At 36.2% G+C, this 277,134-nt stretch overlaps 11 protein-coding genes and 1 long non-coding RNA gene across 40 annotated transcripts; 7 read left to right on the plus strand and 5 right to left on the minus strand.

Annotated features, from left to right (window-relative positions):
* Positions 1-1,367: 1,367 nt before the first annotated feature.
* Positions 1,368-8,278, minus strand: LOC117337927 (gamma-aminobutyric acid receptor-associated protein-like 2). Its single transcript, XM_033899075.1, has 4 exons — positions 8,114-8,278; positions 5,964-6,019; positions 5,422-5,594; positions 1,368-2,733 (listed from the first exon to the last, which is right to left on the minus strand). Exons 1-4 carry the CDS (start codon positions 8,145-8,147, stop codon positions 2,643-2,645), a joined length of 354 nt encoding a protein of 117 aa, XP_033754966.1. The 5' UTR covers positions 8,148-8,278; the 3' UTR covers positions 1,368-2,642.
* A 22-nt stretch (positions 8,279-8,300) lies between these two features.
* On the plus strand, positions 8,301-24,759 carry LOC117337926 (serine/threonine-protein kinase PRP4 homolog). 4 transcript variants are annotated; one of them, XR_004534919.1, is made up of 14 exons: positions 8,301-8,422; positions 8,908-9,705; positions 11,027-11,305; positions 11,676-11,828; positions 12,155-12,239; positions 13,138-13,348; positions 13,642-13,730; positions 14,062-14,152; positions 15,770-15,917; positions 16,715-16,852; positions 17,800-17,953; positions 20,121-20,474; positions 20,861-23,434; positions 24,473-24,759. XR_004534919.1 is itself a non-coding variant. In XM_033899074.1 (13 exons), the coding sequence occupies exons 1-13, from the start codon at positions 8,373-8,375 to the stop codon at positions 21,062-21,064; spliced, it is 2,754 nt and encodes a 917-aa protein (XP_033754965.1). In that variant the 5' UTR covers positions 8,301-8,372; the 3' UTR covers positions 21,065-24,754. The 4 variants fall into 4 exon arrangements, 1 of the variants encoding a protein (XP_033754965.1); XR_004534918.1 differs by having other exon boundaries at positions 20,861-21,656; positions 22,224-24,759; XR_004534917.1 differs by having other exon boundaries at positions 20,861-21,290; positions 21,505-24,754.
* Positions 24,760-29,277: 4,518 nt separating this feature from the next.
* On the minus strand, positions 29,278-60,152 carry LOC117338471. The gene is made up of 5 exons (XM_033899825.1): positions 60,147-60,152; positions 59,600-59,602; positions 55,251-57,878; positions 46,809-46,925; positions 29,278-34,408 (listed from the first exon to the last, which is right to left on the minus strand). The coding sequence occupies exons 1-5, from the start codon at positions 60,150-60,152 to the stop codon at positions 31,763-31,765; spliced, it is 5,400 nt and encodes a 1,799-aa protein (XP_033755716.1). The 3' UTR covers positions 29,278-31,762.
* A 6,312-nt stretch (positions 60,153-66,464) lies between these two features.
* Positions 66,465-118,620, minus strand: LOC117337042. 11 transcript variants are annotated; one of them, XM_033897800.1, is made up of 8 exons: positions 118,497-118,620; positions 103,365-103,536; positions 95,852-95,951; positions 91,926-91,951; positions 91,003-91,083; positions 72,749-72,963; positions 71,506-71,550; positions 66,465-68,027 (listed from the first exon to the last, which is right to left on the minus strand). In XM_033897800.1, the coding sequence occupies exons 1-8, from the start codon at positions 118,544-118,546 to the stop codon at positions 66,689-66,691; spliced, it is 2,028 nt and encodes a 675-aa protein (XP_033753691.1). In that variant the 5' UTR covers positions 118,547-118,620; the 3' UTR covers positions 66,465-66,688. The 11 variants fall into 11 exon arrangements, with proteins under 11 accessions (XP_033753691.1, XP_033753688.1, XP_033753692.1 ...); XM_033897797.1 differs by lacking the exon at positions 118,497-118,620 and adding an exon at positions 107,516-109,272; XM_033897801.1 differs by lacking the exon at positions 118,497-118,620 and adding an exon at positions 104,470-104,489.
* LOC117337043 (fatty acid-binding protein, brain-like) lies at positions 75,018-81,867 on the plus strand. 2 transcript variants are annotated; one of them, XM_033897811.1, is made up of 5 exons: positions 75,018-75,194; positions 76,333-76,422; positions 78,020-78,192; positions 80,019-80,132; positions 81,215-81,867. In XM_033897811.1, the coding sequence occupies exons 2-5, from the start codon at positions 76,350-76,352 to the stop codon at positions 81,278-81,280; spliced, it is 426 nt and encodes a 141-aa protein (XP_033753702.1). In that variant the 5' UTR covers positions 75,018-75,194; positions 76,333-76,349; the 3' UTR covers positions 81,281-81,867. The 2 variants fall into 2 exon arrangements, with proteins under 2 accessions (XP_033753702.1, XP_033753701.1); XM_033897810.1 differs by having other exon boundaries at positions 75,019-75,194; positions 76,282-76,422.
* Positions 118,621-127,720: 9,100 nt separating the features above from the next.
* On the plus strand, positions 127,721-129,158 carry LOC117337044. The gene is made up of 2 exons (XR_004534741.1): positions 127,721-127,840; positions 128,476-129,158. It is a non-coding gene; the product is annotated as an uncharacterized LOC117337044 (long non-coding RNA).
* Positions 129,159-132,961: 3,803 nt separating this feature from the next.
* On the plus strand, positions 132,962-144,653 carry LOC117337048 (myelin-associated neurite-outgrowth inhibitor-like). 10 transcript variants are annotated; one of them, XM_033897821.1, is made up of 6 exons: positions 132,962-133,078; positions 134,140-134,177; positions 138,363-138,404; positions 140,948-140,965; positions 141,389-141,480; positions 143,275-144,653. In XM_033897821.1, exons 5-6 carry the CDS (start codon positions 141,439-141,441, stop codon positions 143,974-143,976), a joined length of 744 nt encoding a protein of 247 aa, XP_033753712.1. In that variant the 5' UTR covers positions 132,962-133,078; positions 134,140-134,177; positions 138,363-138,404; positions 140,948-140,965; positions 141,389-141,438; the 3' UTR covers positions 143,977-144,653. The 10 variants fall into 10 exon arrangements, with proteins under 10 accessions (XP_033753712.1, XP_033753717.1, XP_033753710.1 ...); XM_033897826.1 differs by having other exon boundaries at positions 141,389-141,447; XM_033897819.1 differs by lacking the exon at positions 140,948-140,965.
* A 1,536-nt stretch (positions 144,654-146,189) lies between these two features.
* LOC117337045 (probable phospholipid-transporting ATPase IIB) lies at positions 146,190-188,900 on the minus strand. Of its 3 annotated transcripts, XM_033897813.1 has the most exons (27): positions 188,795-188,881; positions 169,804-169,873; positions 168,889-169,062; positions 166,898-167,039; positions 166,103-166,216; positions 165,784-165,951; positions 165,292-165,438; positions 161,734-161,814; positions 161,400-161,555; positions 160,974-161,063; positions 160,601-160,671; positions 160,092-160,257; positions 159,198-159,254; positions 158,629-158,901; positions 157,922-158,083; positions 157,453-157,545; positions 156,898-156,981; positions 156,403-156,573; positions 155,722-155,910; positions 155,376-155,520; positions 155,054-155,118; positions 154,506-154,594; positions 153,602-153,733; positions 153,196-153,304; positions 152,714-152,771; positions 152,333-152,536; positions 146,190-151,855 (listed from the first exon to the last, which is right to left on the minus strand). In XM_033897813.1, exons 2-27 carry the CDS (start codon positions 169,821-169,823, stop codon positions 151,722-151,724), a joined length of 3,294 nt encoding a protein of 1,097 aa, XP_033753704.1. In that variant the 5' UTR covers positions 169,824-169,873; positions 188,795-188,881; the 3' UTR covers positions 146,190-151,721. The 3 variants fall into 3 exon arrangements, with proteins under 3 accessions (XP_033753704.1, XP_033753703.1, XP_033753705.1); XM_033897812.1 differs by lacking the exon at positions 169,804-169,873 and having other exon boundaries at positions 188,795-188,900; XM_033897814.1 differs by lacking the exons at positions 169,804-169,873; positions 188,795-188,881 and adding an exon at positions 173,215-173,300.
* A 194-nt stretch (positions 188,901-189,094) lies between these two features.
* Positions 189,095-196,296, plus strand: LOC117337046. Of its 2 annotated transcripts, none has more exons than XM_033897816.1 (6): positions 189,095-189,235; positions 190,829-191,015; positions 192,566-192,646; positions 192,903-193,092; positions 193,393-193,528; positions 194,043-196,296. In XM_033897816.1, the coding sequence occupies exons 1-6, from the start codon at positions 189,215-189,217 to the stop codon at positions 194,271-194,273; spliced, it is 846 nt and encodes a 281-aa protein (XP_033753707.1). In that variant the 5' UTR covers positions 189,095-189,214; the 3' UTR covers positions 194,274-196,296. The 2 variants fall into 2 exon arrangements, with proteins under 2 accessions (XP_033753707.1, XP_033753706.1); XM_033897815.1 differs by lacking the exon at positions 189,095-189,235 and adding an exon at positions 189,481-189,646.
* Positions 196,297-199,064: 2,768 nt separating this feature from the next.
* Positions 199,065-204,441, minus strand: LOC117337049 (uncharacterized protein C1orf109-like). Of its 2 annotated transcripts, none has more exons than XM_033897831.1 (5): positions 204,338-204,441; positions 202,864-203,166; positions 202,074-202,253; positions 200,031-200,146; positions 199,065-199,623 (listed from the first exon to the last, which is right to left on the minus strand). In XM_033897831.1, exons 2-5 carry the CDS (start codon positions 203,163-203,165, stop codon positions 199,580-199,582), a joined length of 642 nt encoding a protein of 213 aa, XP_033753722.1. In that variant the 5' UTR covers position 203,166; positions 204,338-204,441; the 3' UTR covers positions 199,065-199,579. The 2 variants fall into 2 exon arrangements, with proteins under 2 accessions (XP_033753722.1, XP_033753721.1); XM_033897830.1 differs by having other exon boundaries at positions 200,010-200,146.
* Positions 204,442-204,456: 15 nt separating this feature from the next.
* LOC117337047 (borealin-like) lies at positions 204,457-215,528 on the plus strand. Of its 2 annotated transcripts, none has more exons than XM_033897817.1 (10): positions 204,457-204,549; positions 206,257-206,405; positions 207,104-207,198; positions 207,711-207,744; positions 208,072-208,168; positions 208,492-208,567; positions 210,365-210,420; positions 211,113-211,193; positions 211,986-212,109; positions 213,128-215,528. In XM_033897817.1, exons 2-10 carry the CDS (start codon positions 206,267-206,269, stop codon positions 213,254-213,256), a joined length of 831 nt encoding a protein of 276 aa, XP_033753708.1. In that variant the 5' UTR covers positions 204,457-204,549; positions 206,257-206,266; the 3' UTR covers positions 213,257-215,528. The 2 variants fall into 2 exon arrangements, with proteins under 2 accessions (XP_033753708.1, XP_033753709.1); XM_033897818.1 differs by having other exon boundaries at positions 204,486-204,549; positions 206,267-206,405.
* A 21,351-nt stretch (positions 215,529-236,879) lies between these two features.
* Positions 236,880-239,877, plus strand: LOC117338304 (proteoglycan 4-like). The gene has a single exon (XM_033899595.1). It carries the CDS (start codon positions 236,943-236,945, stop codon positions 239,754-239,756), a length of 2,814 nt encoding a protein of 937 aa, XP_033755486.1. The 5' UTR covers positions 236,880-236,942; the 3' UTR covers positions 239,757-239,877.
* Positions 239,878-277,134: the final 37,257 nt, after the last annotated feature.

Genomic DNA, 277,134 nt, shown 5'->3' on the forward strand with positions numbered 1-277,134 from the left:
GCATAAAACGAACATACACCAAGTGTGTTTACTTCAACTTACGCCATGTGTGTTGATACAGGAAACAGAAATTACTAATAGAAGGGAGGTAACTCCCATATAGTCTAAACGTTACCGTATTTATGTAATAGAAACATGCCAATGTCAAATTTGTGAACTGTGCATTTTTTTCTGTCCGAGAGTTTTGGAAGATAATACCTGTATATAGAATATATTGTGTTATTTTCACTTATTACATGTATTATAATTATATATTCTCTTATTTTCTCAAAAAGGAAAGAACAGAATAAACACAATTATATTAAAATCAGACTATAATCATATAAATGTGCAGTTATTTTGCAAGTAAAAAGAACTGAATAATATTCATAAGAAAGTATATTTAGACTTGTATCAACGTTATGAAATATACAATAGCTTGATTCACACCAATGCCACACATGCTACTAATTTGTGGAAGGATCTGTACTTCTAGTTTCTTTTAGCGTCTATGGTCTCCTGTATATACGGTAAAATTATGCAGTAAATAATATCTAACCTACACTGTATCAGCAGTTACATAGGAACCTTGGCAAGTGTTTACCTTAACAATGTGCATTAATCATTTGATCATCCTGGAAAGGTCAGAAATACATGAACCGTATATAATAAGTGACCTATAATTTGAACATTGCAACCATAGGCTAGAAATACATACTGGTAATTTATATGTACATGTATATCTGGTTTCATTAAGATATTTTTAATGGTTTTGAACCTACAACCAAAACAAGTTTGGGACAGAGTGACTAAATTTCAGCATAAGTTTTGCCTGCATGTAATGCATATGTTATGAGGTTTTAACAAGACACGGTCTTGTGAGTTATTATGTTAAAAAGCAACATATTTAGCAAGTGGTTAAGGTGTCCCGACACTTTATCACTAGCCCTCCACCTCTGGGTTGCGAATTTCGAAACCCATGTGGGGCAGGTGCCCTGTACTGACCGTTAAGGCCATTGGTTTTTCTTCGAGTACTCTGGCTTTCCTCCACCTCCAAACCATGGCACATCCCTAAATGACCCTTGCCGTTAATAGGACGTTAAACAGAATAAACCAAAATTTGGTATTGAAAGGGGCAATAACTTTGTCAAATGTAGGTGAAATTTTAAACATACTAATACTATAAACATTATCAAACACTGGTGTCTACCTTGTTGTGCAGCATGAGCAAGTTATCTTATATTTCACCGACATTTGTGTTGTACTCTGTACTAATCATGTAAATGTCATTTGTTCTGGACTTCAGAAAATTTCATTTTCTTGCCATAGATGTCAGTTGATGTCTCTCATATTGACAAGAATCAAACTTATTAACAACAAATAGAACATCTATTTCAGTAACATAACTTTATTTACAGAAAACACAATGAACTTATAATACACACATCTGATAAAAATGATGAAATAATGTCATGATTACAGGATTAAGAAAACTGCTGGAAAAAAGTGTACTGGAACAGATTGATGCTAATGGCTCAGATATTCCCATATATGTTCACCATTGCTTCTGATTACATGTTGACCAGGTAGTGCCATTAATGCTAGATAAAACTTAATTAAATTAAAAAAAATAACAGAAATACAAACTGGATTATGGTACTGTACATACAAAATCAGAACAAGTCATATCAATTTTTTTCAATTACACAGAACAGGAAGTTATAATAATTTCTTTATCAACATAAATCTAAAATTTCTAATGTTTTTTCTAATTTTACTTTTATAGGTTAAGTTCACAGATGAGTTATTGAGAATGTTCATTGCCAAAATAAAATTTGATATGTTGAGGATGAATATAGTTATGCTTGCAATGGCTGGGAACATTTCTATCCTAACATTAATAAGCATAAAAGAGAACTAGTGTTTAATGCATAGCTACAAGCTACAGATTTTTGTCATTATAACTGCCATCAATTATCAAACTGATAAAAACCATCATTCCTGGAGTAAAACCTATCATACTGTACATAGACATGTAAATTCTGAGACACCATACATTTATTCATAACACATTATTAACACCACATAACTTGATCACTGTCCTCAACATCAGCTGATAATTTCCTACCTAAAACATCTAGGCAGGTCCATAAGAGGACACTCATAAGTAGATTTTGAAATCAATATCATATCTGTGACATCTTGGAATGTAACATACAAATGTCACAACAGTCTGGTTAATCTGTATTTAAATGCAAAAAAATGCTTGTTCTTTAGCCATAAGATTTACTGAATTTAAATAGATACAATATCCCTTTTTCATAATTATTAAACGCAAGAAGCTAATGAAACCACCTTAAATAAGAGTCATTATCACAATAAAATCACATTAAAATATTATCCATAATTAATATGTGGTTCAAATTGCACATCTATCTTAAGTCTTTATTAAACAACTGCTTTTTCTCCATCTGTTAATTAAGTACACCGACTTTAAAATTAATTATGTTTGCCTGGATGCACTGGTAATATATTATTTAACCAAAACTTGCTATAAAAACACAATCTAAAATGGTTCTGTCCATAATGATAACCAATAATGGATACACTGTCTAATGTCCACAGCATTGTGACCAGTGATTACGTGAACATAAAGATAATCATCAGTGACCAAATGTGTTTTCTCCACTGTAGGCAATGTACAGGAAACCGTCCTCATCCTTGTGCTCCTCATATACCTGACCCATACTGGCACTGCAACAACAAAACATCAACATCATTGTTAAACATATTTACACCAATTAAACTGCTAGTTTTTACAATAAGACCAATCATGTGCTAGTAAGAATATTCCAATTAATCTTTTACAAGATCTTGAAGGTTTTAGGCCAACATACTACCAAGTACAATCTCAAATGTCACAACTTTGCTAGGCATCAGTGTTTAATACAGTATTCTCCGAAAAGTAATCCCAACAAAACACATTTGATGTCCAATGACAACAATGATTAAATCCAAAATATGTGAAAATTCAGGAAAACATTCCAACAATCAATTTCGAGTTTTCAAAGGCTCCTGAGTCCAATGAAAAGGAGAGTATTAAAATAACACTGTTGTGAAAAGGACAGCACTGTGTCAAACTCCCTTGGCCAGTTATATTAAGTTACCTCTCCTGGCACCATAGGAAAGAATTTTTGTATATTTTCCTAATTAAAACCTTAATAAGGAACATTTCAGTTTATACTGTAATGCTTTCCTATGAAAAATTGTAAGTAAAGAAATTTTCTTAATTCAAGGAACTTGAACTAAACCCAGACCTAGTTTCTGGCTTAACATATACACCTAATCTCTAGAGGATTATACAAACAAATGTCATTATTTGGGTATGTCAGGTAGTGAAGTCAATCAACTTTCACCATCAGAAGTGACTGATATAAGTTAGATAACTAATCTTTGTAAAATATATCCAGTGTACCTCGAGTCATTACTATTCATATACTTTCTAAAAAGACAGATTATCAGTCACAAAACATCAGATTCTACCGCTTTGGTATGATAGACTAATGCTTACACAAAACTTAAACTTAATTGGAAATGACTGAAACACAAAGAAAGTAAAACAATCTGTATGTTTCAAGTACATCATTTATCAAAGATAAGGTCAATGCTTTAGCATTTAAGTATTTAAATATTATCACCATTTCTCAAAAATTCACTACATTTTATTTTAATCTAAAAACATTTGATCCACACATTCCAAATTTGTGTCACATAAGAGTTGTGTTGTACACAGTTTAATATGACTGTTTTCATCACATGTATATCAGTCAAAATATTACCTTCATATATATAAGTACAAATTGTCAATTCATGGAATACCCTATGGTAAACACTTAACATAAACATTGCCTAGCTCAATACAAACTCATATATACATGTATACGAAACCTTCAATCAATCTGCTGCCTAAGGGCCAATCAATTTCTGTAATACCTTGTCACCCTAGTTTTAGCTAGAGGGTCGGTTATATGACTGTATACAAGTGATACACAAGTTTGAGCTATCTTTGTTTACATACATGTCTATATGATTTTACAGGTCTGTATACGGTATTTACTGATTGCAGCTCACAGTTTCATCTTTTAGTTCTGTGTGATGTTTCAGTTCTGAAAACTTTAATATGTCATTCTGGTAAGAATCGTAATCCTTTTAAATTTACCATAAAAGGATATCATTTAAAATGTTTCTTAGAATTTAACAATGGCATATTACTGAGGCATGAAAGTGAACATGTTACCTAGGTAGAAGTAGCAGTTACTGGCTTTTTCCTCATAGCTACAGAAACTTTGACTATCAATTTACATTATCATGCCATAATAAATGAGAGAATTCATGGCTACAGCATTTTTCTAAATGAACGGCACTCTGGCAAGAATGAATTGTGATGAAATAGCTTGTGTGTGAAAGACTGAGATAGTTTAGTAACCTAAAATGAACACAGAAAACTGTGCTCTATTACTGTATTCCAAATGATAAAGAGTTTAACAAGAACACTTTTTATTCGTTGTACCTACTGGTTTATGTTGGGTTTTTTTAACCGATAAACTTCGATTCATATTTGCAGTACCTGTATTCTGTTATTTGTATATTCCCCAGGTTTGACCAATTCTGTTGTCTAGGGATCTGGGAGCCAAAATGCAAAAATTACCTTTTTTAATATCTAATATAACCAAAATGCAATATTGCATAAGCTTCTGTGACTTAATCACTATGTACATTAATGCTACAATCCATATACAAATGTATATGTAAATATGTCCATTTCACTTAAATTTCTTTTCTACCTTTGTTATTTTGAACTCTCAAACTTGAGAAATAAAGAACTATGATGATGAGCACACTCCTTTAGGTAATGATGATCAGATCACACAAGACAATCTGGAGAAAAGCCTGGTGTTTACAGTATTAACAACAGCTCATGATCAGCTGGTATGTACTCACTGCACTGACACTTAACCACTGGTGGTTATACTGATATTTGGAGGACACAATATACCTGATACTACTGTATTTACATATGACCATCAGATGGCCTTGATATCCCAGGTAGACTGATAAAAATGTGTCCAGTGATAATTGATATTCAAGATCACAATAATGATGTTCACTTGTTAAATTGTAGTTTTGTTCCAGTGCCAATAACTATTTCAGTGTAGATTTCAACCATGGAGTATATGTAGTGGTCAATAATCTGTACAAGGTTTTACATACAGGTCACCTTGATGACAAACACTTAATGAAAGAAACTATGATATATACGGTTATGAAATTCCAATCAATACTGATCTCAGACAACATCCTAAATATCACCCTGTTTTGCCCTGAACACTAACTGTGTACATAAATACATAATCATTAAATAAACAATGCCTGTATATTTACCTTGATTGTGGGAGGACTTTGCCGACAAATAGGAAGATAGCTTTTTCTGATGGTAATTGAATGCGTTTACGAATAATCCACATGAACTGTGCTACAGAAATGTCATTGGGAACAAGAAATTTGCGTTTGTCTATATCCTGTATCTGTGACTTAGGATCTTTCTCAACAATCACCTGAAAACAAGCAAGCAAGCATGTAACTTAATGATTGAAATTCATATTAAGTTTTGAACAATAAAATTAAGTTTAAAGAACAACACATTACCATCAACATTACATAAATATTAAATACACTATCATATATTAATTTGACATAAAACCAAAAAAGCAAAATACATAGATATATATATAGTCATAATAGCACATGGATAGCACACATACTTGTCTTCCAACAAGACAAACAGGGTTCTAACTTCCACATTTCTTAATCTTGTACATGTATGGGCCAACATGCAACACCAATTATTATTTATGTATGTACAGCATATTTACAACTGTGGTAAAAAAAACAACTTAAATGTACTATATACTGTAATGACTTACTGGAATCCTTTCTGGATATTTATCCTTTATCTTTGTTGACTCTGCATTTCTTTGTTCTATAATATAGAAAAACATGTGACATGTTCGATAGACAATCTTAGGAATGGACAAGTCTGTATATATCAAAGGTGTTGTACATATTTTACTAAATACAAAAATGTTAAAGGCTGTTATAAAATATATTAAATCATAACACAAATTTTTTTTTTCCTTCGATAGGCAAACCAATACTGATGCATATGATCAATATTATATTCAAGGACACAGATATATAGCTTTCCAATTCCATGTGGTGCGACGAAAACATTTATGATTTAATTCTGACCAATTTTATCTTCTCTCAATTTTGTACAGTTTGTTCAATATTTTTATGTTTGGTACCCATTACCAAACTGGACAAGAAAAATAATTAACCAATGTACTTAAGTTACTTTTGAAGTACATTGTAAATATATATATGTATATATTATTTTATAAATATTATCAAAAGTGACCTAAATTTCATTTTTTTTTTTGTTATTTCAGTTATGCAATTGTTCCTGTCCAATTGCCTTGTGGCAGTATTTGGTATATGAAGACCCTGAACTATGTAATTAAAATCTATTGTTTGAATATGACTGTAATAAATAAGACAGACTTGATAAAATACTGACACTTGAAACCTGTTTTACCTGTACAGTGATAATCTACAGATCACACAGTGTCAACACATTGTAATATGTCACAAACATACATGTTTGTATTATACATATAATTAGTATTTGTGTAAGTGTACTGTAAGATTATATAATGGGAGAACAGTGGCATAATATTTCATTAAACACCATTGTACAAATGACACAGTAATCCTCCATTATGAAAGTTATGTTTCAACACACCACTTATACTTAAAGTGCTTTATAATTATATAGCGAGGAAGGGGAGGGACAGTGACACCTTCACAATTCATTGAATAAATTGGTGACACCTTCACAATTCATTGAATAAATTGAATTAAGTTTTCTAAGTCTGCTTTTATACGGTACACATTTCTTATCCTGATTGATACTATAATAAATGTTTGGCCAGTAAAGCTGAAAATCTGGTGGAACCAGCATAATTGTGCTGGTGATCATATCATGAACAACCAACAATAGCCAGGCCAGGATGCATGCAATAGCATTCATCACAGCAAAGCTGGTTATCAATTCCATGGACTGAAGTTTGAATCTAATTAAGCCTGTGTCAAATCTCAATTATTTTTAATGTTTGGATTACATATATTTATGTACATTGTACGGGAGACAACAAATCTACATTAAAGATGCATCAGATACACTTAGGCTTGAAAATCTAAACAAGATCTGTGATTCTCTACAGAATGAGATGCAAAGTTTTAAGAACTGAAGACAAATCAGAGCTGGAAGTTCAGTGTCCGTGTCAGGTTAAAATCAACACAAAGTTTTGAAATTCTGCAAGCTAACAGAACAGCATTTATGAACTCAGCTTTAATATTTGTGTCATAGACTGGTATCGCCTAGGCCTGGATACAGTCAAATCCTCTCTTAACACGAAACCCTCAACACCATAAGACCAGGAAGCAGCCCTCCCTGTCGTTCATAAAACCAGAATTGGGTTCTTACAACATAACAGGCTAAAGAACTAAATATAGATTGTTTAATCGTATATCAATACTACTTTAGCAGGAGATTTGGGATTTTAGTCTTCAAATTAATAGCTACATGCATGTACATCAAGCAAATAGCCAAATACACAACATAGTTTGAACATATCTGTTAAAGAAATTATCAGTCGTCTTTGGACCTGATCTATCTATAGAATTGAAAAATACCAAAATAATGGATTACAAGCTTGACTATTTTTAGAACTGACCATGGTAAGATTCACGTGACTGTGTGTTTACTACCTGATCTAGCAATGTGTTGTTATGGCAATTTCATTATAGATAAAGGTATATTGTTACACATTGCTCCAAATGAATTTTGATTTAATCATTTCAATCGGGAAAACAGATATCGATACAAAACAAGCAATTCCATTGGCAACTTTGAAGTGACTCTTGTTTGATGGTGAAAACCAGGATAATACAAAACAAAAAAGAAAGTAACACGAATGGTGTTTTACCGTTATGAATCAGAAACCATACATACCTAGCGTGTGCTCTTCCCTAAACTTAAACTTCATCTTGTTGCCGATGACGATAAACTTGTGTCAAACAACTAAGTGGTGACAACTGTAAACAAGACAGCAGCTGCCTGGGATTTATGCGTCAAAATGGTTCGCTTGTGTTCCTGTGATCTATGACGTCATAACAGGAAGTGGGCAACGTTCGGTAGATCTCTAGAGGTTATCATACTGAATGGCTAAAGTCCAAAGAGACACAATTTTACGATTTCCAAACGAAGAAAAATGGCGAACGGTACAAGCCTTGTGGACAGCGAGTATAAAGAAAATTTGAGGTATGTATTGTGCTTATATATAACTCGATATCGATACTCTATTTTAAGAAAAATATTTAATTTCTTTGTGAAGTTGTAAGAAGATCGGTTAAATTGAAAGCCAGATTTACTTTAAGTGAGACACGTTTTAGAATTCTTTGGCCACGAGATCCGGGAGCCTGTGGTCAGTGTGGTGAATAACATAATAGTCTAATCTAAGACGGAGATCTACAACAGCGTTTTAAAATGAAATAGTTATTATATGTATTTGCTATACATGAGGTAGTATTGTGATACCTACCTGATACATCTACATTATAGATATGTAGATTGTATTATGCAACCACAACCACCACCATTTCTCTTCAGTTTATATAGTAACTTAGACCTTGTCCTCAACTACACCTCAATGGAGGTGGATTTCTGCCCAGTCGGTTTGCTAGATTTTGACTTGTTGATTAATTCATTTATATGATGTCGATATTCAGATGTTTTTGATATTTCAGCGAAGGGGAGACAACCAGCAGTGAAGATGATGCCGGAGAGATCAAAAGTGAGGCACACGTCAAACCATCAGCACCTGCCTTAAAAAAGGATAAGAAAAAACATAAACACAAACATAAACACAAGCATAAGCATGGAAGTGATCGTCATAAGCATAAACACAAGCGAAAGAAACACAAAACCGATAAAGTGTCAACAGAAGAAAATCCTCATCCAAAAAAGAAAATGCGACTTGAAGACAGTGATTTAGAAAAACTTGAGGCTGCTAGGGAAGCTCTCAAAGCAGTATTAAATGCTGAGGGTGATGAATCCATGGTTAATTCCATGAACCTCATTGCACAGGGGTATGCAGATAGTGAGGAGGAAGAAGAGGGTGAAGTTGACCATGAAGAAACAAAGGCAGAGAAAGTGAAAAGACGGGAATGGGAAATGATGGAAATGACTATAGCAAATAAAAATAAAGAGGCAGAAGAAGTTGAGGAAAATTCAGATATTGAAATAACTGGTGTAGAAAATGTAAAGAAATCAAATTCTAGTAGCAGGAAAAGTAAAAGAAGTGATAGTAATCATGTACGAAATGAAAGCAAAGATAGAAGAAATCGAGAGAAAAAAGACTCAAATAGAAAGAAAGTATCAAGGAGTAAATCTCCAAAAGGGAAACATGACAATCATAGCACTGATAGAGAAAGAGATCACAGGACTGAACGTGATGATAGGGCATATAGGATGGAACGCAGCATACCAACAAGTAGGTCACCCGTCCGGCGAAGATCAAGGGAAAGGGACATTTCCCCCCGCAGGTAAGGCCATGATGAGGTTTCATTGGGGGTTGACAGCGAAAGGAATGGGGGGAAAAAAACACCATATTTATAGGTCATAAATATAAACTGGTACTGATGTTATTGCAACCATGCATTTGTATTTGTTGCACCACTGACTAAAATGTCAGAGATGCATTAGTGAACTCCTGTCCTATGATCATCTTACATCACCACTCAGTCTCACCAGGGCAGTGGTTCTGTAGGAATTCTCAGGAATGTTAATTAGAAAATGTTACATAATGTGTAGCATCCATTCCCTCTCTTGAGTTTACAAACACACCATCCCCAAAGCATTTTACCCAGTAATCACTTAAGGTTAATATGATTCCTTATTTCTAACTGTATAATTGTGTGCTTCAGAGAAATCGAACATTATATTGTTTTCTTTTCTGATATTGAAGTCAGTCAAAGTTTTCATTTATTGTTCAAAAAATATGTATACCCATAGTCTGACAAAGTGAAATGCACTTAAACTGTAAAATCATGATAAGATAGAGTAGACGAGAGAAGAGACATTTATATTCGATGTTAGGATTGAAGATAGTTTCTTACAACATATAATTAAAGGGTCCTTGATGCAACAAATTAAACTTGTAATTAAGGTTATTAATACAGTTAAGGTTTAGTATTGTTTAAAGGGGCCGCGGTGGCCGAGTGGTAAAGGTGTCCCGACACTTTATCACTAGCCCTCCACCTCTGGGTTGCGAGTTCGAAACCCACATGGGGCAGTTGCCTGGTACTGACAGTAGGTTGGTGGTTTTACCTCAAAAACCTGGCACGACCTTTAATTAAATGACCCTGGCTGTTATTAGGACGTGCAACAAAAATAAACAAAAAGTATTGTTAAACATTCTGTCAACTGCTAAGGTCATTTATTAAGGACAAACCAGTCATCTCAACCCCAAACATTCTGAGCGCTTCACAGGAGAAGCAACTACCATTTCATAGACTCTGTTATATGTCTCGGCCAGGGAAAACCCAAAGCCTTCTTCAAAGGGGTGAACACTCAACTACCTGCAACACAGTTATTGATATGATCATATCAGGGTAATAATTTATAAGATCTCTTGGTGACAAGCTAGCTGTATGAAACATTCTGAGTCTTAATGATCATACAATAATTACCAATTACTTTTGATTTTTTAGGGGTGCAACAACCCTGAAGATCACGAAGTTGGAATATACTTATATGTATACATATGTATATATTCTGTATTTCTACTATGAAATTACACTGGTAATTTACTATTTAGTATCATGGGGTCTTCATTATGCAACAAATATCTACTCATTTTAACAGGGAAATCAGTAGAATGGATGAAAGGAGAGTAAGAGAAGATAGACCAGAGAGACGCTCTCCTTTACGGCGATCTTCCCCATCTCGCAGACCATCTCCCAGCCGACGTACTCCTCCATTGCGACGACCCTCGCCTGGTCGACGATTTTCACCGGGTCGACGATCTCCTCTTCGTCGACTGTCCCCTTCACAACGTTTTTCACCCACAAGAAGAAGATCTCCAGATCGAAGGTCACCAGGACGTATGGGAGATAGATTTAGGAGATCTCCTATGAGGAATAGGTAAATCATTAGTTCCAGCATAACAAATCATTAGGTACTTTTGACTGTTATATTATGTAATGAGGGATAATATAAGGAAATTAAATTATGCACAAACAGATTTTTTTTTCATGAAGAGCGGTAACTTGCAAAACCAGTTGGCAAGTAATAAAGTATTCCCTAAAATCATTTTTGAAGCATGTTAATGTGAACATTCCCATCACTATTATCTTAGCATTGAAAATGTGACATTAAAGATATTTCCTGTTGAAATACTGTATACAAAAAAAATCAAAAATGCAGTACTGAAGTCCTGAGTTAATTTTGATACTTTTTATTTCTTTGGCTTAGCTAAGAAATGTTTACACAACTTATCAAATTGCATTTATAGGAATCCATATGACCGTGATAGAAGCAGAGATCATCGTGGACGAAGAAGTAGATCACGTGACCGACATAATAGGACAAAGGATAAGCCTGAAGACAAATTCAAGGGAAGTTTGTCAGAGGGCATGATAAAGGGCAAGGAGGAATCAGACGAAGAGTAAGTTTTCTGTGTGATTAGTAATTCAATACTGGTTACCGATTACAATAGGTTTCAATACATTATTTTGGTTAAGTGGGAAATTTGGAATGGAGAAATGAGAAAGAAAAATATTTATCTATATCAACATCTAGAGAATAAAAGCGGTACGTGTTGTAATCTTTCCATTCATAAAATGATGATTGATCTATAAAAATCCATGCAATGATATTAAAGAAACAGTAATTTATTTGTAATTTTAAAAGAAAAATGAATTGATCTACTTTAGTTTTGCACTTTACAACAAATGCATGGTATGCCCTGAGGTAATTTTCTGTTTGGTGTAGGTTAGATCTGGATTTCTCCAGTGATGAAGATGATGAAGATGTACTGATTGAGAAAAGAAGGAAAGAGAGGGAGGCCTTATTACAGGTAATGGTCAGTTATATTTTTTCTGGTCTGACAGTTTATTGTCAGGGTAAAAACATAAACACAAAAATATGATCTCAAGGGTTTGATGAAAGCCATGAAACTAAAAATGTGTCTTTAGATATACAGTGTACTTATAACACTGAGGTTTTGATGTATTTTCAAAGGTATTAGCTGTAAGTATCCAAAGAATAGTGTATTACTTAATAGTTTAGTGTGGCGTTCTATATTGTTAAACGAGGTTTCACATCACATAAATATTCTTTGACTTTGATCCATTAAATTTTATAGGGATTAAAAGTTAATTTAGAGGAACAGGTTATGTAGAAAAATTACCCTCCTATCCCTTTACTTCAAACAAAGTTGTCATCATGAGACTTCAACAAAAACTGAATTTTGGGTTTTGTGTCAAATAAGTTTTGATTTATCTTTTTGTAGTCTCTGCTTTTTGAGACTTTGATGTCTTTTACGTTACTGTCTTTGATGTTCTATTTATAACAAAGTTCACATAATCTATTCGTACATATTATTTCACATAATGTACATATACGGTATATATTTTACCATTTTTAACCACCTTTTATTATAATGATGTAAATATACAATACGGATGCTTTTAAAAAATGACAAATTTTATCTGATTTTAACTTTAAAAATAAAACATGTTAGAATATTGTTTGGCCCTAAATGACCCTAGTTGTCGATGGGCCGTAAAACATAAACAAACAAACAAACAAATCTCTGCTTTTTGATTTTGATTTTGATTACTAACTTAATCACTATATGGAGTTATGGTAACAAGTTAGTTTATAAAACAGAAAATACAAGGGTAAAATGAAGGACGTTTTTCAGACAAAAGAAATTATTCCAATATTAAATTTAGCATCATTTTTATCAATAGAAACTGAAACCCACAGTGGCAGAGAACGAGGATAGTCATCTGACAACAGATGGCGGGGAAACCATGGCAACCCACAGTGGTAGTGATTCTTCCTCATCCTCCTCAGACAGTGATGACCTTGTGGGTGAGGAGGACATATATGACTTTGAGGAGTCCATGGACAAAAAGCGGAAAGCGTTACAAGACGTCGCTGCCGAAAACACAGAGGAAGGTAAATCTTGAAGACAGTTTGTTCCTAACCTGTTTCAGGACCTAGTTAGTTAGAACACTTAGCAAATTTATGTTCTAGTATGGTATTTATTATTCTTAATGTGATTCTGTCGTAAATGTAAAAGTCAAGATTTTATCAAACTAGATTCTTAAAACTAAATAGCGGTGCATTTCACACAACTCCGACCAAAAGCTTCAGTAGTTTGATTCAAATACAAAATTTATGCTCAAATATGATTGAAAATTGTATCGGACATTGGAATACTCTAATTGCTTTTTCTCTTTATCATGCAGACAAAGCAGTTGTAAACCCAGAGAAGCCTCTGAAGTCAGACATGTTCTCAGAAACAACAGATATGTTCAATGAAAACTACATTTTTAATGTAAGAATTGTTAAATAACACAGTAAATAAAGAATTTTATCCTAAATCTAAGGAGGTAATATAATTTTCTATCAGTTCAGCTTAACATTTACCTGAACCTGTTGATATCAGGTGCTTTGCAAGGAGTTTTCTTAAAAAAAATATACTGATAATTTGATAATAAGATTCACCAATTATCTACTCATTTTAGAAAAGAACATTTTAATGAGAATACTGACCTTTATAAAATCATTGCAGCCAATGAAAAGTAGTCCCATGTTTTTGTTTTCATAGTTTTAAGTATTAATGGATGATAAACGGAGATTGATAATGAGTATTCTTCTGATTACAGCAAAGTCCCAGTAGTGCTTACCAGTTTATGTCATCTGCTCATGAAAATGCTAACCTCACAGATAATTGGGATGATGCTGAGGGCTACTATAGTAAGTAACGTTGATAAGCTGTAGAGTTATATCTCTCCAAGAATGATGTACTGAAGGTAAATCTTTGTAATCCTGTAAAGCAGACCTTAAAGTTTGTATGACATGCATACATTTATTATTGATTTGGGAACAGATATTTCTGTGTATGATTTTTAGGAACAGATATTTCTGTGTATGCGTTTGGGACAGATATTTCTGTGTATGATTTTGGGAACAGATATTTCTGTGTATGAGTTTGGGAACAGATATTTCTGTGTAAGATTTTGGGAACAGATATTTCTGTGTGTGATTTTGGGAACAGATATTTCTGTGTAAGATTTTGGGAACAGATATTTCTGTGTAAGATTTTGGGAACAGATATTTCTGTGTGTGATTTGGGGAACAGATATTTCTGTGTATGAGTTTGGGAACAGATATTTCTGTGTATGATTTTGGGAACAGGAATTTCTGTGTATGCATTTGGGAACAGGTATTTCTGTGTGTGATTTTGGGAACAGAAATTTCTGTGTATGCATTTGGGAACAGAAATTTCTGTATGATTTTGGGAACAGATATTTCTGTGTATGATTTTGGAACAGATATTTCTGTGTATGATTTTGGGAACAGATATTTCTGTTTATGAGTTTGGGGACAGATATTTCTGTGTATGAGTTTGGGGACAGATATTTCTATGTATAAGTTCGGGGACAGATATTTCTGTGTATGAGTTTGGTAACAGATATTTCTGTGTATGATTTTTAGGAACAGATATTTCTGTGTATGATTTTTAGGAACAGATATTTCTGTGTATGATTTGGGAACAGATATTTCTGTGTATGATTTTTAAGAACAGATATTTCTGTGTATGAGTTTGGGAACAGATATTTCTGTGTATGATTTTGGGAACAGAAATTTCTGTGTATGAGTTTGGGAACAGATATTTCTGTGTATGATTTTAATTTGGGAACAGATATTTCTGTGTATGATTTTGGGAACAGATATTTCTGTGTATGATTTTGGGAACAGATATTTCTGTGTATGAGTTTGGGAACAGATATTTCTGTGTATGATTTTGGGAACAGAAATTTCTGTGTACGATTTGCAGATTAGATATGTCTTTGTATGAGTTTGGGAACAGATATTTCTGTGATGTGATTTTTCCTGTTGATAAAACATTTTATATAGGACAGAGAGGCGAGTTTTATGTTTCATTAAGAGCAATCATATTTTACATGAAGAATAGGTGATTTGATATTTGTAAATGATTTCATAGAAAAACACCCAATATCTGTGACAGTGCAATATCTTTCAAATTATATTATCTTTCTTAATATTCTGCTTATAATTTCAAATAGATAAAGTAAAACTATAGGTTTCCTTTCTGTCTGTATAGTACGTATGTACGCAACACCAAAGTTTGTCAGCACTCTAGAGGCTTCATTCCTTGAGGGATTTTAATCAAACTACATGCAAGATTCTGGAAAAGTTAGAGTTTTAGGGTTTTGGGCCAAGGTCAAGGTCACTTACTATTTTTAGTGTGGACTAGTGTTTGCTTTAGCAATGCCAAATATGCTTGTTTATTTGTTTTGGTAGTGATATTTTTAAAAAAAACTTACAGACTATTGTTTTTCATTACAGGAGTACGAATCGGTGAAAGCTTAGACAAGCGTTACACAGTGTTTGGTTTCACAGGACAAGGTGTGTTCAGTAATGTAGTGCGTGCCCGTGACACTGCTAGGACAGGGCAGGATGTCGCCATCAAAATTATCAGGAATAATGAAATGATGTAAGTATTAGGCAATGAAGTGCAAAGAGATAATTATTCTCTTACTCTAGATAGGTTGATCTGTACTTTCACTGGTGTGAGATACCTTGGACAGGTGAATCCACACTTTTACCATTGTGAGATGCCCTGGATACTTAAGCCATGTGTATCCACACTTTAACCATTGTGAGATAAAGACAGTTGTATCCACACTTTTACCGTTAAGAGATACCCTGGACAGGTGTATTCACACTTTTACCGTTAAGAGATACCCTGGACAGGTGTATTCACACTTTTACCATTGTGAGATACCCTGGACAGGTGTATTCACACTTTTACTGTTGAGAGATACCCTGGACAGGTGTATTCACACTTTTACCATTGTGAGATACCCTGGACAGGTGTATTCACACTTTTACCGTTAAGAGATACCCTGGACAGGTGTATTCACACTTTTACTGTTGAGAGATACCCTGGATAAGTGATGGACAAGTGAATCCACACTTTTAACGGTGTGAGATAGTAGATACCCCGACAGCCTATTGTGAGATAAACCATTAAGGATGTAAATGGAAATATTCAAGCCCAATCGTACAATGGGGCATCATTAATGTCCTAGACATATAACATATTTATCTTCAAATAAGCCTCTCTCCCTAGTGTAAAATCCAGTATGGACATTCAGAAAGAGCTCATGATTCTGCAAAAATTAATGTGGGAGCTTATCTGTAAGCAGGGGCTTATTTGTTGATAAAACTGAACTGTATATGGAAGATTCATTGGTTGTAGTCTTTATCTTAAGATCTATTGGTTTACAGGCATAAGACGGGTCTGAAAGAACTGGAGTTCTTGAGAAAACTTAATGATGCTGATCCTGATGACAAATTCCATTGTTTGAGGTTGTACCGACACTTTTTCCACAAAAACCATCTTTGCCTTGTGTTTGAATCTTTGAGGTTAGTATAAAAAGTTAGAACGTAATAATTAAGTTTTTCTGAAAATAAAGCAATCATTGTATTCAGCGAAAAAAAATTTATCAAATCAGCTTGCATTATTAGCAATAGTGAAAATACTACTGCACATTTTAAGCCAACCATCTTACATGTGATGCTCAAATCAATATTCTCTTTTTCTTGGTCTGTTCTTAAACAATTCTTGTTGTCATTATTTCTGAAGAAGTACTAAAAAAAGATCTTGAAAAAAAAAAAACAAGATGGACTACAGCCTGATGTCTGTGATTGTCTCAAATTGAAAATTAATGTTCCTATTAGGCTCTAGTTGTACAGCATGTCAGTTTTAGGACTGATTGGGGAACAAAATGGCTGGCAAATAGATGTCTTGGATTTCCTTTTCTTCTTGTTTAACATGTTATCATATAATTAATCCAATACTGACATGACAGTACAACAGATAATTTAAGGTGATAGAAGAGAATATATATACATACATAGATTAAATGAAGAGGATTTTACATTGGGGCCTAAAATTCCTCTGGGATCTCTTGTTTAAAGTGTTATAAGTTTTCAGTGATGAAAATATATTTAGCTCCATTTATACATTTTGATCTGAATTTGTAATGTTTACAAAGTTTGTTGTGTTTCATTCTTGTAAATAATTCAAAGAGCCTTCTGGTAAGTACATTGTTGTCAACAGATAATGTTCAACCAAAGTTTTTCTCATTTTAATTACATGACTGATTACATCATTTTCCTTACTCATGCTATTACCGCAGTTTATATATATATATGTAGTCACTGAATGCTTTCATTGTACACACAAATAAATTCAGTATCATGATGTTGTAACAGTGGTAAGGACTTGGTTATCTTCTCAACTTGACGCATGTCTGTTAATTAAATTTTATGAAATGGTAACAGTAATTTTCATATTTGTTTTGTACCAGTATGAACCTGAGAGAGGTGCTGAAAAAATATGGAAAAGACATTGGTCTTCACATCAAAGCAGTCCGATCATACGCCCAGCAACTCTTCCTTGCCCTCAAACTTCTCAAGCGAGCTAGCATCCTCCATGCCGACATTAAGCCAGACAACATCCTGGTAAGTAAATATTCTTCAAAATGACAGTACATATGGATAAATACTTGTACAGTTTATACAAAGTCGAATGCAATAAGTGTAGGGAAAGGTAATTCATTATCAGAGACATGATAATTTGGTTATTCAGCTCTTAATTCAAGCATTGAATTAGGCTAACACAACGTTACAAGGCTAAATCTAGTATACAGTAGATCCCAGATAGTCATGTCAGTATACACAAGGCTAAATCTAGTATACAGTAGATCTAAGATAGTCATGTCAGTATACACAAGGCTAAATCTAGTATACAGTAGATCTAAGATAGTCATGTCAGTATACACACGGCTAAATCTAGTATACGGTAGGTCCCAGATAGTCATGTCAGTATACACAAGGCTAAATCTAGTATACAGTAGATCCCAGATCAGATAGTCATGTCAGTATACACAAGGCTAAATCTAGTATACGGTAGGTCCCAGATAGTCATGTCAGTATACACACGGCTAAATCTAGTATACGGTAGATCTAAGATAGTCATGTCAGTATACACAAGGCTAAATCTAGTATACAGTAGATCCCAGATAGTCATGTCAGTATACACAAGGCTAAATCTAGTATACAGTAGATCCCAGATAGTCATGTCAGTATACACAAGGCTAAATCTAGTATACAGGTAGTTCCCAGATAGTCATGTCAGTATACACAAGGCTAAATCTAGTATACGGTAGGTCCCAGATAGTCATGTCAGTATACACAAGGCTAAATCTAGTATACGGTAGATCCCAGATAGTCTTGTCAGTATACACAAGGCTAAATCTAGTATACAGTAGATCTAAGATAGTCATGTCGGTATACACAAGGCTAAATCTAGTATAAAGTAGATCTAAGATAGTCATGTCAGTATACACAAGGCTAAATCTAGTATACAGTAGATCTAAGATAGTCATGTCAGTATACACAAGGCTTAATCTAGTATACAGTAGGTCCCAGATAGTCATGTCAGTATACACAAGGCTAAATCTAGTATACGGTAGATCCCAGATAGTCATGTCAGTATACACAAGGCTAAATCTAGTATACGGTAGGTCCCAGATAGTCATGTCAGTATACACAAGGCTAAATCTAGTATACGGGTAGATCCCAGATAGTCATGTCAGTATACACAAGGCTAAATCTAGTATACAGTAGATCTAAGATAGTCATGTCAGTATACACAAGGCTTAATCTAGTATACAGTAGGTCCCAGATAGTCATGTCAGTATACACAAGGCTAAATCTAGTATACAGTAGGTCCCAGATAGTCATGTCAGTATACACAAGGCTAAATCTAGTATACGGTAGGTCCCAGATAGTCATGTCAGTATACACAAGGCTAAATCTAGTATACGGTAGATCTAAGATAGTCATGTCAGTATACACAAGGCTAAATCTAGTATACGGGTAGATCCCAGATAGTCATGTCAGTACACACAAGGCTAAATCTAGTATACAGTAGATCTAAGATAGTCATGTCGGTATACACAAGGCTTAATCTAGTATACAGTAGGTCCCAGATAGTCATGTCAGTATACACAAGGCTAAATCTAGTATACAGTAGGTCCCAGATAGTCATGTCAGTATACACAAGGCTAAATCTAGTATACGGTAGGTCCCAGATAGTCATGTCAGTATACACAAGGCTAAATCTAGTATACGGTAGATCTAAGATAGTCATGTCAGTATACACAAGGCTAAATCTAGTATACGGGTAGATCCCAGATAGTCATGTCAGTACACACAAGGCTAAATCTAGTATACAGTAGATCTAAGATAGTCATGTCGGTATACACAAGGCTTAATCTAGTATACAGTAGGTCCCAGATAGTCATGTCAGTATACACAAGGCTAAATCTAGTATACAGTAGGTCCCAGATAGTCATGTCAGTATACACAAGGCTAAATCTAGTATACGGTAGGTCCCAGATAGTCATGTCAGTATACACAAGGCTAAATCTAGTATACGGTAGATCTAAGATAGTCATGTCAGTATACACAAGGCTAAATCTAGTATACGGGTAGATCCCAGATAGTCATGTCGGTATACACAAGGCTAAATCTAGTATACAGTAGGTCCCAGATAGTCATGTCAGTACACACAAGGCTAAATCTAGTATACAGTTAATTTATGGATTTCTTTCTTACCCTCCAGGTGAATGAATCTAAGTTACTTTTAAAGCTGTGTGACTTTGGATCTGCCTCCCACGTTTCTGAGAATGATATTACACCGTATCTTGTGAGTCGTTTCTACCGAGCACCAGAAATCATCATTGGTATGGGGTACCATCATAGTGCTGACCTGTGGTCTGTAGGGGCGACAATCTTCGAACTTTACACAGGTAAAATCCTCTTCCCTGGCTCCTCCAACAATGAGATGTTGAAGTACATGATGGATGTTAAGGGCAAGATGCCTAACAAGATGATCAGGAAGGGTATGTTTAAGGACCAACATTTTGATCCCGGTTACAACTTCCTGTACCACGAAGTGGACAAAGTCACCCATAGGGTAAGTTCAAACATCCCCCACCACAGTACTTCTTGGCTAATATATCATAAAATCTACATCAAACAGAAGTTGTTTAACTGATGATAAGGTTTTGAGTTAGAAATAGAAAATATTGTATTCAATATCCTGGGTATCGTTTCACAAAGCTTCGTAAATTACGAGGCGAATAGCCCTATATTTTACTGGAATAGCCCTAAATATTTCACTGGAATAGCCCTAGATTTTCACTGGAATAGCCCTAGATTTTCACTGGAATAGCCCTAGATATTTCACTGGAATATCCCTAAAAGTTTTAGTTATCTTGTGAAAACTTGAACAGTTGAAAAAAACACTTCTTTAGTATGTAATGAACAAAGTGAGTCAGCTGGACACTTTAATGTTTACAGGAGAAAGTGACAGTACTGAGCATGATCAATCCATGTAAGGATCTTCTGGCAGAGCTGATTGGGTACCAGCGTCTTCCTGACGACCAGCTGAGGAAGGTGACACAACTGAAAGACCTACTGGAGAAAGTTCTGATGATGGACCCGAGTAAGAGAATCACCATCAACCAGGCTCTCACTCACCCCTTTATTCAGGAGAAGATCTAGACCAGTGTCACTTTTACAGCTATCTCCCACCTCGACACTTGTTACTGGAAACAGGATTGATTGCAAGCTGTGGGTTTAGGAAATAAAAGACAAAATGTTTGAGTGATAATATTGCAAATATTTTGTCAAAAAAGATGTGAATTTTCAGAGACAAATAAGTAAACAATACATTGGAATCTGACGTTGGAATATTTGACTCTTTGGAAATTGGGGAAATGTTTGTGCGGTAAGATATAAATCCTATGGGGAAAAAGTATGTGTGAACTTGTATTTTCATTGCAGGGATCAATGTTGCTGTGTCTGTTCAATATATACCAGGTATACATTTGAACTTAAATCTCACACAGGTGTGATATACTTGTTAAAGGATGAAGACAGGAGACTATGTTGATTCTATACCCAGTTTTACAGATTATGATAATCATGTGTTTACATTTCAGTGAATGAAACAGCAGATATGTGTTCCATGAAATCAAAGATGATGTGATGGACCAATCACAGAGCTTGTATTATGTTTTGATGGAAGACTGTGATTATGAATGGACCAATCACTCACCTTGTTAATTGTAATGATGGAAAAGGTTTTGCAAAGGTAACCATGAGTATAAGACAGAATGTAATTTTTACATTATTTCAGAATTTATGTTAAGAACATGTGCCAGACTAGTTCTAGATATGTGCATCAGCTGTGTTTGTTTGTACTAAACTAGGTAAGTCACACTTTTTCACATCATCTTGAAACTCGAATGTTGTTGTCATGAGGATACAAAATTTCAATCTGTCTGTACAGGTAAAGTGTGCTGTGCTATTTTCAACATTGAATGCAATTTAGATAGCAATATAAAAACAATTGTCAAAAATCCAGCACATTGTACAATGCAATACTTCACCTATTTTTTACTTGGAATTGTAAACACTTTCATACTGGTACCTTCTTTTTTTAATTAAGCTTAATAATATTTACATATAAAAATCAAAAAAAGTTATGTTGAAGAGTAATGTTAATTTTCTCATTAAATTTTTTTTCTTGTTGTATTTCATTCTTCATTTTTAACCTATTGTAAGATTATGCCATTGATTTTTATTTTTTTTTTATTGTTAGAGCATGATTTGGTATCAAAAACTCTTCCCCTAAATTATTTTGACTTTTTCATTCCAGGTCAGGCAGCTTAGGCCAGACCTAACCGCCGTTGACAGCTTACGTTGTCATATAACTCAGATAAGTCTTTACACTTATACATCTCATCATCTGAAACCATTATTTTTATAACAAGAATTTTTAAACCCATCTTCAGCTTCAAAAAAAAATTTGGATAGCATTTATTTTGAAGGTACCAAAAGATTTTTTTTGTAAGAAAATTGAACTACTGATGTTGGTTTGATATAAGAAATCACTGATATATATCGGAACAAGTGTCACATTCTGTACCAAACACTGAATTATTTTACTTTTCATACTGTTCTGGATTTAAAATGCTATAAAGGTCCATCTTTTTCATGATCCTTTGTAGTTGGTAGCAGCTATAGTTGATTTAACTTGTAACCATATTGAATTAAGAGAGGTGAAAATCTCTAAAATTGTATATTTCTTTCCGTTTGGACAGATACAACTATGGATTAAAATTTCCAAGCCATATCTTAAGTTTTCCTGTTTTATTCAGTGGTAACTACATTTCTTACTCGTGAGATTCTATTTAATGTTTACTACTGCCTTTGTGGTCGGTTGAATGTCTTCTCTTCTCCAGTAGATGTGGAAAAACGTGAATCTATAGAAAAAAATGTACTTCATATTCGTTCTCTTCAAATCAGCACTGTGTTTCATATCTTATATAAAAAAATGTATATAATTACCAGTTGGAGAAATTTATTAAATTTTATTGAATTAATTAATATTGTCAAAAAGAATTACCTATATACATTTGATGTACACTGTTTTTTAATAATTTATCATAGCTACTGGAGCACAGAAACTTTCAGAAAAATCTAATGGAATGATTAGAGACAATATAAAAAACAAAAATATATTAAACAAATATGACAACTCCCTTGGTTAAAGTTTATAGGAAAATGCACTCCAAGGATAGTGAAGAAGTGATTTTGACAAGCTTTTTCATGGTTAGATCAAAAAGATTCTATAATAAAGAGTTGGATAAATTGAAAAAAGATAATAAAAGTTACCAGACAAATTAGCAAATGACGAGAAATGTTTGTAACATGGAGGAATCCTCAAACATTGTAATTCTTCTCTTTTGCATCCATCTGGTTCGAGAGCTGTTCCGTCTTCAGGGGCGACTGGTCACGAAATAATCGCTACAATGGCAGCCTCATGTTACCATGGAAACAGGAAGTCAGTCAACCATGACAGATCATGTAATGTTACCCGTTCCTGGACATGACAGTCTTATTTTTAGACATGCATGACTGAATATGTTGTTATATTTGTGCCTGTTCACTTTATTTCAGAAACCCTTTGATTTGTAATGTGCACAGAGATCAGTATTAGTTCAAAAGAATATGTGCATGATCAGATCAGAATAAGAGAAATTATATTGTTATCAGTTATTTGTAAAAAGAATAATATGGTATGATATGGAAGTAAAACAACCTCAAGAAGTATATATAGAAGTCTATCTTTAACCATATAACTGGTTGAGTCTACAATTTATATCGATTGTATGTTGAAATTTTCAGACACTTAAAAAGTAAATTCAAAAGAGAAACAACAAAAATGTATATGTATTATTTATAGATAAAATCCAAAAACTGGATCTAAAAATAGGGGATGGAGTAAAGAATCCTGGAGGGATTATCTATGGCAGGACTGGAGAAGACAATTAATCCTAAATTGTCAAGTGCTTTTGCTGTTTTATGTTAAAGCTGTTAAGTTTACATAAAAGTATTTATCGGCATGGAAACCATTTTAATACAAGTGCTGCACATGTAAACTATGTAATGGATTTTTTTACGTGAGAATATGTATTGTCTAAAGGAATCTTCTGCATGTCCAACATCCAAAAAGCTTACATATTAAAAATGGAGATGTACGTAGCTTTTACTCAAGGAAAGATATATTTACACAGAAAAAAAAGTCCAGCCCCTGCTCTCAGTCCTTATAATAATCCCTGAAGATGCCACACTAATTAATAAGGTCTTTCCATCTCTAAATTTTTGAATTTCAGATTAAGGGGGCTCACATATACATGAAACGTAGACATTTAAAAGATATTACCAAACAAAATTTGGCATTGTTTTACATGATGACAAAAAAAAAGAACAATACAGTGTATCTTGATTTCAAAAACGTTTTGTTTTGAAACAAAATTATATTCATATGATTGTGTGTTTGGTGAGCCCTCTTGAAGCGTTGTTATTTTGACATAATACTGGTTGCTTGTTTTTGTTTTCTAGGTGGCATGTCCTCATATGGAGCCTGGACTTGACTTCACAAAGGTTGTTGATCCCTTCCTCCACCACCTACAATGTTTCTCTCGGTGTATAATAGTTATAATAGATCACGGCATCAGTCCTCAACAGTAGATATTTGAAGGCGATATTAAAATCTTGTGTATTTTTTTATGATGACAACATAACTGATAATGAATGTAGGAGCATATACGGAGTAACTGTGTTGATTTCATCAGTCCATTTAATACTGCAATATTTGAATATTTAAAAAAAAAAAAAAAAAAAACAAAAAAAAACAAAAAAAAAACAGAGTATTGTATGTAAGATGAAGAAAGAAACAGCAGCAAAGAAGGGGAGATACTTGTTTGAGTATTTACCCGAGGAGATCGTTTTGATTCATTCGTTAAATATTTTCTGGTTCCAGAACTTTACGTGTATATTCCATGCCAAATTACGTTCTACATTTGGAATCACTTTCCTTTGAGTTTTCTCTACTGATTGCTTCAGGTTTTAGAGAGACTTACTTGAATGCAGTTATTAACTGAAGTTTAGATATTACCTAGGTAAGGCTTACCAAGGAATAAGATATGCTGATGTTGCCAAATCTATTATTGTTTTAACACAGGTGAAACACTGGTAAGTATTTACAAAAAATGTCACTTTGTCTCTCTTTTATTTGTCCTTTTTTCTCTTCTAGGTAAGGAATGTTTGCCACGTATTTTTGATCCAAAACACCTGCTGTCATTCAGTGTCAAAGGTTTAAGAGAGAGAAAAACAAGACTAGAAGGGATTTCTGAACCAGAGGAATCCATGTTTTCATTGGATTAGTTTTGAACAGCAACCGTAACTGTACGAACTGCTGTAGATATAGTGTTACCAGTGGAAGCGACTGTAAAGTACCTGTTCAAAATAAACTATGATACATTAATGTTTACAAAGTCAATTATATTAATGAAGCAACATACCATCAATGTGAATTAAATTATATTTAAAATCCGAGCTGGAAAGGAAACATTTTAAGTACAGAAATATATGTGAAGTAGATTTTAGATATGTTTTATTGATACCAAAATTGATGTATAAAATGTGTTCAAATTCCAATAACTGTTTTTATCTTTGTCACACATAAACTGGTTTTAAACACAAGGTTAATTGTCTTCCTGTTCCAAATAGAATCCAGTATGAAGTATTAGTCACGGGACATACTGCAGTATGGAGTCTGACACTACATTAAAGGTTTCGACACCAGACTAACAACATAAAATCCTGGCGACAGACAATTGATGTCTGTCTTGTCCGAAAACCTCTTAACAATGTTGCATGTTAGACCAAATGAGCATACTGCACCACTTCTTCTTTTCTGGGAAAGTGGATGGGTGCATTTAAACCCCATACAGTCTTTTAACCAAAATGAAAAAAAATATTGACATACATTGTATATATATTTTCAGGCACCGAATCTCTAAGTGCCATGTAGTGGTAATCACCATCTGTCTATCCATCCATCCACAAAATCAGATCCTGGTTGATAACTTCTGTGTTGTAAATTGGCGTATTTAGATGTTCAATTAACAGTTACTTGGTTGAAGTGCAAGTCCAAATGTCGAACGTCAACCTCCGCGATAGAGCAGACGATTTGATGATTACGGGGATATATTGCCACGCGATGGGGCCCTTGTTACCCTGACGGTGTTCATATTTTAAACCCGATTTCACATGAAAACTTGTCCTCATAAATGTTTTGGTTATTATATTGGGTAATTATGGTACTGTGAAATCATTTGAATCGGACTTCATTGTATAAATTTATGAATTTAAATTTCAATCAAAAGGCAGTCAGAGTCATTCTCACATAAATGGCTTTTAATGTGGCCCTGTAATACTGGTGTTTGTGGATAAGCCTAAAATGAAATGGATAATTAGCGTTAATGAAGAAAGTCTATTGTTGAGAACTATGTATATTACAATAACGAGGCTAAAGAGTGTACATGGCTCAGATCCATTGGGGTAGTCATATGGTAGTTAAATTTGGCCTATAACATTCCAAAGCAACATGCCCTCTGTACTGGCCTATGTTACGTGGGACTCTCGTTTGACACCACAGGCAACTGGCAGAAATTCACAACCTTCTACCAACAACTTACGAAATTCATCCGGTCTGAATTTCACTGAAGTGGCTTTCATTCAGTTCCATCTTCATATAAGTGATATGATGAATTTGGTTTCATCCGGTTTAAATTTTAAGAAACTGGGCTTTCATCCAGTTTGAAATTCACAGACGTGTTAAGATGAGTTGGACTTTCATCCAGTTTGAAATTCACACAAGTGTTAAGATGAGTTGGACTTTCATCCAGTTTGAAATTCACACGTGATATGATGAATTGCACTTTCATCCAGTTTGAAATTCATAGATACACATCAGAGAGAGCAGTGTTTTAGATAATTCTTCAGAAAAAAAAAATAAAGTTAAAATCTTGGGTATGAATTGAATGCATTTTATTGCATAATGATATCAGCAATTGTGTTATGAAACGTAAAATACACAGACAAGGACAACACATGCCGTCGAGGTCCCGGACAATCCACGTAGGGTTAGTTCCCAAAACACGAGACTTGCCTAGTGTTTGGCAGCTTAAAAGGTATCTTTCCACGAGGGTTAATATTCACCTGTCTCACTTCCAATGGGGGTGAATGATTATTTTACGTTATTCTATTCTTCAGAAGCTTATAAGCCTATGATACTAACATTGTTTTATCTCCCTTTTTTGTATAACGGAACAATTACAACCTGTACCCAAGATTGAGAGAAATATCCTACCTCAAACATATAATTAAACAACTTAAACATAACTGGTGAAAAAATATCATTGTATTCAATCAAATATTCCTTAAGGATCATATCAACATCTGCTGCTTTATCTCTAGACAGACTCTTAATTACATCCAGTACTTCGCCTCGCATACTTTATATCGTTTTAGCCTCAAAGAGACTTGCCCTGTTAATAATGACCTGTCCTTGTTAAAATGGATAAAGCGATTTTATAATTGTCAACCTGTTATTCTAATATTAAAGCATTAACACCTTTTGGAAATACACAGGTATGCGGTCAACGACGAGACGTTATTACACGAAAAAGAAAACTTATATACATATTTAATATACATGGTTTGCCTCCGTTAGTAATGTGATTGTTATGCCAGAAAAGGCATTGAAAACACTAATATTTACAAACTCAGGATTATATAGTTTTTACATGATCATTCAGTTGTTATGCCTTTTCTGGCATAACACGAATGACCTGATAATATACAAATGCAAGGTAATGAACTATCTACAATAGCCGACAAATAAAATCGGGTAAAACATAACAAAGAATATAATATGAAAAAAATAAATGGTACATCTATGTTTAAAGAGGCTTGCCCGCAGAGAGATCAGAAAAATTGGCTAATAGAAAAAGATTTTTTACACATGACAGATTGTTGGAATTGTTGAGTTTTTCATTTTATTTTCCTTATAAAACGCTGAAAAGTGATATTAAAACCTCATTTTTAAATATTATTTATTTAATCGCAACCCGCAATAAGTCTAATTTGATTGACACATCAAAGAAACAAGCACGTGCACAGTGCCGCACAGTGATAACTTAAAGGCAGCGTCGATTTACAAAGAAGATTTGCCGTTATATTCCATACATTTCCCTCTCGGGTTCAGTTTTAAAATGTCTTTTAAATACATATTCTGTAATTGTTTTCAAGAAATAAAGACGGAAAGCCTCTAATTTTGTCACATAGAAACGTGTACTGAAGTTTATTTAGTGATCGGAGATGTGCCGTTTACCGGTCCGTCTGCGGGTAAGCCTCTTTAAAGTCTACGTCCGAATTGTATGAGACGCCGTTTTACTATTTATTTTATTCAAAAAAAGTATATTAAAAATGTACATAAGAAAATAGTCTTGTTTTTTTTTTATGTAAAAATACTGAAATGATGAAGAGGCGCCTAATGAGCTCATGATATCAGAAAATAGTAAATATTACCTTTTTATCGAAAATTATCTTTTGTGTTATCAACAATAATTCCAGATGTCAAAATTTGATTTATTGATGTCAGAAAATATTTTTAACTAAATAAATATCAAAACGGAGTTTCAAAGCAATGTAACTGATCAGTATCACATAAAGGAGACTCGCTTACTTAAATAAGACATCTGATTGTCTTAAAAAATATCGAGATCATAGACTTAAATGCCTTATAGCAATTTTTTTTTACATAAACATTGACTTCCCCAAAACATATATACAGTGGAAGGCTGTCAAGGGCGGGGCCTTGTGGTCAGCCTTTAAAATATAAACAATTTCCCTACATAGGGGGGCTCTCACTCGCCACACGACACATCTCGTACGGGGGGGGGGGGGGGGGGGGGGGGCTCTCACTCGCCACACGACACATGTTACACATCTCGTACAGGGGGGGGGGGCTCTCACTCGCCACACGACACATGTTACACATCTCGTACGGGGGGGGGGGGGGGGGGGGGGCTCTCACTCGCCACACGACACATATTCACATCTCGTACAGGGGGGCTCTCACTCGCCACACGACACATGTTACACATCTCGTACGGGGGGGGGGGGGGGGGGGGGGGCTCTCACTCGCCACACGACACATGTTACACATCTCGTACAGGGGGGCTCTCACTCGCCACACGACACATGTTACACATCTCGTACAGGGGGGGGGGGGGGGCTCTCACTCGCCACACGACACATGTTACACATCTCGTACAGGGGGGGGGGGGGGGGGGGGGGGGGGGCTCTCACTCGCCACACGACACATGTTACACATCTCGTACTCTCTCACATCAACATTACCACATAACAATAACACAAACAACTTACACTCCTCTCACCCAGTCTATCAATAACATCGAAGATGATCAATAAATGATAAATAGCAAAGTTTTCTGGAAAAAAAAGTATCCATGCACATATAATAAAATAAACAAATGCAAATATATTGGCTAGAATTAAGTAAATCCATGACCAGATATAAATCTCAACACTGTATATATATAAAATATAACAATGAGGAAGATATATGGAGATACAGGGTCCCCTTGCCTGCAGCCTCTATACAATGTAACAAAGTTTGAAAGGAAGCCATTTTGCAATATAGCTGAAGATGTATGTTTTGTAAGAGTTTTAATCAACTGTTTTATACTTGGTCCAAAATTTAAAAAAAAAAAAAAAAAAATCAATTGCTTTTTCTATGAACTGCCATGACACTGAGTCGAATACTTTTCGAAATCAACCAAAATAATTGAACCTGGGATGTTACTTTCTTCTGTATCTTATAGCAAAATAGCAAATTATTATTATGACAAAAATACATGATACATTCATGTTTAAAGTTCACGTCTCCGACGAAATATGACGGATATCGAGATCATAAATTGAAAATGCATAAAAGTATATTTTCAATAATCTATATCTAAAACTAAGTCCTATAACTATTGATAATTACTTAACGATTTACACTGGAATATAACTAAGTCACCGCGTCTAATGATATCACGGAGATGATGGTATCACGGGGATGATGGTATCAAAGAGAGGATGGTATCACGGAGATGATGGTATCACTGAGATGATGGTATCACGGGGATGATGGTATCACGGAGATGATGGTATCAAAGAAAGGATGGTATCACGGGGATGATGGTATCAAAGAAAGGATGGTATCACGGAGATGATGGTATCAAAGAAAGGATGGTATCACGGAGATGATGGTATCAAAGAAAGGATGGTATCACGGAGATGATGGTATCACGGAGATGATGGTATCAAAGAAAGGATGGTATCACGGAGATGATGGTATCACGGAGATGATGGTATCACGGAGATGATGGTATCAAAGAAAGGATGGTATCACGGAGAGGATGGTATCAAAGAAAGAATGGTATCAAAGAAAGGATGTATCACGGGGATGATGGTATCAAAGAAAGAATGTATAACGGAGATGATGGTATCAAAAAAAAGATGGTATCACGGAGATGATGGTATCACGGAGATGATGGTATCAAAGAAAGGATGGTATCACGGAGATGATGGTATCACGGAGATGATGGTATCAAAGAAAGGATGGTATCACGGAGATGATGGTATCAAAGGAAGGATGGTATCACGGGGATGATGGTATCAAAGAAAGAATGGTATCAAAGAAAGGATGTATCACGGGGATGATGGTATCAAAGAAAGAATGTATAACGGAGATGATGGTATCAAAAAAAGGATGGTATCACGGAGAGGATAGTATCACGGAGAGGATGGTATCACGGGGATGATGGTATCAAAGAAAGAATGGTATCAAAGAAAGGATGTATCACGGGGATGATGGTATCAAAGAAAGAATGTTTTTCACGGAGATGATGGTATCAAAGAAAGAATGTATCACGGAGATGATGGTATCAAAGGAAGGATGGTATCACGGAGATGATGAAATGACAAAAACGACTTGACTACGTGATGTGTTTGGAAATCTCCAACAGCCATTGTGATTATAGAAATCTGAAGAACAAAGTAAAATATTATCGATTTGTTAACCAATTTCGTTTGTATATGTTTTAGTGTCCAAATCGTATACGTGACGCGTGATCAAACTGTTTCCCTTTGATACGATCTATTCTTCCCCAAATCCTCTGTCAAGGTATCGCTATAGTAACTCTGATAGATCTGAATGGTACAATTAGACTCGATTATATTCATACAAACAACCCCAGAGGGATCTTGGCACCCAATGTTAAATGATCTTGATTGGTTCTTTGTGTTTCAATTAGTCTCTGAATTAAACATACACAATTAAGTATAGCGAGGGACATCCTCCTCCTGTCATCAGAATTTTCAAATGTGAAAATCCAAGATAGTTGCTTAGTGGATTTTTTTCTTATCAATCTAAAATTCGAACATTTGAATATGTATTACATGGAAACTAGGGGAAACTTTTTTATGCTACTTCTTTTGAACTCAGAATTTAAAAAAATCTGTACAGCTATACAGACGTAACATGAAATACCCTTTTTCTAAATAGGCCAAATCGACTTAATATTTTACATGGATAACGGATCTGACACATTAAAGCTATTTTTTTCACTAAGTTTCCTTTCAGTACTTCTCAAGATATAGCTACAACAAAGATTGTTTATGGACGACGAATGAAGGACGCTTTGAACCGATAAGTTTTGCCAGTGTTTATATGTAATCATTCTACGTTTGATCTATAATCCTGTTATTAAACTAGGGATAGTAATCACGCTTCTCCAAGAAGTCCTTCACTTTCCCCTTAATTGTCTGTACTGCATCATCACCATCGTCCCACTGGAGGTACCTCTCGCTCCTCATCATCGGGTGCAGAATCTTCGGCACCCGTTTCACTTTCAGATACTCACTTGCCACGACGATGTAATCTTCTATTACCCCTTTCGCCTTCAACATGACAACATAATCTAGTTCGCACTCATACCGTGGGTCAGATACGTAGTTATTACTTAGGATGATTATGACCTTTCTGCTTGCTTCCATATTGTCTACGACATTGGCTATGTATGACTTCCCAGGTGCGGCATCTCTCTGATCGAAATAAAGTTTAAAATCACCACCGAACTGCTTTTCGTCGCTGAGCTTTCCATTATCAATGCCTTCCAAGAAGTTCTCCAGCACCCATTTCCAGTCAGTTTCTGCACAAGATAGATAAGCATCATACGTATGGTCCCTGCCCGGGATGGGTTCATAGTTTGCTGGATCCTTCACCTTTCTTCGAACACGTCTGCACATACGATGGCATCTAAGTCGGATAAACCATCTCTTTCGATACAGGCAAATGATTATGAAGATCACGACTACCACAGCCACCCCCACCATGGCTAATAGCACAGGCAAAGTGAAGAATAGACAGTTAATTTTTGTCCGGTCAAATGACAAGAGTTTCTTTCCACGCCAAGACACAGGGCTGTTACAGATGTATGAATGTAGCCCAGGAATGGCTATGTCCGTCGTATTTACCCAGTCTCTGAACCAACGTAGATCACAGGTACAAGCAAATGGGTTGTCCGTAAGATTTAGTGCCATAAGATTCCCTAAATCATGAACAGAAGTCTTGTTAACCAATGCTATCATATTGTGACTGAGATCGAGAATGTACAGTTTGGTCATCTTGTTAAAAAGATGGGGACCCCATCCAGAGACACGGTTCTGACAGATATTTAACTGTTGAAGCTTAATAAGATCACGAAAACTGGAGTCGTGGATTGTTTGTATCTGGTTATTGGACAGATCAAGAGTTTGTAGATTATGAAGCCCCGCGAAGAGTTTCCCCTCCCTGTCTATGTCCATGACATTTCCGATGTTATTGTTCTCTAAGTGGAAATGTTGGAGTGACGGCAATTGGTTAAACAAGGTGCTGGGCATCTTACCGAGCGCGTTGTCGGCCAGATTGAGATACTGAAGAGCGTTCAATGAGTCGAATAGGGAGGACTGATTAGGAATGCTCTTTATGTTGTTTTTGTTCAACTCCAAAGATACCAGACGCGTCAAGGGCTGAAATACTTTCCCTGGTAAGGTACCGATCTTATTTTGGACGAGATGCAATATTTTCAGATTGATCAACCCGCTAAAGGAAGACTGGTAGAGTGTCACAATAATGTTTGCTCCCAGGTATAATGTTTGAAGGCTGGTGAGATCGCGAAATATGTCGTCTGGGAGAGAGCTGATTCGGTTTCCGTTTAGATATAGAATAGCCAAAGTAGATGGCAAGTTTTTTGGAACATTATCTAGAAAATTATCGTTCAGTTTGAGATTAGTCAAAGTTTTCAGACCAGCAAAGGCTGTATCGGCTACTGAAGTTATACCACTGCTGCTGAGGTCGATTAATTGTAAATTTTCTAAATCTGCAAAAGCTCTGCTAGGAATATGCCGAATCTTATTGTTTGACATAATTAAAGTGTTGATCGTTGTGTTTCGGAGAAGTTGGAAAGTTGCATTGGGGATAAATCCTCCCAGTGTCAAGTTAGCGATATTCAAGGAACGAAGAGGTTTTCCTTGCAGACCAACGAGTGCACTTTCAAGTACTGAAGCGGTTATTGGATTTCTGCCTAGCTTCAGAGACTGAATATTATTCAGTGGAGCAAAAGCATGGCGAGATATATTGTTGATGTTGTTTCTTGACAATTCTAGCTTGATGACGCTTGTTGTGTCCAAAGCTTCAAACGTTTTGTTTTCTAGGGTAGTGATGAAGTTGTTGCTGAGACCAATGTTCTTCAGTTGAGTGAGATTCCTGTACTGGACAGGAATAGTGGCATTGTTGATGACGTTGGCTTGGATATAAAGACTTTGTAGTCCGCGAAGTGCCCCCAGTGGGGGAACCTTCGTCAGTTTGTTACTGTCCAGAACAACAAACGCGACACTGTTGCATCCGACAAAAGCGTTCTCATCAATTACATTGATGTAATTATTTCCGAGGTATAGCGTCTCGAGACTTGTTAGGTTATAGAACGACCACCTGTCCAGAGAAGTGATGACATTGTTGTCCAAACGAACCAAATTTATATTGGGAGTATACTGTCCATGAAAGGCATACTGTTGGAGCTTTATAATCTTGTTGTTTTGGAGATATAGCTCCTTGAGATTTGGCAGAAAACCAAAGTGTTGGCTATTTAGTACGTCTATTAAGTTATGGGTCAGATACAGTTTTTCGGTAGAATTGGGTATGCCAGCTGGTATATCATATAGATGCAATCCCTCGCAATTAACGCTGGTAAGAGCTTTATTGCAGAAACATTTTGTGGGTAATTCTTTTGGACAGTACTTGTTGAATTGGATTCCCACTACACAACCCCACTTGACGAATGCCAAACAGACGATGATAAGGTAAGTTGAAGCTCGCATCTGAAACATCAATGGAAAACTCAATCAAACATTTTAACTCAATATTAGTAAGCACATCTGCTAATAAAATCTAGCGGATGATGATGATGATGATGATGATGATGATGATTAAGTACGTTAAATGAGTATTCATTTACTGCATAAGATATTCTGGTTAAAATTTTTTAAATGATAAACCATTCATTAATAATCCTACACTGAGCGTTAATAAGAAATGTTTTCCTTCGATCATATACCAATTAGTGTATTTTATATCAAGTAAGAGATCTGTTGAATGTAATGAATTTACAGTTTCTTGTAAATGTTAATAAAAACGTTCTGCATGATTTTGAAATCTCTAACTTTGATGTGAGAATCAAGGTATACTTAACCGCTCGTTATCACAAATGATACAAAGTGAGGTGAATTAAAACAACAAAGAACTTCAAACATTGAAATGAAACCGTAAATTTAACCAAAAATCGATAAAACGCAAGCAAAATACGAAAAGAATATGTATATATATACACACACACAGAGACCCCTGAAAGTAACCAGGCCAATAAGACCAGGTGTTAGGATAGGGGAAGCGTCTACTTATTGACCACAATCGTCATGTAAACGTAATTTAACTAATAGACCTAAACACTGATGTACCCAAATTACTCTTGTACATGTTAGTAGTGAGTTGCCCAGTATTGGTGACCATGATCTCCTATCAGTTCTAATTGGACATGTATGCGATACCTGTTTATTCATGTAATAGAAATTGCATCCTTTATGTTTTTCTGTTCCAGTGATATAGAACAACCCTTGGGATGATATATATATAAATCTACAGGAACATAGGGTCGTATTGATGTGTATTATATGATATCCATTATTAAACTAAAACTTAAAAAGGAATTTAAATATTTCTTAACTAAGGATGAAATAAATGATGAATGGGGGAACATAATAATTTCAACCATCTACAGTCAATAAAAGTATTGTTGCACAGGCGGACTGGAAGTTGTCCGGTTGTATCGACAGGTATACAGTAAAACAACGTATTCACGTCGAGGGGTCTAATTTCATTGATCAAGGTGGTGGCATTGTTTACCCATTCATCACAGAAACACTAATATGAACTGATCTATACCTACGTGAAGTACTTCACATAAAGAACAATAATGCGTTAGTTTGTGCCTTGCATGGAAGAGGTAAAGGCTTAAATGCCAAATAATAATAACTCTTTGCTAGTTACCCTGACGTGGGCCACGTACAGCGATAGTCGGTGATAAAATACAGGTTAAATATCGCGTAATCTATTGAGATTCCACGATTCTGGTTAGTATTAATAGAAAAAAATAGACCCTACTCAACGTAGGAGTAGGTGACTATTTTTTTTCTATTAATAATAACCAGAAGCAGACGCCTGTGACCAAAATAGATCGTCATGGCCCCTTGGTGAGTTGTGCGGTCTGAACGGTTTACGAATACATTGCGTATATGTAGGCAATCAATACCATTTGATATGCATTTTATACTACCATTCCATGTATATTTCTTGTCGACACTGTTTGTTTACATTTTACTTTAAACGACTCTTTTTTATCCAAGTGAAACATTTCTATCTCAATATTATCATCTTTTTACTAAATACTTTGAATTTATTAAATATACATTTGATGTTGAAAATGTCTTTCAAATATGACCAAGGAAAATTAAATGATATAAAAAAAACATCGGTTATTTTTTTCTCTTTTTTTTTTTTAATCCAAGTGAAAATTTTCTATCTCAACATTTTTATCTTTTTACTAAATACTTTATATCAAATATACATTTAATGTTGAACATATCTTTCAAATATGACAAAGAAAAATCAAATGGCATTTAGAAACATAACAAATATAAAAAGATACATTTTGGTGATTCGGACTACGGACCTTCAGGTTGTTAAGCGGTGACTCTACCATACATGAATTATAGACTTGTTGGAATAAAATTGAAATATTTCATCGGTCGCGGTTTTTCAATTTTTCTATATTAGTGCATCAGAGGAACACCTTTTAGGAATGGGATTTTGGTGTGTCTTTTTGTACATACAATAGAATAAGTCTTTGTAAAAATTGGTTCTTTTGATACTTCTCAATGATTTCTCTACTCCCAGAAATCAAATTATACCTTTTCTGACGTCAACACAATTTGTTGACTAAGTTAATCTCTTTTAAGGGACACCCATTAAAGTTTGAAACCAGGATGAAGTCCCTTCAACATTTTTTCAACTTAAGATATTTTGCTCTTTGAAGAACATTGGCTACCTCGACGTCTTGTTCTCGGGGCTTACCCTAGTTATCTTATTACGGTGGTACGTTTATCTAACTAATACAATACTGCCATCGACCGTGTACATATATTGTACGTATATAGAGAATACATGGTCAGTGTCTTAAAATATAAGCTGTATTTTGGCGAGGATAAAGAAAGACAAAAGTGTCGAGCCTTGGCGAGCCACTTTTGTCTTTCTGTCCCGAGCCAAAAATACAGCTTATATTTTAAGACACTGACCATGTATTCTATTTATCCTGCAACATACATCAAAATAATCATCAAAAATAATTATTTTGAAGTGAAACGGTGTCAAAAATGACAGAAATATATTCGCCTTTTAAACGTAGTTTCACTTTGAAGTAGGCCAGTCGAACTGACGCACGTGCTAAGATTCCAAAATACAGCTTTTTTTCGTCACTGCCGTATACAGCAAAAATATATATGGTGGGTGTATTCTGACAATGCGGTGGCAGTTGCAGGATAAAATACAATACTGCCATCGACCGTGTATATATATTGTACGTATAACGCAATACTGCCATTGATTTGGAATAATGTATGACTAGCTTATTTCCTTCAAATCAATGAGAAGCAATTTCTGTCAAATGAAAATTCAAATAAAAAATATTATCTTTAAGGTTTGATAAAACCCTATCGATTAATTATGGTCTGTAACAATTGTATAACTGACAATATGATATTTTATTTTTCAAAAGCCAAACCTTTGCAGTAATGTCATACGCCGCCAAGTGAGTAACAGCTGCGGCTAATACACGCGAGGGGTCACCGGGAGTTCGCGGACAGGTTTAGGTACATAGTCTTCATAATAAAGAACAAAAGAAATGTATGACGTTTCACATTCAGTAGTCGAGGTTCTTGCATCTTTTATTAATTTCATATGACTCTGTTGCTACATAAAAAAAAAAATTATGGTGCTATTCTATTCACCTGCGTGCTTAGTACCCTCCTCGACCGCTCGACGGATGCATAACTTACAAGCCAAAGACAAACACTCGCCTCGTCGAGATCTGTCAATATCGGGTGTATTGACAGACGAGGCGTGTATATTGGGTGTATTGACAGACGAGGTGAGTATATCGGGTGTATTGACAGACGAGGCGTGTATACTGGGTGTATTGACAGACGAGGCGTGTATACTGGGTGTATTGACAGACGAGGAGAGTTTATTGGGTGTATTGACAGACGAGGCGTGTATACTGGGTGTATTGACACACGAGGTGAGTATATTGGGTGTATCGACAGACAAGACGAGTATACTGGGTGTAATGACAGACGAGGCGTGTATTGACAGAATAGGAGAGTATATTGGGTGTATTGACAGACGAGGTGAGTATACTGGGTGTATTAACAGACGAGGTGAGTATACTGGGTGTATTAACAGACGAGGTGAGTATATTGGGTGTATTGACAGACAAGACGAGTATACTGGGTGTATTGACAGACGAGGCGTGTATATTGGGTGTATTGACAGACGAGGCGTGTATATTGGGTGTATTGACAGACGAGGCGAGTGATTGTATACCAGGTGTATTGACAGACGAGGCGAGTGATTGTATACCAGGTGTATTGACAGACGAGGAGAGTGATTGTATACCAGGTGTATTGACAGACGAGGAGAGTGATTGTATACCAGGTGTATTGACAGACGAGAAGAGTGATTGTATATTAGGTTTATTGAAAGACTAGACGAGTATATTGGGTGTATTGACAGAGAAGGCGAGTGATTGTATATCAGGTGTATTAACCGACGATGCGAGAATATTGGGTGTATTAACAGACGAGGTGAGTATATTGGGTGTATTGACAGACGAGGTGAGTGATTGTATACCAGGTGTATTGACAGACGAGGCGAGTGATTGTATACCAGGTGTATTGACAGACGAGGAGAGTGATTGTATACCAGGTGTATTGACAGACGAGGTGAGTGATTGTATACCAGGTGTATTGACAGACGAGGTGAGTGATTGTATACCAGGTGTATTGACAGACGAGGTGAGTGATTGTATACCAGGTGTATTGACAGACGAGGCGAGTATATTGTATATCAGGTGTATTAACCGACGATGCGAGTATATTGGGTGTATTGACAGACGAGGAGAGTGATTGTATACCAGGTGTATTGACAGACGAGGAGAGTGATTGTATACCAGGTGTATTGACAGACGAGGTGAGTGATTGTATACCAGGTGTATTGACAGACGAGGAGAGTAGATTGTATATCAGGTGTATTAACCGACGATGCGAGTATATTGGGTGTATTAACAGACGAGGAGAGTATATTGGGTGTATTAACAGACTAGGAGAGTAATTGTATTCCAGGTGTATTGACAGACGAGGAGAGTGATTGTATACCAGGTGTATTGACAGACGAGGAGAGTGATTGTATACCAGGTGTATTGACAGACGAGGCGAGTATATCGTATATCAGGTTGTTGACAGACGAGGTGAGTATATTGGGTGTATTGACAGACGAGGCGTGTATACTGGGTGTATTGACAGACGAGGAGAGTTTATTGGGTGTATTGACAGACGAGGCGTGTATACTGGGTGTATTGACACACGAGGTGAGTATATTGGGTGTATCGACAGACAAGACGAGTATACTGGGTGTAATGACAGACGAGGCGTGTATTGACAGACGAGGAGAGTATATTGGGTGTATTGACAGACGAGGTGAGTATACTGGGTGTATTAACAGACGAGGTGAGTATACTGGGTGTATTGACAGACGAGGTGAGTATATTGGGTGTATCGACAGACAAGACGAGTATACTGGGTGTAATGACAGACGAGGCGTGTATTGACAGAATAGGAGAGTATATTGGGTGTATTGACAGACGAGGTGAGTATACTGGGTGTATTAACAGACGAGGTGAGTATACTGGGTGTATTAACAGACGAGGTGAGTATATTGGGTGTATTGACAGACAAGACGAGTATACTGGGTGTATTGACAGACGAGGCGTGTATATTGGGTGTATTGACAGACGAGGCGTGTATATTGGGTGTATTGACAGACGAGGCGAGTGATTGTATACCAGGTGTATTGACAGACGAGGCGAGTGATTGTATACCAGGTGTATTGACAGACGAGGAGAGTGATTGTATACCAGGTGTATTGACAGACGAGGAGAGTGATTGTATACCAGGTGTATTGACAGACGAGAAGAGTGATTGTATATTAGGTTTATTGAAAGACTAGACGAGTATATTGGGTGTATTGACAGAGAAGGCGAGTGATTGTATATCAGGTGTATTAACCGACGATGCGAGAATATTGGGTGTATTAACAGACGAGGTGAGTATATTGGGTGTATTGACAGACGAGGTGAGTGATTGTATACCAGGTGTATTGACAGACGAGGCGAGTGATTGTATACCAGGTGTATTGACAGACGAGGAGAGTGATTGTATACCAGGTGTATTGACAGACGAGGTGAGTGATTGTATACCAGGTGTATTGACAGACGAGGTGAGTGATTGTATACCAGGTGTATTGACAGACGAGGTGAGTGATTGTATACCAGGTGTATTGACAGACGAGGCGAGTATATTGTATATCAGGTGTATTAACCGACGATGCGAGTATATTGGGTGTATTGACAGACGAGGAGAGTGATTGTATACCAGGTGTATTGACAGACGAGGAGAGTGATTGTATACCAGGTGTATTGACAGACGAGGTGAGTGATTGTATACCAGGTGTATTGACAGACGAGGAGAGTAGATTGTATATCAGGTGTATTAACCGACGATGCGAGTATATTGGGTGTATTAACAGACGAGGAGAGTATATTGGGTGTATTAACAGACTAGGAGAGTAATTGTATTCCAGGTGTATTGACAGACGAGGAGAGTGATTGTATACCAGGTGTATTGACAGACGAGGAGAGTGATTGTATACCAGGTGTATTGACAGACGAGGCGAGTATATCGTATATCAGGTTGTTGACAGACGAGGTGAGTATATTGGGTGTATTGACAGACGAGGCGTGTATACTGGGTGTATTGACAGACGAGGAGAGTTTATTGGGTGTATTGACAGACGAGGCGTGTATACTGGGTGTATTGACACACGAGGTGAGTATATTGGGTGTATCGACAGACAAGACGAGTATACTGGGTGTAATGACAGACGAGGCGTGTATTGACAGACGAGGAGAGTATATTGGGTGTATTGACAGACGAGGTGAGTATACTGGGTGTATTAACAGACGAGGTGAGTATACTGGGTGTATTGACAGACGAGGTGAGTATATTGGGTGTATTGGCAGACAAGACGAGTATACTGGGTGCATTGACAGACGAGGCGTGTATATTGGGTGTATTGACAGACGAGGCGTGTATATTGGGTGTATTGACAGACGAGGCGAGTGATTGTATACCAGGTGTATTGACAGACGAGGCGAGTGATTGTATACCAGGTGTATTGACAGACGAGGAGAGTGATTGTATACCAGGTGTATTGACAGACGAGGAGAGTGATTGTATACCAGGTGTATTGCCAGACGAGGAGAGTGATTGTATACCAGGTGTATTGACAGACGAGAAGAGTGATTGTATATTAGGTTTATTGAAAGACTAGACGAGTATATTGGGTGTATTGACAGAGAAGGCGAGTGATTGTATATCAGGTGTATTAACCGACGATGCGAGAATATTGGGTGTATTAACAGACGAGGTGAGTATATTGGGTGTATTGACAGACGAGGTGAGTGATTGTATACCAGGTGTATTGACAGACGAGGCGAGTGATTGTATACCAGGTGTATTGACAGACGAGGTGAGTGATTGTATACCAGGTGTATTGACAGACGAGAAGAGTGATTGTATATTAGGTTTATTGAAAGACTAGACGAGTATATTGGGTGTATTGACAGAGAAGGCGAGTGATTGTATATCAGGTGTATTAACCGACGATGCGAGAATATTGGGTGTATTAACAGACGAGGTGAGTATATTGGGTGTATTGACAGACGAGGTGAGTGATTGTATACCAGGTGTATTGACAGACGAGGCGAGTGATTGTATACCAGGTGTATTGACAGACGAGGAGAGTGATTGTATACCAGGTGTATTGACAGACGAGGTGAGTGATTGTATACCAGGTGTATTGACAGACGAGGTGAGTGATTGTATACCAGGTGTATTGACAGACGAGGTGAGTGATTGTATACCAGGTGTATTGACAGACGAGGCGAGTATATTGTATATCAGGTGTATTAACCGACGATGCGAGTATATTGGGTGTATTGACAGACGAGGAGAGTGATTGTATACCAGGTGTATTGACAGACGAGGAGAGTGATTGTATACCAGGTGTATTGACAGACGAGGTGAGTGATTGTATACCAGGTGTATTGACAGACGAGGAGAGTAGATTGTATATCAGGTGTATTAACCGACGATGCGAGTATATTGGGTGTATTAACAGACGAGGAGAGTATATTGGGTGTATTAACAGACTAGGAGAGTAATTGTATTCCAGGTGTATTGACAGACGAGGAGAGTGATTGTATACCAGGTGTATTGACAGACGAGGAGAGTGATTGTATACCAGGTGTATTGACAGACGAGGCGAGTATATCGTATATCAGGTTGTTGACAGACGAGGTGAGTATATTGGGTGTATTGACAGACGAGGCGTGTATACTGGGTGTATTGACAGACGAGGAGAGTTTATTGGGTGTATTGACAGACGAGGCGTGTATACTGGGTGTATTGACACACGAGGTGAGTATATTGGGTGTATCGACAGACAAGACGAGTATACTGGGTGTAATGACAGACGAGGCGTGTATTGACAGACGAGGAGAGTATATTGGGTGTATTGACAGACGAGGTGAGTATACTGGGTGTATTAACAGACGAGGTGAGTATACTGGGTGTATTGACAGACGAGGTGAGTATATTGGGTGTATTGGCAGACAAGACGAGTATACTGGGTGCATTGACAGACGAGGCGTGTATATTGGGTGTATTGACAGACGAGGCGTGTATATTGGGTGTATTGACAGACGAGGCGAGTGATTGTATACCAGGTGTATTGACAGACGAGGCGAGTGATTGTATACCAGGTGTATTGACAGACGAGGAGAGTGATTGTATACCAGGTGTATTGACAGACGAGGAGAGTGATTGTATACCAGGTGTATTGCCAGACGAGGAGAGTGATTGTATACCAGGTGTATTGACAGACGAGAAGAGTGATTGTATATTAGGTTTATTGAAAGACTAGACGAGTATATTGGGTGTATTGACAGAGAAGGCGAGTGATTGTATATCAGGTGTATTAACCGACGATGCGAGAATATTGGGTGTATTAACAGACGAGGTGAGTATATTGGGTGTATTGACAGACGAGGTGAGTGATTGTATACCAGGTGTATTGACAGACGAGGCGAGTGATTGTATACCAGGTGTATTGACAGACGAGGAGAGTGATTGTATACCAGGTGTATTGACAGACGAGGTGAGTGATTGTATACCAGGTGTATTGACAGACGAGGTGAGTGATTGTATACCAGGTGTATTGACAGACGAGGTGAGTGATTGTATACCAGGTGTATTGACAGACGAGGCGAGTATATTGTATATCAGGTGTATTAACCGACGATGCGAGTATATTGGGTGTATTGACAGACGAGGAGAGTGATTGTATACCAGGTGTATTGACAGACGAGGAGAGTGATTGTATACCAGGTGTATTGACAGACGAGGTGAGTGATTGTATACCAGGTGTATTGACAGACGAGGAGAGTAGATTGTATATCAGGTGTATTAACCGACGATGCGAGTATATTGGGTGTATTAACAGACGAGGAGAGTATATTGGGTGTATTAACAGACTAGGAGAGTAATTGTATACCAGGTGTATTGACAGACGAGGAGAGTGATTGTATACCAGGTGTATTGACAGACGAGGAGAGTGATTGTATACCAGGTGTATTGACAGACGAGGCGAGTATATCGTATATCAGGTTGTTGACAGACGAGGTGAGTATATTGGGTGTATTGACAGACGAGGCGTGTATACTGGGTGTATTGACAGACGAGGAGAGTTTATTGGGTGTATTGACAGACGAGGCGTGTATACTGGGTGTATTGACACACGAGGTGAGTATATTGGGTGTATCGACAGACAAGACGAGTATACTGGGTGTAATGACAGACGAGGCGTGTATTGACAGACGAGGAGAGTATATTGGGTGTATTGACAGACGAGGTGAGTATACTGGGTGTATTAACAGACGAGGTGAGTATACTGGGTGTATTGACAGACGAGGTGAGTATATTGGGTGTATTGACAGACAAGACGAGTATACTGGGTGTATTGACAGACGAGGCGTGTATATTGGGTGTATTGACAGACGAGGCGTGTATATTGGGTGTATTGACAGACGAGGCGAGTGATTGTATACCAGGTGTATTGACAGACGAGGCGAGTGATTGTATACCAGGTGTATTGACAGACGAGGAGAGTGATTGTATACCAGGTGTATTGACAGACGAGGAGAGTGATTGTATACCAGGTGTATTGACAGACGAGAAGAGTGATTGTATATTAGGTTTATTGAAAGACTAGACGAGTATATTGGGTGTATTGACAGAGAAGGCGAGTGATTGTATATCAGGTGTATTAACCGACGATGCGAGAATATTGGGTGTATTAACAGACGAGGTGAGTATATTGGGTGTATTGACAGACGAGGTGAGTGATTGTATACCAGGTGTATTGACAGACGAGGCGAGTGATTGTATACCAGGTGTACTGACAGACGAGGAGAGTGATTGTATACCAGGTGTATTGACAGACGAGGTGAGTGATTGTATACCAGGTGTATTGACAGACGAGGTGAGTGATTGTATACCAGGTGTATTGACAGACGAGGTGAGTGATTGTATACCAGGTGTATTGACAGACGAGGCGAGTATATTGTATATCAGGTGTATTAACCGACGATGCGAGTATATTGGGTGTATTGACAGACGAGGAGAGTGATTGTATACCAGGTGTATTGACAGACGAGGTGAGTGATTGTATACCAGGTGTATTGACAGACGAGGAGAGCATATTGTATATCAGGTGTATTAACCGACGATGCGAGTATATTGGGTGTATTAACAGACGAGGAGAGTATATTGGGTGTATTAACAGACTAGGAGAGTAATTGTATACCAGGTGTATTGACAGACGAGGAGAGTGATTGTATACCAGGTGTTTTGACAGACGAGGAGAGTGATTGTATACCAGGTGTATTGACAGACGAGGCGAGTATATCGTATATCAGGTTGTTGACAGACGAGGTGAGTATATTGGGTGTATTGACAGACGAGGCGTGTATACTGGGTGTATTGACAGACGAGGCGTGTATACTGGGTGTATTGACAGACGAGGTGAGTATATTGGGTGTATTGACAGACGAGGTGAGTATATTGGGTGTATTGACAGACGAGGCGTGTATACGGGGTGTATTGACAGACTAGACGAGTATATTGGGTGTATTGACAGACGAGGAGAGTATATTGGGTGTATTGACAGACAAGGCAGAGTTCCTATATTGGGTATACTAGTATTGACAGAGGGGGCAGAGTGATTGTATAGCAGATTGTTGACAGACGGGGCGAGTATATTGGGTGTATTAACAGACGAGGTGAGAGTATATTGGGTGTATATCAGGTTGTTGACAGACGAAGTGAGTATATCGGATGTATTGACAGACGAGGTGAGTATACTGGGTGTATGGACAGACGAGGTGAGTATACTGGGTGTATTGACAGACTAGGCGAGTACAGTGTATGTTAGGTGTATTGACGAGATGATTAATCAAAATGATGTTTTGAATGTCCACAATTTATTTTTGTTCAGTTGTTTGTTACCTTATCAGCGCGCAGTTTATCTGTCCCATTTGAATTTATCAATGTTACGTTTGCACTGTGTTTACAGTGAGGGGCGCCCGTGGGGTGACTATGGGGCATTGAGTGTATTGGCTAACGTATGATGCACGTGCATTAGAACATAAGTGATTTTATGCACGCAAGCTATAATCAGCTGGTAACATTGCAGAATACAGGTTATTTACAACTCACCTGTGCAACATCACTGACTATTATAAATAAACTAATTCACCCAAACGGAACAAATTATATAATTCAAGTGTAATTTACTAAGGAATTATTTGAAATTTATTATGGGTGTCAACATGACAACACCCACCGATTTACAAAGATGTGTAGAATTTGAGACTTAAGCCGAGTGTGGTACGCTTGGTTCGGGACAAACCCTACCTACAGGCTACTTAAAATATTTTGTTTATTGTATATCCATAAATCCTTAAACTTTCATTAAAGTCACACTATTTTATTTTTTCCTCTTGAGACATGGGGATCTCAGCCGGGTCAGTGTTGGGTTGCGAGTGGGGTTCTTAAGCTGACAAACGAGAGGCTTGCCGATTGTCTGGTAACTTGAAATTCCATGTCTTTCTGACATGACGGTATGGATTTGACGAATCCATCTCATTCCTAGAACGATATTAATTAAGTATATTTCCCAGCTTTCCTGTAGCTAGACGGTAAGTATTCCATCCTATTGTGGGACCTGATATCTGCGTGTCCACCTTACAGACCCATGTGATATCATCTTTCCCTAACACACAGAAATTTAACTGTGAAGTGTGGGATAAAGGGACTTTTATTGAATTAACCATTCACTCAATTTTCAGCCTTTCCTATAGCTAGACGTAAAGTAATCCATCCTATTGTGGGACCTGATATCTACGTGTGTCACATTACAGACCCATGTGATATCATCTTTCCCTAACACACATTTAACTGTAAAGTGTGGGATAAATGGAATGTTTTTACTGTATGTCGATGCATTAAGTAACATAAACACACCGTAATGCATAGCAACATCACATATATACTGTAATACGTAGCAAAATTATTATACATACCTCAATGATTTCCACAGAAGCAAATCTTACGAAGTTGCACATGAGCATTGTTCTACATACAAACACCGTAATACGTAGCAACACCACACGCATACATATACCCGTTCTAACATTAACTCGTATATACATACCTCCATGATTTGCACCGAAGCAGATCTTTGTCGTCTGGTCGCGGACAAGGGTATCTGTGGTGACACGATCTTCTCAACTACCACTTTAGAATCCTTACGGTAGATAAGGACCCCAATTTATGTGGTGGGATTTCCAGTGTAGCCTTTGGGTTTTTAATGACTCACAACCCAGCTATAAATAACTACACTGCAAACGTTACGTTAGGCATTGTCCTAGTTACATAATGAGTTTGCTTTTCGAAAGCAGAATTCTCGGAATATCCCTACTTTCTTTTTGTACGAGTAAAGAGTAAAAACCTAAGCTTAACAGAAACGCCTCCATGGATATTCCCAGTAGCTCGATCAATGCTGACGCGTTGTCATTTAAGCTTTCAAAATGCCATTCTGTAAACTTACTAGACTAGATCGTATTTAACAGATATGGACAAAATTCCAGAAACTTTTTAGAGGAAACTTCCAAGTCAATGTTTTTTTATACAAATATTGGAAATGTAAGGATGTTTTTCATTCTGAAATTTCAATCGTTTTCTTACTTTTCACGCTATTTCAGCAGGATATTGGTCTCATGATATTGTGTTATAATTTGATATATTAAGGCAGTTTTCTTTTGATCAATTAAATTGTCACTTTTTCATTTTTCTACAATGGCCATACTCCTTAAACATTGAATATTTGAATTTGTAACCATGGTAAGCTTTTAGTCATGCTGTGTTTGACATGATGAAGGCTTACATCGAATTAGAAAAATATGCACTTAAATGCGATGCAACACAAACAACCTACTTCCGATCTGCGGAATTAAAACACTCGAGTAAAGTGATTGTACAAGTCTGCGTTGATACCGGACAGGGATGATTATGAAAGACCTATTCATTTCATCTCAAAATTGTAGAAGTATAACTGTATAATGTCCCTACAGCTTGTCGTTTGTTAAACAAATACTTTCATATTGACATCAAAATTGCATTCACTTTTCATTATAAGGTCAATACTGACTGAAGTGTCTTGATGATATCACAATCCTGATTGGTTTGAATAGTACCAATACTTTCTTACGCTTATTTGCTGATTATATACTCATGTTAAACAATAATCCAAAGTGATGATTCACTGTTCTTTATCCTTTCCTTTCTTCTATTGCTGTCTCCTTAACACTGTCGTGATATAACCCTGACTGTTGCCCCCCTAGACACCCATCCAGATATAACCCTGACTGTTGCCCCCCTAGACACCCATCCAGTATAACTCTGACTGTTGCCCCCCCCCCCCCCCCCCCCCCCCCCCCCTAGACACAATCAAGATATAACCCCGACTGTTGGTTGCCCCTCCTAGACACCCAACCCGATATAACCCTGACTGTTGGTGCCATCCCTAGACATCCATCCTGATATAACCCCCTAGACACCCGTCCTGATATGATAGCTGGTTGACGAACCCCGGGAATTCCGAACTCATATGACCATAGCTGTTCGTTTCCTAGACACCTGTCCTCGTGTGGAACAAGCTGTTGGTGTCTCCATGACTTCCGTCCTTGTTTTTGAATCCGATTGATATGGGAAAAAACAAAGAGAAAAACAGATTTTATGTGTTATGTGTTCTATTTATATGAATGATATGAAGTTTCTGATATTAACAATCCTTATACCATGGTTATTGTTATACATCGAGAATATTAATCATTTACAATGCTAATGCCAAGTTAATTGTTATACATCGATAATTTTATATCATATACAATGTTAACACCAAGTTAATTGTTATACATCGAGAATTTTATATTATATACAATGCTAAAACCATGTTAATTGTTATTCATCGAGAATTTTATATTATATACAATGCTAATACCAAGTTAATTGTTATACATTGAGAATTTTATATTATTTACAATGCTAAATACCATGTTAATTGTTATTCATCGAGAATTTTATATTATATACAATGCTAAATATCATGTTAATTGTTATCCATCGATAATTATACATACTATTGTTCACACTTTTTTGCATTGATTTGTGTGACTATCGATTCGTTTTGATGTGTCCTACATATTTTATGTATTTAAAGTTTGTCATGCGTAACATCAGCAATAGCTGTACTTTAATCATTTGTAATTAAACTATGAAAAATGTAAATATTGCATCACGTGTAACAAGACCAAGAATAAATCCAAATACTTCATAAATATAGATAACAAAATGATTGTACATCAGGCTAAACCTATTAACCTCTCCAAAACATGAATGAAGGAATGCATGAATGGCAAAAGATTTCATAATTAAAATATGACTCAGTGTAGCGCTTCCTGTACACTTTGGGTAAGCTGATTGTAGTTTCATTATTTTGTGTTACAAGTTGGTCATTTTGAACAATTGATAAAGACTACAAATTACATTGTAGTGCAAGGGAGGCAATTTCTATGTAAATTGCAAACTTTTAACTTAAAACCTGGACAACACAAAATGTATGTTCTAAAAAAGAAATAATCATTTGTATTTAAAGACTATTTAAGTATTGCGTGTGTTTGAGTTTCCTCAACCCAACAGATACATATCCCATTTTACTATCAATAGGCTATCTCTGTTGAAGTTAGAAACTCCACCGTCCGTCTCATGTTATAGAGATCTGTTGGACACCTCGGATCTTGTCAATAGAAGATATGTTTATTCAACAGTTATTTTTTTATCCGTTCATAAAAGACAATATGAAAACGTATGATAAATATCATAATACATTGTAAAAAAGACAAAAAACTCAACCACATCAAATAATTTACCTTTTATATAATTGAATTTTATTGATGGGTGTGTGTCTGCATTATACATTGTGTATCTATGGATATGTCAGAATATGTCAGAATCTAGAATATCATTATTATATAGTTTTATTTAATGATTAAGTTCAAAATCAGGATTATATGATATAATAAATAGTTTGAAAACAGTAATTCTAAAATCATATTTTCCATTGTATCTCAACTATACATAGGAATACAAAGTTATCAACGATTGTCAAACATTTGATTCAGCGGTAAGATGAAATGGAAACATCTTGGCAAGGTGTCCTAAAGGTGATTATGATAATCGCAGTTTAACAACAATTCAGAAACCATGATGAAATAATTTCTGGTAGAACCAACTAAGCTTAATTTTACGAAACTTAAGCGATCACAAGTCTCTTCCTATCTGTTTATTCGAAGAAATATAAAAGAAATGATGTTTTTATTAATCAAGTGATTAAGCTAATCCCCTTTTGAACAACTGGACCCTGGTGATAATAAAAGTTGGTGTGATATAGAGGGGAGTGATCATAAAACCCAGAGAGACAAAAAATAGAAATATCTGTATTTAACAATAGATGTATCTGTATTTAACGATAGATGTATCTGTAACTAACAATAGATGTATCTGTATTTAACAATAGATGTATCTGTATTTAACAATAGATGTATATGTAACTAACAATAGATGTATCTGTAACTAACAATAGATGTATCTGTAACTAACAATAGATGTATCTGTAACTAACAATAGATGTATCTGTATTTAACAATAGATGTATCTGTATTTAACAATAGATGTATATGTAACTAACAATAGATGTATCTGTAACTAACAATAGATGTATCTGTATTTAACAATAGATGTATCTGTATTTAACAATATATGTATCTGTAACTAACAATTGATGTATCTGTATTTAACAATAGATGTATCTGTATTTAACAATAGATGTATCTGTAACTAACAATAGATGTATCTGTATTTAACAATAGATGTATCTGTATTTAACAATAGATGTATCTGTAACTAAAATAGATGTATATGTAACTAACAATAGATGTATATGTAACTAACAATATATGTATCTGTATTTAACAATAGATGTATATGTAACTAACAATATATGTATCTGTATTTAACAATATATGTATCTGTATTTAACAATAGATGTATCTGTATTTAACAATAGATGTATCTGTATTTAACAATAGATGTATCTGTATTTAACAATAGATGTATCTGTAACTAACAATAGATGTATCTGTAACTAACAATAGATGTATCTGTATTTAACAATAGATGTATCTGTATTTAACAATAGATGTATCTGTATTTAACAATAGAAATATCTGTATATAACAATAGATGTATCTGTAACTAACAATAGATGTATGTGTAACTAACAATAGATGTATCTGTATTTAACAATATATGTATCTGTATTTAACAATAGATGTATCTGTATTTAACAATATATGTATCTATAACTAACAATAGATGTATCTGTATTTAGCAATAGATGTATCTGTATTTAACAATAGATGTATCTGTAACTAACAATATATGTATCTGTATTTAACAATAGATGTATCTGTATTTAACAATAGATGTATCTGTATTTAACAATATATATATCTGTTTTTACCACTTCATTCGAAATCAGGATTAAGTAGAGACACACGGAAAACATTAACATAATAGAATTAAAAGAAACACAAATAAATAATGTTCAGTAAAATGCTTTCATAACACGAATACGGAACTTAGAGTATGATCGTTTACATACTTAGACACTATGCTAAATTGACAACAGGCGTGGGTGCATCACAAGCGTCTGTTTTTAGTTTGTATTTACAAATTTTTTAGCTCCTACTCCTTCTACATCAACTTTGATATAGTAGGAGTAGGGCTTTTTTCTAATGCTTTTTCTATCAATACTAACCAGAAGCAGCGCTTGTGGATGCATATGCGTGCATGTCCTGTGTAATTAAGATGGACTTACTGATAGCTTAGGCGACAGTTGATGACTTCGTCTGTATCAGTATCTATCAGTGTCTTAGTCTGTCATTATATTATATCAAAAGCAAACCTATTATCAGGATGAAAAATTGAGAAGAAATTCCGAAAAGCAATTTACGGAAAAGAACAGGAATCGATGGATTGAAAAATGAACATTTTGAATACGATGGCTGGACATTATTTACTTACCTTACATAACTATTCAACACAATTACATGTAGATAGATGATCATTGGGCAGATACATATATTTGGTTGTATACTATGATGCAGAATCTTTAGTCATATACATATATGGGTTTTTTTATGCTACGATACATGATCATTGGTCAGATCCATATATGTTTTCATGCTTTGATACATGATCATTGGTCAGATACATACATGTTTTTTAATGCCATGATACAGGATCATTGGTCAGATAGATACATGTTTTTTAATGCCATGATACAGGATCATTGGTCAGATACATACATGTTTTAATGCCATGATACAGGATCATTGGTCAGATACATATATGTTTTAATGCCATGATACAGGATCATTGGTCAGATACATGTATGTTTTTATGCTATGATATATATATATAATACTTATTTAATCTACGACATGTATGATATATGATTTAACTTACTTTATCATGTATATTATCCCCTGTATATGTAAACAGTTTCAGTACTGTTGACATCATGTGAAAGACTGATATCTTGTCAGGAGGAAAACTATAAGTGATCTGATTAGATAGAGACAGAGTAATGTGCCTATGTATGTATATATATAAATATGTATAATCAATATGTCATATATAAGACTTAATATCAATAAATGAAAGAAAACATAAAGGGATGTATTGCTAGTTGTTGTTGGTTAAGCAATGTAACTGAGGATTAATGACCATAACAGATTAATAAAATCAGATGTATATTTTATATAGCCTTCAGTACCTAAAAATCATTGCATAGATTTATAAAATTACTTCTCAGTTTATCTAGATTTAGAAGCATTAACAGTTTTTCATTCCTTTACACGTGTGCCTGAATTGCCGGGAACCCAGTCTGTGAGTGTTCGTACTCCAGTTTTGGATGGGTGGTCAGGTTATGCTGATGACTCGTCCAAACTAGTGATCTGTGCCTTTTCTCCCATTATGTAATGTATCACAATTTGTCCATGTTCCGGATATCAGGGTTTTTAAGTATCGCGCCTTTGAGTAAACTGCGCATCTATATATTGTGAGGGCCTCATTGATGTTCTGGAGATGGGGAAAATAGTGGACTGGAAGGGACATCACTCGAATGGCTCGGTATTTCAGTATCGATATCATCACTGGCCTTACCTACTTAGTTCGGTACGAAATAAACCCCCCTACCCCAGGTACTTGTTACATGCATCAATGACCAGCTGGTCCGTATCTTCGTCAGTAGATTCCGGGATACCCCAAAACTTTCAAACAATTTCTTCCCGATTATTGCTCAAGGTCATCAATCTTTTCTCAAGGGCATGAGTTTGATTCGTCATTTTAGTGATACATACTCACTGGAGTTGAGAATAACCTCTTTGGGCCACTATTGGCTTGATAATGACTGGGTCACGTAATTCACAAATAGTTTGAACACTTTTTTTTTTACTTTGTTAGCTGGTTCCAAAGGCATCTTGTCTTATAACGGAGGTATGATATGAATAAACGAGACAGTTCCGATGATTTTCCCGTCCACTTCTCCGTTAGAAAACATAATTCGACAACGAAGAAAAACATCCACCGGTATACATTTCTTATCTGTCATCCTCAGGGATATTTCAGTCAAGCAAGTGTCCTTTAATCATATTAAGAAAGTATAATAGTCCATGTCGCCTACGTGTCCCCCGTATCGCTTGACCACCGGAAGTCAGAGGAACCCAAATTGGACATCTGTAACTGCACACTGATTCGCTCCATTTCAGCAATCTTTTATTTGATAGACTCGTAAATAATTTAGCTATGACTAATGAGAGTAAGCTTGAGGGAAATGTTCTACTTCCAACATACTTAAACATAACTGGTGCAAAAATATCATTGTATTCAATCAAATATTCATTAAGGATCATATCAACACCGGCTGCTTTATCTCTAGACAGACTCTTAATTACATCCAGTACTTCTCCAAGCCTAAACTCCAGCTCTAGTTCAGGTAACATACAATCGGTAATTTTACCATTCAAACTATTATCATGATCCGAAGAGTAAGGTTCCCCAGCGAGATATTTAAAATATTAAAGAAAAAAAATCTGCTAATGATAACAGTGCCGCATACCTTCCGTTTAGAAAAAAAATCGACAAAATTCTTTTGGATGATTACATTTAGATACATCTAAGACGTTTCCTTTCGGACGTAAATGGACGCGCTTTAACTTCGCCTCACATACTTTATAGCGTTTTTAGCCTCAAAGAGACTTGCCCTGTTAACAATGACATGTCCTTGTTGAAATGGAAAAAAGCGATTTTATAATTGTTATACATGTATATGCTAAGTTCCGGCTATTCTAATAGTATAGCATTAACAATAAATAAGTATCTATTAGATCAGTTTCATCAGTTTTCCTTAGCTTGAGGAAATTCTTTACGAAAAAAAGCTTATATTTATGTTTAATGTACAAAAAATATACATGGTTTGCCTCTGTTAGTAATGCGGACATGATAATGTACTAGGTAATGAACCATCTACAGTACTTACAACTGGTAAATAAAATCAGGTAAAATACGACAAAGAATATAATATGAAAAAATAAATGGCACACCCATGTGTAGAATTTTCGTCTACGAAAAGTATGAGGCAAGGTTTTACTACTTGTTAACTATTTAAAAAAAAAATCATTTCTTATATATCGGAAAACAGACTTGAATTCTTCATATAAAAATACTGAGATAATGAAGAGGCGCATAATAATTTTGAAATATCGAAAAATATTCAATGTAACTATTCTTTGGCATCAGCAAATGATTTTTTCCATAGCTTCAGAGATGCGTGATAAGTCTGTTTCCCTCTCGTACAATTCCTTTTGTCCCGAATTGTCTGTAAAGCTATCAATACAGATGCTCTGAAGGTCAGAATGGTACAATTAGACTCGGTGATATCCATATAAAAATTTCGAGAGGGATCCTGGCACCCACTGTAGAATCATCTTTTCTAAAATTTTATCGTATTTCCCCTTTTTTATGTTCTATTGATAAAAAATAGTGCACAACGAGGGACAAAGACAAACCCAGTGAAAAGGTGTAAACAAACTTCAATTGTCCAAATCCATATGGCCGAATGTTGGCCATAGTGTGCTTCCATTAGTATCTCTGATAAATTTACACAATTAAGGAGACTGATTGACCTCGAAACGAAATTTGATAAATATCTTTCCCGTGCTCCTCAAGAAATGTTCAAATGTGAAAAAAATGGTCTAGTGTTGGCAATTTTTTTTTCAATCAATTGAAATTTTGAACATGCACAATATGGAACCTACTAAGTTTTGTTTTAGAATGTCCCTTTCAGTACTTTCAGTAAGATATAGAGCTAGGATCGTTTATTGACAGACGACGGATAAAGGGCGATTTGAACTGATATGTTTTATATGCAGTTCTACGTTTGATCTATAACCCTGTTATTAATCTAGGGATAGTAATCACGCTTCTCCAAGAAGTCCTTCACTTTCCCCTTAATTGTCTGTACTGCATCATCACCATCGTCCCACTGGAGGTACCTCTCGCTCCTCATTATCGGGTGCAGAATCTTCGGCACCCGTTTCACTTTCAGATACTCACTTGCCACGACGATGTAATCTTCTATATGACTTTCTGCCTTCAACATGATTATATAATCGAGTTCGTACTCATACCTTAGGTCAGATATGTAGTTATTACTTAGGATGATTATTACCTTTCTGCTTGCTGTCATGTTCTCTACGACATCGCCCATGTTTAACTTCCCAGGTGCGGCATCTCTCTGATCAAAATAAAGTTTAAAATCACCACCGCACTGCTTTTCGTCGTTCAGCTTTCCATTATCAATGCCTTCCAAGAAGTTCTCCAGCACCCATCTCCAGTCAGTTTCTGCACAAGATAGATAAGCATCATACGTATGGTCCCTGCCCGGGATTGGTTCATAGTTTGCTGGACCCTTCAGTTTTCTTCGAACACGTCTGCACATATGATGGCATCTAAGTCGGATAAACCATCTCTTTCGATAAAGACAAATGATTATGAAGATCACGACTACCACAGCCACCCCCACCATGGCTAATAGCACAGGCAAAGTGAAGAATAGACAGTTAATTTTTGTCCGGTCAAATGACAAGAGTTTCTTTCCACGCCAAGACACAGGGCTGTTACAGATGTATGAATGCAGCCCAGGAATATCGATGTCCGTCGTATTTATCCAGTCTCTGAACCAACGTAGGTCACAGGTACAAGCAAATGGGTTGTCCGTAAGATTTAATGACAGAAGATTCCCTAAATCTTGAACAGAAGTCTTGTTAACCAATGCTATCATATTGTGACTGAGATCGAGATTGTACAGTTTGGTTATCTTGTTAAAAAGATGCGGACCCCATCCAGAGACACGGTTCTGACGGAGATTTAACTGTTGAAGCTTAATAAGATCACGAAAACTGGAGTCGTGGATTGTTTGTATCTGGTTATTAGACAGATCAAGAGTTTGTAGATTATGAAGCCCCGCGAAGAGTTTCCCCTCCCTGTCTATGTCCATGACATTTCCGATGTTATTGTTCTCTAAGTGGAAATGTTGGAGTGACGGCAATTGGTTAAACAAGGAGTTGAGCATTGTAACGAGTGCGTTGTCGGCCAGATTGAGATACTGAAGTGCGTTCAATGATTCGAATAGGGAGGACTGATCAGGAATGCTCTTTATGTTGTTTTCGTTCAACTCCAAAGATACCAGACGCGTCAAGGGCTGAAATACTCTCCCTGGTAAGGTACCGATCTTATTTTGGACGAGATGCAATATTTTCAGATTGATCAACCCGCTAAAGGAAGACTGGTAGAGTGTCACAATAATGTTTGCTCCCAGGTATAATGTTTGAAGGCTGGTGAGATCGCGAAATATGTCGTCTGGGAGAGAGCTGATTCGGTTTCCGTTTAGATATAGAATAGCCAAAGTAGATGGCAAGTTTTTTGGAACATTATCTAGAAAATTATCGTTCAGTTTGAGATTAGTCAAAGTTTTCAGACCAGCAAAGGCTGTATCGGCTACTGAAGTTATACCACTGCTGCTGAGGTCGATTAATTGTAAATTTTCTAAATCTGCAAAAGCTCTGCTAGGAATATGCCGAATCTTATTGTTTGACATAATTAAAGTGTTGATCGTTGTGTTTCGGAGAAGTTGGAAAGTTGCATTGGGGATAAATCCTTCCAGTGTCAAGTTAGCGATATTCAAGGAACGAAGAGGTTTTCCTTGCAGACCAACGAGTGCACTTTCAAGTACTGAAGCCGTTATTGGATTTCTGCCTAGCTTCAGAGACTGAATCTTATTCAGTGGAGCAAAAGCATGGCGAGATATATTGTTGATGTTGTTTCTTGACAATTCTAGCTTGATGACGCTTGTTGTGTCCAAAGCTTCAAACGTTTTGTTTTCTAGGGTAGTGATGAAGTTGTTGCTGAGACCAATGTTCTTCAGTTGAGTGAGATTCCTGTACTGGACAGGAATAGTGGAATTGTTGATGACGTTGGCTTGGATATAAAGACTTTGTAGTCCGCGAAGTGCCCCCAGTGGGGGAACCTTAGTCAGTTTGTTACTGTCCAGAACAACAAACGCGACACTGGTGCATCCGACAAAAGCGTTCTCATCAATTACATTGATATAGTTATTTCCGAGGTATAGTGTCTCGAGAGTTGTTAGGTTATAGAACGACCACCTGTCCAGAGAAGTGATGGCATTGTTGTCCAAACGAAGCAAATTTATATTGGGAGTATACTGTCCATGAAAGGCATACTTTTGGAGCTTTATAATCTTGTTGTTTTGGAGATATAGCTCCTTGAGATTTGGCAGAAAACCAAAGAGTTGGCTATTTAGTACGTCTATTAAGTTATGGGTCAGATACAGTTTTTCGGTAGAATTGGGTATGCCAGCTGGTATATCATATAGATGTAATCCCTCGCAATTAACGCTGGTAAGAGCTTTATTGCAGAAACATTTTGTGGGTAATTCTTTTGGACAGAATTGGATTCCCACTACACAACCCCACGTGACGAATGCCAAACAGACGATGGTAAGGTAAGTTGAAGCCCGTATCTGAAACATCAATGGAAAACTCAATCAAATATTTTAACTGAATATTAGAACTCACCTGCTAATCAAACCTAATAGACCATCAAACTTCACACATTCACAAACAAATCACTATGTCTTAATGAAATTACAGTTGCTTTTATTGTTAATGGGATGATGATGATGGTGGTGGTGGTGGTGGTGATGGTGGTGATGATGATGATGATGAGGAGGAGGAGGAGGAGGAGGAGGAGGAGGACCATTTATATCAAATAAGTATTGATTTACTACTACATTGAATATTCTGGTAAAAATTCCTGATAATCCATTCATAAGAGTTGTTTCCCTTCTATGGCATGTCGCACTGTCTTTCTGTTTATATTCAATGTGTTTTCATTATATTGTGTATTTTCCATTCAGTGATTTTGAATTTGGATTGGATATCATTTGTTTTCGTATTCATTTTATAAAAAATCATTTCAATATATAATTTTGTATTTATATTCAATTAAGTAAGCATATTTGATATCAATTAATGGCATTTGTTGAAATGGAAAAAAATACAGTTTCTTAGAAATGTTAAAAGAAACATTCTATATGAGGCAAGTGAGAGACCAGTTTTTAGAAATCTTAAAATCTCAGTATTTAATTTGAGAAAAATGGTATAATGTACATCGCTCGTTTACATGGAGACCCCTGTAAAAGTACAAGGACAATAAGACCACGTGTTCCGATGGGGTGAGTCTTCATTGATAATACCCATTGACCAGGACAATACAGCGCTAACATGCCTTACAGTTCTGGTACCCAAATTACTCTTGTACAGGTTAGAAGTGAGTACCCTCTTCGACAAAACAATGACTATGGCTGACTAAATGTCTGTCTCCACTCCCTGATCACACATTACCTGAATTGTTATATACTTTATAAACATATGTTTGCTTGTATTCAGAATTATGTTCTGAATTTCCAGTGTGAAATACGAGAGAATGATACCTATGCGAATTAGCATACGATTTATCTTTTCTCAAGTGAATTGTGCACGCAAACTATTTGATCAGCTGGTTATATTGCATAATACAGGTTAATTTATTCAGCTCATCATTACGACATCACCGACTATAATAAACAGATATATTCACCCCCTTCAGAACCAGTTATATTACTAAAATGTAATGACAACGCCCTCCCTTTATAAAGAGGCGTAGTATTTGGGACTTTAGCCGAGGGGGTACAATGGGTCCGGACCATACTACAAACCCTGTTTTCGGCCTATTAACTATACATCCATCAATTCTAGAACATTTATTAATGTCACCCTGTTTATTTTTTACCACTTGAAGTTAAGACAAGGGGATATTAGCCTGGTCAGTGGAGGGATTTTTAAGCTGACAAACGCGAGGCTTGGCGATTGCTTGTTTGACAACTTGAATTTTAACGTAGCTAACTGGAGAATCATCCCAACCCTAGTTCGGTATTAATCAATATATTCCTCACCCTTTTCTGTTGCTAGATACAAAAAAATGTACTACAATCTGTAAAAGTGAACGGAATGTGATTGTGATATGAATTCATCTTATTGCGAGTCCTGACGATTCAAGGTAAAACCACATCACAAAAACAAACTTCAGCCAGCTCTCACATTTGGGTTGAGAAATCCCTGTCCACCTTACATACCCATGTGAGATAGCATTTCTCTAACAAACAGAAATGTAACTGGGAAATGTGGTAGAAAGGAACCTTACTTCCTATAAAAACAAAAACAAAAAACATTCACTCAATTGGGGATTCTTTAGTTTAAGAATCCTCCTGGGGCCGAACTTTTTCTGTCTATCTAAAGCGGGTGAACACTAATGGGCATCTGTCGAAAAGAATGAACCTGCCATTGGAAAGAGAATGTTCTTACTCCAACACATTCCATAAAGACTCATCGACGTCATCCTTGGCCCGTTTGAAAGTCGGTATTATTTTAAATTGTGCTAAAACTAATCAGAAAAAAATTATTGTCCATTATATCATACTTTCCCACACACTCGATACAATGCTACTGTATATTTTCTTACTTATGAAGGTAGAAAAATAAGTTTTCCAAACACCGGACCCAGCTATGCCTTTTCTGAACAAATAGGAGTAGGGTTTTTTTATGAGTATACCATTTTTGCTGAAATGCATATAGCCTTACGACGCTTACGAAGTTGCACTTGAGCATTGTTCTACATACACACACCGTAATACGTAGCAACACCACACACATACATATACCCGTTCTAACATTAACTCGTATATACATACCTCCATGATTTGCACCGAAGCAGATCTTTGTCGTCTGGTCGCGGACAAAGGAACTTGTGGTTACACGATCTTCTCAACTACCACTTTAGAATCCTTTCGGTAGAGAGGGCCCCCATTTCATGTGGTGGAATTCTCAATATACTATCTGGGGTTTCTTTGGTAGACAATGCCCTAGTTACGCAATGAGTTTGCTTTTCGAAAGCAGGATTCTCGGAAAACCCTACTTTCGAATTGTACGAGTATGTAGTGGACACCGATGCGTGACAGAAATGCCTCCACGGGTATTCCCAGTAGCTCGATTAATCCTGTCGCATTGTCATTTAAGCTTTCAAAATGTCATTCTATGTTTACTAGACTACATCGTAACATATTTGGACAAATTCCAGAAACTTTTTGGAGGAAAATTCAAAGAGTCAAGGTTGTTTTAAATATAAATTTCGGAAATGTAATGTTTTCATTCTGAAATTTGAAGCAATTTTTTTACCTTTCATATTATTTTAGCAGGATTTAGGTGTTATTGTAATGTTATAATTTGAAATTGTAAGACAGCTTTCTTAACTCTTCAGATCAATTGTTCCGTTTTCATTTCTCTCCAATGTCCATGCTCCTTAAACATCGAATAATTGCATTTGGAAGGGGTTCTTGATAAGAAAATAAGAATTGTTTTCCAAATATGCACTTCAAATGAAATGCAGTACTTAAAAAGGTCGACTAACAGATTGTACTAGTCTGCGCTGGTACCGGACACGACAAAGACCAAATATGACCTTAGCTTTTGGTGTCCCCTTAGACATCCGTCCTGATATGACCCTGACTGTTGGCGTCACCCTACACATCTGTCCTGATATGACACTGACTGTTGATTTCCCCCTAGACATCCGTCCTGATATTACATTGACTGTTGGTGTCCCCCTAGACATCCGTCCTGATATTACATTGACTGTTGGTGTCCCCCGAGACATCCGTCCTGATATGACCCTGACTGTTGGTGTCCCCCTACACATCCATCCTGATGTGACCCTGATTATTGATTATCCCCTAGACATCCGTCCTGATATTACATTGACTGTTGGTGTCCCCCTACACATCCGTCCTGATGTGACCCTGATTATTGATTCCCCCTAGACATCCGTCCTGATATCACATTGACTGTTGGTGTCCCCTAGACATCCGTCCTGATATTACATTGACTGTTGGTGTCCCCCTACACATCCGTCCTGATATGACCCTGATTGTTGATGTCCCCCTAGACATCCGTCCTGATATCACCCTGACTGTTGGTGTCCCCTAGACATCCGTCCTGATATGACCCTCACTGTTGATGTCCCCCTGGACATCCGTCCTGATATGACCCTGACCGTTGGTGTCCCCCTAGACATCCGTCCTGATATGACCCTGATTATTGATTTACCCTAGACATCCGTCCTGATATGACCCTGACTGTTGATGTCCCCCTGGATATTCGTCCTGATATGACACTGACTGTTGGTGTCCCCTTAGACATCCGTCCTGATATGACCCTGACTGTTGGTGTCACGCTACACATCTGTCCTGATATGACCCTGACTGTTGGTGTCCCCCTAGACATCCGTCCTGATGTGACCCTGATTATTGATGTCCCCCTAGACATCCGTCCTGATATTACATTGACTGTTGGTGTCCCCTACACATCCGTCCTGATGTGACATTGACTATTGGTGTCCCCCTAGATATCCGTCCTGATATGACCCTGACTGTTGGTGTCCCCCTAGACATCCGTCCTGATATGACATTGACTGTTGGTGTCCCCTAGACATCCGTCCTGATGTGACCCTGATTGTTGATGTCCCCCTAGACATCCGTCCTGATATCACCCTGATTATTGATTATCCCCTAGACATCCGTCCTGATATTACATTGACTGTTGGTGTCCCCCTACACATCCGTCCTGGTATGACCCTGATTGTTGATGTCCCCCTAGACATCCGTCCTGATATCACCCTGACTGTTGGTGTCCCCTAGACATCCGTCCTGATGTGACCCTGATTGCTGATGTCCCCCTAGACATCTGTCCTGATATGACCCAGACTGTTGATTTCCCCCTAGACATCCGTCCTGATGTGACATTGACTATTGGTGTCCCCCTAGATATCCGTCCTGATATGACCCTGACTGTTGGTGTCCCCCTAGACATCCGTCCTGATATGACATTGACTGTTGGTGTCCCCTAGACATCCGTCCTGATGTGACCCTGATTGTTGATGTCCCCCTAGACATCCGTCCTGATATCACCCTGACTGTTGGTGTCCCCCTAGACATCCGTCTTGATATGACATTGAATGTTGGTGTCCCCCTAGACATCCGTCCTGATATGACCCTGACTGTTGGTGTCACGCTACACATCTGTCCTGATATGACCCTGACTGTTGGTGTCCCCCTTGACATCCGTCCTGATATGACCCTGACTGTTGGTGTCCCCCTAGACATCCGTCCTGATGTGACCCTGATTATTGATTATCCCCTAGACATCCGTCCTGATACTACATTGACTGTTGGTGTCCCCCTACACATCCGTCCTGATATGACCCTGATTGTTGATGTCCCCCTAGACATCCGTCCTGATATCACCCTGACTGTTGGTGTCCCCTAGACATCCGTCCTAATGTGACCCTGATTGCTGATGTCCCCCTAGACATCTGTCCTGATATGACCCAGACTGTTGATTTCCCCCTAGACATCCGTCCTGATATGACATTGACTGTTGGTGTCCCCCTAGACATCCGTCCTGATATGACCCTGACTGTTGGTGTCCCCTAGACATCCGTCCTGATGTGACCCTGACTATTGATTTCCCTCTAGATATCCGACCTGATATGACACTGACTGTTGGTGTCCCCCTAGACATCCGTCCTGATGTGACCCTGATTATTGATTTCCCCCTAGACATCCGTCCTGATATTACATTGACTGTTGGTGTCCCCTTAGACATCCGTCCTGATGTGACATTGACTATTGGTGTCCCCCTAGACATCCGTCCTGATATGACCCTGACTGTTGGTGTCCCCCTAGACATCCGTCCTGATATGACATTGACTGTTGGTGTCCCCTAGACATCCGTCCTGATGTGACCCTGATTGTTGATGTCCCACTAGACATCCGTCCTGATATCACCCTGACTGTTGGTGTCCCCCTAGACATCCGTCCTGATATGACATTGACTGTTGGTGTCCCCCTAGACATCCGTCCTGATATGACCCTGACTGTTGGTGTCACGCTACACATCTGTCCTGATATGACCCTGACTGTTGGTGTCCCCCTAGACATCCGTCCTGATATGACCCTGACTGTTGGTGTCCCCCTAGACATCCGTCCTGATAATGATTCCCTAGACATCCTATATACTGATTGTGAGTCCCCTAGACATCCGTCCTGATATGACCCTGACTGTTGGTGTCCCCTAGACATCCGTCTGATTGACCTGATGTTGATTCCCCTAGACATCCGTCTGATATACTGATGTGGTGTCCCCTAGACATCCGTCCTGATATGACCCTGACTGTTGGTGTCACGCTACACATCTGTCCTGATATGACCCTGACTGTTGGTGTCCCCTAGACATCCGTCCTGATATGACCCTGACTGTTGGTGTCCCCCTAGACATCCGTCCTGATGTGACCCTGATTATTGATTATCCCCTAGACATCCGTCCTGATATTACATTGACTGTTGGTGTCCCCCTACACATCCGTCCTGATATGACCCTGATTGTTGATGTCCCCCTAGACATCCGTCCTGATATGACCCTGATTATTGATTTACCCTAGACATCCGTCCTGATATGACCCTGACTGTTGATGTCCCCCTACACATCCGTCCTGATATGACCCTGACTGTTGGTGTCCCCCTAGACATCCGTCCCGATATGACCCTGACTGTTGGTGTCCCCCTAGACATCCGTCCTGATATGACCCTGACTGTTGGTGTCCCCCTAGACATCCGTCCTGATATGACATTGACTGTTGGTGTCCCCTAGACATCCGTCCTGATATTACATTGACTGTTGGTGTCCCCGAGACATCCGTACTGATATGACATTGACTGTTGGTGTCCCCCTAGACATCCGTCCTGATATGACCCTGACTGTTGATGTCCCCCTAGACATCCGTCCTTATATGACCCTGACTGTTGGTGTCCCCCTAGACATCCGTCCTGATATGACCCTGACTGTTGGTGTCCCCCTAGACATCCGTCCTGATATGACCCTGACTGTTGGTGTCCCCTTAGACATCCGTCCTGATATGACCCTGACTGTTGGTGTCCCCCTAGACATCCGTCCTGATATGACCCTGACTGTTGGTGTCCCCTTAGACATCCGTCCTGATATGACCCTGACTGTTGGTGTCCCCCTAGACATCCGTCCTGATATGACCCTGACTGTTGATGTCCCCCTAGACATCCGTCCTGATATGACCCTGACTGTCAGTGTTCACCTGTTTTCGTATGGCCCCGTTTGTTTCCCAATTACTCTCGTCCTTATATGGCCTTTGCTGTATCGGACGTATTACTCGTATAAACCATTCTAATACCATGTTAACTACTATTTTGTATGAATTGATTGTGCCTTTCTAATTATTTTGGTGTGACCTACTAGTTTATATGGGTCGATTGTGTTTTAGAACTCGTGTTGGTGTTACCTCTGTTTTATGGGTCTGTTAAATATATTGTCATTCCATTCGTGTTGCTGTGACCTACTATTTTATTATGTCTTTACATTCTCGTCAGTGTCGATTTTATATGGGTCGATTTTTTCTTTCCATTCGTGTTGGTGTATATATATATATTGTATGGGTCTGTTGCAACTTTTAATTCTTGTTGATATAACCTACTATTTTGTATGGGTTGGTTGCGACTTTCAATTCTTGTTGATATAACTTAATATTTTGTATGGGTTGGTTGTGTCTTTCCATTCATGTTGATATAACCTACTATTTTGTATGGGTTGGTTGTGACTTTCCATTCATGTTGATATAACCTACTATTTTGTATGGGTTGGTTGTGACTTTCCATTCATGTTGTTATAACCCAATATTTTGTATGGGTTGGTTGTGACTTTCCATTCATGTTGGTATGACCTACCCTTTTATATGGGTTGGTTGTGACTTTCCATTCATGTTGATATTAATCTACTATTTTGTATGGGTCTGTTGTGACTTTCCATTCATGTTGATATAACCTACTATTTTGTATGGGCTGGTTGTCTTTCCATTCATGTTGATATAACCTACTATTTTGTATGGGTTGGTTGTGACTTTCCATTCATGTTGATATAACCTAATATTTTATATGGGTTGGTTGTGACTTTCCATTCATGTTGATATAACCTACTATTTTGTATGGGTTGGTTGTGACTTTCCATTCATGTTGATATAACCTACTATTTTATATGGGTTGGTTGTGACTTTCCATTCATGTTGATATAACCTAATATTTTAAATGGGTTGGTTGTGACTTTCCATTCATGTTGGTATGACCTACCCTTTTGTATGGGTTGGTTGTGTTTTTCCATTCATGTTGGTATGACGTACCATTTTGTATGGGTTGGTTGTGACTTTCCATTCATGTTGATATAACCTACTATTTTGTATGGGTTGGATGTGACTTTCCATTCATGTTGGTATGACCTACCCTTTTGTATGGGTTGGTTGTGTTTTTCCATTCATGTTGGTATGACCTACCATTTTGTATGTGTATGTGTTTCCATTCGCGTTGTTGTCTTATTTCCTCTTGGTATAGACTTGTATATCAGCCTAGCAACGATGAATTCATATAACATAAAATATGTGATATCCACATCAATGCATAGATGATATTGAATAAATTCCCGTTTAATATTACATATATTTTTCAAATATTACTGATCATTGATGGTGTTCCACGAGTGTAAATTTCTCCAATTATATTTGTCAAAGTATAATATAACTAAATGATTACAATGTTAAGATCGTTAAAAAAGAGCTATTTCTCCTACTTAACAACATATGCATTTTCAAATACGACTGTTGAAAATAAGGATAAAATCCTAGCACATAACATAAGCTTTAATTTCCGCTGAATTACTGTTGAAGTATTTATTAAGTACATAAACAAGAATGATTACGTTATATGTAGCATAACACAACGACGGACTCTCCTGAGAAATTATTATGCAGCTGTTCATAATAAAAACAAATACTATTTTTTGTATCCAATAGTAACGTTTGTTTCATACAGGATTAAATTAAAACAGATACTAATAGTGAAACTATTTTTCTCATTGCAAAAATGTCCATAATGCAGATAGAATCTTGTACATCAGTTTATTATTATGTCATTAAATGTTTTGCTGAACTAAAATTTGTATCCGATCCCTCCTTGTAATATATAAAATCCAAATGAAAACGTATGTCATACAAATAAAATAGAACTTTCACTGATTTCATTTGCATTATGTGCGGCTTTGTTTTCGATTCCAGATTAATGTCTATTGTCAGAGAGCTTCAGAGTTATATTGAAGGAAATGACGATTATGCTGCCGTTTTTGGTCTGCGCAATCTTATTGACTTGGCTTTCTTACGATTTAGTTTTGCTATGTTTTTATCCGCATCAGTTAATGAGTCACGCCTCTGTGAATAGAAGCTTTTGCCCGGATGTGCAGCATTCCTACTGCGCGGTCTTTGTACGCGAGCTGTGCACGGTCGAGAAGACTGGTAGGGGTCCATACCCAGTTTTTCGAAATCCCTTATTACCTCAGCGTTGATTGGCGTATCGGGTCCTATATGTCTCATGTCCTTCGGTTTAATGCTGGCCGCCCCTCTAGAGTAGGTGATGTTCCCTGACTTTGGGCGACCTAACACAAGATTATTTGCGTTGATAAGTTTGCCAGTGTGTTTGCCCTGACACGACTTGCACCGCGACGCCAATGCTTTAGGGGCCGGTGGAGGTTTGTCATCGTCGACGTTACGAGTTTGACGCATGCGTTGTTCATATTTGTTATCTTTACAATTGCCTACACAAAACGGCTGTCTACACATATCACATATATCCGATTGCACGAGTTTCTCGGGGCAGTCACCAGAGCACGCTGGCTGTAAGCACCTATTGCAACAACGCTTGTCCTTAACTCCTCCTTTTGCACTTATGATGCGTTGTCGCTTTTTGTGTAGTTGCACGGAGCGTTTTTGCTCCCAGTCCTCCGTTTCCATCTGGAGTCTCTCCAGCTCCACCATTCGATCCATGATGTCTTCTGTAACGGTATCATTTGGTCGCTCTTTCGTCTGATCACGCCAACTCCACTTGAGTCTAGCAATCTGTCTAAAATCAAGATCTTTAAACGATTCTGGTAACACTTCCTCAAATTCATATGGCGGAATATCATTTTCGTCAACATCAAAGTCAAATTTTCGCCAACCTTTAGCGGAATCTGGGATAACAAAGGAATCCAGCTTTTCTGGTCTGAGATTAAGATCGGGAACGTCCCTGTTTCCGTCCACACTTGGTTCGTAATCGCTATCTTCGTCAGAGCTGCTACTACTACTACTAATGTCGTCCTCGGCGGAATGGGTACTGTCTATCCCACTCGTACTGACGTCATCATCCTTAGGACTTGTTGTCGATTTCTTGTTCTTATCGTCTAAGGATTCCTCCTCGAAGTGACCGCGATCCCCGTATCTAGGGGCGGTTTTGTAGGAGCTACCACTGATGAAGTTAGCTAACACGTTCGGGGTAAGGGTGTCGAAGTTTCCAGGGCGAACATCGGTAGGAGTGTCCGAGCGCCGGAACCCACTAGGAGGTCGGCTTGAACCGTTCGGGACCGATCTTGGACGGCATAGCCTGGAAGGGGACGGTCCTCTGGAGAGTATTGGCCTGAAAAAAAGAAAAATAACTTTAGTGAATTAAAGAGAACATAGTAAGAATAAGACATATACTGTAGTTCGAGCAGTTTTTTTTTACGAAAAAGAGGCAGTTCAAATTTATATTCTTAAGCTGGCATGCAATTCGTGTCAAGATGAGGTTTACGTTAACAAAATAATAGAATGAGATATCTTCCAAATATCCCCACCATATATCTACATTTTTAGATAGAAGATTTTATTGTGGTTAGGTAACATAATTTCGCATGAATGGATTACCTATACATATATAACAATATCGAACGAGGGTATTTCATATTTTATCGAATACGTATATTGATTTGTTCCTGTTCAAAGCACGTATTGACTAAACGCCTCTTCGAAGTATGTTTGAAGTACATGTGAACATGTGGCTGTTACAATGTCTATGTAAAAGTCACAGCAGTGATTGCTTCATTTTACTATAAATTATCCGCTGATACTAGATAATCTGAACGAGATATTAGTGTGATATACAGGTATCTAAAATATCATTATTGCCGTACTAGATAGCTAACAACCTGCTTTGTTGGCTCTTCCAATATATCTAATATTTGTATTCATGTTGTAAGCTCATATAATTGTTTTTCAAATATCAATTTCCTGTCCTAGTCATCCAAATCAGCTTTGATCTTCTATGGTACTGATGCTGTTTGCAAGAATGATACTTAATACTCATGTGAAGCCCAAAGATAATTATACCAATCAATCACGAACACAGATTGGCGTGTCTGATCGATCGGCGTTACGTAACGGCCCACAGAACTGTCTAGAGCAAGCAATGGATGGAATATGTCACACAAATAACATACAACATTAATTTCATATATGAATATTTCATGTTTGATACCATACAGGCAATTAACTATCGATTATTACAAACATCGATACACATGATTTAAGCCAAGATGATATTAAAAAAAATACTAATATATAATTATATAGTAAAGTGAGCTTATATATAGTGATATTGTAAAGAGTATTTATATATAATTATATAGCGAAGTGTATTTATATATAATTATATTGTAAAGTGTATTTATATATAATTATATAGTAAAGTGTATTTATGTATAATTATATTGTAAAGTGTATTTATATATAATTATATAGTAAAGTGTATTTATATATAATTATATTGTAAAGAGTAATTATATATAATTATATTGTAAAGAGTATTTATATATAATTATATTGTAAAGTGTATTTCTATATAATTATATTGTAAAGTGTATTTATATAATCACAGTATAGCGTGACATGAGTATAATCAATTATTACAAACATCGTCAGGTCAACGAGGGCACTCAAACTCAACAATAAAGAGTCCAAAAACACAATATTGATTTTCTAGAATGATGGAAACGCCCCAAGGTAGGATTTACGTGCCTTTTAGTCAAAGCGATATGCATTTTACAACACATACGATGCCAATCGACAGAGACACCTGACATATCCTTGTATGGACACATTCTCATGCTAGATAACGTTACTCCTCAGTCGATTTCTTGGTAGAAGATTAAATGCACACAAGACAGCATGGGTTGTAGATCTATAATAGATGTTCGTGTCATATACTCACAGTGTGCTATAACATGCAGATAATGCATGCATTAACGACGTATATCTATAGTTTAAGATAAAGTACAGTAGCTAGAAACCCAGCGAAAATCTGCGAGATATGGCCACACAATATCCTGAACCAAAGAGACATTAATGCACAAAAATGTGAACTAGAAAAAGTCCTCCGATAACACCCAGCATAACCTAAGTGTTATTTTCCCTTATTTAGCAAGTTCTGTTCCTAACCATATACTACTTACTGAGTATACAGTATCTCACTAACAACTTCCCAACTAGTTAGTTGTCTAACTAAATATCAAGCTGAGACAATTCCTGGCAACATACATTTTACCACGGATATAGTGATTTTACTCCCGGCAAAAATTTCTTATCAACATCGATTTCGGATATAACGAAATTCCATTTATAACAAAATGATTTTGCGGTTGCGATTATATGGTATTTATCCAATTTAAACAAGAGTACTTAGTATCTATAAAACGTTAACAAGGTTACATGGTACCTATAAAACTTCGATATGAGAACATGATACCTATAAAACGTTAACAAGGATACATGATATCTATAAATCGTTAACAAGGGTACACGGTATCTATAAAACGTTAACAAGGATACATGGTATCTATAAAACGTTAACAAGGATACATGATATCTATAAAACGTTAACAAGGGTACACGGTATCTATAAAACGTTAACAAGGGTACATGGTATCTATAAAACGTTAACAAGGGTACATGATATCTATAAAACGTTAACAAGGGTACACGGTATCTATAAAACGTTTACAAGGATACATGATATCTATAAAACGTTAACAAGGGTACACGGTATCTATAAAACGTTTACAAGGGTACATGGTATCTATAAAACGTTAACAAGGATACATGATATCTATAAAACGTTAACAAGGGTACATGATATATATAAAACGTTAACAAGGGTACATGATATCTATAAAACGTTAGCAAGGGTACACGGTATCTATAAAACGTTAACAAGGGTACATGGTATCTATAAAACGTTAACAAGGATACATAGTATCTATAAAACGTTAACAAGGGTGCATGGTATCTATAAAACGTTACCAAGGGTACATGGTATCTATAAAACGTTAACAAGGGTACATAGTATCTATAAAACGTTAACAAGGGTACATTGTATCTATACAACGTTAGCAAGGGTACATGGTACCTATAAAACGTTAACAAGGGTACATGTGGATCATTGATCATAAAATATCTAAATATGAACACTTCAGTATCACTGTTTGTTTCATGTATTCTCACTGATTGTTTCATGTATTCTTATGGTTTGCGCCTTAATAATGTATTTCAAAGACTATGTCATAATTTTTCCTCTGATTTGAACAATATTTCGTTATAACGTGTTTGGCCAAGTGGTTTCTCTGGTACACTGGCCTTCGTTACAAACGTGTTTAACAAGTAGCCTGATTTTAAACACCCATGGTCTTTCTAACCACGTGATTAGTAGACTAATGTGGTTTTATAAAGTTTCACTAATAGTTAAAAAAAAAGAACAATGTAATATTACGTTATTGTTAAACACGTCGAAACGAATAGTTTTAATGTCCATTACTGTAATATAAGGATGAATGACCCTGATCACAAAACCAGACACTAATAAAATACTAGACTATACCTGAACGCAACTCGTTAAAATACACATCAACCGTTACATGTATGGTATTAAAGAATGTGAATTCATTTTCTCACGAATAAAACATGTGTTAATTTCCGCAACCAAATTACATTATTACATTGGCAACTGCCTACACGTTTTTGAAAGGAGATAGTTTTAATTAAACTTAGACATATAACACAAGACTTTACACCTGTACACTCCTCACCTGGTGATAAAAGCAAGCTCTACTGGATGTCTCCGTTCAGTTTCCCTGTCATAGGACCAACGCGATACTCATCATTTACATATCACTTACAGTATATACATTTTTTGTACCTTGTCAACCCCAGCATTGATACATGAGAATCTGTATAAGTGGTTATATAAACATAACATACGCTAAATATGCATGAAAATATGAGACTAAATTTTCATGTCAAAACCTAACTGATTTTAACAGCCATTAAGTTTCGAATAAAATTTCAAAATTTTCGTTAATTTTCCATTTTAATAGGTCATTTGAAACAAAAGAATGAATTCATCTACTGCATGCTTACAAGTTGGGATGGAAAATCTACATCAACTGAAAGCTTATCGTTGGATCTATCTGAATGTTCCATGCATGGGCCAATTAATAAATCAATATCAAAATACTAATTGTTTTCTTTATTTAGACATAGATAATCAATTATTATCAATAATTTACACCCCACTATTTTAAATCGTACAGTGTCGTTCTCAAAAAGAAGCCGAGAGTCTCTCTCTCAATATCGTTATTTATGATGCACTGAAAACAACTGAAGTTGAACTTTTGGCTCACGGTAGTAGTGACATTTTATCATTAAACATTAATATTCTACTGAGCATTGTAATGCGTTTGATACTAGAACATGAATACCTTAACCAGACGTAAAATAGTTAAACATTATAATCTAGCCTCGAAATTCTATATATTGGTACACCCTCCTGACCATTTGAATTCTGTTCTGGCCGAAAGTCTACATATTGGTACTCCCTGTTGACTATTAGAATCTAGAATCTACATATCAGAATCGCCCTGTTGAATTGTGGTTAACGCGACAAAATATAATGTGGAAAGCTAACCAAACTACAGGATGCATTGTCAATATCATAATCACAATACTACACCTGGAACGATCTTAAACCTATCTATATCAAAATTAAAAATTAGGTAACGATACTATCAGGTAAGTTTGAAATCTGGTATTTTCATAATCATAACAAAATAAAAAAAATTGTTTTCGGATTGAAAAATAATACAAAATATTGCACACAACTATTCCCTTTTCTATGGATATTGCTACTATTGTAATGTTTAAGTGAGGGGCATGATATATACATTTACATAGTTTTGTAAGTATGTGTCACAATCACAATAAAAATGAAAGTCATATTCGATATTTATATTTCAGCATACCTGTATGTCTATACCAGATATGGCGACTCACCTTTCAGGTGCTTGGCAGGTGACTGGTTTACATCTGAAGAAGGATGTGTCGGTGTCCGAGGACTTGAGAGGGGTCCAGTCTTTTGGCTTGAATGCTCTAAGACTGGCGGCCAGCTGGCTGCGATAGATATTAGTGTTTGTGTCCGCGTACTGTTGTTGTTGCTGCGCTAACTGGTTCTGTATGCTTTGGATCTGCTGCTGCTGATGATACAGTTTCTGAAATGCATCAATGGCGAACACGTGGTCATTAAGTATCTCTTTAATGAGAACAAATGATCCATTAATGGCGCAGGCACATGCAATATGCAACGCAACCCGGTAATTAGAGGAGAGGCTGGTCGGACATTTTAGGAATACCTGTCACTAAAACTGTGTCACATTTAGCAAACGTGACCGCCTGTACAAATATGTACATATTATAAATCCCGCAGAAACATAATGTTTGAGTCTGTACATAACTATCAGTGATTTATAACACTGTGAACATAGTGAAATAATTCAACCCAAATAGAAACAGCAGTGATAAGCTAACATCCAGTCTGTTGTTCCTGTGTTCTCGTCTTCCATTTGTTAAGGCATTGTAAATATCCAATTAATTATCCTATCTTATTCAGGCCGACTTTCACAAGACAAACAGTGTATTGTTCTACTGCCACGCGTAGAAACATACACATAATTACATCTTACACTGATACATAGGAAAATCACTGGTAAATCACAGACATAATTTGCTGTGTACCCGTTTCCATAGAAATGAAGTACGACGCACGATATCCGTTGCTAGGCGAGACATACCGAGTGAGCAAGACCATTTCTAAATGATTAATTGCAATGGAGTGATTCGTGTACACGTTACACATCGATATTATGGATCGATTGATCTTGTTAGAACGCATCAATTATCGTATTTTAAATTACAGGAAGTGGCGTATGAATCGATGTCAAATCCTTTTGTTATGGTAGAGGACAGTAAATTTGTTGTCGTTAATGACTGTGAGGGCAGGATTCGTTCCAGACAATAGGTCTGGACAAATCGAAGACATTAGTATCCTCCTCTAGGAAATTGTTATTATAATCATGGAATTATTTATCAAGTTTATCAAGCAGAACATGTATTAATCACAATATGATCTATAATGACCAATTATTTAGTTATTGAGAATGTGCATGTGTCTAACGTACATAAGCCTATAAGGACTACATATTCTATCATTTGACAGTAGCCCTATAAGGACTACATATTCTATCATTTGACAGTGGCTCTATAAGGACTACATATTCTATCATTTGACAGTGGCCCTATAAGGACTACATATTCTATCATTTGACAGTGGCCCTATAAGGACTACATATTATATCATTTGACAGTGGCCCTATAAGGACTACATATTCTATCATTTGACAGTGGCTCTATAAGGACTACATATTCTATCATTTGACAGTGGCCCTATAAGGACTACATATTCTATCATTTGACAGTGGCCCTATAAGGACTACATATTCTATCATTTGACAGTGGCTCTATAAGGACTACATATTCTATCATTTGACAGTGGCCCTATAAGGACTACATATTCTATCATTTGACAGTGGCCCTATAAGGACTACATATTCTATCATTTGACAGTGGCCCTATAAGGACTACATATTCTATCATTTGACAGTGGCCCTATATGTACTACATATTCTTTATTTGACAGTGACCCTATAAGGACTTAACATTCTAATATTTGAATGTGACATGTAAAGACTACATAGTCTATCACTTGATAGTGACCCTACAATGACTACATATTCTTTTATTTGACAGTGATGCTATAATAACTATATATTTTATTATTTAACAGTGACTCTATAACGACTATATATTCTATTATTGGACAGTGACCATATAAGGACTCCATACCCCCAATATCCCCAATACCCAATACACAATATAGGGTCTAGTTATTCCATTCACGGTAGATTCTTGTTTTATTATTACAGAATTTTTGGAGAAGCGGAATAGCACATTAGACACAGTTGATAGTATTGTTTAAAGATGGATGATGCTTGGGTGTAGAATAGACGATAGATAAAACGTTGTTTCTGAGAAGCTGTTTTGACCTTGAATGTTAAGATAAAGATTATTCAAGGCTGACTAGACGGTCATTTAAGGACACGTTATATGAATGGCTATTTTGATCTACTTGGCCCTTATCGACCAACCAGGTTTATCTCTCATAAATGTTGACCGAATGTTTAAAGTCTAAGGGTTTCGTCTAGATATCTTTCTCACTCCATTGATATCTACCTCACAAAATAGTCGTTAACACAGGTAAGGTTACACGGCATTGCTTAAACAGGACATCCAGTCTGAAACCCAGTCTTGTCACAAGCGAAGATACAGGCGCCTGCTGGAACAGGGTACCAATCTAGGCCAGAAACCAACCACAAGAGACCCCGAGGTAAGTCACACAATGTTTTTATACGGTGCCAATGCGATAATTGGTGTGTGTTAGTGTGTTATACAAAGCTAGGTAATCAAACCGCTCGTGATTTATAGTAAATTTCAATGCATCAGTTATCAACATGATCCGTTAATTATGTAGACAAGGTTTCAAACGAAATTGGTTTAAACATTGCGTATCAAATTAAATTGTCATGTCAAATATATACAATTTAAATTATCGAACTTGATCCAATCTCGGTTCATTCTGCATTACCGTATGAATAAGGACTGGTATCCTATATCTTATTTATTGCTCTAGCAATAGCAGTTGGGCACATAAGTAGAAATGTATATATATATATATATATGCACAGAATGATATTTGATATACCTGTACACCGTAAAGTTCAATAGCTACATGCTTACCACGCATAACGGCAATGTAATTGAAATTTGATCTCTTTTTATATATGAAACTTAAAGAGAATAAGACTAGTAAGACTAGAAATATTGGATATTTTATATTAGCAAGTAAAATCAGAAGAAAAACATAGATGTAGCATTTGTTTCTATGAGATTTCGTAGTTAGTTCTTTGTTAAGCTGACAAATCTTAGTAAAGTTATTACCTAATATGCTTTATCTGTAATGCTCTGGAAAGTCTGGTTAACTTAATGTTGCAACATGTATTATTTGGATGCACTATGATTATGGCTTTACTATCAAGAAAATAATTCATAATTCACTGCCTAGGTCAGACAACTATATTTCTAATCAATAAGAAACTATCTGGAATATTTCATAAATGTTTCATTCAATGAAAATTTTCCGAAATTCAATTAATGTTGAACACATAACTCGTCTGCAAACGTTGCTAGTTTTAATAAAAAGAACATCATTTTGGATACGAAGATTGGTATCAAAGCTTACAGAATGGCGCCGAAATAAGTTCTACTTTAATGGCAAGTATCTGAAGTGTTTTCTTCCTGTTTTCTATATTACAAATAAATCCCACTACATATTTCAGTATAAAAAGGAATTTCTAGCAGAAGAAATATCAGCAGCATAATATGATATATAGCATGAAAACGCTGATGTCTTTCAGCTTATAACCTAACGTCTAATTCTACAAGAATTTGACCGTTCAACACCTTAGCATAGCAGACTGAAGACATGGCGGCTGTTATAGGCTACTGGAAACTGGAGAAGAATGACGAACGCTGGGACGAGTACATGAAGACTATCGGTTCGTATAATATTTAGGGTTAATAGTAAAGAGTTATATCTAATTGATAATAGTAGCAAGTCAGTAAGAGATGTACATCAAAGAGCAATGGTCCTCCACACAGGGACGTAAATCTAGAAAATAGAAAATGCAGGGTAGATTTACCATTTCCCATCCCATTACATTGTATACTGGTAATTCCCTATAAATAGGACAGTATTCCGTGGCTATGAGTATGTAACGATGATCAGGATACAATGTACATTGATTCATATTTTGATGCAAGTGTTTCTCGAGTGCCGGGTTTCCCATTGTGAGTTCAGTGCACGTGTTTCTCAATATTTTTTGACCACTTTGTCAGTAATTTGTTTTTGTTATATTTCTTTGACTAGTATAATGATACTAGTTCAGACACATATCGATAGAATATATTTAAATTAAATCTGAACTGAAATTAATGGCCAAGTTGCACATGGAAAACATATTCCAGAAAATATGATATTCATATCAGGAATAGTATCAGATTACATTGTAACCAAGAGGAATATACCACACATATATGTGTTTATTTAATGTCTCCTGAAATTCACCGAATGTAAATTCCATGGCATTATATGATATGAAATCGCTGTTTGTCAAACGACAGCTTCAGCAAATTACGCAAAACCTATAGCCCCATAGCTCAAAAACTTAAAATTCAAAACAAATAAACATAATTTGTAGTAGCTTAGCACAATCAAATTCTGATGATGGACATTTACAATCAATTGGCAGTAAAACAAACACTTGTTACAACATAAGAAGACGTCTGGGTTACATAACATATGACTTGATATAATTTGTGCAGCTTCGGGTTTGTAAAGCTTGCTAGTGACTCTGCTTGATATTGTATACTTTAGAATCGTAACCGTACCCTTACCTTTAAAAGTACTGAATTGGATTACGACGGTAATACAGGAGAATGATTATACCTGTATATATAAATATATAAGAATATACATTATATATATATATATCAATTCATCCCGATAGTAAAATAAAAACTAGAGTCGTTGAACTTTGATTAACACAACGGACATGTTATATACCAGGTTGATAAAAATAGAAACTTCCTTTCTTACCGGTTTCTATAACTTATTGAATAATGTATACTTTTTTCATTATGAAAAAAATACAATCAAGATGAAATTGTCTTGATAACGTGAAATGACTGATTTTATGGTTCGGATTTGTTTGATCTTTTGCAAAGTCTCGCACGTATCATTCTGAATATTTCATCACTAGTTGATATTTATAGCCAGCCTCCGTAACAACTTTTTCCACCAGCGTGGACTGCGCCAAATGATTTAATTATTACCCCGCTAACAACATCATGATATCCGTTAATATTCTACTATAGTGATAGAGCATAACGTATTATATATCAGACAAGACCAGAATAAAACTGTATTCTAAAGCCCACATATTCACCCTTAAGAATAATACATCTAAAATGAACTTTTAAAATTAAATTTTGAACAAAGACAAAACTGTCCTGTTCAAGTTCAAGTTCAGTGTTCTTTTTTGTGTTTATCGTTACTGTTCGTTCTTTTGTTCTAAATGTACTCTGGATTTGTAGGGGTCAACTTCGTGCTTCGTAAAGTGGGAAATACCCTTACAAGCTATGAAGAGATAGTGCAAGATGGTGAAAAGTGGGAAATTCACATGACGTCCACATTTAAAAACAATCATCTGTCGTTTAAAATTGGAGAAGAGTTTGATGAAGTAACGCCCGACGGAAGAAACTGTAAGGTAAATGTCACTTTTATATATTTCTCACAAACTTTTTGAGGCACGTGCCGACAAATTTCACGTTGGATAATATACATTTGTTTGGATATACGGACCTCATATATAAGTCTACCTATCATTGATATGGTTTACAAAGTGATTTGTAATTTAACAACATAAACATAGGCATATAACAAATCAAAATGTTGATATTTGGAATAAGTCTAAAATGTGTATGGCTTCTATTATGAGTAAAAATACAATGCAGTTCGTTTGTCTGTGTGTGAGAGTAGAAATGTACCTGTATTCTATACGAATAGCCAGGTTTGTGTTTAGCGTCGAAGATAACGTCCCCACTATATATCATACCGATGTGACAGTTTGTGACCCTAGTTACATCCTGTGTGTACCTATCTATTATTGTATCATTGAAGGTGTACTTCCTGTGTTGATACTGTAACTATGATCTACCAAGTGTTTATTACAATATCTACTCTAATAATCCTAATAAACAATCCAACACTGGGTTTCTCAGTGTCGGTAGCACCTACCTGCATGCCAGCTCTTGATCCTGATTAATAATGGCACTGGTTTAAAAATATACATACGTAGATAATGATCTTTAAAATTATCCGATGTAAAAAAAAACGAATGTTTCAAAACCAACTCGATTCATCTCTCTAAGGAATCAGTAGACAAAACCAAATTTGGACACTTAAATTTTTAACATATGTAGTTACTAATATATTTCTTAGTTTGGAAATATGCTATTATGAATATGAACTTCACATAACTTAATAATATTTAATGATTTTGACAACTCACACAATATCCATTTCCTAATTTTGAAATCTATAAAGATGTATATATGTATATATCTAAGTCATTGTAAGGTATCATTTTTATACAATGTTCTAATTAATACAATATTTTTAGATTAATTTTCGGGTAATTAACTGCTAACCGTTCTAGTGTAAACTATTGTAAACCTATTATTAATTTACAACGCTTAAAACATTGTTATCGTTACGTATTTATATTATATATTGTAAAGTATTGTATAACATCGTTTTAAACCCTTACCTTACATCTCCTCCTTCCTAATACCTATTTGTTAAAGTCAATATAATAGTCTCCCATAGATGCTAGTCAGACGGATCCGTCGATGGTTCCCAATACTTTGAAATAAAATTTCTCTCGCATGAGAACACTTATAACATGATAAAAACTTACAGCCACTTATGTATGGCACTTAACCCTTAGATGAAAATATGAATATATTTAAATTAAAACATTAGGAATAATTACTAAATAAAACCATCAAATCGAACAGAATGGTAGCAAAATAATCTAAATTGGACAATTTCAATATCTAAAATAAGCAGACTAGAGCATTTTAAAGCGGCGCATTAGGTTGACAATGCAAGACACCGCAATGATTAAACTCTTTCATGATGATTGAGGTGTTTAACAATCGTATGATATATGGTAACTTTTATCACATCAACAGGATTCAGCCTGTGAAAGTGAGTTCAAACAAAGGTAGACGTATGTTGTATACAACATTTTATGGTTTTGTAGTATTCTGTCGCCCTGCAATCGGATATACGTTAAACATTATATATACATGTTGTATGGATTATAAATAGGCTTGTGACTAAATAAGGACAACATTAATACTTATAAAAAGATAACGTCTTCGACATCAAATACATTAAGAGTAAATGTTAATTAGCTTAATTATAACTAAAGTGAAGTTTGATATACACTTTAATAATGCCCAACTGAAGTAAGAATGACTAGTGGTTACGATAACAGCCCAATGAGAACATTTGGTATTGTTTCAGTCAACGTTCATGATCGAAGATGATGCTCTTGTTCACTACCAGAAAGGAATTAAAGCCGGTGACGTCAACTCGAAAGTAACGAGGGCAAAAGTGGATGAGGATACCATGACAGTTGTAAGGTTTTTTTTAAACGACGGCAAATTTATGTTTAGATACGAAAGACTACTGAAAGACTAACTACTCTTTAATGTAGGTGATTGAGGGGGGGGGGGGGGGGGGGGGGGGGGGGGGGGGGGGGGGGGATGAATTATATATTCTGAAACTGATTTTGAAGATTTCATATCGGTCCAATTAACTATGGCTTTATTAAAAAAGAGCATACATTATCCGAAAACCTTGATTTTAAGACCGGGGTAATTGTTCGTGGTCGATTGTGGTTATTATGTTTTCCACACAAAAATACGGCATAATACAGATTATGATTTCGCCTCTTGTATTTTTCAAAAATAATTTAAACAACAATAACAATATCATGACTATTATCGGTTTGGATTAGGGAAACATAAAATAAAACTCAATGAAAAAAATCCTTATCATACTTAGAAGGTAAAGGGAGTCTTTTTTATACTTGTGTCTAAGTAGCATTGTTCACATATATCCCATTGTAAATACAAAGGTGCTCATTTAGTTTGCTTTGTCATACATTCTTGGCAAGCTAATAAAAATTCCACATGGATGAGTACCACTCCAAGATCGCGGACAAGCATGCCTGATTAATCCTATCCAATCAAGTAACAACTACCTGTACTACGGTAAAAACTCACGGACAGTCTTCCAAATGGCTGATCCGTCTTTTCGTATTACACCGTTACCTGCCCTTGTGAGCAAGTATTTATTGTTACGTCATTTGTGTATTTGTAACGTCATTTACGACGTAATTTTCTCACGCATATTAATGACGTAACAAATGATACCTACACACAAGAGCCAATATCTGATTTACGAAAATAAGTAATATCATTTTGCAATATTGTACATCAGTAGAAATTGATAAAATTTACAAATAGATTTTTAGCTTATAATTCATAAAAATATCATCAGCATCTGTATTTGTAAAGGAACGACGAGAAGAATTGTTTTCCCAATGACAATCAATACACATGTATATGAGATATCCTTGTTTATTTCATGAAAACGGTTTACGTATCCAATGTGTATAACAGTCTAATTTTCTAATGCTATGGTTACCTTCGCAGACATTTATTGCCGAGGGAAAGAACGTTACATCTATGCGAACATACAAGAAGCATCCCAAACCGTGAAACGGAAAAAAACGACAAGAATCGTTAGAAAGAAGATACTGTCGTGTCGCCAGAATTGACGAAGATGATAATAAACTACTTACCATGTGTTTGTAAAAAGTTTGAGCGGAAGTGTGTGAATTCATAAATGAAGGTTTTAAAACTTTTCTATATGAAGCTCGGAGTCCATGAGTGTAACCAACCATGGCTTGTGTTAACTGTAGTGAAGAGGTGCCAAAATGCCGACAGACAAATGTGAGATGTGTGTGATACCCGTGCTGAGTCACTGTTGATTGCATTCAATTACTGATTATGATATAATTAACGTTGGACGTGAAAGAACGTGTGATTACACGGTGTATGTTAAACATTAGGACTGGGAAATTTCACAACTTGAATAATCAAAACATTTAACTTTATAGTTCAAGTATTTTTACTAGAGTTAAAGAAGTACAATTCCAAGTAGGCATTTAAGACTTCACTAGAATAACAAAGGGGGATTGGATTTTCCGGACAGTTCAGTTCATAAAACTTATCTATGTAGATTCTGGGGGAAAAGGATATTGGTTTGTTTTTTGATGAATACAAATAAATAACAGTCAGAAATGTGAAAATATAAGTTGTTCTTTAAAAAAAAACCTCAAAAGTGTCAATGCTTTATCATCGCAAACCACTGCATTTCATTTAGAACACTTACGAAATATTTCCCCCAAATAACCCTCTAAATTAATATTCTAATACACGCACCTGTTTTATTTTGTAGTCCAATTAAATATTGAAATACGGATATTGTTACCCAACATCACCTATATTTCAAATCATTCCGATCAGTGTATGCCCTTTGTTTATATATCATTGCTAAAACTCCTAACTAAATGACATCGTTCTGATGGCCATTGTGGTGCAGTCCTCGTACCTAGAGTTGGTACACATGTATTTCTCTGTTCAATGTGACGCACTGTCAATATGGGTTCGACGTGTACATGTATTTGCATAGATTAATTATGGTTAGGTGTCATTGTTCCCTAATCTGATAATGAAGGATTTGTTTTGTATTTTCAACACAAAAACAATTATTTAAATAGTGTTACATATATATATACGTTATCGTCTTCAAGGGATTTGTGATCCACTGTTCGTATTCTATCGCAAATTTAAATCAATATCGACATAAAGAGACGATTATTCTCCGAAATCTAATTATGTTTAACAGAAGGGTTCGCTAAAATATATATTAACTTTGTCGATATTGTTTTTTACTTCGATTTGTCGTTATGTGTTTGATATTCAAAGAGCGTAAGGAGTTTGATATGACGTCTCCGAAATAAGCTATCTACTCGAAGTCTATAAATAGAACGTTTCAAAATGAATATCTTGATAAATGACGGCAATTTTGTAACCGATATTTGTGTTACCATCTATGTGTGTAGTATATATAAAACTTGCCAACCCAGTTACATTATAGCGATATTACTACATGACACCACAGGGACATCACTTAAATAACACCACAGGAATATGACTAAGATAACACTACATGTATATCACTTACATGACACCGCAGGGATATGACTTAAATGACACCACATGGATATCACTTAAATGACACCACATGGCTATAACTTAAATGACACCACATGGATATTACTTAAATGACACCACAGGAATATCACTTGAAAAACATCAAAGGGATATAACTTAAATGACACCACAGTGATATCACCAAAATATCAAAATCGTTTGTAAGAGTTTATTAGTTGACGTTTTGTCAAAAAAGTATTTAACCATGGCAACGAGTCTGATGCACGAACACCACTAAATACTGACACCGATTTCCCAAGAACATTTTGATACAATAATTGCAGTTATGATGAATATAATTGAAGTGATGGAATTAAACATTTCAAAACAAATTTTATGCATTCTAATGCTTAGAATGAACTAGAATCAACTAGAAGCTGGCGCGTTTGTAATACATGCCTTTCGAACGAGTCAAGTCCATATATATGTCATTATGTTTCTTTTTTTCTCTAAGTATATATCATATACATACCGGACCTTTAATGAGTTCTTCATTTTATATCCCATTTTATAAAAAGGAATCTTTGAAGTGGGTTTTTTTTTTTTTTTTTTTTTGGCGAATTCTTGACGAGTTTCATAGAATCCCATATGCAATGAAAAAAAACCCTTATGATTCTTATCATCACACAACTCAGAAAACGTACATTTTGACAGGTTTTAAACTTAAACCGCGGGGGGCAAAATCAAACGGAGACAGCCCATATTTGCGCCATGTAAAATCTATGACGTTCCGCTTTTGTCCATACCATGACGTCATATTCGGTTCTAAAGGCGCAGCCAATGAAATATGCCCGTAGGTATAGTGTTTAGTAACATATACGCAAAAATATTACACAAGCGAATTCACTGCATAACAGGCCGATTAAGTGATAAAATAGTACATTATATGTATTTATAAGCAAACAGTATTATCCTGATTTGCCTACAATGTTGACAATAATAACAGAAACCACAAGCAAAAAATATTGATTATAAGATATGTTATGTAAATATAGCGTGTCATTGAAGAAATGACCTTGTTTTGATGTTGTATTATGGTACAAAACACTTCTAACGCCTTGTTCTTTTCAGTGTGATATAATTCAACGCAACACAAAAATCAAATCCAACCAATTGTGATAACTATGTGCTAATTTCAAACACTTACACCTACAAATATTTATTTCTAAAATCAAATCCCGTACTTCTTAAAGAATTTTTAAAAAGTCGGCTTAAGAATAAGTATTACTTTTAAAAATCTCCTCCATGTCAGTTAAGCTAACCAATCATTGGGGATTATCTGTCCCAGACTAACTAAGGTAATTAATCTAACTTATTTATGGATTAGTGGGCTTTGAATAGGTGAAAGGTGATAAAAGACCTACGACGTATTGATTACCACATTGTCAATGCCAATGATAGGTTGTTAAGATACAGCTGTAATCTTCCTGGATTTTTATCCTGCAATCGATCGTTACTATATTATGTATACCTATTGGTGAACTCAATAGCAAACACACTGTTACAACATATCACGCTCTGGGTCAATATATGGATTTCGTTAATTTGGACCTCATTAACACGTATTTAATTATGACCTGGTTTACCAATATTCGTTTGATATGCCTCTGTATTTATCAATATGTAACAAAACTGTACAAACCTGAGGTTTCATGAGAAACCTAGTACCCTAACCTACCAGTACTAAACATATATGCTATAACGGTAAGTTACATAATGTTGATAGCACTTAATGTGTTGAGCAGTTATAGTCGACAAATTACAGTTTCGAATTTGAGTTAATTCATTTTCTATTTTCGAGTGTCTTACCTAGAGAGAGGACGAGTAGATATCGGCGGATCTCACGGTGATATGGTTGCCAATATAGATAAATATATAGATACTACGATGATCTGATTTCAAAATATAATTCCTTGATGAAATGTTGTTATTCTCATGTCGGTATCAAATGCATTTTAATTGTTAAATAAGATATTGCTAAAACAAAACTGTCCGACATATCGACTTCTTCAGACAATGCCTTGTATGTGACAAGACATATGATGAGTTTTACAGTCTAATTAATCCTAGTTCAGGTAGAAATAGGATACTATTGTTCATATCACGAATCAATAGGAGCATTTAACACTGTATAAAGTATCAGTTTCATAGACATAAATCGTGCCAGATTTTAGCTAACAAACTTACCCTAAGGGACCTGCGTTTTCGCCGTTTGTTCCCGAGTTTAGTCCCCATTTGGTTAATTTACATCACGGTATCCTCACAGGTGTTTGGTATCCTTATTTACAGTTATGTATGATATTCACTCTGCTTCAGCACCACTATTACTAGCTCCCACAGTTACACCGTTACAATTGGTAAAGTAACACAGAAACCACCCTGGCAGTTCGAGCTCCACGTGGGGCAATACCGTACATTGATGAGAGCTCTTGTCTTATAGATAGCTTTGTATCAGACGGCGTTAGTGTGACAGCCTGAACAGGTAACGCACAGGTAGCGAAGGCTCGCCGTACAGGTAGTCCTAATCTTAAACCAGACAGAACAAATCACATTGGTTCAACATACAGCTGAGGTTCCAAACAGCTAACTTGCCTGATCACGTGATGACGGAAATTAAATGTTTAATCAGTGATTATAATTAAACCTCGTATGGACAAAATCCGAGATTTTAACAAAGGGTGTTAGGCTTTAAGTACCCCCAGGTAATCCTGATCCTGTTTGAATAATAATTTCCGAACAAATCTTCATAGTGGACTGGTGCTATACAAACACATTAACGAAGGTACAGATAGTGTTGACACTGAAACAGTACAGCTAAATACATATAATGATGGCCTATATTGAACCTCCATTTCAACTCCCCCCACGTAAAAGTTTCGAAATTTGCTGTAGGAATCGGGGTTAAGCAAACACACCACATAACGCCCTCGTTAGTAAGTCGTGATAACGATACTTAAGGTTAAACTATAAAGAACCGTGACTTTTCTAAACTGATATTTGAATGTATGCCATTTGTGCGTACAAGATCATTTTATACAACCGTGCATTGCTTTTAAACAATATAAGATGTTGTCAGTGATGTCTGTTAAATCCTATCTTATTTTGATATATATACAGTATGTAGGTAAGTCTTTTCATAAGCTATTTTTCGACTTCGGATTTCTAGAGGAACACCAACAGCCACAATTATATCAGGCCAGGTGTCTAGAGGAACACCAACAGCCAAACTTATATCAGGGCAGGTGTTTAGAGGAACATCAACAGCCAGGGTCATATGAGGACGGGTGTCTAGGAGGACACCAATATCCAAAGTTATATCAGGGCATGTGTCCAGAGGAACATCAACAATCAGAGTCACAGGAGTACGCCAGTCTAGAACACCTACAGTAAGGGTAATCTGAGAACGGGTGTCTAGAGGAACACCAACAATCAGAGTCACAGGAGTACGCCAGTCTAGAACACCTACAGTAAGGGTAATCTGAGAACTGGTGTCTAGAGGAACACCAACAATCAGAGTCACAGGAGTACGCCAGTCTAGAACACCTACAGTAAGGGTAATCTGAGAACTGGTGTCTAGAGGAACACCAACAATCAGAGTCACAGGAGTACGCCAGTCTAGAACACCTACAGTAAGGGTAATCTGAGAACGGGTGTCTAGAGGAACACCAACAATCAGAGTCACAGGAGTACGCCAGTCTAGAACACCTACAGTAAGGGTAATTTGAGGACTGGTGTCTAGAGGAACACCAACAATCAGAGTCACAGGAGTACGCCAGTCTAGAACACCTAAAGTAAGGGTAATCTGAGAACGGGTGTCTAGAGGAACACCAACAATCAGAGTCACAGGAGTACGCCAGTCTAGAACACCTACAGTAAGGGTAATCTGAGAACGGGTGTCTAGAGGAACACCAACATAGGGGTCACAGAAGTACGCCAGTCTAGAACACCTACAGTAAGGGTAATCTGAGAACGGGTGTCTAGAGGAACAACAACAATCAGAGTCACAGAAGTACGCCAGTCTAGAACACCTACAGTAAGGGTAATCTGAGAACGGGTGTCTAGAGGAACACCAACAATCAGAGGCGCAGGAGTACGCCAGTCTAGAACACCTACAGTAAGGGTAATCTGAGGACGGGTGTCTAGAGGAACACCAACAATCAGAGTCACAGGAGAACGCCAGTCTAGAACACCTACAGTAAGGGAAATCTGAGAACGGGTGTCTAGAGGGACACCAACAATCAGAGTCACAGGAGTACGCCAGTCTAGAACGCCTACAGTAAGGGTAATTTGAGGACTGGTTTTAGAGGAACACCAACAATCAGAGTCACAGGAGTACGCCAGTCTAGAACACATACAGTAAGGGTAATCTGAGAACGGGTGTCTAGAGGAACACCAACAATCAGAGTCACAGGAGTACGCCAGTCTAGAACACCTACAGTAAGGGTAATCTGAGAACGGGTGTCTAGAGGAACACCAACAATCAGAGTCACAGGAGTACGCCAGTCTAGAACACCTACAGTAAGGGTAATCTGAGAACGGGTGTCTAGAGGAACATCAACGGCCACGGCATATGAAGCCCGGTATCAAGAGGAACACCAACAGCCAGGGTTTATGAGGACGGGTGTCTAGAAGAACACAACCAGCCAGGGTCATACGAGGACGGGTGTCTAGAAGAACACCAACAGCCAGTTTCACTTGGTGACGAATGCCTAGAGAAATACTAACACCCAGGATCATATGAGGACGGGTGTTTCGAGGGGACAAACAGCCAGGGTCATATGATGACGGATGTCTAGAGGAACACCAACAGCCAGAATCATATGAGGATGGGTGTTTTGAGGAAACCAACAGCCAGACGGATGTCTAACATTGGAATTAAAATCTAATTTTCTCAAATGATACAAATAATTGCTGCTTGGAATGAAATATCCTGTGTGTGAAAAAAATCAGTATCAATAGTAAGAGAAAGTGTGTACCAATAGTTAGAGTGGGTATATCATTTTCTCTTCTGTTAAATGCAGTACTATTTGCTATAGAACGATTTTGAAAGAGGTATTGATTTATATTTTAAGATAAAGTAATTAGTGTTTTTTTTTCGGTAATGCATATATTTTATATAAAATTTGAATACATAATATAAAAGTACTGGGGTATTGTTTTAGATCAAGGTAATAATACACTACACAACCTACTTCAATGCAAACAGTCATGCATACACAAATATACAAATATGACACATACAGACAAAGCAGTTATTATAATTGATACGTCTATTAAACACTTTGGTAACCCTGCCAAAATAAGACACCAGTCCAACTAAATGCACCAAGAGATCGTTCGTTGTTTCGTTAATTCCCGACTAATATACAATGTTTACTGCTCTACAGTAAACAAACACGACCCCAGACCACCAACTTTAGGTCAGATTATCGTTCATTTAAAAAGGCTTCAAATGTACATTTAATTAAGACTGTCTTTGTGCATTGGCAATCTAATCTATTGATAAGACATTAGCGTTACCGAGTACAACCCGATTAACTCTGCACAAGGTATACAATTCATTGTTAAATGTAGACTTTTCCAAAACAAAAGCATTGCATTTAGCCTAAGTTTCCCACGGTCCGGAATACTGGTTTCTAACATTACGGAGCAGGCCAGTACCTCTATAAAACATAGTGTGATATGTATCTATCGTTTGATATCAAACACAACAATTAGTTAGCGAATGCATCTTGTAATCATAGACGTTGATAATGGTTTGAAGCGTCAGAACAACACCGAACTTACAGATCACACCTCGACTATGCTCCATTAGACTGCGTTCCAGCCCAGAAGATTTTGATAAGAATTTTCCAGATGCATTTTTTCCCTATTAGCTTATCAGATTGAAAATCAGGGAAAAACAAACTAAACTTTGCAGAAGAATGTGTATAATTCTAGTCTAGAGGCAGGATCAAAAATCAATGTATCAACGACACACAAGATAGGGGAATATGGATTGGAATCAGAGGAGGGATGATCGATAACTGCAGTCCGAATGTAATGTTACATTTGTAGGTAGCAATCAGCTAATTTAGTGATACAATTGCACCTCTACATAAAGCGAAAAGGGCGACGAGAAAGCAATTACACAGTTTGTAGAATAGTCGATAGTAACTAGTATATACAATATTCTGAGTGCAATTTACTCTCAAGAAATATCATCACTATGTGTGAAGCAGATCAAGAAAGAGCCCAACTTTTTGATTTGTTCATTTGATCAAAACTTGGATGGTTATGTATTATGTATTCTGTTGAAATGTCTATTATAACGTTTTGAATCTGTATACCAGTAACAATCGTATCATGATAGCGACATCCTGTATACATATTTTCTATCGAGGCAGACTTACGATTTAATCATTAAAACCACAGGTTTCCCCTTTATTGTCAGAAAATGATTGTTTTCGTTTTCCAGGTATGTTTGTTTTGTTTCTGAATTTAATAATGATGCAATTATAACAGAATAAAAAGTTATCTGAATACATCCTTAATTCACTACAGAAGACATGTTCACACTTCAGACTACCCAGCACGAACCATCTTAATTTTCACCTAACGACTTTAAACTGTTATAAAGACAACAGCACTAAAATTTAGAACTATCAATACAGCAGGATATATACCTTATACACAAAACGATATATCATTAACTGTTTTAAGTTTTGTGTAGACTCACATACAGATATATAACAACAATTTATCAACCTATCAATAACACCGAACCAGTTTATACACAGCTATATTGTATCAATATTAAAAAGTATTAACTAACATTTTATATTCTTTGCATGGACTATAATGCCTACCTATCATTTATGCAAAGCATGAGCTTTAAGTTTATACAACGTTCGTGGTATCAAATAAATAGGTAGTGTCTCTCTGCTCTCATCAATACATGAACGATATCAACACATTTAGAAATCAGTTCATGAATAATGCGATAACAATAACGAATGTAAGTTTGTATGAACCTATATAGTAAGGAAACATATATTATGCATGCTTAGAATCCTTGAACCATTTAATCATATGGTATATGTATATTGTCCCATGGCTATACGAATGCTTGGCAAGCTGTCCATGCCGGTCGGGCTTGTCAGTTTATATTCTTCAAGGACGTGTACACGTGTATGCTTACAATATGATCGTCCTGACAAGGACACAAGAACTTTGATCAAATGCTTATATAAGTAATATCTCTAAAGAAAACTGTAAAAATGATATTACAGTGAAAATGTACATATTTTTTGACTTAATGTTTTATCAAACTTTTTAAATTGTAGATGATAAGCTAAATTCGATAACTTGAATTATACTTTCTATATATTACGTAAGGAAAGCACTTGAAGCCCTGGATTCGTCTGTATGATCAATACGAGACTCACGATATTGACGGTTGGAGACCCCAGGCAGCGAATACACGAGTCGTATCTACCATATCAATACACTTATATCCTGTATACCCTAACATGGCCAATGAATTTAATTATAATGTTTAGATCTTTGTCTTAAACGTTTTCATATTACGAACACAGATCGATATATTTGTTAACTGGGCACACAACCACATGCTAATGTTGTCACACTACATCATATTTTAGAGTCCTTATGTCTTATGTGTGGCTTCTAATTGCACAAAGAGAGTACATTGTATGCTAAAAGTACATGTTTGTCTGTGAATGGATGATTTTATAAGACTATTTTAGGCGGTTTTGTGTAAATAGAATATATGTATATATGTATGACAGCGGTAGTAAGTGACGGTATGAACTCGTGGTATTGTTGGGTAGAATGCCCTATAGTAGAGGGCACATACCCTAGACATTTAAACGTGTAACAAGTGATCTACATAACCTAAAGTCAGCTAAGATATTATACGTGGACGCCATGTTGTTTACGTAGCAACAACACGACAACTTGATTATCAGCGAAGTCGGCCTACACGTGTCTATGTGTACCCAGATCAATCCTAATTTGTTCATATTTTATAGCTACCCGGCTGATATTCACACAGACGTTATAGAAAGTCGGCCCCTGATTATCTAACCCCCACCTTTGTAAAGCCATATATATCACAGTTCCAAATCCCTATGTGACATTGAACGAGATTAAAGACTTACCTGATAAGCGGATGTCCGGAACTTGTTCTTAAGGTTCATGCTGACGTCCCTCACTTGGTCACTCAGTCTCCGGAACTCCAACTGTCGGAAATCAAGATTATACCATAAGGCTGTCATCTTCACTTGTATCTAACAACAGCGTCCATGTAGACGTGTAAATAAACACCCTCCCCGCCCCTCCTACTTGGCGACTACTTTCACCAGTTCTAATAAAAACATTTATATTACAAGTATCTCGGTTGTTTCACCTCCACGCCAGAGCAGGATCATCAGGTCATATTGTCTGTAAGACGTTTGGACCGCACCAAGACTAGTGGTGGAATGTCTCGGTACACCTATAACTATTGACAGTACAGATCAAGACGTTTACACACACTCCAACTTTCCACTTAAGAGTTAACTGATCTACGCGTATTGTTGAATACAAATGAGCGTGACGCCCTGCCTCGCGAGCGTCTCCAGGTAAAACAATAAGTGATACTCTGGAATTAAGGTACTTTGGTATACAGTCAGGACTCTCCGTGACACTATATGCCTCTACATACCTCAGTACTAGGCCTATATCTAAGTAATATCCGGCACCATCTAATTATAATTCATTTTATAATAATTTATTGAACCCGATACTAACATCTAACCGAGCCAACATGGAGCTTGGAGAGCTGAGCCCTTATTGTAAGGTCGTAAACGCTACACAAAGACCACATTGGACATGCTGGTGTATATAACCATACCTGCCGTGCTTATTAACTTTGTCAATTGAATTTAACATATTCAGATTGTAATATAAGTAACGTTCAAAAGGAAGTCAGTCTGGGCATTAATGCATTGTAATATAAACACAATGTATTACAAAATACATAATCGGATTTACTTTGATTTTCAAATGGATATTTTAACTGACGTAGACAGAAAACACTTACCTTAGTCAATGTACATAGATTCTCTTCTGAAATAGACGTGTTTTAAACATTAATAACATTTTACCTATAGGCAACACATTACCTATCCCGAGCAGATATACAATTTACATGCTTGATTCGGTTGAGATGATATTGACAGGTGCCCGTTTTAGGTATAATGTATATGGGACGGAAACTATGGTATCAAATTATACATCTTTGCTACTACGATAGCACGGTTGACAGAACAATATGCATATGAAATCAAAGAACAATTGTCATAACTGGTGGAGTTGAAGATACTATAATTGTAAAAAGAAGATCTTAAAGACAGGACCTAAGTTAGATCGTGTGCGCGTCAGTCAGTGGAAGAACGACGTGATAGTATCATCCACGACACAATGCAATGAGCATACATAATCACCATCATACCTTGTAATAGTGACACATATCATATACTGACACACGAGACAATACACCCTACCTAACCCCACACGCCGAGCGTAATATAGGGACCAACCATGGTAGGTATAGCGGCATGTAGGTAAGTAAGGGAATGTACGGGTAGGGTTGTAAGTATCCAATACAGAATCATTAGCCTGAAATTTACTTTACGGATACTGTATGGTTGTATAGCTGTATGGTATTCGGAAGTGTACATTTGTATGAAACATTCTGTCTTTATCGATACTTATTCATTTATGAATAAAAGATAAGATACTTTCTGTCACGTCATATACATCATAAATGTAATGCAATAAAAAAAAATTAAATATCTACTAACGAGCAACTCTACTACCGATCTCCCTTCAATTCTACCCTCTCCCTTCACCCTACCACTCCTTTACCTCCATCTCTTTCCCTCTCCCTCCACTTCTAAACTCTCCCACCACATCTACCCCCTCCCTCCACCCTCTACCCTCTCTACCTCCATCTTTATCCCTCCTCAATTTCTAACCCTCTTTCTCCAAACTACTACCATCTCCTTCCATCGCTACCCCTCCCTCCACCTATGACCCCTCTTTCTATCTCTACCCCTATCTCCCCCCCTCACTACCCCCTCTATCTCTTTCTCTACCCCCTCCCTCCACCCAACTACCATTCCTTCCACCCTACTACCCTCTGCGGATCGTGTCAATGCTGTAGCTGCCACGCCGCTCCATCTCACCCCTAATATTCAACCTAATTCACTACTCCATCTCTACCCCTCTCCTTCCACTCGATTACCCCTACCCTCATCTCTACCCCTCTCCTTCCACCCTACTACCCCTACCTCCATCTCTACCCTCTCCTCCACCCTACTACCCCTACCTCCATCTCTACCCCTCTCCTTCCACCCTACTACCCCTACCTCCATCTCTACCCCTCTCCTTCCACCCTACTTCCCCCTACCCCATCTCTTCCCCTCTCCTTCCGCCCTACTACATTCCTTCTCCATCTCTACCCCTATCCCTCCAACCTACTATCCCTCTCCCACCACCCTGCTACTACTGTCCATGATATTATATACGAACGTAAAAACGGAAATAATAATAAAATCTTCTATTGGAAACCGACTGAATAAGAATCTAGTTGTTCCCTCCTATATTATTTATTTTGTGAACAATCACTCTTCTGTCATAAAATTTTATTAAGCGGCATCCGATTACAATTATTGGAAATAATTAGCTCGTCACATAAGATTAATCAACAATGAATTCCATGCCAAAACAGGGTGTCTTTATTTGTTTAACCTTCTTTTAACATACAGTGTACACGTCGATGTGTATTGATATATACCAATCAAATTATAATTACATAAGATTTTTAACGTGAACATTGCGTGTATGCATATTTTTCCTCGTTTTACTTTAAAAAGTACACCGTCTTTTTGTGCGAGTCATTTAAAAGCATTACCGTGCATACACCTACTACATCCCCGCTATTCTCCTACTCAAGGTTAGCATATTGATCACCACTATCGCCAGTGTATAGCATTAACGCATTCAATGGTATTTAGTAATAAAGGAATGTGTACTAATAGTTTTGTACAAATATATTTATACAGAATCTGATAGAGAAAACAAAATTACTTTACCCCGAACACGATTATTGAAATAGAGAATAAACTAATAACCTTCCCGAGAACTTCCGATTTGATATAATTTCGAAACAGTTGGCAATACTGAAAAATGCCTTGTGATAGTCGTCCTTAAGGTTCATTCAAATAGCAAATCCAGTGATATTTTACAATCATATAAGTCACTATTCTGGTAAAATGGAACAGAAGTAACTTGAACAATTGTTAATACTAATAATAGTATGTATCATGGCTATCTATGGGTCTTGATTTTGACATTTAATTTGTAAAGCTACCTGTTTATTTCGGTAAAACATGCGTAAAATGCAAGTTACAGGAAAACAGAGAAAAATCATTAAACTTTATTGATCATCTTTTAACATTAATTCATGTTATCCCTGTCAATATGAACCATTGTATGACCTATCCGTAATGGTAGTGATCAATACCGATTCCTGTCACTGTTGACAGACCATTACCTAACCTCAACACTATGTATGACCAAACGTTTTACATACCCAGGTACATTTAAACCTGGGCTTTGTAGAATAACGTTCTGACAGGAACGAGAAAATTGTTTTACTTCATGAAAAAATAGATACCTTTCACACTAAGTAAACACTGTACTGAATACAGATCAAAGGCATGTAAAGGAACAAAACCCAAGCTTTACAGCCTTAATTCTCAAAGAAAATTATTCGCTATAAAGTCAATGTATATATTATCGTCCTAACTAATAAAGTATAGTCATGTTTCCACGTGAACAATCTAGCTACAATGTTCAATATAATATTTATCGTATCTATGATCTAAAAAAAACTATGGTATACAAAGGTATGTATATGGCATGCACTTCTTTTCATTTTGCTATTATTTTCGACTCAATCAATGTATTATATTTCTTTTCTTCATATGAAAAAAAAATGAAAAACAAAGATGAAATGAAATCCTGTCCTCCTGTTTGTGATCATTACATGCTATTTTTAGACATATACTTAATACATTTTCACATCATAGAAGAATGCAGTTATTCAAAAGTATTGCTTATTGAGATCGAATTATCGCAAATATATGGTTACGAAGACGATAGACCACCACTCTCTGTACTGACATGTACAGACACAGCCATCGTATCACCATACCAAACGGCATGTGTAAGAGTTAACTATCTTATTTAACAAAAGAATCCATCACAAAATGAAACAGGACCTTATCCTCACTGACGAGTCCTCGCCGGATGATACATTTAAAATTATAATTGCTAAATTTATATCTAAAAGCACTATTCATCTTCTGTTGAATATCATGTGTTACTATGTGATAAATAACCTATATTTATTTTTTTCTAAAACATGATGTGTTGTCTCTGATAATCTACATGTCAGACAGGTCTTTGTTTAACAACAACATGTTAGATACTAGCTTAAGATGTATAATGTTTATGATGTAGTTCGGGATCAAACAAGAAGACGTATCAGACATGAACTAAACAGTATGATTCTTGTTTGGCTCCTCCTCGGTTTGATGTAGACACGTGATCTACGTTGTGTACACAACCTGTCCCATCAAACAGCCAGGTATAGATTTAGTGGACAGTTTGCCTATCAGACTTGAGAGCATGATCCCGGAAAAATGATAAGCTTAAGAGCAGTTTGTCCACAAACGGCCTTAACACTTCACTTTTTCTCAGTGTCAAATCTTGGTAAGTAAATATACCTAGGTATTGACAACATAAACAAAGTAGAAACATATAGTGTAAGTGTCCAATACCCCCCTAGATATGGCGCCATGACCTTGGAACGGCATTAGGATCGATACTGCCAAAAACAGAATCGATATAATCATAAAGTTCAAGTTGATAAACTCTTACGATGATTTCAGTACATACTTTCTTTGTCAGTCTTTTCATTGTCCTCTTCGCCAGTCATCTCCCCGTTCGCATCGGCGTCTAGGGCACCAGAAGACCAGCCAAGGACTTGTAATGTCGTCTAAAAAGGAAAAATACATTGTTCTTCAGAGTCTGTACCGAACGGGGCACAAGGTTGAAGAACCTTCTACCACCAACGCTGACCTAATACTTCTATGCGATTAAAGTCAGATATTTAGATTTGAGATATGTCTTCATTCAATCAGGACACGAAGTTATTTTCAGCGGAATGTGGACCGCAAAACTTGGCATTTTTTCTCTTAGCTTTAAAACAACACAGATAAGCATGAAAATCAATAATTTATGATGAGCTCCATTACAAATATCACTTAGGATATATTTTGAATGATTATTTAGCGGTAAAATCTTAATATTTCATAGTATCAATAAAACGTACAAAACGAATATATTCCGCGGGTGTTATGCCACCTGGATAGTTGTTCAGCATCTTGGCGACGTTGTGTATCGTAATAGATACTACAGACACGAAACGTTCGATGGTGATTATTTTTCACTCAAGTTATAATCCAATTTGCAAGCAAGACATTCTGTACTTTTCTTTTTAAAGTAGTGCAAACGTTTATGTTCATTTTTGCAGAGAATATAAAAGTCCACACTTCCATTTGAATCACTTTTACATTATTCTTTAACGTGGTTTCATAAAAACCTATTCCCTTTGTGCTCATATGGATCAAGGCATCTCGTTACTGCATACATTGAATTCATTTGTTTGTAAAACTTAAAGCAATATGGTATGTTCTCTAAAACATGGTTCTTTTATATTCCACTTCTTGCTATTGAGAAAGACACACATAACGGTTGTTAAGTTGTGGAATGCTATTCTATAATACTAATCACAATAATACAGACACTTCCTAATTTCAATATCTCGGTGCACATATCCTGGTAAATTGTGTAGTTAAAACATGACTATGGTGTTGAATACTGTTGATGTCGTTGTGTAATATCATAGTTCTGTGATAATGTTGACCAATCTGTAAACTATAAGCATTGCTTGTTGTTCCGTTGTTAAGTTTTTCGCGAATCTGTCAGCACTTAATCGGATATCAGAACATGTAATAATACCCTCCAGAGGTTCTCCCAACTAGTTAGTCAAAAGGTCGGTCCATGTTGTCCTCCAGTGTGTACTGGTTCCAGAGCTACCTCACCTTACACATACATTGACGGTATACCCGGAGATAAAATAATCATTATCCACCAGATATGGAAATAAATATACGCCAGGGTTAGCAATCAATCGATCGAGCATAACCTTATTCTTCTAGTAATACTAGTTTTATTTAAAACGTGATAGATGGCATTTAAATATATATTCAATCGACCCAAACTTTTACTCAAACAGCTTTTGTCGATAACAGAATACTCTCTCGTTTTTCACACATAGGTGTACAAAGACAGTTCGATACTTGGTGTGATAATCAATTCGATTAATGTGAACAGTTTTTACATATTATGAAACAACTCTTCAAAAACATTCAAAGAATAAAATTTAGCAAGGACAAAACTGAATCCAAGGTCCAGTAAAGGGGAAGACTATGAACGAGTATCAATGTGCCTTTTGATATGTCTTAAACGTGATCAAGTTCAATTGAAGTGTACGATAATCAGCCGGATATGTTTACCTCCACGCTATGAATGGGTAATCATACAAATACCAATAAACGCTAATAACCCACTCCATATATAAATCTAATAACCTTTCAGTAGAACACGAGTCCCAAAATTATCTGTTCTCCATTCAATAAGAGATTTACAGATTTCAAACACTGAAATTAACAAGGTCGTGCTAACTCCATGTGTTGTTTGAACAAAACTATGAAGGATTTCTTACTATCTAATTAAGTGGCTAGTACGTTCTCCAGGACACAAGAGTAAATAGTTGGTTACCCAACCGCCTGTTATATATTCTACGTTACTATGGTGATGATACAACATCCGGAATATATTAAAATGACATTGATTGCAACCTTAGTGACATGTATTATGTATGAAAATGAACTTAAAATGTGCAGAAAATAAATCTTCTTTTTTCGTTTTTGTTTTGTTTTTGTTTTTGTTTTTAATTTAATATTTCAATTGATGAAATATCAATCAAATGTGATGTACATTTGGGGTTATTTCTATGTGTCATCATTAGAGAATAATAATTTAATACAAAAATCACTGAGACATTATAGGACACATTTTTCTCAAAATTGATTTTAAATGCTTATTTGAAAACATCGAAATTTTCATTCCTGTTACATTTATTCAAATATCGAAGGTTTTCAAGCTTTCATCGGCATGTTCACTTTGAAAGGAATTTATCTAGTTTCCATTCGAAATTTGCATTACAAGCGCGTGTGTCTAGGCAAAATCGATCGTACATTTAAATAGTGCTACCATACATTTAATGGGTTATGATACATATATTTACAAGTTGCTTTTAAAAACCAATTATGGACATGTTAACATAAAAGAATAAATCCAAATCCATCAAGTGAAAAATATAACATCAATAATTTACGACCAATTGGAATTCTTCAACAACTGAATACGTATGATGGACGAACTAACTTTAATGGAACACACACACCAAGTTACAAAAATATGCCTCTTACCGATACTCACCATTATCAAAACGATCGTAGTGCAAACAGGCCAAAATTTAAAACAAAGACATTCACGGCTTTAGATTTAGAAATCAGTAATATCTTAAAACTACGTATACAATATTAGTTTATAAATAAATGATACAGTATTTAATCTATTTTCTAATCAAACCAATTAGAAATATGGAATAAACCGAGAAAACAACTACGGCAATATTAAAAGGAATCATTGCTGATTCATATGTAATTAATTTCGAACATTTCCAGTAGTATGTCCAAGAGAAACAACCAACTTACAAAAGAAATATCACACCTTCTTCTGTATCAGCATTTTATCACTTATGGAAATCATCAACAATATTTCAGGGAATCAGAAAAATATAAAGTCTCAAACATATGATATTCTCTTAAAACAACTGTATGTTACTTACATGTTCACATATATTGACGTTCCTTTTGGAGTGCGAAAACATTCCTTTGGTACAAACCTATTGCAGCACACCAACATTTGACACTTAGATCTGCCGGGGTATTGTCCTAGTTTCGTTTGATATGTTGAATTTTTAGCAAATCAACATGCATGTCATAAATTACATATGTTATTAATTATTAATCAACTATCCGTACCTTACGTGCGAGTTCCACAATGGTGTATGTAAAACAAAGAATAAACTACAATCGCTAGTTACCCACCTTATATACGTGGTCGGAGGGCGACCTGTATTACACTGGACATAACTCAACAAAGCTTGGTCAACTTAATACTATTAAAATATTGTCATAGACACTTGTTCTTTTATATATATTAATGAATGTTTTTTCCCAACAATTAATTATTTATTCCTCCATTCATAGACAAAATCAAACATTTTAGAAGAAATAATATCAGTGAAATATATATATATATATACACATTAGATTTATTTTTTCAAGCTGATCCGAACCTTTTGAAGTTGGCCTTTGTATGTAATATTTCATACCGATATCGACTGTCATAAAGGTTTCCACAACATCCCCCAACAAGACAGATACAACGAAAAATAAATCCTTAGACTGCACGTGCATCTATCGTGCATAAAAGCCCAGATTAAGTATATATCCTAGATATCGATCTCGCGGAATCAATTACCCAGTCATGATAGAATCAGCCAATATTTAAATCCCAAATCGATAGCTTTTTATGTATACGGGTTTAAAATAATCCCTACTCTTGTGGCCCCAAAAGTCATTTATTTAGGCAAATAACCTACATGTGGCGTTAGTCTATGTATCTTGTATAATATAGACCGCTAATATTTGACTTAAACATAGATTTTACAGTTAGGGTTCAGAACATTAAAATATGTTCAGACTGGTTTCAAAGAAAAGGTTTCAGAGTCCAGACCTTGACATGTCTCGTATAGTTGAGGTAGAAATCATCAGAGGATGTTTACTTGTTTTATAATTAATGATTTTATGTGATTTCCTCCAGACATGTTATAGGTATTAGGTTATATGACTTGGCCCCTTGTTATACTCACATCTATTGTTTACCGTTTATCTCTAGCATTTCTCCCGTTAAATCTTGTGAGCATTCTTATAACAGACTGAACAAAAATACAGTAACTTTAATTTCAGGACAGATAAAAATTCTCGCAGTAGAAACATATCACACCCGTTTTACATTGAGCTTATTTTAAATGGCGTATTAAGTATTTTTCTAACTCTTGACCATTTTTTGTGATCGTCCTGGATATTTCTTAGTGTGATATTACTTGTCATATATATGTATCTATATATTAAAGAAATAATATATCACATGTATCGTTAATTAGACAAAATCTTACATCCAGCAAATTGTTATATCATATAATATCACATTTCAATCACTTGGTATTCTGTTAGTGTTGTGTTGTCCTGCTGATGGTATACATGAGAAAGGGAGGCAACTCGAGAAAATATTTCCTCGTTCAATGTAGGATAAGTCTTCATGATACGTTAACGTTATATATTAAGATCACCAACTAAAACCCCACAAAGAATTATTACCCTGATCTTTAATAAAATGAAACGAAATGCCGCATTTCGTTTAGAAACGTATTACTTTAAAGATTTCGTAGGAAATATTAACATAACGTCTGGTTTAATTGGAACGTTCCGTATTAAAAGGCAATACCACCGCGTTCGTAACAGAAACTTACATATAAATTAATACTATTGATCTGCATATGCACTTGTCAACTTAATATTTCGGCCGAAGTTCACAACTGAGAAATCCATTCTAAGTGTCATAATGCATTTATCAATACAATGTATCTCATTAAAGTTGGGTGGGTGGATACAATGCATAGCTTGGTGTCTGTTAGTCAATCAATGATCTCCAATTAGTGGGCATGGGTCCCGATAGGGTCAGCACTGTCCTCCTATACATGGCTCCAATGTCACGTTTGGTAGCATATGTTGCACCATTAGATAGGTCCGTACATTAAAACCGATATAAAATCAATAACGGGTCCATGTTTTACCCCTTTGAACTCTCTAACAAGTTCCAGTTAAATAAAACATCATAACGAGACAGCGGAAGTTATGGTATCTACCATGAGAACGTTCATAGAATTAATAATACTAGGACAATCTCAAAACAAAGCATTTCTTCTGACCTCTCACTGCATGGTATCCATTTCTATCCAAAACGGGCCAATTAATTATGTCCTTATAAAAACCCGACTTGGTAGTTTGTTGCGAAGTTGATCAAACTATCAAGTGCCATTGAGCAGGTTTATAATATCATAAAGAGATTAAGATATTTGGAGCGCTGTGAAGAATGGTCGTGGGCAGGTGTGTAATCATTTACATGTTTTGATACTTGAAGTGACCTAATCGGTGTTGAATGGAATCAATCAAACATACTTTAAGCTACAAATTGAATTGATTTTATTCTATATTTAAAAAAAAAACATGTTAAATATCATATTTATGTATTTACTGTTATGAATCGAGCAAATAATTCGTTTTTTAGTCCGACAGACTTTATCATCCATTTCCTCGTGTAGATATATGTTAGATATGTTCTATTCATTGTGTTACACCTATAATATTACCATATAATGTAATGTGAAGCGTATAAGAGTAATTCTGGAAATTACATAGTGCACTATATATACATGTATAGTGTATCTTCGAACTCGACAAAAAGATCAACTGATGGCTGGATACCGGGAACATGTGGAAAAGGTTAAGTTTCCAATTAAACTCGATGATCTAGTTGGACAATAAGATAAGAGGGAGGTTGATTTTTGCGGCTTATAATAAATAGCGATTTGCATACAATACATATTGCATTACTGTATAAAGCAGATCAATCTTTTATGGATAAAGTTAGTGTGAGATAAATGCTAGCACCGAGTTGAGAGTAGGGATATATACTTGACAAATACGTGTTTGCCTACTTTTGATATTTATCCTAATCCTCGTGTTAAGATTGATTAAATTCTTGTGCGTATTAGCATTTCTATGATATTCATCAAAACATGCTGAGATGTACACTTTACATTGTATTACTTTGTTACTTTAATACTTAACTTAATATCTTTTATAAAGGTAAATGGTTTAAAGGTAGTGACCATATTGACCTTTAGTAATGTATTTTATTACTGGGATTAAGGCATTTCCTGTCATCAGGTAATATTAACTATACATTCTGGGGCATATTTGTATAAAGGATTGGCCAACAGATTTATCGACATGAACCGTGATCAATTACCCTGAAACAAACATGCTACTTTCGCTTTACGTGACTTTTACATCTAGCAATATCACGATCACTTGGTTTATATTAGTTTATTGATCAACTTTAAATTGATTTATTTTCATTTTTTAATCTGATTTCAATACATTGTTTAAAATCCTGTTATTATGGTTTCATATAAAATATATGTATGATTTAGATAGAGTGTATTTGAAATTGTTTCTTGTTTTTTTCCTTACTCTCAAACCTTCCTATCGTTTATTCTGATAAACATGTTTAAAAACAGTGCATTTATTTTGATATTAATACTTATCTGTCGTCTGAAGAACATGAGGCCTTTGTTCTGTGTGTAGTGGTATGTTAGTAATATCAAAGCTTGCCTAATAGGTATGTTTTGTGTTTAGCTAACCAACGTAAAAAGCACAATTTCCCTGTTATTACATTCTGAAACCCAAAACAAAACGAACTGCTATAACCTTAAACGGTTGAACAACTTTTATACGTGTTGAGAGGTAGACGCGCGATAACATCTCTAATGATCCATCTAGACCTCGGTACTGTACAAATAATCAACAACATATATAGACAGCTGAATATCTTTAAGCTACCTTAAGGAGGTTTACCTTGTATGTAAGATTCCTATGAACAGGATCCTTAAAATATTTAAAACCATCTAAACACTTGTTTGATCTACATAACAACGAGGTATGATTCACCATATTGTAGAAGTTTTACTAATTTTTCGTAGCTTGACATATTACATAACCCCCTTCTAGCATCAGGTTTCTAGCATTAGCATTTTTTACTTTTGACATTTTTATTCAGATTTTCCACAAAAAAAGTAATTACATGATACAGAAAGAAACAAAGACAACTTCCACACACACTTATATACACAGACTGTATATATATATATATATATATATATATATATATAACTTGAATACAGAGTATGTAGCTTAGCTATACCTTTCATATAAGGCAGAATATCGTATAAAATAATATGACAGAAGTGATGACAAAATGCATGAAACAATTCTGTTCTGTCTATTGTTAAAAAAGATTACGAAAAAGCCTCCATTTGTGAGTGAATAAAGTGTACCTACCATTTATGGTTAATGTTTTGTCTACGTACCTTGTCGAGTTTGGCGAAGCTACTAGAGGTCACCATGTTGTCGTTCTTCGTCATTCCCGGAGGTACAGTATAGCCAGTCTCCTTCAGGTTAGACAGACACACAATGTCACTATCCGCCAGCTTACGTATGCGAGTCCTGCTTGACCCGGGGGACAGGGGACCATCACACGCCCTATTTTTTAAAAGACGATATATTAACATATTTTGACTCATCTTAATGACTGGTGCAGTTCCATATCACAATGAACTGGATTCCACATATTCTAGGAATAAGAATTCATCAACACGTCAAAAGGGCGTCAAACAGATGAGAAGCGATGTCTTGTAATTTAAAGACAAACGCTCTTTTAAAACTCCTGACATCCTTATCTTCGGTTTGCGTAACATATCATTTTTCCGATAAAACAAATCCGTGATTTTTTCGTCAAAATCATAATAGGATAGCAATATGAATGTCATTCATAATTAGTTATTTTAAGAGTGGCAGTTTGATTAAACATTCTCACACCACGGTAAATATCAATGACCACTGTATACAAATGTTAAATGCCAACAGTGTGTGACCCTACAGTTGGTCCAAAACACTTTTACCTATAGTAACAACTAAATGTCAAGTATAATGTTGTCACATATCAAATATCCGTGCCGACAATTCCATAGTATAGTCCACACAATTAGCTGTTGTTTAGCCAGAACAAACCGCGCACGAGTTAAGTATACTTTTATATTGTTCAATCTAACACAAATTGCTACAGTGCTATTTACTGCTACCGTAGCTCAGTATATATACCACTCACTTGTAAACCTCCGATCCTTTGTTATAATCGGTATGCTAAGTAAAACCCAGTTCAAGTACGTATCAATACACTGGTCTAGTAATACAGGATAGATTACTAACCATTTTGATACATTTATTTCCTCCTGTCCGAACCCAACAATACAAAGCACATATATAACATAGAACATAGAGGCAGCTTTTTGTAGTCTAACCATATATGATAGTTGGACGAATACTTCAATTCTGCATACAAATGAAATAAAAGATTTCATCCTTTATGAACAAAATATAAACTACTGTTACAAATACTCATATTCATATACTCACAACATATGTATTACAAATCCGTGTGAAGAATACCACACATAAATCAACCCCTCTGTCTCATATACAGGTTTTTAAAATCCTTTATGAAAGTATAAATGTCGGCATAAGAAGCAGAGCCGAAGTTTGCTTCGCTAACGTAAATGTTATTTCTTTGACTTGAACATGAGAAAATGAAATAGAAACATAGCCGACAAATCTCATTCTGTATTGAAGTGGTAATGTAAAGATATAATTGGAAGTCTATCAGGTCTTGCGGGTTATGTAAAGGCTATTACACGTATTATTATGGTATGATAACGATCAGCTTAGTGCTATAAATGTCAACGAAGAGTGCTAGGATCAACGAGAGGAGAGATTTAAGTGTCGCCAGAGGTTATACTTTACACATTTTAATTGCTATTTTAATACTTTAAAGAATCCATGAGGTATTAATGAAAAGCAGAAAAACCTTCAATTGTGAACGCAGAGAGACATTGATCTACTTACACAATTAAGGTATCATATCTTAACAAGAATTCTCCCTGTATTGCGGTGATTAGACGACAGGTATTAGTCGCTTAGATTGTCATATCACAAATTCCTGAACCAATGTTATTGTTGATCGGATAGCATAATGTTGATGAGAATGTTTCTGTGGTCATTGCCCATTTTGAACGAGAATTTGTTCCTTCCAGCTACAGTTCATTCATTAGACTGAGGTGACAATGAAACTCGTCAAAATAACGTAGTGCATTGAGAATTTGTATTTTAATGAAGTTAGGTAAAGAGAGGATAAAGATTGTGTAAAATGAGTGTACATATCTTTTACTTAACTTCAATATTCTAAAGAACATTCAAAGGATATTTTTGTGATGTTAAAAAAAAAAAAAAAAACTAGACTTAGATTAACATGATAAAAAATTATGGACACGGAATGCAACATCGTCGGATACCCATGGTCGATTGCACTAGTCTACGCTATTGTGATAAGTGCAATCGGTCCTGGGTATCCGACGATCGGAATACAACTTCTAAAGTATATGTGACATTTATCACGATATATCTACATTCTGTGTTGCATATGTCGTTAGTTTACTAAAATTGTATTCATCAGACTGTATGCTACAATTTACATTGATTCGATGAATGTAGGATTACAGCTCTAGGTGTTGCAGGTTAAAACACTGGCCGCCAGTTTCGTTCGGCCTAGAGAGTTTTCGAATGCTAGCATTTATTTATATAAGCCACCACAAAAAATAGAGCAACTTCACAAGTTATGAGTGTAAAATTGTATAATTAAAAAAATGTAGTCGACACAACATATTATAAGCGCCATTCTTGATCTATACTTAATTATCAAATTGCCTATGTCGTCACGCTCACAGAAGCCCGATTCCGAATTTTCAGAAATGCAAGACACGACAACATTGAAAATTAAAAGTCCAGTATTTATATAAATCTTGTAAAAAAATTGGGAGTATCGACATGATTTCCGGTTTTGTATGTAAACTGGATTTTAATTGTGTGGTTATTTACTGATGTCAAAGGCATATACCTTACAAAATCGAGCCCCTGTGAAGTTAAACATCGTTTGCTAAGTTAGCAACAATGATGTGACCGGTTAGACTGGAATCTGTTTCGAACGAAATATCCTTGGAATCGTTTTCACCTAATGTCAAGACGACTTTCATTTAGAATTGAAGAGCTGATATTCTTATTCTTATTCTTATGAATATAACGTAAATCCAGTCGATAGAAACATAAGTGTTTCCGAGGAAAGGAGTATGTCCTGTGCAATACCCGTTCAACGCCGCATCACTTCTAACGAGCGACATTCTATATATCTGTCACCCAAATTGTATTTATATCAACTGTATACTACCATTTGGTAACAGTTCAATGCTTAAATGAATAGCACTGTCCTGCCGCCATCATACCGAACAGTAACGTAAAATATTTGGAAGCTTTTCTTTAATTGTTTAATCAACTTTTAAAAGCTTTCTAATCTTATAGTACATTTGCTACTACACTAAGCATGAATATTGGGAGAACATGGAGAAAAAGAACTGAATAAAAATCACAAATTTTACGAAACCGCATCATGATCCCGTTTCAAAACTGTAATAAACGTTTGTATATTTTATAAAGAACGATAATTTTCAAAGTATAACATATTTCTAAAATGTTGACGAAGTAAATGGACGAAAGACGTCACCTGCTGGTGAACATGTCATTGTTTAATGGATTTTCAAATAGTTAATCTATGTTCTTTTTAAAAAAAAAGACTAATTTTACAATTCGCGTTATTATTATCATATTAACCGATAAGAATTTTACGGAAGCTAAACTATAAACCTGAAATATCAGCAATGGCGAAAAATAGTAATGCTAACGCCTAAGACGTGCGTCTGCATTAGCCTTCTGCAAACAATTCACATAGGCCTGAAATTTACCTTGAATATTGCACATATTTATTCTGTATAGACCAGTTCACACATTATATGAGACTTCAATAAATACCCAATGAAGGGTAAAGTCAGAGGTATCGACTTATCCAATACTTGTACGATTCAATATTAAGGTTACAATATATAAATATATATACATATTACAAATCTACTAAATCACATCAAAAACGAAGGTTCCTAATATGTCGATATTTTCACATTTAGAATGATTACGTGAAATTATAAATGTAAGTTATAAGGTCGGTGATCGTGATGTCTGCTTTATAACAAGACACACGGCAGTATACCGTTAAAGATGTTATAATTGAAGTAACAAATTGTTGTTCGTGTTCAAAGTTCACAAAAATCAATCGATTAGAGATTGGTATACTAATGCAGGTATAACTTATTTTAAAGCGTTAAAGTAATGTTACATATCAGGACATTATACTGCCAAAATACGGACATTACACTGCCAAGATACGGACAATACACTGCCAAGATACGGACATTACACTGCCAAGATACGGACATTACACTGCCAAGATACGGACATTACACTGCCAAGATACGGACATTACACTGCCAAAATACGGACAGTACACTGCCAAGATACAAACCCTTCAGTGTCGTCAGTCGAGCACCAGAAGTCCTTGTAGGCCGTGGTCAGTAAGTTCCGGTCAAGGATGTGTTCGGACATATACATAGATCCCATGACGTTCTATTAACAATGTAAACAATCCGGGGGGAAAGATTGAACACTGATTAAATGTTCTTTAACTGGACACCTCACATCTCGTCACACAGGTCAAATTCGAATACCAATTTCACAGTGGTATAAATACATACTCATAGCTCTCTGTCAATACTAATGGTTCGATCTCTTAAACATACAGTCCGCACCTTGTAAGTCTGCCTTCACTGGAGTCTATATCAAATAGAGGATAAGTGGTTATCTGTCCGAAATGTTAGGTTACTCCTCACTTTGTGGGACGGTGTCCTATGTGCAACCTAATAACATGGTAATCACTTTGAAAAGTGAACGTTCTTTAAAAGAATTCGAAATTACAGCATTCGTGATAAAAATCCTTTCACTGTCTTCAATGACCTCTGGAAAAAATAGCGAATCCAACCTCATTTAAATATCTCAATATCTGTCAGCGTACCAGAGTCTTGGAATAGTTTAAATCTACAAAAATTGCACTTTCCAACAAGTGTTTGATAAGTTTGTAAATACTTTGGCTAAGTAAAGTACCTTGTTCTCGCGCAGTGTATTGATTCGAGATAAGACGGCCGTGTTAGCTCCCCATTGTTCGACATCGGATGTGGGACAAACACTTTTACCGCTTCATGTCGGAGACTTATTGGCTCTCTACAACGTTCTGTGCAAATACGACCAACGATAGCTCAGGAAACATAAAAAAAACGGCTGAAGTGGATTGGCTGGAAAACTGATAGCGATGTTGCATTATTTGCCGTAATATTTGATAAATTGGTATCGATTCATAGGGACAAATCAATACTCAAGTGATTTTATCTTTTAATTAAATCGTATTTGCAGAATCTGTACGCACATCCTTCCTGGTGTCATCTCGTACGGCATCGATCCACGTCCCCAGGTTTTCTGTAATTGACTTTCACCTGGTGAGCTCGCAAATCTTGAACCCAGACTTCCTGACATGTTGGAGAGTACAAACCAAGCTTTTCACCGTTATTTCAGCGCTACTAATATCAGATAAATCCAACAGATCACCTCACTTTCCGGAACAAATCTTTCGACTTCAGTTTTAAGTCCTAGGTATCCGCTGGATCCCGTTTATTTATCTCGATTGGGTGATAACGGTTTTTGAAGCTATATATTGTCCATGCTACTGAGGAATCCTCACAACCACCTGATTTACGGTGGTATCAAATACGGTGTGGTATCAGTAATTCGTACAGAATTCTGTCCATTACAGAATTAAACTATCAATACAAACGTCAAAATAATACCGATCATTACCACGACATATCCCACTGATTATCGTTCAGTATCCGTGATTTTCCGTCGACTTTGATAAAGAAAGTCCAACTGGAATCTTTTCAATTCAGTTCATAGATGTGTAACAAACCATATACACATAATGCTACACAATGCCCATGTTCCAATATAATCCAGTCTGAACAATAGCCAGGCTAACCACCACGGTTTGTTAATCACAGTTTTTCCGCCATGTTACTTCAAGAAAATATCTTACGAAGTTAAAAGTGTTTAAATACTCGCTAAAATACAAATTTGACATTATTAAACTCATTTCAAAACAAAGGTAACATATGGGTGACATTCCATGGCGTACCGTTGCCGATATACACATAGTAAACAAGACGATTTTAAAGCCATGGCCTTGTGTTGGTAGTCACATTCCAGTAGTCCTTTCTATTGTGTGACGACAATGCGTGCCCGGAACAAAGGTTAATTAAAAAGTGCCAGATTTTCGTCTAACAGTCAGTCATTAACAGGAAATTATCTTTGGAACAATACACAAATTGACATAATGTCCCCAACTTCTTCATACGAAACCTTTGATGCTCGCAATAAATTAGCAAACCTCTCCTCAATTTCGGACAGAAAACGTTTCAAATGGCGTTTTAACAGCCAATCTACCTAATGTATGTGGTCAATGCTTGTAATTACTCATAAGATATCCGCACGTGTCGCTATTTATATCACAGGTCCTGTATCTATAGTCTGTCTATAAACTTTACGTCATGCTGAATGCTCCTTCGATCCCAGTCAGATTTGCACTGTTGACAAAGTCCTTTGCCTTATTTTTACAACTTATCAAATACCAATCGTAGAAGTATTGAGATAATGTATAACTGAATGCGTATATAAACCATAAGATTAACAATTAAGTAATTCCTCCGGCGACCAAACGCGCCAGACAGTGTGAGACTATACATATAAGTGGCACTCGTCTACACAGATAACAAGGTGCAACAAGTATCTCGGCATTTTTATTTTGAAAAGCAAGATCGATTAAGGTTAGATGTGATTTGGGAAATTGCATTCTTAGGAAATGGGTGTAAATAAAATCCGCTTTATTTCGTCTCACTGATCAGGAATAAGACCTCCATGTGTAGGGTCCAGTAAAGCAAATCATGATTCATACAAATGTATTTACAACTTGCCACTTTGTGGCTACTTAGATATATAGAGAAATTAGTGTCTACGGATAATGGATTCACAGTGATAAAATTAATGTTTAAAGCGGAACATTGACATCAATTAATGTAAAAAAAAAATTATTTACTTTAACTGGTACTACATAACCTGGTTTATCATAACCTGGTATTAGATATTTTGGTACTACATAACCTGGTATAAGGTAACCTGGTATTTTATAATCTGGTATTAGGTAATAGTGTAGCATGCCCTAGTATGTTACTTCAGGTTATGATATACCAGGTTATCTAATTCCAGGTTATGATATATCATGTTATGTATTACCAGGTTATGATATATCATGTTATGTATTACCAGGTTATGATATATCATGTTATGTATTACCAGGTTATGATCTATCATGTTATGTATTACCAGGTTATGATATATCATGTTATGTATTACCAGGTTATGATATATCATGGTATGTATTACCGGGTTATGATATACCAGGTTATGTATTACCAGGTTATGATATATCATGTTATGTATTACCAGGTTATGATCTATCATGTTATGTATTACCAGGTTATGATATATCATGTTATGTATTACCAGGTTATGATATACCAGGTTATCTAATTCCAGGTTATGATATATCATGTTATGTATTACCAGGTTATGATATATCATGGTATGTATTACCGGGTTATGATATACCAGGTTATGTATTACCAGGTTATGATATATCATGTTATGTATTACCAGGTTATGATCTATCATGTTATGTATTACCAGGTTATGATATATCATGTTATGTATTACCAGGTTATGATATACCAGGTTATCTAATTCCATGTTATGATTTATCATGTTATGTATTACCAGGTTATGATATATCATGTTATGTATTACCAGGTTATGATATATCATGTTATGTATTACCAGGTTATGATATATCATGTTATGTATTACCAGGTTATGATATACCAGGTTATGTATTACCAGGTTATGATATATCATGTTATGTATTACCAGGTTATGATATATCATGTTATGTATTACCAGGTTATGATATATCATGTTATGTATTACCAGGTTATGATATACCAGGTTATCTAATTCCAGGTTATGATATATCATGTTATGTATTACCAGGTTATGATATATCATGTTATGTATTACCAGGTTATGATATATCATGTTATGTATTACCAGGTTATGATATACCAGGTTATGTATTACCAGGTTATGATATATCATGTTTATTATTACCAGGTTATGATATATCATGTTATGTATTACCAGGTTATGATATATCATGTTATGTATTACCAGGTTATGATATACCAGGTTATCTAATTCCATGTTATGATATATCATGTTATGTATTACCAGGTTATGATATATCATGTTATGTATTACCAGGTTATGATATATCATGTTATGTATTACCAGGTTATGATATAGCATGGTATGTATTACCAGGTTATGATATATCATGTTATGTATTACCAGGTTATGATATACAAGGTTATCTAATTCCATGTTATGATATATCATGTTATGTATTACCAGGTTATGATCTATCATGCTATGTATTACCAGTTTATCTAATACATAAAGATTTCCGGAAAATCTTATCTTACTTTTCCCTGTATCGATATTAATCCATCTTCAGTTGCTATTTTGCCCTCGTTTTATCGGGTTAGAGTTATGGTTTCGATTTAATGTCGGTATTCTCTTGTTGTTATTCCAGAGGTACCAACTGATGTTATCAAATCCATTTGGCTTGACTCATATAATTATCCTTGCTTGCCAAGAGTGAACAAAGGCGACAAACATCTGGGCCACCAAATACACAATTGTCTGGATCAAAACAAGTTATATCACAACGTTTGCCTGTTCTAAATACCCTGTCTACTAATGTGACTTGTCAGGAGTATATACTAATACTACTACCAATAAAGTGGGGCATTGAAGGAGTCCATTTGAATTGAATTTTATGCGACTCCTTAAATCATAATTTATATTTATGTTTGGATTCAAGTTTTTGGTTTATTTCGACTGTTGTTCTCTCCGAACAATTTTACGTATATAGGCAAAGTAATGTAACAATAATCATATTCATCAAATGTATGCATATTTGTAAGTACAGAGAACCTACGTCCTTATATAATTACAATAATAAAAGAATATATATAATTACAGTATTTGGTTTGTATAGTAGAAGTAATACTAACATTGTAATACTTACGATACAATGTAAATATAATTAATATAATTAACTAGTACATCCTAATAAAAGTATGTATTGGCGTTTACTTCAAATAAGTTATGTACACGTTTCTTTAAACGTTCACCAAAGACAAGATGCTCTGAGAGTGGTAAGACAAGGTCTTCCGAGAGGGTGAAACAATGTGTTCCGAGGGGTAAGACAATGTGTTCCAAGGGGTAAGACAATGTGTTCCGAGGGGTAAGACAAGGTGTTCCGAGGGGTAAGACAAGGTGTTCCGAGGGGTAAGACAATGTGTTCTGGGGTGTAAGACAATGTGTTCCGAGGGGTAAGACAAGGTGTTCTGAGGTGCAAGACAATGTGTTCCAAGAGTGTAAAACAATGTGTTCTGAGGGGTAAAACAATGTATTCCGAGGGGTGAAACAATGTGTTCCGAGGTGTAAGACAAGGTGTTCCGAGGGGTAAGACAATGTGTTCCGAGGTGTAAGACAATGTGTTCCGAGGGGTAAGACAAGGTGTTCCGAGGGGTAAGACAAGGTCTTCCGAGAGGGTGAAACATTGTGTTCTGAGGGGTAAGACAATGTGTTCTGAGGGGTAAGACAAGGTGTTCTGAGGGGTGAAACAATGTGTTCTGAGGGGTAAGACAAGTGTTCTGAGGGGTGAAACAATGTATTCCGAGGGGTGAAACAATGTGTTCTGAGGGGTAAGACAATGTATTCCGAGGGGTGAAACAATGTGTTCTGAGGGGTAAAACAATGTGTTCCGAGGGTTAAGACAATGTATTCCGAGGGGTAAAACAATGTATTCTGAGGGGTAAGACAATATGTTCCGAGGGGTAAGACAATGTGTTCTGAGAGGGTAAGAAAAGGTGTTCTGAGAGGGTAAAACAATGTGTTCCGAGGGGTAAGACAATATGTTCCGAGGGGTAAGACAATGTGTTCTGAGAGGGTAAGACAATGTATTCTGAGAGGGTAAAACAATGTGTTCCGAGGGGTAAGACAAGGTGTTCCGAGGGGTAAAACATTGTATTCTGAGTGGTAAGACAATGTGTTCCGAGAGGGTAAGACAATGTGGTCCGAGAGAGTAAGACAATGTGTTCTGAGAGGGTAAGACGAGGTGTTCCAAGAAGGTAAGAGGTGTTCCGAGAGGGTAAGACAGGTGTTCTGAGAGAGTAAGACAAGGTCATCTGATAGGGTAAGACAATGTGTTCTGAGTGGTAAGACAAGGTGTTCCGAGAGGGTAAGACAATGTGTTCTGAGAGGGTAAGACGAGGTGTTCCAAGAAGGTAAGAGGTGTTCCGAGAGGGTAAGACAATGTGTTCTGAGAGAGTAAGACAAGGCGTTCTGAGAGGGTAAGACAATGTATTCCGAGAGGGTAAGACAATGTGTTCCGAGGGGTAAGACAATGTATTCCGAGGGGTAAAACATTGTATTCTGAGTGGTAAGACAAGGTGTTCCGAGAGGGTAAGACAATGTGTTCCGAGAGAGTAAGACAATGTGTTCTGAGAGGGTAAGACGGGGTGTTCCAAGAAGGTAAGAGGTATTCCGAGAGGGTAAGACAATATGTTCTGAGAGAGTAAGACAAGGTGTTCCGAGAGGGTAAGACAATGTGTTCAGAGAGGGTAAGACAATGTATTCTGAGGGGTAAGACAAGGTGTTCCGAGGGGTAAGACAAGGTGTTCCGAGAGGGTAAAACAAGGTGTTCCGAAAGGGTGAGCGTCGTTTACTTCATCAACGATACCTGTATGACTACTAAAAGCACACCTCTCTCAGGGATAAGACACTTGGTATAGAATTACACAATTCACATCTTAAAACAACAGCCGTGAAAGGGTACGGAGAACCTGTTACCATCGCAAGACGTAACTACTACACTACCTTGTAACGTGGATTAACGCACCTGTGTTTAGTCGTCATCACCTTCATTCCAGTTTTTAATCTGATATAGATTTACAATGTGAACATTGGTAAATACATACGGTGTAAATTAATACATCAATCATTGTGACTGATTACACGTGTTAAACCATAGGTAAAAATGGAATTTCGTTGAGGCGAATTCTGATATGACATTCCGTAGTACAAATTAAATCGTCAGTTTAGTGTAGCTTAACAGCCGAAACACGACTACCGAATCAGGTGTGTGTTCCTTTATAATAAAATATCGAAACCGGGATCACGGATGTCAGAAGATCTACAGATGTTTGTTATTAATATAAACAACTTGAAAGTTATCTGGAAAGACGGGCGTTTAATTGGCTATATCGTAAGGTTTGATTTCTGTTGAAGGACTACGGTGTGATATGAGTGCGTCCGCTATAAGGAAGTAACACAATGTTGTGAAAACATAGTCCACAAGATACGAAGTGATTTACTAGTAGCAATTTGGTTTTATTAAGTTGAGAATTTGTGCTGTTTTTAGATTTTTATTTTGTTATTTATTAAACGGCGATTGCAGCAGTTTAACTTGGTTCTCATTTAGTTTACAACGCAACACCAACAATGCAATATTTTCATACAAAACTGAAATGGCAACAAACGGTCCTATAGCATTATGTTTGTTATAAGCCGTTAGGACTAGCAGTATGCCGTTAGGACTAGCAGTATGCCGTTAGGACTAGCAGTATGCCGTTAGGACTAGCAGTATGCCGTTAGGACTAGCAGTATGCCGTTAGGACTAGCAGTAAACAATCACACTTTATAATGCAACAGACATATACAGTATATCGTGCTTTACTAGGTTTGCTTTATAGACTTAGAGTTTGTTTTATTATCTAGCCCCGTCACTGATAGACACCAGGGCGCATTTTCGCTAATCACCTTTCATGATTAGCGCAAATCTCATTAATCATTTGCATCAAAACCTGTGGATTTTCCCTGAACAAAAAAAATATTCCTTTTTTTTTAAATAAAATGTTCAGAATATATTTCAAAACAAGAACCATTATGCTTATCGAATGTTTTATGTTGTGATACTGTAAACAATATTGAGTCATGCAATGTGTAAAGTATACCACTTGTTAAAGCTGGTCAATGAAAACATGAAAACATTTACGTATCTCGTCAGAAAGAAAATATTGGTATAAGCTTATAAAAAGTTAGGCAAATATCAGTAATGACAAAAGATATTCAGGTGGTCGAGAAAAAACATTCCACAGAGTTCTAGACGCGTTTACTTACACTAACTCGGTAAACCTATCCTCACTCTGTAAACATATTTCTATTTCAACCTTCAGAAATCAATTTTCTGAATTTGTCGAATACTTGAAACAATCATCCCGACATCCGTGAAATACACTAAATTGTTTGCAAGTAGTGAATTGCCTTGATATTTTAAAAGCCGATATTGAACGACGCCTTATCAACTTCTGGTCCTGCGAGAACCGAGTGCTCGGACTTCCTGAAAAGGCGACTCCACATCCGCCAAATTCTTCTGAAGTCAGCCTTTTATTGATATTGTTAACAAAAACATGGTTTCTTATATGTCACATATACGACGTTTATGGAGGTATCAAACACGCTAGGTATTGACATCGGTACTGCGTCAAAAGAAAGTGTTGGAGAATACGTAAATATAAAAGTGAACATAGTCTGTGGTATACAGATTTCTAGTTGGATTTCTTCTATAAGGACAAGTAGGGATCAAAGTACCCACTGCCTGAAGAGAAAGAAACCCATATCTTTCCATAAAACACTGCAGTCTATACAAATAGGAGAGGTTAGTTATATGTATAGAGAAGGCGGAAATGTGCCTGATAAAACCCGTTACATTTCCCCTCTAACCTTACAACTTGTGTAGGAATTGGGGTCATAATGTAAAAAAAAATACGGTCTGAAATTCATCAGAGATCCCTATACATGTGTTCATATGTGGCACTATTAGATCTATTTCGATGGGAATACCGATGAAAGTAATATTAACAAGTATTTCATGTCATGTAATTATTCCATCTTGTTACTTTATTGACGCTCGTACAAAAAAAAACAATATATATCACACGCTCTAAATACACGAAAGTCGTTTAATATCATATATTTTATAACACTGAGAACTCATCGTCACCGATAGACCCAAACAGCAAGAAGTGTCTCTTGTGTTTATCAGAAGCTCCTCATGTCGATCTCCAATGACTTTACAGCCCATCCGTTGTGCAATTATGGCCACTTGTATAACAATTTCATTGTCTGAGAGCCCAGACCGTCCTGATAGCAGGTCAACGTGTTTTCAAGACTCATCAGATACTATTTTGTGTAAGTTATTCAGTTTTTGTTATACCACCGTTCACTAAGAGTGGAGATAAACCCAGTTATACTAAATGTATCCTATTATCTAACTGACCACCATGCTATTGTTTATGACAGGATAACATCATTAGTGTCGTTTTCACGTGTTAAGACCACATAGAAATGTTCTCGTTTTAATGTGTACAAATCCGAAATCACGAAATGGACACATCACAAACAGGCTTGCAGATAATAGCCAATTGAATGCAAATTATAACATTCATTTCTTACAAAACAACTTTAGAAACACGATTGAAGTAAGAAAGCGACTTTTAAAAAATGTTACTTGACAGAAACAGCAACATAAATAAACATCCACAGCACCGTATAGTTATTTTGTGGATTCAGTTCTCGACAGATGCACTAAAGATCAAAGAATCAAACCCCCTGACGTGTAAAATTATATATAGAGATATATAGATAAAGTACAATGAAGGGAGCAGCGACTATAAAATAAAACCCTTTATATCGTTACATTTATAACTTTAAGCCTCAATAGAATTTTGTACTTTAACTTGTATTTCAAGTCAACATAAGTATACAAATTCGCGAACAACCTCAGAGATTGTTAGTAAACCAACAAAACAAACGATCTTCTCAGGTAAAATAATGCTAATTTAATTCTCTCATGCTAGGCTGGATATAATTTTGAATTTGCGGCACCGGCGTTTATTTACACTAGAGTCACATCATACACGATATGGCAGCATTGATTCGATACCGAGTTCTACTCTTTATGCTATGGATTACAGCTGGAATTTCTCCAGTGTAAATATGAACATCTCGAAAAACACTAACAGGATGGACGGACGGACGGACGGACGGACGCAGGGCCGCGGTAGCGAGTGGTTAAGTGTCCCGACACTTTATCACTAGCGCTCCACCTCTGGGTTGCGAGTTCGAAACCTACGTGGGGCAGTTGCTAGGTACTGACCTGTAGGCCGGTGGTTTTTCTCCGGGTACTCCGGCTTTCTTCCACCTCCAAAACCTGGCACGTCCTTAAATGACCCTGGCTGTTAATAGGACGTTAAACAAAAACAACCAAACGGACGGACGGACGACATATGAAGACGTGAAACAATATGGAAATAAGCAAAGCCTTCAATGATAGTAAATACTACGTAGACAATAAGGACAGCGCTCAAAACCAAACATAGCATTCCACTTATAAGATATTGAAATAAATTTCAACAGAGAACACTAATAATTATATTCAGTAAGTAGCGACAAACGTTCAATACCTACATACTTAACTGTACATTTCCTACATTGAACACAGATAACGCGAGTTACTCACATCAACCAATCATAATACGAAACCCTCTACAGACTTGTCTGTGTGCCCTACTTAAGATGGTGAGTACATTTTAGCACAAGGTTACTTTTGATGCATTTTCATAGTACATGTCTTACAACATAACACAATGATGAAACTACGAAATCTAGCTGTTTTGAGTTCATGGTATCTGTTTCACCAGCGTGTGAAAAAAATATCAGGATTTAAACGAAAAGGCCATGTATAAACATGAATATCCATCCATGGACTTTTATTCGAGCAATGTTTAACTCTCTTACCTAGAAAAGTTTTTCCAGAATACACCATCTGAGCCTCTCATTACAAATCCAAGGATATTCAATGAAAACAGTTTCAACAACCAAAGAACAACATAATTCAACATCTATTGTTGGGGCTTTAGTAGCATTTTATACTCTTCTGTTGTTACCAAAAAGGCATTAAGTCTTATCCACTGTTTTCAAGGATGCAATGCCCTTTCAACAAAGAGATTCGATATGGTATATTACATATCTAGTCATGGCCATTGATCATGGTTACCATAAGGGTGAGCTATGTCGTCAACTGTGGTGATAACTTACCTATTATATTATATTATTGTAAAAGGTGTGAAATATACATTAGTTATATATTTATTACTTACCCCACTGCCTTGAAGTCCCTGTCCAGGGTCTGGGTCCCTGTGGAGACCATTCAGCTGAGTTGTCGCCCGTTTGCTAGCACTTCCTGTCGTTATCATTGGCTTCCGTCTTCATTCACTTGTCGAACTGTAAAACACGCCCAGTATGTGGTTAATGCGCCTGATAAAGGGCGGCAGGGCGTCAATATCTGTACATATGATCCACATTTACAAATCGACAGTTCAATAAAAACCACGTGTGATGTTTTTTGACGCCTGGTGGTAACAAAGTCAGAATAAAAATACGTATACCTAGACAGTTTTCATTTTCTATCCCACGGTCATTTACTTATACTAGGTATACATACGAAGGATAAGCTCATTTATGTGTGGGAATGTTTGGAAATGTATTGTCTCATCTATAATATATATACTGTTAAGCATGTTCCTCCTTGGTATTTAGAGATACGTTACAAATTCGGTTACTAATACCAGATTGGGGCAATAACTTATGCTAATCAAGTCCAGATATGGGGAGTCAGTCACGTTACTTAGGAGATTATTTCAACTGTTATTTTTACGCTCAGTATAGTTAGCCTTTTAGAAATGCTCTGTTGCTAAGTAGTCTAAAGCGCTAAAGTTAGAGACACTAGTTTCCATAAGCCATGCAACATATCATTATTTATTGTTTACAGACACCAAAACTACCGACACATAAGTTTGGGTCCTGGCGCGTTTAGCAACAATCAACGATTCCTAAATATGACACGTGCGAGTGTTTATTGTTTTCATCAATAATCAAACTACTGTACATAAAGCTTGCATTCGTGTTTTCTCACTATTCTTCTATACTGTTTAATGTGACATAGCTGGTGATCTAAATAGTATAGAATTTGTTTCCAATAAGTGGATTTAGAACTGTGTTTCTGTTAGCCCCACGATGGACAAATTGTATAAGATTGTCGATGTGACATTTGTTTGAGATCACCTCTAAGGAGTATCCTTTCGGCTGATGGAATTTAATTACTTTACACTTACTCATCTTACACTCTTACTCAAGTTCCGGTCGGGCTGTTGCACTTTGCCTCTTTCTTGGTGCCTAACTAAATACCCAGGGGATGATATAGGGTCTCGTGTGTCTTCGGGGTCGAAAACTTTGTTGAAGGAGGGGGGAATGCACCGGAAATAAACTTGCTTGTGGCCATGTTGCTCGAATGGTTAGAGCGTCCGTCTAGAGTTCGAAGGTCCCAAGTTCGAGTCTCGATTTGGTCATTACGTTCTTCCTCTCGGAAATTATACTAGCATTACTTGTGAAAGCATATTTGGTAACCTCTGGAAACTCAATGACGAATTCTTCCTTAAAGGGGGAGTATGTAACTGGTAAAAACTAGCCGCTATTTTCCTCTAGGTAAGAGAGAACTTCTCTTTTGCTCGATCGGTTGAGCGTAACGCTAGTTATCCGGGTTCGATCCCAAGCAGAGGCAGTGACTTAAATTTAATTAAGCATGTGCTCTGTTACATTACAATTAATTCAGTCAATTTGGGTTACTACAATACACGTACCTGACCATTGATGATGTAGCAGCAGCAGGCTTTACTCGATGATAAACTTTTCTGGTCCTCAGATATTGTCCTCGGAAATGTTACTCACGGGCCTTCAGATCTCAATGTTGTACAATGTGAATGTCAATAAAATCCATGTACAACTCCCATGATGAGGAAAAACATGATATCGATTTTATCCTAGAACACATCCAGGTGAACGACTAATACAATTCAGGTGGAAATTTACATTACGGGAAATGTTGAATTGGGATAATAAAACGTTGTGAAGGGACATTCTTGTTCATCCTTGATCACACAGGAAATATACGACTGTCCTAAGCTACTGGAAAATTTGTATTATTAATCGATATTACATTATCCGATGAGCTGCATATCCTTTATAAATTGCTCTAAGCGTGATGTTTAAGTTTATATGACCCACATTTAATCGATCAACAATCACATTCTTTCCTATCTGTTTACAATCTAAGACAATGCCTCGTAAATCTGTCAGTCCAATAATTGTTATCTGTCCTTTAACGCTAGGAGTTCACGCCTGCTTACAAAGAGTTTTGAATTCTGCATTCAAGTAAACGTTTGTAACTGTTGGCGATAAGACCTGAAAACAATGCACAATAACATGGTCTTAACAGGACATCAACTAGTTACAGATGTGTGTACGATTTTAAAGACAGAGAAACTTGATACACTGTGTTATTGTGAGGAGTAGACTTCAAGCCAAAACAACGTGTATCTTATTTAGATATAGGTCTTAGGTCAGAACGCTTTACCTCGACCTTCAATGTCAACCTAGTGACGCCATTCAAGTCCAGAAATTAATTGCCTGTCTGTTTTTGCACGTGTGTTTAACTTTGTTTTAATTCAAATATATTATATTTGAAGCACAATGTGAAATATTTGAACTTCTAAAGAATAAAGACAGACAAACTATCGCGAAAAGAAATATCGAACCAAATTATTGGTATTTATAAATACACTTTGGTTGGTGACCGTAACGACCACCACGTGATATTTATAATATTACTCAATGTAAAATCAATTAATCATATGTAATCAGTGATAAAACTTCGATACAATCTGTTATAACATTGTGTACATACCTGCTGTCTGTAACAAGTCAGAGCCCTACCTGGAATATAAATCAAAGTTTTAGATAGGTTTATTAAATTTGAAATGGAACCCTACAAACATATTTACGATAAATGGGTAGTGACATACGGGGTTCAGTGTGGAACATTATTAGTTATAGCAAGACAGGTCAGTACAACGCTTTACCGCGACACCTGGCGACAAAGGCGCCATTGATACACTTCACACGGGACACGCCCACCCTTATGTGTACATGTTTCATACTTATCCGTATCAGTGAAGGCCCGGGTATAACTAGGGAATCGTTTCTCACAATCATAATTCTATCAGTAGTGGCAACAGACCAGAAAACACACGCACCTATTTGTTGTTCTTATAAGTCACCATAATCCAAAACACTCAAATTAGTTAAAATAACCATCCATAATGCAAAATACTCGAATTGATTAAAATAATCATTCATAATGCAAAATAATCAAATTCATTAAAATAATCATCCATAATCCCAAATACTCAAATTCATTAAAATAATCATCCATAATCCCAAATACTCAATTTGATTCAGATAATCATCCATAATCCAAAATACTCAAAGTGACAAAGTTATCATACATAATCCACAATAGTCAAAATGTCCACCTGCTATTTAATCCTTTAACTATGCCTATCTGTATTCCCGAACTCCCATACTGAATTCCCTTATCACTGCAGAATCATTGGACAAAACCCTAGTTTACTCCATATTCAATTTGTCATCTATTTTACCAGTGTTTGTAATACTGATTTGTAATCCAGACTCCCTGACGCAGCGTTAACAAATGTGCACAACATCATGCTGACTTCAATTTTATTTTTGATGTATAATAACATTGATGTCAATCGTGCTCATCGTTCCCGTTTAAATCATCTACAGTTATGTAATCTTATTATTCAAAATAAATATCTCTCAAGAACAAAATTTGTGAAGCGCTGAAGAAAGTCGCCTACCTTACCCAGGAGTGCTGTGTACATAGGAAGTTATGTATATGTGCTACTGGTTACCCCATCATCCACTGACGATTTACGCATTATTTTAATATAGATCCATGTCTTAAGGTTGTAAAGTGTAGCTCTATAGCGTGTAGCTTATTGTTGGTCTGTAAATATCGCCTGATAAAAGGTTTCTTTGTGATACCGTCAAGGTAGTTAGAAACCAGAAAAGTTCACAGTCGTTACACGCCAAATGATACGGCGATATACACAAACCAAAGATTTTTGAAAATCTTTAAGAAAACATTGTTTTAGAGTATTTCATTCGAGTACATGTGAGTGTATGGTAAGGGGAAATTGTTTTGGGGCTTATCCTTTCTCATCAAAATGGAGAAAGACTGAAGCATTTTGGTAATTACAGTACGTATCAAAGACATTTGTACAATATGGCCGTGGTTAAATTGTTGGTCGAAAAATGATTATATTAACATGAAAGTCAAATTTGATTAAAGGACTGTTCGGTCCTTAATATTACAAATCAAAGCACTGTTTGGTCCTTAATATTACAAATCAAAGGACTGTTTGGTCCTTAATATTACAAATCAAAGGACTGTTTGGTCCTCACTATTACAAAAAGGACTGTTCGGTCCTTAATATCACAAATCAAAGGACTGTTTGGACCTTAATATTACAAATCAAAGCACTGTTTGGTCTTTAATATTACAAATCAAAGGACTGTTTGGGCCTTAATATTACAAAAAGGACTGTTTGGTCCTTAATATTACAAATCAAAGGACTGTTTGGTCCTTAATATTACAAAAAGGACTGTTTGGTCCTTAATATTACAAAAAGGACTGTTTGATCCTCAATATTACCAATCAAAGGACTGTTTGGTCCTTAATATTACAAATCAAAGGACTGTTTGGTCCTTAATATTACAAATCAAAGGACTGTTTGGTCCTTCATATTAAAAATCAAAGGACTGTTTGGTCCTTAATATTACAAATCAAAAGGACTGTTTGGTCCTTAATATTACAAAAAGGACTGTTTGGTCCTAAATATTACAAATCAAAGGACTGTTTGGTCCTCAATATTACAAATCAAAGGACTCTTTGGTCATTATTATTACAAATCAAAGGACTGTTTGGTCCTTAATATTACAAAAAGGACTGTTTGGTCCTAAATATTACAAATCAAAGGACTCTTTGGTCATTATTATTACAAATCAAAGGACTGTTTGGTCCTTAATATTACAAAAAGGACTATTTGGTCCTCAATATTAAAAATCAAAGGACTGTTTGGTCCTTAATATTACAAATCAAAAGGACTGTTTGGTCCTTAATATTACAAAAAAGACTGTTTGGTCCTTAATATTACAAATCAAAGGACTGTTTGATCCTCAATATTACCAATCAAAGGACTGTTTAGTCCTTAATTTTACAAAAATGACTGTTTGGTCCTTAATAATATGAATCAGAGGACTGTTTGAAGTATTTGTAAGTAGTGTGGTGTTACATGACGTCATCACTGAGATATAGGTTTAAATGAACACCATTATGTTGATACAGATCATTATTGATATACGTTAATCCTGTCGAAACTTCGACAGAACGAAGTGTATGTTCCTTTTCATATGGGAATGGTTAAAATCAAATCCACTCACTCAATATGGTACGCTGCTGAAACGTACATCACTTTAAACAATATCCACTTAAACTGTCTTTACCAACAGCATATTTCATCGTTCGTACTATCCACCAGCTTTCCCTCCTTTTTCTAACCTTGTTGAGGGGGAAATGAAACCTGAGTTCTGATCCACATGTTTTGAACCACTGTTACTAGTCATACATTGGGGGAAAAAATCTCAGATCCATTTCACTGTTTTCCACATTTTCTAGCTTTCGCCACATAGTAAAAAAAAGTGTGCCTTATCGTAGGCGGATTCCATCAATGAGTTTAAAGAACCCGCCAGAATGAGGCCGAGATCCTTATATCTGAACTTGAAATGATAGCATCTATATATCAGAGGAGCAAGCATTAATTACATATATATTCAGTTATCAAATACATCCTCGTAATGCTTCATTTGATCGTCAGAGCCAAGGATACAACGTTACCCCAAACTTAGCCCGAGTTTTCTCTGGCCCTGTCACCGTACACCAGACATGGTGACAGGGCCAGAGAAAACTCGGGCTACCCCAAACTATCCCCACGTCCGGATATCGGTTGCGTGTCGGTATACTAATACTCCACACAATATCCATATATCATATGTGATGAATACCGGTGATGTCATGTATTTCGGGGCATGATACCATTGCTATAAGCACACATTTTTACAGTATAAATGTCGTCATTGTCTCTCCTTTTACCTTCTGTGGATTAGACTCCTTTCTAACGGTAGAACCATATTTAAACACTTCCATAGTACAAGGCCAACTTTTCATATCAATCAGATTTTCGTCCGCATTAAACTAGAGTGAGCTGGTGTACGATTTCATTGTGATAGCCTTTGTCTGTTGTGCATAACTGGTCACACAGTCCTGCATACTTGACCCTTGCGAAATATCCCGATAGCCGTTCTGTTGGAAGTATCCATCTTGTAAAATAGATGTTCACGTGTTGAAGTTGTTCCTTGCACACGCATGCAAAGGGGTCATTCCAAAATTTTGATTTTCCCTTTATTAACAAGAGCACACTTTTTGCAACAAATAGTTGGCTATGTGCTGTTGACTAAGGCAACAATAAGAGGATTCGTTCCTCTCATTCACGTAGGTATTTTCAGGAACGCTCTACGTCACAGTCCAAGTCTTCACTGGTCGCGTCGCCTGACAACACGAGATACACGGCCTTTGTTATTTCTTGACCATCACATGTACTGAATTAAGGACAGCGATAGTATCCATCATAATCACTCCATATCCGTGGTGATCACTCCATATCCGTGGTGTCACGTTTTGATTCATATGAATAGTGACACGGTTCCGAATATGCACATGTACTTACGTACTTAATTCAATATTGAACATGATCAAATTACATTGTAATTGAAGTATGGGTCGTTTGCACCTCCTTATTCAGATTTCGCCATTTCGTTTTACTTATTTCGAGTTTTCGATCGCCTTCTATGATAACTTTAGGCTTCTAGCATCACTGACGAGTCCTAGAAGGACGACACAACTTTATGATGTCCTTAACATCACTGACGCGTCCCAAAAGGACGATACAACTGTATGATGTCCTTAACATCACTGACGAGTCCTAGAAGGACGACACAACTTTATGATGTCCATAACATCAATGACAAGTCCTAGAAGGACGACACAGCTGTGTGATGTCCTTAACATCACTGACGCGTCCTAGAAGGACGATACAGCTGTATAATGTCCTTCACATCACTGACGCGTCCTAGAATGACGATACAACTGAATAATGTCCTTAACATCACCGACGCGTCCTAGAAGGACGATACAACTGTATGATGTCCTTAACATCACTGACGAGTCCTAGAAGGACGACACAACTTTATGATGTCCTTAACATCACTGACGCGTCCCAAAAGGACGATACAACTGTATGATGTCCTTAACATCACTGACGAGTCCTAGAAGGACGACACAACTTTATGATGTCCTTAACATCACCGACGCGTCCTAGAAGGACGATACAACTGTATGATATCCTTAACATCACTGGCGAGTCCTAGAAGGACGACACAACTTTATGATGTCCTTAACATCACTGACGCGTCCTAGAAGGACGATACAGCTGTATAATGTCCTTCACATCACTGACGCGTCCTAGAATGACGATACAACTGAATAATGTCCTTAACATCACCGACGCGTCCTAGAAGGACGATACAACTGTATGATATCCTTAACATCACTGGCGAGTCCTAGAAGGACGACACAGCTGTATGATGTCCTTAATATCACTGAAGAGTCTTAAAAGGACCAAGCAACTGTATAATATCCTCAACATCACTGACGAGTCCTAGAATGACGATGAAGCTGAATGATGCAGTCTAATTAATTTTGACTCTACTGTATCTAACTCTTAATTTATTTTGAATGGTGCTAATATATTGTGTGTCTTTTGTATACGATCCTTTGTTTATATCATCGCCCGGATGACCCTTCCCAACACAAACGTTATATTCCGTGGTAGGTTTCTGTATATCAAAACGAAACAAAACTATTACTAGTTTACCGCTGTGGTTGTTCATGATAAATTGCTGATACTTTCCCGACAAACCTGGTCTCATGAATGGCTAAAAAAACGCAAAACAAATCCATTGATAAACGAAAAAGACTTGATACTACGGCAACTTATGGCATAAAACGTATTTTTATTGAAAACGTCTACCTTATGAGAGGAGAAAAGGTATAAAATCTAACACGGCAACATATGACATAAAACGTGTTCTTGGAGGGGGGAAAATCCGTGCATAACCGATAAAAGAATATGCATATTACTTAATTACCACGGCAACTTGCGGTATAAATAAATACCCCGACAAAAAATCCTGACGATACATATTATCAGTTAAATCAGAGACTGATATACAAGTCTCTGGTTAAATTAAGGTTTTGGGTTAGACTCTTGTATCTATAGTGAGTTTCCGACGTACTGCTTCAGATTATCTTTCGCTGCTGTACATTACGTTGCTTAAAATTTCATGTCGGATTAAAATCACACCGTAATGTCACTATCGGTGTCAGCAGAAAGGAATATACATGTAATTAAAAAGTCTATCCACATCCTAATAAATTTATATTTAAAATGTTAATACCTGTTTACGCTTCTAAGGCATTATTCTTATATAGAAAATGGGTTTTCTAATTTTCATGAACGATGGCATCGACATATCAAGGGAGGTAACTCCCAATCGATATACAGTGACATGGTGGCTGATTTCGGCCATGCCGCACTGTGAAGAACAATAGCGTGCCACGCGAAGAGAGACGAGAGAAGAAGGATATCATAAAAAGTTGATAAATAAGTTGACATCAGAATTCTACTATAAATCAATTAACTTTGATCCCATTTGCTCCATTCATTCTTCTCTTTGGTAAAGTCGGCATTCACAGTAGCATTAGATTTGTTTTTATAAAAACTTTTGTAATTGGCATTAATTAGGTTAACCAATGGGTTCAATTATATGTAAACAGTCGTAAAAGAAAACTAGATCTACGTACCGCTTAATGATAATTTCATTATCAATCCTATTGATAATATAGAACTATTAAAAGAAAATGTCTGTAAAATTATTTCAAGACTTTGTACTAATTTATTTGTAGTACCTTCATAATGCTGAAATATTTCAAAATTGATAGTCAGTTGCATCGATAGATCTGTTTTGCTCTTGTATGTACATTGTACATGATAATAGCGTGTAACAGTTAGCATGTGTAGATGGAGTAGACTAGCTGCATACATGTGTTCCACAACATTTTGTCTTGTTTTTGATGAATTTTCAGAAACGAACTTTGTATAGAATTCAATGTTTTAGAGACTGAAATATAGTATTTTAGGTTATGACCGAGAACGGCAGTTCGCTACTTCTGCATAATGCTGCATATGATCGGATAATCTGGATTTGGCGAAAGCTTCGTTTTCACAATTAATTGTCCTCAATTCTTGGTTAGGAGAACGTTTGTTGCCAAGGAGCTTGCAAATAAAGCATTTAATTGATACTGATTAAAAGGAAGGACAAACGCGGTGACTCCTGGGGCTTGCAGGTAAACACTTTGATAAATATCTGTCGACTTTCAGTAAATCCTTCGATTAATTAACTAAATTGTCAATTAATGTAATCAATCCGAGCAAATAATATTGTTAGATCGTTACATAAGAAATCCTTACGAACTTCAATGAATGTAAAATATATCGACGACTTCTGCCGGTTCTGGTGTTTAGTTTAAATGCTGCACTGAGTACAGTACAGTTGGTAAATCAAACAATATAAGGAGGTAACCTACAGTTCCTTCAACCTTAACTAATGTTCACATTTGCAAATAGATATTATTACTTTAGTTTGTTCAACGGATTAAGTTGCATACACACGATAGATAGTACAAGGGAAATAACTCGTGTTTAATATTTGGAAATGTCGATCTCGAATAGAAGACATAAAAAGATATATACGTTATGAAGCATTTAACATGGTAAATAATGCTTCTTTTTCTGTTGAACATTTGCAAAGACTTTTAAATTAAGCATTCTCAGCCAAGGTTCAAATAATAATTAATTCAACCAGAGATCTAACATTATATACTAATTTTTGTATATAAGTCACTAATTCAACATTACAAAGTAATTTATTTTGTATCGTAATGGAGCAATCACATTATCAATATCCCATTTCTTATTTCAGCTATATGGAGTACTAGTGAATTGGATAGTATGAATTTACTTGGAAAAATCACCAGAGTGATAGGAGGCCGTCTTTTGACAACTCCAGGACCGGTTAGATCACCTGTACAGCAGGTTGTGTCACAACCCTTTGTTTCTATTGGACTTAATCATCAAGTTGGAATACATTCTAAGGGATTATTTACATGTCGGCAAGGTGGTCTGATTCCATGTACTACATCTCACAGCATCAACAACAGCAACATTCAAACATTAAGAGCAACAACATTACTTACCTTAAATAACACCAACTTACAATTCACACGATCCTACAAAGTCAAAACAGTGTTGAATCTTCGATGTCCTGGATGTTATTATATTCGCCGACATGGAAGATTGTTTGTTGAGTGTAAAGACAAACCTAGACACAAGCAAATGGCAAGAATAAGTAAGAAAGATTTAATGGTAGATGATACCTCAAAAGGAAATGTTAGGAGAGCATGCTGGTGGAATTTCCAGAAGGAAAGATGGTACAAAAAGGGTCGCACTTCTTATGTCAAGACTGGATATTATCATCAAGGCCTTGGTACAGAATTTTGAAAAACCATGAGATACGTGTATATTAGAATACAGTTACTGTGCTAATAATAATAAATTTACATGTGAAAATCTTAATTATGTGAGTGAATAAAATCTGAGTCTTCATTTCTCATCTTTGTTGTCCATTTATAGCATCCTTGATCACAGGCAACTGGACACCAGAACCAATAACAGCTATATGATTTATTCAGTGAAATAGATACTGTAGTTTTACAAACCGGGTATGCACTACACTATAGTTTTGGTTGGAAAATTATCAATCATGACAAGAAGTTCTCAAAATAAAACCACAAAAAATGGTTCTCTTGATCATGACTATCTTATTGTAATATGTGTAGTAAGAAACTTGAAGAAGCCTCTGTAAACTTTCCTAACGCCTTCTATATGCTTCAATTGCTATTTTCAAAGTCATGTCAAATTCTTATACAATCATGTTTTTATATTTCCACAGAAATGCAAGATCTACACTTGCAGCAAATTTGCATATACATTTAGGACAATGTCATTTTGACTGACATGAGTTGTATTCATTATGCCATGACATGAAATCCAGAATGTTAAAAAAAACTCTTTCAGTTCATTTTTAAACTGTCATAATTAGTCAAATTCAAGAAAGCCTAGTTTGTGAATTTGGCTAGTATTGTACACACCTGTAGTGAACTACTATATCACATTACTTTACCTGAAATTAAATGACTTTGGCTCAGTTTTAAAAGTCAGATCTTCAAACACGTTATTCAAAATATACACGAGACTTACAGATATAAATGTGTTCTTGCTTGCTGGAATATATTATGAATTTAAACGGTCGCGGAGATTAAAACCTTTTCTGGTGCCTTCAACTGAAGATAGGAATAAAAAAACCTTCAAAATATCCACAAGATACAGAATCTAAGAGAATTGACACGAGTTATCTTTTCCTCGTCTACTACCACATGGACAAAGTGCCCAGCACCGGGACTCGAACTAGGCCGTTTTCGTTTATCGCGGACAAAACGGTTTGACCACAAGGGCATGTCCAGTCTTATATAAAAAAAAAAAAAATAGCCAGAAATACCTATATATATATTATTTGTCAAGTAGTACTATAGTACAGACAAGTTAATTGTCGAATTTTCGAGGCAATCTGTCCCTTTATAAAGACAAGTAATTATATAAATTACAACGATCACATATAGACATAGAACATTGATCTATAAATGGGTATCAGTTCTGGCTATTTTCTTAATATTAAACTAGACATATCCCCGAGGTTGGACCAGAGTAGTTCGTTTATGAAATAAGGACGGACCTGGTGATGTTTTGTTATTTTCAGATGAGCTATGACGAAGACTTTCAAGGCCCGTATTACCATCTGCAGGTCCGTCAAGGTATATGCCTGAAATACAATAAAAAAAAGACGAACTGATTTCAGTAAATAATTGGTTCCGAACGTGACCTTCCGCTATGACATTATATGCGAAATAACATCACTCCAAAATTTTTTTGAAGTGTTTAAATTCATATTAAAGTATGAGAATAACGCACGAGTTCCGTGAACTATGTCAGATTTTACCCTTTTGTTGCTACATTGATCACGACAAAATCCTTACCTCTTGGCCTTCCAGTCCGCGATCACAGCCAAAAATAACGTTTCCTGCTTCAGGAGAGAATGTATTGTCCTTTTTTTTTTCTTCTAACGATGGGGATATTTACATTGGGAATTTGTGTCCCTTCCCTACGAACTATGATCAATTCTTCAACTGTGAAGACAGTTAAATAATATGAAACGAAATATAGTACGGCATCCCTCAAAATTAAAACGGTCTATCAGGGTTTTCACGGGTAATTAATAGTCCTCAGTCTTATTACAAAACTTTCCTCTTCGTTCTTATTTGTGTCTGTTCAATGTTGGCAACAATTAGGACAAAAATACAGTTATTAAATCTTTGTGAAGTGAAACAACACTTGTCGACAGCCTATTAGGATGAGAAACTTGAAATGAAAGATAAATGTCAAAAAGACCAGATGCTCATACGATGATAAGTGAATAAATAAGGACGTTCATGTAAACAAGCGGCCCAGAGGGTCTGCATCGCTCACCTGGATATTTCAGTAAACATGAAAAAATACTTTCAAATAAGTTATATTACAAAATTTTCCTATTTTTTGAGTTGCCTCTCCCAACAATTGCTCGAACCAAATGTGGTCAAATACCTGTCATTCTTAGATCTGGGCCACTGGGAAGCAACGACCTCCGTTTATACAACGTTAGATTTCCTTTGACCAATAATATTAATGTCCCAGATCAAATTTTCGTCAAAATCCATGATCCAAGATTTTTTGGTTACCTTAAAAATAATTGATATATATACTAGTATAAAAGCCTTTTCTTGGATTTCTCTTTCTTATCTTGAAATAAAGTGTCTCCGCTCTGCAATTTTGACCAGATAGTAAAATCAATAAAAATATTAACAACTGTAACACTTATGCAATATACAATATATTTATAATATAACCGATCATAGAAGTCAAATATATTGCCGAGTTGGTGCCATCTGATTACAATCCACCTACTCTTCAGGTGGCAGTCGTAACCCTTGTCTAGTGAAGTTGGTATATGGGGTATGGAATTCAATAACTGAATTAGTACCCCTATAATTGACCAATAAACCAGTAAACTGTGATGAAATTAAACACCATATATGACGTGTTTCTTACCACAGAATGTCCAGTGATTAAAAAAAACTGACTGACGAAAGTGTTACATAAATATATCTATCTTCAAATGGTTTAGCTCAGCCATATGTTTGCTATGAAAGTTATCTAACATGTTATGTATGTTGTGTTTTCAATGATAGCTAGGCCTACTGTTATTAGTCCCCTTCTGTTTGTACACGTATACGTACCAATCTGATTAAAATACAGATCATCATTATGCAATACTTCAACTAATTATAAAGGACTATATTATACCTCGGACAAGTTTCATGATTTTCGGGTCAATGTCAGGGTCACTGTTACTATTTTAAGAAAATGACGGCTTCTTTCCTTGAAGGATTTTCATTAAACTTCACACACTCATTTTCAAAAGACCCTACACGGTACATGTTATATCAACAAGTGTGAGTTTCAAGGTTGTTGGGTCAAGATCAAGATCAGAGCCGTTACTATTTTTTTTTTTTTTATAAAAGTCGTTGTCAATGCTCTAGCGGCTTCATTCCTTGAAGGATTAAGTAACATATTTCATGGCAAAAATTAATGATTACTTTCTTGATGGATTTTGATCAAACATCAGACACCTTAAAAAAAAAAAAAAAAAAAAAAAACGTAATCTCCTGAATAATTTCTCGTATTGTTATATAAAAATTCAGTTGCAAACTACTTGTATATATATATATATATATATATTTGTATATATATATATTTTTTTTTTCGTTTCAAATTAACACCTACTGTACCCTATCTTGTTATGAGTAACTGGGCTGGTGATGGTCACAATATCAAATAGACCATGATTTTACAATAAATCTCTAAACATCACCATCAACATCAAACTGAAGTTTGTACGTCGACTCTGCTTTAAAAGAACAAAGAATACAAACATAATAACGCAAACTAAATAAACAAAAATATAAGTTGCATGTTGACTTCTGAAAAGTTAGAAAAATGATTTTCTCTAAAGAGTCTAGCCTAACTTATAAATTCCCCCATGTTTTCGGTGATGTTTTTTCATGCTTTAGATACTTGTCGGTTTCAGACTTGTTACATAATCATGACATATCCCTGTTTACACGGGCTTTTATATCTATTCACGGGATACCTTGGTCTGTATTTCGTACACTAACTGATAACGCGCGTACCAGAGCGTGAAATTCCTACGTTGTTCCCATTCATTCAACAAATATTACCACTAGATGTCGCCCCAATAATTATCCAATCAGAAAGCAGCTTGTTCAGAAGTGCGAATTTGCGCACTAGTCGACAGATCAGTAGCCATTGTACCGATAGTGGCCACCTAGATTTTCTTTATTCACTCGATTGTGGTAAGTACCGTCATACGGACATAGATGGTAAGTCAGAATATATTTCAATGTGTTAGACGGCTTATTGAAGTATGTGATCGGTCTTGTCGATGTTCTGTGAACGTTCCCGCTTTGTGTGCTGCAGAATCTGTAGCAACAGCAAGATAATGATTTATGAGTGAAGACGCAAAGCTCGCGAGAATGAGTCTCGCTTCCAGACTAATTCTGGGAAGATCATGCAGTGATTCAGAAGAAAGAAAAATGGTGCGCCAGATAGTTTGGTTGATACTAGTCGCACTTTTAGAAAAGCGATATAGGCTGTAACTTGTAATGTATAGACCTATGTGCGGTTAGCTATATATAGACATACAATATTGATTTGATCAAGTCCATGCTTTCGTGCAGGACGACAAATAACTAAAAGAGAAATGTGCACATTTCCGTTGTGTGCAAATTCAGGATGGCACGAGGCTTTAAAGACCATATTTTCAACCAATTTCTTGATTTAAAATTGTGAAAATTTTGTTGGACAAAGACTTCGCATTAACTAAACAGACGAGATTGATTCTAATTATAGACCAATGACCTAGTTGGTTGAGCTTTTAGCCCGAGTTTCTTGCTCACGTGGTTTCCAAGATGATCTTTTTACTGTCTAACACAAATTTACGGGATATATTTTTCATCATAAATTAACTTGCATGTGGAATATTTCAATTCGGTCAAGCATTTTTCCTGGGAAATTTGAATTTACAATACATAATTTTATCGCGTTATAATGAGTGCCACTCAGCCAGAGTAAAGGTTAATTCATTGATTCTATCTTGAGTAAATTCCAATCAAGAGCTCCAGACAAGGCTACTTTTCTCTAGAACATTGGTTGAGATGTACAGGTAGCAGGAGAGGCCCGTTAGCACATTGGCTTCATCCATGGGCTTTCCTCTAACATCCAAAGCAACAATAATTAACTTAGATGTGTTGTGGTAAAAACTCACCAGACTCGGCCATTATTTGTTTGGTTAACATGTAGATGATGTAAAAGGAAGATTTATTTCATAATCAAGTTATGTTATTTTGTTTTGTAGGTGAGGCAACAAGAACTGACTGATGTGATTGACAAGAGGTATGACTCGTAAAGTTCCAGGCATACATTTAACTTTCATACCCAGTCAAGCAATCGGAATATTTAACATGATCAAATTAAAGACACAATGAGAATCAGATCCCTTAAATAATCCATTTCACATCAATAAAGGTTTTCATTTTCAGGTTGTTTTCTATGTGAAGTTGATAATTAAAAATCTATTTTTAAATTTTACTTAGAATTTTTGAAGTTACTATTACTTCACTTACCAATAGTTATAGGTGTTTGCAATATTTTGAGGAGCTACATATTTTTATTAATATTCATTATAAGGCTGCAGTTTTATCCATAAATAATGAGATTTCTGTGGTTGAAATCTGAATAAAGTCTTTATTGCATGTTTTAATAAATTGAACAATTTAAGTTACCTGACATCATGTTTGTATAAATCAGATTACAACTAGATATTTTACTAGTTCATACATATGGGAGAATAATTCAGCAGCTTTAGCCAACTGGACTATGTCACAATATTATTGTTTCATGATGAATAATGGAACAGCAGCATTAAAAAAACTGATTTTACTGGTGATTGGTGGATGTAAAACTTAATTGATTACAATTGTGATGATAAATATTGCAATAACCTATGTAAATTAAGTTGCACAAACATTGCATGTTTTAAAATATGTGTGTGATATATAACCAGCTTTAAAGCATAGACATAAAACTTTTATTACGTGTGTAGCATATGAAATCATGCATAGCATGAATCATAGGAATAAAGTTATCTTCTTTGGGAAAACTGAAAGTAAAATGTTATTATTTCTGGCAGTGTGTGCAATATTTGGGCTAAATTTGTTGATCACGTGACTAAATTGAGAAATGATTAAATATGCTACAAAGTAAAGTATGCTTAGAGTAGTACTTTATGGTAAAAAACTTTTTTATCGTAATTTTTAAATATTTCTTTACAAAGTTACATCAAGCATTTGATTTATTTATAATTTTCAGGATTATATACCAGAAATACTGTATTTAATGAATCTGAAGGATGTTTTGAAATTTCTTAAGTCACCTTTGTACCACTTTGTCAAATGTTTTGTGTAACTTACATAATTAGTGGTGTTTTTTTAACATTTGCTATATTAAGTAAAGGAAAGTGATGCATTTGAAATGGAAATTGTATATTTTACAAGTATCTTCTAATTCAAATGCATTTCGTTTTGTATTCCAAGACATGCATACAGTATACAAAGAAGACCCTTTTTTATAATTAAAAACTTCAATGAAACATTATCACCCATGGCCACATCAAAGAGTTTTGACAGTTAAAAAAAATTATGGCAATAATTCTGCTGTATAAATTTGATAACCTTTACAAAAAAGTTGTCAAAAAGACTTTTTGTATGTTGTATTTCTGGAATATTGTAATTAGTGTTGTTTCCTTGGAAATGCAGTGTTAGTGTGTCGTTTCCTTGGAAATGCAGTGTTAGCGTAAGTGACATCCTATAAAGGAAAATGGGGTTACAGTGTGGATTGAACTTTTTTGATATTCAAAATTTGATTAATAATCATATTTTAGCCACAAGTCTATAGTATCACATAATTTAAGTTATCAAATAGCTACATTTGACTGCTACAGCTGTACATGTAGTGAAATATTGATTAAAGGACATACATGTACACCAGTAATTCCAACTGGTAGGCAAGAAATCTAACAATCCATCTGTGACCATCAAATCGGTCCCTACATATGCATAAACTCCAATTTCCTGTATGGATGTGGTATTTTGAGTATGTAATTACTTATAGTGGGATAAGGTTTAACTTGGATGTAGTAGTTTATAGTATTTATGGTACTTGGTTACAATCTATATAGCTTGTTGTGTAAAGTAGTCCTAGAGTATTGATTTAATTAAGAGTAATTAATTAAGTTTACAGAAGTGTAAAAGTGTTTCCTATCAGCCATATACGGTAGTAAAGTTTGGAAAGTAAATATCTAATATACATTTCTATTCGAGTTATATCTTATCAGGAAAGATAAAATAAATACATTATTAAAGAGAAAATGTGAAATATTCTTTATATTTTCAGATATAAAAGTAGCTAGAAATGGTTAGAAGTGTTGGGAAGCACATGCGCTGGTCATTTCATATCCATATATTTAACAGTTTTTACTCATCGTCATCCTTTAGTTTTCTAAAAATCTTATCAAACACTTTCATTATCCATTGTTTGTGAAATAATATACCAAGATTTCTTTACTTCAATACATCTTTTAGGATGTAAGAAAATACACACAAATCTGTAAATAACGTAATGGTGTTTGATATGGTTATACAGCTATAGTCGGTTAATTAGTTTTATTGTAATTAAGTTTTTAATGATTGGTTATTACATTAATTATAATCGGTAAAGTTTAGTCCAGATCTTGTCCTGTATGAAAGATATTTTTAGTTCATACTTGTTTCTAAATGCTTCTTGATGTCATGTAAAAATGTAGAGAGAAAAAACAACCTTATTAGCGCTATCACATGCAGGACAAGGTCAAATTGGTCAATGTTTAATTTTTTTTACATTCGATTTTAATAGTGCAGGTAAATAAAAAGTTGAAAGTTTGGCTAATTTTTCAAGTATGTAGGACAGACACAAGAAAAAAATGATCACTGAAAAAGTTTCAAGTCTGTGTAGAAATATTAAACATTGTATCATTTTACTTTTTAAGATTTTAAGCATATTTAAGTATGATTAAATTCCTTTTTATACAGTTAAGTTTAATTAACCTAAAGTTAATATAACAGTAAGTTTTAGTTTTAAATTAAGGTGTAAAGTTTGTGCAACATTACCATTTGCTGAATAAATGTTAGCTGTGTTCAACAGAGATGTTATGAATGTCTAGTAAAATGCTGTTAAATTGCTAATTGAAAAAGATATGATGAGCAACTACTTAACACTTATTCAGCTAAATGGAGTAAGTATTGTGTAATTTTCATCTAGCTATTTAATTAATTAAGGAATTCTTGAGAATGCATGATTACAGTGATTTTTGGGAGAAATATTTTCAAGTCCTGGATGCCATTTTTAATTCTTTTCCTATAATATAAGACATCAGAAATTTTCAGAATCCACATGATATTATGTTAGTTGAGACTTGTCAATATTCAGGGGTTATGTGAAAATAAATCTTCCAAAAATCACTGATAATGTTTACTGTAGGCTTTGTGATATAAATGTGGCTGTTACGTTTATATTTTAAAATATTTTCTGTCATTAAATTAGAAAGTAATTACATGTAGTTGTCAAATTTGTTAGTAATAGGAAGTCCAAACCATATGTAAAAGCACACTGATGACAAACACATACTATGTATTTGTTTTATTAAGACTTTCAAAAAATGAAGATTTAGTCTAAAAAAAAAGGTAACTTTAATTGTTAAGTGCTGGACAGATTTGGCAACTATGATGTAATGTGGTACAGCAGACGTAAGAAAAGAAACCTATTTATCACTTTATCAAGTTGTTTACTATAACCATTTATATGTGTTTTGCTGTGATGTTTTGATTAAGTGTGGTGATTTAAGTAACATTTCACCCTGTAACAGAAATGTTTTAAGAATAAAAACAAATCAAATTGCATATTATGACGTATGGTTGAACTTTCAGACATTTTAAAGCAACCAATTTACTTGAGAATTTTGCCTCTTAATTTAATTAATTGATAAATTATAAACCTAGTCATATATTGCATATTTGTGGTTGTTCAACCTTCTTAAAATTATTTTATTTTCATGATCTTAAATATGGTTAAGCTTTATCATTACTCATTGTTTAGAGTTGATTAGCTCACAAGCAGGTTTTATCATGGTTTAAATTGAAAGTTCATGATTTGATATTTGAAAAAAAAATGTAGCATTATATTATTGGATTATATTTTGAATTCATGATACACTCTGCTTGTTTTGGTAACTTCATGTAAGTGATAAGTACATTATTAAAAATGGTTTACTCATGGAATGTAATTCCCTTCAGACACTGAGGCCAGATACCAGATACTATCTGACCTTACATAACAATACACTACAATAGCATGACTAAGCCATTTGAAATGTGTTTTGGGTGTTTGTTTTGACAGCTTTACAACATATACGCTACAATTATCATTGTCTATTTATTGACATATCATTGTTGTTATATTACCATGATCTCCTGTTTTGTTTTGTAGTAGTTGAACATCAAATACAATACAAAGATACAAAATCATTCGGTAGGTATCTGTCTCTAGACGTAATCTATAGTATATAGGTGATTCTGTCAGCTGACTGGTTGTTCTGAAGGCAGGGGACAGATTCAAGGACATGACCACAACAAAGGTCAATGTTTCTACCAGGTATACATATAAGAGGTACCAAACAAATATCAAAATACTCATTTTAACTACATTGGCTTTTTTTAAAGAAATGGGGGGGAAATATTGAATTGCGTTTGCAAAGAAATTTAGTTTGGAGTGCACTTGTCATGGGGTCAAAGTTAAGTAAAGATATTTGAGTTGTCATTTCAAAATCTATTGTGGAATTGCTTTTTGTGATGATATTTAAGGGCTTAGTAACTTGAGTGTCGCCCTATCACAGAATACATCAAGTCAGTTGATGATCACTTGTCCATCATTCTTCATTGCATCATATAACAACCCATCATCCGCTTAACAAATTTAATGCATGAAGCTTCAAAGGACAGAATGTTTAAAAGTATTGATTACTGTTGGCTTAACATGTCCAGTACAACCTTCTTGTGTTTGACATAATACCTGACCAAGATCCAGTCTAATTATCAGTTAAACATGTGAATTTGAAGCTTCACACAGTGTGTACATTTTGACTTTATTACCACCTAGTTCCTGAGGGTTATATATAGCTAACCACCTCTGGTGCAATGCCATTGTCATATGACAATTGGATGACCACAGCCACCTTGGCTATCACACTCTTTTACTTCTGAATGCAGAAACTAACTTTCAAGCATAAAATTGTAGGAAAAAAACTGGCTAATAAATATATATAAATGTGAAACAAATTTGAAATTTGAGATATAATCAAGATGGAAGTGGTCAAATGCATCATGCTTGCATGCTTATAAGTCTAACTTGTGTAATTTATGATTATTTTTTTTTGCAACCTATATGTGCATGTTAAAATGTTACTGCTATATTATATTTTGTACCTGTTAAAATGTGCTTTTTAGATTGGTTGTTTGAGCACAGTAAACTTGCGTTACTTTGGTCAGACAGTGCTTGTAGTGGCTTCTTGTTTAGTTACTTTGAACTGCACAAATGTCGATGATAATGATGATTAAATGATTCCGGGAGGATACTTGTGCTTTGTATATTTGATATAGTTTTCCTTGAGAGCTCTAGTAATATGCAGATCTTTTCTTTACTTCTTCAGCTATGCGGTGGGGATCTGGTATTTTCTACATTGTTGCAATTGGCTGCTCTTAAAGAATTTGAACAAAATTTTCATTCATCTCTGCAATACTCGATTCACACCTCATTTTGAAATTTAAAAAAAAAATGTTGTCATGATTATTAACTTTTATTGTCGGAATACATTCTCCCTATTTCATTGGTTTATTACATAATTATATGTTTATTTTGTATGCTGCATGTGTTTGATTATTTAGTTATGGCTGACATGTCCATTATTATTTTGTCTTTCAGGCATGCTAAGGGGAAACTTGTCTTTCATTTAATTTGCAAGGTTTCAAGGAAGTAAACACTGATGAAAGACTTTTTTGCATGATTATTTGCTCTTTAATGAGTGCCTTCTATTAAGTGTGTGTGTGGGAATAAAAGTCACCATTAATTACCCTCAACAGAATGCAGACAGGTTTCCCTGCACACGAGTGTGACCGATCTACGATGGTCTCCCTTGAATTGTACACCGACTATTTTTGTTTAGAGTTGTGAATGGAAGACTCTTTCAGTCTGAAGCATGATTGATGATAACATCAAGATTGACAAAAGTTGATGGACAAATGATAATTAATATAACTTAAATGTTTTCCTTTGTGTATTGTCTGTCAGCTTGGAACTAACAAATAAGATTTTATTTGCAGCCAATATGAGAACCTGCAATTTTGTATGCTTTTTGTGTAGGTAGACATTTGTGAGACTCTACAGACTGCTTTTTAACACAAACTACTGCTTAATATAATAGTTTGTATTTTTGTAGCGCCTATATATTCTATACCTTATATATACAAATCAGATAATAAGTGTATACTATTGTTCCTTCAACAGGTGGAAGCGGTCTTATTTACAAAAAATGTTATACCATATTACCAACGAGCACACGTTTTATGTAAAACACTTTCAAAATGCATTTTATGATGCATGCAATACTTGTATACCTTGTCATGGCAGAAATCTAAAAAAAAAATTAAAAAAATTGAGAATTTAACTCGTCAAATTTTGAGATGACAAATGATTATTGATATAGAAATCTGCCAAGGCAAGAGATAGTATAGTACATTAGTACAGTAATCACAATATAATTTATTTTGTTTGCTTTTCAGGGTCACTTGTCCCACATATTGAAATTCTATGTTTTTTTTTTTGTTTTTTTTTGTTTTTTTAATTTTCATACCTTCCTAAAAAGATAAGTAACTTACATCATTTAGAAAAGCCTGTCTCCGCTTGCAATGTTTTAAAGTTGAATGCTAAAACTATTGTATACTACTGCTATTAATATGCTTAGCAATGATTGATCCACATTGCCAACTGTGAAATCTCCTGATGCAAATTATTTTCAGATTGTGAAAAGAAGAAAGGTAATGATTGTCCTGTTAAGCTGGTAAACAGATGAATTCAAAGTGTTATATTCTGGATGACCGGGTATTCTCAGAAAAAACTTGTTAATTATCTCGCTGACCATATCAAGTCTATTGTTTATGAAAGATATTCTTAAGAAGCAGAAAGATATACCAGTATATGTAATATGAGCTCTGTAGGGTTACTTTTCAACTCCAATGTTTCCTGTTCTCCCATATTTGAAACAAGGTAGATGATTGTATACATGTATTCATTGTGGTGAGTACTATGACCACAAATATGTGTTATTCCTGTAGAATGTTCCTGATGATGGCTTCAGGTTTGTATATCTCCAGCCTCATACCATGTCATTAGAATGCTATCATATTTCACCACCTGCTGTTTGCTGTACATGTATCTATACCATGCTGATTCCACTCCAGATCAGGACCTTGTATTTGTGGCTGGGCGTGAGATTGCGGAGCTAACAAATATGGACAAGGTATATTTCCACCAAAGCCAGCTTCCGAACCAGGTCAGACATCACCTGAGTCCAGAAAGCTTCGCCCAGTTTCTGTTTGGGAACACACAACATATTATCCAACTCCAAAAACGCCAGTATTTACATGCTATTAGCCAAGAAACTATGCATTTGAAACCTGTCATGGCTTCAGGTCATCCAGGGATTCGATAGGATAAGCAGTGAAATTACTGAAATCAGTCCATTTCAGGCCTATTACAATACATTGTAAGGTCCGAGTATTTAGAATATTCTATACCCAGTAAGAATGGTTTTAGATGGAATATGTTGTACTGTTTCCCAAACAGATGCTATGCATGTTGTCTCTTCACTGTTGTGGGTAAATAAACAAATGAGATGCAGTCAATTTTGTTGTTTTCCAGGAAGATAGAAAAAAAAATTGCATATTTATACAAACATTTCATCTGCATTTTTGGCTCACTTGTACAGAGGGTACATGTAATTGTATCTAACAAACAAAATTGGCTGCAAACAAAGTTCGTTGATGTTTTCACTGGTGCTAAGTGAATGAGTACACATTTGTAATCTGTCACATGTATTGTATCATTCATTTAAAACTTCCTGTAAATCTACAGTATAATGAATCTTTCTCTTGTGAATGCTGCTTTGTAAGAACTAAGGAATCTGTTTAGTAAACAAAACAAGATTTAAATGCAGATTTCAGTAGTAGGCTCTCATGATAACTTGTAATTTGTATTTTGTGGTAAAAAGTACCATCAGATCAAATAACTACTTAGATCATAGTTTTGAAAAAATTGTGTTTTATTAAAATAGTATTTTATTCTGTATTTAAAACAAAGTTTACTATTAAATATTTTCATTTTGATTGATCAAAACAAGCTTAAAGCAAAAGTAATATTTTACAGATGTTTAGATTGCTCAATGCAAGTCCTTACCAACATGTTTACAGATGAATGACACAATACATTGTCTTACTAATTGCAGTCAAGTGCCAAATGATCCTGGTAGCAATGTAATTTACAAAATTTCCTTGTAGGTTTTATAAACATGATTTAAGAAGTTCACTGTTCTTTTGAACAAAATGTTGTTGTGCAAAGTTATTTAAAATGCTACCTGATGTTTTGCAATTGACAATCCATAGCTTTTACAAATGAGAAAAAGTCCTCGAAGAACCATCCTCTGCCCAAGTGAAATGCAGGGGTAAATAAATGTTAGTACGATTTTCACCTTGGGTTGAGAATGTCAAAGAACAATAAAATGCCTTATTGTTGTCTGTAAATCTGTCTTTGATGATGTATAAAGAATCGTCAGCTGAAGAAAAACTAGATGTCAGTCAGCCTAATCACTCGGAGACTTGGCATAAACTGTACCGAATCAAACTGCTGAATGCTTCAAGTTAACTGCAGTCTTGAGACCCAGGGCTATTTGCAGCGCTCTGCCTTTTTCCAGATAGAATTTAATTTCATTACATGTTTGTTGAATGAGGAAGATAAGCAGTGCTCTATTGATTAAAGGAATTTACAGTTAGGTTGTAAAAAGTTTATTCATTGTGTAGCTGCTAGTGATATATTTCAGGCAACTTAGAAGAATGGATGTGAAGTCAGCTTGGAGAAACTCGTTTATTTTCATTGCGTCTATCATGTTCTATACAATTGTACCTGGTTTTAATTTCGCTTCAATAGTTTTAGTCTCTATTCTTTCACTAAATTTATGATTAATTATGTATATTGTTTGATATAATCATAGAACTGATATAATCATAGTGCTAATTTACACGATAGACATGACTAGAAAAGTGTTATCAATGTTAATTTTGTTGTGTTGCAGAAGACAATGAACTTTGCTGGAGCCCCGGCTGTTGACAAGAGTGGAAGTGGTCTGTATCCTGCTGGGTACCCCAACTATGCCCCAACACAACCCGGCATGGCCCATACCTTGGCCCCTGGAGCAGCTCCTGCGACTCACAGGCAATTGGCGGCCGCTGCCAACCAGCAATATCCACAGCCCGGGATGCCACAGAATGTGAATCCATCAGTTTACACACCAACCACAGGGGTGTACTCGACACTGTCGCCAGGTTATCCTACACCCTCAACTGGGGCCTTTCATCCACCAACACACCCACACCCGATGCAATATACTACGTTCCAGTCTCCTTCGGGCTACCAAGCCAGCCAGTATGCAACCCCTACATATATTGGGGCTCCTCAGCTGAGTGCCGGAGCAGCCTATCCAATGGGAATCGCTGTGACAAACCCCCATGCTCCTAGTGCTTACAACCCTCCAGTGGCCAGTGTCCCACGTGCCTACACTACACAGGCTGCCATGTCCCAGGCAGCAATGTCCCAGGCTGCCATGTCCCAGATGGGTTACAACCCTCTCGGTTCCAATCCCCTTGGATCTAACCCACTTGGCTCAAACCCACTTGGTTCAAATCCACTAGGTTCAAATCCACTTGGTTCAAACCCGCTTGGCTCCAATGTACCAGGTTATCCAAACTCATACGGCTTCAATCAGGGATACCCTTAAAGGGACATGGACATAGACACTTCGCCTTGTCTTTGTCACATGATTGTCATGTGATGAAGGATGTGTGAGCTGGTATCGTAGGCTGGAGCCTGTCAGCATATCTGGCATCATATAGATCTGCAGAACTCTTCCCCTCCATGATTGTGAACAAATTGTATTTTGTTAAGACCGCGTTTTGGTCACGAATCAAGACATTATTATACAGTTTTAGGCCACATTTTATTATCATTACTATTATTATTGATTATTCATTATTATTATTATTGACTAGGCTTTACAGTGTTTTTACGCAGATTATATACACTTATCAGTTAACAAGGAACTTCCATATGCCATATTTACAATGCCGGTCTAGGTAATCTCACCTTAACAAGGAAACAATCATTGATCAGAATTGCTTTGTATGTTCTGTTATAGGGGACTGTATAAGCCTGACACTTAGATTGGGCAGTGTAGATGTTGTACATATATTTTTCTACCGTGTTTTGTTTACATCATGGGACAAAACATTAAACTTTTTAGAGCATTTAGTTTTACCACCTTGTTTTTATTTTATTTTAGAAAAATGTTATTTTTTTCATGCTTTTTTGTGACCTTTAAAATTTTCAAGAGTTAATTTATAATTATCATCATGTTGTAACATTGAAGGTGACACTTAATAAAAACATGTTGCAGAATGCTAGTTTTGTTGGCTCCTCTGCACCGACTGTTTGATCAGGGATTCTCTAGGCTAATACATGGGAATTCAACAGACTATTACCTTATTCAACTTAATAAATGTAATTTAAAGAAACAAAGATGTTGATCATTAACAGCAAAGTTTCCATGTGAAATGTTTTTAAGAAAAATTTGAATTATCATTTTCGTAACACGTAATGGCTATTGTTTCTTGTTTCTCTGCAAGTCTTGGAAAAAGTTTATAGAATAGATTGTATTGGCAGGTCAGTTTGACATAAGTACTATAATCTTCTGACTTTTAAGTAAAGTTATCGCCTTCCAAGAGGGGAAAAAACAACACCTAGGTTTGTACTTATTAGGTTGAATAAGGTGATATAGAATTTCACAATGTGATATCACAATAAAAGATTTTGGTGGGAATTGATCACTGGTACATGTAAAGACATAGCCTAGAAAATCTCTGTTTTTGCACAAACTTCTAGAATTAGTACCCCTCAAGTAAAATGACATTTGTGTGAAAACATTAATGACTGAAAATCTACATGTACAAAAGCACTACACACATGTGTAAGATAAGCCCCCTGACAAAAATAGTGTTTTAGAAGCCCTGTTGGGTATTGACCTTCTGTTGCATGGTAATCTATAAGAATCCCGAACAGGATTGGTGTTGTGATAAATTTGACTGATTCAAATTGTTAGTTCATTAAATACTTGACTAGCAACATCTTCAGAAATCCACGAGACTTGACCCCATCATTTAACGACGGAGCAGTCGTGTGGGTATCAAACGAGACCAGCATGTGTGCAAAAAATTAAAAGATTGGTAGGGTAGACTCCATTTTTCTGGCTTCCATGAAGTCTGTCTATTCAAGATAAAATGCTACTACAGGTAGTTAAATACAACATAAAACATATAATGATTTTATACAAAATATAACCCCATCACACAAATTTATTGCGACCAGTAGATTCATACCAATTGAATTCTATGCGTTTAATATTGTAATAAACCTATTTTGGGTCACTTGTAAGGAAATGTATCCGATACTCTTCATATCGGCAACCTACAAAAAAAAATTCATTTGAAGCAACTTTAGTCGTTAGTGGTGCTTTTTGAAGCATATCTAGATATCCAGACACTTTGGTATGGAGATAGTGTTAACACATTTATTTGAATAATCTTGGTAAGGCATTAACCAAGTATGCTGCAAACAGAGATTTCAGTTGTTTAAGAGAATTTTAGTTGTCTTAGCGTGCTACAAACCGGAATTTCAGTTGTAGTAGTGTGCCACAAACGGGTGTTTCAGTTTCATCATGCTACAAACAAGAATTTCGTTGTTTTCATGTAATACAAACAGTCAGGAATTTCAGTTGATTAGCTGGTTACAAAATGGAATTTGCGTTTTAGTGTGCTACATAGAGGCATTTCAGTTGCTAATAGCAAGTCACAAACAGGGATGTTGATTGTTGTAGCATGCTTCGGGTGTTTTACAAGTGTCCTAGATCATGCTGAATATAAAACAAAAGGCTTTTCATGTAAATAATCGATTTATTTGATATGGCAATAAATAATAGTAGAATGAACAATGAATGTGTACATAAATGCTCCCAACAATTGATACATCTAACCTAACTAAACCTACACATTAAATTTTATCAAAGGAATTCTTGGAATAGTTCCTTGCAGATTTACAAGCTAATTAATTGTTACAAGATACAGGAATCTTCTGTAAAATATATGGATTTTATTTAAAGCATGGTTTACAACCATGTGAAGGTCACAAGGCAAAGTCTTGTCAACAGATAACACACAAATTATTTGTACCAACCTGGAAAAAGTCAACAGTTTGACCCGTGAGAACATACCATATCTAGAGCCTGATACGAGCTTAGTTACTATTAATCAATTTGCCTTCTAAATTATTGATAATTTTATCAAAATCAATGTCTGCTTCGGATGTTCAACAAATGCACTTCAACACCATGGTCAAACAGAAGATATAAACTTCCAAAGGTTTTGGTTCCTCTTTAATTTGTTCAAAGAATATGAGATATACCGGTATTCCAATCAAAACAATCATGTTCAGGTGAGTTTACACAGCAGTCCCACATTCATCAAACTTTCTGCAGATAGCCAATTTACTTGGAAGCTTTTCTTTTCTATTTGAGACAGCATATTTACAAATCCTACTTTTGCTTCCAGAGGTTTATATGGCAGAATGATAAATGATAATACACTAATTCAGTGTGTCAATTTATAGTTAGTATTTAGATATTCCATAATGTAATTTGTGATATTCAAATTATTGTTACCAGGTTAAATGGTGCAAATTTCACTAGTATATTCTTTGAACATCCAAACATTATCAGAATATGTTTACTTCTTTTAATAGAAGTTCAGATAGGATATATAACAGTGTATTAGATAAGTTGATTGGTGTATACAGGTTTGAAAAGTAATTTATATCTTTAATTTAAAAGACAGAACCAACTAAATGGTTTCTACTGTATACAATCCAACAAATCTAAAGTAACCACACCTGTATGATCAGAAAAAGTATTATGCCTAATGACTATCTATCACCTCTATATACTGTATGTAGGTATCGGACCTACTCTAGAACAGATAGAATCATTTGGACCATAAGTTATAGATGCAATTCGAATTTGCAGCAGGTATATATATAGGAGAGATTTTGGTTTCTCCTGTCGCAGTGTTATAGGCACATTGATTAAGCAGATAAACACAATGTATAGTGTATATACATGTAATAAGAAACACCTTTTAACATTTCTCTTGTTCAATATATTTTGTGACTCTGTACCAGATTTTCCTTTTATAAACCAATGGCAATGGTGTGGACTGATGAAACTTGTTCTTATCCAACATTACATGGTCTGCATGTTTTCGAGGTTTGATCAATTAAGACATTTTATTATAGGGTGTAATTCTAAAATACCCCAACATAATGTGATATGCAATATACATGTATACAATATTGTATACAGGTAATTCTCTATGATTTATTCTGTTATATCAAATATATAGCCATTAAAAAAAAAAATCAATAAGTGAAATCATTTAATAGAATTGTAATGTCTACAATTCAAATTCACATTGTCACATGTATACAAAAGATTGTCAAAACTTTAGTTCAACAATTTATATACAGTCATTAGAATTAACATGTATAGATTTGTGTGATTCTGTTAGATTTATAGTCTGATGAATAATGCGCTGTAAAACCAAAGTTGTATGAGAATACTGTAGCCGTAATACTTTTTATAACTGAGTAAGAGGTCGGGTAGATGTGAATTACTTGTCTTGAAATTGTGGCATAATGGATTAACTTGTAATGGTGCAAATTTGATGACCATTCCTTATCATTTTCCCCATTTGGGCTCCTTTCCACTGCTGATGGGTGTCCACAGTTTCAGGCCAAATATTGTCAAAATCCACTCTGGCCATTTTGGATAAGTAATAATAATAATAATAAAAAAATATACAAATGTAATGGGGAAGAATTGGTGTACTTAAATTCAGCATAAGCTGCTGGTCCTTGGAACCAGTTGAGCTAAAAGTGACCCAACACATTATACTGTATGGTAATTATATGGTACCAAATAAATGGGAGTCTTATCGGTGTAAAATAATTACTTGCATACATAACTTTTGCTTGCATTCAAGAGTTCATCTTTTAAACAGGTTTTCAATTCTATCATTCAGTATGTCCTACTTCTTTTCTGCTTTAGTGATAAATATATTCTACGTCTTTCTCAGTCTCTCATTTTACACTGCATCAGATAATTTTTCTCTTCAATTTTCATACATTTCTCATTCAAATGCACTTTAACAATCTAATACAATTATCAATAAATAATCTTTATTTCATTATAGCTGTCATTTCATTTACGTTCACACAATTATTGTATTACTTATCCTTCAAACCAGTACCAAGTCGTTTCATCAATTGCACTGAAGGTACCAATTCAAAATAAAAGAAGAAAAAGGAAAGTAAACATGTTTCTCATCCCGTGTGTTCAACCCACTATCCTTGGCTAGTACAGTGTACTTTAAATACCACAATTAGCCTTGGAGGGGTCGACACAAAATCTCTGACTCAAATTTAGTGGGTGAGCTTATTTTAGGACAATGAAAGTAGAGTTGTTGGTAACCAGAAAACAATATACAGGTGGTCTTATTTCTGGGCATGGATCTATTGCTGGATAAATTCCCCTTGTTTAAAGCTCTGTCACATGTACAGAAGATCAGGGAAAACCATTGTCACATTCTGAATGGAGGATGTTAAAGAGATCCCCAGCCTTCATACCTTGAAGCACGGGTATTAATGACTCCTGTGGTGATAGTGCCTTGAAAGTTTGGGTTGGAACAAAACAAAATAATAAAGGCTTGAGTAATGGTAAAAGTATTTTGGTCAAATTAACAAAAGTTTAATATGAAAGATAATGAAAACCAACACAGATGAAATTTCATTCTAATATGGATATTTTATAAACAAGCAAGTACATGTAAATACACAGAATACACTACTAACCGATAGAAATACTAAGGTAAAACAACTGAAAATACAGGGAAAATAAAAATTAAATACAAGGATGTGGAATGTTGTATATTTACAGTGAATATATGAATGATTTGACATATTTATGTTTGATATCATACACATGTGCAAAACACCTTGCTTCAATATTACAAAAATACTACAGCATTAATCAAAGAAATCACCTTTGCCCTAACTTTCCAGGATTAAAATCCCTTCTCCCTTAACGATATGAAAATTAACATGTAATACAAGAAAATCTAATCACATGTCTTTGATTCTACAACAGTGAAAAAAAGTGGGATGAAAAAATAGATATTTATAGAATTAAAGCTTGAAGGCAATATTTGCTAGAAATCTTGTTGTTGCGGTTTCTTCTGGCCCAAATATCTGATGTTAACTTAATGTTCTAACAGAATAAGTGTATCAGCAGGGAAACATTAATTTTAATATTCTAGCACTATTATCCTGATCTGTAAAACTGACATATATACACAGTATGTACATTACAAGAATATAAATTGCACAAAATAGATTAGAATAAATAGAATAAAAACAAACAATAAACATTGAGCTATTTGTACATCGATGCTCAAAATAATTAAACAAGCTACTGTACCACTTACAGGTAGTCACAACATAGTCTCGGAGATGTGTTTGTACAGAGAACATCTCGCTTAGTTTTGGAAATGTAACATGTAAGGAATTTAGAAACTGATTTTAAAATAAAAAAGTTTATGATTATGTGTTCAAAGCACAGGTGTCTGCATCTGGATAGCATTCATAGAAAAAAGTATCCCTGCTCTAATATATATATCAACAAGGTGTAGCACTTACCAGTCGGGCGGTGAGCTTCGATTCACTTTGAATTTCAGTTCAATCTTACTAAAATAATCAAATGCCCACATACTTCTGAATCAGTTAAATGTACCTTGGTTTAGAATCCTTAAATGTCAACTCATGTTACCCTTCTGTCGTGTGACAATAATTTGAAGGTGATATAGTAGAGTAAGGGCTACACATATGTTTGTCTATAAATCCTTAAAATACCAGATACAACTGTGGTTCAAAATGATATCAACTTTTCCTCATGGTTCAACTATTTTAATCCTAATCATTTTATCATCCAAAATCTTTTTAAGAACATAAGGGATACCCTGCATCCAAAAAACAGCACGGATATCCCATTGTGTAATCTGAATAGTGATTTAACTCAAAATAGACAATACAGGGGCAAAATCTTAAATAAAACTGTCAAATGATAGTCATATGTTTAACAAATTTAAATATTACAAAATCACGTCCATTTAAAAGAATGTTATACTGCCATTATTTTTTCAGCAGCATTGATGATTCAGAAAGGAGAAGGGAAAATATGGTCTTCCGAAGTGATTAACATAATGATAACGTTCAACAAGAAATAATGGTTCAAAGTATGGAATAGCGAGTAGCAGTAATGACTGCTAAGACAATTGAAAATATTTAAAGCATCACAGATATGCAGAAATCACAACTTGTATAGGAAGAAAGAGCATGGGTAAAAAGAGTTCTGATGTTTGAAATACTTAAATAGCTGTTGCATTTAAAATTTACACTAATTATAACTTACAATTTACATGGGGGGAAATATTTCAAAAATACTGAATTCAGTATTAACTGAAAGCTTTCATCCATGCAGTAGGTCTATAAAGTATGTAAGAACTAAGAAAAATAATTATTGTTTTATTGTTCCGTTTTCTTGTACCTATTGTACATGTGGAATTTGTGAATAAATGAAAATATGGATATTTATATCTACACAATGTAATCATACATAGACATTTCACCCTCTATACATAATCTACTGATTCTGAATATTGGCATAGGTAATTGCCTGCTTACTTTCTAAGACATGCTTATTTGGTGCAATTCTGAATTTTTGTGAATCTTGATATAGAAATATCACTTGAAATTATTGATACACTAAATTTAATATTGAGATATTGGAAAAATATCAAACCGCTTCAATAAATTTCCTTCTTCAAAATACAAGAGCACTATTTTGGACCGATACTATTGGAACAAGACACATGTATGAGTGGTATCCTCGGTACTGTGTTGGATCATTATAATTACCCATCTGTGTAACACTTCTTGCTATATAGTGTTTACAATTTTCTTTACAGTAAAGAAAAAAAATTCAGGGAAAATATTTTGGCTATAGAATTTAAATTAAACATCTGGTAAAATTGATACATTGTTTGGAATCATTTCACATATTTACATGTCAGTATGATAAAAGAAGAGTCATCCGACTCCAATGTTCATGTCAACAGAAGACAATTCTTCAGAAGGACCTGAAGAGTATATATGGCTATCAGAGATTCTAAAGATTCCAAAGATACAGTGCAGCTGTAGTTCATGTGTATTAGACTTCACGGTAACAGAACATTTTCCCATCAGAACAGTCTGAAGAAAACATTTTAAGAAACTTGAGAAACCTGTTGAGATGCGGTGTAGTGTCAATCAGGTGAGTTTGGAGTAGACTGGAGGAGAAAACTTCTTACGTAGGTACTTAAGTATGTAGAGTGGTATACAACTAACCGATGTAATCACTAACACTTTCCATACAAAGTTCCATGTGGTCAGGAATTTCCCATCTGAAAAACAAGCAGAAACATAAAAAAATATGCTAAAAAGACATTCCAACCATTTGGTGGTTTGTATTTGAACTTGCTTACATTTGAACATTTTTGTATGACTTTCAAATGGATTTCCAGGAGATAAATATACAAATTATTATTGCATGAATTATACAAATATCATTTTGTTTTTTCAGCAATAATTCATTGAGATTTAAATTTATTTTAAGTATTTGACTCTTGAAAAGTTGATATTAAGACAATATCAAACATTATACAGATACATAACCGTATACCGTACATGTTCAAGATAAGAAACAATTTATAATACTTAGATGCAAGACAGAAGTCCTGAGGACACTATAAACTACATCATAAACTACATTCAAGTATTGATGGTATTCATTTTACATCTTTTAAGGTGTTTTTTTCTTGCAGTTAATTTGAAAACTGACAAGCAAAAATCCATTTTACATTATTTTTCAAATATCTTACCAAAGTAGTTTCTGAGGACTGCCAAGGATAATATATATATGGCCAGGCTGAATGCCTCAGCAATCACCATTAGGTAGTGCCAGGTGCGTACTGCTAGCGCCACCATCAACAACTCCGTGAGTATGAGGGAGGTAAATGTGATTGAAACTACATGTACAAAGTCCTCATCAAACAGCCACAGTGCACCATATATAATTATTCCACCTGAAAAAGAAAATTTTCTTGAAATGAAATATTTTATGATGTGAATGAAACATTTTAGGGGTACCAGATTAAAATTTATAAAACATCCAATATCAAAGCTATGATAAGCATAATCCAAAATGTGTTCTTAATCGTGTCCAAAACCTTAAATATAGTTTAAGAAAGTTTAGAACCTACCTTGGTAGACACTTATCAGCACCCACAGGAAGAATGTTTTAAATGAAAGTGACCTGCCCTGGAAACAAAATCAGAATTATATCAATTATGGTGAACTAATTACGATCAAGCCTAAATAAAAGGTTTCCCACTTCTAATGATGAAAAGAGAGACAGCTGTATGTGTTTGTTCACATAACTGGCCTATTTTACAATGTAATCACCCATTTTATAGTAAGATACATGTATAATTAAACAACTGAGGACATTATTGCTGTATGAGACAAGAGTTACATGATAAAGGAAAAATCAAGTTATCAGTTTGAAACCAGAGCAAAACTGGTCATATATATATATATGGTGACCCTGACCTTTGACCTAGTTAAACCAGAAAAAAATAAAATAAAATAAAAACCTTGTTGCATAAAGTAACCAAAATACAAAATAAATTTACAACAAAATTTTTCTCTAAATGGAATGCATATCCATTTCCTCAATGCTTGCCTTTGTTAATTCTTTATAAAGCTCTGGGTATGTTATGGCAATATCTGCAGACACATCTTTATCAAGCACCAGTGAAAACACAGGATACATGGTGTAGATGGTGGAGTACCTGAAACAAAGCATCACTAAATACATCTGTCATTTCTCATAAACCGTGTGTTAAAAATTGGAAGCTACTTAAGACAGTAAATTTGGTATTTATTTAGTATTATTATTGAGATCATTCAAACTGATACATGATGGCCTAGTTCATCATTTAACTATTCTATTCAAATAAGATAATAATTAACCCAAAATATGTTGGTCTGTATCACACTGGTATCTTATTAATGTTTTGATGAACATGGCTGCCATTTTATGCCTCCATTTGTATAGGTTTTACAGTAGGGAATCCCTTGGGACTTACCCAACCATGAGAAAGCCAGGAAATAAGGCTATAGAGGCAAAGTAGAACACAGAGGAAAAGACGGCCTGCATGGTACTGATGATGAGGCCTCGATGGATGACAAACTGACTTAGTGATGCTGAACGTTTGTAACTGTAACAGAGTCATACACACAAGTTAGGTAGTTCATTATTTTCAATTTTCTTGAAAACTTACAAAGTTAGATAAATTTCTGGAATTCATGGTTTGGAAATTGTTATTTCTATATTCTTGTATGTGCTTGGAAAGGAAGGACCAAGGAAAAAAAAATATATATACTGTATATGAAAAAATAAAACAAAAACCCAAGAGGCCCAAGGGCAAGTATTGCTCACCTGCTACTAAGGCAAATTGCAAGTTGATTTATGTCATCAATGTGTATGATAAGATGAATACCTCCTCATTTCAATATGAGGGTAGGTTTAGTGTATTTTTATTTTGATATTTTGATTTATTGTATAGTCCTTCATCCCAGCCTGCTCCTGGTCCATATAATAAACCCAGCTCTCTTGCTTATTCAAGTAAAAATATTATACACATAGGAGCCCTGTGACCTTGAATGAATGTAGCCGTTTATCCCCGCATGCTTTATACACAATATCAGGTCTCTAGGTCTCTTGGTTATTGAAAAGTTGTTTAAAGATGCATAGCATATTTGACCATTATGATCTTGAATGCAGGTCAATGTCTTTCATTTGAACAAATGTAGTCCTTTACCCCAGCATTCTAAAGACCCAGTTTTTAAAATCGAAAGTATGGCAATAAGGGCAAATTAGAAAAAAACTTAATTAAAAGTCAAGTGTCATATGTGTTACATCTCAGCAGAAAATACACGGTAGTTATTAAAATCTCAGTAAGAAGTTATGATATCAACAAGTTTGCTCACCTATTTCTACCATGGATCATTAATAATCTGCCGATGTGTGAAAACTGTGTAACAGAAAAATCAGCTGCCAAGGATGCTTGTTTGCCCTCCTACAATCCAAAAAAGACAAGATTAGAAAGAGCCAGTCTCATTATTTAGCCTTTTATTTCTTATACATTACAGTACTTGGTAAACTCTTTAAAAACATTTCCTGTAGGTTCTTTCATGGGCGATTCCTACCTTGACTTGTGACGGATTGCTTTCATTGATGGTTCCTACCTTGACTTATAACAGAATAAATTACATTGGTGGTTCTCACCTTGACTTATGACATAATTTATTTCATTGATGGTTCTTACCTTGACTTGTTACAGAAGTAATTGCACTGGTGGTTCTTACCTTGACTTGTGATAGATGTGATTTATTGATGGTTCTTAGCTTGACTTGTTACATAGATTTAATTTCATTAGTGGTTCTTACCTTGCCTTATGAAATACATGTATGTGCTTTATTGATGGTTCTTACCTTGACTTGTTACATACAGATCTAATTTCAATGATGGTTCTTACCTTGCCAACAATTCCTATACCAGCATTAGCTGCCTGAATCATGCTGACATCATTCCCACCATCTCCTACAAAACATTGAGACAAGAAAACCTCAGAAACTTGAACATTCCTCTACTGCAAACATACCAGTACCACAAAAATATGTTTGAGATTGTAGTTTGTGAATGTATGAACTCAAAAGAATTTCAGGGGAAATATCCACGGCTAAAGGGAAATCCCCCTAGTCTGAGCTAGTAAGGTGACCTTATACTCTCTACTTTTACAAATGTATGTTTGGATGAGCATCCATTTGGCAACATAATAGTTTCAACTTAACACTCACCTATTGCACATGTGCGCTTGCCAGTGTGAACCTGGAGAAGCTTGACTATGTCTGCCTTCTGTGTTGGTGAACAGCGACACACCACCACACATGGACATTGACATGCAAGTTCTACAAACTCATGTTCGTAGTATTTCAGACACACCTGTAAAATCACAATTATCAACTCTGTATTGATTCAAATATAACAAGCAAAATAAGTTTCCTATTTTGAATGTTCTGTCTCTACATGCACAATTATTAATATCTTTGTTTGAAAGCAGTTCTTAGATTATGGGGTTACATTCCTGACATTAGATCCTTGTGTAACCAATCTCTGTTCTCTGAACTGAATTGATTTACTCACCTGCAGTGAATTCCCAGTTATAACTAGAACAGCATCTTGTTTTCTACGAAGAGCATTAAGCTCCAGATGGGCCTCTGTCCGTCCATTTACGACACCAAACGTGTGAATATCCTGTATTCGAGACACAAGTTTGGAACTCTTGGAAATACAAATAGCTGTCTCCAGCTTGTCTCCCGTCAACATCCACACCTGGTACAATCATAAAGAAAACACACTTTGTCAAAAGATTTTAATTCAATTAAATTTCGGATCAGAAATACCCCCAGCCACCATGCTAGCATGTCTATGGCAACCTTAGTACAAATGACTACATTAGTATTTGTATATACACAATGTAATAGGATACACAAAAGCATATTTGTAGATTATCTTGACACTAAAAATACTGAAAAATACTCAAGCATACTGTAACAGAAAACCATTTTATCTGACTATGTCAGCTTACCAGTTAACAACATGTGACCACCAAGATAATCAATTAGTCTTAAACAAACAATCTTAGTTCTATCATTCCAACTGCTATTTGAGAAGTTATTGACAACAAGTGAAACTGTACATCATCGGATTACAGAATTCCACACAAACCTTCAGTATATTTCTTTATTACTCAGCAATGCAATGTTTAAAGAGAATATATTTGATGTTGTGTCTACCCAAAATAAAAATTTGTTGGCGACTTACTTTGATTCCAGCATTTTTCAGGAGCTCCAGTGTAGGCCTAACCCCCTCCTGAAGTTTATCCTCCACCCCGGTCAGACTCAAAAGGTCCATGTCGCGCTCCAGGCTTTCAATCACGGCCTGGACCTTGACGTTCCGGTCTTGGATACTCATCTTCGCCTGGTGATACCGCGTCTGTTGAACATGGAGGCATTGATGTAATATGCTACATATATTCTTTTGACACATTCTTCCATCAATTAGAAGATAATGAATTTTTCATCAAAAGCAAATTGAAGACAAGAAGCATTTTTTACATAATGGATCACAGAAATGAAAGTAGTAGTTATACCAATATATAGTACAGAAGGCTAGTGAATAAATACATGCATGGATAAGCTTTTCATATATCATTTCAAATGACTATTGGTTTTTGTTGTTGTTTTTTTTAAATTGAAATCAATGTGAATTTATAAAAGAAAACGTAGCTCAATATCTCCCATCAGTTACATAATTTACCTCAAACTCTTGGTACTGTTCTTCGGTGAGGATTTTTTTAGCTACCACCAGGGTCCTCAACCCCTCACGAGCCATGTTTCCACACTGTTAAAATATATCTAACTGATTAGGAAGGAGACAATAACCTTCACAAGGTTATTCACATATTTTACCCAAAATGATTGATACATGTAGTAATAAAAAAATAAGAATCCATTTGTGAATAGTTTTCTATATACATGTATTACACTTTATCTAGATAGCATTTCACTTGTGGTCCTCGTCGAATATCATCAATGCTGAAAGTAATTAAACTCAAAGGATCCTTGACCATCAGAACATTATTATCCAGGAACATATATTCAATTTTAGATACCCTCACTTTAAATTATCAAAATTTTGATATCAAAGAGAGAAATCCTCACCTTTGAGCATTAAGATTAAACAGGCTTGAATCAATCAATATTCCAGAATTAACAAAATATCAACTTTGACTTGTTATACTCAGCTAATTCCTTCATAAATCAAGCCTTGAATCTATGGAGCTGTTCCTATAAAATGTCTCTTTACACTGACCTCTTCATCTAACCAGTCATTATACTGTACGATAGTCTGCATCACCACGTCTGCTCCCTTCATGTAGAAAATTATCTCACCTGTTGCTTCCTCCTATGACAAATAGAAATTGTGTAAACATCTCAAGACAAATATCAATTGGGGCTTTCTACATGTTTCTTTGCTCTGACGCAACTTTATTATGTGTAAGCAAGTTTGCTCAGATTAAATCAACCACTCAAAACACCAGACAAATGAATCTGGTAGTAACCTATCAGGAACTCTTCTGAATGGCCTAGTCAATGATTAAAAACAACCTTTGATAAACTTTAAGCTCAACCTTTTTATCTATTAATAATTAGATTCAATATCATATGTCACATTTTCATTTCAAAAAAATTAAATTAAGACAGCAACTAAAATTAAGACAGCTTTATGATGATAAACTGTCAATGTCATAGTTGATTAACAAAACATTATATATCCATACCTTGACAATAATTCCCATGCGTTTGGTTTCTGAGGTGAAGGGAAATATTTGCAGTATCTGGTAACTAATAATAGAGCCATTTGGAGCACGGAGCTGCATACTGTTCAAGTTCCGCTTCAGCAGTGCAAGACCTACACTCTCAGTCCATGCCACTAGGGCAACCTGGTGGACAAACAAAAATGAAAGAAATTTAACTACACTGTAAAACAAGTTACGTGTATATTATACATGAACTTTATTTTACAACTTACGAAACAATATAAAGCAACTTATATTAATTAACGCTAGTTGGCCTGGATAGAAGCGTAGAAGGGTTCTTACTGTTAGAAGAAACCCGAGTACCTAGGTAAAACCCATGTCGTTGGACAGGTGACCCCAATACCTCGTCACATCCAATCTGTGTGTGGAACCCTGGATTAGGTATACTGTGTATTTATGTTGGAGGAAAGATATGAGGTTGAAATAAATCATTGACTGAATGTACTATAAAATGCCTGTTTAGTGATAATCTAGTCTCCATACTGAGCACTAAAGTAAAGGTCTGGTACACAACTTTCTATTACAAAGTACACAACAAACTCTGACCTCACCAGGACTAGAGGCCTGGTACACAGGTTGCTATTACAAATGCACATTAAACTCTTACCTCATAAGGACTAAAACCCTGGTACACAACTTTCTATTACAAAGTACACAACAACCTTTACCTCATCAGGACTAGAGGCCTGGTAGACGACTTTCTGTTGACTCTGCTGATCTGCCTCAGTCTCTGAACTTGTATCCATGCTGCCTTCATTTTCAAACACTGGGGTGACATTGTGACACAAAGCAATGGCCTTGACCGCTTCAAACGTCCTGGTGACCACTGTCCTCCTGACTGGACCTGATCGTGTTGGTGTAGTTGTGGGACCTAGAAATGGCTGCTGTGATGACTGCTGCTGTTGTTGCTGGTTAAATGTTGTGCGGAGGTGTGCCATCACCTGTCATCATAACAAGAACCAGCTGGTGAGCTTGATTTTTACTTGTGTCTTTTTTTTCAATCTTTTGTATGTATCAGAAGAAATTACCAAGTGGTTACTCTCAGAAAACTATTTATTTTTCCTAGCATTATTATATTATATTTCCACAACAAATGAAGTGATATGATCAAATGTAAAATCATAGCATGATCTAAAGACATACATTGCTGTAATTGATAAGAAATATTACCTTTACAAATTTTAAGGTATATACGTGTAAGTGAAATAGGAATACATAGACCACAAACAATATATACCTCGTCCATGGTGTCTGGTGTGTATGCTACTGTTCCAAGATGGAGTTTCTTAAAAATCTGGAAATGTCACAACATAGATTAACAAATGTACATATCCTTGTATATTGAAATTCATTTAAGCATTGATGTCATTCTTTTTTAGTTTCATCGGGGTATGAAACTAAAAAGTAATTGACATCAACGCTTATAATTAATTTTTGAAAATGATTTTCTAATTTAAAATACGTTTTATACACAATTTTACTGGTTTAAAATGAGATTCTTTTTCTCAGAATTCTCGGAATTTCTTTCATAGAAGAATAAAAAGAATTTTTCGACCAATCACATTTGAGTATTTAGCATGAAAACAAAGAAAAATTAACTATTCTAATTTGAAACACATTACATCACTTCATTGTTACTTTTTGTTACTGAAGTAACAGAATTCATGAGTCACTTGATTATAAATTATCATTCTACTCTGAATGTCTGTGTGATATAACCATTGATGCTTACATTCCTTAATCTATTTCTTTATATATATATATACTTCACTGTCTATGATATTTACTTTATTAACTGTATTCACTTTACTCTGTATATATGTGGTACCTTTGGAGAGGACTTATATAGGCTTGCCTGTTGTCCAATCGATTTGTTTTTATAGCAATAAAATTTGTTGAAATGAAATGAGTCACTCCACAGTTTCCTTATACATTTATTATGTAATTCTTCGCTACATATGTGTAGATAAAAGCTTTTTTTCCAACTAATAATTTTTGTCATTCTTGATACATTAAACATTAACCAGCTAATTGTGAAATAATCTTGTTTTGTTTACAAACAGAAAATGGATGACAACACCATTCCAATAAAACATACAGGACCCCTACAATCAAGGGAAGCACTAATTACCATTTCGTTCTGTGTGAGGGTGCCTGTTTTGTCTGATAATAGGTAACTGATCCTCCCGAGCTCCTCCGGTATGGTGGTTGTACGGACAATAGTCTCTGGTATTAATTTGTCTCGCTGGATGAACCAGGAATAAGCAGCTTTACCCATGTCCAGATTCACACGTAAACTGTGAAAGGAATTATGGTAGACACATTAGGGGAAACATTGACATCATCTGGTTGATATGTCAGGACATCAAACGATTGAAAATTCAGCCTCTGATGGGGTCATACAATAAAACAAATTAGATGATTTTCTAAATGATCGAGAAATGAGACTATGCTGGGTTCCTGAGATCATATTCGGAAATTCAGTTTTTGTATAAAAACTCCTCTATTTCATGGCACTTTAATAACAAAACAATTGTAGTTTAAGAATCTATTACCATGCATCCCTTAGTTTGCTCTGGGTTGAGAACTTGCTATACAATCATGGTACAATTGTGTGCATTCATTAAATGTTTTAATTACCTGATAGGAATGATGTAAGAAAAGAGGAGAATGAACCTAAACAGATATCTGTACCATGGTCCCACGAACCCCTGAAAACACAAATCATAACAACTTAATATATAAATCTCTGTACCATGGTCCCACAAACCCCTGAAAACACAAATCATAACAACTTTATATAATAATCTTTGTACCATGGTCCCACAAACCCCTGAAAACACAAATCATAACATCATAACAACTTTATATAATAATCTTCGTACCATGGTCCCACGAACCTCTGAAAGCACAAATCAGAATATATAATTATAATGAAAAAATATAATCATATAATATCAAAGGCATGAGAGTAGGTTTTAACCTTGAGAACAGAACGACAATAATAACTAACCTTGAGGCAGATCATAACAACAGACAGTGCCACTACAGCAAAGAAGAGGACTTTGGTCAGAGTGTTGATTTCAAGATCCAGGAGGCCGACCTGTTGGTTCAAATGAAACTTATAGTATATCTTTACCAAGCAAACAATTTTTTTTTTTTTTTTCCAAATTCCATAGTCATGTTCAGGGATTGAAATGGGCAATTACAAGTTGTTTTTATCTAATTTACTGTATACTCTTAGACTGTTTGTTTTGATTTCTTCAATTAATTTCTTGTACATAGTCCTACACATATAACCTGCATGGTTAGATGAAATCTAGACCAGAATTAATATCAACAAGTATGAATAACCCTAAAAACAAGATGTCTGACCTTGGAATGACCTTAAACAGAAGATGCCTGACCTTGGAATGACCTTAAACAGAAGATGCCTGACCTTGTTCTGAGGTTTTGAAGTATTCATCACACTGCGGGTCTCACTACCAGTGTATATAACCACACCCAATGCTGTGCCTGATGCCACCACAGTGTTGGACCACAGGACATTCTCCACACTCAGCGAGTCCTCCTCACCCATGGTGTCTGGCTCTGTCTGTAAAGATCAAAGGTATTTAGTATAATAAATAGATCAAGGGTGAATGTAAAATTAAGGGGAAGGTAATTCACTGTAACAAAAATAAGATCAATAGGTGTAGTTTTTTTTAAATTTTAAATTGGTTCCTGTACTTCTGACCAAGTAAAAGTTTTAGTAGTAATTACAACCAACTGACCCGTCTGAAGGTTCCTACAAAGGTGTGTATATCCTTCTGTGGGGCCTCAGCATACACCTGGGCCTTAATGTCCAGAATATCCTACAACAGTAAAGATAGAAAACAGGTAGCATCATATTCAACCTAGAAATCATACAAAATCATACAAAACTAACACAAGTAACGAAAAGGCTGAGGAGCATACAAGTCCCATACCACACAACATACAAGGACCCTACCACACAACATACAAGTCACCTACCACACAACATACAAGTCCCCTACCACACAACATACAAGTCCCTTACCACACAACATACAAGTCCCCTACCACACAACATACAAGTCACCTACCACACAACATACAAGTCCCCTACCACACAACATACAAGTCACCTACCACACAACATACAAGTCCCCTACCACACAACATACAAGTCACCTACCACACAACATACAAGTCACCTACCACACAACATACAGTCCCTTACTACATAACATACATGTTCTCTACCACACAACATACAAGTCCCCTACCACACAACATACAAGTCACCTACCACACAACATACAAGTCCCCTACCACACAACATACATGTCCCCTACTACACAACATACATGTCCCCTACCACACAACATACAAGTCACCTACCACACAACATACAAGTCCCCTACCACACAACATACAAGTCCTCTACCACACAACATACATGTCCCCTACCACACAACATACAAGTCCCCTACCACACAACATACAAGTCCCCTACCACACAACATACAAGTCCCCTACCACACAACATACAAGTCCCCTACCACACTACATACAAGTCCCCTACCACACAACATACAAGTCCCCTACCACACAACATACAAGTCCCCTACCACACAACATACAAGTCCCCTACCACACAACATACAAGTCACCTACCACACAACAAACAAGTCACCTACCACACAACATACAAGTCCCCTACCACACAACATACAAGTCCCCTACCACACAACATACAAGTCCCCTACCACACAACATACAAGTCCCCTACCACACAACATACAAGTCCCCTACCACACAACATACAAGTCCCCTACCACACAACATACAAGTCCCCTACCACACAACATACAAGTCCCCTACCACACAACATACAAGTCCCCTACCACACAACATACATGTCCCCTACCACACAACATACAAGTCCCCTACCACACAACATACAAGTCCCCTACCACACAACATACAAGTCCTCTACCACACAGCATACAAGTCACCTACTACATAACATACGAGTCCTCTACCACACAACATACAAGTCACCTACCACACAACATACATGTCCCCTACCACACAACATACCAGTCCCCTACCACACAATATACATGTCCCCTACCACACAATATACAAGTCCCCTACCACACAACATACCAGTCACCTACCACACAACATACAAGTCACCTACCACACAATATACATGTCCCCTGCCACACAACATACAAGTCCCCTACCACACAACATACAAGTCCCCTACCACACAACATACAAGTCCCCTACCACACAACATACATGTCCCCTACCACACAACATACATGTCCCCTACCACACAACATACAAATCCCCTACCACACAGCATACAAGTCCCCTACCACACAACATACAAGTCCCCTACCACACAGCATACATATCCCCTACCATTCAACATACAAGTCCTCTACCACACAACATACATGTCCCCTACCACACAACATACAAGTCCCCTACCACACAATATACATGTCCCCTACCACACAACATACAAGTCCCCTACCACACAACATACAAGTCCCCTACCACACAACATACAAGTCCCCTACCACACAACATACAAGTCCCCTACCACACAACATACAAGTCCCCTACCACAACAACATACAAGTCCCCTACCACACAACATACATGTCCCCTACCACACAACATACAAGTCCCATACTACACAACATACATGTCCCCTACCACACAACATACAAGTCCCCTACCACACAACATACATGTCCCCTACCACACAACATACATGTCCCCTACCACACAACATACAAGTCCCCTACCACACAACATACATGTCTCCTACCACACAACATACAAGTCCCCTACCACACAACATACAAGTCCCCTACAACACAACATACAAGTCCCCTACCACACAACATGTCCCCTACACACAGCATACATGTCCCCTACCACACAACATACATGTCCCTACCACACAACATACAAGTCCCCTACCACACAACATACAAGTCCCCTACCACACAACATACATGTCCCCTACCACACAACATACATGTCCCCTACCACACAGCATACATGTCCCCTACTACACAACATACAAGTCCCCTACCACACAACATACACATCCCCTACTACACAACATACAAGTCCCTTACCACATAACATTCAAGTCCCCTACCACACAACATACAAGTCACCTACCACACAACATACAAGTCCCCTACTACATAACATACACGTCCCCTACCACACAACATACATGTCCCCTACCACACAACATACAAGTCACCTACCACACAACATACAAGTCCCTTACCACACAACATACAAGTCCCCTACCACACAACATACAAGTCCCCTACCACACAACATACAAGTCACGTACCACACAACATACAAGTCCCCTACCACACAACATACATGTCCCCTACCACACAACATACACGTCCCCTACCACACAACATACAAGTCCCATACCACACAACATACAAGTCCCCTACCACACAACATACAAGTCCCCTACCACACAACATACAAGTCCTACATACAAGTCCCTTACCACACAACATACAAGTCCCCTACCACACAACATACAAGTCCCCTACCACACAACATACAAGTCCCCTACCACACAACATACAAGTCCCCTACCACACAACATACATGTCCCCTACCACACAGCATACAAGTCCCCTACCACACAGCATACAAGTCCCCTACCACACAACATACAAGTCCCCTACCACACAACATACATGTTCCCTACCACATAACATACAAGTCCCTTACCACACAACATACAAGCCCCCTACCACACAACATAAATGTCCCCTACCACACAACATACAAGTCCCTTACTACACAACATAAAAGTCACGTACCACACAACATACAAGTCCCCTACCACACAACATACACGTCCCCTACCACACAACATACAAGTCCCCTACCACACAACATACAAGTCCCTACCACACAACATACAAGTCCCCTACCACACAACATACATGTCCCCTACCACACAACATACAAGTCACCTACCACACAACATACAAGTCCCCTACCACACAGCATACATGTCCCCTACCACATAACATACAAGTCCCCTACCACACAACATACAAGTCCCCTACCACACAGCATACAAGTCCCCTACCACACAACATACATGTCCCCTACCACACAACATACATGTCCCCTACCACACAACATACATGTCCCCTACCACACAACATACATGTCCCCTACCACATAACATACAAGTCCCTACCACACAACATACAAGTCCTCTACCACACAGCATACAAGTCCCCTACCACATTAGACATAAGGCTCTGTGTGTTCTGCACCGCCAGTCTGAGTTTCCAATCTGTTTCTCCATCAAGTTGGTCAGTTCTGATGAAACATGCTCCTCCAGGCTCTGTTGTCCGCACGAAAATCATGTCTGCTGGTACACGTTGGTCCTGTGATAAAGGCCAAAGTTAATATTTGAATTTTAAAATTTAAAAAAATTACAAGGGAAAGTCTGAGGTTCTGGCTTGACATTAATCATTTTAAAAACAACGAAAAGTTCCATTTTCATTACAGAACAAAACGGAAAATCGTGAATGATGTATGAAATAGCCAATGTCATTCTGAATCGTGGAGTGTTCTCATCCTTGGCCTGGATACCAAACAGTAATAAAGTTTGTTTTAATTTGAAAATCGGTATGAAATCTCACTATTTTAAAAGGGAGGCATAATGTGAACATATCAAAAAAGAACAAAAGTTTGGAAACTGTCTGTTTGGAGATCTGTCAGAGACATACCTTTTCTACAGCAATAAGGTCACCCACTCTTATATCCGAGCTGGGGATGACGCCAAAACCATCCCTGTTTAGTTTGCTGTACTTCTGTGAGTTGGCCTCTTTGTCCCTACGATACCTTCTGTAGTCATCTAAAGCCTCCCGACACATGGTCACAAACAACACAAAGCCCTGACAATGTATAGAACATTTCAGTTAGATATCAAAAACATGTACCAGTGTTAACGGAGACTCGGTCAGTATTATATGAGTAGTTAACATTGAAAGAATAAATAATAGATAGCCGGTCTTTATTTCTGGTATAAATATTGACCATACATACCAGTGGTCCCCAGTAAGTATATAGGTAGCCAATTTTTATTTCTGGTATAAACTGTGACGATGCCATCACCAGGAAATACAAGTTCAGGAAAAACTTGAACTGCTCAAACAGCACCTACAATTAAACAATTGTGTTTAGCCTAAAACAAATATGTATTTTCATCCTACAGTGTCGGTGGTCAGTTTCATAATTATGCAGTTATTCAAACATTCTCATCTTTACAAAACTCCTTGAATCAGATTATCATTCAAAAGACCTGAGACCAATAGAAGGACTGAATGCTGAATTTGATATTATTGGGTCTGATTAAACCTTCTTCATGATAAAACAGAATTATCTACCCCTGTAATTATTGTGTTATATAACAGCATTAAATATGAAGATATCTTTTTCAATAACAGCAATAATTCTTAGGCCGTTAGGAGTGGAGTATACAGTGTTAACTTATTAATAAGAAGTACAATGGGCCTGTATCACCTTTTCTATAGCTTACAAAGTCAATGAAAATACTAAACTTTTAAGTTGATCTAGGCCATTGACATGGATCCCAAATTAATTCTCCTTTTTTTTGTGAACACACTTGGTAGCTCTGCACCAAATTAGCATGCTAATGACACAATATCATTAATCTGGGTATCTTGGTTATTGAAAACAAGTTCTTTAACGATTTTAACATTTGACACCTGTGACCTTGACAGTAAGTCAAGGTCATTCCCTTGAACATACTTTGTAGCCATTTGAAAAGTTGAAGCAGTATGGACAAACACGGACGTTGAACGCTGAATCATATCCTACCTTTGGTATGAATGTGATGATACTGTACTTCTGATTCCTGATGACATTTTTTGGAAATTTTACATCTGAGCTTTTTTCTAGGCCGATTGGGACGACCCTTGCCTTGTACTCTTTCCTCCTCCGACATAGTCTCTCCCAGCACCTGTTACACATAGTAACACCTAAAGATACAACTAACAGACAAGCACTCAACTGACAGGGACTGTCATATACTACAGAATATATGTCATTTCTGATCCATGCAAACACTTAGGTGACTCAGAACGGGACAATTAACCTGTACTATGACAACTAACTTAGTGGTTTATAAACAGTAAAAGTTTTGGATATCGCTAAGTTGGGCTATTGTAAAAGTGGGCCATTAAAAAAAACATGAAAAACACTACTGTGTGACTGAGACTATGTGCTGAGATTGTTTTGACTAGTAATAAAGTTAAAAAGCCAAACATGGATGGTATTGATCATTTGTTAGTAAGACGGCTAGACTATATAGAAAATACCACACCAGTGTACAACCCACAGCATGTAACAGCTGGCTGACCAATAAACTTCTTCCTACCTGTATATGTTGTAGCATTATCAGCTCTTCTACCTGATTTTAACATAGCTTTGTATAAATGGTGATAACCTCTGTAAACCTCAACACACATTACATAAGACACAATCAATACCTTGTAATTGTAGATAGATAAGAAATAAGCTGTGGAATACAGGTAAGAAGCTAGATCATAGAAGTTTGAATATTACTTTGCTTGCAGATTAACAGAAATGCAGATATGAAAAAAAATGAGAATGCACATATTGATATTTTAGTGGAAACTTAACACCCACACTCTTATATTACAGGTAGATATTGCATAAATCACACAGGTCTATATAGTTACATACACATGTATCAGACTAAACTAAAATCAGAAACGGACATGTGTTCTAAACATCATCACTTGTGTATTATTGCAGAAATCACTGATTGTTTAATTAATAATTACCAGTATATTAGAATGAAATTGTTTTTTTTTTAAAATCTTTCCAACAATATTGAATAAAGCAAAGGGATGTGATGTTCGTATATTTTGTATACACTTCAGAACAAGGTTTAGACATGTCAAAGACTTGTTTTCAAATCCTACCAAAGAGTATCGTCTGATACCCATGATTGATTGCATTACGCTATGCTACACTTATCATAAGATAAAGGTAGTGAAGAGTAGTGAAATAAATCGTGGGTATCCGATGATGACCATAGAGTAATTGCAAAGGTAATCTTTCAAAATAGTAGTCCACAAGCTTAGTCCTGAAGGTATCTATAATTAGTTTTCTTCATTCTTAGGCAATGGCCTGACACAATTTTTTTTTTAAATCCCAGTACAATTAGTCTGTGAGAGTACTAAATTCAGTTTTTGTTATGACTTCAAATTTTTTTCAACAGAAAAAGGTTACATACATGTAGTTTTAAAATGATTTTGGGAAGAACATGATGCACATGCTATTGGCTCCATCAATTCTACCCAACACTAAACGAAAATTATTTCCTGTCATCAGAATACAATTTTATGGTTATTTTTGGTTCAATTACAAATACATATTATTAGATACATGTACATCCTGTGTAAATTATATAAAAGATGGATTTTTACAGAAAATAGAATCTAGATTAATCTACCTACCTGTTTTTCCAACACATTTTTTGTTTTATTTATAATCATTTTTTTTCCAATTTTGAATTAAACATTCAGATGGTGGGGGATGGGCTTATTCCCGAATATGGGCCTATGCAGAGAAAATGTGAAAAATAGGGGGAGGGTTGGCTTATCCCCAAGCATGGCCTTATACCCGGTAAAATTTGTTACTTTTCCTGTCTTAAGTAAATAGGTTTGCATATCAAAGAGTTGATATTATGTTTACAATAGAAAAAAACAGATTATTACAAAAAGGTTCATTTTAATAAATTATTTCCACATACCCAGTAGTACTGAGAGATGAAAAGTTACCTTGAACAAAGATTGGACCAGCCATCTGTCAGGAAGTAGGCAATTCTACTCTGATTTGGATTTCTGTAACGTCTATTGACAAGGGAATCGTTTTCGTCCATGTCAAATCCAGCCGTGTCCCCGTAAATCAGTGGTGCTTCGTCTGTCCCGGAATCCTCATAGTCAGACGACAGTCTGTAAACAATCACACAAAGTTATATCACCAAGTCTTCATCATTGTTGGTCTTCTTATACGACTATATACCAAATAAAGTTGTAGTATATTAGCAATAGTTATAACAAGATAAGACTGTACAGTGTATTGCGATATGGAAATTCTAGACAATGCAGTGCACTGTTATGAATTACCGTTATCATATTAATTGACTTGCTTGGGAAATCTCACATCTGCACCATGACCTGATTATATGTCACATATCATTCGATGCTGCTGAGTATGGAACAATGGACAGGTGTGGCAGGAAATGGAAAACAGTGAAAGCTAGAAGGAATAATCAAGTCTACATTATTCAAACAGTGATAATATATCTGAATGGACAGTGCTCAACATTCTCAAAAAGGCTATTCTTATATTTTGAATGATTTAAAGGTAAATTTTGATAATTTAATAACTGTTACAGTGAATGATAAAAAATGAATCTGAATGAAAGGCTAGCTTCTTAAGGTAGTATATTACACATAAGACTGTGGTTATGTTATCTCATAAAAGGTTAGCTGTTTATTGGACCGTGTTAAGACCTGTAGGATTCAGCTTGTTCAATAGTTAAGGGGATCTGATGAAAGGGGAGTGCAGGGATAGGAGACATATAAATTCTGTGTAGAAGTATACGTAGGATACAGGGAATTCTCTGTTTACTTTGTGCAATTTAGGATGTTCACTGATGGCTCAAGAGGGATATCATTACAGACGCTCACCTAGGCAGCAGAATCGGCATTGGTTGTAGATGAAGTTAGTAAACTGGAAGTCATTCATCAGAGCCTGTTCCTAATACAGATGGACCCACATATTTACAAGGTTTACCATATCAACAGTCTCCAACACCAAGAACGAAAGATGATATATTACTTGTTTGTAAAATAGTACGAAAAAAAGGCTTCCTATAAATTGGATATATACATGTTCTGTATTAGTACATTCTGTGATCTAATCAAGTTTAGAATTGTTTATAGTGTTTTCTTTCAACAAAAATAACTTCCTATAACAGTGGGGTACAAATATCAAATCCATCACTCAGTCTGGTAATAAGTCCACCCGTATCTATAACAGTTGAGTACAAATATCAAGTCACTCAGCCTGGTAATAAGTCCACCCATATCTATAACAGTAGAGTACAAATATCAAGTCACTCAGCCTGGTAACAAGTCCACCCATATCTATAACAGTAGAGTGCAAATATCAAGTCACTCAGCCTGGTAATAAGTCCACCCATATCTATAACAGTAGACTACAAATATCAAGTCACTCAGCCTGGTAACAAGTCCACCCATATCTATAACAGTAGAGTACAAATATCAAACCCATCACTCAGTCTGGTAATAAGTCCACCCATATCTATAACAGTAGAGTGCAAATATCAAGTCACTCAGCCTGGTAATAAGTCCACCCATATCTATAACAGTAGAGTACAAATATCAAGTCACTCAGCCTGGTAACAAGTCCACCCATATCTATAACAGTAGAGTACAAATATCAAACCCATCACTCAGTCTGGTAATAAGTCCACCCATATCTATAACAGTAGAGTGCAAATATCAAGTCACTCAGCCTGGTAATAAGTCCACCCATATCTATAACAGTAGAGTACAAATATCAAGTCACTCAGCCTGGTAACAAGTCCACCCATATCTATAACAGTAGAGTACAAATATCAAGTCACTCAGCCTGGTAATAAGTCCACCCATATCTATAACAGTAGAGTACAAATATCAAGTCACTCAGCCTGGTAATAAGTCCACCCATATCTATAACAGTAGAGTACAAATATCAAGTCACTCAGCCTGGTAATAAGTCCACCCATATCTATAACAGTAGAGTACAAATATCAAGTCACTCAGCCTGGTAATAAGTCCACCCATATCTATAACAGTAGAGTACAAATATCAAGTCACTCAGCCTGGTAATAAGTCCACCCATATCTATAATAGTAGAGTACAAATATCAAGTCACTCAGCCTGGTAATAAGTCCACCCATATCTATAACAATAAAGTACAAATATCAAGTCACTCAGCCTGGTAATAAGTCCACCCGTATCTATAACAGTAGAGTACAAATATCAAGTCACTCAGCCTGGTAATAAGTCCATCCATATCTATAACAGTAGAGTACAAATATCAAGTCACTCAGCCTGGTAATAAGTCCACCCATATCTATAAGAGTTGAGTACAAATATCAAGTCACTCAGCCTGGTAATAAGTCCACCCATATCTATAACATTGGAGTACAAATATCAAGTCACTCTGTCTGGTAATAAGTCCACCCGTATCTATAACAGTAGAGTACAAATATCAAGTCACTCAGCCTGGTAACAAGTCCACCCATATATATAACAGTAGAGTACAAATATCAAGTCACTCAGCCTGGTAATAAGTCCACCCATATATATAACAGTAGAGTACAAATATCAAGTCACTCAGCCTGGTAATAAGTCCACCCATATATATAACAGTAGAGTACAAATATCAAGTCACTCAGCCTGGTAATAAGTCCACCCATATATATAACAGTAGAGTACAAATATCAAGTCACTCAGTCTGGTAATAAGTCCACCCGTATCTATAACAGTAGAGTACAAATATCGAGTCACTCAGCCTGGTAACAAGTCCACCCATATATATAACAGTAGAGTACAAATATCAAGTCACTCAGCCTGGTAATAAGTCCACCCGTATCTATAAGAGTGGAGTACAAATATCAAGTCACTCAGTCTGGTAATAAGTCCACCCGTATCTATAACAGTAGAGTACAAATATCGAGTCACTCAGCCTGGTAACAAGTCCACTCGTATATATACCCGTAATATCAAACCCATCACTCAGCATTCATATGTGTATAACATTACATATTCACCTGATAGTTTTCATTCCTGTTTAATTTTATACATTTTATTATTAAGTCATCTCATCAATATTATCCTAGGATCCTACCCGGTCAAAATTGATCACTTCTCCAAACCGAACCCTCTCTAAACTGGCCAAATATTTATGTTTGGTTTCGTAATGTTTAAGGTCCTATCAACAGCTATGGTCATTTAAGGACATTCAAGGAAGCTGCCATTTCATGATAACTCAGAACTGAACGCGACTTTATAGTGCTATCTCTCTGAAGCATACTGCCTAAGACACCCAGCAGAACACCCCACCTTGTCACATTATTCTGACAACGGGCGATCCAATCGTCCCACTCCCATAAGGCTGATCAAGTGCTAAGCAAGAGTAGCCCATTCTTATAGACTCTGGTATGTCCCGGCCAGGGGACAGAACCCAAAGCCTTCCTCATTCGGGTGATTGCTCAACTAAAGGCCAAAAGTGAGGCAGTGTCAAAGGAGACAAAAGGAAGAAGAAAGTCGTTTATAATCACAAAGAAGAGAAAAGATATTAAAGATACCAGTCGCCTTTTACAATTATGCAATAGGGACAGCAGGTACAATTCTTATGCCCTACCGACACGGCTGAAATATTCATGAACCATGCATGATTGGTTTAGGGAAGTTTCACTGTACCCCAGTGTTAATATTTTACTATTACACAAAAGAAAATAACACTGATCATTTATAAGATAGACTTTGTTAAATTAAAGACATAAACATTTAAGTCTAAGAATTTCTGTATGAACTGCATCACATGTGCACTACTTAACACTATATAGTAAAGATTGATTCTATCACATTGTTTCATTGCATTTTAGAGTCTGCTGATCATGACCTAGTGTTAAATCTAGAGTGTGTGATCTAAATGCTTAACTCAGTGTGTCCCTGTTGTGTGAATATCTAAAATGCTAGAAACTCAAGCTTGGACACAGACCTATATCAATTACAATAAAGCTTTTGTGTGATTTCTCATCCTTGATATTCATTCTACGGGTTAGCAATTGGTTCAATTTCGCTGTCTGCAACCCTGGAATATATAATGTCAAAACTGACATATTCCAGGGGTGCAGAGAGCATAAGTGATGGTATTTCCTTTTGTAGTTCATTAACATTACATACATGCCAAAAAATGAAATGTCAAATACACACAACATATGTCGTTAAACTGTCTCCTAATTCCATTCTGACACATTCATACTTAAATAACAAACAATAATATAGTACGTAGTTGATCCTCACTAAGCTTCTCAGATCATTCCAACATCTTATCATCGAGCAGGCAGACAATTACAGGAAATGCTACATTCCCACTAGGGTACACAGCCACGATAGAATCCAGTGCTGAGTGAAACTATATGATGTACAGAATATAAATGTCCCTTGCTTCCTACAGATTCACACCAGTGAATAGGTCATATATGCGTTGATGTGTGACCATGTAAATAAGTTTCTCTGTACTTAGGTAATCTGACCCTATCATCTGAATAATATTCCATTTACTTGTAACTACTAAAGTGGTCACCCTGTAGGTGACCATTACGTGTATATACTTCTATTGTGTTAAAGTAATATTCAATCTGGTTGACTGACGCATAGAACACATTCTCACTGCTTCGTTATATGAATACATGTAATCCATTACTACACTGTGGAAGTAATCAAAAACTGTATACATGCTAATGATGTACAATATATATATATATACCGTTTACTGATATCATGCACAGCACATATATACAAATGTATATGCAAATCACTTTAAATACAAGTTCTTTTGAATAATTATAATTTTTAATCAGCATCTTAACAGGCAATTAATCATAACAGTCAATCAGCATCTTAACAGGCAATTAATCATAACAGTTATAATGCTAATCTATCATGTAATTAAATAACTTTGTGTTGAGATCCAAATGTGTGTAGTTTGTATGAGTTGTTTGCATTTCTCATGAAGCTGTGATCACAAACCATCCTGAGCTGTTGTGGTTTTGTCCTTGTGAGAGATTTTACTCAATAATTATCCTGGATAGCAAGTGATAGGTCTCTTACATTGTTCAGTGAGGTAGCCACCAGCTGCTACAAAGATCTATATATATTTCTCTAGACTTATAACACTATACCAGCTTCCATCTTCAGTATTCACTGCCTTTATTTGTTTTATATCTGTATAGGTTTCCTATCACTGAGTACACACAAGTTTCTCTTTTGCCAGCAATAAATAGTTAAACCTTTGGCTGAAATTCATTGATTACACCATTACTGTTAAGGCCTGTCAAGCACACAAAGAACAAACTTGTGGAATATAAGACAAATTATCAGAAAATGTGTGTAAAGCTTGCATCAACATGAAACGCCTCAACAAGTTAATGAAACTAACTGCATAGAAAGCAGTTCAGATTTCTTAGATTCTGACAAATGGTTAACGTTTCAGTAAGATATAGACTATAACCCAGTTTACATAGGGTCTTAAACAGTCTACATCCTTAATTTTTACTTCAATCTTTAATTCAATGTCACAAGAACAAGTTGGTGATGAAAAATATCTATAAAAGTTCAATTAATGTTAACAACAAAAGTTATATCAAAGTTATGTTCATGTTAATTACAAGTCATATTAATGATAATTACAAGTCATATTAATGATAATTACAAGTCATATTAATGTTAATTACAAGTCATGTTAATGTTAACTACAAGTCATGTTGATGTTAACTACAAGTCATATTAATGTTAACTACAAGTCATATTAATGTTAACTACAAATCATGTTAATGTTAACTACAAATCATGTTAATGTTAACTACAAGTCATGTTAATGATAACTATGTGTTATGTAAATGTTAACTACAAGTCATGTTGATGTTAACTACAAATCATGTTAATGTTAACTACAAGTCATGCTAAAGTTAACTACAAATCATGTTAATGTTAACTACAAATCATGTTAATGTTAACTACAAGTCATATTAATGATAACTATGTGTTATGTAAATGTTAACTACAAGTCATGCTAATGTTAACTACAAATCATGTTAATGTTAACTACAAGTTATGTTAATGTTAATTACAAGTTATGTTAATGTTAACTACAGGTCATGTTAATGTTAACTACAGGTCATGTTAATGTTAACTACAGGTCATGTTATAATGTTAACTACAAGTCATGTAAATGTTAACTACAAGTCATGTTAATGTTAACTAGTACCAGGTCATGTTAATGTTAACTACAAATCATGTTAATGTTAACTAGAACTCATGTTAATGTTAACTACAAGTCATGTTAATGTTAACTAGAACTCATGTTAATGTTAACTACAAGTCATGTTAATGTTAACTACAGGTCATGTTAATGTTAACTACAAGTCATGTTAATGTTAACTACAAGTCATGTTAATGTTAACTACAAGTCATGTTAATGTTAACTACAAGTCATGTTAATGTTAACTAGTACCAGGTCATGTTAATGTTAACTACAAATCATGTTAATGTTAACTAGAACTCATGTTAATGTTAACTACAAGTCATGTTAATGTTAACTAGAACTCATGTTAATGTTAACTACAAGTCATGTTAATGTTAACTACAGGTCATGTTAATGTTAACTACAGGTCATGTTAATGTTAACTACAAGTCATGTTAATGTTAACTACAGGTCATGTTAATGTTAACTACAGGTCATGTTAATGTTAACTACAAGTCATGTAAATGTTAACTACAAGTCATGTTAATGTTAACTACAAGTCATGTTAATGTTAAGGTACAAGTCATGTTAATGTTAACTACAAGTCATGTTAATGTTAACTACAATTCATGTTGATGTTAAGGTACAAGTCATATTAATGTTAACTACAAGTCATGTTAATGTTAACTACAAGTCATATTAATGTTAACTACAAGTCATATTAATGTTAACTACAAGTCATGTTAATGTTAACTACAAGTCATGTTAATGTTAACTACAGGTCATGTTAATGTTAACTACAGGTCATGTTAATGTTAACTACAAGTCATGTTAATGTTAACTACAAGTCATGTTAATGTTAACTACAAGTTGTGTTAATGTTAACTACAAGTCATGTTAATGTTAACTACAAGTCATGTTAATGTTAACTACAAGTCATGTTAATGTTAACTACAAATCATGTTAATGTTAACTACAAGTCATGTTAATGTTAACTACAAGTCATGTTAATGTTAACTACAAGTCATGTTAATGTTAACTACAATTCATGTTAATGTTAACTACAAATCATGTAAATGTTAACTACAAGTCATGTTAATGTTAACTACAAGTCATGTTAATGTTAAGGTACAAGTCATGTTAATGTTAACTACAAGTCATGTTAATGTGAACTACAATTCATGTTGATGTTAAGGTACAAGTCATATTAATGTTAACTACAAGTCATGTTAATGTTAACTACAAGTCATATTAATGTTAACTACAAGTCATATTAATGTTAACTACAAGTCATGTTAATGTTAACTACAAGTCATGTTAATGTTAACTACAGGTCATGTTAATGTTAACTACAGGTCATGTTAATGTTAACTACAAGTCATGTTAATGTTAACTACAAGTCATGTTAATGTTAACTACAAGTCGTGTTAATGTTAACTACAAGCCATGTTAATGTTAACTACAAGTCATGTTAATGTTAACTACAAGTCATGTTAATGTTAACTACAGGTCATGTTAATGTTAACTACAGGTCATGTTAATGTTAACTACAAGTTGTGTTAAAGTTAACTACAAGTCATGTTAATGTTAACTACAAGTCATGTTAATGTTAACTACAAGTCATGTTAATGTTAACTACAAGTTGTGTTAAAGTTAACTACAAGTCATGTTAATGTTAACTACAAGTCATGTTAATGTTAACTACAAGTCATGTTAATGTTAATTACAAGTCATGTTAATGTTAATTACAGGTCATGTTAATGTTAACTACAAATCATGTTAATGTTAACTACAAATCATGTTAATGTTAACTACAAATCATGTTAATGTTAACTACAAGTCATGTTAATGTTAACTACAATTCATGTTAATGTTAACTACAAGTCATGTTAATGTTAACTACAAGTCATGTTAATGTTAACTACAAGTCATGTTAATGTTAACTACAAGTCATGTTAATGTTAACTACAAGTCATGTTAATGTTAACTACAATTCATGTTAATGTTAACTACAAGTCATGTTAATGTTAACTACAAGTCATGTTAATGTTAACTACAATTCATGTTAATGTTAACTACAAGTCATGTTAATGTTAACTACAAATCATGTTAATGTTAACTACAAGTCATGTTAATGTTAACTACAATTCATGTTAATGTTAACTACAATTCATGTTAATGTTAACTACAAGTTGTGTTAAAGTTAACTACAAGTCATGTTAATGTTAACTACAAATCATGTTAATGTTAATTACAAGTCATGTTAATGTTAACTACAAGTCATGTTAATGTTAACTACAGGTCATGTTAATGTTAACTACAGGTCATGTTAATGTTAACTACAAGTCATATTAATGTTAACTACAAGTCATGTTAATGTTAACTACAAGTCATATTAATGTTAACTACAAGTCATATTAATGTTAACTACAAGTCATGTTAATGTTAACTACAAGTCATGTTAATGTTAACTACAGGTCATGTTAATGTTAACTACAGGTCATGTTAATGTTAACTACAAGTCATGTTAATGTTAACTACAAGTCATGTTAATGTTAACTACAAGTCGTGTTAATGTTAACTACAAGTCATGTTAATGTTAACTACAAGTCATGTTAATGTTAACTACAAGTCATGTTAATGTTAACTACAGGTCATGTTAATGTTAACTACAGGTCATGTTAATGTTAACTACAAGTTGTGTTAAAGTTAACTACAAGTCATGTTAATGTTAACTACAAGTCATGTTAATGTTAACTACAAGTCATGTTAATGTTAACTACAAGTTGTGTTAAAGTTAACTACAAGTCATGTTAATGTTAACTACAAGTCATGTTAATGTTAACTACAAGTCATGTTAATGTTAATTACAAGTCATGTTAATGTTAATTACAGGTCATGTTAATGTTAACTACAAATCATGTTAATGTTAACTACAAATCATGTTAATGTTAACTACAAATCATGTTAATGTTAACTACAAGTCATGTTAATGTTAACTACAATTCATGTTAATGTTAACTACAAGTCATGTTAATGTTAACTACAAGTCATGTTAATGTTAACTACAAGTCATGTTAATGTTAACTACAAGTCATGTTAATGTTAACTACAATTCATGTTAATGTTAACTACAAGTCATGTTAATGTTAACTACAAGTCATGTTAATGTTAACTACAATTCATGTTAATGTTAACTACAAGTCATGTTAATGTTAACTACAAATCATGTTAATGTTAACTACAAGTCATGTTAATGTTAACTACAATTCATGTTAATGTTAACTACAAGTTGTGTTAAAGTTAACTACAAGTCATGTTAATGTTAACTACAAATCATGTTAATGTTAATTACAAGTCATGTTAATGTTAACTACAAGTCATGTTAATGTTAACTACAGGTCATGTTAATGTTAACTACAGGTCATGTTAATGTTAACTACAAATCATGTTAATGTTAACTACAGGTCATGTTAATGTTAACTACAAGTCATGTTAATGTTAACTACAGGTCATGTTAATGTTAACTACAGGTCATGTTAATGTTAACTACAAGTCATGTTAATGTTAACTACAGGTCATGTTAATGTTAACTACAAGTCATGTTAATGTTAATTACAAATCATGTTAATGTTAACTACAAGTCATGTTAATGTTAACTACAAGTCATGTTAATGTTAACTACAGGTCATGTTAATGTTAACTACAGGTCATGTTAATGTTAACTACAAGTCATGTTAATGTTAACTACAAATCATGTTAATGTTAACTACAAGTCATGTTAATGTTAACTACAATTCATGTTAATGTTAACTACAAGTCATGTTAATGTTAACTACAGGTCATGTTAATGATAATTACAAGTCATATTAATGTTAACTACAAGTCATGTTAATGTTAACTACAGGTCATGTTAATGTTAACTACAAATCATGTTAATGTTAAGGTACAAGTCATGTTAATGATAACTATGTGTTATGTAAATGTTAACTACAAGTCATGTTAATGTTAACTACAAATCATGTTAATGTTAACTACAAGTCATGTTAATGTTAACTACAAGTCATGTTAATGTTAACTACAAGTCATGTTAATGTTAACTACAAGTCATGTTAATGTTAATTACAAGTCATATTTATGATAATTACAAGTCATGTTAATGTTAACTACAAGTCATGTTAATGTTAACTACAAGTCATGTTAATGTTAACTACAAGTCATGTTAATGTTAACTACAAGTCATGTTAATGTTAACTACAAGTCATATTTATGATAATTACAAGTCATGTTAATGTTAAGGTACAAGTCATGTTAATGTTAAGGTACAAATCATGTTAATGTTAACTACAAGTCATGTTAATGTTCACTACAAGTCATGTTAATGTTAACTACAAGTCATGTTAATGTTAACTACAAGTCATGTTAATGTTAATTACAAGTCATATTTATGATAATTACAAGTCATGTTAATGTTAACTACAAGTCATGTTAATGTTAACTACAAGTCATGTTAATGTTAACTACAAGTCATGTTAATGTTAACTACAAGTCATGTTAATGTTAACTACAGGTCATGTTAATGTTAACTACAAGTCATGTTAATGTTAATTACAAGTCATGTTAATGTTAACTACAGGTCATGTTAATGTTAACTACAGGTCATGTTAATGTTAACTACAAGTTGTGTTAATGTTAATTACAGGTCATGTTAATGTTAACTACAAGTTGTGTTAATGTTAATTACAAGTCATGTTAATGTTAACTACAAGTCATGTTAATGTTAACTACAAGTCATGTTAATGTTAACTACAAGTCATGTTAATGTTAACTACAGGTCATGTTAATGTTAAGGTACAAATCATGTTAATGTTAACTACAAGTCATGTTAATGTTAACTACAAGTCATGTAAATGTTAACTACAAGTCATGTTAATGTTAACTACAAGTCATGTTAATGTTAACTACAATTCATGTTAATGTTAACTACAAGTCATGTTAATGTTAACTACAAGTCATGTTAATGTTAACTACAAGTCATGTTAATGTTAACTACAATTCATGTTAATGTTAACTACAAGTCATGTTAATGTTAACTACAAATCATGTTAATGTTAACTACAAGTCATGTTAATGTTAACTACAATTCATGTTAATGTTAACTACAAGTTGTGTTAAAGTTAACTACAAGTCATGTTAATGTTAACTACAAATCATGTTAATGTTAATTACAAGTCATGTTAATGTTAACTACAAGTCATGTTAATGTTAACTACAGGTCATGTTAATGTTAACTACAGGTCATGTTAATGTTAACTACAAATCATGTTAATGTTAACTACAGGTCATGTTAATGTTAACTACAAGTCATGTTAATGTTAACTACAGGTCATGTTAATGTTAACTACAAGTCATGTTAATGTTAACTACAGGTCATGTTAATGTTAACTACAAGTCATGTTAATGTTAATTACAAATCATGTTAATGTTAACTACAAGTCATGTTAATGTTAACTACAAGTCATGTTAATGTTAACTACAGGTCATGTTAATGTTAACTACAGGTCATGTTAATGTTAACTACAAGTCATGTTAATGTTAACTACAAATCATGTTAATGTTAACTACAAGTCATGTTAATGTTAACTACAATTCATGTTAATGTTAACTACAAGTCATGTTAATGTTAACTACAGGTCATGTTAATGATAATTACAAGTCATATTAATGTTAACTACAAGTCATGTTAATGTTAACTACAGGTCATGTTAATGTTAACTACAAATCATGTTAATGTTAAGGTACAAGTCATGTTAATGATAACTATGTGTTATGTAAATGTTAACTACAAGTCATGTTAATGTTAACTACAAATCATGTTAATGTTAACTACAAGTCATGTTAATGTTAACTACAAGTCATGTTAATGTTAACTACAAGTCATGTTAATGTTAACTACAAGTCATGTTAATGTTAATTACAAGTCATATTTATGATAATTACAAGTCATGTTAATGTTAACTACAAGTCATGTTAATGTTAACTACAAGTCATGTTAATGTTAACTACAAGTCATGTTAATGTTAACTACAAGTCATATTTATGATAATTACAAGTCATGTTAATGTTAAGGTACAAGTCATGTTAATGTTAAGGTACAAATCATGTTAATGTTAACTACAAGTCATGTTAATGTTCACTACAAGTCATGTTAATGTTAACTACAAGTCATGTTAATGTTAACTACAAGTCATGTTAATGTTAATTACAAGTCATATTTATGATAATTACAAGTCATGTTAATGTTAACTACAAGTCATGTTAATGTTAACTACAAGTCATGTTAATGTTAACTACAAGTCATGTTAATGTTAACTACAAGTCATGTTAATGTTAACTACAGGTCATGTTAATGTTAACTACAAGTCATGTTAATGTTAATTACAAGTCATGTTAATGTTAACTACAGGTCATGTTAATGTTAACTACAGGTCATGTTAATGTTAACTACAAGTTGTGTTAATGTTAATTACAGGTCATGTTAATGTTAACTACAAGTTGTGTTAATGTTAATTACAAGTCATGTTAATGTTAACTACAAGTCATGTTAATGTTAACTACAAGTCATGTTAATGTTAACTACAAATCATGTTAATGTTAACTACAAGTCATGTTAATGTTAACTACAGGTCATGTTAATGTTAATTACAAGTCATGTAAATGTTGACTACAAGTCATGTTAATGTTAAGGTACAAGTCATGTTAATGTTAACTACAAGTCATGTTAATGTTAACTACAGGTCATGTTAATGTTAACTACAAGTCATGTTAATGTTAACTACAAGTCATGTTAATGTTAACTACAAGTCATGTTAATGTTAACTACAAGTCATATTAATGTTAACTACAAATCATGTTAATGTTAACTACAAATCATGTTAATGTTAACTACAAGTCATGTTAATGTTAACTACAAATCATGTTAATGTTAACTACAAGTCATGTTAATGTTAACTACAGGTCATGTTAATGTTAACTACAAGTCATGTTAATGTTAACTACAAGTCATGTTAATGTTAACTACAAGTCATGTTAATGTTAACTACAAGTCATGTTAATGTTAACTACAAGTCATGTTAACTACAAGTCATGTTAATGTTAACTACAAATCATGTTAATGTTAACTACAAGTCATGTTAATGTTAACTACAGGTCATGTTAATGTTAAGGTACAAATCATGTTAATGTTAACTACAAGTCATGTTAATGTTAACTACAAGTCATGTAAATGTTAACTACAAGTCATGTTAATGTTAACTACAAGTCATGTAAATGTTAACTACAAGTCATGTTAATGTTAACTACAAGTCATGTTAATGTTAAGGTACAAGTCATGTTAATGTTAACTACAAGTCATGTTAATGTTAACTACAATTCATGTTGATGTTAAGGTACAAGTCATATTAATGTTAACTACAAGTCATGTTAATGTTAACTACAAGTCATATTAATGTTAACTACAAGTCATGTAAATGTTAACTACAAATCATGTTAATGTTAACTACAAGTCATGTTAATGTTAACTACAGGTCATGTTAATGTTAAGGTACAAATCATGTTAATGTTAACTACAAGTCATGTTAATGATAACTATGTGTTATGTAAATGTTAACTACAAGTCATGTTAATGTTAACTACAGGTCATGTTAATGTTAACTACAAGTCATGTAAATGTTAACTACAAATCATGTTAATGTTAACTACAAGTTATGTTAATGTTAACTACAAATCATGTTAATGTTAACTACAAGTCATGTTAATGTTAACTACAAGTCATGTTAATGTTAACTACAAGTCATGTTAATGTTAACTACAAATTATGTTAATGTTAACTACAGGTCATATTAATGTTAACTACAGGTCATGTTAATGTTAACTACAAGTCATGTTAATGTTAACTACAAGTCATGTTAATGTTAACTACAAATTATGTTAATGTTAACTACAGGTCATATTAATGTTAACTACAGGTCATGTTAATGTTAAGGTACAAATCATGTTAATGTTAACTACAAGTCATGTTAATGTTAATTACAAGTCATATTAATGATAACTATGTCTTATTTAAATGTTAACTACAAGTCATGTTAATGTTAACTACAGGTCATGTTAATGTTAACTACAGGTCATGTTAATGTTAACTACAAGTCATGTTAATGTTAAGGTACAAGTCATGTTAATGTTAAGGTACAAGTCATGTTAATGTTAACTACAGGTCATGTTAATGTTAATTACAAGTCATGTTAATGTTAACTACAAGTCATGTTAATGTTAACTACAAGTCATGTTAATGTTAACTACAAGTCGTGTTAATGTTAACTACAAGTCATGTTAATGTTAACTACAAGTCATGTTAATGTTAACTACAAGTCATGTAAATGTTAACTACAAATCATGTTAATGTTAACTACAAGTTATGTTAATGTTAACTACAAATCATGTTAATGTTAACTACAAGTCATGTTAATGTTAACTACAGGTCATGTTAATGTTAACTACAAATTATGTTAATGTTAACTACAGGTCATATTAATGTTAACTACAGGTCATGTTAATGTTAAGGTACAAATCATGTTAATGTTAACTACAAGTCATGTTAATGTTAATTACAAGTCATATTAATGATAACTATGTCTTATTTAAATGTTAACTACAAGTCATGTTAATGTTAACTACAGGTCATGTTAATGTTAACTACAGGTCATGTTAATGTTAACTACAGGTCATGTTAATGTTAATTACAGGTCATGTTAATGTTAACTACAGGTCATGTTAATGTTAACTACAAGTCATGTAAATGTTAACTACAAGTCATGTTAATGTTAACTACAAGTCATGTTAGTGTTAACTACAAGTCATGTTAATGTTAACTACAAGTCATGTTAATGTTAACTACAAGTCATGTTAATGTTAACTACAGGTCATGTTAGTGTTAACTACAGGTCATGTTAATGTTAACTACAAGTCATGTTAATGTTAACTACAAGTCATGTTAATGTTAACTACAAGTCATGTTAATGATAACTATGTGTTATGTAAATGTTAACTACAAGTCATGTTAATGTTAACTACAGGTCATGTAAATGTTAACTACAAGTCATGTTAATGTTAACTACAAGTCATGTTAGTGTTAACTACAAGTCATGTTAATGTTAACTACAAGTCATGTTAATGTTAACTACAAGTCATGTTAATGTTAACTACAAGTCATGTTAATGTTAACTACAAGTCATGTTAATGTTAACTACAAGTCATGTTAGTGTTAACTACAAGTCATGTTAATGTTAACTACAAGTCATGTTAATGTTAACTACAAGTCATGTTAATGTTAACTACAAGTCATGTTAATGTTAACTACAAATCATGTTAATGTTAACTACAGGTCATGTTAATGTTAACTACAAGTCATGTTAATGATAACTATGTGTTATGTAAATGATAACTACAAATCATGTTAATGTTAACTACAAATCATGTTAATGTTAATTACAAGTCATGTTAATGATAACTATGTTATTTAAATGTTAATTACAAGTCATGTTAATGTTAACTACAAGTTGTGTTAAAGTTAACTACAAATCATACTAATATAATTTGGACAGAACTATGGTGGGCATGTACTACGGTATATGACCCCATTACTCTACATCTATACTAGCTATGAAGTAAATCAATACATCCCAGCTGAACACCACCGCTGCTCTAATTAAGTGGTACAGCCAGGACCTTTATACCTGGAGGCAGATTAACACACAGCTGTAGAACAGACATGTTTAGAGTAGCTGTGTATTCATATGATTAAATACATGTTAATAATTACAAACCCAATTACTATACACCACTATGGTGTATTGTCTACTGTCAACAGACATTTATAAGGATAGTGTCATTTCATTGAACACTTGCAAAATGTTAAATGTTGAAACACAAAATGTGAACAGGGAGTATTTTTCATTATTCATTATTTTTTTGTTTATTTTTTTCAAATGCATTTTTGACAAACAAAATACTATAGAATCAATCATCATCATCATCATCATCCATAAAATCCTTCTCTCAAAGAAGTCAATTACTACAAATCAACAATATCTTGTATCTTTTTTGTACCCACTTCTCAGTTCTGCCATACCCTAGCTGGGTTGATGATTTTTTTAATATGTTAGAATCCAGACCCTATAACATATTCCATTCCAAGTGAATGGAGAGCCATTACAAAACTTTAACCTCAAGAATACAGAGAAAACAGTTAAGTTCATAATATGGAAAAAAATTCAAAAAATGAAAATAATTTTTTCATTTTTAACTGTACAAAAGTAATGCCACACACCCAAAGAACCTCTATGCAAAGAAGCAGCATCATAATACCATTATTAAGTGAATGGTGTGCATTATAAAACTTTAACCAAAACTTTAACCTCAAGAATACAGCAAAAACAGTTACCGTATTTGACCTAATAAGGGCGCAGGGCGCGGGTAATTGACATTATATTATTAAGATTAGTTATTCTGAAGTTTTATGAAACAGACTATACCTTAAAGCAGAATACCCAACGCTGTGGAAACGGTAAAATATTCAGTCATAAAAATATTCCAGATGAAGATATCTATTCATTATCATATATTAAGCTTAAACATCACTTGAATATTCCTGTAAACTTGTAAACCATGCCAGCTTATCTTTAGACCAGAGAACGTGTGTTCCACCATTTATGTTCAAATGGAACTCTTTTCTGTTTTATTTATAGACACAGGTGATTTCCCAGATCATATCAGACATCGTTTTCTTTGACCTTAAAATTGATTTACAATGTCTTTTACTAGCTTTCTGTTCTGAAAAAAAGTTATTTATCAACAATAATAATTAAAAGTCTTTTACTTTATCTTCAAATAAAGATGGTAAGTTATTATTTGTATGTGTGTTTAGTTTCGAGTGCTCTTTGCACTGACATGTCATCTGTAGGAATAGACAAAATGTGGCGAAAACTTGTGTTCCAGTTACTTAATTTGCTGAAGAACATTGAACACATAAAATAGCAAAACTTTTCACATGAATTATTACTTTTGAACACCATTTTGACACTCAGTCAAAGATTTATTTCCTTGAAAAAAGGTAGGGGCGGGGCGCCCTTATAAGGGCAGGTGCCCTTATTAGGTCAAATACGGTAAGTCCATAATATGGAAAAAATTTCAAAAAAAAAGAAAATAATTTTTTCATTTTTAACTGAACAAAAGTAATGCCACACACCCAAAGAACCTCTATGCAATGAATCAGCATCCTTATACCATTATTATGTGAATGGTGTGCCATTATAAAACTTTAACCAAAACTTTAACCTGAAGAATACAGAGAAAATAGTTCAGTTCATAATATGGCAAAAATTTCAAAAAATGAAAATATGTTTTTCAGTTTTAACTGTACAAAAGTAATGCCACACACCCAAAGAACCTCTATGCAAAGAATCAGCATCCTAATACCATTATTAAGTGAATCGTGTGCCATTATAAAACTTAAACCAAAACTTTAACCAACCGGATGGACGCAGGCAAAACCTATAGTCCCCCAGGTTTCACCGGTAGGGGACTAATAACAACTAGTGAATGACTGCAAACATATAAATAGGGACAGGAGCTACTGCTTTGTAACATTCAGTGTTTTAATACAGTTCTAAGTGTACTTTTAACTCTTCTAATTGTAATCCTTTTTCTCTGAGAAATTTTTAGATACTGACCAATTTCCCTTCTCTACTTCTAGTAATCCATAAGAACAGTCTGGATTAAATTAGCTTACTTTAAATGTCAAAGAATTTGATTTTATACGTCACCATGAAAAAAAAATCATAGGTTGCTTACATTTCAGAATACATGATTCCGATTGACCACATATACCCTGGATGTTTACATGTTATCACCAAGAATTTAAAGACAGAGCAATATGTCATGTGCATGCATAATAACCTCACTATACAACTGAAACTACCAGAAACAACAGCCTGGCATCCACAAATGCTGCATTTATCTGGAAACTATGAGACAATGACAACACAAGGTGACTCTGTGAGCATGTCATCCTTATGAAGGTCTATACCTCGTGCCACGTATGTATACCACATCAGACATCTTGTTGGTAGCACAATCCATATATGCTTCCAAAAACATTTCTAAATGAAGCAGTGAAGACATTTAATCTTTTTTCTCCCAGTCAGCTGATGGCATGTTTATTGCCATTGTGGAGAAAGCTTATACATGTTTCTGGACTATGTGTTCATGATGACAAGGACAGGTACATGTATATTGGTGAGTCAGACATGAACTTGGGAGGAATTTCACATGACTTAACTGCTGGTTGTTGTATAAGGCAATCTAACACTACTTTGTAAAATGTCAACCAACTTTTCAGTATCACATTGCCTGTTCTGATGTTGCGAGAGTTCTAGGGAATTTTTGTCCATCCATAAAATTGATCTAATCAACTGGCCACCATACAGCCCTGATTTGTCCTCAATTGGGAATTGTCACGTTGTGGTTAAATTGGACAGGAGAACAGAACTGCTCAGGAACACTGCCATTCCATCCTCTCCAAATTAAGGAATAGCTTATTTTAATAATGGGCCTAATAATATTCCAATACAGATTGTCAATAAGATTGATGAGCACAATAATTTGGAATTGCACACCTCAATTTTTGGATTTCAATTTTCTATTGCAATTCAATAAAGAAAAAAATGAATTTCAAATACAGTATATGTAAAAACAACTTAAATTTTCCACAAAATTGCAACAGAATATGCCAGAAGTTATTCTGGCTGTGTTTCTTTGGCATTTCAACATACATTACATTACATTAGTGCTCTACTTCTACTTACCCGGTAAACAACATAGAGATCGTTATTACCCGGTGGTGACAACATGTAATCAAACTTAAGATTTTGCCACGTGGGTGATTAGTTTGTTAAGCAAAACAGGAAAGACAAACATAAGAAGAATAGGTTTGTTTAGTTGCAGAGATAAAAGTATTTGAAGGACTGGGGATGTCCCTACTGGTGAGGTATGTTTAAGCTATACAAACTACATGTACACAGGAAAGAGAGTAGTGTGCATCCACCAAGTGATCGAGGCCAGGATACTCAACTTATAATTACTAGTCCACCACTCTACCGACTGATATACTATGTATATGGGAATTCTTCCAGCGTGAAGCAAGAAGCCGACCGTATCACTATGTACACTATTTACAATTTAAACCTGCCACACATAAAAATATAGATTCATTCAACAGTCCAATGGCACAACCTGTGTTTTCCTGTCTTCTAAAAAAACAGCATACGCTTGGGAAAATATCCGTCAAGCAACCATGGAGGATACATTTCTCCAAAAATCTCACTACAAAAATTATATAAAACAATTACGAAACATTAAGATATGATTCATTTTATGGCCAACACTACAGTAATCACCTGATTCATCATCATCATGACCAGTGACCGGCAACTTGGCAATATTTTTGCATCTTTCAGTAAATATCAATAGCGCGTTAATAAACGCAGTGTTTACAGATTTCTTAAATTATAATAATGGCATTACCTGGATAATCTTGAGAATTTAACGTTCAATGACCGCTTGGAAGACCTGTAATAACTACTTCTATTTACAGGCATTGGTCACACTCTCTTGAAAATTGGCATGCCCCTTACACCATTTTGTGTATGTTTTATACTGCTTCCGGAATCAAATAAATTCAAATATAATGCATCATAGGTGTGTACATTGTGAAGTTATTTTATTTGAAAACAAACTGATGAAAAAGATATCAGGAAATACACACTTTTTGAAATACGAACTTATTATCTAATTTTGAGAGCTTAAGCGACGTACCAACAGGAAGTGAACAGGTGCTATGGCTGCCTGACAACAGACGCGACACTGAGATCCCCTTCAATTTAAAATGTGATACAAATCAAACTTTATCGAAAAGTGCACCGTCTGATAATTGCACAAGGAATCATGAGCGCTCATCAGCATGAGGTAATTTTGAAAAAACAAATATGTCCTCTAAAATCCCTCTGGCCTAAATATTTGGCAACTACATTTTTCACGCTAGAATGGGTGAGAATAGATGTTACTTTATTCCCTTCTTTTACGACCATGAGAGTGTATGACCAACCTCTCACTTCTGGTCACGCAAAGCTAAATACACGTTGTGATAGTGTATCAAAATCAAGTTTTAACACGACTATGCTAAACAGTGAAATCATTATAAACATACCATTGTTCACCCTGAGATGGAAATAAATTACTTCCACTGCCCTACGTCACCAGCCATTTAAACCTAGTAACCATTATAGACAGAGAAGCGAATATTTTTGTGTTTGAGACAGAAAACTGAGTTTAATAGTATATTGATACCAGATGGATGTGCTAGAGAGATACAAACTTGTAAGTATCAACTGATATACAGAAAACAGCAGCTAACCCTCTACTGTGTCAATTAGACAATACTGATTGTTTTCTCCTTTATTATATTTTTGTAAACACAATCACAAAACAGGAGTTTAAAGGATATTTTGTAGTAGCTAGAATTTCTAAATTCTTATACATCTTTAATTAAGTACAACTAGTGATTATATAAAAGTAGGTACATTATATATGTATCTTGTGGTCATGGCAGGAATTCTTGCTAGCCTTGAAAAGGTGTATACCTGACAATTTTAACACGAGTGGATACAGACAATCTAATAGAATAGACATTAGAATTTAAAGTAAATGTTTCTAGTCATTTATATAAATATGTTACTGTTAGAAATTGCAGTATAAATCAGCTTTCTTATAGAGGAGGGAAGTAACAGAGATTTATTGAAAAGATTGAAGATGTTATCTTGTTACTGCAGGTCCAAGTGTAATATCAATTTCTCAAAGCAGTGTCTCAAACTCCTTTTGATTATGTGTATCATATAAATATATGCTGAAATCTTTCTCTGTGACATTGCATACATTTATGTGAATGTATATGTAACCTGTGTATGGTATGTGTATTTGTTATATACACATGTATAGTATTTAGAAGTAGGACGGGTATAGTACCCGTGATTAGTATTTGTCTTGTGATTAGGTCACTGTTATATGTGCTGTCCACGTTATGTATGTAAATAATTATGTGACATGACCTCTTGACATTGACGGCTCATTGACCACCACACTTCATGCGACCCACGGACTCTCCCGCCAATTTATTTCCCAGCTAACGTCGCCACCATTCGTCCTATCACTCTAGATCGGAACGCGCTCACGAGAGCACATTCAGAGAAACAGCTCCTTGATTAGACCTAGAGTCGGATATATATTATTCCGTACCCCTACAAAGGGCACTGGATACCGCTGGTGGGAGACCTGGTTTCCTTCTCCATAGAGAAATAAACAAACCCTGAAACCAATCTTGTGTTGGGTATTGAATTTTACGACCCCGGTGACATATATATACACCTGGTAGTATTATCAGAATCAACTAGAGCATAATTTTCCATATAGAATGTTGTTGTCTTTAATGTCTTATCCACCCATTAAGTTGCTGTCAAAACTGGTGAAAAAAAATCAGAAATGAATGTTAAATGTTTGTTTTAGTCGGATGTTGATCCCTTCCTGTGTACATGTGGACCATGTAGACGGTTCTGGAAGGACAACTTCAATGATGCCTCAGAACTTCTTAGTGAGCCAGCCATGAGTCGTGCCAGTGGGTCAGCAACTGTACCATCCCACAACCACATCTGTAAAATAGGTGATCGTGTCCTAGTACAAGGAAAATATCAAGGTAAATGTGAAGAAAGTCTTGGGAATGTCCTGTCTTTTGCAAAACATCAAAGAATATGCTGCCTAAAACAACTGCTCAGACTTCATATCACTATTTAGTATTGATATCATTGTTTGTTTGAAATAAGTATAACCTGTAATGTATCTCATATATCCAGATATCCACTATACACAATTATCTCCCTATAGCCAGACATCCACTATACACAATTATCTCCCTATAGCCAGACATCCACTATACACAATTATCTCCCTATAGCCAGACATCCACTATACACAATTATCTCCCTATAGCCAGACATCCACTATACACAATTATCTCCCTATAGCCAGACATCCTCTATACACAATTATCTCCCTCTAGCCAGACATCCACCGTACACAATTATCTCCCTATAGCCAGACATCCACCGTACACAATTATCTCCCTATAGCCAGATATCCACTATACACAATGATCTCCCTATAGCCAGACATCCTCTATACACAATTATCTCCCTATAGCCAGACATCCACTATACACAATTATCTCCCTATAGCCAGACATCCACTATACACAATTATCTCCCTATAGCCAGACATCCACTATACACAATTATCTCCCTATAGCCAGACATCCACTATACACAATTATCTCCCTATAGCCAGACATCCACTATACACAATTATCTCCCTATAGCCAGACATCCACCATACACAATTATCTCCCTATAGCCAGACATCCACTATACACAGTTTAGAAGTGTATATAAGAAGTCTGGTTAAGAAGAGTGTAAAGATTTGACAATTTCTTTTACTTAGAAATCAGTATAGAGGAGTCTAGTTTCCCATTGATTTATCAATTGTAGAACACGGATATCACTTATATCACTTAGGTTAGTAATGTAGTGATGTACGTCATCCATAATGTCATGTTACTCTGTATGAGTATGTATTTCTTCAAATGTTGTCCTCCCATCCATCCAAGCTGTTCCTGGATTGCTGTATACATCTTTATAACCTATTCATCTACAGTATATTGATACAAAATACAGTAAATTCAATAAATTTGTCCTGAGTTATATTTGATATTATAGATCATTGACTTTTACATGTTAAGTCAAAATTATTTTTAGATATTAAAGTATTTTGTGGATTAGATTGTCACATAAAATGATACAAACCACCATTATATACATGTACACGTATATATAATCCCCTTGTTCTCCTGGGACTGTCAGCACTTTTCATTGACCCCTGTCCCTGTATTCATTGTATCTCAGCACAAATATAGAAACATGCAGACACATTATCACTGTCATCTCCATTTATAACAGTGAAGAAAAAATACTTTGTAATGAAACAAATGATGCTTTTTCTTTATCCCCATATTTTTATAAATATCTGTAAAGAGCAAAAAGTAACGTCTATGCAAAGTCACTTTTAACAAATACAATATAATAAGGTTTTGAATATATATATGTGACTATGAAAGAGGGCAAGATGACTTCTAGATGTCCTTTGTTCCTAACTGTATGCATGTTTCTGTAAATAAATCTGATTAATTTACAGGCACAGTGAAGTTTGTAGGTGTTGTCGACGACAGTTCCATTGCTCCACAGTTGTATGTAGGAGTCAAGCTTGACGACAATGGTAATATAATATTGCTGGTGAAAGGCTTTATCTGACAAATTAAGAATCAACTCTAACTAGAATGATTAACTTCATATCAAATTTTCAGAACACAGCTAGCCTATTGATTTTCATTAACTGATTTTAAGATGAATATAGGATCATGAGAAATTTTCTTTTTTGATGTTTAATTTCATTTTGAGAAAACATTTGAAAATTTCAAAAAGGATGACAGCTCAACACATCATAAGGTTTATTTACTCATTGTATCCTACAGTGAACTCGGTACATAATGGAGTATTCAAGGGTAAACGATACTTCCACTGTCCTCGAGGGCACGGCGCCATGGTCCGGTACACAGAGGTCACACCTCTCAAGAGCTACAAAAGTACCCCACCTATAAGTGGCAACTACATGTTCCCAAGTTGGGATGATGTCAGAAAAAGGAGAGGTGATCGCTATAAAAAGTAAGTATTGTCTAAATGGTGTACCATGCAGGTAATTTGATGATGATTGGTTTTAAGCTCGGTGAAGGTATATTTACATGTCTACTTGACCACAAATTTGGTCACAAATTCTACTGAAATATAATGAACACCACCATGATAGAAACACTTTAAGAAAATAGAATGAGTCCCTTATACCTATTATAAAAAGGAATACACAATCGCATAGAAACCATTGTATAGGTAAGTTATTGTATTTCAAAATTAAAAAAAAAATTAATTTGAATCATATTGAGAAAGTTTGATATTTTACATTAACAGACTTGTGGAGATCTATAGAAATGCTGGTATAGAGCCTCCTGATACTGTGATACCGCCCGCTCCAGGATACAGTCCACCCAAACACAGGATAGAGCCACTCATCCATGTCGGCGACCCTTATGATATAGGACTCCGGGTAGGAACTTATCTGGTCAACAAAAATACATGCAACATATGTATCTGGCAATAAGCTATATAGTCAGAGAATAGTAGGACTTAAAAAGAACATCCTTGAGTACCTCCTTCAATACCAGACTCACAACATATCAATCATCCCTCGTATTAATTCTTTTTATTATGGTTTAGTGCAAATGTTATTTAATTTTGCTACTAAAGCACACGCCCTACATTGAATCAAATGTGGTGTGCCTATGTGCTTATTACAGGATAAATATAATGGAATTTCATGGTCTGAATGAAAAAAAAACAAGTTATTTGTAGGAAGGTGTTTGATTATTCCCAAAAACGTATTGGAAAATTCTCTGGAGTCTTAAGTACGATTACAGATATAGAAAGATATTTCAAAAGTAAGACTAGTGAACACTGTCTTTACAGACCTTTGAAGAAATCTCTGATATTGACTTGTAAATTAATTATAAAAAAAACTGACATTTCAAAATGTACTAAATACAATGTTGTTGTTTTTTCAGGACCGTGAGCAAAAAAGTATCAGAGAAAAAAGGCACCAGGAATCGTTTAGAGAGGACCGTGAAAAACAAGAGCTGCGAAAGGCACAACAACACTTCGAAGGCCACAGTGATTCTGATCGTATGGTACAAACTTTGCTCAAATTACAGCGTGCCTACAAGGAAGGCGAGGACATTACTAAGAAACGATCAAACTGGGACCTCCAAAGCAATAACTCAGACTCGGATGACTGATCCAGGGACAGATGGTTTTTAGAGACTTGTAACAGAGTCATAATTGTTATTGGGAGTAAAGGAAGGTTTTCACAGCAGTTATGGACAATCAACTTTGGTGCCATTTTCTTTATTGTCATGGTTACTAATGGTTGACATCACATTGAAATGATATTTAAATAGTTTATAAGCTTGAAATTCTAAAGTGCACTTTATCACTTAAAATCCTAAAGGTTTTACCTATTTTTTCTGAAAAGATTTTTGAGATTTTGTATAATTATGGAAGTATTTTGTTTTCATCACTTCAAATTAATTCAGAAATAATGATAATTTGGTATTGTAAAATTAAAACTCAAAACAATAAAAATAAGAGGCACATTCTTTAGTAAAGAAATGTAAGAAACTATTGTATTTTTTACACAAAATATTTCCATCTAGTGGTTGCTTGTTTTTGAATTTTCGATTTAATGGTAAATGTAATTTATAGTCAATTGGGTTAAACTCTAATAGCAGCAGAGACACTTTGAAAAGTGATTCTGGTCATATGTACACATTCATTGTACAATAAATTTAACCTAATTCTTGTGGTGTTATGCTTTACCTATAGTTATCAAAGTGGCTAGATTTTGTTTCTGATTTTTGAGATTTTATGGTGTTAAATTTGTTGCAGTATGTAGTAAAATTAAGAGCAAGCTATTTTTTTGTAATTAAAAACCAAATATTGCCAAATCATTTGTTGATAGAAGGTGTTATTAATGATACCTTGTAAACTATCTTCCATTAATATTGCTATACATGTTGTATATCAAAAGTTATATGTACCTTGACACCTCAACTATATCACATGACTGATTGCTGACAGTCCTGTATTTTCAAACCATTTTACAAAAAGTTACACTGTTTTCCCTGCACAAATATTACTTCCATGATACATCAGGAAAACTAAACCACACTGGGGACTTTATCAAATTTCTTTATCTTTTTCAATGGGCCAGTTCCTATTATTCTGATAAATTATTCTTGAAGTCAATATGTACTTCATGTCCCTATAGCTATTTGTCTTGGCCTGGCCCCTCCCAGCCTTCAATACAGAATCAATCTCTTCAGTCATCCAAAGTTGTGGTTTATCTGGCAAGCACAGTAGCAGTTTAAAATAATCATTTTGATATGATTTATGTACCCATTTTTCTACAGCACTTTTTTTTTTTATTAAGATGTTTGTTTCCATGTACAAGAAACAAAGTTATGCTGATATATGTGATAAGCTTTACTAAGTTGACTAATACTGAATCATGTGTTCTGCACCATCTGTAGTATGTTAAAATGTTTAAGAGCATGTGATTTTTATGTAGTTGGAAAGTATCTCTCAAGTTTGGTGTGATGATCATGCTTGATACGTGTTGATGTATATATATATATTTGAAAGCTTGTAATGAGTATTCAGCTGCTATTTGTATACAAATGTAGATATAGGGTAGGTTTTACCTCCTTTGTACAAGTTTATATATATGTATACAATCTATTAAAACATTATTTGTAACTGATAACAGTATATCTATAAACATATTTACATGTATGTACTTGTGATTTAATTTCAAAATGTACTTTTACTGGTACATGTATATAATAGATCAATGCTGTTTTTGTAAAACAATCTGTGATAGCTGAAAACTTATCTATATTATGGGTTCAAGTCTCTTAGAAAAATAAGAAAAATGAAAATGTTCTTGCTTAATCAAAAGTTATAAGTTTATAACTCATGTTAAATTCAAGACATATATCTACCTAAAATATAGAATTTTCATTTCTGACAAACAACTCTACTTGGTGCATGCTGGTAACAGCAGCAATATCACTAATTGTCAGGGAAATGTTAACACCGATATGTAAGTGTATCTACTGTACACTAACACCATGGCAAGAGACTTGTACCCTTGTTTTATGCTTAATCAATGTATTTATTACAAAACTGCTGACATTTCAAGCCAGATATCTGACTGTGTCTTCCTTAGGGAAGACCAACAATAAAATCATTTAAACTAAGTTTGAATCTTGTGTAATGATATACAAGTTTTGCTTGTTTGGTTAATTATTGTTACGTTTTATAAAACAACAACAAATCATTTGCAAAATATATATTATGGACCATGGAAATTTGTTCCTGTTCCAAAGCAGTGGAGCCCAGGGGTTGATCCTCTGACAGTAGGATCACACCATATCCTCTCATCCTCTTGTTATCCCCTTGCTCCGACCTAAATAATAATTTACTTTGTAAAAATCAGCAGGTTGAATTGTTGCTGATAAAAATTGTCAAGGTCACAATAAAGGGTCCAGGGTTGATCAATACTATTAATGTAAATACTGAATGGATGAACATTTCAAGGTCACCTGGCACAGAATGTCTGTGACCTTAAAACGCGAACAACCAGGATCCTCTGTAGTGAGTTTCCTCATATTAATGACTAAATAATCATACCCAATCGTCTATGGAAGGAGATATTTTAATGCTGTCATCCGAACTGGAGTTGAAGTTCACCGATCAAACTCACTTCACACACTGCTTCCCCTTCCTGATCAAGAGTGCTTGCTTGGGATTTCTTTTCAGGTCAAAGGATAAGGTCATAGTTACTATAAATAGAAATTTGGTTTCTGGACAATAACCTAAGTTCAATTAGATCAATAAAACTTGTAACCCTGGTAAAATACTAGCCACAATTTACCTACCTGTTGGCTAGAGAGAATGTCTCATTAGCTCAGCTGGTTGAACGTGAGACTAGTAACCCAGAGGTTCCAGGTTCATTCCTTAGTGGGTCATTAAAACAATTTTAATCAATCATTTAGTGCTCTGTTACATTAGCACCCATAAAGGGACTCAGAAATTATACTTAGTGTTAATTGTGAAAGAGTCACTGTAACCCCAGGACTGGAGGATGAGTTCTTCCCTGGTGGGAGAGTATGTAACCCTGGTAAAATACTAGCTGCAATAAACCACTCGGCTAGAGAGAGCTTCCCTTGAGCTTAATCGGCTGAACCTAGTAATCCCAGGTTTGATCCCTAGCAGAGACATTAAAAACAATTTTATTTATCATGCACTCTGTTATAAACTCAATTTTCACACACTGCTTCTTTATCATTACTGCTTCAATGAATTGATCTGGCAGATTAGTATCTTTTAGCAATACTTTCATTATCTACTGACCTCATACAACATTATCTTCAAAATCATAAGGCTTTGGCTAACTTAAAAAATGTGTTTAGATCAAAGGTCATCACCAGAGTCAGATGTTGACATGTCCTATACACAATTGATAAAAAACTTTATTTTAGAAATCTTCTCACTTTTTGTCCATGTAAATTATTTTGGGTTAATGGCCCTGTGGTCTAAGAGGTATAACTAGTAATTGCCTCTTAATTAATTCACGGACACTTAAAGTTACACCCCTCTGGGGACTCTAGGGGTTCTTTATGATGTCCCTACCATAGTATCTATATCACCAATGGTCATCAATCACATATCACTAATCATTCTTTAAATGTTTACATGTATTCCTATCAACATATCTAGGCTAACACAGTCGTTGCTCCCTCTGCTCCTGCCAAGGAACAGACTACTCCTTCTGATACGTGTATTTCAATACCTCCTGCAGCCTGTGCTATCAAAGGAGAGTGAAAGAGTTCCAATTCACGTTTTAGATGCCTGTACCTAATAAGTTGATATCACTGAATGCAAAAGTTAGAAACATAAGGACAGTGTTAGAATTTGTCTGGCGTTACTTACCAAGGGACTATATATGGGACTGAGATCTTGAATTCTTACAAATTACAGTAGTTTTTGCACTACATTTACATATTCTATAAACTTTTCTCAAGGAAATAACCTTCACCTATTCTTAGGTGAACATTGGTCAAATATGTTGTATTTTAACAATACATGTGTATTACACTCCACAGTTACTGAAATGCAGCAAGTGTTGAAATTTGGGTATGTTAAGTAAATTATAGGGGGAAATATTGTAAAATAACACAGATCAACCAGGTACTAAAAATGTATTGCTCCTAACAACCAGGTACTGAAAATGTATCACTCCTGACAACCAAGTACTGAAAATGTATCGCTCCTAACAACCAGGTACTGAAAATGTATCACTCCTAACAACCAGGTACTGAAAATGTATCACTCCTAACAACCAGGTACTGAAAATGTATCACTCCTAACAACCAGGTACTGAAAATGTATCACTCCTAACAACCAGGTACTGAAAATGTATCGCTCCTAGCAACCAGGTACTGAAAATGTATCACTCCTAACAACCAGGTACTGAAAATGTATCACTCCTAACAACCAGGTACTGAAAATGTATCGCTCCTGACAATTGGGTTTTGAAATTTACATACTAAAGAATGCCGACACAGCTGTATAGCTGGTAATCACATTATAAACTGCAACCTACAGAGTCATTTTCTAGTAAAATATAGCATTGCCGGAATTATCACAACCACTGTCATCCAGATCATGACCTTCTGTGGGTTAAATGTACCAACACAATTATAAAATATCTCTCAAGTAAGTATTATATTCATCAAAACCATTAGATATAAATCTAATAGGAGACATTTTTATAGATTTCAGTAACATTTACACTAAAATTCCTGCACCCAAACCTGATGTATCTGTGGAATTCATTTCTTAGAATGTATTTAATGTGATTTTTTGTATCTAAAAAACACAAAAACAGGTTATGATATATTTACCCTGCATTACATATGGAAAAAAAGGGAATTTAAACTTATAAATATAACAGAAAAAATGAATGCCTTACACGTTTATTTATCTTTGCCACAATGTCGGCCTGGTCACTCATAAAAACAGATGTGTTTAAAATAAACTCTTCGCTATTATATACCCAGGTAAAGGAAAATAGGTAAAAATAACATGCAACTTGTCTGATTATTATAAGTCTTTCCTAATCATCATCACCATACATGTCTTCAATACTGCAGATACACCATATTTTACCATGCACCTCTGCAGTATATTGTCTGTTTAACTGGAAGGTCCTTGGCTCATTATGTCATATCATGAGACACCTGTACTTTGTTACTGATAGTGGGTTCAGCAGCTGATCATCATCCTTGACATTCCATACATAACACATGGTGGCCAGTATCAATGCCACTAGTTATTTATCCTGTAACATGACTTCCTGGAATCAGTTCCTTATAGCGTTGGCTGTGATCACTGATCAGTACTAAGGAGGACATAAATCCAGTCTTGATTTTTGTCTACCATTGTTCAGTAACACACTCCGAGAGGGTTATGATTCCAATCAAAGTTTTTCCTCCAAGAAAAATGACAGGTATGGTAACTTTTCTGTAACACGAAATATTTTGATAGGTTGTAACAAGAGAGAATATGTACAGGAATATAATGACAGCTCTGTATGTATTTTTAGGAGATTAACATATTTTTTCTTGAAATACCAATTTTCTGAAGAAAGAGATATATTTCCATTGTCATGTACATTGCATAAAAACAAGAACACACTTCGTTTTATTTTCACATATATATGCACTTGTATCAATATCACTGATCACCGGGTACTCCGGCTTTCCTCCACCTTTAAAACCTGGCACGTCGTTAAATGACCCCGGCTGTTAATAGGACGTTAAACAAAAAACAAACAAAACAAACCAAAAAAACAATATCAATGTTTTTAGATATATACTAATGCATATGATTATGATACCAAAGTTTACCTTGGTTGCCACTGTATTTACCTTGAAACTGTTTCCGGATGTCTTTATCATTTCCATTCCAGATCACATTGTCAGACAGATGTGTTGTGTTGTTGTCCAACCTGAACTGGTCCAGGATATACGTCCGTGCCCAGTACCTGAGAATCATAAAACTTAGTTAGGCATCCTCCTCTGTAATAACATTACATGTGCTGCTGTTAAATGGGGAGTATGAATAATTCTATTATGACTTGATTTTTTCATCACTTTTAATGCATGGTTTTATTTAATTTTTGGTTCTTGCTGTATTCCAAATCATTCTTAATCAAAGTGCAACGGCCACTCCATAGGTGCAGTGTGTAAAGGAGAAAAGCAAGTACATATGTACAATCTTAGTATATAAAATAAAATGTGAGGAAATAAAAAGACAATAATTGTTCATTTCTGTATGTTTTACTGCATGATGATCCTATGAAATTTTAAGGAATCTTATTTACTTTAAAAAGACTGTGGTTGATTTAGCATTCTGTTGGAACATGTAGAATTACTTTTTAAGCTCGTTTGAATTGGCATACAATAATTATGTTTAATTCTTTGATCAATTAATCTTGGTGTTTAAAATGTGTCATGTTTCTTGATAAACTACAACGCGATTCCCTACATCTAAGACTCCTCTGAATTACTGTCCTACTATAGGTATTTTGGTTCCTTTTTTTTACAAGTTGTGCACTCAATTTCCTGCCTTTTTTCTCCATCATGATACGTATCATGATACGATATTTGATAACATTTGTTAGAAGAAACTTGTCTCAAAAATTTATTGTTACCAATTGCAATGAATAAGGCTACCTTATCCGTTCTGGTGATTTGTTGAATCGCACGTTTATATTATAAACAAGCATTTCACTATCGACTGATTTAAATTATGCAACCTCTTTATTGCTATCAGAATCTCAATTGCGGAAACAAGCTAGCTTTTGCCCCATAATCATAGCCATATTTCTTGGAAATGACACCAAAACCAATCAGAAGTATTCTTCTTTCAATTTTAAGCATAAAATGTAGAGCAGAAACAATCGGAGATTTCACTTATCAATTGCCAATTTAAAAAAATCCAAGACTAAAAACAGAGTTCGACAGGTGAGAGCCATTTTATCAACACAAGTGGTGACTTTCAAATGTTGCATCAGTTATAGTGTGTACGAGTTACCTCCCCTTGCACAAACCAGAGCCCCACTCGATTTGCACTCTTCTCCTTCTAGAATATATCTTCTGGTCACTCGATTTGTAGCTCTTCTGCTTCTGGAAGATCTTCTACCTCTTCCGTCTTGAAGCTGGAAGATTTATCTTCCAAGATGACGGCGACCATGTTTTAAGTGTGCGAGTGATGAGTTTCACTAGAGAAGGATATATGACACATACATGCATGTGTTTGTGTCATAGTGTTTGAGAAAACTTAAAAACTTGTTTATTTTGGGTTATATTCTCCCGATTTACTTGATTTACATATAACGGAATGCGATCTTCTTAGAAGGCTTCTCTTCTGAGAAGAGTGCAAATCGAGTGGGGCTCAGGCAGAAAGCATAATCACTCAATAATAAAGCAGGTCAATCATTGTCCATGATTTTAATGTTTTTTTTCTATAATTCATTTATTTAAAACAGATATCTCCAAACATAAAGAAATGAATCATATTACATAATTACAAACGAATACTTCATGGAAGGAGATAGTGTGTTGTTTGATTTTAAGGGAGACATTATTCGGTAGCATCCTGAGCAACAGTTGATTCCCCCAAGTGTTTCAAATGATTTTGTCCTCACCAAGTTCTGCAATGATAGCTACAGGTGGCTATTCAACAGCACCTAATAATATATGAAGTTTTCTTCAGACATCCAAATCTTAATTTTCACACTTGAAGGTTTTCAACATGAAGTTTTTGTAGTACAAGCATATAAATATATTTACTGCATGGTAAATAGTTATCTTAATGTATACTATACAGGTATTCAATAAGACATGCCAAAGCATACCAGGGTAGTGAATTTTCATCATAATTGTACACTGGACTAGTGGGACTGTTACCTCTGTAAAAACACCTGTTCTGTATCCTGAAGCCACTCCAGCATGTCCGATATTGATGGCCTTGTTGTAGTGGCTGTGGTTACAGCAGTCAAGTCCAGCATCGCACAATTTTTCATATACAGATCTGCAGAGTATTTGCACTGCTTCGATATCTTTTCACACAATCCATGTAACATACACCTGCATGAAAAAAACAACACTAAGAAATCCAGCATTTGTTACCTAAAATTAATGACTTTGCTCTGAAGAAAAATCTTCTTTCATCTTTCTTCGTGTATTGCAGTCTCATTAGCTTTTGCAACAAATCTACATTTCAAAACATTTATGGAAACATCAATCAAATAGGACAGCCAATAAAACCTTCTATGTTACTTCATTGGTATTTACACTTTGTTAAAACATAACAAGAGGCCCATGGAGCCTGCATCACTCACGCCAATTGGGCCCACCCCCAGACCGTGGGGGACTGGGGGTCTTGACCCACTGTTTATATAAAATTGTTTTCTCTCCATCCATTTCACCCAAGGATGCTTCATGATTTATAATTTGTATAGACAAGAGTTCTCAGATGACAACATAGCTCGTTGAGTGGGTTGAAATTCAGGATTATTTTTTAAAAGAAGGTCAAAAGTCAAGGTCAAGGTCAGCAGGTCCACAAATGCAGTACCAATGGAAAGTCTTTTCTCAAGGAACACACATATCAAATATGAAAGCCCCAAGGTATAGCCATAACTCCCCTGGACTTCATCCCGACAAGCTAGAAATATAAAAGTCACAGATCTAGACTTACAACTTTTCCTGGATGATGATAAGTTTAGCATCAACTTCTTGTTGCAGTTTGTGCAGTAGTTTATCTTTGACATCTGGAAGCTGTGACGTGAGAGCTGCCAGTTGGGCGTTTGTTGTACTATGGCAGGAGGTGAATTGCTCAGTCAGATTGTTCAGCATCACTAGATGAGGTCTAATCTCAGTCAAGACTTCACACCAGGCTGACAAACACTTCTGGACAATTTTGAAAGACTTTTGTAATTGTTGCAGCAATTTATGTTCTCCATTGTCATCAGCATGCTGTAGTTTTTGTTGACCACTCATACTAAATGTTAAACAAGAACAAATCAAATTACTAAACTGAAATAATTACATAGCCAACCCTTCCCTACACATGTACAACCACCCCTCCCCTACACATATACAGCCACATCTTCCCCTGCACATGTACAGCCACCCTTCCCCTAGTACAGCCACCCGTTCCCCTACACATGTACAGCCATGTCTCCCCTACACGTGTACAGCTACGGTACCCTTCACTACACATGTACAGCCACGTCTCCCCTACACATATACAGCTACCCTTCCCAACACATGTACAGCCACGTCTCCCCTACACATGTACAGCCATGTCTCCCCTACACATGTACAACCACGTCTCCCCTACACATGTACGTACAGCCACCCTTCCCTACACATGTACAGCCATGTCTCCCCTACACATGTACAACCACGTCCCCCCTACACAAGTACAACCACTCCTCCCCAGTATAAATGTGCCCGTCCCTTACACATGATTACAGCAACCTCTACAGGTCGAGTTCATTGCCAAATAGCGATACTTCTGGCTTTGATCCTTGCCAATTTATTTTTTCAGATTTTTCAAATATATTGCTATTTCCACTGAACTTTAAGATTTCACATAAGAAAATTTCTTTGTATGTTGGGTGCCCAAGATATTTTATATTCACCAGAAGCAGTACACACATGATCATAATTATGTCAATAGTTACCAATTATAAAACAACAGACCAGGTGTTGCAGGATTATTCATGAGTTCATTTTTCACTTAATTTTTCTTTTTGTTTCTCATTAAACACAGTATTCATTTCAAAAATGATACCCTAACTATGAAGTTCCAGTGACAAGTAATGAAGGAGATAAAGCCCATACAAATTTTCTTTGGTGTAGGTCAAATATTAAAATGTAGGTCACATTGACCTACATTTGATATGTTCTTGTACAGTTTTTTAGTATTTCAATTTCTGACATAAAAACATATATATATATATATATATATATTTGATATATAATTCTGCATCTAAATTATTGATATCCTTTTTCAAAACATGTACATGTGACGTTATCTGTATTTTAAATAGCCAGTTGTCCAAGCAAAGAGATATCTTTAAATCTGACCGAACCGTTTTTTCGCATAAACGAGAAGACATCAAATTACCAAATTCAGACTAAGGTGTAATAAATTAGTTACATACACATCAAAACATCACAATGTTGCACACCAACAATATCCCATCCATGTGCTCATTGTACTTCTGCCATGTTTTGATCATGTGACAGAACGTACTACCTTTGTCTTTCAAACGTTTTACGGATGGGTTTAGATGAAGCGCATTTTTGATATAGAATAGGAGAATTCAAAACACAAGCGCGGAAATATAGGACACATAAAGAGGAATAAATAAAGGTATGTTTACTTAAATTCCTCTTAATATTGATAGTTGAAGATAACGGAAGGATATTGTTTCAAGTTGTGTAGGTTAACGATTGATATCTTGGTCAATTTTATGGTCCGGTCGTGGCCCTACATCTGTCTACACTTTTCGTTCACACAATATCGGCACGCGTACGTCTGACACTGAAATTGAACACTGCATATATATTTTGTCAACAGCTCGACAGTCTCGGTACCGTATGCTGGATATTCAATCAACGACAACGCGCAGCCCTTTGTTTTTGGCTATGTTGATGACTACCCCCCGACACCCCCACCCTTCACCCTCATCCCCCCCTCCCCCCTTGCTCGCGATCGTCTACTGTATAATTTACAAATATTACCATATCCATGCATTCTGCCTTCACTTACTTAATTATTATAAGGGGACATTGAGGTACAAAATAAAAAGTGGAGGGACCTGTTTTTTGCTGTTGTTGCAATATTTGCTGTTTAATACTCTTTTACTAAATGATCATGTATGCAAACACAGAATTTGGTTGAGGGCCGTCCATGGTTTTACGGACCTGACTTGGACAATATTACCTGAGGCCAAAGGGGTTATAGTTCAGGGTAGGTCCGTGAAACCATGGATTGCCTGAAACTAAAGTCTTCATTTATAAAAACTGACTGGGAAAAAAGTATTTAAGCATTTACTTTATGATTTACATTAATTTATAAACAAAGCAAAAAAACGACAAAAATTTTCTTTAAAATACCCCATCACATCACTGGTAGGTCAATATAATGTTTCGCCAGGTTCGTGGAATGTTATATTGGCCTCGAGCTCTGCTAAAAATATATCTAAGCACACCAGAGACTTGTATACCTGATGATATACAAGTCACTGAGCACACACATAACATTATTTTTATTTTAGCAGGCGTCAATATAAGATTCCACGGACCTGACAAAACTTATATTGACTCCTCTGTGATGTAATGGGGTATTTCCAAGGAAATAATTGATGTCCCCAAGGAAATGATTGATGTCTCCAAGGAAATGATTGATGTCATTTACATGTCATCTCATTATAGGACCAAAGAGTGATAGTGTAACATATACCAATCATATAATAAATGGTACAATGACATCATATTTTATGTCTTATAGAGTGGGTTCCGTAATTAAATGAAGGCATTATTGCGGTCATTTAGGCCTACTTAAGGGAAACCCTTTTTTTTTTCAACGATAACAAATGATGAAATTTCAAATGAAAACTTTGATTTTAATGAAACATATATTCAAGCATGGTTACCAGGTTCAATACACAGGTTGGCAGGTCATGATTAACATCATCAGTTTTGAAATAGTATATGATAAAAGTGGTTTCAAATAAGCCTTTCTAGACTTCAACACCAAACTTTTACACAAGTGAAGGGGGGCTTATTTGGAGATAATACTGTACAGTATATTCTAAGAGAGTTAATGAAGGCTGGAATGTTCTGTGTGAAAAAAAGTGATTCATAGAGCCTTGATTGAATCATTGATTTTAATATTAAAACTATAGCAGAATATACATAATGTATTAACAAAAAAAAGTATATTACTAGTACTTTGATAATTAGAAAAAAAATCATTTTTGCACATCTATATTTTATTATTCTATTGTCTACCACTTATTATTCCTTGGAGAAATCAATTAACATATATTGAGTGCCTAACATGATTAATTCTCAGGTATTTTAAGATGCCGAGAAAAAGAGCAACAAGAGCACAGGGTGCAAAATCCAAGCCAAAGGTCCAAATTGACAGTGTTGGTGAAGAATTGACAGACGAGGAAAAAAACAAAAAGCTTGATGTCTATCTGCAAGATTTAAAAATTAAAGGTATATCTGTAGTATATGTGTATTGTAAGATGGTTATTAATTAAGATAAGTTCTACTCTTCCAAGGGTGTGACTGAAGTTTAACAAGGACAGATCTAGCTAGAATATTCATGTATGTAAAAAAATTGTTAGATCAGCTGCTGCAAAATGTTTGAGTTTATTTCATTGTCTGTTGTTAACTTTTCCTGAAAATAAACAATAGAAATATTTCATAGAGCCATAAGGCAATGGATGCCATTCTATCCCCAATTTTCTGTTATAAATTTAAGTTGCCAAACATAAGGCCATTTGCAAGATGTATGTTTGGCAAAGAAATCTTCCCCAAGGGTTGAAATTTCTCTCTCTCTGCAACTTTACCAGTCTCAATATTTTGACATTACACTGAATAAGTTATATGACCAATGTACATTTGTATTTACAATAAATTATATTGAACTTTATTTGCATTTCCTAACATGTTAATTACATGCAAATCAAAGTAATCGATACACTGTATTTTATAAAAAGACTACACAATTTAAATTACAAGCATCCATGAATGGTGCTGCAGCTTCATATATATATAAGATCTGATGTAAATTTTGTGTACAATAGGTAATTAATGATACATGCAAATATTTATACATAGGACCTTGTAAGGTCACAGACACATCTGTAGGATTAACTGCTTTTAGCTAAATATGCTTCTTTTGATTTCAGTCAGCGAACAAAATAAAATATTAGCTAAAGATTTGGAGAATATGTTGAGCTTGATAGACAAGAAATTTGTGTGGGACCTATCCCGCTTGCCCATTGTAAGTATTACGTGTATTACTGATGTAAGGTACTGTACAAGTGTTCTATCAAGGGTTTTTACGTCCCATATATGTACGTAGAGTTCATGGAGAATGGGCATTTAATGCGAACTTTGGAAATTTACTGTAGTTGTTTGATATATGATAACAATTTTTTTTTTTCACAATCAGATATTAAAAACGAAATTTCTAAAAATTACAGAAAACCCTGTACACTAACCAATATTACACTAGTGTGAATTGTATATACATAACAGCGTACATATTTGAATTTACATGTTACTTGTTATATGGTATTGTGGTTTGATATATATGTGAATGGTTGTTGATTATTACCATCTCCTTCCCATATATTCTTATCTGTTGACTTAATATAATCCCCATATTTGACTAAGATTTGCCTTCCATTTCCCATTTGTTTGGATTTATAAATCTCTTCCCTTATATAGATTATCTACTATGGGTAGACTTTTATTTGATATGATATATATTTCTTTTTGTATTTCTAACAGGCTGTCAGAAAGATGACCCTTGAAGATTTTATAAGTATGTATAATTAGATGAATGATTGGGTCATATCATTACCTATATATTTATAACATTTGTCCAATGTTAGTATGTTGAACTAAGGTGGAATCTGAGCCATTGAGATATTCTGAGAAAGACACAATTTTCAGTATAAGTATAGATAAGAATAAAATTATATATAATGAAATTAAATGTATTTGTGAATTGATATATATATACATGTATATAGAGGTATGAGAGGATACATGTAACCAGGCTTTAATTTATATCATAAAAAAAGTCTTATAAAGAAAAATAAAGTATCAGGTACATGTATACATATACAAAATTAAATTTCCTTTTCAGGCTGTGGTGGGACCGTTGATTTAGCAGAAAAAAGCTTAGATATACAGGAGGATAGCATGAGCTCTTCAGTCCTATCAGCTAAGAAAATTGGAAAATTGTAAGTGTATATATCCATTATCATAAAGACATTAAAACAGGTTTAACAAGTTATCACATATGTATAACTCAATACATGATTTAATTAGGAGCCGTATTGATCTTCACACAACTGGACAAAAAATACTTTCTCCAATGCATCTAGATATTGCTATAGTATTAAGATTGGGAAATGTTTTCCATATAACATACCTATTGCAATATGTATAATGATCATTTCTGTTTCATTAATACTGTACCATAACTCTGTCTGCTGATGATGATTATACATGTATCTAGAGAGTAGGAGCTGTCATGTATGTTGTTTATATTTCCTTTCTGTAGGTCCCATCTACAACCACATATATTTGAAACAATTTCTGAGGAGGAGGGAACAACACCTAGTTGCACATTTACACAGGTAATGTTACAGAGGTAACTTTGAGCCTTGTTTACCTGTCGTATTTACACAGGTAATGTTACAGAGGTAACAGTGAGCCCTGTTTACCTGTCTCATTTACACAGGTAATGTTACAGAGGTAACGTTGAGCCTTGTTTACCTGTCTCATTTACACAGGTAATGGTGTACAGAGGTAACAGTGAACCTTGTTTACCTGTCTCATTTACACAGGTAATATTACCAAGGTAACAGTGAGCCTTGTTTACCTGTCTCAGTTAGACAGGTAATGTTACAGAGGTAACAGTGAGCCTTGTTTACCTGTCCCAGTTACACAGGTAATGTTACAGAGGTAACAGTGAGCCTTGTTTACCTGACTCATTTACACAGGTAATGTTACAGAGGTAACGTTGAGCCCTGTTTACCTGTCTTAGTTACATAGGTAATGTTACAGAGGTAAGTAGGTTGAGCCTTGTTTACCTGTCTCAGTTACACAGGTAATGTTACAGAGGTAACCGAGCCTTGTTTACTTGTCTCAGCTATGATAATAATAATAAATTATATCATTAAAGTGTCACGCATTGATCAACAGTAAAATGCAATTCGCAATTATAAAATGTACATTAAGTAAAAGCGATCAATACCCAGCCATAATTGTTTGACTTATGAGACACTATGAAACACTAAAACTCATAAAATTGCTCATAATCAATTGACATATATTTGATATAATCCACTCAAACATTGTGACTAAAAAAAGTATTATATCAGAGCATATTCACTGTGTATTGTACTTGAATATCAAACGAGAAAACATTACAAATATAGCTTGAATTGGATTCTTTAATTTACTGATATATACAAATGAATATTCAACTCCATGGAAAAGTTTTCTTCTATTAAAGAAGGAAGTAATACACCTCGCAATTGTTAGTTGAAGAACACCATTTTCATTATATTTATAACTTGCATTCTATTAGAAATTTCTCATCCTCCACTTGACATATTTAAAATTAATCCACTCATACACTGGGACTAAAAATGTATCATATGTCTTGGTTGCACAGGTAATAATGTTATGGGATAACTTTGAGCCCTGTCTACCTGTCCTAGTTACATAGGTAATGATGTACCGAGGTAACTTTGGGCCTTGTTTACCTGTCTCATTTACACAGGTTAGGATGTACAGAGGTAACTTTGGGCCTTGTTTACCTGTCTCAGTAGTGTCCCAGATACACAGGTAATGATGTACTGAGGTAACCTTGGGCCTTGTTTACCTGTCCCAGTTGCACAGGTAATGTTACAGGGGTAACTTTAGGCCTTGTTTACCTGTCTCAGTAGTGTCCCAGATACACAGGTAATGATGTACCCAAGTAACTTTGGGCCTTGTTTACCTGTCCCAGTTGCACAGGTTATGTTAGAGGTAACTTTGGGCATTGTTTACCTATCTCAGTAGTGTCCCAGTTACACAGGTTATGATGTATAGGGGTTACTTTGGGCCTTGTTTACCTGTCCCAGTTACACAGGTTATGATGTACAGAGGTAACTTTGGGCCTTGTTTACCAGTCTCAGTAGTGTCCCATATGGCCATTATTTAATGACTTTACTACTATTTTGTAGCTATTGCTGTTTTTTATAGATACATTTTTGTCTTAATTTTAGTTTTTTAAACATATTTGTATTGAAATATATAGTTGGATTTTCAATGGCTTCACATTGCCATAGAATAACTTGTTTGTATCAAGTCTGATTTCTATATAAATACATTTATAAATCCAGTGAGTTAAGTGAAATATAACTGAAGGTTTTATCTTATTTCAGCCAAGGACAGCATCAAGAAGAGGAAGACAACCAATGAATACACCCATGTCTCATATGTAAGTATTGGTAGGTGAACAATCCCATTTTGAAATGTTTATTATGAGACCTCCATATTTCTTGCAATCTGATTGGCTGAGACCTTTATTGCTGAAGTTGCTACACATATACTGTTATAGTGCCTCTGAAGCAAGCATAAGACATTTTTCATGTGTCTGTCAATATTTCTAACATCTGATGTTGAGGACAGAAGAAACTTAGACTCTATAAGGACACCTAGAGATTGATAAAACCTTACCACACCACTAAGCAGTGTTCCTGCTAGGAAGGAACATCTGGGAAATTTAGTGGGACAGTCAAACAAATATTAAATAATGAAATAGTCAAACCTTTTAATTAAACTGGCTTTATGAGTGTTTCAAGTAAACATGAGTAGACTTCCAGTGACAAAAATACACTAAAATCACAATTTTGTTTATATGATGATTTTCTCTGAACTGACTGTCACTAGTAAGCATTTGTGAAAAGCAAAAATATGATTTTGCTATATGCATGACATAATTGTTAGGTCTTAAATCTTGTCCATTAATCAAATCATAGCATACTCTCAGCAAAACTCAATTACAATTGGAGTAAATTGAATAATGTCTCATTTGCATTTTCATGTGCACAAACCACTAAATTTCCTCGTGGCTCCATCACTGGACATGTGAAGTGTCGTACCTATGTTTCTGTAACATGTTCTTTTCAGGATGAAAACCCCAGCCATGGGGAGGAGTATGGCTGCCACAGGGTGGGAAACACCTCTCGTCACACCTAAGTTTGACCCCCGGTAAGTCTTCCCTGGTAAAGGTATTTCATACTCCATGTGACTGGAGGCAAAGCAGAATTTCTAGACAAAGTAAATGTCAGGATAAGATAAATAAACGAGTTTGATATTTATATCTTGTGATGGAATTCACATTAAAATCATCAATTTTCAAATTTTTTTAAACAATATGGAATCAGTTATTGATTGATCATGAACAGAAATGAAAATACCAACAAAGACATTCACCAACATTGGGCATAATGTGCTGGTTGTGTTTTGAGATATGAAGGTTTGTTTTAGAATATTGTTTTAATGTCTTTCGAAAGTTTCCATGTTATAGTCATTTCGTGATCAATCACAGAAAATCATGATCAATTAGAGGTATAAAGTGACTACCAGTAATCATTGATTATATTGATTAATCATAACATCACTAAAACTTCTATCAAACAGGTACTTTATACCAGTAATATCAAATACTGTTACAACAGGTTCAAGTTTTAAAATTTAAAGGATTTGAGAAAGTTTAAACATCAGCTGTGTTGTAGAAAGCTACTCTAAATAATATTACATTTATGATACATTTTGTTCTTAAGTGTAAAAATGAAATAGACGGTGCAGATCGTTTGTATATCATGTTAACCATCAAACTGCTACTACCATCCTAAGTCAATTTTAACCGACAGGTATTTTTCATCTGTGCACTTGACTACAAACGCATCTACAGGTAGTAAGGGCCAAAATATAAAAAATACATCATTGTTTTGGCAATGAAGACCATTATTATATAAAACATATGTTATTTATTTACAGGTTGCCAATGACAGGGAATATGAAACGAGCAGCCAGACCTGGAGAAATCATCATGTCAATGGGGGGTAGCCCCATCCAGAACCCCACTCGTGGGGGCAAGGGTAACATAAGGAAGCGTGGAAAGGTACAAAGAATCCTTGCTGTTATTTTGTACAGTAGATTTTACTTCGGTTTCTGTCTGTATATTTGTTTTACTCAATGGGCCACATGTTGGCATTGCAAATATAATATTTATATATAGGAAAAAATAACAAACTTGGATAAGTTACTTACTAGCTGCCTTCAATTCGCCCTTCTGCATGCTCTTCAGGCAAGATTTATTTTGGAAGGACAACTCAATGATGTCCTAAATAGAAATAAACAAAATAGTGCATTTGTTACTAGAAAAGAAAGATCAATTGATAAGAATGTTAAAACCCAGTCTCAACAGACCATAGAAAAAATGAACTATTTTGTTAACTTGTTATGTGAACACATGTACATTGTCACATCATTTAGGACATCATTGTGTTGTCCTTTCAAAATAATAACTGAAGATCCTGCAGAAGGGCGAAGGCAGCTAGTAAGTTGCTTATCAAAGTTTTTTTTCTATATATTCCCACTCCACGTGGACACAAATCTTTCTTTTTCACTATATATATACCTACCAAATCTGCTGTTAGTTGGGGCCGCGGTGGCCGAGTGGTTAAGGTGTCCCAACACTTTATCACTAGCCCTCCACCTCTGGGTTGCGAGTTCGAAACCTACGTGGGGCAGTTGCCAGGTACTGACCGTAGGCCGGTGGTTTTTCTCCGGGTACTCCGGCTTTCCTCCACCTCCAAAACCTGGCACGTCCTTAAATGACCCTGGCTGTTAATAGGACGTTAAACAAAAACAAATCAAACTGCTGCAAGTATAAAACCATCATTCAGATGAGATGATTTACACCTGTTAATGACAAATTTTTATTCTTCCTTAAAGATACATGTAATTATGATACTTGAATAACCAAAATAAAATTAAGGTCTAAATCAATTCCTGTAGTAGAGGTTAATATGGGTCCTGGTCCCATTTTCAGGAAACTAAACTTGTATACTTGAATGTTGATATATGATATCTGATATAGCTGTGTCTCCATGAACTGTCCTGTTGCTATATTTCAGACATTAACTGTGGATGTGGACCCGCACTGTGAATTAGAAAATTTGGTGATACCGGACAACATACCTAAAGCTCAGCTTACACAATTAGTGGGAGTTCTTCAAGACTTCATTAAAAAAGCTAAGAACTAAAAGTAAAACTTTCCTAAGATTGGAAAAATATTTGTACTTAAATAACGAACCATCGAGATGATGAACTGGAATTAGAAGACAAGGGACATATCCTTGAAGATTCTAATGTATTAGGAATATGAGGCTGGATCCTGTACAGCTGTTATGGCGAGTGTTTTGTATACTAGTAGGTTCTACTATCACTCTAGTATAACTAGTAACTCAGCATTAAGAGTTGTTCCAACCGGTATGTTCTTGCATCGCTTTAGTACAGTTAATAATCCAACAGTAAGAACTTGTGTATGGAAACCTTGTATAGAGTTGTTCCAACTGGTATGTTCTTGCATCACTCTAGTACAGTTAATAATCCAACAGTAAGAACTTGTGTATGGAAACCTTGTATAGAGTTGTTCCAACTGATATGTTCTTGCATCACTCTAGAACAGCTTTTATATCCAATAATCTGTACTTATATAACCTGACGGCAAGACGTTCTGTATGGAAACTTCATAGGGTTCCAACTAGCTGTGCTTAATGTTTCTGTTCACTGGTAGGTTATACTGCTTTAGTACGGCTGCTGTCCAGATGTTTTTGTAACAAGGAAACAACATTTGTTAGCATTTTTGTTGAAATTTAATCGACATGGATCGGCTTATTGCCAGATTTATATACAGCACAGCTAGTCGTTTTGTCAGTGGTATTTGTGTCACATTCTCATAACTTCACAAGTGGAATGCTGCAAACTACTGATGAACATCGGCTATGAACACATTCAGTACCACATGTTGGTAGCTGATAGGTAGGATCCTAGTATACCAATCTTCAATACCATGTGTTGGTAGCTGATAAATAGGTTACTTGAATACCAAACTATGGCCTCACTAATTAACATCAGCTGATGGAGAACAATGTATGGGCAATTACACATGAGTCTATTTGCAAGATGATCATTTTTTATGCTTGTGTTCAAATTGTTTTTAAATTTGTGAATTATTTTATCATCCTTCTTGCAATGCACTCAACATTGATTTTAATTAGACAAATAAAACAAATTTTATGCAAACAACACATCTGACAATTGTGCTACAGGTCAAACACATTGTAATACATCAGGCAGACACAATTGTAATATTTTGAATAACATTACTGGACATTAATGTCAACATTCACCAACATTGTAATGTGTGCTACACTTGACCCACGGGTGATACGCATAATGTAGTGCAATCAACCGTGGATATCCGAAGATACAAACAACAATGTTATATACCTTAACTAACATTTTCCGTGTCAAACAACCTCGTACAGCATGGTATCTACTGACTCCTGTTTTAGTTCTGTATGGTTTCCTTTCTACTCTCCTGCTATCTATAACCATTCCTCACTTCATCTCTTCCTTTAATTAGGTAACCCAACATTTATTCTTTTATTATATACAAGAAACATGTTTTATAGATGAAACACCAGAGAAATACATACATTACACCTGATAGGTAAACAATTTTATATGTCTGACAGTGTTACACGTTAAACAAATAATGTGTCAAACAACATTTTTACAATAACATTGATGAGAATGTACATGTTTAGTGTATGGCACATGTAACAGGAATACAGGCGAGTCTGTTAATAAGAGCAAACGGTGCTTGGGCGGAGAATTTACAAATTAAGGCAGTGCTTGGCATGTTCTTGTTGACTGCTTCCCCATTCTCCATCACTAAAATGGATTACTTGGATGTATGATTTTTTTTCCAAATAATATTCTTGAATTTTGATATCTGAATAAATGGTCAAATGTAAGTTCAGACTAAAAGAATTTGTATAAGTTTACAATGTATTAAATGTGCTTTTTTTTTTTCATTTTACACATGACCACACCTACAAGTTAAAAGGCAGAATGTTGGTCTCTAGCTTATTTGGAATACACCTAGTAAAATAAGAAAACTTTGATTAAGTCCATTTAATTTATGCCAGTGGGTTTTTTTTGCTAATCATCAGATGATGGGCTATTCAAATTGCTCTTTGTTAATCTATAAACAATCCTTGTTATCAATATTTCTTAGTAGAACTGGAAGGATATTTCTCCAACTCCATGTGTAGGTTCCTCTTGGTCCCTAATTGTGCCCATTAGATTTGAGTCCAAATCAGAATATGGCCAACAGGTGGCCATCTTTGATGTTGACAGTTGAAGATTCTTATCACTATTTCTTGAGAAATATAGGAAGGACATTTAGTTTGATCAGAAAACAAAATGGCCAATAGGCTGGCATCTTATATCTTGATAGTTGAAATTTGGTATTACTATTTCTTATTCACAGAGAGTTCTTAAATCATTATTATATTTCATAATTAGGTCTCTCTTTTTAATAAATGATTTAAGAGGAAAAGGGAAGTAGAGAAAAGGTCATTTTTACATAGAACAATTTAAGAATGGTTGGCGCCAATATCCCTCTGGGATATAATGTTAGTATTACATGTTGATATTCAATTTATTTATGGAAACGATTTCTTCATCAACAATAGTTTTATATCCACAGAACAGAAATGCTGTTTTTTTTTGTTTTTTTTTCAAACATGTAGGCAATTATTAAACATTAAATTATGTAATATCAGTTACGTGTTTGTGGTTAATTACTACAACAACAGTTCCATGTTTACTGAAACAATGGAAGCATTGATATCAACAGTATCATAAGGGTCTCATCACATTGGGAGACGCGATGCCCTATAGTAATCAGGTTGTTCATCTGTCTGTTTCTTGGTTTCCGCACCACATCTCGAGTTCTGATGGGATAATTGCACTCAGAATCTATAGCAGTGGTTTCTTGAAGAAAGTGCTTGCTAGGTGTATTTTAAAGTCCCAAGGTCAAGGTCTCTGGTTATAAGTAGAAATTCGAGTTCGTGCACAATTTATCCAGTTCTGTTGGGCCGATTGCACTAAGGCTTTATCCAGTGTTCTAAGGAAAGAGCTTGCTTGGTTCAGCTTTTTCAGGTCCTGAAACTAGAGGTCAAGGCCACTTACTGTGAACAGAAAATCAGTTGATGCACAATATCTCGATTTCTGTTAGACTGGTTGCACTCATTCTTTATCCGTCGTTTCAAATGGTTTAGATAACCTTTACTTGTCCCCAGATCAAAGGTCAAGGTCATTGTTGTCATAAATAGAAAGCGGTTGATGCACAATATCACGATTTCTGCTAGGCTGGTTGTACTCATCTCCGGCGGTGAAATATCGCGTGGGTTACCGACGTTAAATCAGCCGCTTCTTCATAAAATGGTAGTTCTTCCTTAATTGACGTTTTTCTTTAACTGCTTTGAGGGGCAAATTTTTGATTGACCGATATTATGATTTTACGTTCCTGCAATTTGCTTTCGAGAGTAGAAAAATGCGAAGCTATGGCACCAGTGCAAAGCTTAATCGAACAGATTAAATTTTTTCTGGTTGTCTTTTGTAAAACGATATGACGATAACCTAACCATGATGAAGGGTTTATCAGTTGAGACGCTGTTTGTATATCGTCTAAACGAAGGAGACTATACTCCTCTTGTTTCCATGTAGGTAACACATAATTCATATCTTAAGTTTTGATTGACTCTGAAAAAAAAGTTAATCTGAAAATATATGCAAACGACTTTCTCTTGAGGTATAGAATGTGTCAGGAGGAGATATTTCCTCCAAATATCCACTTGTGGTCCAATCTTGAAGGTTATTTAGTCACGATCCGAGGTATCTATACATTTCATTTACCGCAATGAAGAACATTTGCCAGCGGTGTTTAAGGGCGCCAATGCCACTTTTATAGAACTCCTTTTCTTGGTTGTTCAGAAAGTCATCCACTGCATATATGACGTCACCATCGGACTGAAAGTGGTTGCCTGAAATAGCTGCTTTCAGTTTTGGAAATAGATGAAAGTCTTGTGGAGCGAGATCAGGTGAATAAGGCGGATGCTCAATCAATTTAAAGCCACAATTGTGAATGGCAGCCATGACAATGACAGACTTGTGAACAGGAGCATTGTCCTAATGGAATAACACACCTTTTGTGAGCTTTCCGCGCCGCTTAGTTTGGCATTTTCCCGTAACTGCCTCAGAAGTGAAGCATAGTATGTGCCATTGATTGTTTTGACCCTTTGGGGGATAATCTATCAGCAGAATACCATCTGCATCCCAGAAAACCGAGGCCATAACATTCCCAGCTGATGGAACAGTCTTTGCCTTCTTTGGCGGGGAGAGCCTGGGTGCTTCCATTGTTTCGATTGTTGTTTGGCCCCTGGCGTAAATGATGTAGCCATGTTTCATACATAGTGACAAATCTCTGAAAAAAGTTGACAGGATCTTCCTCTAACAGGTTGAGATTAGCACGCGACAATGTGCGCCTGGTGTGCTTCTGATCAACTGTCAGAAGTCTTGGTACCCATCGGGCCGAAAGCTTTCTCATTGCAAGATCCTCGGTCAGAATGGAATGAACTCTTTCCTGTGAAATGCCAACTCTACTGACTGTATATCTTTCTTTGACTCGTCTGTCAGTCATAACAATATCATGCACTTTATTGACCATTTCTGGGGTTGCAACATTGACAGGCCTTCTAGGACGGGTGGTTATCCTCAAGGCTCTGTTGGCCGCGCTTAAATTCCGCCATCCACCTTTTCAGTGTAGCACACGAAGGGGCATCTTTCCCTAGTATTGCTACCATATCATTATGGATATCCTTAGGTGTTGAACTTTTTTATGCAAATAGATCACTGCTCTTTCACCGATTTTGTCCATTATGCAAAAGCCGCTTGCCTTGTTTACTTTATGTGAGTGAAGGGCGTATCTCACTGGCGGAGACGTCGCCGCGATTGCCGCGACTGTGCGGTGACTCGAGAGAAAAAAATGTCGTGCACTCTCACCAAGACGACATCAAGACGACTTCCGAGAAGTTGACGATCAATTTGCACGAAAAGTCGCCGGGATGTCGCGGAAACGTCGCTGAGACGTCTCCTTAGTCGCGGCAGTATCGGCGATGTGAGCTTGGGGTGTGTCACGTGGTCTCTGAAATACGTCAAGCAGCGTCGCGGAGACGTCGCGAAGACGTCGCGGCAACGTAGCCGCAACGTCTCATCAGTCTTATTAGTCTTTATTAGGTGTCGGAGACGTCGCAAAAACGTCTCTCTAGTCGCGGACAAAATTAATCTGCATCAGTTGCGGCGACGTTGCAGGAAGGTCTCGGAGACGTCGCCGAGACTTGCTGGAGACCTACCGGAGACTAAAAAAAGTCTCCTAAAAATCGAACATGTTCGATTCTCCCGCGACTCCTCGGAGACTCGGTTAGTCTCCAGGAGACGTCGCAGCGACGACGCCGCGACTAGCGGAGACTCAAGTCGCCAGTAGGTCGCCAGTTAGTCTCCAGGCCAGTGAGATACGCACTTGATACCTCGTCGTTATAAAATAACGAAATGAGACCAGTCCTTGGGTACACGGCCCTATAATAGCCAGAGAATAGTAGGACTTAGAAAAGCATCATTGAATAAACTCTTTCAATACGAGGCTCTCAACATATCAATCAGCCCTCGTACTTGTATTTAAATTCAGCATACTTTCTTGTACGTATCTCTGAATTGGTCAAGTCAATATTACTATTTTTTTCTTTGTAGCAGATAAATTCAGCATTAAACAATCTTAACTCTCATTGGAATGACTTGGCCTGATTATGTATTAATGAAGAGGAACAAAACTGTTTGGCTTCCGTTGGTGGTAAGCTTTTGGATAACTGGGATGGTCTTGCCCACCACAATTGCTCAGCAGTTGCTGGCTTAAATACACCTGTTATGAATATTGAAAGAGTGTCGTCTGTGTAGACCAATGAGAGGCAGTAGGGTATCGAGTCAGTTTGTATCGCCCTGTGAAACAGCCAGGAAATAAAGTATGATGATGATGAGGGACACAACCACGACAGCACAGACCGACCTGTTTCTCAGCTTCCCGGGAAACACAAACCGACACGGGTAGGGAGCATCGAACCACGAACCTCGGACCTTCACCTGAGTAACGTGACCGGCGTTATCATCGACTGAGCTATTGCGACCCGCTGTTTAGAAGACGGCATTTAAAAGTCACTCATCTCTCTCGGTTTGTCTACAACAAGGAACTGTGTTCTCAATAGGAAATATGGACTCGCATTTTGTTCCATAATTCATATCGGGACAGACTCGTCGTTAGTCTTTAGTCTTTGAATGGATGAATATGAAACTCATTCTTTTTTTGGTGTACGCCGATATTTGTCATCTTGTGAGTCGGTCGTAGCTTTTGACCGCTTTGATCTTGCGCCATTTCTTACGGCAATTTTCTCCATCAAGAAACGTCCTGTACCCAGACAAATGTCTATTGACCTTATTGGAAGAGATGTTTTTGTTCCTGACGTTGGTTGCGGCAATATTGACTTGGTGTCAGTCTTTAACGATGGTGAGAAGTTAGTGACATTTGTAATATAAAACAGCCCGATTGTTAGTCCGTATGATTCTATCTATTTTGATTTACAGTATGTAGCGGGATATTTCCATCCACTACGCTTCTTGCAGTACAATTTGGACTAGACTGTATCATTGAACAGTTTTAAAATGTTTATTTAATCATAGCCAATGAGATGTGTGCAATATATCACATTGGCCAAGCCTTTAGACACAATGACATAAATATCCCACGCGTTCTTGGTTTCACTGCTAGCACCTGGTACCTGGTATCACAATATGTATTCTCATTGGGTAACGTGAGAAGACTATAATCCCCGGTAACAATGAACCGTGGTACAGTTCGATGGTGTACTTCTTTACCACAAATGACATCATCTTAGCTACCAGTTTATGGTTAAGTGTAAATGGAAGCAGTTGTTTCTCATTAACTTGACTCTTATTTCAGAATGGCTGTTGTCTTGATTTGAGCTCTGTGAATCCAAACAAAATAAGAACAATATCTTTATACGAATATGGCGTTGACGTCAAGTCACTTTCTATAGTCAGAGTTAACGCCCCTTATTTACGTTAACGACGTGAGCGTAAATCCTCTTTCCTGTACATAGCTACACTAACAGCTTCCGTTACTGATGCCGAGTAGGTATGGAACGAATCCTTAACCAGTATATTTATATGACGGGTACCATTAGTGGTACTTGAAGGTGGTTTATAGAAATGATGTCTTTAAGCCACGTTTTCCTTTCTGACCACTTATACCGTCAATAACACCAACAACTACCTACACATTCGGATGTTCCATTATCCTATATGGAACTATCCGGATGTGATCACGCGTTTTTTCTTCAGAATGAGCGATTGGTCTTTTACTGATAAAAAGACTTGTCATGAATAATTGGCTCTACCAGATATTAAAGTATACATCCAATTATGAAGACACAAAGTTTCTAAGTAATGGTCATTTCTTTTCTGGTTTTAAGATCCCATATAGGTAAACATCATATTTCTATTATCCAGTATTTTTATGTGAAAAAAAAATATTCGTATTCGATTTGGTTTGGTCTCATATTGTTAAAAGGTCCTTGTTTCAGAAGATTAATATTAACTCATTTTTTATAGAAAAATAGTCATGCTAAAAATAGACGTAATTATAATTATTCAACAGTCATAAGAAAATATTACAATAATACCGATTAGTTTAATGGGGTACCATGAAAACATCAAATATCACACGAAAAACATGAGCGTTTGGCAAAAACAGACGCTTGACACGTTAGGGGGCTACATCAAGATTCTTTAATAAAAAAAATAATCATCGTTTCCTGTTCGTAGTTTTTCGCTTATCGTCGTTTTAGTTAGCCGTGGTAGTCCCTCTATGTAGTTTTTCATTGATCGTCGTTTTAGTTAGCCGTGTTAGTCCCTCTCTATAGTTTTTCATTGATCGTCGTTTTAGTTAGCCGTGTTAGTCCCTCTCTATAGTTTTTCATTGATCGTCGTTTTGTTTAGCCGTGTTAGTCCCTCTCTGTAGTTTTTCATTGATCGTCGTTTTAGTTAGCTGTGTTAGTCCCTCTATGTAGTTTTTCGCCGGTCGTCGTTTTAGTTAGCCGTGTTAGTCCCTCTCTATATTTTCGCTGATTGTCGTTTTAGTTATAGCCGTGTTAGTCCCTCTCTATAGTTTTTCGCTAATCGTAGTTTTAGTTAGCCGTGGTAGTCCCTCTATGTAGTTTTTCATTGATCGTCGTTTTAGTTAGCCGTGTTAGTCCCTCTCTGTAGTTTTTCGCTGATCGTCGTTTTAGTCAGCCTTGTTAGTCTCTCTCTGTAGTTTTTCGCTAATCGTCGTTTTAGTTAGCCGTGTTAGTCCCTCTCTGTAGTTTTTCGCTAATCGTTGTTTTAGTTAGCTGTGTTAGTCCCTCTCTATAGTTTTTCGCTGATCGTCGTTTTAGTTAGCCGTGTTAGTCCCTCTCTATATTTTCGCTAATCGTCGTTTTAGTTAGCCGTGTTAGTCCCTCTCTATATTTTCGCTAATCGTCGTTTTAGTTAGCCGTGTTAGTCCCTCTCTATATTTTCGCTAATCGTCGTTTTAGTTAGCCGTGTTAGTCCCTCTCTAGTTTTTCGCTAATCGTCGTTTTGTTTAGCTGTGTTAGTCCCTCTCTGTAGTTTTTCGCTGATCGTCGTTTTAGTTAGCCGTGTTAGTCCTTCTCTCTAGTTTTTCGCTGATCGTCGTTTTAGTTAGCTGTGTTAGTCCCTCTCTCTAGTTTTTCGCTGATCGTCGTTTTAGTTAGCTGTGTTAGTCCCTCTCTGTAGTTTTTTCGCTGATCGACGTTTTAGTCAGCCGTGTTAATCCTCCTCTGTAGTTTTTCGCTGATCGTCATTTTGTTTATAGCCGTGTTAGTCCCTCTCTGTTGTTTGTTATGACTTATTTTGATGGTTATTCACTGTGGACTGGTCAGTCGCTCAATGATGCTGTTGGTAATGACACCATTACGGAGAGCGTCTAGGCGTATAAAATAGTCAATGATAAAGTAAATCATAGATTTAAGACAAGGAGACGGCATTAACGTTTTTAATAACTCCGTGTTAGTGATCAAAAGAAAATAGAAAATAGCTATATTCAACAGAGAGAATGAGAAACTGTCAAGGAAACCAAACAAACATAGTCAGCACAGGAAGCCACCACGTGTAGGGAGCGGCCAATACAGAAACAGATATTTAGCATTTAATAGAGAAGCCATAATCAACGGGAAGCGATCAACACAGGTAAGTGATAATAAGCACAGGTAAGTGATAATAAGCACAGGTAAGTGATAAAATACCCACATGGAAAAACATAAAAGTGACAATAAAACGCCCAATACAGAATTCGAGCAACAGGAGGTCTCTGACAAAAACAAAAGCTTCATGTAGCACGACAAACAATGAGAAGAGATAAGCATCGTAGGGAAGCAGCAAAAAAGGAAATGGCAAAGATATTGGTACAATCGACACAGATCAGCTCCGAAAACGGATGTAAAACAATATCAATATAGAGAAAGGTTATTCCGGAGAATCAAATAAGAAGGGTCAAGACATGAAAATACATGTATAAGCGGTACCTGTATATAACGAACAACAGGGAGTGTGCAACACAGGGACCGGCCATCCTAAAGAACCATCAAAAGTCAAGAAACAGAAAGCGACACAGATTATATACCTACGATAAAAATTAAAGTTGACATGAACATTTATTGACCTATTTTTTCAGGGCAGTTTCATGCCGATATTTTTTCAGGTAAATTTTACCTCAAGACATTTCAGAAAAGCAACAAAGCCAGAAAGTGACAAAAACAGCACATTAGGATTATCAAACACAGAGAAGTGGCAAACGGCATAAAGTGGATCTTACAGAATCCTATAAAATACACAACAGGACACAAGTAACAGTGAGAAGCAACAAAAACAGCAAAAGGTAGAAAGAGAATAGTCAACAAAAGGCAGCGAAACAAAAAAGCACACATCAAGAGAAAAGCAGATAAAAGAAAGCAACATCAGAGAAAAGCAGATAAAAGGAAGCAACATCAGAGAAAAGCAGATAAAAGGAAGCAACATCAGAAAAGCAAAACAGATAAAAAGAAAGCAGGAAACGAGAAAATTAGAAAAACAAGAAGCAGATAATGAGAACTAGTAAAGAGCAGTATGCAGGCAACATCGAGAATCAGCGAAATAAGGAGTGGGCAACTTCGAGAAGTAGCAATATAGGGAGTGGGTAACATCGAGAACTAGCAAAACAGAAGTGGGCAACAACAAGAAGTAGCGAGATAGGGAGTGGGCAACATGGAAAAGTGGCAAAATTTGAAGTGGGCAACATCGAGAAATAACAAAATAGGGAGTGGGTAACAATGAGAAGTAGCAAAATCGTGAGTAAGCAACAGCGAGAGGTATAAAAATAGGGAGTGGGTAACAACGAGAATCAGCAAAAATAGGGAGTGGGCAACAACGAGAAGTAGCAAAATCGGGAGTGGGCAACAGCGAGAGGTATAAAAATAGGGAGTGGGTAACAACGAGAATCAGCAAAATAGGGAGTGGGCAACAACGTGATGTAGCAAAATAGGGAGTGGGCAACAACGAGAAGTAGCAAAATCGGGAGTGGGCAACAACGAGAGGTATAAAAATAGGGAGTGGGTAACAACGAGAATCAGCAAAATAGGGAGTGGGCAACAACGAGAAGTAGCAAAATAGGGAGTGGGCAACAGCGAGAGGTATAAAAATAGGGAGTGGGTAACAACGAGATGTAGCAAAATAGGGAGTGGGCAACAACGAGAAGTATAAAAATAGGGAGTGGGCAACAACGAGAAGTAGCAAAACCGGGAGTGGGCAACAGCGAGAGGTATAAAAATAGGGAGTGGGTAACAACGAGAAGTATAAAAATAGGGAGTGGGCAACAACGAGAAGTATAAAAATAGGGAGTGGGCAACAACGAGAAGTAGCAAAATAGGGAGTGGGCAACAACGAGAATCAGCAAAAATAGGGAGTGGGCAACAACGAGATGTAGCAAAATAGGGAGTGGGCAACAACGAGAAGTAGCAAAACCGGGAGTGGGCAACAGCGAGAAGTATAAAAATAGGGAGTGGGCAACAACGAGAAGTATAAAAATAGGGAGTGGGTAACAACGAGAAGTAGCAAAATAGGGAGTGGGTAACAACGAGATGTAGCAAAATAGGGAGTGGGCAACAACGAGAAGTATAAAAATAGGGAGTGGGTAACAACGAGAATCAGCAAAAATAGGGAGTGGGCAACAACGAGAAGTAGCAAAATCGGGAGTGGGCAACAGCAAGAGGTATAAAAATAGGGAGTGGGTAACAACGAGAATCAGCAAAATAGGGAGTGGGCAACAACGAGAAGTAGCAAAATAGGGAGTGGGCAACAGCGAGAAGTATAAAAATAGGGAGTGGGCAACAACGAGAAGTATAAAAATAGGGAGTGGGCAACAACGAGAAGTAGCAAAATCGGGAGTGGGCAACAACGAGAAGTATAAAAATAGTAAGTGGGCAACATCGACAAGAAACAATCGGAAGCGGGCCGCAGGAAAAGATACAGATCGATGACATACCAGAAACAACTCACACGAGAAGTAACGAACAACGCCCACACAGAAAAGATACCGTCAGCAGGAAGCGATCACTTGGAGAAGTGACAAAACGTTCGCGCGTGTGGCACGCCATTTACTTCAAATGGTTCTGCTTCACGTGTTCCCCATAGGAAGTATATCTGTAATGTTAATCACTCCAAATTGAGTGTATTCAGTAATGTGATAAGCATGGAAATATCCAGACATTGATATTCGCCGTTATATCTGATAGCAATTGTTTCACTTCACATCGTCTGGACTGCTGACATGAATTGTGATGATTTTTGATTAGTGACGTACACAAATGACGAACTATTTTCAGCCTGAAAATAAAATTGCATAAATGAACTTACTAGTATCTACATGACATACATGAATGTGAAAATATCTTCATTAGTTGTCTGTTGGTGAACTGGGGTTAATACGATCGCACTATGTTTGCCCGCCTTACCTACTTGTCACATCAATGATCTGTGAATGAAACGTTGGAACCTGAACGGTTTAGCTCTAGATAGCATTAGCTCAATTAATGGCGATATGAAGGACACTTCAGTCCTGCATATGTGGCCTGTGTCAATATAGATTTTTTTCGATATTTCTTAAAACGTTCTAGAAGGATATTTCTCAAACCTCACATGTAGGTTGCCCTTGATGCCTAGAAGTGCCCATTTAATTTTGAATCTGATCGGGAAAACAAAATGGCCAACAGGCGGCCATCTTATATTTTGACAGTAGAAGGTTATTATCGTTATTTCTTGAAAAGTGCTAGAGAGATATTTCTCAAACTTCACGTGTAGTCCTCTGGTCCCTTGTTGTGTCCATTCATTTTTGAGTCTGATCGGGAAAATAAAATGGCCGACAGGCAGCCATCTTGGATTTTTGTAGTTTAAGATTGTTATCGCTTTTTCTTGAAAAAGAATTGGAGGGAAATTTTTCATGCTTTAGATGTATGTTCCCATTGCTCCTTAATTGTGCCATTATAATCCTTAATCTGACCAGGAAAACAAAATGGTTGACAGGCAGTCATCTTTGATTTTGGCAGTTTAAATTTGAAAACGATTCATTTCAGAAAGTTCTTCTTAGATTTGTCTTAGGCTTCTTACGTAGGTTCCCAATTTATCAAACTATTTAGAGGAAAAAGGAATAAAAGGGAAAAGTAGGGAAAAGGTCAATCTTGCATGGGACAGATAGATATATCATTTAATTGTGGGTGCCAAGATCCGTCTTCGACCTCTAGATCCATTTGTAATAGCATTTGTAATACAGCAAAGTAGCAATTATTTAGAGTTACCTATATTAGAGTTTGTCTGGGAATCAGTATCTTAAGTGTTCCACACTAAAGATATAACTTCATACATACATCTGTCGTAACTAGGCAATGCCGTGTACCATCGATCGCAGGTGTTTCATAGGTCAAGGTCACAGGTAGTAGAGTTGAAAGGTCATTCTTATTTAACAGTTCTCTGTAACTTCCAGTCGCCTGTGACCACTGTGGTGTAACGTGAGTGACCGCTGTGATGTAATGTGAGTGACCGCTGTAACGAAAGTAGATTTATTTTGCTATTCTCGGCTGTATGATAGTGTCAACCAATGCTGTCCTAAACAGTAGACTTCCCTGAATGGTAGACTTCTTTTTCGCCTATATTATGCGGCTAGCAAATAAGAATCTAATCAGTATGCTCAGCCGGAACTATATTTATTGTCATTTTTTGACAGACACAAATACCATTTAAAAAACACGAAATAATTTAATTATTAAAGGATTGGAGTGGTTGCCTTGACGTCATTTCAAGGAATCACAAGGTTTACATGAAGATGTCATTGTAATCTCGTTCATTAGCAACATTAATTAACACAGTGTTATCCGGTCCAAACATAGCGGCCAGACTTTATAAGGGTTCCATACCTAGAAGTGAAGACTTCGATTTACACACTATAGTCATCTCATCTAAACACTAATTACTTCCTTGCAATCAGAACCGGATGTCGTATATCATCCGACTATTGACGTGTTTACTGTGGTACTAGCACACCCACACGACCCAGTGTAAACACCAACTATTGACGTGTTTACTGTGGTACTGGGACATCCACACGACCCAGTGTAAACACCAACTATTGACGTGTTTACTGTGGTACTGGGACATCAACACGACCCAGTGTAAACACCAGCTATTGACGTGTTTACTGTGGTACTGGGACATCCACACGACCCAGTGTAAACACCAACTATTGACGTGTTTACTGTGGTACTAGGACATCCACACGACCCAGTGTAAACACTAACTAAGTCACTACAGTCACGCAATGACTCGCTTCGCATGCGTGTGCTTAGGTTTACATAGGCGCGTATAGCCTAAACAACTGTTCAGTATTCTGGGCAGCGCCAGCAGCTTAATTGTTCAATAAATAATTTCAACGCATCTGTTCGTCTTCCCTCTTGTTTTATTCCCGGGGTAACAACTAACAATTTACACAAATGCCGGAACACTAATTCCGGAAAAAGAGTTATAGTAATTTACGGAACCAAATCTCCGGATCAGTTTGATCCCACTACATTACATTTATATCACCCTAGTTAATCTCATTCTGACAGATATAACAATAGGTATAGCTCCCTTCTATGTTTGACTGACACAAGTTAACTATCAGAAAAGACTCTTATCCATGATAATAAAGCACACAATTATAACAATTGTTATTACAAAATGTAACGTGGCAATTCAACAGTGCATTTGTTCACAAGTATAGTGCTGATATAGTGTATGCATTTCATTAACTCATAATCATTTACCCACAATCAGTACTTCTCACAATTTCTCCTCATGTGCTAAACCAATGGCAATACCAGTATGAACAATATAATGTGGTCTGCAAAATACAGTGCATGATGACAAACAATTCAAAGTTATCAAAAATTTCAGCACTAACAAAGGGAGATAACTAGTAAAAAATGGTTCAGCACCTATTCTGGCACATATATTCAAACTGACTAGAATTAATACAATTCAAAATCTTAGAAAAACAGTCTACTACACAAACGGTAAAGGTGAATATAACATAATATAAATTCAGAAAATGACTCATTAACATTGTAAAGTTTCAATAACAGGTATTATTTCTGCCTGGAAAATTTACAGAAATACTAAACCTCTTGACAAAAAAACTAGTAAATTGTCCTCCTAAGAAGGAATGACTTGTAAATATCTAACAATGTCCTTCCAAGTCATATACAATGATTTACTCCAGAATAGGGGGCGAGTGTGCTCTAACAGCTTTATGCATATTCTTGTTTAAGTCACAGGCATCAATCCACACTGCATTTTGTGCAGGTTCTCCAGCAAACTGTAGTAAATACTTCAATGAAGATCCTGACCCCTTTTGACCTATGACACGTTTGACCTTGTAAAATGGAGCACTGTCGGAATCCGTACTAAAAGAGTTCTGAGATTCAGCGACACGGTATCGAACAGGTTTTCCACAAGTTCGTTTGGGACGAACTGGGAAAGATGTTGTGGGCAGAGATTCCTTATTGGAGGGTAGATCATTATCAAAGTGAGAGTTACTAGTTTGACTACCACAATCTACACTGGTTGTATCCTTGCGTGGCAGTTGGGGGTTTTCCGTTTGAATACCACAATCTACACCTGAAATCCTTTCGTGTAGTGACAGATCCTGTAAGGTATGAACAAGGAGATGGCTGACGGACGTAAGCCATTTTCAGACGATTGACATGAATAGGGTGAGGTTGACATTTCCGAGAAATAGGGTCACTGAGAATGACTCGATGATCAGAACAAACTTGGTCTACAACATAAGGTCCGGTATAGACTGGCTGCAGTTTCTGACCTTTCCCAGTCTGTGTGGAATGTAGGTACACATAGTCTCCTTTGGATAAATGTAGATCCTTTGCTGATGAATTTACCCTATCAACCATAATCTGTTTTGACTGTTCGACATTTTCCAGCACACAAGAACGAATGGTCTTCAGCTTCCTTAAGAATTGTTGCATGTAGATTTCACAATCTGGTGACAGGGAATAGAGATTGTCAGGTTGAATGTGAACCAGAGGGAAACTCGGGCGTTGACCAAACAATATCTCAAAAGGTGCATATCCCAAGCTGGAGTTGACACTAAGGTTGATAGCAAAGACAATAGAAAGTAGAAGGTCATCCCAATTTTTCCGTGTATCATTCACAAAAGGTGTCATCCTTTCCTCTAACGTTTTGTGTAGCCGTTCACAAGCTCCAAGGCAGTGGTGAGCGAAACTAGGAGTGAACTGTTGTTTGATTCCCATTTGTTTGCAAACTTCCTGTGTAACGCGAGCAATAAACTCTGATCCCTGGTCACTGAGTATGGTATGACAAACACCGTATTGACAAAACATCTGATACATTGCTGATGACACAGTCAAAGCATCTTTACTTGGTATAGCTTGAGCATAGAGAAACTTGCTAAACATATCCACAGCCGTAAAGACATACACATTCCCTTTGTAAGTTGTGGGTAGGGGACCAAGCAAATCGACTTGCCACACTTGAAATGGACGACTTGGTGTTGGATATGATGTAATTGATGCTTTTGTATGCACTTTGGTGAGTTTACGACTTTGACATTCTGTACAAGACTTCACATAGTCACTGACATAAGTAGACATTTTAGGAAAGAAGTAATGTTCTTTGATACGGTCCAGGGTGTCGGTGATACCGCCATGAGCTCCTATTACAGAATCATGATACAGTTCTAGTATTGTCTTGATTAATGACTTGGGAACAACAATTTGGTATTGACACATGTCTTTTGTCCGTCGTGATTTCGCGACCCGCGAATGGAGAAGAACACCATCAGCTATTATGTAATCAGATGCTTCCAATAGAATTTGTCGCGACAGTTTCTGCGATAAAGGTAACTCATTGTTCTTGAGATACTTCAGTAGAGGAAGAAGATCCGCATCAGCATGTTGTAGAATCGCAATGCTAGAACGACTGAGATCGGCATTTGCGAGAAATTGGTCAAGTGAGAAATGATTAGTGTCAATCTCGCTGTTAGTGTTAGGCACTGAAGGTTCATCCACAACACCAGTTGAGTCGGTTGGCACATGTTCAGCACCGTGCTCAGTATCATGTGAAACATTCATAGTGTCTTTATCACTAAATAATACAGTGTCACTATTGGAAAGAGTGTCTCTATCACTAGTACTTGTAATATTGTCATTTACAGGAAAAGCATTTATCGCATCCTCAAAATGATCATGATCACTCTCAATCACCTCGCTCGGATGATCCGTCACATCTATGTCTGTAGATACCAGATAATTAGCATCACCTGGAGTTCCCAAGTCTGTATCAACACTATATAGCCCAGATTTCTTGTCATCCTGTGTAGTTTCCCGATAATAGTATGGACACCGCCTTTCAGTGTCAATATCTGTTGACTGTTCCATATGTTCCTGGAAGTGTTCCACATCCTGACTTGGTGTGTGTTCCATATCCTGACCTTCTTTATGTTCTATGTCATGTTCCTTGAAATGTTTCATATTCTGCCTGAAAGACTGGTTTTGTTGATGAAACTTATGGTTTCCCCTGCGTCGCCTAGATAGACATATTTTACTGTCACTTTCCATGTCTGTGTCCGTATCATAACCATCATCAATATGTAATATGGAAGGGGGTGGACGCGCCATTACCTGGATGTTGTTGCTTTGTGGATCAGACAATAATGTTTCCTTAAAAGTTATATTTCCTGTTCTCTCCTCCACATAAGGAAAGAAAGGATCACTGGCAGCTGGACTCTCAAAACCACTGTTGCTCTCTTCTCTGTCTTCTGGTTCCCTAGAAAGTGCATCCGGAACAATCATTTCCTTCCCTGGTTTGTAGTGAATGGTGAAATTAAATTCCTGTAAAATCGCCAGCCACCTATCATATATTGCACCTTTGAGTTTCTTCAAAAAGAGGGGTTTGAGGGCTTGATGGTCACATTCTATAATAAAGTTAGTACCTCTAACATACTGAGCACAGTCTAATACAGCTGTAGTTACTCCCAAAAGCTCAAGTTTAGTAGGCCCATATGACCGTTGGTACCTTGACAGACTTTTTGATCCAAATCTAACGACTTTTGGTACACCATCCGGGTTATCTGTGGTTGGATGATTTTGATATAACATATACCCAATTCCTCGGCTAGAAGTATCTACCGCTATCCGAAACTGGAGATCATAGCGAGGGTATGCAAGAGCGGGTGATTTGAGCAATAAGTCTTTTAAGTCTTGAAAGGCCTTCGAATGACTTCGTGTCCAATGGTATTTGACTCCTTTCTTTAGCAAGAAGAAAAGAGGGTCTGCTGTCTCGGCAAACTGTGGTATATACTTCCGAAACCACCCGACTAATCCAAGAAAGCGACGTAATGACTTGGCCGACGTTGGACGACTGTAATCCTGTATAGCCTTTATACGATCTTGCGGTGCTCGAATACCATTCTTTGAAATCAGGTGACCTAAGAACAAACACTCTTCTTGTGCAAAATGACATTTCTGAGGACCAAGTTTAAGACCAGATTCTCTAAATCTTGAAAATACTTCACGAAGATCAGCCATGTGATGATCAAACGAGTCAGAGCAAATGATGACGTCATCCAAATAACATAAGACGGACTGGAATGTTAGCCCGCGCAAGACAGTGTCCATAAGTAATTGGAATGAGTTGGGGGCAGTACTGAGCCCCATTGGTAACCGTAGAAACTTATAGGTCCCGAAACAGGTATTGAATGCTGTATAAGGCGAGGACTGTCCATCAATGCCCATTTGGAAGAAACCAGAGCTTAAGTCTATGGAAGTAATAAAGTTTGGAATACAAGATGTGAAAGATTCAGTTAATTCCTGTAAATCTGGTATAGCGTACTTGAATTGTTGTGTCTGCGAATTTAAATAGCGGAAGTCACAACAAAACCGATATTGGGATAGATGGGCTTCCTTTGTTCCAGGAACAGTTCGATCATTTTTCTTGCTCTTTTTGGAAACTAACACAATTGGACTTGTAATTGGCACATTTGTGTTCACAGAAAGTGTATGTAGTTTAATACAGTCATTGGCCATGTGACCAAATTGTTCACATAATTGGCACTGAGTTTCTGGAGAACTCTGTCCGTTCTGTGCCCACTGACATTGTCGTCGCACATGACCTTTGCCACCACACTGAAAACACGTGCTATGTTGCCCACCCTGTAAACCGTGAATATTTCCGCGTGCAAGCGAATCAATCTTCTGGGTCAGTTCCTGAATCTGTAATCCCTGGGTCTGTAATTGCTGATGAAGTTGACTGATATTCTCCTCCTTCCTTACAGCGTTAACATGGACTGCAGTATGGGGCGCAGAGAAATTTACACTGTCTTTCCGATATCCGAAGGTATCACCCATCTTCGCACTTTGGAAAGCTGCCTCCATAGTACTGGGACTCCCAGCCCGCACAAAAAATTGGAGCTGGCCTGGCAGGCCATCGATAAACTTGGTCAGCATGTCCAGTGATGACTTGTGAAGTCTGTTGCCTTTCTTCATGATAAGGCCATAATAATCCTCAATCCTCATATCTGGTAACAGTTGCAACTGATTGAATAACTGGGATTCAGCATATAGGGATGCATTCGTGTTTGGGCCTATTTCAACATAAGTGTCCTTGAATTTAGACTGTAGGGCACACCATGATGTTCGGCATAGCTCATCAAGTCCCTGGTACCATGTATAAGCAGGCCCAGTTAAATACAGTGAAAAGGCACTAATAAGGCGCCGACTGTCATATATATCTTGAGAGTGTATACCCTGTACACACATGTGAGAAACAAAGTCATTGAGGAATTTCCCAGCATCCTCGTTTGGGTATCCATTAAACTTCTGTAATGGGGGTAATGATGAAATCTGGGGAGCGGAACTCTGCATAGCAAATGATCTGGTGTGAAACACCGGCACTTGCGTACTGGTAAAAGGATTCCCGCCAAAAGACTCCATATTCTCCATCTTACAATCAAACAAATCTCGTCGGACTCTACGGGTGTATACCCAACTTCAAATGGATTTGTTATTGCTAATTTACTGTTCATGTTCCACAGGAATAGTAGGCTTATGGTCAACAGTTCAAGAGCTAGAGTTGCGGCACAGCGATGCGGGAAAAATGGCGGCACACATGTCAACATAAGTAGGACAACGCATCTAACTACAGTCTATCACCGGTTCAACGTTAATGTCATTATGTAATGCAAGCACACAAATTACGAATCATACTCCCGGTTTGGATTCTCCACCATGTTCAGTATTCTGGGCAGCGCCAGCAGCTTAATTGTTCAATAAATAATTTCAACGCATCTGTTCGTCTTCCCTCTTGTTTATTCCCGGGGTAACAACTAACAATTTACACAAATGCCGGAACACTAATTCCGGAAAAAGAGTTATAGTAATTTACGGAACCAAATCTCCGGATCAGTTTGATCCCACTACATTACACAACGTCGTGTATGTAACTATTATCAAACAGACATCAGTACGCATGACACGTACTCATTCCCTGCAGATTCGAAGACAAATAATTGTTTTATTGTAAATTTTCCGGTTTTGACTCGCACAAGGCAACGGCTATGAGACACTTTTATCTGGAATCGCTCTTTATGTGTAATATCTGGTGTGTCACACTGACATACCATCTATCCAGCCAGCATGTTGAGTTCAGTAGCTGATCCGATTATATCAATTAATACATTGTATAAAATATTTACAAGAAAATGAATAATATAATCTTACATTAGGCGAAGATTCCATACGACTTTAAATCATATGCATCAAATGCATATAACATTCATAAATCTTCCTTTTATGGATATATAGCTGAATTGTGGAAACGACTGAAGCCTAACAGTGTTAATGATTCATTAAAACAACCTCTAATCACTGAAGCCTAACAGTGTTGATGATTCATTAAAACAACCTCTAATCACTGAAGCCTAACCGTGTTGATGATTCATTAAAACAACCTCTAATCACTGAAGCCTAACCGTGTTGATGATTCATTAAAACAACCACTAATCACTGAAGCCTAACCGTGTTGATGATTCATTAAAACAACCGCTAATCACTGAAGCCTAACCGTGTTGATGATTCATTAAAACAACCACTTATCACTGAAGCCTAACCGTGTTGATGATTCCTACAAACAATCGCTAATCACTGAAGCCTAACCGTGTTGATGATTCATTAAAACCACTAATCACTGAAGCCTAACCGTGTTGATGATTCATTAAAACAACCTCTAATCACTGAAGCCTAACCGTGTTGATGATTCATTAAAACAACCTCTAATCACTGAAGCCTAACTGTGTTGATGATTCATTAAAACAACCTCTAATCACTGAAGCCTAACTGTGTTGATGATTCATTAAAACAACCGCTAATAACTGAAGCCTAACCGTGTTGATGATTCATTAAAACAACCTCTAATCACTGAAGCCTAACTGTGTTGATGATTCATTAAAACAACCTCTAATCACTGAAGCCTAACCGTGTTGATGATTCATTAAAACAACCTCTAATCACTGAAGCCTAGCCGTGTTGATGATTCATTAAAACAACCACTAATCACTGAAGCCTAACCGTGTTGATGATTCCTACAAACAATCGCTAATCACTGAAGCCTAACCGTGTTGATGATTCATTAAAACAACCACTAATCACTGAAGCCTAACCGTGATGATGATTCATTAAAACAACCGCTAATCACTGAAGCCTAACCGTGTTGATGATTCATTAAAACAACCGCTAATCACTGAAGCCTAACCGTGTTGATGATTCATTAAAACAACCACTAATCACTGAAGCCTAACCGTGATGATGATTCATTAAAACAACCGCTTATCACTGAAGCCTAACCGTGTTGATGATTCATTAAAACAACCTCTAATCACTGAAGCCTAACCGTGTTGATGATTCATGAAAACAACCACTAATCACTGAAGCCTAACTGTGTTCAGGATTCATTAAAACATGATTTCTTCTTATAGATAATAGTTTTAAGCGATATACGAGCCTACTGCGAAATATGTTTTATCGATAAATGCTATGAGTTTTTAATCTCCGATGATGTTTGTAAACAATGTTACACGGAGGAAGTCGAACGGAGCCACGTGGGTTCGAGTGACGAGTTCGCGCGGAATTCTGCTTACGTGCGGTAGGTAACATATGCATTCTTGTAGGACCTACCCAATTGTAATGATAATTTTTCTGTTTCTAAACATTTTAGGTTGGACAGTATGAAAGTCTGCTTAGTATTAATAGAGCTAGCGCTACTAATACTATATCAACAAGGTGTAACATTCGAAAAACCGAAAGTGGCGGGTGAACTTCGATTCACTTTGAATTTAAGTTCAATCCGATTAAAATATCAAATTCACGTAAAGTTCAGTAACGTACCTTGGCTTAGAATCCTTTAATATCAATGCATGTCATTCTTTTGCCGTATGACAATGATTTAAATTTAAGAAGATGGACCAAAAGCGGTCGTGATAGCCGACGATGCATCGACTGTGAAACGGAAGTAGTCTGTATATTTTAGAGTGGTAGAAAGGGTGGGGGGTGGGGGGGTGGGGGGGGGGGGGGGGGCAATATGATTGGTCGACAACTCTATAGACAATACTAACTATATTTGTTACAGTTATAGTCTATGTGTTAGATACTGTACTTCGCCATATGGGATCTCGGGAGTATCTAGGGAAACTGCAAATTTGATTTTCCGATCAACTATTCATAATTACACGATTTAATGAACACTGTTGCCAACATTACCTAGTCAATGTACAGTTTAAAGTAAGGCAAACCTAAAGTAAATATATAAAATACAGCAACGCAACTTACATTGTACATAGTGTGTTACATTGTACCTTCACCTTACAGTGTATGTTTTGTCGTATATTGCAACTTTGTCATACAATGTAATATTGTCGTGAAACCTTTTAATAACTTTGTCATACAATGTAATATTGTCGTGGAACCTTTTAATAACTTTGTTGGACAGTGTAATGTTTTCAAACAATATAGCGGTGTTATATTACGTAAAACAATGTTACAATGAAGTGTTCATTGTCGTTATCACGTGACTGAAATGCACTTGGATGACATCAAACATACGAACAACAACAATTCGCCGACAGAGAGATAATTCCATCACTGATTTAATCGTAAGAGGGTGCTACGAAGGTTCTACCTGGACAATTTAATTGATGCTAGAGAACGACGCCTTCAGATCCTAAGTGGACTGGATATCTCTGTCGGCGCCATGATACTGGGAAATAGAAGACTATACGGAATTATTGTGTGTGTATTTTCTAATTAAAAAGAGAATTACAAGAAAGTGAAAAACGCAAATATAGTCCAATAGATTTAGCACGTTGTGTGTAGACGTCATTGTACATGTATGGGGTTGTAGTGCGGGATGAAATGCCGTTCAAAGGCATGACACAAAGACATTTCTCTATCAATCACTACATACACAACGAGTGATGTGCTTTCAACGTTTATATCTGCATCATCAAGTAATTAACAGTAAGTACTTGTTCCAGAAGTAGATCTCACACAGGTGAAGCAGATGGTCTGGATATATCACATATACCCATTGATGCCCCTGTTTTCACCTGCTTACCAATCACTGAATACACCTAATCAAAACTGAACGTTTTCACCCGTATCATCACAGATATGGATTGACAGTTCGTTTGATTCGTGTAAAATAAAGGTGTAATTTTATTTATTCATAAGAACGTGTGTAACGAGTTCGTGTTTAGATTCATGGTAACTGTCTCAAACAGTTTTCCATTAGCTCAGATGTGCCCCTTCATCCACTTAATTTAAAGATGAGCCCTTAAACTACAATTATCTGGTTTGGCTCCTTTGAACGTCGATTGATTAGACTATAAAGAGACGAAGTCGTTATGTAGTGACGGCTGATCAGAGCGGGTCGATAGTTGGTGACCAGCAAACAGCCTATCAGTACAAATCAGGTATATATACTTCCCAGTGTGAGCTAGATACTTATTAGAAATAAAGATTAGCAGGCAAACAACTCGGGATGTAGCATCCCGGCATTGTAGGGATCAACAAACATGAAAAAGTGTTTAAAACATTAATGTTGATCGCTCACACTCTGCCGCTTCAGAGTAAGGTAACAGTCGTACAGGCCATTTATCATGAGGAAATCAATGTCAAAACTGCATTTATGAAAATCACTGCCCTCAACACATTGTGTTTCATTATTCAAATGACTGTAGTTGCTGAAGCAGACACGCTGACAACCACGGCCCCAGACGTGTCTACCGCTCAGCACCAGGTCACTACCGTGCGTCCAGCGAACGTGTCAACAGAAGTAGACACCGTCCCGGAACCGTCAAGTGAACCAGAATCAGACGTGCATGTGATACCGGAAACGGAAACATATCAAAACAAAACGTCATCGATAATACCACATGAAAATGAAACAGAACCGACGAATTCTCTGACAACTATTACGTCAAATTCTGAATCAATTACCTCGTCATCCGAACAATCAAGTTCACAGTCTGAGCCGGATTCAGTTACTTCAGAACCAGAAAGTTTAGTAACAAATACTCAGGTCGGTGAACAATCTGTAAATAATAATGAGGACGAGAAAGAGAGCAGTGAACCAGAAAAAATAATAGATCCGTTTCCTGGAACATCAGAACCAGTGCCTGGAACATCAGAACCCGAAACTGTAACATCAGAACCGGAAAGTGTAAGTTCAGAAACTGTAACGTCAGAACCGGAAAGTGTAAGTTCAGAACCCGAAACTGTAACTTCAGAACCAGAAAGTGTAACTTCAGAACCAGAAAGTGAAAGTTCAGAACCCGAAACTGTAACATCAGAACCCGAAACTGTAACTTCAGAACCAGAAAGTGAAAGTTCAGAACCCGAAACTGTAACATCAGAGCCGGAAAATCTAAGTTCAGAACCCGAAACTTTAACTTCAGAACCCGAAAGTGCAAGCTCAGAACCCGAAACTGTGACATCAGAACCCGAAAGTGTAAGCTCAGAACCCGAAACTGTGACATCAGAACCCGAAAGTGCAAGCTCAGAACCCGAAACTGTAACATCAGAACCGGAAAGTGCAAGCTCAGAACCCGAAACTGTAACATCAGAACCGGAGAGTGCAAGCTCAGAACCCGAAACTGTAACGTCAGAACCGGAAAGTGTAAGCTCAGAACCCCAAAATGTGACATCAGAACCGGAGAGTGCAAGCTCAGAACCCGAAACTGTAACTTCAGAACCGGAAAGTGTAAGTTCAGAACCCGAAACTATAACTTCAGAACCGGAAAGTGTAAGCTCAGAACCCGAAATTGTAACATCCGAACCGGAAAGTGTAAGTTCAGAAACCGAAACTGTAACTTCAGAACCAGAAAATGAAAGTTCAGAACCCGAAACTGTGACATCAGAGCCGGAAAATGTAAGTTCAGAACCCGAAACTTTAACTTCAGAACCCGAAAGTGTAAGCTCAGAACCCGAAACTGTAACGTCAGAACCGGAAAGTGCAAGCTCAGAACCCCAAAATGAGACATCAGAACCGGAAAGTGCAAGCTCAGAACCCGAAACTGTAGCATCAGAACCGGAGAGTGTAAATTTGGAACCCGAAACTGTGACATCAGAACCCGAAAGTGCAAGCTCAGAACCCCAAAATGTGACATCAGAACCGGAGAGTGCAAGCTCAGAACCCGAAACTGTAGCATCAGAACCGGAAAGTGTAAGTTCAGAACCCGAAACTCTAACTTCAGAACCGGAAAGTGCAAGCTCAGAACCCGAAACTGTAGCATCAGAACCGGAAAGTGTAAGCTCAGAACCCGAAATTGTAACATCCGAACCGGACAGTGTAAGTGCAGAACCTGAAACTGTAACATCAGAACCGGAAAGTGTAAGCTCAGAACCCGAAACTGTAACATCAGAACCCGAAACTGTAACTTCAGAACCAGAAAGTGAAAGTTCAGAACCCGAAACTGTGACTTCAGAACCAGAAAATGAAAGTTCAGCACCCGAAACTGTGACATCAGAGCCGGAAAATGTAAGTTCAGAACCCGAAACTGTAACTTCAGAACCCGAAAGTGTAAGTTCAGAACCAGAGCCTGTAACATCAGAACCGGAAACTGTCACTTCAGAACCGGAAAATGTAAGTTCAGAACCTGAAATTTTAACATCAGAACCGGAAAATGAAAGTTTAGAACCCGAAACTGTAACATCAGAACCAGAACCTGCAACATCAGAACCGGAAAGTGCAAGCTCAGAACCCGAAACTGTGACATCAGAACCGGAAATTGTAAGTTCAGAACCCGAAACTCTTACATCAGAACCAGAAAGTGTTACTTCAGAACCGGAACCCGTAACGTCGGAACCTGTGATACCGGATTCTGAACCAGGTAGACCGCCGGAAACACCAGAAACCGATACTGAAGGAAGAGAAATCAAAACAACGGATGAACCTGAGCCTGAACCGCCGGGTCTGTCAGATGAATCTCCTACGTCAGAACCTCGGCCGGAAACAGATGGTGAAGACGGAGAAATAACGCCGTCTTCTGAACCGGAGACTGATCCCGAGGTCGCTATTGTTCCACAACCGGAAGTCATTATAAGTGAACCAGAAAATGGATCGGACACATCCTCTGAACCAATGAGTGGTGCGGAGCCTCTGGCGGAACCTGAAAGTTGGCCCGAACCAGGTCCCGACTGGAGCACAGCGTATTCTGTTTGGGGACCAGCATGGCCCAGTCACGTCTTTATATTTGGGTTGTTATTTTTGATTCTCTCAACAACGACGATTGCATTCCTTGTGATACTTTTCTATGAAACTAAGGGAGCATTGCGTGGAAAACTAACAGTTTCCCTTTTGTGTATGACGCTGTTTTTCACATTCTCACGGGCAGTATCTTTGCTGTCCTGACCCCTACTCTACAGCCGGAACCATACCCTGGATCGCCTCACGACTTATATGGTCTTTTGCATATCCGGCCATTACTTCTGCTTTCAGTCTTATCCTTCTTGTACTGCTAGACACCACACGAATGTCTATAGGCCCCCCTCGTTTTCAAAAACTCCCAGCTATCCTGTCAGTGACGGGATTCCACTTCTTGTTAGTGGGGACGACGGATGTTATTGTATTCTATCAACCTGCCGCAAAAGCCATGCTACTTTTATGTCAGGTCCTGTTCATCACATATGGACTGCTTCTTACTGTGGGCTACTTGTATGTAGGAGTCAAGATCCGCCGGAACTGCGTCGCCGGACAGGCAGGTACGTACCACTTCCGGTCAATTGGTCCACCACATACTTTGAGTAATATATGACAAGTAAAGATACCATTTTACATATATCTTCTAATTAACAGACTGATTTTCGAACGAAGGTTGTCTTCTGAGCAGGGGCCCGTGATAATTCCGTCGGTTAGAGCGCCGTCCACGTAACCTTGGGTGAAGATCCGAGGTACGCGGTTCGACACTCACTACCTTTGCTGGTTTGTGTTTCTCGCGAAACTGAGAAACGGGCCAGTCTGTGCTGTCTTGTCTGTATCTTTAGGCAAGACGCTTTACCTTTCTTGCTTTGAATGGCATGCGAAGGGCTTCTCGTATATTGTTCAGTAAGATAGTCACCAACTACTACAGACCTCGCCTCAAAATGACACAGGCTGTTCACGAGGCGATAAGCACAGCAAACAAACAATCAAACAAACAAAATCTAAAACAGAGATATCTTTAGATGAGTTATCTTATTAGGCTACTTATTAAGAAAATGTATATAATATAACGTATATCGTTTGATTTATATCTTATAAATATTTACGATATGTCACTCAAACAAATACAATATATAGCTTATGTGAGCTTGTGAAGCAATTGATCGAAATTGCTCCTTAAATAGATGCAAAATTCATTCAACATTTCCAAAATAATATCAGTACCTACCATTGTGTAGAGTACTAAGACAGAGAAAAGCTGTATGGTTTATGTGTCTATCAACATTAACGTAACGTATATCATAATAAAAAGAACACTCCCTCTGTTTTCATATGCTTACATTGAGACTGATGTCAAGTAAGATATACTCAAAATTCGAAGAAAAGACCATTCTGATTTTCTTATGCTTCAAAATCATACCTAATCACTAAAACTTTAACCGTGATATCAACAGAACGCTTACTCAACCTTATTAATAATAGTTGTACCGTGTTATCCACATCAGACTCAACCTTATTAATAATAGTTGTACCGTGTTATCCACATCAGACTCAACCTTATTACTAATAGTTGTACCGTGTTATCCACAGAACGCTCAACCTTATTACTAATAGTTGTACCGTGTTATCCACAGAACGCTCAACCTTATTACTAATAGTTGTACCGTGTTATCCATATCAGACTCAACCTTATTACTAATAGTTGTATCGTGTTATCCACATCAGACTCAACCTTATTACTAATAGTTGTACCGTGTTATCCACAGAACGCTCAACCTAATTACTAATAGTTGTACCGTGTTATCCACAGAACGCTCAACCTAATTACTAATAGTTGTACCGTGTTATCCACATCAGACTCAACCTTATTACTAATAGTTGTACCGTGTTATCCACATCAGACTCAACCTTATTACTAATAGTTGTACCGTGTTATCCACAGAACGCTCAACCTTATTACTAATAGTTGTACCGTGTTATCCACATCAGGCTCAACCTTATTACTAATAGTTGTACCGTGTTATCCACAGAGCGCTCAACCTTATTACTAATACATTGTAGTTGTATCGTGTTATCCACATCAGCCTCAACCTTGTTACTAATAGTTGTACCATGTTATCCACATCAGACTCAACCTTACTACTAATAGTTGTACCGTGTTATCCACATCAGACTCAACCTTATTACTAATAGTTGTACCGTGTTATCCACAGAACGCTCAACCTTATTACTAATACATTGTAGTTGTATCGTGTTATCCACATCAGCCTCAACCTTATTACTAGTAGTTGTACCGTGTTATCCACAGAACGCCCAACCTTATTACTTATAGTTGTACCGTGTTATCCACAGAACGCCCAACCTTATTACTTATAGTTGTACCGTGTTATCCACACAGACTCAACCTTATTACTAATAGTTGTACCGTGTTATCCACAGAACGCTCAACCTAATTACTAATAGTTGTACCGTGTTATCCACAGAACGCCCAACCTTATTACTTATAGTTGTACCGTGTTATCCACATCAGACTCAACCTTATTACTAGTAGTTGTACCGTGTTATCCACAGAACGCCCAACCTTATTACTTATAGTTGTACCGTGTTATCCACATCAGACTCAACCTTATTACTAGTAGTTGTACCGTGTTATCCACAGAACGCCCAACCTTATTACTTATAGTTGTACCGTGTTATCCACATCAGACTCAACCTTATTACTAATAGTTGTATCGTGTTATCCACATCAGACTCAACCTTATAACTAATAGTTGTCTTTTATCCGTTTTTTTTTAATATTTCGGACAATGGTCTTTTTGAACGACTACTTTTCAAAAGTATCAGCGATGCTGTTTTATAGTACAGACTTTGCAATATAAATAAAAGTCAACTCGGCTTGTGATCAAACTTACACAAACAAATAACAGATGAGCGCTCAATGTCCGCTCTATAGAGAACGTTTCGTACTGACCCTCTGTATTTATTGTATAATGCGTTAATTTGTATTAATTGTAATCTAGAAATCTTAATGGTTATTGATTTATTAATCATATTTTATTTTGTAAAATTAAGACTCAAAAAGAGCAAACATGACTCTATGTCCCTGCTCAGACTTGAATCTGTTATTGAATTTAATTTTACTCTAGAAAACGTCTACAACTTTCACCTCCACATTATACGGCAGCCAATGTCCGTACAATAACACGGACATTTAACGAAATAAACTAAATTCTTCCAAATCGTAACCTGTTGCACCATGTTCATTGAATTATATTTTTGGCAGGTGGGACTCTCTACCTTAAAACATAAATAAATGTTATTTTCATATCTATTCGAATTCCTACGTGGGCCGTTGTCAGTATAATGTGACCGGGTGAGATGTCCTGCTAGATGTCTTCGGCTGTATGCTTCAGTGAGATAGCACTATCAAGTTGACACCAGTTTCGGCCTACAGCAAAGAGACAAACACGAGTATAGAGCAACCTACCAAAACACACGCTTACACAACGCACATGCATCTCGCACACAGGGGAGACCGTCCTTAAATTAGCATAGCTGTTGATAGGACGTTAAACAATACACAGGGGAGACCGTCCTTAAATTAGCATAGCTGTTGATAGGACGTTCAACAATTCAAAACCAAACCGAAACCATACCCTACATGACCAATGTAGCACAATTCGGCAATCAATGATTCCAATTCAAACTGTACAATATAAACAGAGATAAAAGAAAACCCGCGTCAATATACATTAAACTTGTATCACGAAAGCTGATAAATGGTGACCCCAGATGGCGCTTAACAAAATGGGGGGTTGGACGTCACTGAAATATATAACACATTTCTTTAATGCTCATGGATTAGAAACATTTTTACTCCAATGTATTAAACATACAGTGTAGTATTTCGATTAGGCGTTATCGGCAGTCTACTTACGCTCCACAGCTGTGGTAGAATGGGCTTAATTTTGCATACGTGCGTCAACATACAACTTCGCCGTCAGAACAGTCGTATTTTTTTGTCAATAAAACAGGAAATTAACTCATGCTGGCTGCGGAAATGCTGGTTATTGTATAGATCTCGGCCGTTAAAAAGTATTAACGTAACAGTTTGTTAAAAAAACTCAAACAAAATGCAGGTTTGCTTTAGCCTCTTTAATGGAAGGCACGCACGTTATGTCTGAATTATGGCAATGACCAAATTTATATAGCGACGAAGAAACAAGGGGATGCCTTCGCAGTATTTCAAGAGTCACATAAAACATTTTTAACAAAACTAACGAGGAAAGACGATACGATCTTAGCTTGATTTCCTGTTGGGGATTAAAGGTTTTCATGTCCACACTGGTACGAGGCTAATTAGTTATATCCAATTAAACAATTCGTGTTTCGGTGTGAGGTGCTATACCACACATTGTTATTGCTTACAAAATAACCTGGTCAGGCATTACGTTAGTTTGTCAGAAACTACAATGTAGTTTGTCGGACCATTATCACTGTACTAAAACACTCATCTCCCCGAGATACACCGTACGTCAGTAGCCATGGTGACGGCAACACTTCACCCTAAAATGGCTCTGTCGTGTAGACTAGATGATAACATTTTCTGTAACGAAGACGTATTTTAGTTTAAATCTAATTAAACTATGATTAAGTTAGAAAAAGGAGAAGGAAATGGATAACCACAGAACCACTGATAACTGTCAATGATAGTCGTTATAATGACAGAGCCAGTCGTTATAATGACAAAGACTTACTTATTTGACCGAGACAAATACAAACTCTAGCCCAGAAAAAATGAAATGTATATTACAGCATTTATCTGTTTAGTTCATAGACAACTGTGAACTGTATAACGACAAGTTCTGCCATTATAACGACAAGCTCTGTCAGTATAACGACAAGATACAAGTTATAATGACGGATCATTCCATGCAAACAACATATTGCGAACTTAAACAGATGGGTTCCCGCGTTTTTGAGCTCAATGTTTGTTCCCCGTAACAATATTTAATTCTTCGTATTTTTCTTTGATTGTATAAGTTATGAGCTTTGCGTTAAACGAGCAAAAATTTACGCCGAATCACGCCTAGAGCAAGAGCCCGCGAAGGATTCATTTTCTGGGCTAGAGTTTGTACTTGTCTCGGTCAGGATGTACTGACAAATAAGTAAGTTTGTAGTTTAAAGTGTACACCCACTTTTTGTGATAATCTTCGTCCGCCGTCTTAAAGCCACATACTCCCAAACAACCTTTAATTCTAGTTGCGCGCATGTATTAATGGCAATCCAAGATGCTCATTCACGCTCTCCTAACATTAAAACGACCACTGGCTTGGACGCTTGACCGGGGGAGTCCTTGAGACATCAGTGTATAAAAATAACTCGCCGCATATATATTTATGTTTACATATCGAGCATACCTGAATCTTGCCTAATAATGCTTTCATTTAAACATATCAAAAGAAGAATATTCGCGTAATAACTGAACAAAATAAACATTTGGTTTGGTTTAGTTTTATTGGTTTAACGTCCTATTAACAGCTAAGGTCATTTAAGGACGGCCTCCCGTGCGTTCGATATGCATGCGTGTGGGGAGTGCGTATGCGTGTTTTGGGAAGCTGCGGTATGTTTGTGTTATGTCTCCTGGTGATAGGCCGGAACTTTTGCCGATTTATAGTGTTATCTCACTGAAGCATACTGCCGAAGACACCCAGCAGGACACCCCACCCAGTCACATTATACTGACAACGGGCAAACCAGTTGTCCCACTCCTAATATGCTGAGCGTTAAGCAGGAGTAGCAACTACCATTTTTAAGACTCTGGTAGGTCTCGACCAGGGGACAGAACCCAAAGCCTTCCTCACAGAGGCGAACGCTCAACTAAAGGCCAAAAGTGAGGCATTGTCAAGGGAGACATCAAGAAGAAGAAAGTTGTCCAGAAAGAAGAGAAAAGATAAGATCCCAAATTTAGTCGCCTCTTACGATCATGCAATGGGGGCAGCAGGTACAATTCTTACGCCCTACCTTCAGGGCAGTTAGTTTACATTTAAATACTTAATTTTAAAATGTAGCAATATGCATACAACTAAACACCGATAAAATTTTAATCGGTGAAATTGACAATGTTCAAAAGCTAACCAGTAATCAAATAGACGTCCGGCAAAATCGGAATTCGAGTCTTTATTCCTTTCTCTTCTCTCGTTAAGTTCCAACGAATCAATTCCTTTCCTAAGAAAATACTCTGGTTTTACCGATTCCACACACTTTTGTGTCTTTTTTTTTGGCAGAATCTGTCTGCGTTTTCACAGGTCCACGCTTTCGGCGTTCCGCCATTTTGTATGGACTGTAAAATCCGCCGTTGCATTGTGGGACTAATTTTCAGAGAAAGCTTGGTCCGGAAGCCACAGTTATTATTTTTGGGATTTCCCCGTATACTTACATAAATACACATTTTCTTTCAGTTTCTGATTCACGATGATCTGTTAGGTATGTATCAAGTTCGAAAACTGTAAAAAGCTCAAAATGTAAACATTGATATATGTTTCTGCGGGAGTATGTGGCTTTAAAAAGAGCATTCCCTAATGGGAACACGACGGTGGATTGGTTGGATCGGACCCTCTTGTGTGAGGACTTGAGTTGTGTTTGAAGCCTTATCCCGGGTCTCCAAACCTGCACAGTCTTCCAATGTGTCTGGATAATAAAATGTTTTGTGTTTTAAAAAAAATATAGAAATTATCAAATATTTTTTTGGGAGAAAAAATTGAAAGTAATGCGTGGGAACCTATCTTCAAATGAATATAATATAACTTGCGTCATACTGGTATTGATGTTTTACAAAAAACATTTCGAATTACTGATCTATAATCATGCCTGATATAATGGTGGGATTGAAGTTAATCGTCAACGACAAAGTCATTCCCGGAACAGCCTTACGTCATCTAAATGTTAACTGTTGTGTCATCTTTATCCAGGACGGGGAGAGAAAAAACGAAGCGGATCCAGTAATGTCACATAGCGTGATACTCTCATAAATGTTTAAGGTATATCCTTTACAAATCAAATCAACACAGAAACTGGTCTTTATCTTTCTGGGTGTTATCTTTCATTAATTCCGGAGTAGACAAGTTTGCGAGAATAAGGTCTTTCTAGTTACAATACATTACGATATGAAAGCCACAAGAAGAAAAAAAAACATTCAATGTCTACATGGCTTACAGAGAAGTATTTGTAATGAAATGATTTGAAATCAGGCTTCTGAGACCGCATTTTATATATAGTTGCCTTTGTATTTATTTCGATGCTGGCAATATGGATGTAATGCCGGAGGACATTGATTACAATCGAAACCCCTTGTCGTTTTCTCCTACGTTCGCAGACGGAGGCGAGGTGTTCCGATTGCATTGATTAATGACGCGTTAAGTATTGTATAGCTACACGATAACTTATTAACGACTTTCTACAGGCAGTGAGAAGTGATCGATGGATCAAATCGTGATTTGGACTTAATGAATATATAAAGTATCTGATAACTTGTACAGACTATTTATCTAGATGAAGAAAACGTGTATTGATTGTTTGAAAATTCAATTACTGGAGTTGATTGGGTAATAACACGTGTGTTCAGCTGTCAAATTATGTACTTTTCAAGAAGAGACATCGAACATTCATACAAAAAGAAAGTGTATTTGGTAATTAAAAGTGATTGTTTGTGAAATATCTCCTCTTAAAGCTTGAAGTGATGTCACAACATTCCAATGTTCACAGTTAATGACGACATTCAATCATAGGGGGCGGTACTGATTCTTGACCAATATCAATTATATATGATGATAATGAAGGATGTTGGGTTTAAAACATTTGATAATTTAAGAAATATTGATTAATTGATATAATTTTTAAAGTATTGGGTAAACATAGAAATCGATTAATTATTTTTCGATAACAGTTTAAGTTTGAATATTTTGCTAGGCTTCTGCAATAACAAAAAGTATATGACGAAGAAACATAAAACTTTATATTATATACAACTCAATTTTACTAATAAGTTTGGAAGTGTTTAGTAGTTAGTGACAGTGTTCATCATATATCTCGTTGGAGTTATGTTTGCTATTATTTTCAAACGAATGAAGTAATCTATTTCATTTTTGAGGAGATGGTTGTAAAACATATGGAGACATAATGTAGCCCGTGTTTTGTAGCTAACATTAAGGATTATAAAGTATGTATCCGAACACGGTTATTTAAGAAAACTAGTATAATGAAAACATAAGAACAGTATTTAGTTATGTTTAGTTAATTGTACTCCAAAACACAGGAAATAGCTATACCATCTGGTGATTTAGCAGTCTACTTCAATTCGAAGTATTCGTATTGTACATTTCCCCCCTTTTTAAAGGATATTTCATACGTTAGTCGGCAAACATGTTTCAACAATTCTCTCTCTTTTAAAAAAAATAAATTCTTTATTATCTGAAGACCAATGATAGCAGTCTGCTGTTGTAACTATTTGGAAACGGGCATTATTTGTACGCGTCTTATACGTATTTTGCTGACAGATAGATACTCGATAATCAGCTTAATTAGTTTGCTTCAAAGCTTCCTTCATACACCTGTACTTAATTGCTAGACAAGTGTACTAATAAAACCACAGTGTATCAAAACTCAGACAAATTGTTAGAGTGTCAATGTAACTCTAATCGATAAACTGCTCCCTAGAGATAAACAAAATAAACATTTATAGGGTCATGAACGCAAACAAGAGGAATAAAACCAGATGTTCCGGTAAGTTACTAAGCAACCCGTATGAAAAACTACGTCAATTTAAGGCATGTTCTCCAAATGTGTATCAGGGCAGTGACAGACATATCAATATCGCACAAGGAAACAAAATATAATTTGGTCTATTTTATTTTGTTTGACGTCCTATTAACATCCAGGATCATTTAAGGACGTGGAGGAAAGCCGGAATACCGGGGGAAAACAACCGGCCTACGGTCAGTACCAGGCAACTGCCCCACTTGGGTTTCGAACTCGCGACCCAGAGGTGGAGGGCTAGTGATAAAGTGTCGGGACACCTTGACCACTCGGCCACTGCGGCACACAATGTCTACCATACACACTACCCTTATGTCACAATAATGTCCTGTATGTAGTGTCCAATTAATAAGATGAGCTATAAAAATATGCTATTACACGTTGAAAAAACAAACTATTGTCAACTGGTTATCACTAATCTCCACACTCGGACAGAATCCTCTACGATATAACTTTGTAGATATTTACGAGGAATATATTTTTTTTTATTCCCTAGACAATAAGACTCCATTGAATCCCCTAGACAATATGACTCCATTGAATCCCCCAGACAATATGACTCCATTAAACCCCCTAGACAATATGACTCCATTAAACCAATCGAAGACAAATTCGTAGTTATAATTTAACCACGTCTGTTTATATACATATTACATAAAAATCGATATTTCGGCTTATCATGGCTTTACTAGTGTATGTTTACACAATAACCCTAACATTTGAAAATGAAAATAAATGAGAGCCAAATATTCTTTTATAATAACCAATAAATATGCAATGAGCTGTTTAACTCTCTCGTAAGCTTTGTGTAGTCCACATACAGTGTATTAAGTATAACTCACGAAAGGCTATTAACAATGGAAACATGGCAAACAACACACCTCTTTATTGTAGTGCTAATTAAAATGGCTTTATCTAACGGCGCGTGGCGCGGAAAGGTATGTAGCATAAAAGCAGTTGCTTACATCTTGGAAGAAACACACAAAACTGCATTGATGACATAGCTAACACAACCGAGTTTGACTTTGACAAAACCTCGAGAACAAAACATGAAAATAAACGCTTGCTCATAAGACTAGCGTTATCCCTTCTTAAAAGTTTCTGTTTAAGCCTATATTTTGCTCATAAGTTAAAATTGCGGCTCAGTCAACAACAATATTCTCTTGTAAACATATGTATGTAGAGATGAAGATATAAGAAAAAGTAGTTATTTAATTCATAGCTGACTGTAGATGGAGATGTTTGATATATAGTAATTACATGCCTTGATTGTATGATATCAATAGTGTTATTTTCAGCTGGAATCGTTAGCCTCGCCACGCCAGCTTTGATATGATGTAAACAGTAGTCTTCAAAAGATACTCATCAATATTAATGTCTACTCAAATCGTCAACTATGGCAGCCCCAGGGTAGATGTTTGGAGCGCGTTATTGTCCTCAAATAAATGTTATTTCTATCTCATATCAACTTCATGTTAACATGGAATAAATTCCCGGGACTGTAGATTAATTCCAGATCACGTGACTATAAATTACGTCATTTTTGCACTATGTTGACCTGCGTTACGTCAACGTTTGCACGGAGATAGTTGCTATAATTCATATTTAAAATTCATAATTCCCGCCTATGTAATCACGATATAGATGATAAGGTTTTCAATAATATCATACAGCTGATAGGATTGCCTATCTATGAAACTTTATTGAATGCATCTGTCGCCAATCTTCACTAGTCAAGGGTTTAAATGAAATTAAATGAACCATTGACCAGCTAAGATTGTGCCATCTTTCTTAAAATTGTTGAATTATTGAACTGTGGCATCTTTTTACTTTCAGGTGACGACACTGACACGATCGAAAAGCTGGTAAGCCTCAGTTTCGTATCCTCAGGTGCGGCTTCTCTTATCAGCATCACACAAATCTACAGTGCAGTCAGTGTGTTTGGTATCTATAGCAACGCTACCTTCGTTGAATCGTGGTCTTGGTGGAGCCTACAATCACTGATGCGTGTCGAAGAGATCATTCCTGTGTTTATCATACTCAAACTTGCGTCACGCTCCATCAAAGGGTCTTACTTCATGAAACTAAGAAAGTGCATGCCGTGTAAAGTCTTAAAGAAAAAATTGGGATCAAACGTAAAAATTACACCCATTAACGTCAAACCTGTATCGGAAATGACGTCAGTAGATATGGGGTATACGCGCCAAACGAGCCAAGTTGGGTACAGCACTAGTAATACCTAGTGAACACCTGGAGGACTGGGCACAGCTGGTCTGTGTGTGCGTGCTCTGGTTGTACACAAAGTTTACTATGTATATATTATATACACTGGATATTCCTAATATTTCTACAAATCATAGAGATTATACTGTTGTTGTCAACTCTAACGTAATATGTGTTATAGTAGCAATGGTTACGCTATCGATACTATATTACGTCCACTGTTCCATATATGGCAATCAATACTGTAGAAGGATATAGTTACGCAATACTTTGATCATGTTTTATTGTGCTCTGTAGTTCTTGGAGATCAAATCGGAAAAGAAATGAGAAAAAAAATCGATTATCTGAGACATGCGAGTATTCTATCTCGTGGGACCACTCCATATCAATAACCATTGTCACACCGACAGTTGTTAGGGGTGCAGTTTGATCGATCTATGATGTGGGAGTTTATGTTACAATACTGAACAAACCACGTAGCTAATCACAAAAAGGAAACACCAACTTTATTAACAATTTATTTGTGCTAACAGCTTGGTTATTGTTGACTGTTTTGACGAATGTTGTATCGCGAATGTGTCTTTAAATACATTAACTGGATACCCTGCATATAATTGATACTCCCTCCCAAAATATATATTGTTTACACAGATGAATAATAAAGTTTTCTTTGATTTCATGGTAAATACTCAAATGTGATTGGTCGAAAAATTCTTTTCACTCTTCTATGCAAGAAATTCCGAGAATGGCGCGAAAAATGTGACGTCACAATACGACAATTGACGTTGCGTATTGATTTGAGAAAAAGAATCCCATTTAAAACCAGTAAAATTGTACATAAAACATGTTTTAAATTAGAAAATCATTTCAAAAATTAATTATAAGCGTTGATTTCAATTATTTTTTAGTTTCATCGGGGTATGAAACAAATTTTGTTTGCAAAATTCTGTAAGAATCCGCTACGCGGATTCATACAGTTTGCAAACAAAATTTGTTTCATACCCCGATGAAACTAAAATAAAAATGACATCAATGCTTAATTAGAACCTGAATAATAGCCATGTAATCATTATAAACGTCTGTTTGCTTCTTGCGGTTATATAATGAAAGTATCCAGCTGGACACGTTTTGAAAGAACCTATTAACTTTTAATTGGCAAATCTACTCCGTTAAAACTCGAAAGGAAGAACTACCTGGTGGAGAAAACGTTTACATGCCAATAATTCAGCTGATTTTGTGACGTAATGCTTATTTTTCCTTTTGCTACACACGATCAATACCTGTTTTGATTGACTGCGGTAGCATCCGTTGACAATCGGACTTTAAAAAAAATGCTGCAATCAGTTTAATTGTATTGTTGTTGTATGTTAAATATAGTGGTGATAGCTTGCGCGGTTGTTTACAATAAAACGTTATACGGTTGTATTAGTCTATTTTATCTATATTGACTAAAGTTTTTACAGAAACAAGTTTTTGCAGAGCAATGTGAAGAACTTGTCATCAATTTAAACATGGAAAAACACCATACACGCTTCGATAATACGAGTACGTGATAACACGCTTCGATAACACGAGTACGTGATAACACGCTTCGATAACACGAGTACGTGATAACACGTTTCGATAACACCAGTACGTGATAACAAGCTTCGATAACACGAGTACATGATACCACGCTTTGACAACACGAGTACGTGATAACACGTTTCGATAACACGAGTACGTGATAACACGTTTCGATAACACGAGTACGTGATAACACGTTTCGATAACATGAGTACGTGATAACACGCTTCGATAACACGAGTACGTGATAACACGCTTCGATAACACGAGTACGTGATAACACGCTTTGACAACACGAGTACGTGATAACACGTTTCGATAACACGAGTACGTGATAACACGCTTCGTACCACGAGTACGTGATAAAATGCTTCGATAACACGAGTACGTGATAACACGCTTCGATAACACGAGTACGTGATAACACGCTTCGATAACACGAGTACGTGATAACACGCTTCGATAACACGAGTACGTGATAACACGCTTCGATAACACGTTTCGATAAACGTTTCGATAACACGAGTACGTGATAACACGCTTCGATAACACGAGTACGTGATCAAACGCTTTGACAACACGAGAACTTGATAACACGTTTCGATAACACGCGTACGTGATAACACATTTCGATAACACGAGTACGTGATAAAACGCTTCGATAACACGAGTACGTGATAACACGTTTCGATAACACGAGTACGTGATAACACGCTTCGATAACACGTTTCGATAACACGAGTACGTGATAACACGTTTCGATAACACGAGTACGTGATAACACGCTTTGACAATATGAGTACGTGATAACACGCTTCGATAACACGAGTACGTGATAACACGTTTCGATAACACGAGAACGTGATAACACGCTTTGACAATATGAGTACGTGATAACACGAGTACGTGATAACACGCTTCGATGACGTGAATACGTGATAACACGTTTCGATAACACGAGTACGTGATAAAACGCTTCGATAACACGAGTACGTGATAACACGAGTACGTGATAACACGTTTCGATAACACGAGTACGTGATAACACGCTTCGATAACACGAGTACGTGATAACAGGCTTCGATAACACGAGTACGTGATAACACGTTTCGATAACACCAGTACGTGATAACAAGCTTCGATAACACGAGTACGTGATAACACGTTTCGATAACATGAGTACGTGATAACACGCTTCGATAACACGAGTACGTGATAACACGCTTCGATAACACGAGTACATGATACCACGCTTTGACAACACGAGTACGTGATAACACGTTTCGATAACACGAGTACGTGATAACACGTTTCGATAACACGAGTACGTGATAACACGTTTCGATAACATGAGTACGTGATAACACGCTTCGATAACACGAGTACGTGATAACACGCTTCGATAACACGAGTACGTGATAACACGCTTTGACAACACGAGTACGTGATAACACGTTTCGATAACACGAGTACGTGATAACACGCTTCGTACCACGAGTACGTGATAAAATGCTTCGATAACACGAGTACGTGATAACACGCTTCGATAACACGAGAACGTGATAACACGCTTCGATAACACGAGTACGTGATAACACGCTTCGATAACACGAGTACGTGATAACACGCTTCGATAACACGTTTCGATAAACGTTTCGATAACACGAGTACGTGATAACACGCTTCGATAACACGAGTACGTGATAAAACGCTTTGACAACACGAGAACTTGATAACACGTTTCGATAACACGCGTACGTGATAACACATTTCGATAACACGAGTACGTGATAACACGTTTCGATAACACGAGTACGTGATAACACGTTTCGATAACACGAGTACGTGATAACACGCTTTGACAATATGAGTACGTGATAACACGCTTCGATAACACGAGTACGTGATAACACGTTTCGATAACACGAGTACGTTATAAGACGTTTCGATAACACGAGTACGTGATAACACGCTTCGATAACACGAGTACGTGATAACACGCTTCGATAACACGAGTACGTGATAACATGCTTCGATAACACGTTTCGATAACACGAGTACGTGATAACACGTTTCGATAACACGAGTACGTGATAACACGCTTTGACAATATGAGTACGTGAAAACACGCTTCGATAACACGAGTACGTGATAACAAGCTTCGATAACACGAGTACGTGATCACACGCTTCGATAACACGTTTCGATAACACGTTTAGATAACACGAGTACGTGATAACACGCTTCGATAACACGAGTTCTCGATAACACGAGTACGTGATCAAACGCTTTGACAACACGAGGACTTGATAACACGTTTCGATAACACGAGTACGTGATAACACGTTTCGATAACACGAGTACGTGATAAAACGCTTCGATAACACGAGTACGTGATAACACGTTTCGATAACACGAGTACGTGATAACACGCTTCGATAACACGTTTCGATAGCACGAGTACGTGATAACACGTTTCGATAACACGAGTACGTGATAACACGCTTTGACAATATGAGTACGTGATAACACGTTTCGATAACACGAGTACGTGATAACACGTTTCGATAACACGAGTACGTGATAACACGCTTCGATAACAACACGAGTACGTGATAACACGCTTCGATAACACGAGTACGTGATAACACGCTTCGATAACACGAGTACGTGATAACACGTTTCGATAACACGAGTACGTAATAACACGCTTTGACAACACGAGTACGTGATAACACGCTTTGACAACACGAGTACGTGATAACACGCTTCGATGACTCGAATACGTGATAACACGTTTCGATAACACGAGTATGTGATAAAACGCTTCGATAACACGAGTACGTGATAACACGAGTACGTGATAACACGAGTACGTGATAACACGTTTCGATAACACGAGTACGTGATAACACGCTTCGATAACACGAGTACGTGATAACACGTTTCGATAACACGAGTACGTGATAACACGTTTCGATAACATGAGTACGTGATAAAACGCTTCGATAACACGAGTACGTGATAACATGCTTCGATAACACGAGTACGTGATAACACGCTTTGACAACACGAGTACGTGATAACACGTTTCGATAACACGAGTACGTGATAACACGCTTCGATAACACGAGTACGTGATAAAATGCTTCGATAACACGAGTACGTGATAACACGCTTCGATAACACGAGTACGTGATAACACGCTTCGATAACACGAGTACGTGATAACACGTTTCGATAACACGAGAACGTGATAACACGCTTTGACAATATGAGTACGTGATAACACGAGTACGTGATAACACGCTTCGATGACGTGAATACGTGATAACACGTTTCGATAACACGAGTACGTGATAAAACGCTTCGATAACACGAGTACGTGATAACACGAGTACGTGATAACACGTTTCGATAACACGAGTACGTGATAACACGCTTCGATAACACGAGTACGTGATAACAGGCTTCGATAACACGAGTACGTGATAACACGTTTCGATAACACCAGTACGTGATAACAAGCTTCGATAACACGAGTACGTGATAACACGTTTCGATAACATGAGTACGTGATAACACGCTTCGATAACACGAGTACGTGATAACACGCTTCGATAACACGAGTACATGATACCACGCTTTGACAACACGAGTACGTGATAACACGTTTCGATAACACGAGTACGTGATAACACGTTTCGATAACACGAGTACGTGATAACACGTTTCGATAACATGAGTACGTGATAACACGCTTCGATAACACGAGTACGTGATAACACGCTTCGATAACACGAGTACGTGATAACACGCTTTGACAACACGAGTACGTGATAACACGTTTCGATAACACGAGTACGTGATAACACGCTTCGTACCACGAGTACGTGATAAAATGCTTCGATAACACGAGTACGTGATAACACGCTTCGATAACACGAGAACGTGATAACACGCTTCGATAACACGAGTACGTGATAACACGCTTCGATAACACGAGTACGTGATAACACGCTTCGATAACACGTTTCGATAAACGTTTCGATAACACGAGTACGTGATAACACGCTTCGATAACACGAGTACGTGATAAAACGCTTTGACAACACGAGAACTTGATAACACGTTTCGATAACACGCGTACGTGATAACACATTTCGATAACACGAGTACGTGATAAAACGCTTCGATAACACGAGTACGTGATAACACGTTTCGATAACACGAGTACGTGATAACACGCTTCGATAACACGTTTCGATAACACGAGTACGTGATAACACGTTTCGATAACACGAGTACGTGATAACATGCTTTGACAATATGAGTACGTGATAACACGCTTCGATAACACGAGTACGTGATAACACGTTTCGATAACACGAGTACGTTATAACACGTTTCGATAACACGAGTACGTGATAACACGCTTCGATAACACGAGTACGTGATAACACGCTTCGATAACACGAGTACGTGATAACACGCTTCGATAACACGTTTCGATAACACGAGTACGTGATAACACGTTTCGATAACACGAGTACGTGATAACACGCTTTGACAATATGAGTACGTGAAAACACGCTTCGATAACACGAGTACGTGATAACAAGCTTCGATAACACGAGTACGTGATAACACGCTTCGATAACACGTTTCGATAACACGTTTAGATAACACGAGTACGTGATAACACGCTTCGATAACACGAGTTCTCGATAACACGAGTACGTGATAAAACGCTTTGACAACACGAGGACTTGATAACACGTTTCGATAACACGAGTACGTGATAACACGTTTCAATAACACGAGTACGTGATAACACGCTTCGATAACACGAGTACGTGATAACACGTTTCGATAACACGAGTACGTGATAACACGCTTCGATAACACGTTTCGATAACACGAGTACGTGATAACACGTTTCGATAACACGAGTACGTGATAACACGCTTTGACAACACGAGTACGTGATAACACGCTTCGATGACGTGAATACGTGATAACACGTTTCGATAACACGAGTACGTGATAAAACGCTTCGATAACACGAGTACGTGATAACACGAGTACGTGATAACACGTTTCGATAACACGAGTACGTGATAACACGCTTCGATAACACGAGTACGTGATAACACGTTTCGATAACACGAGTACGTGATAACACGTTTCGATAACATGAGTACGTGATAAAACGCTTCGATAACACGAGTACGTGATAACATGCTTCGATAACACGAGTACGTGATAACACGCTTTGACAACACGAGTACGTGATAACACGTTTCGATAACACGAGTACGTGATAACACGCTTCGATAACACGAGTACGTGATAAAATGCTTCGATAACACGAGTACGTGATAACACGCTTCGATAACACGAGTACGTGATAACACGCTTCGATAACACGAGTACGTGATAACACGTTTCGATAACACGAGATCGTGATAACACGCTTTGACAATATGAGTACGTGATAACACGCTTCGATAACACGAGTACGTGATAACACGTTTCGATAACACGAGTACGTTATAACACGCTTCGATAACAACACGAGTACGTGATAACACGTTTCGATAACACGAGTACGTGATAACACGCTTCGATAACACGAGTACGTGATAACACGTTTCGATAACACGAGTACGTGATAACACGTTTCGATAACACGAGTACGTAATAACACGCTTGGACAACACGAGTACGTGATAACACGCTTTGACAACACGAGTACGTGATAACACGCTTCGATAACACGAGTACGTGATAATACGCTTCGATAACACGAGTACGTGATAACACGCTTCGATAACACGAGTACCTGATAACACGCTTTGACAACACGTGTACGTGATAACACGCTTCAATGACGTGAGTACGTGATAACACGTTTCGATAACACGAGTACGTGATAACACGCTTCGATAACACGAGTACGTGATAACACGACTACGTGATAACACGTTTCGATAACACGAGTACGTGATAACACGTTTACATGATAACACGATTACATAACAGGAGTACATGATAACACGCTTTGACAACACGAGTACGTGATAACACGCTTCGACAACACGAGTACGTGATAACACGCTTCGATAACACGAGTACCTGATAACACGCTTTGACAACACGTGTACGTGATAACACGCTTCGATGACGTGAGTACGTGATAACACGTTTCGATAACACGAGTACGTGATAACACGCTTCGATAACACGAGTACGTGATAACACGAGTACGTGATAACACGTTTCGATAACACGAGTACGTGATAACACGTTTACATGATAACACGATTACATAACAGGAGTACATGATAACACGCTTTGACAACACGAGTACGTGATAACACGCTTCGACAACACGAATACGTGATAACACGCTTTGACAACACGAGTACGTGATAACACGCTTTGACAACACGAGTACGTGATAACACGCTTTGACAACACGAGTACGTGATAACACGCTTTGACAACACGAGTACGTGATAACACGAGTACATGATACAGGAGTTTCAGATAGGTGCCTTTTACGTAATAGAGGACAGCCGCCAATACATCTCAACCAAATCTGGGTAAATTTCACGTTCTCAAAATAAGAACTAGGGTTGTGACAATGGAACCACTACGCATATCACATTGATGACGTCTGACTTCATATCGTAAAAGGAAGAGAATAGGTATGAATCAGCATGGAGACCATCGATAAATCAGAAGGGAATAAAACCAGGTGTTCCGAAAGGGTAGCCATCCAACATGAGAGCTGGGTAGTGACAACAAGCGCGACTAGGCATAGTCTAATCGGAGTCGAACGCGGCAAACCTCATACAAACTTATTTACCACATTTGAATACAACAACTCTCTCTTTATTAAAAGTTCTCACAAAGAAGGTGACCAATATATGAGCGGACGTTATATTAAAATTAGTTTTATATTTAAACAGGGGCGTTGTGTCTTCCTTCTTTTGCGTTTGTATTTTTCAAGCTTTACGGTTTTGTTAGGACCAAAACACATGGCATTGAATCGATGTTGATTCAGACAATATAGCTTCATAGCACCTATTTTTTCAGTGGATGAAGATTGCTGTAAAAGACTAAATTCTTGTATGTAATTAAACCAAGGAAGGTGACCGAATTTTTTAGACTGAAAGGATAATGGCAAGTTTCATGTCTGGACTGGAAGAACACATGGCACGGTTTCATCAACATTCTTTAAGGATCATCTATATAGCAAAATAATTTCATAAACGAATATATATCTAAAATAGCTCACAAAAAATATTCATGTAATATATACCTTAATGTTTGTTTGGATATTTAGTTTCTTACAGTCACCAAGAATTTGCTGTAGATGCTATCAGTTTCTTCTATATAGAAAAATCTAGTCACTTTGTGGTAAGATGTAGCATGGAATAATTATAAGTCTCACAAATAATCAAACCTGAAAATAGCCAAGCTGTTATGCTCACAAGTGTCTACAGCACAGGGTAGGAGTATTTGTTTGATCGGATTTGACATTATGTACGTAAAAACCCTGAAATACAAATGGCGGCTGTGAATAACATTACACAAATATGGAATAAAAGGAGGCATTTCAGCCAAGAAAAAAATGCTCCTATATCGTACTTTTAAGACACCTGATTATAGTAATAAGGGCCTTTTTAAGACAAATTGTAAAGCTGGAAAGTTTGTGGCCTTTTCAGAAATAGGCATATTTTACCCCAAACTCAACGGTTGATCTTTTCCCCCCTAAAAGCAGTCTTTTTTCCATGTCTAGAGTTCTTTATAGTGTCTAATAAGAACATTTTTGATGTTTGAAATACAATGTACCTCCTTATATGCCATATTTGTGTGATATTATTCACGACCGCCATTTGCATTTCAAGGTCAAAATAAAAACAGTGTTTATACATATTGTGAAGTCAAATATGGTCAAACCAATGCTCCTATTTTGTTCTTTAGACATTTGTGAGAAAAACGACATGGCTATTTTGGACAATATATGCGATACAAATGAGCTAATTATGTCCCCCTGTATTTTTCGTAAGTTTTTTTTTAATTTATGAACAGCTTAACAAATTACACGTCAATAGCAAGTCCCACGGTTTGCCATGAGACATACTAAAGGCTCATCAAGTTATTTCTGTTAAATTGCACCATAGTAGGAATTTATAGGCTTTTGAAATATCACTGTTTTGACTGGATTTGCTGATTAGATGCCAATTCTTTTAACTATTTTTTTCATAGGAAAGCATAACTCGATTCTTACCTTAAAATCTGTAATGCTTCCCTATGGAAAATTTCGAGTTAAGGGATACTCTAAATTAAAAGAACGTTGATGTCGGTGAGGAGACGAGTTCCGACACAGACAGCCCTGTCATGTGATGATGGATGGTGATCTTAGAGTTGGATGGATGTGGTGTGTGATATAATGTATTAGCATTGTTTTGTGTTTGGTGTATATACGTGTACGTTGAAATGATGAGGTGTAATAACGAACTTTAACTTGTAAGGATTACTGGATAAAAGTTCTAATCAATTGTTATTGAAAACTTATGGGTATCATTATAGATGTGTCAAGGTAATATAAAATCGATTTCCAGAGTGTTTTGTAGGAACATAAACAACTCCATTAAAATATCTGAATTCCAGGTAACAACAAACCATACTACAATAGCAAACTCGTGCGGATTAGTCCGGCGATGGAGACAAAACAGTCAATGTTGAACTGGCAGTCAGATCCTCCGTGATCGATATACTGGTCAGTACAGTAAGGGAACACTGCTATTTATAGCTTCATTTTGAAACATTAGTAAATGTTTGTTAATCAAATTGTTCATACAATTTTGAAAAAAATGTTCATTGTTTGAGTATCGTAAGTGTGCATTGTTTTAACCAAGGCCATTGCTTATGTACACAATACATTTGGTATATTTCAGAAAATAATTGTTCAGACATTTTGAAAAAAGTACATTGTTAGTTGCTGTGTGGACTATCCCGGCCTATCACTAAATTAAATTAAATATCCGCCTTTTTTATGGTGATTCGTAATATATAGCTTATAAGTTTAGAATGATTTTATGTCAGATGGAACGAACAGTCCGATGTCATGCTGTGTGACAATAATCATACAAACAACAACAAACGACACATAAGTAAATCCGTAGTTCTGATTCAATGTCGATAAAACGAGACCATTAATAAGGAGAACGTTTATGATACGACCAGGACTCGTATCCGTCAAACGATGATCATGCTCAAGCATACATTTTGTGATCATGCTCAAATAACTTTGATAAAACCCGAATACATATTTCTTTCAGTTGCTTAAAGGAATTTCCGAAAATCTAGTGAAAGTTATTTTCAATGTTCATGTTTTCCTTTTAAACTGCTATGTTATGATGAGCATAGATTTCGTGCTTGAGTTCGATAATGGTTTCATGAATATGGGTCCATGTGTTCCTGAAGAGAACGCGTCTTCTGTTTCACACAGGACAACCGCCATACCAATCTAGGTCAAATCCAGGTCACATCATCACAAAACACTGTAAAGGTACCCTCTATCTGGGGACTATGCCCCTTGTCACAGTTAACACACAGTAATGTTACCCCCTATCTGAGGACTAGATCCCCCTGTCACATGTAACACACAGTAATGTTACCCTCTATCTGAGGACTAGACCTCCTGTCACAGGTAACACACAGTAATGTTACCCTATATCTGAGGACTAGACCCCCCTGTCACAGGTAACACACAGTAATGTTACCCTATATCTGAGGACTAGACCCCCTGTCACAGATAACACACAGTAATGTTACCCTCTATCTGAGGACTAGACCTCCTGTCACAGATAACACACAGTAATGTTACCCTCTATCTGGGGATTAGGCCCCCCTGTCACAGGTAACACACAGTAATGTTACCCTCTATCTGGGGACTAGACCTCCTGTCACAGGTAACACACAGTAATGTTACCCTCTATCTGAGGACTAGAGCCCCTGTCACAGATAACACACAGTAATGTAAACCTCTATCTGGAGACTAGGCCCCCTGTCACAGGTAACACACAGTAATGTTACCCCCTATCTGGGGACTAGACCCCCCTGTCACAGGAAACACATCGTAATGTTACCCTCTATCTGAGGACTAGACCCCCTGTCACAGGTAACACACAGTAATGTTACCCTCTACCTGAGGACTAGACCCCCTGTCACAGGAAACATACAGTAATGTTACCATCTATCTGGGGACTAGACCCCCCTGTCACAGGTAACACACAGTAATGTTACCCTCTACCTGAGGACTAGACCCCCTGTCACAGATAACACACAGTAATGCTACCCCCTATTTGGGGACTAGGTCTCCTGTCACAGGTAACCAACAGTAATGTTACCCTCTATCTGAGGACTAGGCCCCCTGTCACAGGTAACACACAGTAATGTTACCCACTATCTGAGGACTAGACCCCCCTGTCACAGGTAACACACAGTAATGCTATCCTCTATCTGAGGACTAGACCCCCTGTCACAGGTAACACACAGTAATGTTACCCCCTATCTGAGGACTGGACCCCCCTGTCACAGGTAACACACAGTAATGTTACCCCCTATCTGAGAACTAGACCCCCCTGTCACAGGTAACACACAGTAATGTTACCCTCTATCTGAGGACTAGACCCCCCTGTCACAGGTAACATACAGTAATGTTACTAGTGTGGGGACAACAGAACTGCTATATTAACCATCAAACAACATATCGTACAAACGTCTAAGTTTACACTCCATTAGTATACATTGTGATTTAAACAAGCTTTGATGGGGTGTTGGGTCACCCAGTCTAAATCCAGCACACCTGGGTGTAAGGCTAAAGGAAGAGGAGATAATGGACACTTGATACTCTAGTGATGCTGGAGTTAAAGCCCCTGTCACACTTAAAGCCCCTGTCATACTTGACCGGATTGGTGTACCGGACATCAACGGATAGAATTTTTTGTTATCCGGTGGTATACGGTGGCAAAGTTGTCAGTCCGGTAGAAAAATCCAAACCGACGACGTACTTGCACCGAATATGGAACGGATAAAACGTACCAATAACGAACATGTAACGTACGGCTACCGTACTACCAACCGGGTGTCTCCGAATGAGTAACGAACAACAAACGAACATGAACCGGTGAATCAGGACGTGTACAGGATGCATTCCGGACAAACCGAACACCTAACGGACATTAACGTGCGCGTGCAGAAAAAAAACAAGATATAGCAGTTCTACCATGAGTTGGTCATATAGACCGAACTGCCTTCGTCTCTCCGGGCTCAGCCATGACCTCGACCAATAACGTCTTCGCTGTTGCCTGCGGTGCCTTCTTCTCCTGTGGGAAAGGTACTGGTGAAGGTCCATCTGAACATTGTTCATATGCATTTCTGCCTGCAGCAAGGCGGCCCTAAACTGCACAGAAACTTTAGTCTGACATTCCATGCTGACAACTGTCTGTGAATCTAATTTGGAAGCTTCCAAGAACCTTTTTATATGCCTGCGATAATTAATCAGTTTCTGTCGGTAGTCAGTTCCTCCCCCTGTAGGTATCCTGTAGGTATTCTGTATTCATCCGTTCTGTGCATGTTATCCGTTTTCAATCCGTTTGTCTATTCGTCGTGTCCGGTGTTAATCCTGCAAGCATCCTGTGTTTGTCCGTTATGTGTCCGTTATGTGTTCGTTATGTGTCCGCTGAAGGTCCGGTTTATGCGTGGCGTATGCGTTCAAGTTCCATCAACGGACTGGGTAACGTCGTCGGTTTGGATTTTTCTACCGGACTGACAACTTTGCAACCGTATACCATGGGATAACACAAATTTCTATCCGTTGATGTCCGGTACACCAATCCGGTCAAGTATGACAGGGGCTTAAGACTGGATGCCAATCGAATGCCTTAACAACAGCTATTATTTTAATGGAATTCAAATAAAATGATAATATCGTCTTTTGGATATACCACAAATATAATAGAAAATATTACCTCCCTTTAACAAGTAGCTGTTTAACAATACAAATATGATATCTCTATGTTGATCAATCTACGAGGGCTGATTGATATGTTGGGAGCCTCATATTTGAATTTTGCCGGACACATTGTATACTTTTCAACATAATCTCCTTCAGTATATATTCACTTTTGCTAGCGATGTTTAAGGGCCTCAATGACACTTTTATAGAACTCCTTTTCTTGGCTGTTCAGAAAGTCAGCCACTGCATGTATGACGTCATTATAGGACTGAAAGTGGGTGGCTGAAAAAGATGTTTTCAGTTTTGGAAATAGATGAAAGTCTGATGGAGCGAGATCAGGTTAATACCGCGGATGTTCAAGCAATTTAAAGCCACAGCCGTGAATGGCAGCCATGGCAATGACAGACTTGTGAACAGGAGCATTGCCCTGATGGAATAACTCACCTTTAGTGAGCTTTCCGCGGCGCTTTAGTTTAATATTTCCCCGTAACTGCCTCAGAAGTGAAGCATAGTATGTGCCATTGATTGTTTGTCCCTTTTGGAGAAAATTTATCAGCAGAATACCATCTGCATCCCAGAAAACCTTTCCAGCTGATGGAACAGTCTTTGCCTTCTTTGGCGGGAGAGAGCCAGAGTGCTTCCATTGTTTCGATTGTTGTTTGGCCTCTAGGATAAAATGATGGACCCATGTTTCATCCATACTGATAAATCTCTAAAGAAAGTTGGCAGAATCTTCCTCAAAAAGATAAACATGTGCGCCTGGTGTGCTTCTGATCAACTGTCAGAAGTCTTGGTACCCATCGGGCCGAAAGCTTTTTCATTGCAAGATCCTGGGTCAGAATGGAATGCACTCTTTCCGGTGAAATGCCACCTCTACTAGCTATATATCTTTCTGTGACTCGTCTGTCAGTCATAACAATATCATGAACTTTATTGGCCATTTCTGGGGTTGCAACATGGATGGGGGTCATCCGCAAGGCTCTGTCGGTCGCGCTTAAATTCCATCACCCATCTTTTCACTGTAGAATAATGAAGGGGCATCTTTACCTTGTGTTGCTACCATATCATTATGATATCCCTAGGTGTTAAACCTTTTTATGCAAATATTGGATCAATGCTCTTTCACCGATTTTGTCAATTTTGCAGAAGCCGCTTGTTTACTTTAGAGTGCTACCTCGTCGATATAAACTAACCAAACGAGACCAGTCCTTGGGTACACAGCTCTATATAGTCAGAGAATATAAAGACTTAAAAAGAACATCATTGAGTACCTCCTTCAATACGAGGCTCACAACATATCAATCATCCTCGTATGTAATATTTATCTCACTATTTGCTTCTGCCTAAATTTCAATACAGCTGTTTATAACTGGATGAAATGAAAAATCTTAGAAAAAATATTCCAATAAGACTACGTCTATAAGTTTCTTCAGTCGACATCTAGCATGAAAATCATAATATTGAGAACAACTGAGGGGGCAGTAATTTTACTATCTAGAAATGGGCAATTAACGACAGGGAAATGAATCATTACCCTCCGAGTGGGAATAGTCCCTTATTGTTACGGACCCATTAAACATATGAGGAGTTGTGCAAAGTTGATAGCTTTTAGTTGGGATTGTCCAATTGTTACAGTAGTAACCCATTAAATATATGAAGAGTTGTATTAAGTTAGTAGCTCTTAGTAGAAATTGTCCCCCATTGTTACAGTAGTAACCCATCACACCTATTAAAAGTTGTATTAAGTTAGTAGATCTAACTTTAGATATAAAATCCGACAAATCTCTCTGTACTCTTACCATGATATTTACTACACCTGAATAGTTTTCGTCAGGTGGAAATGATAATTGATGGATTCTATTGCTTTCTTTCTCCAACAGACGCTGGGTGGATTCAGGTATATTATCACCGGGCGTATCAATAGTGGAGATGTCTCCTCGTCACACAATATAAACGATTGGTTTCGTTGTACGGTTTCATGAAATGGTGATCAATGAGATCTTGACAACTTATATACGAGTTTGGTACATCAATCGCAATAACATATCATCATTCGTGTGAAATAGAGATAATTAAAGGAGGAAAGTAGTTCGATTGAAATGTTTATGGATGTTAACACGACCGCAGTAAATGGCCGGAAGTTATAAAAATGATACAAATGACAGCACAAACATAGCAGATATAACATAATGTGTCTTTTTCTCATATACTTTCTGTTTTAAGACGTAATCGCCTTCGTTCTAGTTCAGTTAAGATATATATAATCATGGTCATAATTGAGTTGCGAGCTTCATAATGAATCTTATCGTACACACTCTATCGAACAGAATCGCCGTGGTACGTTAATGAAAGGTAGATGAAAGACTTCTGACACCTGTTAACAAGGTCAATGATATATCTACTCGTGCAGGTTAAGCCGGATAAATGAAAAATACTTAGAGGTTATCATAAAAGTCTCGTAGCGATTTACCGACTGTCCATTGGTTGTCTTTGCATGGTAATCTGTAGTAGCATCAATACAATGCTTTTTTATAATATCTTTTCATTCAAATATAGCATTTTGGTGAGGTCGATACATGGTTATATCGACCAAAGAAAAATTATTAACCTAGGAACCTCTTCATAAGGTTGACTAGAAACCTCATCATAATAATGACTTAGGAACCCCATTATTCGGCTGACCTATGGACCTCAGTATAAGGTTGGATTAGGAACCTTATTATCAGGCTGACCTAGGAACCTCAGTATAAGGTTGACAAAGGAGCCTCATGATTAGGTTGACTTAGGAAAATCATTATTCGGCTGACCTAGTACCCTCAGTATAAGGTTGACCTAAGAACATTATCATTAGGTTGATTTAGGAATCTCATCATTAAGCTGACCTAGGAACCTCCTCATTAGGTTGACCTAAGACCCTCATTATTATATTGACTTAGGAACTTCATCGTCAGGTTGACTTAGGAATCTCATTTTTTTTGTCATTTCAACAAATTTTATTGCTATAAAACAAATGGATTGGACAACATCTCATCATGAGGTTGATTTAGAAACCTCATCATAAGGTTGACTTACAACTTTGTACTTGGCGAAAGAATATTCTATGCAGGAACCTATAATCGTAGGACCACAGTAAAAGGCGATTGCATCCACTCCAAATCCTGTTACTCCTAAGATATTGTCAAATGCAGCACTTTGGCAGAAACAAGGCATCACTATGAAAGGCGGCAATGACTTCATTCTGAAGGACAGTGATGACGAGTTCACGCTGGAGGTAAACACGATCCGTCATCGCATGATGAAGGGAATGAAGATACTAAGCAGTCCTGAATAAGGCTGCAGGTCATGAAGAAGGCTGCAGGTCATACAGAAGGCCGCAGGTCATGAAGAAGGCTGCAGGTCATACAGAAGGCTGCAGGTCATGAAGAAGGCCGCAGGTCATGAAGAAGGCTGCAGGTCATGAAGAAGGCCGCAGGTCATACAGAAGGCCGCAGGTCATGAAGAAGGCCGCAGTAACCAAGAGGAAACGGCAACTATACCAAGGGTCATACAACCAAGACAAGCAAAATGTGTCTAACCAGCAGCGGGGATTATTTGAAAGCCTTAACAAGTTGTTCGTTTTCTTTAAGAAATACTTTTACCTCATGTTCAGCAGTTGAAAAACCCATTTGACTTTATCTTAGAGCGATAGTCATATTTACTTTGTGTACTCGATATTCTGTTGCAGATTTGTTTAAAAAACACTGTTCCTATGTTGTTTTTTTAAAGAAACATTACCTCGATATCCAGGAATTGAAAATACCATTTAACTTCATGTCATTACAGCGTCAGTCCTTTTTATCCATTTTTTTTTTGTCTAGAAGACTAGATATCTGCAAATAAACAAATGATTTCATCTCATTAAATAAACTTAATTTACTCGGTTCTTTCCAGATGCTGAGGAGATTCTGACAGGTGATAATGAGGTAAGATATAATTTAAGAAGCATTTGAAGATTATCTGTTAATAAGGTCTAGTAATTGAGCTATTGATTAGCATCATGTTATTGATCATCACCACCAGCACATCACATTTATCGAACCACCAAAACACTGTGCTGTTCCTCTGTTGTCAGCATGTGATATTGTGTTAATCTGTTGTAACTTACAACGTGTGGGCGTGGTGAGCAATGAACACTCCTTCCGGGTGAAAAATTTACATGGTCACCTGAACATATATATTGAGTGAAATTTTAAATTAGAAATATTTTATTGGTTAATTTCACCTCAATTTTAACTGCAATATTTAGCAATCTTAAGTTAGATGCTCTATAAACAAGTTGTGTCTTTTCGTGTGAAACAGAGACTCCAATTATTATTGATATATCTGTGTGAAAGAATTTAAATACTAACTGCCGTGATGATATATTGGAGAATATGAATAACGGGTCAAAAGTGGTTTAGTTGAAATAGATTAGAAGATATTTGTAACGTAGAGCTAACTGTATATAAGGATGAGAAGTCAATTGTAACGTAGATATAACTGTATATAAGGGTGAGAAGTAATTTCCAACGTAGGGATACATGATGTATATAAAGATGAGAAGTCAGTTGTAACGTAGAGATATCTGTGTATAAGGATGAGAAGTCAGTTGTAAGGTAGAGATAACTGTATATAAGGATGAGAAGTCAGTTGTAACGTAGATATAACTGTATATAAGGGTCAGAAGTCAATTGTAGATATAACTGTATATAAGGATGAAAAGTCAACTGTAACGTAGAGATAGAGGATATCTAAGTGTCTTCAGTAATACCAAATATATTTCACGAGTGGGGCTAATATTTTGATATTTTCCACGAGTGCGCAGCACGAGTGAAAAATATCAAATATTAGCCACACGAGTGAAATATATTTGGTATTACTGAAGACACTGTTAGATATTCTGTTTATTACATTTTTTATCAACGAAAAACCTACCCCGTATGCTAACTAGGCCAACAGCGATAATTTGTAAACAAAAAAAGTAGTTTCCCCTGTCCAGGTGCTGACATTATATGTCGAGCGTTCTGATTGGTCAATTATTTTGGTATTTTCTAATCATTAATTTGATTGGTCAAATCAGCAAAAGTGTTATTTTTCACTAGTGAAAAATATGATATTTGTCACTAGTGAAAAATATCACTTTTATAGAATGAATAATTTTGATATTTCACTGGTAAAAATGTAATAAATAACTGTATATAAAGATGAGAAGCCAGTTGTAACGTAGAGATAACTGTATATAAGGATGAGAAGTCAATTGTAACGTAGATATAACTGTATATAAGGGTGAGAAGTAATTTCCAACGTAGGGATACATGATGTATATAAAGATGAGAAGTCAGTTGTAACGTAGAGATAACTGTATATAAAGATGACAAGTCAGTTGTAACGTAGAGATAACTGTATATAAGGATGAGAAGTCAGTTGTAACGTAGAGATAACTGTGTATAAGGATGAGAAGTCAGTTGTAACGTAGAGATAACTGTGTATAAGGATGAGAAGTCAATTGTAACGTAGATATAACTGTGTATAAGGATGAGAAGTCGGTTGTAACGTAGAGATAACTGTGTATAAGGATGAGAAGTCAATTGTAACGTAGATATAACTGTATATAAGGATGAGAAGTCAGTTGTAACGTAGATATAACTGTATATAAGGATGAGAAGTAATTTCCAACGTAGGGATAAATGTTGTATATCAAGATGAGAAGTCAGTTGTAAAGTAGAGATAACTGTATATAAGGGTCAGAAGTCAATTGTAACGTAGAGATAACTTTATACATGTATAAGGATGAGAAGTAATTTCCAACGTAGGGATAAATGTTGTATATCAAGATGAGAAGTCAGTTGTAGAGATAACTGTATATAAGGATGAGAAGTCAACTGTAACGTAGAGATAACTGTATATAAGGATTAGAAGTCAATTGTAACGTAGAGATAACTGTATATCAGGATGAGAAGTCAGTTGTAACGTAGAGATAACTGTATATAAGGATGAGAAGTCAGTTGTAACGTAGAGATAACTGTATATAAGGATGAGAAGTCAGTTGTAACGTAGAGATAACTGTATATCAGGATGAGAAGTCATTTGTAACGTAGAGATAACTGTGTATAAGGGTCAGAAGTCAATTGTAACGTAGAGATAACTGTATATAAGGGTCAGAAGTCAATTGTAACGTAGAGATAACTGTATATAAGGGTCAGAAGTCAGTTGTAACGTAGAGATAACTGTATATAAGGGTCAGAAGTCAGTTGTAACGAAGAGATAACTGTATATAAGGATGAGAAGTCAATTGTAACGTAGAGATAACTGTATATAAGTGTCAGAAGTCAGTTGTAACGAAGAGATAACTGTATATAAGGATGGGAAGTCAGTTGTAACGTAGAGATAACTGTATATAAGGATGAGAGATTATTTTAAATGTATAGATAACTGTATATAAGTATGAGAGATTATTTTAAATGTATAGATAACTGTATATATGTTATCTATATGGAGGGGAAGTTTTGGTGATGTGACATGATACATCGGATTTCTATAATACAAATGATAAGAGCCCAGGTATATGACTGGTGTAGAGTGTATCGTCCGTAATACAAATGATGAGAGCCCAGGTATAGAACTGGTGTAGAGTTTATCGTCCGTAATACAAATGATTAGAGCCCAGGTATATGACTGGTGTAGAGTTTATCGTCCGTAATACAAATGATAAGAGCCCGGGTATAAGACTGGTGTAAAGTTTATCGTCCGTAATACACATGATTAGAGCCCAGGTATATGACTGGTGTAGAGTTTATCGTCCGTAATACAAATGATAAGAGCCCGGGTATAAGACTGGTGTAGAGTGTATCGTTCGTAATACAAATGATTAGAGCCCATGTACCAGACATGGTGTCAGGGCCAGAGGAAACTCGGGCTAGTGTATAGTTTATCGTCCGCAATACACATGATAAGAGCCCAGGTATAAGACTGGTGTAGAGTGTAACGTCCGTAATACAAATGATAAGAGCCCAGGTATAAGACTGGTGTAGAGTTTTTTCGTCCGTAATACAAATGATAAGAGCCCAGGTATAGAACTGGTGTAGAGTTTATCGTCCGTAATACAAATGATAAGAGCCCAGGTATAAGACTGGTGTGGAGTTTATCGTCCGTAATACAAATGATTAGAGCCCAGGTATAAGACTGGTGTATAGTTTATCGTCCGCAATACACATGATAAGAGCCCAGGTATAAGACTGGTGTAGAGTGTAACGTCCGTAATACAAATGATAAGAGCCCAGGTATAAGACTGGTGTAGAGTTTATCGTCCGTAATACAAATGATAAGAGCCCAGGTATAAGACTGGTGCGGAGTGTATCGTCCGTAATACAAATGATTAGAGCCCGGGTATAAGACTGGTGTAGAGTTTATCGTCCGTAATACAAATGATAAGAGCCCAGGTATAGGGCTGGTGTAGAGTTTATCGTCCGTAATACAAATCACATAGACTTTCTCCGTGCACCAACATGTACATAAAAACAAAACTCAGTACTACAGCACGAGATCCCAGGAGAGCAGTTTTCACGGCACGTGCGTGACTGCGACACACAGTTCCCCCAGTAATTCCCTCTTTGAGAGCATAGATATCATTCAATGAAGGTCCTTGGATCTCTACTGATGTAAATCAAAGTAGTTTTTACAATTATAAACTCTTCAATGCGTATTCAATTACCGCATCGTTTGATTCTTCTTTTAAAATCTATCACATTTTCCCCCTATTTGTTTCGGCTGACCTGCAGCTTCACAAGGAAAACATTACATTCCGTGAACAGGGTCACAAGGTGCTGGTGTGGTAGTTGATACTATAACTTGTTATTTTTATTGTTGCATGCATCAATCAACCAATCAATCAGAAAGACAAACACACAGACAGACGCGGTTCTTAATGTATTTCATGCCTAATCACTACCATGTACTGTGCAGTAATATCACAACTTTACGATACTAAGACACGTTATTGTGTTCACAAAACAATCCACTACCGGCTCGATTAAATTAACAATACTATTTCCTCCACTTGTATTATACAGGAATACTGAGTACGACAAAAAAACATCAGTTTTTTTAAACGCATTTCATTATCATAATTCTCCAACACCTTATCGTAAAACTAGTGCAAGTCAAGAAGAAAGTATAAAATTATTTTCCAGAAATGGTTAAGGAACTTGATTACAGGTATTCGGACTAATTGCGAGGTCATTTATATATCCTCATGCAGGGATATTTAAATCATTATTCAAAGCACTAGTAAGACCCCATTTAGAATTCGCCGCTAGTGTTTGGAGCCCTTACAAAGCTAAAGACATCGATCTCATCGCGAACGTGCAAAGATAAACTAAGTTACTACCTGGGTTTAAGCAACTGTTATGTATGGAACGTTTAGATGGATTAAATCTACCAACACTAAAGCCAGAGTAGAGGGGACATGATAAACGTTTTCAAAATCGTCAACAGTATGTGTATGATTCCAGAGTAACCAGAGAATATTCCAAATGGACAATGCAAACAGAACCAGGGGTCACTCCTAGAAAATATATATAAAAAAGATGTCTGGATATTAGAAAAAACTTGTCAGTCAAATAATTATTGATACCTGGAACAGTTTACCACAATTTGTTGTAGAGACGGACAGCGCATTTCAATTGAAGATATTGTTTCAACAACCGATAATAATAATACTGTCAATTCTGAAACTGTGTACCGAAGTACCATATTTATATAAAACTGATTTGTAATTGATAATATGAATAAAGGGACTTTCAGCCTGCATACATTACTTTGCTATTAGAATATTAAATATGATTAAGTTGGTTAAAATGTATCATAGTAAGTAAAAAACTTTTATTTGGCGAACAAGTCCCCAACGATTTAAAACACAGCAACTTCCAAAATATCTAAAACTTACTTTTATTAATAAATAGATAATTATTCATTTACTTTCAAATCGTGCAATGGCTGCTTGATATCTAAAACAGTTATATTAGATTGGTAATAGCTACTTTTAGTTTGATTTTAGTTTTTAACTTTAGTTTAAGGTTCAAAGGTCGTGATTCTAATGCAACTTCCATATAGGTCACGCTATTGTTTGTTTGGATTAGTTGCTTTGTTTACATATAGTCACCATCATACCTAGGATTTCGTATGTATTTGTTTTTAACCGGATCAACTTAATACAATAGGTAAATATGACATTGTACCACACTGTGTAGAGGCCTACGTTGTGCATCATTGGAAATATAAACCTATTGATACTAAAACTGCTACAAAGTATCTCCAGAATATGTCTTGTAGTACATGGGATAACAAGTTTTCGTTAATAATGTGGTAAAGTCGGAACCGTCCATCAGTCCAGGTGATATAAACCGACGACTAGTCACAGGACTGTACAACAGATGTTTGTAAATCTTACGTCATACAGTACATACTTTTTAAGTCATGGGTACCGGTGCTTCAATGGCAACAAAACAGCTAAAAGATGTCCAAAAGTCCACTGTCCACGACAGTTATCCCGACAGAAGTCCGAAGCGGAAATCCCCGGAGGACGTTAGCAGCGGTGGGTATTCATCGTCGACGGACAATGGAATCCTTGGAATGAAACCTGATTATATATCTCTAGACGAAGACTGTGGGCATCCCATTCCAGGAGGTACGGATCATTCTTCGTGGTCACAAACCGATTCGGATGATAGCTTGTTCCAGGACGAATGTTCTCGGCACGCAAAGTCTCGTCATTGCAATCCAAGGCAAGTAAATGGCATCGGGACAATTCGCACGCATGGAAACGATTCAGACCTGTGCCGGGAGCAGGGTTCTGAAATTGGGTATGATTATTCAGCGTCATTTGAAATGAAAAATAAATCGGAAGGAGCAAGACGTTCTTTGACAAGAAAGGTATCCTATGTGGACACAGACGAGCGAAGTCACACTATCATTGATACAGCTGTCCCACGGCCTCTTCCAAATGCTACAGAGAGGAGCAGCTCACCAAGATCTACAGAAATATACAACTATGACACATCGAGCAATATTACAACACGTGACTGTGACGATGGATACCATGGTGTTAGGGACAGCGATAAGGCCGAGATGGTAGATTTGGTACAATTAGTTACAAGACTTCTTCGGGAAAACCAGGTTCTTTCTGGTAGTTCTAACGATTCGGAAGGTATGACTTATTGCCGACCAAAAACAGAGTTTATAGTAAAAGTATCCGTGAAGCCTAACAGCCACGTGTGTGAAATTATCTTACCAGAGGCAATGCTATTTGTAGACAATCAGCCGACTACAGTGGCAGGCTCAAAACAAAGCAGGAAAGCCCGAAGATCGAAGCGCTAACTGTTATAATCTTCGACGACCAAGCGTTAATATCGACGGTTTGTCTTGGTTCATAGAAATGTTTAAATCCAACATTCAACGGTTCATATTGGTTGTATCTATAAACACTGTATAAGTCATAAATTTTATCTTGACCATATGGAAGACGAGCTATATGGTCAATGTTACCAATTATTATGCTCATAGAAATATTGAGCCAATGGTATGTCTCTGTTCATATGTTCAAATCCAATGGATTGTTTCAATTATCATGGTTGTTAATTAATTTGTATAATTATCTAATCTATCGGTTTGTTCCACTCAATATTACCATTCTAATTTAACTTGTTTCAATTATCAGTTTTTAAGATTTGTCTATGTAATAAAGACTTGTCTCAGTAACTGTTTGCGGCGATTGTAGAGCATGTTTCTGAACTCCCGATATAATACCTTATCATTACTATATACAAACACTGTTCAGAATGTCTCGATTGTCCTCTTGCTAAAATCAATTATACTCGACAATCCTGTGATGACGGTTTCATTGCAACAAGTAGTTTTTTCCATCCCTTTGATTTAACTGTAAATTAAATTTTCTAGTCTAGATATCATCTGGCGTAGCCATGGAATGGTATTTTCAATATTGCATTCATTGACATCTAAGGGCATTCATCTTTAAATTTGATTCTGTAATGTATACATGTCATGGCCACGCAGGGATTTCTAATATTACATTGAAGGAGAACTATTGATTCGAGATGAAGTCCGATATGGTGTTGTTGTCACGGAGTTTTATTTCTTATAATAGATTCATTTGACCTTTAGTATGGCCAATAACACCTACATACAGGAAATGATAAAGTGGAACAGTAATTAACTTACTAAATATTTAAATATGCCTTTCCTTCTCTCTTTCCGTATTTCTAATGATTATTGTACATCACAAGATGGATGGCTAGAGTAAATATTTATCTTGGAAAGTGTTGCATACTGAAATCTAGTCTTATTTCTTATTGTACAAGAGTTACACCCCTCTGTCCAGTTCAATCCTTAAGTACATGTATGGTCCTTGCTATTTCACCTGGCTTACAGCTGTATTTATCAATCTCGTGGTGTCAAAGCGTCATGAACATTATCCATCAAGTGTTGAGGAATAACTAGATGGTATACAGTGTATTAGTATGACTGATTGTATAAATTGCCCATCCTAAAATTCTTCATCTAAAATAAGCATTTAATAATCATGTCTGTTGACATCATAATTAATCAATTTCCCATTAGACCTTATGCTGTCATATTGACTTGTTCTATTCAGTACCTTAGATCTTACCGTGTAAATAACTAGGCCTTCTGGTCAGAAATGTTTTAACAAATTTGATCCCTGTGACCTTGTACATTGTATGTGGATCTATGTCATCCTTTTGCAAGTTTGTCGGGCTCCATCCCAAAAATCTACCAGCTAAAATCATGATTCCAACTTTTTGGTATTGAGAAGTCATATAAAGGAAAAAGTTGAAGCTGAATGACCACAGACAATGGATGATGGATGTCGCACCATGGAATAAGCTCACTTGCTCTTTGGTTAGGTAAGCTAACAAGAAATCCATGGGCATTAACAGTCATCGAAGTTCAGAATTACATTTTGATAGTTGATATTTTTGTTTTTGAATTAAGAATATAACACATTTGACCAATGTTATCTTGAAAGCAGGTTAAGGTCATTCAATTAAACAAACTTTTCAGCCTATTACCAAATCATGCCACTGTCTCAATATCATGACCCTGGGCCTCTTGGTTATTGAAAAATTGTTTAAAAGATTTTAACACATTTGACCTCTGTGACCATGCGATTGCATCAAGGTCATCTGTTTGAACACAATTGGTAGCCTTTCATCCAGCATGAAACTGGCCCTGGGCCTCTTGGTTATTTAGAAGTTATTTAAAGATATTTGACCCCTGTGACCTTTAAGTCTGTCAAGGTCATTCATTAGAGCAAACTTTGTAGCCTTTCATTCCAGCATGTTACTTGCTCAATATCATGACCCTGGGCCTCTTGGTTATTGAGAAGAAGTCAAAAATGTAAATGACGGACAACACATGTCGCCTGGACAAAAGGCGATCGCAATGGGTCACTTGAGACTTTGTCTCAGGTGACCTAAAAATCTATATAAAAGAACAAATTTTTTAGACAAGAGAACAGAGTATCTTGTTTTACATTGTATTAATGTATTTCACACATCATATCTAACAACAGAATTTTATCATCTCACACATTGTAACTAACATCTCAAACACAGTAATTTAACATCCCAAACATTGTAAACCAACATTTCACACACTGTAAACCGACAACTCACACACTGTAAACTGACATCTCACACACTGTAAACCACCATCTCACACACTGTAAACCACCATCTCACACACTGTAAACCACCATCTCACACACTGTAAACCAACATCTCACACACTGTAAACCACCATCTCACACACTGTAAACCAACATCTCACACACCGTAAACAAACATCTCACACACTGTAAACAAACATCTCACACACTGTAAACAAACATCTCAC

Source organism: Pecten maximus, chromosome 11 (genome assembly GCF_902652985.1).
Source record: "Pecten maximus chromosome 11, xPecMax1.1, whole genome shotgun sequence".
Taxonomy (NCBI): domain Eukaryota; kingdom Metazoa; phylum Mollusca; class Bivalvia; order Pectinida; family Pectinidae; genus Pecten; species Pecten maximus.

What these genes read in the sequence shown, in the direction of transcription:
- LOC117337927 (XM_033899075.1), bottom strand. Translation starts at nt 8,147, where the DNA reads ATGAAGTTTAAGTTTAGGGAAGAGCACACGCTAG. An exon ending in TAGGGAAGAGCACACGCTAG is followed by an intron (nt 6,020 to 8,113) that starts GTATGTATGGTT and finishes TCTATATTATAG; the next exon opens with AACAAAGAAATGCAGAGTCA. An exon ending in AATATCCAGAAAGGATTCCA is followed by an intron (nt 5,595 to 5,963) that starts GTAAGTCATTAC and finishes GCTTGTTTTCAG; the next exon opens with GTGATTGTTGAGAAAGATCC.
- LOC117337926 (XM_033899074.1), top strand. Translation starts at nt 8,373, where the DNA reads ATGGCGAACGGTACAAGCCTTGTGGACAGCGAGTATAAAGAAAATTTG. An exon ending in AGATCTCCTATGAGGAATAG is followed by an intron (nt 11,306 to 11,675) that starts GTAAATCATTAG and finishes TTGCATTTATAG; the next exon opens with GAATCCATATGACCGTGATA. An exon ending in ATGAAAACTACATTTTTAAT is followed by an intron (nt 13,731 to 14,061) that starts GTAAGAATTGTT and finishes TTCTGATTACAG; the next exon opens with CAAAGTCCCAGTAGTGCTTA.
- LOC117338471 (XM_033899825.1), bottom strand. An exon ending in TCTTGGAGAAGCGTGATTAC is followed by an intron (nt 46,926 to 55,250) that starts TATCCCTAGATT and finishes CCCACCACATAA; the next exon opens with ATTGGGGTCCTTATCTACCG. An exon ending in CTTCGGTGCAAATCATGGAG is followed by an intron (nt 34,409 to 46,808) that starts GTATGTATATAC and finishes TTGATGTTTCAG; the next exon opens with ATGCGAGCTTCAACTTACCT.
- LOC117337043 (XM_033897811.1), top strand. Translation starts at nt 76,350, where the DNA reads ATGGCGGCTGTTATAGGCTACTGGAAACTGGAGAAGAATGACGAACGC. An exon ending in CGAGTACATGAAGACTATCG is followed by an intron (nt 76,423 to 78,019) that starts GTTCGTATAATA and finishes CTGGATTTGTAG; the next exon opens with GGGTCAACTTCGTGCTTCGT. An exon ending in CCGACGGAAGAAACTGTAAG is followed by an intron (nt 78,193 to 80,018) that starts GTAAATGTCACT and finishes GTATTGTTTCAG; the next exon opens with TCAACGTTCATGATCGAAGA.
- LOC117337042 (XM_033897797.1), bottom strand. Translation starts at nt 107,610, where the DNA reads ATGGGATCTATGTATATGTCCGAACACATCCTTGACCGGAACTTACTG. An exon ending in TCGACTGACGACACTGAAGG is followed by an intron (nt 103,537 to 107,515) that starts GTTTGTATCTTG and finishes TTTAAAAAATAG; the next exon opens with GGCGTGTGATGGTCCCCTGT. An exon ending in GCTTCGCCAAACTCGACAAG is followed by an intron (nt 95,952 to 103,364) that starts GTACGTAGACAA and finishes TTTCCTTTTTAG; the next exon opens with ACGACATTACAAGTCCTTGG.
- LOC117337048 (XM_033897821.1), top strand. Translation starts at nt 141,439, where the DNA reads ATGGACAAGGTATATTTCCACCAAAGCCAGCTTCCGAACCAG. An exon ending in AAAGCCAGCTTCCGAACCAG is followed by an intron (nt 141,481 to 143,274) that starts GTCAGACATCAC and finishes GTTGTGTTGCAG; the next exon opens with AAGACAATGAACTTTGCTGG.
- LOC117337045 (XM_033897812.1), bottom strand. Translation starts at nt 188,868, where the DNA reads ATGCCTGTAAATAGAAGTAGTTATTACAGGTCTTCCAAGCGGTCATTG. An exon ending in TGGTCCAATCTTTGTTCAAG is followed by an intron (nt 167,040 to 168,888) that starts GTAACTTTTCAT and finishes TATGTGTAACAG; the next exon opens with GTGCTGGGAGAGACTATGTC. An exon ending in ACCTTATTGCTGTAGAAAAG is followed by an intron (nt 165,439 to 165,783) that starts GTATGTCTCTGA and finishes CCTTTATCACAG; the next exon opens with GACCAACGTGTACCAGCAGA.
- LOC117337046 (XM_033897815.1), top strand. Translation starts at nt 189,620, where the DNA reads ATGGATGTGCTAGAGAGATACAAACTT. An exon ending in AGTCAAGCTTGACGACAATG is followed by an intron (nt 192,647 to 192,902) that starts GTAATATAATAT and finishes TGTATCCTACAG; the next exon opens with TGAACTCGGTACATAATGGA. An exon ending in AGAGGTGATCGCTATAAAAA is followed by an intron (nt 193,093 to 193,392) that starts GTAAGTATTGTC and finishes TTACATTAACAG; the next exon opens with ACTTGTGGAGATCTATAGAA.
- LOC117337049 (XM_033897830.1), bottom strand. Translation starts at nt 203,165, where the DNA reads ATGAGTGGTCAACAAAAACTACAGCATGCTGATGACAATGGAGAACAT. An exon ending in ATCATCATCCAGGAAAAGTT is followed by an intron (nt 202,254 to 202,863) that starts GTAAGTCTAGAT and finishes TTTTTCATGCAG; the next exon opens with GTGTATGTTACATGGATTGT. An exon ending in GAACAGGTGTTTTTACAGAG is followed by an intron (nt 200,147 to 202,073) that starts GTAACAGTCCCA and finishes TATGATTCTCAG; the next exon opens with GTACTGGGCACGGACGTATA.
- LOC117337047 (XM_033897817.1), top strand. Translation starts at nt 206,267, where the DNA reads ATGCCGAGAAAAAGAGCAACAAGAGCACAGGGTGCAAAATCCAAGCCA. An exon ending in GCAAGATTTAAAAATTAAAG is followed by an intron (nt 206,406 to 207,103) that starts GTATATCTGTAG and finishes TTTTGATTTCAG; the next exon opens with TCAGCGAACAAAATAAAATA. An exon ending in ACCTATCCCGCTTGCCCATT is followed by an intron (nt 207,199 to 207,710) that starts GTAAGTATTACG and finishes TATTTCTAACAG; the next exon opens with GCTGTCAGAAAGATGACCCT.
- LOC117338304 (XM_033899595.1), top strand. Translation starts at nt 236,943, where the DNA reads ATGTTGATCGCTCACACTCTGCCGCTTCAGAGTAAGGTAACAGTCGTA.